Below are 288,358 nucleotides of genomic sequence, written 5' to 3' on the forward strand. Positions count from 1 at the left end.
TAAGCTGAAAATATCGAATATTTATGGCTTACATTTAGGATCAGGTTCTTCTTCGATCGTACGCCGTCATTTTGTAATACAGCTGAGTGTACGGGGGTGCCAGCCAATCACGTTTGTGTTACCATTTTCTGTTCATGAACTGACAATGGAAACAAGAACGTGATTGGCTGGCACGTTCGTATGCTCAGCTGCATTACAAACATGATGGCAAACGATCCAAGAAGAACCTGGCTGATCTTGCAGGTTTATCATAAAATTTTGTATTTTCCAGCTTATATTTCGGAAAGGTGGTAAGCTGATTATATTCAATATTATTTGCTCTTTATTATTGCGCCCCTTTTTGCCCATCAAAAGGAGGAATTGGCAGTAATCGAGGAGGGTGCGCCAGCGCAACCTTTTCTCCACAGACGCTGTAATTAAGCGTCGGTGTAAGCTCCTCCATTACAAGACCAATGGCAGACATCCGTCTGTGTAGGAGGAGGACAAAAAAAATCAGAAAATGTTAAAAAACTCCTCCGAAACAGCGGACATATCAGTCTAAGGGTAGGGTATATAGCAGGGCTCGACATTGGCAGTGGCCCCGGGCAATCAAAAATGAGAGTCGGGCCACAAAATTCCTGTAAAAGCCTGCAATTGGTGGCCCAGTTGGGCAATCAAAGTTTTGATAAATTGTAATGTTTTCTATTGTTTTAGGGCCACCAAATTTGCTTTTCGAGCCACCAAGAATATGAAATTGATTATTTTGGTGGACTGATCGGGCTACCAAGAAAAAAGTTAGTGTGGAGCGTTGTACATGTATATAGCATTAAATCTAGGGTTGAACTTACATGTAGGTGCAATTCGTGTGTGGCAGGAGAGCAAATGCCTAACCCTTTCCGAATCTTATTTCTTAAAATTTTCTTTTACCTTAAGACTGATCTCCCAGATTACTTTAAGCCCTGGACAGACCTAGCTCATCAGACAGAGTCTCTTGTACAGGATGGTACGCTCAGGAATGAAGTACACAAGGTAATGTATTATTCATCAATCAATTCGTGCATTTCATTTTAAAAATAGTAAGACTGAAAAAAATTAAAACGTCTTTATAAAAGACACCTCCTATTTACCTTGCCTGTTTGATTCAGAATTCACATGCCGAATGTTTCCTTTCTATCTTCTTTCTTTGTTCTTTCCCTCCTTTATTTTACATATTACATTGTTGTCATTTGTGTTATTTTATCTTTGTTTGCTTGTACTGTAAGGGGTCATTTTTAATAAGCCATCATTTGTGCTTTTTATGATCCCCCACTATACTAATATTGAGATGTATAGAACATTGTATCTATTTGTATACATTGTTGCTTTTTAAAGTGGAAATAAATTGAATTGAATAATATATGCGCACTAGTTGTGCACTTTTTGTGACATCTTTCCCTAGTTTTAATCCATGAGAGTGTAGCCTTTTTAACATTAATCACGGAATTAAGCAGAACTCTTGACTAGAAGACTGTTACTGTTAGATGGTAATATTCTTATTTCTAATTATCTTTCAAATTGACTTCAAACCTCAATTATATCTGTTTAAAACCATTGTTGCCTGTTGGTCATAGTGCACTCTATATAGAGTCTAGAAACTTTTTTTTTAGTTTGGAGTGATTGCCAGCCTTTCTAAAGCTGCATACTGTCAAAATGGCCATCAAAATTCTAAAGTAAGTTAACCTGCTATGCTGGCTCTGATATCAACATTAACAATTTTTTTTTTCATTTCATTTTCTCAGCTACTATTACTTGAACACAGTAGGCTAAGTTCAGCTAGCGAGATGAAGACGGCCCTTGTTTACCTGACCTGTATCTCATACGGCTATGTATGGTGTGAAGGAGAAGATGGCATTCCAGACGTAAGTTAGGGGAAAAAAGAAGAAATATGTCGTCGATTTGCTGGCAGACGAACAATAGGTTGCGTGTGCGCGTGGATGTGTGAGTGCTGAATATTTCATTGCTGTGCAGCTGTTAAAAGGGCGTTAGCTCAAATGTACTACACAATGCAAATTGTAAAAGTGCATGCGACTAAAAACAATGTATTTGAGAGTTGAAGCTAAATGAACGTAGTTGCAGTAAAACACTAATTTCGTGAGAAAGTCTGTAAAACCAAGGTTAAGTATGACTATATCATAGTGGATCTAGATCTGGTACAGTTACATAAATTGAACTTTGTGAAATCATAAAATCTAAGCTGAAATACAATCACTCTGAAGATCGCCAACACAGATAGGCACACGTGGGACAGTTTATTATTATTGCTGGAATAAAGACCCGACGGAAGTGACCGAATCCGCGCTTATTTTGCTTATTTCTCAGCAATTACACAATTTCTTCCAGAATCCTTTGGCACATATTTTTTATTCATACAAACAGACACTTGGGTGGTCATGATATTAGATTCTGTAAAAAGTCATTTTGAGATCGTTACCAGAACTGGAATTTACCTTTAATGCAATGCGAATTGTATGGTTCGTGGAGGAGTTGATACCCTTTGATGCCAATTTAATACCATTTTGATGATCAAAAACAGTTTTTTGTGCATCGGTAGGACTAGTGAGCATGCGGTAACTATGGAAACTAGTCTAAACCCACTTGGCTGCGCCTCTTGGGTTAAACAGTTCCATAGCTACCTTATGCTCACAAAATTAACCTACTGACGCACTCACACCTGTTCATAATTTGTATAATAATGTTGACTTTAGAAAAGCTGTATAAAAGCTTGAATAAACATCAAATTTCTGAATGGGTTTTTCTTCCAACGAAAACAGGTTTTTACCCTCATGTCTTGAAAATTCCTAATTGTTGCCACTTTTTGGATCAGAGGCACAATGGTCTTGACTCCTCTATATAAGGTTTATGACATGTCAACAATTACCAATCCTCAAACTCCTGACTTGTTCCCTCTCCCAAATGACAGGTTTTACCCTCGTGTCTTGCTATACCCTATGCTGCTATAGCAGGGAAGCTTCAGGTTCTTCCTTCAATTAGTCAGTATAGCTTCATCCTTCTTAACTGGAGACTCAAGAACCCCAATGGAAAGGTGGAATTAGAGTAAGATATTCATTCTCATTCTTCAACCAGAGCTGCTGCCAACTATTCCATACATACATGGGCGGAAATCCCAGGGGGGGGGGGGGGACAGGAGGGATGCGTCCCCCCTACCCAATATATTAGGGGGACACAATATAAAATGTCCCCCCACTATCTTTGGTCTTTTATGATGGAAAGAAATACAGCATTCAAAATCGAAATAAAATTGTATTTTGGACGAGATGACCTTACTTTTTGGTGATAACCTTTTTTTTTCTTTTTTGAAATGTTTTTGCTTGTCAAATTTATTTGGGTCGAGGGGAATGACCTTTCATTTGGGGTGATAACCTTTTTTTTTGCTTCTCAAATTTTCCAGCCCCTGGTCCCCCCCTACCTTTGGGGAGGGATTTCCGCCCTTGTATACATACATTTTGGCATAAATGTAGTGCAACTGATGTAATGCCTTTCCTTAGTAATATGTCTGAAGCGATTTACATTAACAAGTTCTAGGTAAATTTAGACCACACTTTTTGGAGTGCCAGTTGTGAACTAATTCACCAATTGAATTTTTTCTTATCCTGTTGCAAAGAGGTGTAAAAAAGGAAATTACAAAAAAATATGATTAATTAAATGATACATAATAACCTATACCAATATGTAAGAAATATTGTGAAGCTGACATTCCATTGAAGTGGGGTTTAAAGTGTTAGTTAGGATGAGGGTGATACCTACTTGTAGGTTTAATTATCAGAAAACTAACCGAAGGGTTTGCGAGAGCTTACAATTTTTAGAGAGGATATGAGACAAGGAATGGGTTTTATTGGTTTTTTTATAAATATTTGTTGTGAATGACATGACCAGATGTTGCTGGGGAAACTTATGAAAAGCGAGATTGTAGGACTGGAGATGTGAAATGTATGGTGGTGCCAAGTGGGCTGTTAAAGAATGGATTAGTTCACTTTTTAATACTGGATGCAACTGGGGATTTTATTGTGATTATTAACAGGGTGCTACATAACTTTTTAGAAGCTCTTGCCCGGTCGGGCAAGTAAATTTTTTCTATTTCACTTGCCTAAAAATTCCTTTAAAAAAAGTTTACCTCTTCAAAAGAAAGTTTTGTGGTTTTATAAACCATTGACCCTTTTCTCTCTTTTGACATGAACTGATCTACCTTGTTATTGCATTTCTTTTTCCAAAGTGAATATCTTGCCTGCCATGATTGAAATTAGGATAAATATCATATCACCTCAACCCTAATTTTGGTCATTCTTCTGTGAGAATTTTGCTTTCTACCATGTGAATTTTGCTTGCCCAATACGGGCAAGTAGTTTGGGCCTTTACTTCAAAACACTCTAAATTTTGCTTGCCCTGGGCAATCCATTGTTACGTTACGTGGTGGAGCAGATGAGCGGATGGGTGCTTATGTAGCACCCTGTTATAAGTCACATTTCAATCCTTGTGAACCCCCCCTCTGCTCATATAAAATGTTGATTATAAAAAGAGTTGTTCAATGATTTGTTTCTTCCAGCAACATGGAATCCATTGTCACGTTACGTGGTGGAGCGGATGAGTCTTGGTTCTATTGTACAACTGTTCAAGTGGAGCTAGACTTCGCTCCAGCCCTTTCGAGTATTATTGAGGCTCAAAAGGTACTTTTGTTATTATGAATGAACAGACATTATTCATAAATGTGATATGCGCTATACAAGGACTGTGTATTATTATTATTATTATTATTAGATGCCTTTGAAATAACAGTATTTTGAAATTTATGTGGTCTACTCCAACTTTTATCTTTCTTTAATTTGGTCCCGTCCAACATAGTATATCCCTTGTTCGTTTACAACCTTTTTTCTACTATCCAGTCTGTATAACTGCCATTAAGCCTGTCTTTAACTTTTATGAATGGTCGATAAAACTATTATGGAATATTGCAATATTAAAAACTTGTAGTAGCCATTTAATCTTTTTCCAACTGCTCATTTCCTTGTGAACTTGTTAATATTCCAGTCAATAATATCTAGTGCCCTCTCTATAACATATTTTCATTTTGCTTCAAAAGGGCCCTTTGAGTATTTATCTTACAAGTTTTACAGACAAAGATTATATCCTAAAATTTTCAGCCTGACCGTGCTTTGGAATAGGTTTTTTATATCAAATGGAATAACCATGCAGATATTTCATAGCTTTTCATATAAAATCTCAAAATTTATCCGTATAACACTTTTTTTTGCATGCCACTGAGTTGTGCATATCCCCGTTTTGTGAAAAATAAGCGAAACTTTAAAATGTCCTAAATTTCTTATTGTACATGTGATTTTGATCAGCGCTATGCTGATTTGATTATTTCTCTATTTATTCCAATCAACATTTTTCTGGGGTGGACTTGTCCTTTAAATATCAATTAGACCAGATTGATAGTAGACCATGTGTGTTCAGTCCATGTGGTGCTAGACTATCTAAGAAGTAGATTAATTACTTTTAGACCAAGGGCATAAAACCCTTTTATTTTGTGTTCATTGGTGACCTTGAGGTTCTAAAAAATTAAAAACACAAAGGCAAGTATTGTGAAGTTGGGTTTAAAGTAAACTCTGGTTTAAAGTTGTGGTTTAACTATGGAAAGCTAATTGTGACATTTTTAACAGTATGGATTCAAAGTATCAGCTAATTTGACTCTCAAAATCATTTTAAATTGTCTGGGTCTCTGGGAACAATGAATATGATGGTTGTATTTATTATTAAAGAAATAAGAAAGAGCATGGTAAACATAAGAAACATACCATGTGAACAAAATTTTGACATTATTGGCTTTCAATAATTTTAGCAAAAAGTTAGACCATGGCCTAAGTTAAACCTGACTTCAGAATACGGGCCAAAAAAGGTAGTCCTATATAGAATTGTGTTGTCCTTGTAACTTTAATACCTTATTTATACTGTAACAGATTCATATTCACCCATTTGCTTTCATTTTGAAGGCTGTTCTAGATGGATCCTCGCAGCGATTGGTAAAGCATCTGAAGACTATAGAGGCCGCTCTCTATAAGATGAGAAATAGCTTGAACAGAATGTCTGGTGAGTCACCCGCTCCTGTTCCCAAAGTATATGTATGTTACATAATTAAGCCGATTAGCCTTAAATCTCAAAATAAAAAGAAAGTGTTCAGGACAGCGGCTCAGAAAAAGGTCTGTTTTGGAGTAAGTGGCAAACTTCTTTTGCATAAAATGATTAAACGACAGAAAATAGGATACTATTTTCAGACAATTTGAGTACTCCTCTTTCAGTGCTTTTCTTAATTTCTAGAATTTTTAGATTTAAGATTTTATTAGCTTGGTGCCAATATTTTATGGTTTGCTGGGAAGAAGCAGTTTTAACTAGGAAGTGTTGTGGCTGAGTGGATAAGTCTCCAGACTTGTTCTGAGGTTCAAATCCCACCAAGACACTTGTGTCTTTTGGCAAGGCCTTTAACTACATTTGCCACTCTCTACTCAGGTGTACATGTAGTTTATGGGTACCCCTTAGGAAGGAATTTTTGAATACTCAATGGGTGATTTCAAGTCCAGTGTTGACCTTGGTGTTGGTGTTGAAATTTGGACTGCCTCCCCTAGCTCCAAAACTTATTCAGAGTTTGCAAAACTGATCCAGATCACATTATTGACATCTCAACGACTAGTGAGTGACTTTTCGAGACCATCTTCATTTTGTGTTTAGTGTTATATTTGTGTAAAAATTGACCTAACACCAACACCAAAAGGTCAACACTGAACTTGAAATCACCCAATCAGGATAGCCGTGCTAAATCCGGGGTAAAAATCTGCAGCACTTAGAAAACATTTTGTCAAGCACTCTACATATATATTATGTTGCATGTTGTTACTATTTTTATTGGTATTAAGACAACAACTGGTTACATTTCTGTCTTAAAAACAGAGGGTTGTCGACCAGACGTGTTCTTTAATGTTTTCAGACCTTACATAGCAGGGTAAGTGTTAGGAATGGTGCTTTGCAATGGTGTCTTGACATCCAGTGCTAGTGTTTTGAATTGTGCTTTGCTATATCTACACCTTGCATGCAGTGTTTATTGCCAGTGCTAATGGTCATATTGGAGCTTTTCAAGTTCCAACCTATAGTGTTAATATCCAGTGCTAGTGTTTATCATGGTGCTTACAAGCTGACCCCACATACACTTGTGGAGTTAATGTCCTGTGCCAGTGTTCATGATGCTTGGCAAGCTACAATCCATAAACCTTTGGCATTATCATCCAGTGCTTCTTTGATTTACAAGATGCAACCTTATACACTTTTGATGTAAATATTAAGTGCTAGTGTTTAATATAGCGCTCTTCAAGCCATACTATCTGTTCTTCTTATATCTTGAGTGCTTTGTGCTTTGCTATCTACATCTGCATGTGCTCTTTGTGGAGGCGCAATAGCTCACGTCGGTGGAGCAGAGGTTTTGGATTCCGGTGACCCGGGTTCGATTCCCACTTGGTGCGCTAGTGCCCTGTGGTAAGGCATTTATCCTCATTACCAGGTCCCTCGGAGAGGACCTCAAGCAGTTGATCATCTGGTTGCTTGCTTACAAACATTCATACTTTCTTAGCAATCAGGTAAAAAATCAACACCATTTACCATTTATATCTAGAGCTGGTGCTATATATGTCGCTTTTTATGGGCTAAATAAATGTTGCATATTATTATTATTAGGTGATCTGTCAATCGACAGATCAACTATTAATTTCGTACGAATTTTCTTTTTTATTTATTTATTTTTATTTTTCCGCCCTTTTCTTGTTGCCATAAAATCTCAAAATCTACATCATCAATTATCTTCAAAATATCATCAGATATGGGGACTTAACCTGTCATCTGTATGAAACCAGTTCCAGGTCAAAAGGTCATCGTGACGCCATTTTGTAAATTCACATTATCAATCATATCTTCATTATCAATTATAAAAAATTAACCATATTTACATCACATTAACTTCAGGTCAAGGGTCAACTGCCCATGTCATCAAAGGTCATGTAAAGGTCACGACGTGCGCATACGCGCGCGTCAAAATTTTAAAATGCTCAAAATCACTTTTTGACCAAAGTAGAGTATGAAATAGGCCATTTTAAGCATTTCAAAAATTTGCACGCGCGCACGGTTACGCGCGTAACGGCACTATGCAACATAGGATCGCCATTTTTTTTTATATCAATGCACTGATAATATAATTCTGAACAATTTGATACCTTGATCAACCTTCTACGACAAGTAATAACGGAATTAGCCTCCATCAAAGTTTACAGCACGTGCGCGCGCGCACTAACCATAGACAATATACGTGCAAAAACATGCCTACAAAATTCATTATAGCTCTTCAGGAAGTCCGTTGACCCCCAATTTTTTTTTCATATTCGAATAGAGTATTATGAATGGGAGATATGATTTCATGTCACATTTGACCCGAAATTTTATCATGACGTCATCAAAATGGCGTCGGAACACAAAATTCCCATTTTGCTACTTATGACGTCATCATAATTATGCATATTTGACTCTAACTGCATAAATATTGGCCAATTTTTGCTAAGTTTTCAATATGTTGTAGCTGAGGACATACTCTTTCTAATTTGATGGTTATATTTACATTTAAAGGAACGAATCATCCTGAAAAATGGCAAGTTATAGAGACATGTCATTTTCGCTCATTTTGTGTGCAATCTCTATGGGAAATGACTTTTTCTCAAAACTGGATTTTACATTCCTCTATTTCGCGAGCCATATCTCCATTTCTTTTTGTCGGTTTTCTCTGAGCTTGGAGTATGTTGTAGCTGAGATTGTAAGCTATCGCCAATATGGTCTCCATTTTCCGATCAGATGCCGGGATTATGCCCGTATTTCACTTGCAAAATTGGATTTGAGATCCGCTTGTTTTGCTTATGTGTAAAGTCTATGGGAAGTGTGTAGCTCAATGGGTAAGGCATGAGACTCGCGTCCTTAGGGTCCAGGGTTCGAGCCCAGGGGGCAGGGGTGAACATGATAATTTTTTTTTTTCTTTTCAACATATCACAAATGGTCCTTTATGACCATTACAATGTATATAAAATAAAATATTGGACAATAAAAGATATTAAAATCCCTTTTAATGTATAATGTTCCTGTACAATATGTGTATGAGTATGACCTACACTTTTTCACACAACTTTTTCATTTCCCTCTTTTTCAAAAGTATTCAACACGTTCTTTTCGTAAGAGAAGTTCAGTTTTCATCATGATGATCATATTGATCTCAATAAACATGCTGATTGTCTTCCTGATCATGAAATCAGAGACAGATCACCTAATTCGTCCTCATGACGAATTAAAATTCTAGTTTTTCTCATTATTACAGTATAATGCAAAATACCCATTCATGTGTTTTATTTGTATGTATATTTGTTTCCTGCTGCAGTTGGGACTCACAGCCATTTAAAAAGAAAAATCTGAATGGTCTGATCTACGAGGGAGTCAGCAAACAGCCTTTCTGTGTAAGTAAACCCATTAATACACGATTCAATTTCAGCTTTCCATATGATTTCAGCTTTTTATACACATTAGGGTCTGATCTATGAAGTGGTCGTCAAGGAGCCTTTCTGTGGAAGTAGACCCAATAAACCTTATTTAGTTTCAGTTTCCCTTATAATTTCAGATTTCCATAGACATTAGGGTCTGATCTGCGAGGGAGTCAGCAAGCAGCCTTTCTGTGGAAGTAAACCCATTAATACATATTCAATTTCAGCTTTTCATACACATTAGGGTCTGCAGATCTGTGAGGGGGTCGGCAAAGGGCGTTTCTGTGGAAGTAGACCCAATAAAACTTATTCAGTTTCAGCTTCCCTTATAATTTTAGCTTTCCATAGACATTCTAGGGTCTTGTCTATTTATGAGGAAGAACCCTTACTGTGTAAGTTAACTACTTGAACGCAATTTGATTTCAGCTTCCCATAGACCTTACAATCTGATCTAAAACAGAGTAAGCAAGGAGCCTTTCTGTGTGACCTGAACCTTGAAAATTATTTGATTTCAGCTTTTATACAATGTCAGCTAGTACAACGCACGCAGTGCGAGTTAACCTGTTAACATCATTTGGGAATGGCACAACATACACATACTACTTTTAAAATGAAATACAAATTTTCAATCCATTTTACTCGTTATGATGATATGATATCAAATGTTTAGCTTCAGGATTAAAAGAAACTTGAAAATTGTGTCCTATATGAGATGTTGAACCTCTGTGATTTCATTGTCTTTTTTTATGATATTTCTCTTTTTCTTCAAATAGTATACTGGTCTCAGTGCTGCACAGAGTTCAACCTTACCATGTCTTGATGCTGCTTTTGGAGTAGTTCATGAAGAAAAAGAAGGTAAGAATTGAGAAAGATGGAGAATTGTGACCAATCACTTACTGTAATTTCTTTGATTGCCATTAATAGCATCAATACTTTCAATTAAGACTTGATTTTATTGATAATTTCTTAGGGGTGTTGCAAGAAAATATTTGCCATCAGTTGCAAATATTCTGTTGCAGTTTTAAGTGTAGCAAATCAGATTACACTCCTTGTTTCAAGGAGCAGATGAGCAATCAACCAGAAATTGACAGTTAATTGCAAGACATATGATTGATTTAGGGACCAAACATAGACTTGAAATTGATCGCAAGTTTCTTGCAACACTCCATAATTTGTGAAATCATTACTTAAAATGCGTTTCTTACATGTACAGGCATGGATGGGGAGGGGGTGTCTGCAAAAATTAATGATATGACCGTTTTTTCCTTGTCAATTTTTTTTTTCTGGAGACCAATCCTTCTTCATTTATGAATGATGACCTTTTTTTGTGGGGGGGCAGCTTGTCAAATATTTTTGGACAAAACACACCCCCTTCATCAGAAAGATCATGGTGCCACGAAGGAACAAGTTCCAACTATTTTTTAGACTTAACATAGAAGAAAAAATTATTTGTCCATTTTGTAAATCTAGGCTCTGAGTGAATTGGAGGTCTACCTTTCAAAATTTGGTATTTAAGGTCATAATTATTATATTTTTCAGATCAGTCAAGACGATTCTTCCAGGAGTACATGCCGAAACCACACAGAGAGTTGATCGACGCCATCACAGCAGGACCATCAATCAAACAATACAGTAAGTCATCTTTCTAACAATCATAATAATTCAAATTCAAATTCAATTCGGTTTTATTAACCCTAAATCTCCCGGGGTATTTTGATTCTTGTCATTCCGGGGGGGGGGGGCCATTATGGCACCCCCTTAAGATCTCAGCCGCGGATTGCGCGATCACAACAAAAATTTGCATGATGGTAGAGAATGACGTAATCTACGCAGTTGCATTGGTAAATTTCACTGAATTCATATATTTTTATTTTATATGAATTAATTATGCTAATTTATTCATGAAATCATACTTTTGCTCTGATTCACTAAATAAAGCTCCTAGAATGCTATTTTTTGGTGAAAATATTCTTTATAGCATTCCTAACAATTGTGAATGAAAAAAATTCTGGTACCAAGACCGATTTCTTATGTATTTTATTGTTTTTTTTAATTTCTTATGTATTTCTTTGTTTTTTTTACTTTTTGTTTTTTTATTGTTTTTTGGATGTAAATCGTTCCAGACTTAATTCTGATCATAAACAAGGCAAAATTAATTAAGTTTAATCAGTAAAAGTAGAAATAATGATACATTTATGAATTTTGACTAAATACACAATTTGCATTGGATTTGTACATGAAATCACGTTTATGAGCAATTTTGGGTCTGACATGCACTTACATAATGTTGCGTAATGTCGTAACCGCGTACCCGGGCGTCACAAATTTGGTCTCAAAATTTGCGTGAGACTTAAAAAGTAAAAAGTCAGTGAGCAGCGAGGTCAAAAGGTTTTGCGCAGCAGATATATCTCGAAAATTGTCGAGGGGGGGCCATTATGGCTCCCCTCCCCCGGGAGAATTAGGGTTAAACAATACTCATCAAAAAGTCTGAAGACTAACAATGTGAGTTTACATTTTTTTTAATACATAACAAAGAATATTAAATAATAATAAATGATAATAATTCCCATTTTGATAATAATAATAATGATGATGATTATAATAATGATGATAATGATAATAATAATAATAATAATGATAATTCCAGAGAGATGGGCAAGCATGTGCAAAAGCCCTTTATTATAATGATATAATTCAGTGCACGAATTTGAGATTACATTGATTTTTTTTCTTTCTGTCAGTACTCCCTTGCCTTTGTATATTTTGAAATGACAAGAATACCGGAGTTGGTTGAATCTTTCTAGATCAACTTTGAATAAGTGACACTGGACTCATGGGCCCTGTCTTACAAAGAGTTGAAATTGACCCGATCAACCACAACTATGGAAAGCCAGCAACGTCAACATCTAAAATGCATGTTTATTCAAATTATTTTCTAGATATGATGCATATTCATACATTCATTGTTTTCTTGATAATTCATTGTGCTTTTCTCTGTTCAAACAGTACATTATGGAAATTGTCTGATGAAAATATCATAACATTGTGGGATTTCCATATACCTAGTAGTTAATGCTGATTGGATCAATCATAACTCTTTGTAAGACGGGACCCTGATTTGTAAAGATAGCGATATAATTCAGTGAACGAAGTTGAATTTGCTTTGTTTCTTTCTTTCTATCAGTACATTCCTCTGGTTCGTCTGAAGCAGTTGAGGTGTTCAATGATTGTCTTCAAGCCATGAAGTGTTTCAGGGACTCTCACCTCCAGGTGGTAACGAGGTAAGATTGGTTGATCCTGGGTTGGAGGGGGGGGGGGGGGCAAACAGGCCTTGTAAACCCACTATCCTGATGTGTTAGTTTGCTTTTAAGGTTGTTATAGAGGAAAAACTCCATCCCTCAGATTGGATGTTAAATGAATTAAAGGGGAAGTTCACTCTGACAAAAAAATTCTGTAAAAATAGAAAAATATTTAATATTATTGACAAAAGTTTGAGGAAAATACATCAAAGAATATAAAAGTTTGAATTTAATCATTTAATTTGTGACTTCATACGCAAGCAGCTTTCGTTCATATCATTTGGTTAAAAATCAATAAAATGTCATTTTATCAGAAAATTGAAAATACTTTTTAATCTAGTTTCATTATATCAATAAAAATATCATTTCACACGTGTTCCTTTAAAAAAAAAAAAAGTAATCACAAACCACTGAAAAATTGTTATTTATGTATTTTATATTAGATAACATATGGGGCAGGCCGCCCGGGCACTGAAAATTCTAATAACTTAATCTTTGGGTTTTCGTAAACCTCCACCAATATTTCTTATGGTTTTTCTGCTATTTTTACAACATACTTTCCCTCGGGGTGAACTTCCCCTTTAAGGCCCTTTGTAGAGGAGGGCAACCAACTTTGAACATTGGTTTCTAAACCCAAGATTCTTATAGAAGTAGGGGAAGGACCCACGTGTTACAGTGACTCGGTTTGCATCCCAGGCACAGGAGATGCTAAACAAACAATAATGGATTTTTTTGCTTTCAGAACAAAAAGCCTTTTTCTATATTTGTTATGAACATTCATTTATTAATCATATATTTATAAATCTCTTTCCACAGAGATTGGTAAATGAATGATTTTTCAAAACATAAATTATTCATTCATCTTTTCAAGAAATCACATATTTGTAAATGCTTTTTAAAGATTGTGTAATTTATTGTGTAATTAATTTTCTCTTAAAAAGATGATTACGTTTTTTTACAGAATGTTTCGCACTGTAGAACACTTTTCTCAGCAAAACAGTGCACAATAAGAACTTACTCTGTAAAACAATTAGTCTAATTTGCACTGAAATTTGTAAATACAGTTTCCTTAGCTGTAAATATAGTTCAATATTGTGTTAAGAAATAAATTTTGTGAAAATTTGACATTTTTTCAGAATGCTAATCTTTTTAGACTTGATTTTTTTGTTGTTGGTCAGATTCATTATAAACATGGCTCATAAGAAGACTGACCCTGCATCATCAAGCGAGGGCGCAACAGGAACAGGTGGAACAGGTATGAAGCATCAATATATCAATAGGTGGATAGAGCTACAATGTGCTCTTGAGACCAAAAAAGTACTCCAAATGGTCAAAAGTTCAAGTGGGCAAAATGAATTCCATACTTGTTTTCTATTGCATGTGTGCGCATTGTTACACATGGTATGGCTTCATAGTGTTGTATAGTATTTTTCCTTTGCTTTAAGGTCATGCATGCATCAGCGCACAACGGGCTCTATCCAGCTTATTGATATTGATAGAATGAAGTCATTTTATTCTTGATAACTCTCATTTCAAATCAGATATTCCATTTTATGTCACCGACATTTACAATCACTCAAAATTCAAATTTTATTGTGTTTGTGTATTCAACCAAAGTATGGCTGCTTGCGTACATGCGATCAATGTCTTGAAATGGCCCAGTTAGAATATTAAGGTTATGGTATCATTTTTATAATCGGGATCATAATTATTTGATTTCTTTTATCACTGTCATGCTAGATTTAATGACCTTCCTGAAAGGTCTCCGGGATTCAACCGTCAGGGCGATGCTACGCACAACCGGGGGAGGAGGAGGGGATGCGGATGAGCATCCTGTTTCCAAGTCAACCCTTCCAAGATGGGTGAAAGGAGATGGGATGAGAGTCGTCCAGGTCACATCCGTGTTTATTGCTGCGGTAGCGGGGACCATGTTGATTATGAAGAAGCTTTCCCGATGATGTTTGCTTCTCATATTTTTTTCACGCAGTGAAATTGAAACAAATGTGGGTCCCTCTTTCAAGTTTGTTCAAGAGTAGGTTGGCTGTAATAAAGGTGAGTCCGCCTTAAAGCCATATCTCTTTAAGGTAAAAGAAAGAAGTTGCAGCAAAAAAATTATTTAATGGGAAAGTCTTTTTAATCAAGGTTTATTTTCACCATATTATCATAGATCTAAATCTGGTACATTAATGTAACTGATCTTAGTTTGTGAAATCATGAAATCTTAGCTCAAAACCAATAATTCTTATGATCACTAACACAGAAAATCCACAAGTCAGACAGTGTATTAATATTGCTTGAAAAAATACCTGACATTTATTTTGCTCATTTTTCAGCAATTACGCATTTTCTTCCAAAACCATTTGGCACATATTTTTTATTCATACATACATTACAAACACTTAGGTGGTAATATAATTGGACTCTATTTAAGCTCATATTGATATCGCTACCACCACTGGTATTTATCTTTAAGATCATGGAAATCTTTTTAATTTTGGCAAAACTCAACTAAGTCATCAATAAAACATGTGCAGGTGACTCTTCCTAATTTGGATCTCTTGGTTCCAAAGAAATCTGTAGGAATTTAAATAAAATTGATTTAATTAAATCCTATTTTATGTAGCCCTTTTGTATGCAAGCCATGGCCCCGTCTTACAAAGAATTTCGGTTGATCCAATCAATCACAACTATGGAAAGTCAGCAACGTCAACATCTAAAATATATGTTTCTTCAAGATATTTTCTAGATATTGTGATGTATATTTACACATTCAGTGTTTTCTTGGCAATTCAGACTGCTTCTCTTTGTTTACAAAGGACATTGTGCAAATTTCCTGTTGAAAAAATTATGACACTGATGGATTTCCCTAGAGTTACGATTGATTGGATCAATCTTTATTCTTTGTAAGAGGGGGCCCATTGATCAGCAGTAAATTTTGCAATTAATTGCAAGACTTCCGGGCCCCGTCTTTCAAAGAGTTATTGTTGATCCAATCAATCACAACTATGGAAAGCCAGCAACATCAATATCTAAAATATGCTTCTTTTAAATATTTTATAGATATGATGTATATTCACTGTTTTCTTGGCAATTCACTTTGCTTCTCTTTGTTTACCAAGGACATTGTGCAAATTTCCTGTAGAAAAAATAATGACACTGATGGATTTCCATAGAGTTACGATTGATTGGATCAATCATAACTCTTTGTAAGACAGGGCCCAGTGATCAGCAGTAAATTTTGCAATAAATTGCAAGAGTTCTGATTGATTTTGGGACCTAAAATTGACTTGCAATCAATCACAAGCTTCTAGCACCACCCCATTAGAATAAATTTGCCTTAGAAGATGTTTTTAACTTCATGTTCTGAGTATTATGGGCTATGTAACAAAGGTTTTGCGGTGAATTGCAAACATGAAAGAACCACTCTGATCGGTTCCCGGTCAGTATTTTAAACAGAGTGCGCATGCAACGATGATTGTGATTGGTCATTTCATTTAGTGATTGATTGCAAAAAGTCACAACACAAAAGTTAGTGATTAATCGTACATTTGATTTTCACGATTGATTGTACATTGTAGTCAATACAATCAATCGTAGAATAATGTTCTATGATCATTGCTAAGCTTTGTGTTACGGGCCCCAGTCTGTGATAATGGTTCGAGTTTGTTGATTAAATGATGTATCGAAGGTGGCCTTATGCAGAGTGTAGTGTATTTTCTATTTGGGGCCCTGTTTCATAAAGACCTACAATTATAGTAAATTTGCCATTATTGTTACTAAAATGGAATCCTCATCGGTGATTGCCTACTGAGGACTGTTTTCATGGTAGATGTAATAATATCAAAGTCACTACCATGTCCTATTATGTGGATTTGTGGGGGCGTCGTGGTATAGTGGTTAAGACTCGTCTTTCAATCTGAAGGACATGGTTATATTCCCAGTCATGGCGTGTTTTCCTTCAGCAAGAAATTTACCTACATTGTGCTGCACTCAACCCAGGTGAGAAGAGTCGGTACTGGCAGGAAGTCATTCCTCAAAAAGCCGTGAGCACTGGAATCGGTAGACAATTAGCCAGGGTAATAAAGGAGTGCCCTGAGCTCCTATTCTTCCTAACAAGGTGGATACGTAAAACGGGCCCGTGATCTTATTTCCACTTAAGCGATTATTTGACTTTTGAGAAAGTCAACACACATGTATGCCGACTCTGCTGTATTTGCAGACCCGCTTTTGCAGGGCTCTCTGCCAAACGGGTATCAATCAAATCATAAACTTGTTAGCATATCATATACTTTTTGTCTCGCCCACCGGATCTGAAGGCGAGACTTAGGGATCAAAATGTCGTCTGTCCGTCACAAACCTAATGACACATAACTCCACAACCGTAAGTCGCTTTTCAACCAAACTTGGATGGTAGATGGACTTGGGGGACCTGCATGTTATGCTGCAGTCGGAGGTCACATGGTAAGGTCAAAGGTCATTTTCAGGTCAACGTTAAAGTTTACATGCAAGACTCTCTTATGACACCTAATTCCGCAACAGTAAGTCGCTTTTCAACCAAACTTGGATGGTAGATGGACTTGGGGGACCTGCATGTTATGCTGCAGTCGGAGGTCACATGGTAAGGTCAAAGGTCATTTTCAGGTCAACATTAAAGTTTACGTGCAAAGCTCTTCTGACAAGTGTTATTCCATCCCAGTCATTTCACAATGAAGTTACGATACAATTCTGTTGCGTGCCCTCGTAAATCATTTTTTGTTGTTGGTTATTTTCATAAGTGGGCGAGACACAAAATCGCTTTTGCTTTGTATTATGTTACCAACTGAAATACAATGGATATATTTATCGCATTTCAGATTTTGCGTTTCTGTACATATATTAAGTATAGTACTGGTTTGCCTATTATAATTTTTGACGTATATTTTTGTCTGAATGTTTGATGTCTTTTTATTTTAACCCCTATCTAGGCCAGGGGGGGGGGGGCCTCACAGGCCCCATCTTGAGATCTCAACCGTTGATCGCACCGAGAATTGGCACACAAAATTATAAAGTAGTAATTTATTTCATGCAAATGACTATTATAATTATGGTGTAATTAGTATGCAAAATCATACTTTTTCTCCAGATCCCTACATAAAGCTCTAAATGTTCTATCTTATGGTATAAAACTCTTCACGGTGTTCTTAGCAAATGTGCATGAAAAATTTGCAATATCAGATCAATTTCTTGTGTATTATATTGTTTTTTGCAATTTATTATGTATTTCTATGTTTTTTGGACCTTTTTTTTCAATGAACTTTGTCAGGGACTCTTTTGAGATCATAAACAGCATTAAAGGAGAATGAAACCCTTGAAACTAGCTGAATCCATATCAAAGAGAAAATCAAAGAAACATATTGTTGAAAGTTTGAGGAAGATTGAATGAATAATAAGAAAGTTATGAGCATTTGAATATTGAGATCTCTAGTGCCATGTAGATCCTCCCATCGGCAATGCGACCAAGATCTGTGATATCACACACGTACAACTCCCTCATTACTTTAGTACTTATTTCACTTATATTCTCACTTTTATAGAGTCTATCACAAGGTTAGGTGTTTTCTTTATGAGATGACAAGAACAGAGGTTTCACAACATTATATCATTGATGAATCGTTTGTCATATGATTAGAATGAGCAAAAAGAGATGTTTTGGGGTATATTTTCAGTGTCCGAATGGGAGAGTTGTACGTGTGTGACATCACAGATCTTGGTCGCATTGCCAATGGGAGGATCTCCATAGCATTAGTGATCTCGACATTCAAATGCTCATAACTCTTTTATTGCTAGTCCTATTTTACTCAAAGTTTTGTTGATCTTATTCTTTGATTTTTCTGCTTTCACAAAAGCTAACTTGCTCCAAGAGTTTCATTCTCCTTTAAACAAATCCATGTAACCCAGCAAAACTAAAAATAATCATACATTTATGAATTTTGGTTGAAAACATATATTTGCATTAACTTTGTACACGAAATCACATTTTTGAGCAACTTTGGGTCTGACATACACTTACAAAATGTTGTGTAATATCGAAACGCATACCCGAACGTCACAAAATTGGTCTCGAAATTTGCGCAAGACTTAAAAGTAAAAAGTCAGTGAGCAACGTGGTCAAAAAAATTTCGAAGGGCGAAATTATTGCGCAAGTCGTTGAGGGCCCCCCGGCCTAGGTAGGGTGTAAACCTTCAGTTGGGTCTATGTATCCCTCTTCAATATTAGCAATCTATTGTTTCATCAACATGTGTAAATGCTGAAATAAATTAATATAATCGAATTGGAAAGGTCTTCATTGCACCTGTATGTTATTGTTTGAAAATTACTGGCCCTATATAAATAAGTATTACAATTCGTGTGACTTTATTGCTAGTTGCTACTTCATAATTCATTATACTTGTAAGTTGCTATCAGCTGCAAAATGTAGCCAATCAGGCCATAAATTGGGGAAAGGGGGGTAGCTAATCACGGTGTGAGACAGTTTGTGTTCCCCTATGTGAACATGTGAAACACTACCATTTGGAACACACTATGCTTTACTCTATACACACTATGAAATAGTTTGCGTTCCACTATGCAAACATACTAACACCACAATGTGAACACACACTGTTTCACTCTGTGAACACACTATGGAACACACACTGTGTTTCATGCTATAAAAAAACTATCAGCCAGTTTGTGTTACCCTATGTGAACATGCTTAACATCACACTTCAGGCCACACTGTGTTTTACACTATGAACACATTATAAGACAGTTTGTGCTCCACTTGAATACTACACTTTGGACACACGATAAAGCATTTCACACTGTGAGACAGTTTGTGTTCCACTATTTGAACATACTAATCACTACACTCACTATAAGACAGTTTGTGTTCCACTCTTATGTGAAAATGCTAAACACCATACTTTGGGACATACTGTGTTTCACTCTGTAAACACACTATAAACTAACTATGAGACAGTTTGTGTTCCACTTTGTGAACATACTAAACACTAACACTCTTTGGGACACACTGTGTACACACCATAAGACAGTTTGTGCTCCACTGCTATGTGAAAATGCTAAACACCATACTACCGGACACACTGTGCTAAACTCTGTGAACACTCTATAAACACACTTTAAGACAGTCTGTGTACCACTATGTGAACATACTAATCTCTACACTGTGAACAAACTTTGAACACACTGCTTCACTCTGTGAACACACTATAAGACAGTTTGTGTTCCCCTTTGTGAAAATTCTAAACACCATACTTCGGGACACACTGTGCTTCACTCTATAAAAAAATATCAGCCAGTTTGTGTTCCCTTTGTGAACATGCTTAACACCACACTTCAAGCCACACTGTGTTTCACTCTGTAAACAACTATCAGCCGGTTTGTGTTCCCCTTTATGAACATACTAAACACCACAATTTGGGACACACTGTATTCCATCATGTGAACAACTGTCAGCCGGTTTGTGTTCCCCTATGCGAACATGCTAAACACCACGATCTGGAACACACTGTGCTTTACTCTGTACACTCTGTATATTAAGGTCCTTCGGAGGGGACCTTAAGCCGTCGGTCCTCTGGTTGCTTGCTTACAAGCATTCATGCTTTCTTAGCAATCAGGTAAAAAAATCACCACCACCACCACCACCACACTATGAAATTATTTGTATTCCACTATGCAATCATACTAACACCACAATGTGAACACACTGTGTTTTTTTTTTTTTTTTTGAATTCACTCTGTGTGTTCACTCTGTGAACACACTATGGAACACACACTGTGTTCCACTCTATAAAAAAAAGCTATCAGCCAGTTTGTGTTCCCCTATGTGAACATCCTTTACACCACACTTCAGGCCACGCTGTGTTTCGCCCTATGAACACATTATAAGACAGTTTGTGCTCCCACTATGTGAACATGCTAATCACTACACTCATTATAAGACAGTTCGTGTTCCACTTCTATGTCAAAATGCTAAATGCCATACTACCGGACACACTGTGCTACACTCTGTGAACACACCATTAGACAGTTTGTGTTCCATATGTGAAAATGCTAAACATCATACTACCAGACACACTGCTACACTCTGTGAACACACCATAAGACAGTTTGTGTTCCATATGTGAAAATGCTAAACGCCATACTAGCGGACACACTGTGCTGCACTCTGTGAACACACCATAAGACAGTTTGTGTTCCACTGCTATGTCAAAATGCTAAACGCCATACTACCGGACACACTGTGCTACACTCTGTGAACACACCATAAGACAGTTTGTGTTCCACTGCTATGTCAAAATGCTAAACACCATACTACCGGACACACTGTGCTATACTCTGTGAACACACCATAAGTCAGTTTGTGTTCCACCGCTATGTCAAAATGCTAAATGCCATACTACCGGACACACTGTGCTTAACTCTGTGAACACACTATGAAACAGTTTTTGTTCCACTTTGTGACCATGCTAATCACTGCACTGTAAACACTCTTTGGGATGTACTGTGCTTCACTCTATAAACACACTATAAGACAGTTTGTGTTTCACTACTATGTGAAAATGATAAACACCACAATATGGGACACACTGTATTCCACTCTGTGAACACACTATGAACACACTTAATCTTGTACGTCGACATGATATGAGACAACAAAGAAATCGAAAACTGCATATTAACTCAGCCTTAATTGTGATGTACGTTGCCCATGCATGACTTATAGAAATAAAAATAGATTTAGATAAAAAAATACTCATGAATCATTGAAAACTTTATATAACACAGGATTAGACAGATTATTTTACTGAAGTGTGTGAATTCAGAGACTAATAAGTAACGTCGGTCCTCAAAAAGCTATCCGTGACGTCACACATAGTCCTAAATGACGTTATGACATATTGACTTTCGATCTTGACTATGTTACACGAAGGTCAGCGATTAATACATATTCGATAGAATAATAATAATTCAATTTTTATATAGCGCCTATCAAAATTTCTCTAAGCGCTTTACATCACAAAACCTAACTACTTAACTTATCAACTTAACTACCTTACTTGACTAAACATCCAACGTAACTACCTTACATACAATATCTAAAATACCAACTTAACTACGGACATATTAACTGTAAAAAAAATCATACTATTTACGGAACAAAATAATATGTCTTAAATGCTACTTTAAAGGAACTTAGAGAAGAATGTGATCTTAAGCTAAGAGGAAGTGAGTTCCAGAGTGTAGGAGCCACAACTGAGAAGGCTCTGTCGCCATGGGTGTGGGAGGTTGCCTTGGGAACAACTAAAAGGTTCTTGTTGGATGACCGAAGTGATCGGGAGGGTTGGTAGGTGTTGATCATGCTCGCGATGTATGAGGGGGACTTTCCTTGGATGCTCTTAAATGTTATGACGAGGATTTTGAAGAGGATACGCTTCTCTACAAGTAGCCAGTGCAGTTGCTTGAGTGATTTAGATATATCCTGTTTTCGAGGGACTTTATTGACAATTCTAGCAGCAGTGTTCTGTATTCTTTGTAGCTGAGAGATGAGATTTTGCGGAAGTCCAAAAATGAGACTGTTATTGTTGTCAAGCCTGCTAGTAATGAAAGCATGGACCAAGGCCTGCGTCACTTGGGTCGTAAGGTATTGTCTGATCTGTCCTATTCTTCGAATGGCAATCATGGCAGAGCGACAGACTGCTGCAACATGTTCTTTCATCATAAGATGGCGATCCATTATGCATCCAAGGTTTCTTGCGTGGGAGGATGATTCAACTATACCTGGTTTCCAATAGCAACAGACACTGATTCAGGTGAGGGCCGAAAACGTGATGAGAAGTGAACAATGTCTGTTTTAGATTCATTCATCGCGAGCATGTTTTTTTTTAGACCAAGCTTTGATATATCTGCAAGACATTCACTGATACGGGATAGCGACTGAGCCCTGTCAATTGGTTGAAAAGTCAAATATATCTAGGTGTCATCGGCGTACATCATCGCGTCCAATCCATGTGCTTTTACAATATCATATATCGGAGCACTGTAGAGTGTGAACGTAAGTGGGCCAATCACAGATCCCTGGGCTACTCCACACGTATCACTATAAACTCCTGAGGAAGAGCCGTTTATTGACACTACATGGGACCTGTCTTGCAAGTATGACTGGAACCAACTTAGGACCATGTCACAAAAACCATAGCGTTCAGTCAATCTTCTTAAGAGGACTCGATGGTCGATCTTGACAAATGCCGCACTGTAGGTAGTTTAAGAGGACAAGCACAACTTCCTTGTGACCATCAAGCGCAAGAATGTCATTTTGGACTCTTATTAGAGCTGGTTCAACCAAATGATGGGCCCTATATTCAGACTGGACATCTGGCAAAAGATTATTAGTGGCCAAATAATCATTGACCTGACCAGCAACTGTTCTCTCAACCAGCTTTGCCACAAAACTCAAGTTCGATATGGGTCGATAACTCTCATTTCGAGGAAGGTTGTCCTTCTTGATACTTGGTGACGCAATTGCCTGCTTCATTGTTTCTGGTACCACGCCTGCTTGAAGACTACTGTTGACGACATCAGTTAGGATAGGAAGCAATGTTGGCGTGCATTTCTTTAGCAAAGATGTTTGAATTGGGTCCAGATTGCATGCAGGTAGAATTGGAGGCTGCCTTGATTGTCTTCAGCACTTCATCTTCTGTGACATCATCGAATTCTGCTAAAGAGGCATCACACGTGTCAGGAACTTGTACAGACATGTCTTGGTTGGGACAACAGTTCAACTCATCGCGCAACTTCTCGATTTTCGTTTCAAAGAAGTCACCAAATGACGTTGCGAGTTGTAGGTCAGAGTCATGTTCAGGAAGAACCATCAGCTGTCTTAGTATAGAAAGGCTGTTAGACGAAAAAGAGCACCGACTGTCAGAAGCACGCACCTTTTCAAGAAAATAACTGAACAATCTGATTGTTTCTTAGTCAGTCTACGGACCAAGTCTGTGATAGGCCATTTAATTTTAGCGATTAATCGTCGTGTTACGAGGCTCTGGTATACATAAAACTCCAAATCTGACAGAGTAAAACAAAAACCAATAACGCTACTAACAAAAAATAATCAAATGACGCCGCATGAGAAGGACACATTCATAGATTAAACGCATACATACACATAAACAAAGTACACCCACACACATACCATACACACATGTACACCCACTTTCCTGCAACACACACACACACCCCACAAACAACGTTCACGATATTGTCAACGAGATCTGAACACTTTTTTCAGCACTCAGAAAACCTCTCAATCTAAGTTTCGTTATGACGTTGAATAACGTATGTACAGTGCAGTTACGTCTTTAATCACTCTTTGTATTTATTTTGTTATATAGATATTTGGCCTACATCTTGCGGGTCAATTTTCCAAAAAAAATAAAAATAAAAAATGAACGTTTAAGAAACTTGGTATGATATTCGATCAAACATAGAAATTAGAGAACTACTAATTCTTGCTGACCAAACTGCTTAAATAATGAGGTCCCGTTTTCTGGTCAGTATACCCAATAAATTTAACTCGCTCCCCGCGGTTGCATATATAATAAGCCCAATGATAATCGCAAATCTTTAAAATCTTAGTCCTACGTCGCTAGATCCATATCATTCAGGTGGAGGTACCGTGGCCGAGTGGTCTTGATCCCCGGCCACGACACCTATGCCGTGAGCAAGGCATTTAATGTACCATGTTCTTTTATCCTGCTTTCAAATAAATATGCATTATTGGTAACTTGGTGTGCACCGGGCGATTTTACATGAAGACAATATAGGCCTACCCCACCGCCGGCCCGACCCTATAGCTCTTCCAATCCGTGCTCCATGTGTTAAGTGATTACTCTTGGCTAATTTTTCAAAGTAAACCAAAACTTCTTTAAAGCAAAGACTCAAGAGCAATCAGTGCCAATATATTTTTTGTTAATACAAGTGAGAATTGGCTTGGTCAACAAGTGTGCACGAGATCCCCTTAGCTAAATGACCTTATACACTTATTATTCAAACCCATTGAGCCATTCTCATTCTAATACGCAATGGTTTTGTCCAAAAAGAAAAGTAGGTGGCCGGAGGGGACAGTTGAAAGGGAGTGTTCAGGTGGAACGAAAATTAAATTTACAAAAAAAGGGAAGACCTTAGAAATCTTCTACAATCGTCCGTTTCAGAGAGTACTAAATAACGTTGGTTTTATTGCTGGGCAAATCTGGCTGGCTGTGGACAACAACAGAGCAGCGCATATACTTTTTTACAAGTTATCGGATTGTGATATACAGTTGCCGCCAGGAGAGGAGAAGACTATCTTAAACTTGACCAAATAATATTGTTTGTAAAATCTTGCTTCTGACTCGACAAGTAGTATAACATATTCAACCGGTTAAGTTTCATTGAAGCGTACTGATCATAGTATTTCTTCCAACAATAACCAAGTCGTTTCCTGAAGTGCAGGGTGACGGAAAATAACCCAGGCCGGTTGGTTGGGTTTCTGTAAAACAAACTATTGCATCTGCTCCTTTTGTGCACGACTCCTCAAAATAATCTTTGCTCGGATGTTGATATAGAAAGCCTTTGCTTCAAAGGGACTTTTTATATTAGATTTGGGCTTCTCAATACCGAAATTTTTATTGTTCTTGCATGTACCTCGCAAGACTGCAAGAGCTGATGTGATACCCGACTGACATCTATATAAAGTTGATCATAGATGTGATAACCTTGGATCAGCTAGCTTGTTCTACTGGAGGACTATATATATATAGTTCTACCCAGGAATTCTAAGGAGCAGCAATAAAAAGGAGAGGGGCATCTCAGCTACAGCAGTAGAAAAAATAAAGGTAATTTGATGATGATGACGTTGATGATAATGATGAGTGATGATGATGGTGATAATGATGACGACGATGATGATGATGTTGATGATTATGATCGTAAAGGTGGTCAATGATAGAGATAATTATGGTGATGATGATGACGATAAAGAGATGATGATGGTGATGAAGATGATGATGACGATGATGATGTTGATGATGATGATGATGCAATGCGTGATGATGAACATCATTTCTTTAGCGCCAAATTATCTTTAAAAAAACATTTGAAGGCACCGGCTTCCTTATGTCGACACACTCACAAAGTTGCTTGAATGTGTCTAGTTCAGATATAATATAATTCATCTCCCTCCTCGAGACATCAGATTTATTTGGGGGAAAGGGGCAATAATGAAAAATGTTAAACATTGCAAAAATCGGCTGCGAAGTGGATGCTAAAATCGCATTTTTTTTCTTTTTGTAATTCCCTCTATCGAGGATTTATTAATGAAACAAAATAAAATTCAGCAATACAAAATATACAAATCAAGGCAGCATCCTCCAGGGATCATAATGGCATATACAATGTTAGTATCAGATGAATTCAAATGTAGTGAAATAGTCTTCTTGGTAGCCTATTGTCTACCTTTTGCATATCTGTTCAATTAATCGAAATTTTCTGGCTATTTTTTTTTTTGACACATAAATAAGACCATTTTCTATGCTATCATACTGAGTTAAATTTCTTTCCAGAATAAACTTATAAATACACCATAGTGCTACTACTAAAACGAATGAATAAACAATATATTATTGATGTCGATTTTTATTTCTTTATGAAAAACATCTTTGATAACTCTCTGTAAATAAACAAACAAGGGTTCATTTAACTCGCAAGTGAAGAATGCCTGGATAACATCTTCTTCGACGTTCATCGCTAATAATTTTATCGCTGATAATAAATGTCTGTATATACCACTTCTGCCCTTTTACAGATTGTGACGTTTGTTGGATTGATATCTTTCTAATCATTATGGAGGATCTTCACTCACATCTAAACCACAGTATGTCACCATCAGATGACCCTGATCATCATTCTGACATTAGTACGGTAAGAATATAACGGGCAGTTCCCGGATGTTGCTAGCTTCAAGCAGTTCCAAGGGGTTGGATAAAAATAGGAGTTTTACCCATCACACGTCACACTATATAAATTAATTTATGTGCTTGTCCTCTACACATATTCCAATAGGCATATGATTATGGCGGGGCCGGGGGTTGAATTAAATTTTTTTTTTTCTTTCTTTGCATTTTTAACACACCATATTTAACTCTGTCACACGATGTTGGTTTTATCTATTGTCTTTGAAGTAATTTTGATTTATTTTATGTCCTTTTTTTTAAAGATGATCATTATACTGTATAGGGGTACATTTCAAGAAACAAATAGTCGTTGATATTTCACCAGCTAATGTTATTAAGCTACCGAAATCACTCCATCTGATTCGCTCAGAACGAATTCCACAGCCTGAGCAACCTATCGTTATAATAATCGTTATTTTATGCTGTCCTTTTGAAAAACGGCTATGAAACGACGAATTTTGTCCACGTCGGACACCTTTGCTCACTGTGTTCGCAATATTATTGAAAATCTCTTTTTCTACTACTACTACTACTTCTACTACTTCTACTACTACTACTATTACTACTACTACTACAATACTACTACTACTACTACTTCTACTACTATACTACTGACCCCTCCGTCTTTTCTCTTTCTTCTCCCTCTTCGTCTTTCTTCTTCTTCATTTCCTTCTTCTTCTTCTTCTACTAAATACGTACTACTCCTCCTCTAATTCTTATTATTCTTCTTCCACTACTACTACTACTACTACTACTACTACTACTGCTACTACTACAACCCCATACTACTTCTTCTTATATTCGTCTTCTTCTTTTTCTTCGTATTTCTGATCTCTTTCTACTTCTTCTTGTTCTGCTCTTCTTTTTCTTCTTCTTCTTTTTTTCTTCTTTTTCTTCTTCTTCTCCTTCTTCTTCTTCCCATCCTCTTCTCTTTCTTCTTCTTCTTCTTCTCTTTCTTCTCTTTCTCTTTTCCTTCTTCTTCTTCTTCTCTTTTTTCTTCTTATCTCCTTTTTTCTTTTTCTTCTTCTTCTTATCTCCTTTATTTCATTTTTTTTCATGATACACTCCTCCACAGGCCTTGCTCGATACCCTCTCATTAACCCGGGTCTATCTCAGCGCTGCCGGAGTCTTTATCGCTCTCTTCGGGATGGGTTGCGTCATATCCATCAAAGATTTCTCTGAGCGGGAGAACCACCTCTCAAAGAGTGTGGTCATCGGCCTCGCCTTCCAGTCTTTCATCCAACCCGCCATCGGGTACGCTCTCGCTCTCCTACTCGACATGAAAGAGAACGAGGCGTTGACCATCATCATGCTCGCGATCTCGCCGGTGTCGCCGCTGTGTGCTGTCCTGGTTTATTACGGCGAAGGCGTCGTCATTGTCGGGTTCGTATGCTGTTTGATCTAAATCAACGCGAATGTACGTAAATATGTGACATCAGATATAGTTTCCGGGGGATCTGAATTCTAAATAATGAAAAATATAATAGATCTATTTTTTGTCATTCTGAACAAAACTTAAATAATATGCATGAACTAAAATACGATTGCTCCTGTATACAGAGGCAGCGTCACTACAGAGATGGGGGTGGGGGCGAGGGTTCACCCCCCCCCCTGTGATTTTTCAAGAAGTGAAACTCCAGGAAGAAGAAAAAGAAGGAAGAGGAAAGGAGAGTAGATCTAAATGCGACCGCACACCTTACGATTGGTCTGCATGCGACCCGATTTCAGAATAAAATGTAGTAGAATTTGATGCTAATATTGAGACTTGGAATATCTTACTATGTAATGTTCTAAATCGTCGTACGAATACCTATGTTCAAATCTGTGACTATGCTATCATCCTTCTTAGAATAAAAGCGAATTTAATATCTAGTCGTAATGACGTCATAGCAGTCGTACGATTGGCTAAGATTTGAAACTTATTTGGCCTTTACTCCACAATAAAAGCTTGCAATCTTTCAAAATAGTTATATTAGTATTCTTTCAATTAATTTTAACCTCAAATAAAATGATATGTTCCATTCACATTTTCAGAAAACGAGCAAAAGTCTATTTGTTCCAAAATCGGATCGCGAACAGTCGTAAGGTGTGCGGTGGCCTTAACAGACAACTGAGGTTTGGAGTGTGTTCTTGCACTTCCAATAATAAAAAAAAGAATTTTAAACTTTTTAGTCATATCTTTATACATTCAGAATATAGGTGATGACAGATACGTCCTCGTTTTCTTAACACTAGGCTTTGCTTGGCCATGCTCTCTACTGCCCTCTCCGTCGGTCTCATTCCATTTTGGTTCTCTCTCTACTCGACTACCTGGTCCCACGAGTATTACGTCATTGCTCCGCCAATCAACATCGTACTGACAGAGCTGTTGATATTCTTTCCTACCCTACTAGGGGTGATGTACCAGAGGAGGTTCGGGAAACTCAAGGGGAGATTGATGGCCAAGGTAAGGTCTAGGATCAGCTCAGGGGCGGATCCATGCAGGATTTTCCCGATGAAAATCTGACAAGCCCCCCCCCCCCTCAAAAAAAAAAAATGTCTTCACTTTCAAAATTGGGGCACACTTTGGTAAAAATGGTATATTTACATTGCAAATTTTGATTATGGCTCTCAAAAGGGGGGCACGGGCCTGCTGCCCCGCCACCTGGATCCACCAGTGGATCAGCTTTATTTGGGGAGAAGAATGATCGAGATAAGGAGAGTGCGTGTTCCTTCTTTTAAAAATAACCCAATTCCCTCTATCGCCTGGTATCATGTTCGTAGAGTATACTCTTCAAAAGGATTATAACCATGCATTGATGAATTTGTCCGTCCAACAAATAATGGTAAAAATCAACCAATTTCCAATCTGGGCAGATAATTCAAATTAACTGGTTTCAAATCGATCCGATTCATTGGTAACTGGAAATAATCTCCAATTGGAAACCAATTGGAAGTAATTTCCAACTGGAGAAATACTCGGCTGGTTCCTATTAGAAGTCATTTCCATTTTAAGTCATGTCCTATTACCAGGCCTGTTACCCAATACAGTTTTCAGTAACTGGAACCAGTTGGGCAAGTAAAAATCCCAACTGTTGTGATTTCTACTTGCCTAACTGGTTCCAGTATAGAAGTCATTTTGGTTACCCAACTGGTAACTGGTTCCAGTTGGGATGTTCAGTTACCGAAGTGGTTCTAGTTGTGATGTCCAGTTGCCCAACTGGTTCCAGTAAGAAGCCATTTGGTTCCAGCCGGCCCACCTGGTTCCAATTAGGATTTCCAGTTACTGTTTCCAATTGAAACCAGTTGAAGCCAATTGAAACCAGTTGGATCGATATCCAACCGGTTCTCTTCATCACCTACCTCATTTTTCTTTTCATTCTCATCTCAGATATGCAGCTTCGGCTTCTGGATAGCTTCCATAGTTAGTCCAATCGTGAACGCCGGTGTCAATCCCGACTTCTATGACGTTTCGTGGCAGATTTGGGTCGGCGCCATTTGTCTTCCGGTCATCGGATTCGTGTGCGGCCTGGTCTTCGCTCTCTTCGCAAGCCTCCCTTTCGACGTCTGCAGCGCTATCTCCCTCGCCGTCGGCGTCCCGAACGTCTACATCATGAGCCAGATCTCGGAGCGGTACCTGTCGGCTGATCCGAATACCTTGCACGACGTGCACGGTATTATCAACATCTTCAGCTTTGTCATGCCAATAGAGGGTTTCATCTGGGCAATATTGTATCGTGTCATCGAGGAAATGTTCGTGAAGTTGACACCAACTTGTTGCTCCGGCGGTATTGATGATGCAGATGACAGTGATACGAAAAGATTGTTGGTCAACATGGACAGTGGTACCGAGAGCGCAGAGAATGCAGAGAGTGCTACTTGAATGACCAGCGGCCGTCAAATGCCCGGCTGGGGAGGGGGGGGCAGTCAAATGTATTGCTGTACACGTACGTGACCAAATTATTTCCAAACACCCCCTAAACAAGATTTTCGCGGGCTTCACACATTTTTTACCCCTAAAAAAGTTGTCGACATGCATATATACTGTACTCACTTAAGCAGTGCGCGTGGACAAAAATACTGTATGTGACAAATTTCACGATCTGTTTTCTCGTTTCCCAGGCCCGTTCCCATATGCAGGGTCGTTGCTTTACAATCGGGAAGAACCCGAACACTTTTCAGAAACGAGGAGGAAAAAGCCGCGGGGAAACATACCCTTAACAAGTTTGGCTAGTGTTATAGAAAAGAAAATTTGGTTGAAAAAACTTACCCTAAATACGTTTGACCCCGCGATTGACCATTGACCATGCTTTCAAAACCACCTTTTTTGTTTTTTGAAAATTTGTGTTTTTAATACCCTTAACGAGTGCATGTGCGGCCCGCGTCCAAAAAAAAAAAAAAATCGTTTTAGTAACGTGTTTTTTTTTGGTCACGCATGTGTACAGCAATATATTTGACTGGCCGCCCTCCCCCCCCCCGGGGGGGGGGGGGGGGTCAGAGGCCGTATGGCCTGGCGCTAAAGGGCGATAAATGCCAATTCAACTTGTTCAGGGAGGAATTAATCCTTGCTTCACTTGACAATGGGGAGAAAATTAGAATGTTTCATATAATAAAATACAAAAGAAATAGTGAGTTGATGATGTCTTCAGTCTTCTCATTTGCACACCGACCAGGGTGTGCATACAACTATTTTGTGAAATTAAGTGAAACTTTAAAAAGTCATAACTTTTTTATTTTACATCCAATTTTGATGAAATTTTCAGTGTTATGCTTGCTGGATTTTTCTCTTTTTATTCAACCAAACTTTTTGTTGGGTGGATTGTACTTTAAGTATATGGAACTATAATCTTAAATGTATTCTGTGCAATGGTAAATTAACCAAATAATATGATAAGATATATGATTATGATTTGAGATGAGATACATGATATAGCCCATTTGTCAGGTGGCAGTATATAAGTTGAACCAATGATCTGAATAGAGTACAAATCAGTAGGTTGAACCAACGAACCTCCAGGGCATGAAAACTTTGCCGGTGTTGCTGCCCTCTACGTTCCGCCGTTGGATTGTACAAAATAGGTATAATAAAGTTATTGAACAACTCGTGGGATCACGCGCGTAAAACACTTCCCATATACACTCGTGTTTTAAAATGGCACTGTTAAAAAAAAATCATATAAAAATAAAGTTGAAATTAGAGCGTCGAATGTTTACTACCAGTGGATAGGATTATATCTGACATTCCATATCTGACCACATAAGGGTATTTCAGCTCATTTTGAAAAATAAATCGGCATTCATAAAGAAATCTCCTGACGGGTTAAAATTCATCACCTGAAAAAGTAAAATAGCCCTAATTCCTCCGCCAGCCAAAATAGTTCCAAAGACATCAATATTTCTTCAAAATTTTGCCAAATTAGAAAGTTCAGTATAGTTGCCCCCCCCCTATAATCAGTGTCATATTCATATTTGTCAATCAGCAATATATCAAATGAAAACAAACTTAGTATGGGTTGGGTCAAATGAATATATCTTTTGCCTTCCAGTTGGCTCGTGGCACCTCATCTACCGATTGGAAGAAACGGGGAAGAGATAGCGGCGAAGTGGAAACAAAAACCCTTACAGTCAAGTGCCTTTATGATATTTCTTGGTTGATCTGCTAAAAATGATTCATTTATATTTTACTATGTTCATTCACCTATATTTCCGTAGGGGGTGTTTCACAAACTGACTTAATTTTAAATTCCTATATAGTTGCGTGCGTTACATAAAAGGCATCACCGCGTTGCAGTGAGTGACATAAGTAGTAAACGTTTTTATAATCTGATATGTTTAAGACCGAATTATACGAAAAGATGTTTTTGGGGAAAATATATTGCAGACTGATATTTACTGGTTTTCTGTGTTTAAAAGAAACTTGACATGTACAGATGAGCTTCGTTTACGAGAGTTTAGTTTTAAACTTTTATACAATTTATTACCCGTTAGAAGTAATCTTTTTAAATGGGGTCTTGCTGACGATAAATATTGTCCGCACTGCCATGTTAAAGAAGACTTAATACACGCTTTTACTGAGTGTAATTTGAACAAACAGTTCTTTTCTCATGTTAGGAGTGTTGTGTATACTTTTAATGTCGCATTTTGTGCAACACCTCAGTCCGGGTTGGTAAAGAAAAGTGGTATAGTTACATCACCAAAAAAGAACATGATTAATGGCGCAGTCACATTTCCCCTTCGGAGAGTCGAAAATAGCCGTTTGAACATTTTCTGTACCAGCTACATATAGGTGGTTTGAATAAAAATGAATAAAACGGCTGTTTTCGACTCGCTGTACGACCGCCGTACTGGGGAAATGTGACTGCAGCATTAAACTATATTTCAAATGGCACACAGGCGGTCGGTTTGTGATGGTTTCTCGTGGTGTCATTTGACTGCAATATATTATTATTCATGTCATTTGATTTGATTGGTGTTGGTAAAAGCGCTGGAATTATGCGAGAACTTTCGTATATCAATTATGTCGTATTTCGTCTTTAATTTGTGGTGTTTATGTAATTGTGTACATCATGTATTTTTACACATTTCCTTTATTAAAAATAAGGGAAAATTGATAAATGTTAACAGTATTAAAGTTGACGGTGAAATTATAAATAGCGAATAATCATGAATAATCGAATTTATAAAGTCTGTGTTATCGTGAAGTGTTTTTTTTTAATGATCATATTCATTAAATTCAATTCTATTCATGGTTTATCAAAAAGACATGCCTTGCAGAACTGAATTGCACAAGTTTACAGTCTCAATTTCAATTTCAAGGCATAAAATTACGATTGAAATCATTTACATAGAGAATCATTGATAAAAGTAATAAAACAACTAGTAAAGGTCAAGTCCACCCCGATAAAAGTTGATTTGAATAAAAAGAGAAAAATCAAAGAAGCATAACACTGAAAATTTCATCGAAATCGGATGTAAAATAAGAAAGTTATGATATTTTAAAGTGTCGGTTATTTTTCAAAAGTTATGCACAACTCGGTGATATGCAAATGAGAGAGTTGATGATGTACCTCGCCATTTCTTTTTGTTTTTATATTTACAGATGTTCGGGGAGGAATCAAACTTAGTTTCAAATGACAAATGAAGAGAAAATTAGAATATTTCTTATTCCATGTAATGAAATACAAAAGAAATAGTGAGTGGATGATGTCATCAGTTTCCTCATTTTCATACCAGGCCAGTATGTGAATATAACTATTTCGTGAAATTAAGTAAAACTTTAAAATGTCATAACTTTCCTATTTTACATCAAATTTTGATGAAATTTTCAGTGTTATGCTTCTTTGATTTTCCTCTTTTTATTGAAACTGACTTTTGGTTGGGGTACGTGGACTTGACCTATATAGGCCACCGCACACCTTACGATTGGTCTGCGACCCGATTTGGGAATAGAATTTGATGCTGACGGATATTGAGACAAGACATGGAATATCTTATTTTATATCCTACCTAGAGTAAATCCTGTATAGTGATTGGTTCAAGTAGCATCATGTGACCGAATATATTTCAACTATGATGTTGCGTGACGTCAGACCTCGATATATTTTTGGATATACCAATATTATGACGTCATTATTTCACAAAACTGGATATCTCGGCGCACCGGCTTGCGCGCTCTCTCTCCCGGGCGCGCAAGTCCAGCGCGATGCGTCAGCGCAGACACTAATCTGCACAGAGATACGATCTTACGTATTTAAGCTCGGAGAAAAGTAGGTAATTCAACGCAAGTAACAGGACTTTGCATGCTCAGCGCATGGATTTTGGTTATAAATTATTAAAAGTAGGATATAAAACAAATATACCAGGCGTTTCATTCGAAAGCATAGTGGGAATTATTAATCCTCGGTTGGACTGGCAAAACTACTATATTTCCCTCGGGGCTTCGCCCCTCGGGAACAATAGTAATTGCCAGACCAACCTCGGATAAATAATTCCACTATACTTTCTCAAAGCCTGATATATTTGTTTAGTGTAATGTTCGAAATCATCGTACGAATACCTGTGTTCAAATCTGTGACACGTCTTAGCAATCGTACAATCGGCTACGATTTGAAACCAATTTGACCTGTGCTCCAAAATAAAGGCATGAAATCATCAAACATTCGTATATTAGCATTTCAGTTATAATTTGAACCTCAAATAAAAATGTACTTTTCATTCACATTTTTAGAAAATGAGCGAATTACGTTAAAATCGAATCGTGGACCAGTCGAAAGATGTGGGATGACCTTTAGTGTACATGTCAAAATTTATAAAATATAATCATAATTATGAACCTTTATTTCGAAGGACCGCCAGAGAGGAATCAGGGGCCCTTTGTACAAAGAGTTACGATCAATCACAACTCTGAAAAATCAATCACAACTTGTTTTGCAACCAATCAAAAACGCGTATTTTAACACAGCTGGTGGATGTTTCATAAAGCTGTTCGTAAGTTAAGAGCGACTTTCAGAACGACTGGTGATCCTTTCTTGTGGTAAATGGTATATTCATTGGTGATGGTTTAGCGCGTAAGAAAGGATCACCAGTCGTTCTTAAAGTCGCTCTTAACTTTTACGAACAGCTTTATGAAACGGCCCCCTGGGGTCCGTTGCAGAAAGAGTTGCGTTTAAGGACGTTCCACAGTTAAAGTGAAATCCATGTCATTTTCACCAAACTTTGCACATAGATACTTTAGAACCTTAATATTCGAAATATGCAAAAATTAACATAGGTCCATGTGCTTGATTTTTTGCTATAGAGCTTCAAAGTTCACCCAAATTGATGTTCTTAAGAATTGCGCATTCAAAAGAATTTGGCATTTTTAGACCGCCCAAGATTACTACAATGAGTTTAAACCACTATTACTCAGTCAAAATACATGAAAAAGTCATCAAATTTCGCAAGAGAGTTAATAATTATATCGTTAGAATGGTGAATCTATTTATAGTGCTATTTGTTTGCAATTTTAAGTTTAACAGCACTGTCAGTTTTTAAAAAAGGCGTAAACGATAACAAAATCCCAATCTCAAAAATGTAAAATTTCAGTAAGAAACTACGAACGTACAATAAATGCTGCACTTTATTCAAAATCCATGTCATTTTCACCAAAATTTGCAGAGTTGTAGAGGAAGGTATACCTAAGAGGTACAAACATTAAAAAATAGGGGTTCATGTGCTTGTTTTTAAACTATCAGCATTTTTATTAGAGCAAATGTGCTTTTTAAAACACCATAAATGCGCCGAATGCTTTGCATCTATGTGAAGAAAAAATCAAAACCACTCTACCATTTATTCAAACTCGGGGTAATATTCGTGATTCTTGGCAGCAATGCGGAGTAAAATATTTTGCAATTGTAGAATTTTTTTTTGGAATGGTCCATGGAATAATTCCATTTTTTAGCTTCATGAAATAACGCATCGGATCTGCTCTTAAAGTGCAGAAGATGAGAGAAATCAGCTCATACCCGCAGCTAATTAATCACCTGTTCATCCATTGTGACGTCAGTGCGCAGCGTGTAAACTATGCGCAGATCATAATGCGCAAAAACATAACTGTGCAACGTCCTTAAACGCAAGTCAAAAAATCAATCGCAAGTCCAAAATGCGCTCTGTTGATTGGTTGAAAATCAAGTTGCGCATGATTTTTAGAGTTGCGTTTGATTGCTACTCTTTCTGCAACGGGCCCCTGCTATTGCAAAGGAAGCATTTTATTAAAGCTGGCCAACATCCGACTTTAGAACAAATTACATCTTGCTCATTTCCTTAAAATGTGTACGATATTTTTATTCGAGGTCTAAATTAACTGAAAGAATAGGCCTACTAATGTTGGTTGATTGGAAGACTTTATTTCAGAGTAAAGGCCAAATTAGTTAAAAATCCTCAACGATTGCTATGACGTCATTACGGCTAGATAATAAATTCGCTATGCGCTGCCTGGACATGGGGCATCTTCCTGTACAATGTTCTTAATCACCGTACCCAATACGAATACATATAAATGTTCAAATCTCTTATCATGCTATCATTCTTATTAAATCTAATAGCATAACAACATATTTGAACATAATTTATGTAGGCCTAGTAGCTTTTCGTATGGAGATTAAGAACATTACACAGTAAAATATTCCATGTCATCTACTACGTTTTACTCCAAAATCGGGTCGCAGACCAATTGTTAGGTGGGCGGTGGCCTAGCTGATAGAGATTTTTTTACAAGTCCTGTTTTATCTGACAGTTACCATGGTAACAATGCTTTTCGACCAGCCAATCAAAATCAAGGAAAGTTGTCATATCTGACAACTTGTCGGAAAAAAAGTGTTGATGAAACACAGTGGCGTACCGTGAATCACGGCATGGGGGGGGGGGGCACCAGCAAAAAAATTGGAGTCACTAGTGAGCGCGCGAAGCGCACTCGGTTGCCAGGTATACTAACCTAATAGAGACATTTTAAGGACAGTGCCATTAAATGGATATGTATCTCACTGATTAGTGCGAGAGCGAAGCGCGAGCTGAAAATTTTTGATATTCAGACCTAAAAAGGGACATTTTAATCAAATTTTTGTAATCATGATACGTACCTGTCTCGCTTTAACAATACGAGCGCGAAGCGCGAGCTAAAATTTATGTATATATTGACCCCAAACAGTGAGATTTGAGGACTATATTTTAGAAATCCATTAATTAAGAGTATACATATCTCACCAGTCATCTAATACGAGTGCCAAGCGCTTCCTGATTTTGTTATAATTACATCTAACACAGGAAGCACTTGTAATTAACATACGCATCTCACTGAGCTGAAAAATTAGGAAATTCAGACCTGAAGGGGAGCATTTTAAGACTTGTTTGTAGGAATTCACGAAGACCATACGTATTTCACTAATCAAATGATGCGAGCGCAAAGCGCGAGCTTTACTTTTTGTATATATTGACTCCAAACAGGGATATTTTAAGGACTATCTTTTTAAGGAATCTCACCATAGTCATCTAATGCGAGTGCCAAGCGTTGGCTTATTTTGTTAGAATTACATCTTAACACATGAAGCACTTGTAGTCATTGTAATCATGATTAACATATGCATCTTACTGATCAAATATTGCGAGCGCGAAGCGTGAGCTGAAAATTTAGGAAATTCAGACATGAAGAGGGGCATTTTAAGGCTTGTTTGTAGGAATCCCCTAAAACCATACGTACTAACCAAATGATGCGAGCGCGAGCTGACAATTTTTGATATTCAGATCAGAAAAGTGACATTTTAAGGAGTGATTTTAGGAATTCATGGAGAGCAGACATATCTCACCAATCCACTAATGTGAACGTAAGCACGAACAGGAAATGTTTTATATTACAACCTTAAAATGGGGCAATCACTATAAGTAGTCATGAAAAAGAAGCATATGTCACTACATAAAACAATAATATCTCGAAGTGTGAGGAAATATATTTAGTGTATATTGACTTGAAAATGGGAGGTTTTAGTACATTGGGATTATATATGTAATATATAACATAATGAACAATAATTTCTTCTTTCCCACTACGTTTCTCTTCCTTTCTCCCTCTTTTTCTCCTTTTCCCTGTTTTTTTTTGTCACCCGATGGGGGGGGGGGGGGGGCACGTGCCCACAATAGTTACGCCAATGCACACACACGTGCGCCCCACGTATATCTCCCCTCTTTGACACACAGACACACACACACGCCCACTTTTAATTATATACTAATGAGGCCGGAAGTTTACATACTGTACACCCAGGAGATTCAAAGAAAAGTTGACACTTTCCAAACATCATAAAATTGACTGTATCTTATAAAATATTTTTGCTGTCATGACGAATTTGATATCAAACAAATGAGTATGTCAAGCCCCTTCATCACATTGCTTTGTCATCAGGAGCTGAAAAAAATATTTAGGTGTTATTTTCCCCCAAAATCTTCATATTTTAGTCAATTAAAAATAAAAATTTGACAAAAATATTTCATATTTGTGCTAGTTACTTTTCAACAGAAACATTTCAGATTACACTTTTTTGTTCAGTGGTAACATATGACAGAAAAAATAATATAAATCATAGATTTGACATTTATATATTTCTATGAAACGATGTTTGAAAATATGACAAAATACATTTGGCACGAAAATTACTTTTTTCCTTCAAAGACAATTCCACCTGAAATATACTTTAATCCCAACAGCGTCCCAATCATGTGAAAGAGCTTAATATGCTCTTTCATTTGATACCAAATTCATCATGGTAGTATTTACATTTCTGAAGATATAGTAAATTTTACGATGTTTGACAAGCGAACAAATTTCACTGAATTCCATGGGTGTATGTAAACTTTTGGCCTCAACTGTACCTCTATTGTTACATATAATAAACAACACCAGCGCAATTTGATCATTGAAATATAAGCCGAAAAAATGATTAATAACTAGTGCTGTGTAGTAGGAAATATATTTATTATATTACTTGATCAGATATTATAATCATGTAAGCGTCCAATATGACAAGGCATTGAAATTCAGCTGCCTTTGAAAGAACACCATCGATTAGAATATTCAAAAGTAAATATTAATTCATTTTGGCTATGAAAAAAAACATTACAGTTTATCAATGCAGCATATACAGTAATTAAGCATACATGTAGAGGCATAACATGATCAATCGAAGTTCATTATAAACATGCTAAAATTACCAAAGAATTTCTGACAAAAATAAAAATTAACAAATCCAACTATTGCATAAAATAAATACGGAAATTAACATGCAGGTTTAAAACTATCGAATGAATACCTCTTGAAAATGCAGCCCAAAATAGTGTGGAATGACTGAATGAAACTTATTTTTTTTGGCCGGGGGGGGGGGGGTTATGACACTGACATGGAGTAGTGTATGTGCAGTACTTAGTAACTGAAAGGAAAGGTGCTATATCAAATTTATATTGGATACTTGAACCGAATTCTTACACAAATATTTTGTATGAATGTATGCTGCATGCTATGGCAAAAGTCAAATAGGACAAGTGGTGTTCAAGATATTTGGTTTCTGTCATCATGATGAAATATAAACGATGGTTTAGCAGAGATAGTTTTGGGGATTTTCCTTTGGGAAATCAGAATTATTATAGTACTCACACCAAAATATATTTCCACTAAAAGGTGTTCAGAATTATAAATGTATGTTGTAATTTTGTATAATGAAAATAACAAGAAATAATGATAAAACTGATGATGATGATGATGGTGACTGTGATGATAATGATGATGGTGATGACAATGACAATGATTAATGTGATGATGTTAATAATAATAATAGATGTCTGTAACCTTCATATAGTACTTCATACAATGTTACTACGCGCTGCATGTTATAAACATCCCGAACATTTAAGGAATTCCTTCACCCTGAGTACCCATTTACTACACTGACAGCTTCTTTTACCACACCAAATTTGAACTACAAATGTTATACCCTCTAGAAAACGGTAATGTATAAAAATACATATGAACAGCAAAAATATATAAAAGATGATACATTAATAACCAGAGCTCAGCAAATTTCAGGTTTTTGAATTTGTGCTTGGGAGTACCGTACATACACCTTCTAAAATATTATATCATTATTATGAAATACAAAATAGACATAAAAAAGATACTACATGTATTTGCATTTTAGCATCAGTTTCAGCAGAATGAGGTACAGAAAATAATGATTACATAAGAAATTTGAAATACTGTAAACTCTGTTCTTAATAAATATCTACACACAAGTAAATCATTGTACGTTCCAAGGTAGTATAAAGCCAATGAATACCATGGTGGGGGGGGGGTTGGGATAGGGATAGTTAGTAGGAAGGGAAGGGACAAGATTCAGCCCAATGTATATTATAAAATGCATGTATAAAAATATAATATGTATAAAATAGACCTTCTCTGTAACCAGTCCTGGGGCACAGAATTATCGAAACAAAATTATTTGGATTAAGCGACTTTCTTCTTAGTACTTTAAACTAATCATTTTTCATCAAGTCAGGAGTCTTTGCAAAGATCATGGTGGACAATTTTTAAACTCTCATATTCATCCATTCTACTTCTTAATGATGAATAGTTCTAAGAAGAGTACTGTACAGTGCGTCCCACAAAAAAGGAAACCCGTTTTCAGAGATAGATTTCATGATTATTTAATATGCTTTTACTATAAATTTGATACTCATGGGAGGATTGGCTCTCATCTCTAATTTGAAACCAACAGCTTAGCAAATTGTTCACGCATGACAGATAACAAACAATAAATATTGAGACATATCAGAAACAATTTGCGCAGAAACTCGCGTGTGAATCTGAATCCACACTCATTTCAGGGATAAGTGATAATCTTAAAAAAGAATACAAAAGAAATGCTAATGAGCCAATCGCCAAATAAGCATGATCGTCGTATTACTAACCAATTTTGTCCAAGTTTTCTGTGCAACCGGGTTTTGACATTAAAATTTCAAACTCGTCTTGCTCTCTAATGCGTGAAATGTTCGTCTCATATTAGGTATCAAAATAAAGAGGAATAATTGAAATATATGATTATGCATATGAAATATCATAATTCATTTGACTTCACACAATAAAGACATGGGAGTCCCGGTTTCCTTTTTTGTGGGATGCTCTGTATATCAGGCCCCAAAAGATGGTTTAACAGATTTCACATCCTCTGTTACTATACATGTCTCTCATGCTTTCAGAGCTTGGCTACTGCATGTACATATATCACTTAAATGAAAGAAGCTACTTTTTGAGGACCTGCATTCTGACCTACATGTACTGACCTTAAAGGGGAATCCAACCCAAATAAAAACTTGTTTTTATAAGGAAAAGAAAAATCAGATAGGTTGATAGGTGAAAGTTTGAACAATATTGGACAAACAACAAGAAAGTTATGAATTTTTAAAAGTTGTAAATATTGGTAATCACTATACCCATGGAGACTTCAAATTGGCCGCATATGGGATGTCATAGTGATGTAAGGCAAGGACTACTCTTCCATGTACTCCAATACATATTATGGCTAAAATGTCATTTTTCCTAAAAGTTTTATTTCAAATTATATTTTTCTTTCATGAGGACATAAAACAATATACTACCTGGGTTATATGTAGATTACCGCCCCAGGGGAATGGGTACTTAGGAGAAAACCACAAATCCCTGATAATAAAGTACATGGCCTATGGGAAAGTTGCCCTTGCCCCTTGTCATAATTTACTTACCCAGTTGCCAATTTGAAATCTACATAGTATTAGTGATCTCAATTTTAAAGCAGCTATAACTTTCTTATAGCTTGTCCGATTTCTTTCAGACTTTCACCATTCTGTTTAATTTATTTTTCTCCTTCCCAACACAACATTTTATGGCCAAGGCTGGATTCCCCTTTAACTGAGAAAAAAATCTTATTACTTTTTCAAATCCAATTTTCAAGCCTAAAATCCTATTTTCCTACAAAAGTTGGGAAAACAAACCCAAAATCATTGAAGTTTCAAAAATGCTCTTTCTATGAGAATAGAGTTTCCCCTTTAAATCCTACTTAATTCAGATAAAAATCCTACAATTTGTCCTACTCTCTATCACCACATCACAAAACTATTCAAAAGTTTTTACAGTAACAAAGTATATGAAGAAAAGAATCCAGAGCAGTATAGAGTCATACATGTAAATCTTCAGAAAATAACTAACAGACATATATACCGGTACTGCACATACAGATGACTCTGCCCAAAACAAAAAACCTCTTTAGACAAAAGAAATCTGAATTAATTACAATGTATGAGATTCTAATTATTAGATGTCCAAAGTCCAAAAATGACTAAATTTCAGTCTGAAAGCAAATGCTTTGATTTGTATGAAAATGCAGATTACACTGTCTCTGTAATTAACTCTCTGATTTAATATTCAAGATACCACAACTGAATTAAGAATTAAATCAAGATAGCAACTGAAATCCTTTCACAGAATCTGCATTATTATTATTTTAAATGTATCTTTTTTTTACAGAAAGGAATTGCAAAACATCTCCATAATATACTAGTGCATTTTTGTTAAATCTAACATATACAAGTAATTAGGTTGCTAAATCTTAGAACATGATTAAATTTTCTCCAACCTCCGTATAAATACCAATGCCCAAGTAAACCAGAGACCGGCTTCCTAAGGACTTCAAACTATGACAACACTGTCATTATGACAGTTACCATGGTAACTGGACTCAGCAGCCAATAATAATCAATCATTCCATGGTATTTACAATATTTACGCCACCAACGCCGTCGGAAAAGTGGCGTCTATCTAGCTCTGGCGGCTCTGCAATGCAGGCGAGACAAGAATTGTTATCAATCACATTATTGATGGCTTCAAAACCTTGTGATGTCATCAACTAGCTGGTCTCACTTGAATTCTGGTGCTATGTCTGGACTACATATTAAAACAACAAACCGCCATCTGCCCTACCTAGCAATCCACATCAGACATCTAAAAAACAGCATGCACATAAACACACACACACATCCACATCAATGGATAATTCAACACAAGAATTTGTAGTAAAGCAGTATTCATAATCAAATCGCAATCAAAATTTCAAGCATCCCACCGGGCAGAATTTAACTTGACATAAGCAGCTTCCATGAACGGCTTTCCCAGCCTTTGGCAGGAAAGAATAGATTCATTGACCAAAAAAATATAACAAACAAAGTTATCCACAAGTATTGCAAACCTTTCCCATCGCTATATATCAAAAGCACAGATTCACCTGCTAACACAATTCGTAACCTGGGCCCTGTCTTCAAGCGTTACAATTGATAAGATCAAACTCAACTATATGGAAATCCATCATTGTCATAATTTTTCCTTCAGGAAATTTGCACAATACTTGGTATAAAGAAAGAGGAGCACATTAAATTGTCAAGATATTAATGAATGTATGAGCATCTAGAAAACAGTTTGAACAAGCAAGCATTTTAGATGTTGGCATTGCCTGCTTTCCATAGTTAATGGTTGATCAAAGCAATCACAGCTCTGTGTTAGAGATGGGGCCCTTCAAGTACTTAGCTGTCAATTAGAACAATGTGTAAAATTCGGACTTAGACATAGCATATAATACCGGCCCAGATGCGGAAACAATCAGTATCACAATCCAAGATGTCATGTGACCAGCTATTGCCCAACTGCATTTTAGTATTTGTACTAGGTAGCTAATAAATGATAAATGGATACTGGATATCACACTATTTTTCAAGCATGCAATTATGTACAACAGGGTCCTGTCTTACAAAGAGTTGTGATTGATCCCATCAACCACAAGTATATGGAAATAATTTTTTTCTACAGGGAATTTTAATGAGGTTCTTTGAAAACAAAGAAAAGCACACTGAATTTTCAATAAAAAGGTGCATGTTTGAATATACATCATGGATTATGGTAAATGGTCGTAATATTTTACCTGATTACTGAGAAAGCATGAATGCTTGTAAGCACGCAACCAGAGGACCGACGACTTAATTTCCGCTCCGAGGGACCTGGTAGTGAGGATTAATGCCTTACCAAAGGGCACTAGCGCACCAAATGGGAATCGAACCCGGGTCACCAGAATCCGAAAACCCTACTTTACCAACTGAGCTAGCGGGCCTCCTCATATCTAGAAAATATTATGAACATGCATTTAAGATTTTGACGTTGCTGGCTTTCCATAGGTGTAGTTGACTGGATCAATCGCAACTCTAAGACGGGACCCTGACAATTATAGAGTTGAGCACATAAAATTTGACCACAAAATGAAGAGCACGACCTTCTACCTCACAGCAAATGATTTTATCAATTCCATGATTTACAAGAATATCTTAAATAAATAAAACTTCCGAGACCTTTTGGAAGAAACTGACAATGTCCATGATTTCAAAAGTACATTATATTATTAAAATACATGATATTGAATGACTTTTGTAATTTAGAAAAAAGGGTGAATTCCTTGAACTTTCCACATTTCTAATTCAATTTTTAATTTTAATTTTTTTTTCTGAGGTAATGGTTTGGATTTTTCTGATCATCTAGAAATTCCTCTGACCTATTTGAGTGCCATGAGCCACCTGTAAGACAATACTGGCTAATTTGGGAAACTTATCCACGTATGCAAGGAGGAACATCCTGTTGGGATGAAATATCTTTCAATAGAATACCTAATATTAGGAGTGGGCTATACATTTGTCGAAAATACTTTTACTGGTTTTTTTTAATACGGCAACAGTTTTTTCTAAATTCCTTGTAATGTATCTGAACATGAAATGACAATATATTTTGTCTCGGGTCAGAGAAAAAGTGTGCCGGGCCAAAATCCAAAATGGCCACCAACCCCCCCCCCCCCCCCCCCAAAAAAAAATCACATCTTCCTGTCCCCCAAAATATATCAATAGACACCAAGACCAGAGAAGAAGACAACCGAACTAGGAGGTTGTGGCCCAAACTGTGATTTTGGGGGGTTTTGGCAGCCATTTTGTATTTTAGCCGGGCCTCCCTTTTTTCTCGTACCCGAGACAAAAACAGATGTCATATCATGTTGACATACATTAAAAGGAATTTTTTAAACCTGCTGCCATATCGAAATGACAAAAAAAATATTTTGGACCCCTGTATAGCTCACTCTTATAATAAATATCTTCCCAAAGAAGCCTCAATATACCTTTGTTGGTCAGGCAACAGAGTCTACACGCAGTCAAAAAGAATCTTTTCCAGATAGGCATTGAGGAACATTCGTACAATCATGTTAGATTCTTCCGGACAAAGCCCCAGGACACCACCCCAATGACCCCGCAGGATAATGCCATCAGCCAGGAGGCGAAGTCTAGTCTAAGAATATCCTCTCAAGATACGTGTTTAGAAACATCCCATTGGGATCTAATCTCTTACGAACATGACGGCATTTGAGAGATTTCTTGTACAATGATGTTAGTTTCTTCCGGACAAAGCCCCAAGACCTCCCTGATGAACCCGCAGGATAATGCCATCAACCAGGAGGCGAAGTGTAGTCTAAGAATATCCTCTCAAGATACGCGTTTAGAAACATCCCATTGGGATCTAATCTCCTATGAACATGACGGCATTGGAGAGATTTTTTGTACAATGATGTTAGTTTCTTCTGGACAAAGCCCCAAGACCTCCCTGATGAACCGGCAGGATAATGCCATCAACCAGGAGGCGAAGTGTAGTCTAAGAATATCCTCTCAAGATACGCTTTTAGAAACATCCCATTGGGATCTAATCTCCTATGAACATGAGGGCATTTGAGAGATTTCTTGTACAATGATGTTAGTTTCTTCCGGACAAAGCCCCAAGACCTCCCTGATGAACCCGCAGGATAATGCCATCAACCAGGAGGCGAAGTGTAGTCTAAGAATATCCTCTCAAGATACGCTTTTAGAAACATCCCATTGGGATCTAATCTCCTATGAACATGAGGGCATTTGAGAGATTTCTTGTACAATGATGTTAGTTTCTTCCGGACAAAGCCCCAAGACCTCCCTGATGAACCCGCAGGATAATGCCATCAACCAGGAGGCGAAGTGTAGTCTAAGAATATCCTCTCAAGATACGCGTTTAGAAACATCCCATTGGGATCTAATCTCCTATGAACATGACGGCATTGGAGAGATTTTTTGTACAATGATGTTAGTTTCTTCCAGACAAAGCCCCAAGACCTCCCTGATGAGCCCCCAGAGTAACACCGTTGGTCAGGCAGCAAGTCTAGTCTGACAAAATCCTTTCTAGATACGCGTTGAGGAACATCCCGTGAGGATCCAGTTTCTTCCGAAGATCACAGAACTCTGTCCATCTTGGGTAAAGCTCGGATAACTCCTTGTTTCTCAGAGGGTGCTCCTGAAAAGACAAATTTAAAAGGAAATAAAATGCACTCCGCTATTACTGGACAGATCACCTGATAGTATGTGCTTCAGTGAATGGAGATTTTCTATGACTCTTTTATCCAAAGGGCTTGTTTGTAAAAACAAGTGGAATGCCTCTGGCCGTCTCACCTGCATCACGCGATTCAATATAGCAGCAGTGCTGATTTTGAAAACTACTATAACTCGCACAAGATGTTCAGTGATACTTGGTTACTCTTATTTCCACGTTTTATGAACTAGACCAATACACTTATAGAGATATGATGGCAATTCAACAAATACCCCCAACGTGGCCAAAGTTCTTTGACCTTACATGACCTTTGACCTTGATCATGTGACCTGAAACTCGCACAGGATGTTCAGTGATACTTGATTACTATTATGTCCAAGTTTTATGAACTAGACCAACACACTTTCAAATTTATGGCTGTAATTCAACAAATACCCCAATTTGGCCAAAGTTCATTGACCCTAAATGACCTTTGACCTTGATCATGTGACCTGAAACTTGCACAGGATGTTCAGTAATACTTGATTACTATTATGTCTAAGTTTCATGAATCAGATCCATAAACTTTCAAAGTTATGATGGTAATTCAACAGATACCCCCAATTCGGCCAAAGTTCATTGACCCTAAATGACCTTTGACCTTGGTCATGTGACGTGAAACTCATGCAGGATGTTCAGTGATACTTGATTAACCTTATGTATAAGTTTCATGAACTAGGTCCATATATTTTCTAAGTTATGATGACATTTCAAAAACTTAACCTTAGGTTAAGATTTTGATGTTGATTCCCCCAACATGGTCTAAGTTCATTGACCCTAAATGACCTTTGACCTTGGTCATGTGACATGAAACTCAGGCAGGATGTTCAGTAATACTTGATTAACCTTATGGCCAAGTTTCATGAACTAGGTCCATATACTTTCTAAGTTATGCTGTCATTTCAAAAACTTAACCTCAGGTTAAGATTTGGTGTTGACGCCGCCGTCGCCGTCGCCGCCGCCGCCGCCGCCGTCGCCGTCGCCGTCGGAAAAGCGGCGCCTATAGTCTCACTCTGCTATGCAGGTGAGACAAAAAAACAGCAAAATTAAATTAATTAAATCCTGTTAATGAAAATATACAATGTTGGGTATGCGTCCTGAAGGACGCGAGCTATAAAGCTGCCATGGTAAAACTCAAGCTTCTAATATTAACATTACACAAGAGAACCCTATTCTTAACAATAGTGTCGCTAAAGCGAGCACATACATGTAATACGCCCACCTGTAACGCGGAAAATGTAGTTATTGGTCAGTCGAGAAAAGTGGGAGGTGGCGACTTCACCTTTGACCTTCTGACCTCAAAATTCTTAACAAGAGTGTCGCTAAGGCGAGCACATAATACGCCCACCTGTAACGCAGAAAATGTAGTTATTGGTCAGTCAAGAAAAGTGCGAGGTGGCGACTTCACCTTTGACCTTCTGACCTCAAAATCGATAGAATTCCTGGGATTTATGCTAGTATCATACACACCAAATTATATGAGCCTTGGTTAAATTAAACTTAAGTTATTGCGTTAACACGGACTTCAGAACGGTAAGATGAAAACATTCTTGACCTTTGTCCTTTTGACCTCAAAATCAATTGGCTTCCTGGGATCCATGCTACTATCATACACACCAAATTATATGAGCCTAGGTTAAGTTAAACTGAAGTTATCGCGTTTACAAGGAAAAGCTAACGGTCGGACGGGCGGACAGATGGACAGACACAGAGCGTGATACCATAATACGTCCCGACCCGTCACCGGGCATATAAAAAGAGTATAATATCTCAATATTCATGATTTTGCTCTAGATGTCTGATTTGGATTATCCAATGGCGATTGGATATAGCAGTAAGCACCTATTCCTTTACATTACAAAGCACTGCACACGTACTACTCCATGTTTGGGCCACTAATAATTCGACACCTCAGAATAAGCTTAGTCCATGCAATCCATTGCCCTCTTAATACAATGGGATGGGATTGGGATTTAATGGCTAACTTTTTTATAATTAAAAAATATTGACTAGCTCCTCTTTGGGGAATATTAAATATATTGCCCTGTTGCGGGCTATATATTTACTATTCCCTCAAAGCTTCTTTTACCTTAGCCCAATGAGGTCTTCCCCCTGCTCTTTTCAAAATGTCCTCATAAACCACCCAGTACTTGGTGTTCAAAGTTTTTCTTCCATAAGGCCTAATAAGAGATAAGATATAACAAAATTAAATACACATGACTTAAAATGAATAAAATCCATATTCATTTTTTGTACATCCAAAATTGAATATATATATAATTTGAATACCTGTACATGGAAAATTCCTTAAAATATTTTTTTCTATTCCAAAATTAATACATATGTATAAAATTTTAATTCATTTGAGTAAACAGGCTTATTTGGATAATTCAAAACCTTGACAATCATTCAAAGGCTTCAGGCAATATTGTCTATTTTTATTATCGTGAGCTACTTTTCACAGGTTAAAACAAAACAAAACAAAACAATAACTTCTTTGCATGTCACATATGGGGTAATTGTGACAAGATCAGGGTTCCCAGCTTTTCAAGAAAACAAAATTCCCTGATTTTTTTCCCTGATGAAGTTTAAAAGTTCCCTGATAATTATTTAAACCCATTCCCAGTTTCACATGTTTTCTAAGTTGTTGCAGTGAATTACATGTATTTTTAGTATCAAAACAATAATGTAGAACTAATTACTTTCTTAGTACCACCATAACCAGTCATTCAATGGATGTTGTTTTGATGTGTAACAAAACATGAGAGTCTGACTGACCACCCTGCTTTTCACTTTTGGGCCGATCAAAATTCCCTGATTTTTCCCTCATATGAAGCATTTTCCCCTGATTTGAGGTATTTTTAAAATCAAATTCCCTGATTTTTCCTGACTGGAAAAAAGTAATTAATTTTCCCTGATGGGCTGGGAACCCCGCAATATATATGGTAAGTGACTTTGCAAGCAAACAATAACTTTATTTTCAGGGGCTACTTTTCACAGCTTACTGCCTGAGTATGCAACATTGTAACATGGGGAGGGATCTTTCTTTTTATGTTTTATTGTAATCTATGTTTTCAGTATCAATCTTTGTGTACCTTTTAAATATGTATACGTTTACCTATTTAGCATTTTCTTAATTTGATTTAAATAAAAATAAAAAAATCAAGGATAAGACCACCATAATCATGTGTTTAATGACGTTAACTGGCAGTTGCTGGTATTTGTCTTCATCCGCCACTGATTTTATTGTATTACTCTATTTTTAAGTATTTCTATTTATCATGCTGGTGTCATTTGTTTTACATTGTACAATATTGTAATATGTTTGAATCTTAACAGGGCTCTCTTGCAAAGCAGTTTTGTACTGAAGAGACTACCGTGGGTAAATATAACAAAATAAATAAATAAACATTGGATAAGCTTTTAACATTGCAATGAACAGGGAATTCCAGGGCTCCTTTTTGTGTATCAAGGGCCCTTTTGAGCATTTCAGGGGCAAAATCATCCTGAGCCCATGTGTAAGTTTTTCTCCTGGCCTACATGTACCTGAAATGGATGATGTTGATGAAGCACGTCTCTCTCCCATTGGCCGGGCTTATCATGATGTCATCAGATCGTGTAAAGCGAACCTCTGTCGGCATGTGCGCATAGAAACGTCTCTTATCAATGTTGTCTCTCAGCTCTCGCAAAACTTCACCAGTCTTGTTCCTGATGATAAAAAAAAAATGATGAAAGGCATTTATTCAGTGCCATTTATCTATAACTATAACTTTAAAATTTTACAATTTTTAGAACTTTTTAAACTCAAACATATAATTGAATAGGTTTACAGGTGTTTTTGTAATGCTTTTAATGCATGTATTTCACATTGTAACAACTAAAAGGAAACGATATTTTGATTTTTATACCAATATTTCACTCATTTTTATCAAAATTTCTGTATGTGGTGGAAGACATTTATATCATTTTACAAAAATACATCATCTTTTATATTTTAAGTAAATGTTTTCAGGTTTGAGCAGGACGGATTCTTGGGACGAGCGATCACTCACCCCCCCCCCCCCCCGCATACTTTTTTTTATCCGTATGCTTAATGAGTACAAGGTGCCAGGGGTGACTGCTGGGTGGGTGAGTTCAGTTGTTTGACTTAAGTGTCTTTATGGTCGTTGGATGAATGAGGAGCGTGGTATGAATATAATGTGAGTGTGTTTTGTTTTGAAAGTGATTGTTAGTCGGCCCTATTAATGCATAGCTCCGGTGAAGTTAGCTGACCCTACAAAGTTCCACATGAGCGATGGATTTGAATAACCAATTCCATTGCTCAGGTTGAATGGTGTTGTGGGATTAGCAATCCTTGGCTGGAGCTGTGCATTGGACTTGACTGCTCGCTCGTCCCCAGACACCCTCCTGTCTTTCGTTTTTGTTCCTGCTTAAAATAAGTTTTTTATTGTTTGAATTAAGATGTTTATCAATAAGCATCCTTCCACCACCTCATGTGTTTGTATTTTTTTATTACTTCATCTTTTCCTTTTAGTATACATAATATATTAAGTTGCATTATATTTTCGTCATCATTTCAAGTTTGATGTTTTTAAATCTGTACACTCTATGTATATATGCCTGTAAATTGTACGCAATTCAGCTTTTTGGCTGCAAAGTGCAATAATTTCAATAAAACCTTTTCAATTTCAATTTCAATTTCAATATATGACAAGCAGATGTATCATGGGGGCCGTTTCATACAGCAGTTCGTAAGTTAAGAGCGACTTTAAGAACGACTGGTGAACCTTTCTTACACGCTAAATCATAGCCAATGAACATTTTGGTGTATACATTTGACCACAAAGATCACTAGTCATTCTTAAAGTCACTCTTAACTTAAGAGCAGCTTTATAAAACACCCATCAGGTCATTTGATTGATCATGCAGCCCACAAAGACAACATTATACAAATAGCGAATGGGCATGAGTGCGATGGTGCAAGATTTCGCATGAGGTGAAAGAAAGATGCTCTATTCAACGAGGCGTTAGTCGAGTTGAGTACAGCGTTTCTTTCTTTCACCGAATGCGAAATCTCGCACCATTGCACGAATATGAATATTCGCTATTTGTTTTGTAGAACGCCTCGGAATCTAGCGAAAATACGAAAAAACATGAGTTTTTTCCTGCAATAATCTATGAAAAAGGAGCAAAAATATTGAAAGCGAAAAGCAAAACCCCACAAGCGCACATAACCTTGGGCAGCATTGCGCATTTAGCCAGCAGGCTATACGCGTATTGCACCTTCATTTTTACTGAGTGCAATGAATTAAATCGTATTGTGACGTCACCTCCTAAAGCCGTGCAACGGTACATTTTGGATGGTACGTCTTGTGCGCAACGGTACAAATGTTTGACATTCAGTCTTCCATTTGCTCGCGTACAACAAGCTAAGTAGGCGTTGTACAATATTCTTGCACTAAACGACTTTGTCCATTGCACGCTTGCTGAGACCCCCTGCACTACACGAATAAAACACTCAGAATGCAGCAGGGTATAACATCTACAGTTGAGGCCGGAAGTTTACATACACCCAGGAAATTCAAGGAAAAGTTGACACTTGCCAAACTTCATAAAATTTACTGTATCTTATAGAATATAGTGCTATCATTGCGCGACTGCCCGACCGGACGCGATAACTTGATGCGATGGCACAAAAATGGTAACCTCACCTCGGGACGTTCCATTCAGTGACAAGCTGTTTAAAGAGGCAGTCAAAATTGAACACTCTGTGCCCGATGTCCACCCTTTCCTTCGGTTGCGAGGAAAATATCAAGAAATACAACCAGTTGATCCAGGGAACAAGGGGTTGATAAAACTCACTGAAATTAAAAAGATTTAAAAAAAAGTTTATTAGAGATCACATTATTTTGTTATTATTATTGTTATTATTATTATTAGTAGTAGTAGTATTATTTCAAAATGGGTGTGTACAGAAGCAAATCACATGACCACCCAAGTGTCTGTATGTATAATTACAAACTATATTCTAAAGAACCAAGTCAATTCAGGAATTTCAAAATCTTTGTACCCTAATTGTGACATCACTCCTTTGTTTTCATTGTGTGAAGGGCTGAATTGAAAAGTTATTAAAATCTTGATTATTTGATTTGTGACCTCATATGGGAGCACCATTCCTAGATAGCCAATTGTAAGAAATCAATGAAATGCCATTTTCTCAGAAAATTGAAAATGGTTTTTACTGCACTTTTTGTACTTTATTGAGAAATGCCATTTGTCGTAACGATCTCAAAATGAGTTGCTTACTGACTTATCAGAGCGATCAATGCGATGTTATTTACTGGGTTGAAAGCCATTGATTATATTTACATTAAAGCAGTCCTCAACTACTCATACCTGGCCAGTTTCCTGACCCATAATGCTAGTGTAGTCTAGTAATATAGACCCACTTGGATGATAACATGCTAATTAACTACTCAATACATTTTTACCGCAATAATTATGTTGCTAAGTAGCAAAACAATTATTCTTCATCTCAAAACATTTTAGTTTCTCTACACAAATACAATAAAAGGTTAATTTATTCTCTGTAGTATTAGTAGATAACGTACATTTTAAGACTACAATACATGTATGTATTTATAACACACAGTCAATGAGAGACCACACACAGTTCACTCCCCCTTTAAAAGAATATATTTGATATCAAATATAATTGCCAGCTGAGGCAACCATCTCAAAATGAGTTTGAACAGAATCTAATAAAATGGCCACCCAAATGTTTGTATGTACAAATAAAAAAATATGTGCTACTAACTCTTAGAAAAAATGTGTAATTGCTGAGAAATTAGCAAAGTAAGCATAGAATTCCATAAAATGTCCGGCAAGTCATATTAATACACTCTCCCACATATGCTGTTCTGTGTTAGTGATCATCCAAACTATCTGTTTTGAACTAAGATTTTGTGATTTTCACAAAGATAAGTTTGCATTAATGTTCTAGATCTAGATCTGTGATAAATATGTGGCAATTAAAATGAATATTAAAGACTTTCTCATGAAATAACTCTTTGCTGCAGCTACTTTTGTTTACCTTCAATCTCAAACTTGCAATTACAATGTACATACCTAAGCCAGAGGGAGAATTCCATCGCATGGTAACCGATTAACTTGTTCCAAAACCATGAGGGTGGTGTCGTAGAGATGCTCCTCTCTGTGCGATTAAGCTTAGATATCACCACCATATCGGTATGAGGGTACCAAAGAAAACGAAAATGCTCACTCCCTTCAACATATGCATCTAAATTATCCAGGACCTGATGGAAGAGAGATTCAATTGCGGGAATAATTATCATTGTCATCGTTGTCATTGTCACCATCATCTTCATCACCATCATTACATTCGTAATGAAATTCATGTATATCGTCAAATCATCACCATTTCCATCATCATCTTCATCATCATCACCATCATCCTTATCATCATCGTCATCATCATCATCTTAATGATCTTCATCATCATCATCATCCATATCATCATCTTAATGATGTTCATCATCATCACCATCATCATTATCATATCATCACCATCATCCATATCATCATCTTAATGATCTTCATCATCATCATCATATCATCATCACCATCATCATCATCATCACCATGATCTTCATCATCATCATCACCATCATCATTATCACCATCATCACCATCATCTTCACCACCACTACATTATTGTCATATTTATCAGCACCATCGTTTTCCACTACCATCATCATCATCATTACTATCATCGCCACCACCACCACTTACGTCATCAAGTGTTGTGGAGGTCTGAATCTCATGCAGCCTGTATGCCGGTTCACACTGTATGGTCACTGTGAGAATAATACCAAGAGCTCCTAGCCCACAACAGGCAGCGCTGAAAACATCCGGGTTTTCTGAGGCTGAGCACTGCAAGACTTCTCCTCGCCCAGTCAACAGCTCCAAGCTAACGATCTAAGTACAGAACAAAGAAAAAGTTACCTTCACTTGCAATATATATATTGTCCCAATTACACAAATCACTGATGTTGCAGTATTTTGCTTCAAATCATTCAAATTTGGCAGCTATGTTGGTTAAAATGGGAGGTGGATACTAGTACTGCCCAATTTCTCAAATCATGCACAAGAGTGAGAAACAAAGAAATCCCTTCTTTATACAAGACATATATTTGGTAAATTGGACAATATACAGCTGTGCTCAAAAGATAGTGAACCCCTCTACAAAATGCACTACTTCATTGTGGGTGTTGAATGTTGACACTACAAACGTACAACACTACAATGTTCAGTGAGCCTAGAGAAACAAACTTGATTGAATGTTATATCGCCTGACTTCACAATTAAATATCTGAAACATGTCAGAACTTGAAAACTTGATATATGTTCATATGTTAGGGTTCACTAACTTTTGAGCACCACTGTATATGGCAAGTGAGCAGGCAAATTCTATTTATTTATTTACTTATTTATTTATTCATTCATTTATTTTGATTTTTCATTCATTCATTTTTTTTTCTTTTGGGGGGCCTACTTTTCAGATCCTAATGATTTAATCTGCAACAATGAATAGGCTTTGACATTGCAGTGAGTGGAGCATGTTGGGGGCAAAACAGCCCGAGCCCACATGGCATTTTTCCCCCTGGAACTAATGGGGGTTTTTCCGTTTCACACCGCGCCAACCTTTGCAAGAGCAAATCAATACTCTGCACCTCTAAAATCAGTATTTACTGTAAAATCAGTGTTTATACCAATAAATGAATAAATAAATGAATAAATGTTACCATTGAAATCTGTTTTTAATTATTTATTAGTATTATAAATTTTCACATTTTGATAAGAGTTAGTCAGTTTAATATTCAAGCTTTCTAATTGAAAGGTATTATTACATTTGTTGCCATGATACCGTGATTGTATCCAGTGCCGTGAGTACCGGTTGAAATAGCGCCAGCTATAGTCTGCTCTGAGATAGCTCCAAGTCTATGGGATAAACAAATGACAAAACAAAAAGGAGATAACATTGAATATGGGTCCCTGTTTCAAGGGGGATAGTTCACAAAGGTCATCAGAATAATATCAGATGTGTATGATATTTTGCCCATTGAATTCTACTCTATTTATATAAATGCATATTACCTCTAGGCCTCCTTGGCAAGTTAATACTTTTATATGTACAGATAAGTTTGCCTAAGTCGTATCTTTTGGGACCACAGACTTTTGTTCGAATTAGGGAAATAGGTACACGTTTAGAATAATCTGGTCTAAACATTGCTTTGACTTTCGGCAATTATTCGACTTATGGAAGGTCGACTTATTTTCAGCACAGCGAACCCCTTTAATACAAGCCCTGAGTGATGTGTACTTACACACTAAGAGCAAGTCCATGTCTTGGTAGGATATCAATATTGAGTTTCTCCAGCTTGACTCCAGCCTCTACATGAATCTGACATTTGTCAACATCAACCTGAAAAAAAAAAGAAAAAAAATATGTTGAATAGCGCTATCTGCGGCGAGAAACAGGCAGTGCACAAGATGGATCAACATTGAAGCTGAACCCAAAAGTAGACAAGTTTGAAGCCTCCGATATTAGTAGTTGTGAAACTGTATTGTAGTTATTAGTTACAGTAGCTGTAGAGGAAACAATATCGAACAGGCTAAGTATCTCATTTTCCCATTCAATTGACCCAGTCTCCTGATGAAATTGACACTCCAGACCACTAACTTTTTAAGTGGTAAAGACAAATGGTTTCAAATTTTCTGACGAGAACAATTTATCCCATAATTTTATAGGCAATAATTCAAATTCCACATTTTAGGTTGACTTAACATGGATTTTATACATCTTATTATGATAATCCATACAGTTTAGAATAATATTTAGTCATTCTTAATAAAGTTGTCATCTTGCTTTGGGAATGTGAAATTTTAATTTCTCTATAATTGTTTTCCAACTACATGTACATCTGGGCCCCGTCTTACTAAGAGTTAACCCTAATTCTCCAGGGGGGGGGGCCATAATGGCCCCCCCCCCTTGACAATTTTCGCGATATATCTGCTGCGCAAATTTTTTTGACCTCGCCGCTCACTGACTTTTTACTTTCAAGTCTCGCGCAAATTTTGAGACCAAATTTGTGACGCCCGGGTACACGGTTACGACATTACGCAACATTATGTAAGTGCATGTCAGACCCAAAATTGCTCATAAACGTGATTTCATGTACAAATCCAATGCAAATTGTGTATTCAGCCAAAATTCATAAATGTATCATTATTTCTACTTTTACTGATTAAACTGAATTAATTTTGCCTTGTTTATGATCAGAACTAAGTCTGGAATGATTTCCATTGAAAAAACAATAAAAAACAAAAAGTAAAAAAACAAAGAAATACATAAGAAATTCATAAAACAATAAAATACATAAGAAATTGATTTCCGAACCAAAGTTTTTTTAATTGCGATTGTTAAGATTGCTACAAAGAATTTTTTTACAAAAAATTAGCATTCTAGGAGCTTTATTTAGTGAATTATAGCAAAAAGTATGATTTATGCATAAATTAGCATAATTAATTCATATAAAATAAAATCTCATTATTTTGGAAAATTTTACCATACAGCCTTGTAGATTACATCGCACACTACCAGTGTGCAAATTTTTGCGTCGCTCGCGCAATCGGCGGCCGAGATCTTAAGGGGGGGCCATAATGGCCCCCCCCCCCCCCCCCCGGGATTGACAAGAATCAAAATACCCCGGGAGATTGAGGGTTAAGATTGATCCAATCAATCGTAACTCTATGGAAATCCATCAGTGTCATAATTTTTTCAACAGGAAATTTGCACAATGTCCTTTGTAAACAAAAAGAAGCACAGTGAATTTTCAAGAAAACAATGAATGCATGAAGAATATGCATCATAGTTGGAAAATATTTTAAACAAACATGAATAATAGATGTTGACGTTGCTGGCCGTCCATAGTTGTGATTGATCAGATCAATCGCAACTCTTTGTAAGATGGTGCCAGGTCTCATTCTATATGGTCTTATCCTAGTTCCTCTACAACCAATTTGTCTATTAACAATTCATTTAGCCCATTCGCCAGGCATTTTGTGTAATTTCCAAATAGGAAATAGTCGTCTAATACCCACTTGGTTTAACACTTCAATAGTCTATATGTGTTTATAAGAAAAAAATTAATTTTACAAAAACATATAATACGTAGACCAAGAAGAAGTACGACCAACTGGGAATTAGACTAAATGAGAATTCGACTAAATGAGAATTACACTATTAAAGTGGGTTTTACACCAAATGCAGAGTGGATCAAACAGCAATTAGACCACATTTTTAGTAGACCAAATGGGCTTAGCCAATGTGGAATTAGACTACAGCGTATCAGGTACCAGATAAGTAGACCAAATGCTTGTTGACTAAGACAATAAACTAGGTTTGGAAATAATTTCTGAATTTGCTGGCTATTCATTTTTATATTTGAAAGCTACTTTCTTGCACTAATGTCAATTGAGTGGTAAATACATAAATTTATATTAGAGATATTGTCTGAGGCAGATCTGACAGCAACTCTATTGAAGTTGTTTGATCCAAAGAATTTCATTTGGGTAAAATTAGGGGTGATTTGGGTTGTTATTAGGGCATAATCAACGCATCGCAATCATCTTTTGCCAACACCAACATGAAGCGTCATGGTGTAGCGGTACTGAGTCTCGCCTTGTAATCAGAGGGTAGTGTGTTCGAATCCCACCATGGCCTAGCGTCCTTTGGCAAGGCGTCAATCCACACTTTGCCACTCTCCACCCAGGTTTTAAATGGGTACCCGATAGGATGCGAAAGCCTAATTTACGAAGTATGTATAGCAACTGAGTCTTGGTACTCTCGTTGGATTGCTCCCCTGGGAGTGGTGGAAATGCATACATTGTATGCGGGCATGCCAGGATCCGAAGCCTGGTGGGTGTTTCATAAAGCTGTTCGTAAGATAAGAGCGGACTTTAAGAACAACTGGTGATCCTTTCTTTTGGTAAATGCTATGTACCATTGACAATGGTTTAGCGCGTAAGAAAGGTTCACCAGTCGTTCTTAAAGTCGCTCATAACTTACGAACAGCTTTAAGAAACACCCACCTGGGGTGGTAAAGCACTGTATATAAAGTGGATTATTATCATTGTCATCCATCATTATTATTATTATCATTATTCTTAAGCCCATCATGTGCTCACCGATATGACTTTGTTGATGTGTTTCATGTTGATCATGTATCCCGTTGTACAGGCGATATCTGATGGTGAATGCCTACTGCCACAGACCTTTACTCTCTTCCCTTCTTTACGAGCCATGTGGACCAACTAAAGTATATCAAGATAAAACATCATTAAAAGGGATACTCAAGGCTGAATATAAAGCTTGACTTTCACAGACCTGGGTAAGCTCTAATGTTTTGTGGTTCAAATTGCCACTCAGCCTTCCAGGAAATAAGATTGAGATGCTCTAAAATCCTAAATTATACAACATAAAGCTTGATTTTCACAGACCTAGAACCGTATTGCTCTGAAATGTCTTGTGGTTAAAATTGCCACTCAGGCTTACAGAAAATAATGTTGGAATGCTCAATAATACACAACATAAAGCTTGATGTTTACAGACCTGGGTAAGCTCTAACGTTTTGTGGTTCAAATTGCCACTCAGGCTTACAGAGAATAACATTGAGGTGCTCTAAATTATACAACATAAAGCTTGATTTTCACAGACCTAAAACCGTATTGCTCTGAAATATCTTGAGGCTAAAATTGCCACTCAGGCTCACAGAAAAATAATGTAGGAATGCTCAATAATACACAACATAAAGCTTGATGTTTACAGACCTGGGTAAGCTCTAATGTTTTGTGGTTCAAATTGCCACTCAGGCTTACAGAGAATAACATTGAGGTGCTCAATAATGTAACATAAAACTTGATTTTCACATTCCTGTTAAATACCTGTAAGTTGGGAAATGTCTTGAGGTTAAAATTGCCACTCAGGCTTACAGAAAAATAATGTAGGAATGCTCAATAATACACAACATAAAGCTTGATTGTTACAGACCTGGGTAAGCTCTGAAATGTTTTGTGGTTCATAGTACCGCTCAGGCTTGCAGAAGAATGTCTCTGCCCAGTTTCTGAAGATGTATCCCTCCATGGTGGCTGGTTATATCTGGGGGAAATAGAAACAAATGAACTTGGTGGTGATTTTTTTTTATCCGATTGCAAGGCATGAATGCTTGTACAGCAAACAACCAGGGCCTGCTTCATAAAACTTGAAGACATTTACAATACCGTTTAAAGGGAAAGTTCACTCTGACAAAATTTTATTGTAAAAATAGAAAAAATAATTTAAAAAATATTGGCGAGGTTTGAAGAAAATCCATCAAAGAATTTGTGACGTCATATGCCTGCATCGATCATATGGTAAAAATCAATGAAATTTCATTTTCTCAGAAATTTGATAATTGATGGTTTTTATTTTCAGTACCGGTATATAGCGGCATATCAATAAACAAATGGTTTTACATCCGCCCCTAAAAAGTAAATAAAAATTAAGTCATCATGAACCATTAATGCATTTTATAATTACATAACATATTGGGCAGCTGCTCATTAATGATGCCAGAAAGTACACAAATACCTACAAAATCTAAATATGCAAAAAATTTGCCAAAATCTGTTACGATATCAGCTTCCAAACTTTGCATGTGAAATATTTTGGTCAATTGAAAATGGTATCGTATTACCAAATGTTGGTTTTCTATGGAAAAAATTGGGGAAAAAAATCACTGATGAGCTATTTTGACAATACAAAGTCAAAGACTTTGCCTTTGAAAATGTGTTTTTTGACCATTTTTTTATCATCTTCCATTCAAGTTCTAATGTTGCAAAATTTTGAGCGTATGAAATAATTTTCTAAAGCCATGATGTGCGCATACGGTATGCCGTCAGGTAATATACAACAAGCCTGGTCCAATCACTCACTGTACTGAATGGACTGATTTGTCATTACACAACTTAAAGGAGAATGAAACCCTTGAAACCAGCTGAATCCATATCAAAGAGAGAAATCAAAGAAACATATTGTTGAAAGTTTGAGGAAGATTGAATGAATAATAAGAAAGTTATGAGCATTTGAATATTGAGATCACTAATGCCATGTAGATCCTCCCATTGGCAATGCGACCAAGATCTGTGATGTCACACACGTACAACTCCCTCATTACTTTAGTACTTATTTCACTTATATTCTCACTTTTATAGAGTCTATCACAAGGTGAGGTGTTCTCTTTATGAGAGGACAAGTACAGAGGTTTCACAACATTATATCATTGATGAATCGTTTGTCATATGATTAGAATGAGCAAAAAGAGATGTTTTGGGGTATATTTTCAGTGTCCAAAAGGGGAGAGTTGTTCATCTGTGACATCATAGATCTTGGTCGCATTGCCAATGGAAGGATCTCCATAGCATTAGTGATCTCGACATTCAAATGCTCATAACTCTTCTATTGCTAGTCCTATTTTACTCAAACTTTTGTTGATCTTATTCTTTGATTTTTCTGCTTTCACAAAAGCTAACTTGCTCCAAGAGTTTCATTCTCCTTTAAGCTTGTTTTCAGTATTTTGTTGTAAGATAATTGGGATGTCATTTATCATTTATTTAGACAAACTTAAATATACCAAATCAGGATTTTTAAAAAAATGTTTGCAGCAGTGAGATTTGAATAGATAAATAATTAATTTGCTAATTGATAATTACTAATCAATACATTTATCCAATACTGCAATACTGAGATCTTTCTGTAAGTATTCAATGTTTTATCATTCTGAAAGTTTTATTTAGAAGATGTGTTGTTGCAGAAGTTCCTGTAAAAAAATTCCAAACAATAAGGAAATTATATAAGTTTGTATATGTTCGGTAATGAGTTTATGAACAATTAACATATCAATTTACTAATTGATAATTACTAATTAAATATTTAATACATTGATTAATTAAGACAAATAATGATATCCTTTCTCATCACCTGTTTTTACTCAGTTTAATAGAGTAAAATGAATAATTTGTATAATTTTGTAAAAAAACATTTTTTGGTCACGGTCGGTCACACATTTTGAATGGTCGCAATGGTAAGACAATGCAATGGCAATAATTAAATCAGATTTTTAATATTAAAAAAATCATAACTCTCTTAATATTTGGCCTATAGTAATGGTTAATTTACCATTTTAAATGTTTTTTTCAGCCCTTTCCAATGGACTAGGTAACATGCAATGTAATTCCATGATTTTTATCTTTTTTGTCACATACCTAATTTAGGTCTAGGCCTTTATCTTCTCTTGATTTTTTAATACATTTTATTTTTTGGCACACATACCGTACAGACATACTAGAATCTAGGCGGCCTAGGCCTACTCATAAACAGATAAAGCCTTTTTTTTTTAAGGTACATTTTCGGAAAGAGTTCCATATGCACCCCCCACCAAAAATAACAAAAGATTGTTGAGACTTCCGGTTCGTTCACTTCAGATTTTTCTATCATTTTTTTACTGTTGCTCACCTTATTTGGGACTTGAACTCACCTCGTTTGATCTGCAGTCAAGACCTTTCCCGCTATGCTAGCGAGAAGCGCTGATACCGGAAAGGGTATTTTTACGATTATTAGCCGATAGTTCGACTAGTCTTGACTCGCAGACCCTTTACTGACTAAATAAACCGATGTCTATGGACAATTACACGCACAAGATCTCGCTCGAAATTTGACGGAATAAAGCCATATTTTGGTATGTATTTCCACTTCCCCATCATTTATGTTCGATATTAGGACTAAATATATTATTCTGAACCTTCTCCATGTTTTTATTTTCAATTTTAGTGGGGGGTGCATATGGAACTCTTACCACATTTTCAACTGATTTTGAGGGGAAAGGATTGGATTTGGACAAAAGAGTGAGTTGTGCGAGAATATGCGGCTGGTCTACGGGAAACTGCCCGCCTAAGTCTCGGCTGTCTAGTTGGTCGTGATTGCGGCTTTATTTAATTACGGCAATCAGCATGCAGCAGACCTCCCTGTACCTCAAGCGATGTTCGTGCAGGCTCCACTCCACTACCGCTACACTACGCTCCACTACGCTCCACTACCCGGGTAGGTGGAGCGTAGAGTGTAGTGGTTGTGAAGTGGAGTGCGAGTGGAGCCTGCACGAACATCGCTTGAGCTAACCCAGGGAGCTCCAGCCCGCGCAGCGGGCCGGAGCCCAGGAGCTTACTGTGTAATTCGCCATACCCCACGGTAGTAGCGTGAGGTATGGTCTAAATCATTTTAAGAGTAAATACTTAAAGCAGAAATTAAGCACTTACCACGATTATATTGTAGTAAATTAATTATTAATAAATTAATTTCTTGATAACTTGGATATATTATTCTCTATGTTCTTCATGTTACATGTTTATATGTCGTTTTGATTCGAAATTAATTGAATCATCACTATTGGTAACTCTATGTGCTGATTTTGATTTCCATTGATTCGCAAGTCAAGAGGTAATAGATTGTTTTTTACCAAAAATTAACAATCTTCCCTCGATCGCCTAGCTCGCTTGGCGAAACACTTCCGAACCGAATCACGTGACTGCTATGTTTTTTCACTTAATCGAGAGACTCTCGTTGAAGTAAACACAACAGTCGATCAGAATTAGAATTTAACTCTGATTTTATACGATTATCGTGCTTGACCGTTGATTTATTCTAAAGATTAGTCCCAAGCAGGAACTCGTAGAAGTTGATTTTGTAAATTGATCATTCTTTATTAGTTAATTTTAGGTCTAACGTCGCGCGGTTTTCAACCAACATCAGCGCAACGCACCTCTCTGTCTGGCCCGAAGCTCCAGGCAGGGGTAACGTTCACGAGCCGGCTGTCGTCTCCATGAAGGCAAATTCTGAACGAGTTTTCTTTTCGTCAGTTTTTACTGACAATTTGCTGGAGTTAGCTGCCAATTGTCTCTTGATTCAATATTTTCGCGAAGATAGCTAAATTCCTTGTTTCCATATTGTCATATTTCTTGTTCGTAGATCTAACCTTAACTTAACTTCACGCCAAGCTTTGTCTGGTGTCAGCCAACGGCAATAGCGTATACTATAGCGTCTGCCTATCTGACGTGTAGGTGTTGTGCTGTAGGCAGCACTATCACTACTTTGTCTTTGCATTGTTTGAGCTCAATTCGGCTCTTACTGGGAATTAAAATAATTTATTTTAATTCCTTTAACCTCTTGAATTTGAGCTTATCAGCTGAGTTAGAGCTGTGAATTGGTTTTTTTACCTAAAATATATATCAGATCTTTGTCAGTTTGTGATAATTCTGATTTTTGTAAAACTAGCTCGACGACGAATTTAGCCATAAAAATATTGGATCAGAATAATTCCAAAGTGAGAATTTAATTAATCCCGAATAGATCTAGTATCTTCATATAGTTTAGGGAATTTTCTTTTGCAGATAATCTTGTTCATCTTTCAGGTGTTTGTAATTTCCTGACTGTGTATACCTGGAGCCAACAAGTGCAATTGTTTTGCTTTGCCTTTTGACTCGGTGTACACTTGTTTGAACGAGGACTTGGAATTTAATTTCAGGCCCTTAGTTCTTTGTAGGAAATTTTTCTTGGAGGTTATCCTGGATTGTCTTTTTGTCTGTTTGAAATTCAGGTTTTTTAAGTTGAACTTTTAACAAGCATTGTTAGATCAGGATTTTTTCTTTGGAATAATTCTTGCTTGTAAATTTGATTTCTATATTTCTAAAGAAAGATAGATCTCAACTGAAGGTACAAGAAGACCTGAATTAAATTTTAATAAGGCTCTTGAAAATACTTTAAGCAAATCAACTTTTGATTCTGATTTTAAGTGAGATGTACAGATACTATTGATCTTTGATATCAGAATATTTGATATCAACATTCTTTGAATTTTTTTTTTCTTCATATGGTTGCTCTGTTAATGTACTTTGGAGCATCATTCTTGCATTGACAAATTGCAATTTTTTTTCAGACTCGTGAATTCAAACCTTCAGTGAAATACAAAATTCACTGCTGTCATTTTGCGCGAATTGATTTCTAAATAGTCATTTTTAGGCTCATTGCCATTCACTTTCATTTTAAGTTGGTAACTTATCCCCATTCTAAAAAAGGAACCAAAAAGAGGGGGAAAAAAAGAAAGAAAATCGGATGTGGGATAAATATGTTTGTAAATTGAATTATTGCATTCATCAGGAATAAACGATTATCATTGAATGCTACTCCTGTAATCGTTGAGGCTTCGATAAGTTGAATCCTTGTTAGGTTCTTTTAATAGTCGTAGAGTAAGTAAAACTTATTGATACTTCTGCGATTACTCAGAGTAGTACAAGTTTGATACATTCTATTCTACAAGTGTAGTTTCTGAAACTTGAAGCTGCACTGTAATTTGTAAATATACTTTCACTGAATACATCCATTGCTACAGGAGTGTGTACATTTATTATTAATATTCAGAGTCAGACGCTTGTTCTTAGCAGTACAAGTATTGCAGTACTTCACTCTTTCCTTGGCAGTAAGTGTATTCAGTGACACAAGATTAAAGAAGCATAAACAAACCTAGTTAAGTTCTTTCACTGATCTGCAAGCTATATTCTGTTAAGTTACACCTGTAGATCATTGAACTTGAATTTATGACAGTATTTACAAAATGTTTAAGAATATACTTTTGAATCACCAAGGTGATCATCAATAATACTTTCCTGAATTTATTTTGGATTTCATAATGATGCAAAGTGACATCGCCAGAGTAAAACAAAGATTAGTTGAAGACATTATAGACAGTCGTAATATTAGTAAAGGATACTTATATGAGCATTCACTGGCAAATAATCTGTACAAGCTTGGTTATCCCAGAAATTTGTAGATGAATTTGTTTATGAGAGGTTTGATTGTTCAAGGATACATTATTTATCTGATCTCGATTTAACAGATCTTGTATATAAATGTGCTGATAAATGCCAAAATAAATATGCTGAACCCAATACTGGTAGACAGCCTCAGGCTGATAATTTGCATTCATCTTATACTCAGTGTGAATCCAGATCAAACAGTAGGGTTCAGATTACAAATGAATATGATTCTTATCCACAATCTTCCTGTCATACCTCCAATGATCATTCCAAAGATGATGGTTATATGGCAATGATGATGCGCTGTATGGCTGTTGAAATGAAATCATTGTCAGAAGAACTGAAATCATCTAGGCATTCACCTGCTATAGATTCAATGCTTCCGTCCTTAGATCGAGGTTACGATGCCCTGAGATCTTATTCTCGTGGGTGTACTACTGGTGCGCGAGTGTCCTCGTTGCCCAAGTCCGTGACCTTCGATGGTAGAGGATGTTGGCACACTTTTATATGTAATTTTCAGCTATATTCGGAAGATCGCGATTGGGATCAAGCCCAACAGCTCAATGAACTTTGCTTTTGTCTTGAGGGAAGCGCAATCAAATATTTTGCATCGGTTATTGTTTCTTCCAAACTAAACGTTCCCTATACAGATATTGTCAAGAAGCTTGAGCAAAGATTTGCTTCCAAAGAATTTCCTGTCGCACAATTGCAATTCGATTTTGCGCAGCAGGCAACAACCGAAACAAAGGGGGAATGGGCCGACCGTGTCCTATCCTACGCTTCACGCGTCTTTGACGGATTGCCTGAGGAGATTGTTGAGAGGCAAATAGTGCAAAAGTTTTGTCAGGGTTCATTGGACCATGAGGCGGGAAAATGCGCCATCAGATCACGTCCTCGGAATCTCGATGATGCCATTTACTTAGTTCGGTTGTTTCAGCATCGGCTAAAGTATGCAAGACAAAGGTCTTACGATACTGTCGAGGAGGATCTCAGAAATAACCGTATGGGCATTTCCGGGCATACCTCTAATGTTCAGCAGTCCTCCCGTCAGGACAGTCTGGAGGACCGAGTGCCCAATCTGGAGAAGAAGGTTGATATTCAATCTGCTCCAGGGGCACAGATGAAGTCCTTCCAGTCCTCAGTCCAGGGATTGGTAACTGCTGTCCCAGAGCTGAATAGGCATACACATTCTCCTTCGACAGAAGACAATGAATCCCAGTTGTCTTGTCGTGATGTTTGTTTTGCATGCAACAAATCTGGGCACTTTAAGAGGAACTGTCCAGAATGTGTACTAGCAGTAAAACATGTAGATATCTTAAGTGTAGATGAAGTAACTGTAAATACCACATGTGTAGATGATGTAACTGTACATACTACATGTGTAAGTGATGATACTGTAAATACTATAGGTGTAGATAATGTAAGTCTTGTAACTGTGTCAGAGGACAGTCGAGCCTCTACTGAGGATACCAAGCATGGGCAGAGTTATCTTGTGCAAATGCTTTGGGGAAGTACCCCTCCTTAGCTGTCCATCCTTGAATTCCTCAGTTCTCTTTTCTGGTGGAACAAGAGGTATGTCTGTAGTTTAAGTAACGGCCAATTCCATTTATCTTGTCCGTGGCTCCTTCCTCCCTGGCCACCACCCCAATAATGGAGTAGTATCTCCTTGATCAGTTGCTGAAAGTCCTGCAATTGAAATTTCTGTTATACATTGTAATTCCTTTAATAGTCACTGAAGGTGAAGGCACACCCCTTATTTTCAATAGCTTTTACCTCTTTAGGTGACATATGAATTAATAGGTGCAAACACTGTTTATGCAATAGATAGCTCTTTTATATTTGTATATATTTTATACTTCATAAAGATATAGATATTTCAACCATAGATCCTTTACCTTGTTTGCAAAGGCTTTATAAACAACCCTGGAAATATTGTCATACAGGATGTTGAAATAGTAGTAGTTTTTCTCAAGAGAAAATACTATGTATGTATTAAGCCTGAGTCATATCGATTATTTTGAAAACCGGTGTTCGACAGCTTTAATTCGATCGAACATCGATGCATCGAAATTTGAAGGCGGGGAAAATCGAGTCATTTTTTTTGCTCCGGCCAGCCGGCCGTCGATGCATGCGCTATGCATGCACTACATGCACTGACGGTCTGCGCTGGCCGCGCCGGGTGAGCGTTGCAAAAGCAGATGACAGAGCAAAGTTCGTTTGTATTTTCCATGATCACAAAACACAAAAAAGGCCGGGGGCAATGCAGAATTCTTCCCAAAATATCTTCAACAATGATATTTGCAGATGATAACATATAAGTTTAAAATGAAACAATATTAAAGACATGAATCACGCAGAGTCGATCCGAATGATTTTCGGTCAACTAGCATTCGCAGTCCAACCTCGCACACACCAGCCCCGTTCACTCACTCGATCTCCCGAAACGACAGGCATGCTTGCCAGCGCCATCTAACAAGTGCAAACAGCGGGGAGAGCGCTGTAACTTGCCTGAGATTGTGTAGTTGGCGGGGTAGTTGGATCCAAAATTAGCTCCAAATAAATTGATGGAAATAAATACGTAATTTTCTCTGGATGGTCATTTGAATTGGTATTCAATGCTGATATAACGATTGTGAGGAAAGATTGTGGAATATGAGTTCTGACGATGTTCGAGACTTAATCCTGATGATAATCCATTTATATTAATTAGACACAAGAGCTTGTGATCGAAATAAATACGAATGTCTCGGATCGAGCTCTAACTTCATATAAATTATTATTGGATGTAAAATAATTACGATTTAATAAGATTTTATGGCCATACTAAAAATATTGACGATGTCAGCAAAGTATGTTATGTTCATATGGAAGAATTAATAGTATTATACTGGCATTATTTTTATTTTTTATTCCATCTCTGGACCGGACGTCTCCGAGCTCCGAGAAAAGAAGCACAATGCGCATGCGCGTTCGATGACGTCTGACATATTTTCCATTCATGAAATCAGAGCCCAAAGTTGGGCACAAACAAGCTTCAAATTGATGGGAAAAAATATCAAATGTAATTTTTCTCTGTTGTGTCATGTAAAATATTATTATATGGTGATATTACGATCATCAAAAGAGTTTCTACATGTTGACAATGTTCAATAATCAATCCTGACGTGTAATTATTTTTTTAGACAAGTGCGAAGAATCCACTCACTCAAGTCGATCGTCATGTGATGTCCGCCATTGAAAATTGAAACGAAATACAAACGTTTCACATCAAGCTCTAAATTCATATTAATGATTATCATATGCAAATTATTGTTAAATATTACGATTAAATCATGTTCTATGGTCATGATATTAATATTGTTCATGAAAGCAAGATTTACTTTTATACGTTGATCGCATCAATTTTCCGGCCATTTTCTGATTTGATTATTTAAAGCACAGTACTGCGCATGCACGATCAATGGCGACTTCCATTCATAAATTCATCGTGCATAAATTATCTCGGCACGAGCAGACGAGCCATGCAGACGAGTAAGACTCGAACTATGATCGAAATAAACTTCAAATTAATGGTGAATAGGCATCATAATTACACAATCCGTTTCATTTTGGGGGCAATATAAATGAAGTAAGTAGTAGTCGAGACGGATATTACTGTTTAGTGTTTATTTTGATGTTTGATTGTGTGAACCAAATGAATCGGCCGGCCAACGTATTTATTTATTTTTTTCGATGCACCGATTTTGCAAAATCTGCATCGGCGTTCGATGACATCGATCGAACACCGATTTTAAAATCGATTCGACTCAGGCTTAGTATGTATGTCAGGTCCAGGTTGTTATATTTATTTGCACCAGATCTGGTTGAAGTATCATTACTTTACATGCTTTTAAGAGCTTAAACATATTACCAATCATATATCATATTTGTAAAGGTCACATTGTACAGACCTGGTAATAGAGCTCCATCCAAATTGGCTTTATTGCATTGTCATTATTTTAATAGTACAATATACAACTTCATATAAAGAACAGACTAAGAGTCAACTTTAAGAATTTACATTGTAAACTAGTGCACTTTGAAGGATTAACATACATGTACTTCCTTTCAGTCTTTTAGACTTGCACTAAATAAGATATTCTATTTATCATTACATAGACAAGACTGGGCCAGAATGGCCGGATTACTTAATTACCATTAGCTTGTTCTTGTTTCTCCAAGTGTATATTTGCTGGTCTCAAGTGATAAGATTTTGCGGGACCAGCAACCTTTTTAAATGAACAAGTTGTTAAAAACCATTCTATGTCCTCAGATCACATTTTCTATGTATTTGAGGTATTTTATTGAGGTTATGTATTTAATCAGTTTTAATCAAATAGGCTTATATTGCATTCCTCTGTCAGAGTTCTTCATATATCTGTTTTTCTATTGAGATTGCACAATATAGCCAATTCATGGATTTGTCAATATATGTCGCAATCTGATGGAACCGGGAGGAATGTAGTAAATTGGCCATGTACACGCAGTACCCTAGATGTATTAGTCTGTATTAATCTATGTATTGACATATGTTGATGTATGTTAAGTCTGTGTATGTGCTGTGTGTATGCGAGGAGCGCTCCTGATTGGAGGAGCCTTTATATGCTCCTAGGCCTGCTACGTGTGTGCGTTGCACAGCACGTACACAAGCTGGTGCAAAAGAGATTGGATCCAGACACCAGAGAGAGAAGACCCCAAGACGCCAACGAGTGTGGACGCATCAACCCAGCTGCATCCCCACCCGGCGCCATGGTCTGTTATCAGAAGTCTTAATAGAAGAAAACTGATATTAGTATACCTGTGTTTCTACCGTGTGGCATCGTTTGTACAAGTGTCAGGTGAGTATTAGTTGTTGTCCCTGTCCCGTACCGTCGAAGTAACCCATTTGTGTACTATTAGTGAGTCCTATTAACCATTGTCAGTGTTGTACTTGTAAGCTTAATCACTCGCCATCGTATTGTATCGTATCTCGTGCCATCACAGCATTAACCCACACCACATCCTCTCATTTTTACAACAATATGGATGAAGGTCTAACGAGTGGCAGCTTCCTGACATCGAGGCACAGACTGGAACCTCAAAAAACGAAAAGTTCTGTCGCGGTAAAAAAGCCGGTAGCTCTCCTTCTTTCAGAATTCATAGCAAAATGGCCGTTCGAGACCGGTACCGAGGGTGTAGGGCGCATGCGCGAATTTGACGAAGTCTATATGCGCTAGTGCTATAGCCTCGGTCTCGATCGGCCATTTTGTTTTGAATTTTGAAAGAAGGAGAGCTACCGGCCCGCGACAGAACTTTTCGTTTTTTGAGGTTCCAGTCTGTGCCTCTATGTCAGGAAGCTGCCACTCGTTAGACCTTCATCCATATAATCGTGGTAAGTGCTTAATTTCCGTTTTAAGTATTTACTCTTAAATGATTTAGACCATACCTCACGCTACTACTACTAGTAGGATGGGGGGTCGGGTGTCCGGACACTTTATATTTTTGAAGCCTTCTTTTTTTTCTTTGGATTAGGGCCTACACTAAAAATACGAATTCAATCGTTGTATTCAGTTCTATTTTGTTCTCTATAATATTTCCTAACATTTTGTACTAAAAATTGATGAAACTTCGCTTGTAAATTTTTCCAAAACTTTCTAAAATTGATCGTCCGGACACACAACCTGTCCGGACACACAACAACTGGGTATATGGTTGGAACTACCCCTTATCGACCACCTAATCTTCTAAGCATCATATCTGCGAAAATATTCATCAATTTTACCCAGTTTTCGTCTCATTTGTGCAGAAAATTGAGCAGATCAGATTCCCATGTTTCGCTCGGCGACTCCGATTCAATTTGCGTATATATCGACGATCAACGAATGCGACGATTTTCCATTTGCTCATTTGCACCCGTCTTTTGAAACCGACCACCCGCGGTACACTAAGTTTACGGCCGATTCTTGTCGCGGTGGCGAAATATTTTTACTCTTTCAAATCAGTTCTATGACGTCAACATGCTAAATGATCGCCTCACTACTTCCACTGCGAGCTCCGACGCATGATTCGACGATTGACGACGGATATTTGTTCTAAAGCCGTTTCCTATCGGATTTCTTGGTTTTTCAGCGGGTTTTGGGTTTGGTCAATACAATTTTGATTAATTCTACTAAATCTTTACTGTTTGTTGCTTCTTTTTTTCTCGTAAAATCGATTCTTACCGTTTCTATGGACACTGTTGCGCCTACTCTCCCGCGCGTATCGATTGTAATACGCAATAATTTTAACGCGCGCAAGGTGGTCGGTTTCAAAAGAGGTGGTCGATATGTGGTGGTCTTACCATACTACGGAAGTACGGTGGGGTATGGCGAATTACACGGAAAGCTCCTGGGCTCCGGCCCGCTGCGCGGGCCGGAGCTCCCTGGGTTACGCTGCCTTGAGCCTGGCTGAGGTAACCTCCCTGGAAACTGCTCTGTCACTATTATGGATCTCTCTATGCACTTGTTATCAGCTAAACAGGTAAGCCCCTACGGAGTTTCAGAAGTGGGTTTGAAGTTTGGACTTACCTTAACACCGTCCTTCAGATCCTCATGGAAAATAATTAGGAGAGGGATTGTTAATGTTATGAAATCTGTGCCCTCCGTTCCAGCTCCGTGCACTTATTATTCAGGCTTCTGGAGCGCCATCTACGGTAAAATTTTCGTAATACTCCCAATAAAGAAGTTCACCCTAAAACTTTCATTGTAAAAAAAGGTAGGCTAATAGTATACAAAATATAGTGGTGAAGGTTTGATGAAAATCCATTGAAGATTTAAAAAAATATTAGAATTTCAATTGTTTGTTTTGTGACGTCATTTATGAGCAGCTGCCCCATAACTTATGTAATATAAAATGCATCATAACTTTCATGATATATAAAATGCATCATAAATTTCATTTTTTAATAGTTCATGATGATTGAAATATTTCTTCTTTTAGGAGCGGGTGAGAAATAACCAGTTGATATACTAAACTTAACCCTAAAAGAGCCGGGTTATTTAATATTGGACCCATCTCACAGTCGAGGGGGGGGCGGATTCCGCCACCCCCCCCCCCCCCCCCCCCACCGAGATCTCGGCCGTCGATTGCACGAGCGCCACGAAAATTTGCACAGTGGTAGTGTGCGATAAAATCTACAAGGCTGTATGATTAATTTTTCTGAAAAAATATTTATTTTTTTAATGAATTAATTTAGACCAAAAGCTTCGGTCTCTGTTATGTTGGTTGTTCAGCTGAACTCCGTTGGCTTCACTCACCAAATACAGAGACCGAAGTTCTAGCGCGATCTGTACAGGGGACTCAATGGCCATATGTTTATGTACTTAAGATCGGATAAAACGGGGAAGTGAATTTGCGCGACAGCCGAGGTAAGTCACTGTTTTTGTTCCTTTTAACTTGATTTTTCTCAGTTTTTTGGCAATTAATGCCAAGAAGGAATATTAATTTGCATTTTGGTCGCGTTAATTTTCAAAATTTTTATTCATTAAAGACAAAAATTGAAGAGCCCCGACGGGGGGATTTTGCATTGCAAGTCCCCTAATGGTGGCTGCACGCTAGCGAGCCGTCTGTGTACGAGGAGAAAAAAAAAAAAAAAAAGTTAAAAAACTCCTCGAAACAGACGGCTGCCAGCTGTCTAGAATTAATTATGCTTATTTATGCATGAAATAAAACATTTGCTCTAATTACCTTATTATTTCTAATTTTGTATTCACAGACTCTTTGTAGGATTCTGATCAAATGTACATCAAAAATAATTTGGTATCGCACATTTTTTTTAATGTATTTTATTGTTTTTTTAATTTCTTACGTATTTCTGTGTTTTTTAACTTTTTTATTTTATTTTTTTTTTTATGGAAATTGTTGCAGACTTAATTCTGATCATAAACAAGACGAAATTAATTAATTCTAATCAGTAAAAGTAGAAATAATGATACATTTATGAATTTTTGGCTAAATACACAAGTTGCAGTGGATTTGTACATGAATTCACGTAGTTGAGCAATTTTGGGTCTGACATACACTTTCATAATGTTGTGTAATTTCGTAACCGCGTACCCGGGCATCGCAAATTTTGTCTCAAAAGTTGCGCGAGACTTGAAAGTAAAAAGTCAGTGAGCGGCGCGGTCAAAAAATTTATCGTGAAAAATGTCGAGGGGGGGGGGGCGGATTCCGCCCCCTGGCCTTTTGGGTTAATTTACAATAAAACCCATTTCTATTTTTATTTTTTAGAAAATGAAATGTAATTCATTGATTTTTTTCCTTTTTTATTTACGACTACATATGAAGTTGCCCGCACGTGACGTCACAAAAATATAATCCTAATAACTTTTTAATCTTTGATGGATTTTCTTTAATCCTTCGCCAATAGTTTTTCATCATTTTTGTTCTACTTTGACGATTTTTTTTTTGGACAGGGTGAAATTCCCCTTAAAGGGATGCTCCGGGCTGAAAATAATATGATTTGAACAGATGAAGAAAAATCTGACAAACAAAACACTGAAAATTTGATCAAAATCGGGCTAGGAATAACAAAGTTATGGTATTTTAAACATTTGCATTATTCTGGTGAAACATTTCTAGGCAATGAGCAATTTGAGGCTGTCATATCCCCACTTGTTCTCTGGTATTTTATTATATTAAATTAGGTTTATTCAAAATTTTCTACCAAGAACTGAAAAAATGGATTGACAACTAATTTAGTGCATTAGATATTCATTGCTGCAATTCATTTTATTAAAGAGGAGACACATTATTATTCACACATGTATGAAAGAATGAAACAATTGTGATTTTATGTAATAAACATAAGAAAAAGGAAAGTGGGGATATGACATCATCGGCCCACCCAATGACTATCCATGATAACGTGCATATAACTGTTTTCACAAAATATTGCTAAAATTAAAAATTTGATAACTTTGTTATTTGTTATCCGATTTTGATGAAATTTTCAGCATTTTGCTCTGTGAATTTTACTCTATGTAATATATATATATAATTTCGGCCCGGAGTATCCCTTAAAAAAAACATGGTTATTTTAACTGTTAAACAACTGGGCCTACTGCAGGGGGAGGGGGTCATAGAGTAAAACAGTAAACAGTAAAAAAAAATAAACAACGTTTTTACTGTGTGTATAGACAAACGTGTCTCTGTCAGATTATATGGCATTTTAGCAATATATAGTGCACAATAAGCGCAAAAAAAAATACTGTAACACAAATGTACAAATATGAATATATTCCGGGATTATCTTATTTTATTATTCATTAGACACTTCAAAAACATTCGCACACGTTTATACAAAAATGAATTTCAGTACAGATTAATGGGCAGAGACATGATAAATGATCATAATTGATCATAAAGATGCAATATTAGCAATTATAAAATAGCAACACAGAAACAAATTCTTGAAAAGTTACAATACAGTTTTGTTGGACTTCTCCCGGGAATTCTACCGCACTTGTTTGCTTGAGCGTGCAATGTCAATTTTCGTTGCGCACTTTTTGCACTGCCATGCAGTGCACCAAAAAAGTTGGATGTCATGTGACGCGTATTGACCAATCGCGATGCTTGAAATAATACACCGCACAGTGCGGCACCTATCTAAAGAAACCTCGCGTGCTCTGCATTTCCACTAACGCACTCGGCTGCATGCATTATTTGTATACAGTCAACCCCAGCATGCCGCCAGTCAGGGGCCGGTTTCATAAAAGACTTACAACTGTTGTAACTTTGCCATTATGGCACTTACCATGGTAACAGGGCTCATCAGCCAATCAGAATCAAGGTTACCATCATAGTTGCCATAATGGCAAAGTTACAACAGATGCAAATCCTTTAAGGGCCCCTGGTGGTCAGGGAAGAAACTGAAAAAAATAGTAATAATAAAAATCACTGTAACCTGAAGGCCTTCCTTCCGTGGTCTGCAAACACAGGCTCATATTTGACACTAACAGCTAGGTCTAGAGTAGAGACTAGAACCCCAAATTCTCTGTCTGTGTCAAATAGAGCCAGCCAAATCACCGTGGCGAATCTAGACTCACTACTACAGACTCTGCATTAGGTACTAGGAGTATTGCGAAAACAAAAAAGGTCTATGTCTGCAGACTAGTCCCTCCGCGCAACCAATGGATGCAATATGAAGACTGGTAAAAATGAAGCATAATATGGTAACACAATTAAATAGGAATAATGACAAAAGGGGATCATCCTTAAGAACATGTTATTTTCATTTCATTTCTTTATTTCCATTACCAACATGATCTTTTCGCACATTTTGATATACAAATATAAGAAAACATATAGCAAATTTATACAAAAATCACTTATGAATGGTGGAATGCTGTTAAAAAATTGAGTCTTTAGAGTCTGTTGGAGACCGCCATCGTGAGCGATTAAGCTTGGTAATGATGGCGGCCTCGTGATAAGGTCCATGTAATTTCTTCATCGATCAAGTGCATGGTGCAATCCAGGTGCAGCTATAAAACAGTTGATGTTTTAACTTGAAGAGTGTACGTGTTGCATATGACTGGAAGGTGTTTTTTTATTTTAAGGTTAGATTTCAAGGAGTATATAGTTGAGCATGATTCGATATTGTTTGGAAAATTGTTTCAAATATTTGGACCATAATGTCAAATAGATTTATTGAGTAAAATCAATATTAACCAGTGGAAAGTGCAAACGAAAAATTTCAATGAACTAATAAACTATTTAGGAATTGTGATTGATTCGATTGTCTATTCCATTAAAGTGGAATAACATCGAAAGAAACAGGGCTTCCACCAAACCTCCTGCTGGGGCTCGCGAATAAAAGACTTGTTCAATCGTGATCATACCACCGTATAGCCCGATAAAACTTCAGGAAATATTACTGGTTAATTTGTTTGTTTCCTTCCCGTCTTTTCAGTTTCCTCATTTCTCTCTGTTTCTCACACCTCTTCCGATCCTCTTCACCCATCCTCGCCATCTTCTTCTTTCCGCATCCATGCGCCGCCTGCCTGGACTTTTTAGTTACAGCGCCACCGGCGGCAGTGGATGGTATAGTTGTGACGTCATTGAAGGGAGTGGAGACGGTGGGCTTCTTGAGGACGCATTTGCCATAGCCGTACTCATAGAAATAAGAATCTGGCTCTGCAGACGGCTCGACGTAGCATGCTAGACCATCTCCGCATCTACCGGCCTCATCGAACGCACCGCCACATTCCTCGCCTTCCAACTGATGAGAGAGAGAAGGAGGGGGGGGGGGCAGAGAGGGAGAGATAGGAGAGTGAGGGGAGGGAGAGAAAGAGATAAAGAAAGGGGACACTGGCAATTATATACATGATATTTGATAAGAAAATGGTTTCAGTGATTGATGAGAATAAGAATATTGACTGAAATAGGATCATAATTTTTCCTGACTACTATAATTCAGAAAACAAAATCATAAAAATATGTGGCAAAAATTGAACGGTTCTTCCTTTCGTTCTCTTTTCTTTCTTTCTTTCTTTTTTTTTTTCTTTCTTTCTTTCCTTTTTTGTTCTTTCTTTCTTTCGTTCGTTCTTTTGTTTCTTTCTTTCGTCCTTTCTCTTGTTCTTTCTTTCGTTCTCACTTTCTTCCTTCCTAATTTCTTTCTTGTTTGTCTTTCTTTCTTTCCTCCCTCCCTCCCTCCCTCCCCCTTCCTCCCTTCCTTCCTTCCTTCCTGTTCCTTCCTTCCTTCCTTTCTGTTACCTTCGAGCAATCGCTCTTACAGCAGGAGCAGATATCCCATATGACTTTCGACCCGGCCGGACACTCGACATCTACCGGACAGTTTTCATCACGCCAGTCTTTGAGGGTTGAGGTATTAATGCCATACTCATGACAGATACAGCTCAGGCAATTTCCCCTTGAAATTAAAAAAAGAAGAAATGAACTTCATCTTATTTTCTGGTAACTATTTTATGTTTTAATAGAGATGTGAATAAAATTATTTCTATTGAAGATTCGACAGCGTATAGCAAAACGTAAATAAGTGTAGACCTTAAAAAATGATCTAATTTCCTAAAACCTTCACCAGTATTTTTTTATTATTATTTCTGCCATTTTTAAAACAAACTATTGTTCAGGGTAAACTACCCCTTTAATCATATTTATAATTAGTCTAAATTATCTTTATTAATCATAATTGATTCCGAATGAATTAAAGGGATGGATACTTTCGAAACACAATTAATCGGAAACATTTTCTGTCTCTAGTATAAGACCTCAGATTAGTTTTTCGGACCATATTAGTTCTTACCTGTCAAATAAAGCCACGGTTGCTATGACAATAAAAATCAATTTAGAAGACATCATAGTTCTTGGTGTTAAGGTACCAATCGATAACAGATATAGGCCTATCTCCTGATGAGAAAACGATATTAGAAAGACAAGCCATCATGATATATTATTTAGTTTTATTCTAGTATTTGATGTTTTGTTCTAATTAATTGCTCCCGTTTCGTTTATTTTATTCGTACTCATGCAATCTTGTATTTAACATGTTTGTAAATCGAACTCCATATTTGTCGTAATATCTAATTTGATTAAAGTTTAATGCTTATGATTAATGAACAGTGTTGATGATTTTATACAAATAAAAGGAATTAAGATATTCATTCATTCAAGAAAAGTAACAAATATACATACATTTAATAAATTCAACATATTACAAAGCAAGTAACACTGTGTGATAAATGGAAATATTTAGTTGCACAGGTCCACATTTTAATAAAGGTCAAATTACTTGTTTTACACGGTAATGTCACATGAATAGACACAGTACTTTTATCTTATAAAAAGATACAAGATATGATAATACTTTTCAAGAATTAAATGGAATTACTATAAAATCAAAATAATGATTTTATTCTTTTTCAAGAAAAGTTTAGAGCGAATATTTTTTTAAAGATCCTTACCTTTTTAATGAATTCAAGGTTCATGCGTTTGATATTCTTCGGTACAGTTGAATGTTATGAAGCCGAGCAACCTTTGTAGTATACACGAACTATAGAGATGTTTATTGAAGGGTTTATAGGCCTATATATCCAGCCTAAAATACCACTAAATAAATATGGGTAGACAAAGGACTACGTGGGGGCATTCTGGGTATAATTCTCTTTTTATTTATATTTAGGTATAACCTGGATTTTAAGCTGTTTTTCGCAACCGCAACGCAGAACGCTTTCGAGAACCTAGATAACCTATAAATAATCAAATGCCCTTCACGACAATGAAAGCTTTGTCGAGGGTTGGTGAATTGAAATAGTATAGTTTCGCCCTGGACTCGCCCTGAATAAACGACTTATTTGCAAATTTTCGTCAGCTCCGAGGAGCAGGACGAAACTGCTGTTCCGGTTCACCAATTTCGATAAAGACCCCCCTCCCGATACATTCTTATTTTTGGGGCATTTTTTTTATTTTACTGTATTATTGAAGTCGTTCTGCGTCCTGGTGCGAACACTCCTTAAGGGACAAGTCCACCCCAACAAAAAATTGATTTGAAGGAAAAGAGAGAAAAAAAAATCATCGACTGACTCATTTTGCATGACACTGAGTTGAGCATATCACTGTGTTGTGTTTTTTTTTAAATAGGCGAAACTTTAAAATGCCATAACTTTTTTATTTTACATCCGATTTTTCCTGAAATTTTCAGCGTTATGCTAGTTTGATTTTTCTCTATTCATTCAAATCAACATTTTTTTCTGGGGTGCTGGTCTTGACCTTTAATGACAAGCTCAAACCCCGGATCAGTTACAACAGGCAAACAAATAGAGGACCGGGGAAGGGGGTCTATCTTTGGTTTCGAGAGGAGATCAATGTCCCATCTCATAGAGGCACTAGCGTACCTACGGGGGGGGGCAGGGGGGGCACTCTGCCCCCCCTGACGAGATTTTGAAGACCTTTTTTTTTTTTTTTTTTTTTTTTTTTTTTGCTTGTCAAATTTTTTCTGGTACGAAAATCTGTATTTTGTATTGATGACCCCTTTTTTTTTTTTTTTTTTTTTTTTTTTTTTGCTTGTCAAATTTTTTCTGGTACGAAAATCTTTATTTTGTATTGATGACCCATTTTTTTTTTTTTTTTTTTTTTTTGCTTGTCAAATTTTTTCTGGTACGAAAATCTGTATTTTGTATTGATGACCCCTTTTTTTTTTTTTTTTTTTTTTTGCTTGTCAAATTTTTTCTGGTACGAAAATCTTTATTTTGTATTGATGACCCCTTTTTTTTTTTTTTTTTTTTTTTTTTTTTTTTGCTTGTCAAATTTTTTCTGGTACGAAAATCTTTATTTTGTATTGATAACCCCTTTTTTTTTTTTTTTTTTTTGCTTGTCAAATTTTTGGGCGGCCAATTTTGCCCCCCCTGTGAAAAATCCTAGGTACGCCACTGCATAGAGGGTTACACCTGGTAACCTTACCGTTATGGCAACTACCATGGCAGCATGGCTCAATAGCCAATCTCAAGCAAGGTTTTAAATGCACAGCAAAAACTGTGGTGTTAACCGGTGTACATGGAGGACCACACCAGTCATTTTACACCGGTGTTAAATTGACAGTGTTAGTTTAATACCTATAGGTGTTATTACAGCACCTTTGGTTGCTACATTTACACTCTTTGGTGTTATGTTCAATCTCTAGGGTGTAATTTTAACACCTCAGTGTGTGGTCCTCTATTAACATCAACTGGTGTCAGTTTTAACACCACAGTTTTTACAGTGTAGCTATATACAATAATGACAAAGTTTTAACAGAGAGGGAGAGGGAAATGGGGGAACTGACATACCCAAAATATTATCTTGCCTATACATGTGGATGCTCCAAATCAGACCAGAAATGCGGGGAGAGAAAGAGGTAGAGCTATAGGCCTTATTCAAAGACCAAGTTAAGGGGGAGACTACACTGTTAGAAAATTTATCCTTAAAATAAAAGAAGTTCCTAGCTGCAGCAGAGTCTCGAGAACACCTGTAATCTTACCAGATTGCGTAATCTTACAGGAAATTGGTATTTGGTGTATGGAACCTTACAAATTTCCTTAAATAAAACAGTCTTTTCCCCTTTTTAAACAGACCTGTTCTCTTAAATTGCAGAAAAATTCCTATTATGAATTTACAGAATGATTCTGTCATTGCTTTTTGCAAAATCTTCTGTTTTTCTGTAAAATTAGGTTGTTTTTTTTCGCATACATTCGTAATTCCGAAGCTTCGTTATTCCGAAGGTTCGGATATTCCGAAGGTTCGTTATTCCGAAGGTTCGTATTTCCGAAGGTTCGTAATTCCGAAGGTTCGTTAGTCCGAAAACGAAATGAGGTTCGTTATTCCGAAGGTTCGTTAGTCCGAAAACTAAATGATTAACTAACCTTATTTCGTTTTCGGACTAACGAACCTTCGGAACAACGAACCTTATTTCGTTTTCGGATTAACGAACCTTCGGAACATCGAACCTTATTTCGTTTTCAGATTATTGAACCTTCGGAATAACGCCACAAATGTTCGGATTAACGAACCCTTTTACGTTTTCGGATTAACGAACATCGAGGTATAGGCAATTTACGTGTTTCGGAATTACGAACCTTCGGAATAAAGAACCTTCGGAATTACGAACCTTCGGAATTAAGAAGTGTAACCTTTTTTTAACAGTGTACAAAATCTCTTGTCTATTACTTGTAAAAAGGGGCGATAAGAATGGGGAGGAGACAGCCCCAAGATATATCGTGCTCATATTCTGATATTACCTCAAGTTCACCCACTTGTGAATTTCAGTCGAGTAGCAAACTGGCATTCATAAATAATCCTGAGTTTTGATTGTTCTGCAGGGACGAGTTGGTATAATTGTAGATTAATCTGTAATTCTGATTTTAAAAAACCCGGGAAAAACCATATACTTTTTAACAGAAATTACTTATCTTACAACAATATGTACTTTTTTACCGGAATCTCGTTGATTACACAATGATACGAACTTTTGTATATACTAGATCAAGGTTTTACAGGACGGTATAGCTAGATAACAATGGAAATGTCGTGTGCGCATCAATAGTTTGTTCAAAGATAAGGTTTGTATGTATTATTACGAGAATACGAAGAATCTCGAGTTAAAACTATCTTATTTATTTACCCTGATACGAAATGCTCTGGAAACAGAGAATTGTCAATGGAATTGCAAGCTCAGGCCCAAACAAAGCTGATATCATATCTATGTATAAACGATATCTCGAACAAGCGTGTACATCGTCGTAACCCTCACGCACCCTAACACCCGCAATCGACCCACACACGCACACATGACTCCCAAAGCCCACGCAGTAATCATGGTTAATTAATGAGTTCATAGGCCTATACGTTATGTTTATTGAAAATGAAAAAAAAAAACACTTTGCTCGTCCGGTTAATGTCCCTGTTTTCCCGGTAGAAAAAAAAAATATCAATCCAGAAATAATGTAGAATGCCTTATTCTATTATTTTTTGGTTTTCATCATATTCTAATTCTTCCCCCTCTCCCTCTCCTCCTCCTTCTCTTTTTCCTCTCCTTCTCTTTCTTCTTCTTCTTCCTTTTCTTCTTCTTCTTCGATCTTTTTTCTTCTTCTTCTAATTCTACTTCTCCTTCTTCTCCTTCTTCTTTTTCTTCTTTTTCTTCTTCTTTTTCTTCTTCTTCTTCTTCTTTTTCTTCCTCTTCTTCTTCTTCAACTCCCCATCCCTTCTTCCTCCTGTTCTTTTCTTAGATAAAGAAGACATATTGTATATCTTCTTTTAAAGTACAGAGCTTCTCGTATTACCCCGAGTTATCAGTAGTCCTGTTGCGAGATGATTATTGAAGAGGCCCCGAAGTGACAAGATCGAAGGCGACCATACCAATTTGCGAATTACAGTGGTGCTCAAAATTTAGTAAGCCCCACAGAAAATGAACATATTTAGAGTGTTAAAGTTCTGCCATGTTTATGTGAAGTCAGGTGGTAAAATATTGCATTTAAAAAGGTTTGTGAACTCTTGGCTTGCCGAACATTGTGAGGTTGTTGTCTACATTCAATTCTCAGAATCCATCTGGGTCTTATTATGCTTATTGAAACCTTTTGAAATCGGTTTTATTTACATTTCAAAAGGGTATCGAAGAGAACATATGAAGTCCTCACTACTTTACTTGAATGTTTATTAACCTTCTTAAATTCCTTTAAACATATATGTCCATGTATAGGTACAGGCTTACTATGGAGTTATGAACTATATACTCATTATAAATATACATTGCGTCCCAGAAAAAAGAAAACAGGGATTCCCATGTCTTTATTCTTCAAAGGCAAATGAATTATGATATTTTATTTACATAATCATATAAATCAATTATTCATCTTTATTTTGATACCAAAAATGAGACAAACACTTCACGCATTAATGCGCAAGATGAGTTTAAAATTTAAATGTCAAAACCAGGTTGCGCAGAAATATTGGACAAGCTTGGTTCGAGATACGACGACCGTGCCTATTTTCGACGATTGGACTCATTAGCATTGCTTTTGTATTCTTTGTTAAGATTCTCTCCCTGATCACTGAAATGAGAGTGGATTCAGATTCACACGTGAGTTTCTGCGCAAATCGTTTCTGATATGTCTCAATATTTATTGTTTGTTATCTGCCATGAGTGAACGATTTGCTAAGCTGTTGGTTTCAAATTAGAGATGAGATTCCAATCTTGCCATGAGTATCAGTAAAATCATATTTGATAATTTGTGAAATCCATCTCTGAAAACGGGTTTCCTTTTTTATGGGACGCACTGTATGTAGCGGGGGGGGGGCATCAGCCCCCGCTACATACAGTAAAAAAGGAAACCCGTTTTCAGAGATGGAATTCACAAATTATTCAGCCCCCCCCCCACTTTTTTCCAAAAGCGTGTACAAAAACGTAAAATTACCATATGATTGTGATTTTTTGCATGGTCAGCCCCCCCCCCCCCTACTTTAAAACCGTTCCGCGGACCCTGGTATTTATGATATACAAAAAAACGCAAAAGTAAAAAGGAACAAAGTGAGGATTCCGAAGCTCTTAGAAGAAGAAATAATACAACAAGAACGTGAAACATGCAGTTAAGAAAAGCAAACTTACGAAATTTTCAATAAACAACAACAGAAATAAGAGAAAGAAATACATTCATGCTGATGAGGTCAATGACAACCTGACACGGAAGGTCAAGAACATGTGACGTCACACTGCTGTGAAATTAGAACTCGATCACCGTGAGAAAGAAAACATTTCCAATCACACTAGACCCCCCAACATTTTAACAATCTTTAGGTTTTATATTTGGGTAAGGAATTTCTTTCGACATGTCGGAACTTCATTGTGAGATTCATTTTACTCTTTGAAAGTCTTATGGTACATTTGTTGATCTTCCATAGCCATGATAGCGCTGGACTGCTGCAGCACCGCTATGTCAAATTTCATAGCACGCTTTTTGCACTTCACGGCGATGCGCGAGAAAAGCTGCATCGTCACGTGACGCTATTCTACCAATCGCTACGCTTGATATCATATACATGGTTTATAAAATGTGATATTCACCTTTCGCGCGATATGACGAGATGTCAGATGATGTACTAAGAATCAATGTAAAAATAGAAGATCTGAAATAAGACAGAGAGAGAGAGAGAGATGAGACTGGGAAAAAGAAAGTCTTTAGGGAACAGAACGGTCCCCGTCGGTTTAATAAGATCGATGTCACGTGACATGAAAGTCACAATTTATGACCGCCAGGAAAACAGTAAAATAATATTTTCTTTAAGTTGAATAATGTCATTTATCATACATTTCGACTTGTAATTGATGGAACGGAAAAAGCTATATCTCTTTCGACTTGGGCCCCGTTTCATAGATACTTGTTATCATAAGAAACGAACGACATTTATAAGAATTTTAATATCAGCCAATCAAATCGAATGATTTCAGTAGCTTTAAACTGTAATAGCAAATTTGTTATTATAACAGGTTTTATGAAACGGACTCTTGCTCATCATCAAAGACTATCTGTATTTTTTCCTCTGCCTAATTTAGGCTTTACTTGCTTTAATAAAAGGACATTTAAAATTATTATATTCCATTGGTGATATCGGAATATATTCTCATATATTTGCTAAGCAAACAGAAACATGACTCGTTGTAATAAGTTGCCTTTCATTCACCAGATAATTTCGTGATATTAATTTAAAAAAAATAATAATAATAAAAATTAACAATAAAGATGTACATCGATGATTCAATGCAAAAAGTTATTGAAGTATTTTATTTGTGTAAAAGGCTGTATATAAGAATCTCACTGAAATATTATGAACATTTTAAAACCATGCTTGAACTTAACTTCTCTGCTAACACAAGACAACACGTTACGGGGTTGAGAATGGTAAAATTGTGACAGCTAATGTCACCGGTGGATCCAATATTTCATGAGGGGGCGAAGAATGTTTACAGATTTGTAAAGAATTGTACGCTAAGTTGCAGGGGAGGGGTGGACACCCTGTATTTAAGCCTAATTGGCCCCAATATTTCCAACTTTTTTTTGGTATATCAACTTAGTGCCAGGAAATACCACGACGAAACGGTTACGGCTACGAAACGCTAGACCTTCAAAAGTGATAACATTATGATGTCGTACTACGTCACAATAGTCATGATAGTTCACGATATCAGAGAGAGTGAATGGTCGGATGTCAGCCAGATGCCGGAAGGCTAACATTTGCAAACTTCCAGACGAATCGAAAGTGGCCAAAATAAAGCTTCAGGGTGTCCAAGAAAATCGGACACAAACACTCTCACATCATGCACATAAATCTATGCTTTTTCAAAGCTTTTGTCATAGGCATTGTTATTCGTTATTATCAGTGTTATTAGAAATATTACTATTATTTTTATTGTTATTATTATTAGTAGTAGTAGTATTAGTTGTAGAAGCAGCAGCAGCAGCAGTAGTAGTAGTAGTAGCAGCAACAGTATGATGATTTTTATCATCATCATATTTTTCATCATCACCACCACCATCCAGAGGCGTCGATCCTGGGGGGGGGGGGGGGGGCAGGGGGGGCAATCGCCCCACCAATGAAAATATTGGGGGGGCAAACATATCGTTTTGCCCCCCCAATAATTCCATATGTGCAACTAAAAAATAAAGTAAGATTGTAATGTTACACTGAAATAAGCAAGCGAGATTGAGATAACAATTCGTTCTTTATTTAAAATCGTGCTCAAATGTCCGCTTTTCAGATTGAAATATAAAAATTTTTAGCTCGCGCTTCGCGCTCGCATCATTTCTGTAGCATAAACCCATACTTTTCGTGATTAAATTGTTTTTTATGATGATTCTTAAATGTCAGGATTTTATATCAATAATGATCTTTTGAATTTGAATTGAGTAAATAGGTGAATAGAATGCCCCGTTTTCAGTTCTAAACCTCAAAAAAACTCCCGCTTCGATTTCAATAATCTTTTGTTGGATATAAATCTTGTTCTTTATTAAAAGCGTCAATTAAACTGTCTTTTTTTTCAGATGGAAATATCAAAATTTTCAGCTCGCGCTTCGCGCTCGCATCTATTGTTCTTCTAGATACCCATCTTAATCATTGGTACCAACAATGCTTAGAATATCAAGCTTTCAGGTCAGAATATAAAGAAATTTCATCTCACTCTCGGCACTCGCATTATCTGTGTAGTGAGATACATGTATCTATCCTCCTTATGAGTTACTACAAACAAACCTAAACAGGTACATTTTTCCTGTTTTCATGTCAGCCAGTATACTAAAAAAATTCAGCTCGCGCTTCGCGCTCGCATTAATTTGTTGGTGAGCCTGAGATATGTGTCTCTTTCTCATGAGTCATATATGTATATAATATAAATATATATATATATATATATATGTATATGTATATATATATATATATATATATATATATATATATATATATATATATATATGCATATATATAATATATGCCTATGTGTGTGTGTGGGAGGGTGTGGGTGAGTTTATTCGTTTTGTGTGATCGAGCGCCTTGGAAACATTGATTCATGATTTTGCCCCCCCAATCTGAAAAATGGATCGACGCCCCTGCCACCATCATCATCATCCTCATCAACATCATCAATTTCGTACCATTTTTATTTTTCATTATCAATAGTATCATTAATATCCTTAATACTATATAATTATGTCATTTATTAATTGCTGTGATGTGTCGTTCTTTTTATAGTACGTTATATTTTCAAACTAGAATTGGGCTTATTCTTGCTTTTACCAACTTTCTTTAATAGATTATTCTCATTTGGCTACTCTCTAAATGCAAAGAAGATAATTTGGTCCCTAATCACATTCCTCTCAGAGTGAGATAAGGGACCACTCCTGATAGAATGAGATTTCAATCTTTCAAGAGTGAATTTTTACCCTTATTTGGAGTGAAAGTGTGCATTTTTTTTACACTTTCACTCCAAAAGGGAAAAGTTCACTCTTGCAAGATTTAAATCTCATTCCATCAAGACTTGTCCCTCGTCTCATTAGGGACCAGGGGCCCGTTTCATAAAGAGTTGCAACTGTTGTAACTTTGCCATTATGGCAACTACCATGGTAACCTTGATTTTGATTGGCTGCTGAGCCCTGTTGTCATGGTACTTGCCAAAATGGAAAGTAACAACAGTTGCGAACCGGGCCCCTGCTTGGCTCATTGCATTTAAAGAGTAGACAATTTTTCTAACACCCTATATAACCATTTCAGAGAAATTTCCAAAGGTCAACAGCATTGCCAAGTCTAGTTGTAAAAGAAAACTAGAAGATATTCAGACTGATTGGATCGGATTGAGAGAGTTTCCTCGTCTGATCCGAAAAAGACTAGTCTTTTTTTGCAGACATTCAATCAGTCGACAATTTAAAATATTGTGTTATTGTTAAATGTGTACTATTTGCCGTTTGACAGAAAGTTTGTCTTACCATTTTTTCTAATATCTATAATCTTATAAAGGGGCGGTAGTTGCCCCCCCCCCCCGAAATTTGGAAACCTTATTCATTTTTACAGATTCATATTTTTATCAAAATTCACCGAGATTGTGCATGAAATTCTTTGATGTCACTTAATTAGAAAATATTAATTAGAAAATTTAAAAATGCCCCCATGACAATCTCGGACGCTTCGCTCTCCTACTTTCGATTTTGTTTAAGCCCATCTCCCCTCCCCCCCCCCGAAAAAAATCTGCGTACTGCCATATTCTGGATATCTGTATTGTAACTGCAAGTATAATCCTACAGGGGCCGCGGGACGGTTTTCAAAGTGGGGGGGGGGGGGCTGAGCCAAAAGTGGGGGGCTGACCATGCAAAAATCACAATCGTATGGTCATTTTTGCGTTTTTGTACACGGCTTTGTAAAAAAGTCCCCCGGTTCCGCGGCCCCTGTCCTACACTCTAAAATAATATAAAAGAATTTGAATAAAGATCTTGTCATAGTGCACAAATATCTACCATTATATTTTAATGAATAGTCTGTGTTTTAAGACTGACAAGAATCTTGTCATATCTTAAAGGTCAAGTCCACCCCAGGAAAATGTTGATTTTTATCAATAGAGAAAAATTAAACAAGCAAAACCCTGAAAATTTCATCAAAATTGGATGTAAAATAAGAAAGTATCGCTTATTTTTCACAAAATAGTTATTCAGTAATATGCAAATTAAAAGGTCGATAATGTCCCTCACTCACTATTCCTTTTGTTTTTTGGTTTGAATTATACGATATTTATTTTTTACACATTTTACATTAAACTTTACTGAACCTAAAGTGTTTAAAATATTTGGTAATTCAACATGTACAGGGAGGAATAAACCTTGTTTCGTAGGACGTTGAGGAGAAAATGGAATATTTCATATTTCAAATAATAAAATACAAACAAATAATGAGTGAGTGACGTTATCAGTCCCCTCATTTGCATACAGACCAGGATTTGCATATAATTGTTTGTGAAATTAAGTGAAAACTTTAAAATGTCATAATTTTCTTATTTTACATCAGATTTTGATTAAATTGTCAGTGTTACGCTTTTTGTATTTTTTCTCTTTTTATTCAAGTCAACGTTATTGTTGGGATGAACTTGTCATTTAATAGAAATTCTTGGCCTTTCCATTTAAACATAGATCTACTCATTTTCAGATTTGTGTGGATTGTTTTACAGTTATCTTCAATTGTTTTGTGGGAATGTCGAGTCACCAATAAGAACAATAAATTATGAACGTCAAAAAGGCCCGCAGGTTCGAAGTAACGGGTCTGCAAACCAAAACCTAAGAAATGCGACGTCACAAAAGTGGGCCGAACTTCCCATTCAGTGCGCATGTCACAACTTGGAGCCATCAACTTGTTTAGTAAACAACATTTCGACTCTTTTTTTTCTGTCTCTAGCTCTGTGTGGGCGATATTTGCTTTCCGAAGCATTATAAAAGAAGAGCGAAGTATAAATATTTCATCACTTCACGTCTCTTCACCTATTTTCGCTGGATTATCCGACATTTAACTGAACACTTCTATTGTTTTTTAAGGAACACAATTTGAGACGTTGTTGAATTAAGGAGGTAAGATTTGATTTCCTTTTATCTTTTGATAACAATTTTTATTCTTATGTGATAAAGTGTATTTGTACATTCAACACCGTGCTTGAGAAATTGGACTTTGCATTTAGAAAACGTAGTGTTATATTATTATACCGTAGATTAGTGGTCTAATACTAGTACGATGAAATCATTCTTTTCGACTCTAATCGTTTATATAATGTACATCTCACACAGTGCGCTATGTTATTCTTATTATTTTCTTAAATGAAATTGTCTATATTTTTTAAAAGAAAATTTACTCTGCGCTTTTGTTTTCAATGTCGGTCGATACATCATTTACACGAGACCTAGTCAATGTGCAGCGTTACGTGATTGTTACCGTATTCTTATTTTTTTTTTTATACATGTACATGTATGTAAAATATTCTTAACAACTATTTTAAAAGTCCTTTTGTTTTTGTGCGTATTCTCTTTGCTCAATGTTGGATGCCTTTCGATTGAAAGATTTTTTAAATCACGATTTGTTTTCATCGTTATCTTACTACAAACGATTTTTCCCCCTCTCTCTCTTTCAGAAATATGACGTTCCTTGAAGTGGTCCTTCTTCTTTTACTTTCCTGTATGATAGAGAGGTGAGCATTGATTTATAAATATAAAAACTACCTTTAAAAGAAAGTTTTGGAAATCCCTAGTGGAAAACATAGTACCACACAATTTGTTAAGAGTGAGTGCATAGTATATGTTCTTAGTGAGTTCTGTGAATGTGGATCACTTTAAAATATTTAACAGCGTTAACATAATTTCAAACTGTGGACACCTTGACAGTCCAGACTTTTCGCATTACTATACAGGGAAACTCTCTACACCGCACCAATTCCTTTGAAAATTCAACAACAAAAAAAGGTCGAATCGATTGATGATTCGACATTGTGTTCCACACTATAGGAACACACTATTAGACATCCTGCGTGAGAACAGACTCCGCTTCCACACTGTGAACAGACTCCGCTTCCACACTGTGAACAGACTCCGCTTCCACACTGTGAACAGACTCCGCTCCACACTGTGGACACAGTATAGGGCACACAGTCTTTTTTCGAGCAGGGCGTTGGTTACACGGACCTAATTACAACTGGCAGGCAAAAAATATTCATTCGAGCCAACACATTCTAAATTTTTAAATTTGATATTGCTGATGACAAACGTGAATGAGTATGATTGTCCATCTAGCACTGATTCTATTTTTGGTAACTAAACTGAACTTCCTTTTCCCAAATTGGGAAGATATTTCACCAGTTTGGAACTAAATTTGACTGGCGAAAGAATAAGGGCCATTTTACTGTCTCAGATGCTGAATTTGATCTTGTCAAGCGTAGTATTCATAAATGCCGATTTATTTTTTAAATGAGCCGGTCAAGGTACCCTTTTCTGGTCAGATATGGAATGTCAGATATACATCATACCACTGGTAATAAACATTTGACCCTCGAATTTCATCCTTATTTCTTATGAATTTGTTTAAACTGCCAAATTAACACACGGGTCTATGGGAAATGTTTTAGGCCTGTGCAACCCGTTGTACACTTTCAGAAATCGCGTACGTCGTAGCCCGGAAAGGTAGTCGAAATAGTCAATCCAATCTGTATAGAGTTATTGAAAAGGACAATTTTGTGATACTATACCCTTTTTACACAGGATTTTCTTAACCCCGGACTATCGCTAACCCCGTACTATCCTTAACCCCGTACTATTTTTTTTCCTTTTTACACATGCCAAATTGTTATTGCTAACCCCGGATAAGGAATGCTAGCTTTTCACACACGAAACTCGCTAACCCCGGACTAGTGGTTTTTGTCGATCATTCGTAGTACAAGTACTTCACTCGTACCATTTTACACACGCTACAATTTCCTTAACCCCGTACTATAGGTGGGGCCAAATTGCAATTTAGCCCCACCTATATATAGTACGGGGTTAAGCTTAGCCCACTTTCGTTTTACACTAGCGATCTTAACCCCGTACTATCGCTCTTAGCACCGCAATTGCTGGGATAACCCTGCTTTTTTGCAGGGCCAAATAATCCCGTACTAAAGGTGGGGTTAGCCCACTTTGCAAAAATGCTGTGTAAAAAGAAAGTGGGCTAAGCTTAACCCCGTACTATAGTACGGGGTTAAGGAAATTTTAGCGTGTGTAAAAAGGGTATTAGTTTACATCCAGCGAGATTAGCCGCATACCTTTACCATATGGACATGTGTTTTGTGAGCTGTAAATACCAGAATTGGCAATCATATAATTATAGTCAAGCAGCAGGCAATATCAACTTTCAGAGATCTTGATCAAAGTTTATACCAACTCCCGATTTAGTCTGATTTTCCAGCTTCCATTTAGGTCAACCTATTAGGTGAGGTTAATGCCGGCTTTCGATAGAGTACTAATGGTTGTGTAGTTTCGATTCCAGTACGTATAGTAGGCCTCAAGTTACTTGTTTATTCATGTTATAAAAAAAGATTGTCTTTTATTTGTTTGCTTGGTGGTTGGGGTATTTTTTTTTCAACGCAGACATATAGTCTTTCTTCAAAATCAATTCTTCCATAATCGTTTTATTTCGCAGAATGGAATGATTAGCAGGAGGAGAAAAGGAAGAAGAGGAAAAAGAAGAAGAGGAAGAAGAAGAAAAAGGAGAAGAAGAAGAAATTAATAATAATAATAATAAGTTGTACAATTTCGAATTTTTTCTATAATGTATTTCTAATTTGTTGTAGTAGTGATGTTTTGACTTTCATGGTCTCGTATAAAATATTTGAAATATCTTCTTGCTACTATTCATGTTTTTTTTTTGGTCTTTTCTTAACAGCGCTTTGAAACATAGCATAGAAAGCGCTTCATAAAGTTTGTGTATTATCATTACTGTCGTTATTATTACCGAAAACACTGAAGATAAATGGAAATGCATGGTAAACTGTATACGTTTGCCCTTTTCATGATAAAGGTGATCTTATACTCATGCGTGACTCTTTTTCGATCCGTTTTGTGAAACGCCTCCCATTCATGCTGGTCTAACAATAGGGATCCAATAAATTTGTCACATTTCTCTCTCACTTTCCCAGTGTCAAGTGACAGAGTTTTTTCTCCTACCTCTATTGAATAAAAGCACCTGACCAGAATAGAAATTGAAGGAATTATCCTCCTCCTCGTCCGTCTTCTTCCTCTTCCTCTTCTTCTTCTCCCCTCCTCCTCCTCATCCTTCTTCTTCTTCTTCCTCCTCCTCTTCTTCTTCTTCTCATTTTCTTCTTCCCCTCCTTCTCCTTCTCTTTAACATTCCTATTGTAAAATAATGTCGTACTTGATCTTGTCAGTATAATTCTAAAGAGAATAACAAATGTTTTTACATTATATCAAAATATCAAGTTAATGTAAAATAGCGTTAACCGTGCGTACGTCATACACATCTTATCATTATCGTACGCAAAGGAAAGAAGGGGGTAGTTGACAACATAACTTTCTGATACCCCTCTTTTGTTAAAATTTTACAGAAATCCATCGGAATTAGTATACAGTATAAATATATCCTTCAATTTCTATTTAGAAATTACCCAAACTCCCCCGATCGGCTCGCTCGCCTCACTTGTCTTATTTCAGTCTGTATTTTGTTATTGAACATATGCCATATTCTTGCACCCCCTAGAATTATTTAAATAGATACAACTACTTGAATATATGAATCAGAGTATTACAGTCTCCATAAAGTATTTTCCTTATAACAATTCGCTAATATTCTATGCAGAACTACAGAAAGTTAATTGTGTATAACCTGTTTGAAGTTTTACTCCAATGTTCTTTAACTCCGACACTCGAATTATAATGATCGTTAAATACAAAGTAGGCCTATATTATTTCATGTGAAGAAATTTAGTCAAGAAGGAAAATGAAACACGCTTTCGCATCATTTTTTTTTCACCTTCACTTTTTCTCTTCACGCCCACCTTATTACCCACAGGTCGATCTCGCTGTCGTGCCCCTGTTGGGCCCACGACGCTGACCCATCAAACCCGCTGTCATACAGAGAGACGTACTGCAATGACCTCAACCTTCAATGTCCTTCCGGGTCAGAGGTCATCAGCGACCACTGCGGATGCTGTAAAGTATGCTCACATGTGAGTATAGTATGCCATAAGAAACCAAAACTAATTAGCTGGAGACCCGGGGAGCCTCCAAAGGAGTCCAAGAGCAGGGGTCCGCATGGCCTTTGATGACATTATGTCCATGCACGTAAAATCTGGAGAATTGGGTTGTGAGACTCAGGGTAGGCCTATTTGGCGGAATGAGGGGGAGGGGGGGGTGAATTTTTACTATACTATCATACAGGCTTCACAATCCAGACAGGTTGAGCTTGTTCCCATTAAAGACATGACATACCATAAGACGCTAATGGGTAGCGAATTTGATAAAGGGTTCGTAAATATTTTCATATCACAAAGTGAATGGAGTTTTCAATGAGAATAGCGTAGTGCCCCAACCATAATGAGTCCATGGGGCTTATGTGTTTATAGACATAAAAAAAAACCGAGGTCCTCGATCAGTTTATATTTGATCAATGCTGATATTTTGATATTTTTAGGGCGATGCCGCTTTTAAAATAAGGACATGGAAATGTTTGAAAAGGAGACAATAAAATATTCCAATGCCAGAAAAAGGAGCATCCGATTCGATGCCAAATATTAGGGCTTCCAAAGCCATGCAAGGTCTTGGATTGCGATAGATGATCAATTTTTCGATGACCTTTCGTTCTTTCGTCAAATCTGGTTGTGCTCAAAACTAAAAATGCTTGCCTCCTTTTGAATATAAACAAAGTTATCTTATGTTTTATTTACTGATCAGGTTGAAGATGAGGAATGCGGGGGACCTTGGAACGTACTAGGAACTTGCGCCAAGGACTTCGAATGCGTCGACCCAAAGACGAAAGCTCCAATCCACATGGAGAAATATATCGTCAATATCCCTATGGGAGTCTGCAGAAGAATCAAACGATCTGGCGCAGGTCAGGCGCCCTCTACGCCCGAGCCACGTCCATTCAAACCTGAGTTCCCTCCTGGTTTCTCATTAATGGACTTCTTCGGACCTTTCGGTCCACAGCGGCCATTGGATAACGAAAAGCCATTGGGTATCAACAAGAAGACGAAGAAGACAAAGAAGGACAAGAAACTGAAGAAGGATTTGAAGAAGAAGGACAGAAAAGAAAAGAAGGAGAGGAGAGATAGGAAGATGAAGGAGATTAGGAAGCAGAGTAGGAGAAAAGTGAGCAACGAAGTTAGCAATGAGATTCCCAAGTACTTCTAAAGACTTGTCAATTGGACTGATTGTTTGTTTTCCAAACAGGGTATAGTACTAGCCTGTGATAGTATTCATCTAACATCATGTTTCCAGGCATCTTGCATTGCTATTAAAGGTGTTCAATAATCAATATAAGACAGTTCCCGGGCAGTTCCCACGTAGATGACAAAAAGATAAATTTGTTATTCAAGGTATTCGATCATTTTCCATCCCCAATTTGATTGTTGATAATGGCCCCTTTATCTGACGCGGGCGTTCACCATTTCCATGATTAGTGACCTTCAAATTATGCTCGTTGAAGTTCGCATCGATGCCCTTCAAAGTCTGGCGAGATGTTCATTCAAATCAATTCACGAAGAAGGGCGGCAGGGCGAGCCTTTATAGTGGAGGGTCATAAAAAGGTGTCACCTTTTCTCAAGAAACGGTACTTTTCTGATATTCTTTTTTTTTCTACCGTAATATGGACCTTCTTCCTGGATGAATTAAAACATACATCATTTTCATTTTCAAATAGTTCCAAAGATGTAAAATTTTGTCGGAATACCCTTTTGGGGTTGTAATCTTTGTACCCTCAACCTAAGTAAAAAACAAGTGAATATATGTACATTTTTGTTCTCTAAAGGTTCTCTAAATATCTCTTGTTCTCTCCTTTGTCACTCATTCTCTTGTTTTTTCTTCCGTTTTGATCAATATATTGTGCCCAAAAAGGTGCAACTTTGCACCTGGCATAACCATGTTAATTGGTACAACTCTGCACTTTTTGTCCATCCCTAGGGTAGCGGCCGTTATTTATGTGTGCTACGCTGTAATAAGAAATATTAAGGTGTCAACATATTAGTTCTTTTGTAACTGTACTCTAAATGGTGCCGTTTCAGGTATCAGCGAACTAGCTCGAATTATCATGATTATTGTTCACATTGTGTGTGAGGCGTCAGTATTGCTTATAAAATTATATATTATCTATAACCGATTACTAGTCTCTTTACGTAATGTGTACAAACTGAATACATTTTACGGATGCTATGTGCATTTCTGGGCATTGGCTCGCCTAAAACAGACAAAGGATATAAGAAGAAATGAAAAAAGGAGGGAGAGAGAGGGAGAAATATAGAGGGAGGGGCTCGGGAGTTGTTGTTATTGTCTCTTTTCCTCATCCAAACGGAGGAAGCAAAGTTTATGTGTCGTTTGGTAATACGCAAACCGGTGTGTTGGCTCAGTTGGTCGAGCATCCGTCTAAGAATCGGGAGGTCGGGAGTTGAAAACCCGGCCGCGTCAGACGTAAAAAGATGACAGTTGGTGCCACCCTGTTTGGCGTTCAACAGAGACTTGTCGATCAGGGGCTGCACGGTGGCTGCCCGGCCCACGATCAATTGGGTAAAATGGATTTTCGGAATATTTCCATTCTAAGATTTATTTTCATTATTTTGCCTAACTGATTGAAAAAAAAATATATATTTCAAACTTTTTCTATCTTGAATTATTAAAAATATGCTTTTTGAACAGAATTGACAATTATGTACAGTATATAGGTCGATTTTCTGCTCCCAGCCCCCCCCCCCCATGCGCGAAGTTACTTGCCTTATTTACACCTCACTACGATCATATATTGTATATATTTGTATATCATATTTTCTGTAACTATTATCTAGTTAATAAAATCTATCAATATACAATGTCAGGATTTTCGCCTCATTCGTTTAAACATTGTTATTTTTTTCAAGTATACGTTGTTTAAGCCCGTCGTTTGAAACAAGATGTTTAACAAGGTTAAACCATTGTTTGAACATTTAAACTACTTATTGTCAGTGACGAGCTTAGACAACGTGATTAATGATATTCATAGCTTTACGAGGATTGACAGAGAAATAACTAGATAGATAGATGGATGGATGGATAGATAGATATAGATAGATAGATAGGATAGATAGACCATGGAGCTATAAAACACGGATGGACAGAAAGAAAGATGAGATAGAACGACAAAAGGTATCATACAGATATAACATGCTAGCTAGCTACATAAAAGTGTTGGTTAAACGCTTGACCTTAAAGGGATGGTCCAGGCTGGAAATATTTATATCTCAATAAATACAGTAAAATTAACAAAGAAAAATGCTGAAAATTTGATCAAAATCGGATGACAACTATAACAACGCTATTGAATTCTAAAGATTTGCATTATTCTGGTGAAACGGTTCTAGGAGTGTCTTTCTGAATATTCATTAGATGGGCTGATGATGTCATATCCCAACTTGTTCTTTTGTATTTATCATATGAAATTAGGTTTATTCAAAAATTTTCTACCAGGAACTAAAACAATTGGCTTGACAACTGATTAAATGCATTAGTTATTTATTGTCGCAACTTATTTCATCATAATGGAGACACATCATTTACACATGTATATATGAAAAAATAAAACATCAATGATTTCATGTAATAACATAAGAAAAATGAAAGTGGGGATGTGACATCATCAGCCCACCTCATGAATATTCTTAAAGACATGCCTAGAACTGTTTCATCGGAATAATGCAAATCTTTGAAATTCAATAACTTCGTTATTTGTTATCCGATTTTGATCAAATTTTCAGCATTTTGCTCTGTGAATGTTACTCTATTTATTTAGATATAGATATTTTCAGCCTGTTGTTTACCATATGAACCTTAGTTGTTTAAACTGTTTAAACAACTACTGTAATGATCATTTAGTAAACAGTGTTGTACAAAAAACTGAAGCATCGTTTTTACTTTGCATCCCAACAATGAAACCGACTGCAAACCGATCGATGATATGTCATTCGAGATAACGTTATATTTGATCAATCTCAAGTCGGTTTCTTTGCAGTGCCTACAGTATTCATATCACATATGTTATTATTATCATATACTCGTGAATCATATCGAGTCATATCGAGTTTCATTGTCTGTGTCTCCGAAGCGAATTAGGGAGTCCCTCGCTGTGACTCAGTGTCGAATATACTTCCGGCAATCTGTAAGACATCAAGACAAGACAGTTTGTATGATTAGATCACTAAACATTTCCAGGTTCGGTGATATTCGGGGTGAATTACTGGTGAATTTGCCATTTGCTATTGTATTTCAAAAAGTTGAATTTCGCAGGGTCAAAAGCGAATTTACTGTTTGGTTTGATCCAACATAATGGTCTAATCATATTTGTTTTTGTTTTTTGTTTATTTTTTTTAAGTAGACCAATTGATGTATGGTTGGACGAACCGGACAACACCCGATTATACAGTGCGTCCCAGAAAAAAGGAAACCGGGATTTCCATGTCTTTTTAATTTAAAGGCAAATGAATTATGATATTTCATCTACATAATCATATTATTCAATTATTCCTCTTTATTTTGATACCTAATATAAGACAAACATTTCACACATTACTCAGCAAGACGAGTCTGAAATTTTATTTTCAAAACCAGGTTGCGCAGAAAAATTGGACAAGATTGATTCGTGATATGACGACCGTACATATTCGACGTTTGGCTCATTTGCATTTCTGTTGTATTCTTTGTTAAGCTTCTCTCACTGATACCTGAAATGAGAGTGGAATCAGATTCACAAGTATAAGTCTTTGCGCAAATCGTTTCTGATATGTCTCACTATTTATTATTTGTAATCAGACATGCGTTAACGATTTGCTAATCTGTTGGTTTCAAATGAGAGATGAGATACTACTCTTGCACTGAGTATTAAACTTATAGTAAAACATCTTTAATCATGTTAAAAAAATGGAAAATAGCTTATATAGAGTCAATTGATAATGACTCGATAATTAATTAAAGAAATGAATGAATAAATAAATGAAGATAAATGAATGAATGGATAAGTAAATTTCAACAAATGGATAACTAAATGAAAATAAATACACGTGGCTCTTTCGGGGTTTGAAAGAAAAATAGTTGTGGCTAGAATGTCTTGAGGAAAATGAAACAAATGGGCATATACACAAACAATGTTTCTTATGGTCGTGGTTAATAGTTAAGCCTTTTCGCTTGCTTGTCATGGGCGAATTCAAGAATGTGAGATTTAAAATCTTGATCTTGATTAGTCAAAGATTGATTTAAGAATTAAAAAGAAATATTGATTTGTTTGATTTTGTGTTTTTGCCCCAGAAAATACTTGATTTTATCAAAAGGTTACAACACAACAATGCAATGAGATGTCGTGATTGTTTCACACTTATCTTTAAACGATAATAAACATGGCATCAATGTCAATGAGGAAGGGCAACCGGCGCCCAAGAGGAAAAGACGTGGACGATTCTTAATCTTTTCTCGTCCATCCCTCTCTCTCTTTGGTTTTTGAGAAACTGCAATCATTCTCTCTCTCTCCCCCTTTCTCTCCCATTCTTTCTTTTTCGTATTTGTATTTCGCCCTACTGTTTACTGTTAATGACATCTGCTGTTAACTATTTATATCAAACGCGATAATACACATTTTCATTGTCCTTTACAGCAGTCACGTAGCTCCTTGCACGTAGTTTCTGTAGACATATATAGCCCTGCTGATTAGTTTGAAGTTCGATAGTGAAACTATATAACTTCCTTTAATCCCCCTCTCTCGTTTGATAGTAATCTTCATCTCTCTCTTTTCTCTCCTCCAACACACACTCCCATCACTCTCACTCGCCCCCACCCTCTCTCTTTCTTAATTTTTGACCCTCATTTTCTCTTTTCCATCTATCTCTCACACAATTATGCACTCTTTCTACCATTCCCCTCTCTCTCTCACACACCCACACACACATCCTCCTCTCTCTTTCTCACCCCCACACACAACACACTCTTCCTATCCCTCCCTCTCTCGCACACACACACTTCCTCCCCTCTCTCTCACACACAAACACACACACCCTCACACACAACGCACTCTTCCTACACCTCCCCTTCCACTCTCTCACACACGCTTCCTCATCTCCTTTCTCACATTCACACATACAGCACACTTTTCTCTCCCCTCCCTCACACACACACACACACACACACTTCCTCCCCACTCTCCAATACTCTCTCACACAATCCTACCCCTCTCTCCTGTCTCACTCACACACACACACACATTTTCCTCCCCTCCCGTCTTTCCATCACCCCCTCTTTCTCTCTCTCTTTCTCTCTCTCTCCCTCTCTCTCACACACACACACACCCTCACACTCTCTTCATTCGACCTCTCTCTTCCTCACTCCCACCATTTATCCCCATCCCTCTCTATCTTATTCATTGTATCACCCCTTGAAGTTGTAAGCTACCCCTTTTAGTCACTTTATCAAGTATTACTAGAATCAGTGACAATATTCTCATGGATATAATTTATTTTATGATAATTCGATATTTACATATTGAAATAAATAAATCAAGATAATACAAACTACAGCTGACTTAACACATAAATTTGTCTTTATATGATATTCCACAGCCCCTTTTACATTTTCAAGAAATATATTATATTTATTTTTTACAACACACTATCGTACCCTGTAAACTATAATCATGAGTGCCCATGTGCAGTCCAAAAGTCAAAGTACATAAATAAAAATGACCTTATTAAGATCACTGCGTTAATTAACTTGTCATCGTAGTCGCTCGCTGTTAGGCTCCCCCATCAGCACATCACTATGCCACCGGTCACCCCCTCTCACCCCCCCCAAAAAAAAATAATTAATTGCTTCCCTCTTGTTTCTCAAGGATTCGGGGGAAATACTTGTCAGTCCATTCCTAGACATGCAAAGTGTGCGTCAGCAAGAATTTCCACAAGCAGGAAAGAGAAGATTTCAGTAGCATTAATGAGTTGTCCATACGTCGTAGAGAGTGGGTCTTTAAGATAAAGAAAATTCATGTCGTATTCTTTTCAGATTGAAATAAAACATTGTTAAGCTGCTTTAATGAGTTGTTGATTCACAAGTTTTCCTTTAACATCAAAAGGAAGCACTTAAACAGCATCGATGCGTTGTCCATGCGCCACATATAGAAGACGTCCTATTGACGAGGCGTGCATCCATTTAGCATGTTGAGAACGAAAAGCATTCAAGCAGCATTGGTGAGTTACATATGACCTGTTGAGAGGGCGCCCTACGGAGTGCAGTATCCCTTTGAGAAAGGATTCTTGATGACCTTGCCCGTCTCGTCCTTGCAAGCTAGACCCTTTGAACATACTCCGAAGACCTTCCATGGTCCTCCGCACTCCTCTCCTTTCCCCTGCAGATCAAAAGAACAGGGAAAAGACAGTATGTCAATTCCAAATATGGAAGCAATTCAGTCTTAAAGAACAGTATCTGGGGTCAATAACCAGTGAGTCTGTTTATCCAGAAGGTTTAGATGATGAATCGTTGTCCTGTCTTATGCAAATGAAGAGTCTCAAAGGACAGTATCTTGGATTAACAACCAGCCAGTCTGTTGCTTCAGAATGTTCAGATGATACGTAGTTGGTCTATCTGCATGCAAATGGAGAGTCACAGAGGACAGTATCTCGGATCCACAACCCGACAAGCCGGGCTGTCGCCATGGTCAAGGTTGCTGATCTGGTTTAGGCTAGGCCTATGCGTTCCTTAGCATTTCAATTTAAAACCATTCTGATGTTCAATGACTCCGGATGATAAATGCAAAAAAGGAGGAAAATGAACAGTTCATTATTTTACTTGTCCGTGACGTCTTCATGCTTGATTTGTAGACTTCAATGGTATCTACCAAAAAGGCCGGTGTGCAACGGATAAAATGCCACCTTCGAAACGTTGAGAACAGCAAAACCACAACAGTCAGCCTTCTTGGGGCATAATGTTTGGCAAGTTATAAGTCAACGTGTGTCCTAAATCAAAAGTCTGAGTATATACTAAGTTGTGTGTAAAATATGTGTAAGCAGCAGAGACCCCGTTGAGTCATGTGGTAGGTTAGTCAGTTAGTTTTGTAGAGATTGTCAACGTCCAATGGAAAATTCTCAAAGTGTATGTATGTAGCTTAGGGGTCCCGAATTAAAATCTGGTCACTGGTCAGGTTCAAGGAAGCCATACAGCTGGGATGTTTAGCCAAGTCGATAGAAGGTCGGTAGGGAGTCGCATACGCTTGCAAGAGTCCGCAAGTAAGTCGTAATGCAATCTGAACCATCATAGAACAGGATGTAGAGTCATTGTATATATAGTCCGTCTATGCAAGCTTACCACCAGTTCCTGTAAGGTCAAAGGTCAGACAGTCAATATCAGTTGGTCCTATACTTTGTAAATTTTGGTAGATGTTCATATAAATGTCAGCAGGTTCTGGGACCCGGTCTGGGACACGTTCACAATAAAAAATAGCATCATCTCGATATCCTATATCATGTACATATTATTCTTACATGTCTTATGCAGGTAATTATTCATTCACTTTAATAATAATTGCTGGATTTATGAGGCGCTTTTTGCCTGAGGATACAAAGCATTTGCTATTATTACCCCGGCTTTAGCTCGAGCTACCATCACCGGCGCTTAGTGCATTCAAGGAATTAATCCTGCCGGTTACCCATTCACATCACCTGGGTCATGATTTTACAAAATCGGGTTAATCTAACTGCAAAAAATCTACGACGATACAGTAACAATTAGGCTTGGTATACAGACTTTCTCATGAAATTAGCAGGCCTATTAAGTACAACTATTTTTATTCATATAGAATTTACTTACTTATTTATTCCTATAATAATAGTAAAAAATACTGTCAACTGTGATATTCATCACATTCCATACACGAGTGCCGGTATGCATATGCTCTCTGTCGTAAGATTATCAAATCCCTCATTTTAAACTCGTCACATTTAATGAAAATTGACTGCGATAAAAACATAATAAACATGATAAAGCTACAAAATCAAAAGTAAGACGTCAAAGGCCATTTTAAAGTCATATTATTTAAGATATTTCCTCGGGAAGAAAGAACATAAAGAATGAGGTAGTTTTCTATAAGGGTACGTCTTGCGATTGTTCTCAAAAAGCCATCGATAACAGCGTTACTCTACGATTGATGATTCCTAAATAATATCTCCCATGACAATCGACCCACGTAAATTACCCCCCACAACAATTAGCAGCTGTACCTTACTTATTTTCACAGCATAAAAGGATTGTGTAAACGACAAAAACTGTCGTCACACATTTTGCAGTTATCAGGAATAAAAGCCAAAAATGTTGAATTTATGGCGTTTTGATTACAGATCAATAGACATTGAATGAAAATGAATCATATTCAGTGGCAATGCCCTCTGCTGACTCTCCATATGCTTTCAGTTTATGTTATTAAGATATTCATATCTGACAGAGAATTCCCTCGATCAATTTCTAAGTAGTTCATCATGTTTAGCCCATCCTACCACTGTTCAAAATAATTTAAACAACGCTGTTTACTATGTGAATCGCACAGTAGTTTTTCAAACAGTTTAAACAAGTGTTTAAAATCTTAAACAACCATGCTAAAAATTATTGATAATTATTCATTTGAATTTAAACTTTGTTGTTTAAGATTTAAACACTTGTTTAAAATGTTTAAACAACTACTGCGCGATTCACATATAGTAAACAGCGTTGTTTAAATTATCTTTAACAGTGTATGTAGAGAAGCCCATTGGAAGTTATAAGCCTTGATGTTACAAAAAAAATTGCACTCAGCAATAAGAAGAACATATTAAATCACGTTTAATAAGGAATGAAAATATTATTGATTAATCTTTTAGAGAATATTCTTTATTGTCCGTTGACTAACTGGATTATGGTCTTTGCTCCAGGCTAGGAATCTGGTTTAAGATCTGGTCTACTAGGTCCTTAGTGTAAGATAGACCTGTCAGTAATAGGTCCAGGGTGGGTCTACTGATTCGAAGTGTAGTTTGGAGAATGGTCTTATTGTCTAGGACCCCTGTCTAAGACCTGATCTAGCAATGTCCTTGAGTATAAAGACCTACCAGTAATAGGTCCAGGGTGGGTAGTAAGGATTCGGAGGATAGTTTGGGGTCTCAGGATAGGTCGGTGTATCAGGGTACGTTGGTTGATCGGGATACGTCGGTCTGTGTGGATAGTTCGGAGTCTCGACGGTCTTCTTCGGACTTTTACAAGCCCCAATTCTCATTCCGAATGGGTTCATGCTGTTCGTCGAAACCACTGTTCCGGTCTGTTTGTCCTGGCATTCGAGTCCCTCGGAGCACGTCCCCGCTGTCTTCCATGGTCCGCCGCATCTTTCATCTATTCCCTAAAGGTCAAAGGTCAATGTTTAAGGTTAAGGACAGGGATAGAGAAGTGCCTATAATAATAATGAACAATGATAATACATGCGATTTGTATATAGCACACTTTCCGTCTTGATTAGATGCTCAAGGCGCTTCAGAGCAGAACAATTAACAAAAACAATTTACATATAATACATGTCTGAACAATAAATCAAAGTCTATCAAAAAGCACACTTATACAGGTATGTTTTCAGGTTGCCCTTGAAGGTGGTCACTGAAGTCTGGGTTTTCAAACTATGTGGGAGAGAATTCCACAGGCTAGGCCCTGCACGAGCAAAGGCCTGTTCCCCACATGATTTCTTGGCAAGTGGAATTTGTGAGAGATTAGATGATGATCATCTACGTAACGAGACGGCGAGAATATTGATCTCACAGTGCCGAATTATAGCATGTTTGCAAGTCGACGTGGCGAGATATTTTCACTTCGCCAAGTCGATTTTATATCCTTGTTATGTTGAAATGATAAGATACATTGTCTTGCCAAGTCGACTTAAAAAAGGTTGTTTGTCGTCATGGCGAAATAGCCTACTTGATAAATGTAATTCATCATGGCGACATTATATGTTCATAAAGTCCTCTTCGCAGGGCAATGTGTCTCATAATGTCGACATACAAATTATCATAAGTCGACTTGACAAATATCCTATCTCACCATGTTGTCTACATGCAACTTTCCACGAGTCGACTACACAAGATATCATGTGTCGACACGAGATGTTTTATTAGCTGACTTGGACTTGGCAAGATAAACGTATCTTGCAATGTCGACATAATAATCTCTTTAAGCAAAATGACACTCTAAAGCTTCCGCAAACAAGGCCTCGGACAGTGCTCCTTTTTTGTTACACTGCCAGAATACGGTAAAGGAGATCTCGCTCTGTGATGATTTACGAACACAGTAAATGTATTGTCAAATGTCCATCATGACAAAGAACGTCAGATAAATCTTTGTCGAAAATTGGTAATCAAATAAAAACGGCAATTTACTTCTTGATTCTTGAAGTCAGCTCTGAAACTTAAGACAAAACTGCTCATTTGGCTCACCAATCACACTGTTAGAAAATTTATCCTTAAAATAAAAGAAGTTCTTGCAGCAGAGTCTCGAGAACACATGTAATCTTACCAGATTGCTTAATTTTACAGGAAATTGGTATTTGGTGTATGGAACCTTACAAAGTTCCTTCAAGAAAACAGTCTTCCCCTTTTTAAACAGACCTGTTCTGTTAAATTGCAGAAAAATTCCTGTTTGATGAATTTACAGAATGATTCTGTTATAGCTATCTGCAAAAACTTCTTTTATTTTAAGTATAGATTTTCTAACAGTGCATATTTCCGACCAATTTGGGGATGCTGTGTGTATAATTCTTCATAGTCAGCACCCCCATGTATCCTTGAAGATATGTAAAAATGAAACAAAAATGTAACCAAAAAGACCTTCATTTTGCAGTGAAACCCTTTTTTTTTTACTATACAAAGTTCAAGAAACCAATTTTACGTCTATTTTGTAAAGATTTTTTTTTGTTTTTCCAATTTCTCCGTTTCAATTTGACTTCCATTTTGTAGTGAAATTTTTTTTTTTTTTGCTTTTCAAATTTACATTAGCACCCCACTTAAAATAATCTTTCACAGGGCCCTGAAGACCTCCCAGTGTTTGAATTGCTATTTTAAAAATAATTATAAACAAAGCGACATGTTATTTTTAGTCAGCTGACTTTGTTAATTTGACGAACATTTTCAGTATATATTTAATCCGTTCTTGATCCTCTGTGTGTCACAGAGCGAAAACTTCCTGATATCATTCACTCTTATTAATAATAGTTGGGCAAAAAATGCCCGACTTTTACCCAACCCTGGGCAACAAACTGTCCACGCAACTATTGGTTAAAATCTGTCCAAATTGGGTAATAAAAACTAATAATTGGGTAATAAATTTGCTCAATTAGATAATAATTGCCCAGAAAATATATGTATTTTTTACAAACATATATTACCCAACACAGTGGACAGTATATTGCCCAACACGTTAAGTGTGTAGGCCTGTAAACGCGATGCCGTGCTGACATATCGAATAGCATAGAGGCCTTGGGAAGTAGAGTTATTAGGTAAGGACCTAATAAGGTTCTATATGACATTTGCTCCGGTTACAATTGCTCCGATGAAAAATCTGCAAGATTATCCAAACATAAATCCTAGCCCCCAACACTAAATAAACCCTCATCTTAATATTTTCATTAGTCTGAACCAAAAAGTCTATTGCACTCCTAGCTATAACCCTATGCCCTCTGAGATATTACAAGACCTAAGCAAATGTCGCAGGAGCAAATGTTGTGTCACCCCTAAGGAGTCACCCCGCACCCCCCCCCCCCCTCCCTCCCCATTGTACTGTCGATTAGAATTTATCCTTGAAACGTTCTTAGGAATACCTAAAGATGCATATAGATCTTGGCTATCTAAAATCAAGAAAACTTGCATTCTCGGTATTTCTTTAACCAACCACATTCTTGGTTCAAATACGAACCAAGCAACGGTTGGATAAAAAAAAGAGAATCTCAAGTGACATTGAAATAAATTTTGGTTTAACCAATAATTGATTAATAATTTAACCAACTTATAGGATGGTTAAAAAACATGGGACCTTTGGCAACTCCATGGTAGATGGCGCAATTCAATATGTCAAATACATTGAAGCAAAATTTACTTATTAAAATGCACAAACCCTTCAGAAGGCTAAACTCTTTCTTAGCATTTCATACCTTTTCACCTTAATTCTCTCCCCCCCCCCCATTTCCAATCAATCTTAACAATTAATATAAACGCATAGGTTTGGTCATCCGTTACCGCCTCCCCCCCCCCCCTTGTTTGCGAATATTGAGAGATTTGAGGTACATTTTGTTAATCAATTTATATTGTAATATGAATTGGTGAAACGCTTGTAATACCTGCGGTTTTGTTTTTAAAAAAATTGAAGATTAAGATTATCAATCACTTTAATCTTACTCGCTAGGATTAGCGGATTAAGTCAGATTTGCTTTCAAAGTACATTGTAATGATTTGTTGTTCGAATAATTACAAATGATCAGTGAGTTTGATGGCTAATGAACTTGGATAGATGTTTCAACCGGTATTACTCCGTATTACTCTGACAGAGGTTTCAGCAAATTAGTGGCAAAATGAAACAAAATTGAATTGGCGGAAAAAATAAGCATTTTAAAATACAAGGTACTCCAAAAAGAACAGTAAAAGAAAACTACAAATTTCATCCAATCAAAATAAGTCAAATATTTGTAACATTTCAGTCAAATCTTTTTGTAGCCATATAGATATATCTCTAGGGTTGAAACTCACCGGTGTTTTGTTAAAGTAATGTTCGAATTGCCCTTTTTAAACTAGTTATCCAAATTGCTGAGAGGGGGCGCTTTGTGTTTTTAGAATAAAATTCCAATTTTGATGGAGAATCAACGAATGGTTCAAGGGAGATTGAATAGTAACTGTTTTGACAGATTGGAATGTTATAAATCATTTTAATATATTTTATATTTATTTCCCAAACTCCTTTCAAAGTGTACAGTCTTGCTCATAGCGTAATCAACGTGGAGTGTACATGACAAATCTCGTACAAGTCCCCAGCGAGCAAAGAGCAACATTTTTTTAAAACAAAAATCTGCTTTTGTTATAGAATTGGGCATATATATTGAAAAACAATAACATCATATTTTACCCTTTTCTCATGTTTCCCTTGTTTTATAATTCTCTTTTTTTTTGGTCGTGGAAGTTTGTTTTGGGGGTGGGCCGTGGCCCCAAAGCCCCAACCCCGTTCCGGATCTGTACACCAGCTGTAGGGGATCAAGGTTGGAGGAAATATGGCCCGTGCCCCCCCCCCCCCCCTTGAGAGCCATAAAACAAAGTTCACGATTCTCTTTTTTTTTGGTCGTGGAACTTTGTTGTTAGTGGAAAATGTCGTGCATTCGAAAGTGTAGACCTGTTTTTCCTTTATTTTTTTTTATTTCTTAACAAAATTGCCCCTCCCTGGATTCTCCCCTTGAGGAAGACACAAGAGAGAGAGAGGGAGGGAGGGGGTATTTACCTTAGAACATATTTGACAGCAACCGCATGCATCTAGTATAGATCGTTGGCCTGTTGGGGGTTGGGGCTTCCCCAGGGAGGGATAAGAGAAATAGAGGGGGTGGGGGTATTTACCTGAGAACGTATACTTGACAGCAACCGCATGCATCTTGGACAAGTCGTTGGCCTGTTGGGGTTTGGGGCTTCCCCAGGGAGGGATAAGAGAGAGAGGGGGTGGGGGTATTTACCTGAGAACATACTCGACAGCAACCGCATGCATCTAGGATAAGTCGTTGGCATGACGGGGGTTGGAAGAGAGAGGGGGATGGGGGTATTTACCTGAGAACATACTTGACAGCAACCGAATGCATCTAGGACAGGTCGTTGGCCTGTTGGGGGCTGGGGCTTCCCCAGGGAGGGATAAGAGAGAGGGGGTGGGTATTTACCTGAGAACATACTTGACAGCAACCGAAGGCATCTAGGACAGGTCGTTGGCCTGTTGGGGGTTGGGGCTTCCCCAGGAAGGGAAAAGAGAGAGAGAGGGGGGGGGGCGGGGTTATTTATCTGAGAACATACTGACAGCAACCGCATGCATCTTGGACAAGTCGTTGGCATGTTGGGGGTTGGGGCTTCCCCAGGGAAGGATAAGAATGAGATGGGGTGGGGTATTTACCTGAGAACATACTTGACAGCAACCGCATGCATCTAGGACAGGTTGTTTGCCTGGTGGACATGATGGGGGTTGGGGCTTCCCCGGGCATCTGGCATTTGGGAGTTCACTCCAACATGGACAGCTCAGTCCCTGGCAGCTGATTAAATAGATAAGCATTTCTTTAAGGACAAGTACAACCTGGTAATCGGGATGATTAGTTGGTTTTAATTAAAATAAATAGAGAAAAGATATTGTTAAGGTCGTAGGAAAATCCGTCATAGAATGACGAAGTTATGAATTTCAGAATTTTTTTATTAATTATTATTTTGTGACTTAACTGATGAGCGAGGAGCTCCTCTCTTGTGTGATGTAAAGTCCCCAAAATGCAATTAAAAAATGACAGCGAAAGTCAGCGATTATATTTCTTGCGATGAAAATCGGCCTGCATGTATATATCATCAGATACATCATCAAATACTAGTATATCATAATTTTTATTTATTTATTTATTTATTGGTATATATGCACATAAAAATTGACCAGCAGCACAAGCTGAAAGGGTGCATTACATACTAATAATCCATTTAAAAGGGGAATTTATCGCACATGATATTTTGGAAAACTCCTTGCATATGACGTCACGTTACAAAGTTTTTTTAGATAATCAAAACTCTCAAATTCTTTGATGAATTTTCACCAAACCTTCTTGAATATAATTCTTTAATTTTCTGCTTTTATCAAAACCACCTAATCGCCACGGTGAACTGCCTCTTCAATTCACTATTTGGTCGACTGATTCACGCAAATTTTTGATAATTGATTTAAAAAAAAAGTAAAAGGCAAACTAATTTGAAAGATGCTATTGTGAACTTGGAGAGTACCTTGTTTATGAAGTTCCACTCACATTTCTTTATGACTGAATAAATGAATAATAATAAATAGCTCCAGGAATTATCAAATAACCAATCATAGTAATGTTTCTCTCTAAAAATCGTCTGAAGAATAAAATAGATTTTAGAATGATTTTTTTTTTCAAAGTGACACTTTCTTCCTCTATGTCAGGTAGGGCTGCATAATTATTTCACTTTCTTCATAATAACCAATCTCTAAATAATGGATAATCATGGTGGATATTAAAACCTTATTTTGATTGTTTTCCCCATATTTGTATTATTCGAGATTTTCTTTTTTCCTGAAACTAAAAAAATAAATTTTGCAGTTAAAATCATTTTGGTGTTTATATGTGTGAAGAAAAAGAACTATTATTTAGGGATAATACTTACTTCTCAATGACCGCAATTACAACCGTCAGTGCTAGTAGTTTTAGTTTTGCAGCCATCTTTGAACTCTGTGTTGGATGATTAAAAAAAACCATTAACAACAATTGTCGTACCAATTAATGGTGTTCACATATGGGGTGAAGTACTAACCCTAGAAATTAAACAGAAATAGAATTACGGTGACGACGCGTGGGCAAAAGATGCACGAGAAATTAATAAAAAAAGTATATTCATTGGAAAAGGAATATAAAGAAAGAAGTATAAAACGGAGTGATCTTGATCATATAACATTATAATATCACCATGATCATGATAATTAGTCAATATGTTTTTTTTAATATGTCGTCATATTTCGCCTTGCCTCTCATATATCCCATGTGCCGCCAATGATTAGTCTGCAGGCACAGACCCTCATTGAAACCTTGATCAACAAGTGGGTTTCCACGCAAAGACTAACACATACAAAACTTGCTGTTGAGAGAGGGCCTTCAGTACACAAAAGGCATCAGTAGGCTGCACATTCAGACCCTTAACTCGAGTCAAGGGTTTGCACAGCAGACTAGCAAATGAATTAAATAGAGTAATTGAGATATTGAAAACTCACCTTCTTACTCCGATAGTCTACAAACAAAGCAATGTGAATTGCGTGAGGTATCCCTATCTATCAGCTAGCTGCATTCGACGAACTGCAGTTGTCTACGCATCCGATCCCTTTCGCATACTAAAAGGCAGGAAAGTGCATTACGCATTTATGTACCAGTGTAAAATCAAACGTTAATGCTGCACGTGATTAGAATTAAATCCATATGGATTAATACATCTCTCACTTGTATTAATCGTGGTTAGACGTCTGTCAACACTTTTAGTCTCGAAGATTATCTCTGCCTTTTTTCGTGGAAATTTCAGGATTGTGTAATCAGAGGAAGGCGAATGACCTGTACTTTTCATTTTTGTGCATATATAGACTATTTGTAAATAAAGGTTTATTCCACCCCAGTAAATGTTGATTTGAATCAAAAGAGAAAAATCAAACTAGCATAAATCTGAAAATTTCAAATCAGAATGTAAAATAAGAAAAATATGCAATTTTAAAGTTTTGCTTATTTTTTTTACAAAACATAACTCAGTATGTATGATATGCAAATGTAAGAGTCGATGATGCCTCTCACTCTTTCTTTTTTTTTTTTAGTTTGAAGTAAGGATTTTTATTTATTTTTACAATAATGACCAACTTGACTGAACCACAAAATAATTAAACAATGACAATTCCATATGGCATGTGTTCAGGAATACCTTGTTTGAATTTATTTTGGTTTTATTTCATTAATTTCTATATCCATTTTTTGTTTGAACATACAAATAACAAAAACATAAATACAAAATACAATTCCACTGGTGGATCCAGGGGGGGGGGGCACATCTGGTCCATGCCTTCCCCCTTGAGAGGCATAATAAACATTTACAATGTAAATTTGCCGTTCTAACACAAATGTGCCCCCCCCTTGAAAACGAGGACCATTTTTTTCTTGCTTGTCAAATTTTCCGTGGACGAAAATGACCTTAAATTTGGGTGAAAACATTTTTTAAAATTCATATTTCATACAATATAATACAAAATAAGTGGAGAGTAGGTGATGCCATCAGTCCCCCACAATAGGAGCACGGCGTAAATATAACTGTTTTTTAATTAAGTGATTGTAAAGCATTTCGTAACTTTCTTATTTCACATCCGATTTTGATGAACTTTGATGCTTGTGTCATTTTACACTTTTTATTCAACCCAACTGCCTCTTGGATTGGACTTGCCCTTTAGATATTCTAATTCGCTCTATTTTAAAAGGTGGCATGTAGACAAAACGTACTTAATGAATAGAAGCCTGCAATGATTGGGTGTAATTGCATGTGCGGTGGTTGATGAATTTCGATTGGAAGGGGGACAGAGTTTGCCAACCATATTTTTTTCCAATCGAAGAAATAAACAAATTATTAAAAAGAGAATGAAAATAGGGAAAGGATAAAAAAAATTGGGGCGAAAAAAAGAAAAGAAAATGGAATTTGTTTTGGCTTGGTCTTGTAAATATCTCTATATTAAAGGAGCCCCTTTAATAAAAGGGAAGTTTTGAAGAATTTAAGGGGCAAGCCCCCCCCCCCCATCCCGCCCTGTTTATAATAATGGCCCGATGCCAAGCTTCTCATTATCACGTGATTACGATGACCATGATAGTAACAAAGACAGGAAATTAACTAATTAAAATTATAATTAGCAATTAAGTTTGCGGTAGAAAACTTGAGCCATTTCGATTTTGAAATAAATCACAATTGAGAGAGATAGCCGGTTTTAAACACCTCTATCTTGCACTTTTTAAAGTCTATTTTTAAGCCCCCCCCCCTACCGATCCGACATTGGGTCTGCAATATATTCGTTTTAAATAAAATGTTTTTTTTAAGATACACTATTTCAAATGTTTCATATATTTCGTATATTAAGGGAAATTGTGAACGCCCCCCATAAAAAGGGGCGGATGAAGTAAGCGGGTGTTTATGGGAGATTTACCCCTCCCCCGAAAAAAAAACTCCGCAATGATTAAAATTGTATCAAATTATATAAGATGAGAATCATAAATGCATAAAAGTGTGGAATTTTGGTTCATCGCACAATTCAGGTGATTGTATCAATATTATATAAACATTTAATGTTATTGATGAACACGCTACAATTAAGATGGTGAGAAAAAAATATCTTAGCATGCTCCTGATTCTCAGGGGAGCGTCTGATGAAATGACCTGTCAGACGTTTAATCCGACAGTTACCATGGTAGCAGTGCTTCACAGCCAATCAAAATCAAGGAACTTTGTCAGATCTGACAACGCGTTAAAGCAAAATATTTATGAAATTATCCCCATTCATCATAAATTTCCAAATGCAACACGATTTAGTGGAATAATTAAGAGTAAAGTGTTGGAAGAATAATGGGAAATAATAATAATCGTGAGATTTCCGTTATACATTGAACGTACTTAAGACAACATGATTATACCAGGGGCGAATCCAGGAATTTCCAGGGGGGGCATTGTATACAGAAAAAAACTAAGCCTCAAGAAAGCTAGGCTTCACTCCAAATTAATGGTGATGATGAATGAAATATTTGACAAGCAAACAAAATAAATAAATAAAGGGGGGGGGGGGTCCTCACTTGCGTATGCACAACATATCCCCTTACAAAGATTTGTTATGGCTCTCAAGGGGGGGGGGGGCGTTGTGCCCCTTCCTGTAACCGCCATGGACTCGTACATTCACAAGTACGACACCAACTAGAAACCAATCGATAGTAGGTCATTGGTAATAGCGTTTTACATTTGGTTAATTTGGAGTTGATTTTGCCTCGATCTATGTCAGGGGCCGCGGAACGGTTTTCAAAGTGGGGGGGGGGGGGGGGCTGAGCCAAAAGTGGGGGGCTGACCATGCTAAAAATCACAATCATATGGTAATTTTTACGTTTTTGTACACGGTTTTGAAAAAAAGTGGGGGGCTGAAGCCCCCCCCCCCCAGCCCCCCCGGTTCCGCGGCCCCTGTATGTGACTGTGAAAAAAGGGTGATCGACGCACTTTTTTGGGTTCAAGGGCTGTTGAAAATATAACCTCTGTTGTGCGATTATCCTTATAATTAATTCATTCTCATCAAGTAAATTCATTGTGCGAACTGGTAGATTTACAGCAAGGTTCTGCCGTGGATATACTTTATACATGGAAAATGTTGATTATATGGGGCGTCGATACGGGGGGGGGGGGGGGCGGAGTCAGTGCTGGGTAGTGGGTACCCCCTGAGAAAAGTGATATGTGAAAAGTGAATGTGTTCTCTTTCTTCCCCCTGTGCACCATAGTAATGACACCAAAACCCAGCTCCACACATTTATTTTATATTTCATTCGCAACCTTCACACAACCCGCCAAAAACTCCTCAGCAACTTCACCAGCTCTAACAACTCTTAGGAAGTGTTTACATTTTTCAACTGTTACCAGCGATCTCCGACCTTAAAGGGGAAGTTCACCCTGACAAAAAGTTTATTGTAAAAATAGCAGAACAAATAGTAAAAAATATTGCCGAAGGTTTGAGAAAAATTCATCAAATAATTAAAAAGTTATTAGAATTTCAATTATTTGATTTGTGACGTCATATGCGAGCAGCATTCCTACATAGCGAATGGTAAAAAATCAATGAAATGTCATTTTCTCAGAAAATTGAAAATGGTTTTCACTGTACCTTTTGTATATCAATAGACAAATCATTTCACACCCGATCATGAATAGAAAACAAAATTAAGTCATCAGGAACCATGCAAAATTTGAAATTCATGCATTTTATATTACATAACACATGGGGCAGCTGCTCGTTTATGACGTCACAAATCCAAAACTTTGAACTCTAATAACTTTCTTACTCTTTAACGCATTTTCCTCAAACCTTCACCAATAATTTTTATTATTTTTTCTGCTATTTTTACAACAAAGTTTTTTTCAGGGTGAACGGAGGAAGGATACAAGAGAGATAGTGCACAAAGTTGAAATAATGAATTAAGAAAAAAAAGGGGGAAAAAATAAGAAGTCTAGGTCATGGAACTATCAACTCTCAATCAAGAGGAAAAATGACGAAAGGAGCTGCGGACAAGGGGGGGGGGGGGCGGCGAACAATTTTTTTTGATATTGTGTTTTTTATGCAGTTTCAGCAGCAACTCCAGTCTCACAAAATTCGAAATAATTTATGTAAAATTATAAAAATCCTCTGTCGAATATTCCTGTTTGGACTATAGAGGGCTAGGGCTTTATACAAAACGAGAATTGCACGCACAACGATTCTGTTGGAAATAAGTGAACACTCTTTACTTGTTTTTCACTTGTGTAGACCTTCCGTAAGTATTCATTGCTTGATTATATTAGAAGAAAATACTTGTGAACGTTCTTCGAATTAATTCAATGTGAGAGAGAGTTTTAAGAGTGCTTGACTGCTTTTGTGTACGGCTGTACCCTTTGGCTTTGCTTTTAATGATAATATCCCGCCTGCGCAGTGTTCCTTTCGACCGGCTTCGGTCCGACGTGTTGAAATTTATGTCATGTGAAATTAACTATATAATCTAGGAGTTAGGACAAGAGTCCGACTCAAGGCAGCTAATCAATGCTATTGTTCGATGTTATTATGGATTTATCCTTGTTGCCTTGCCCTTTATTGTGATGCAGTTAAAGTAATCAGTGTCTGAAGCCAAACTGGAAAATTTCTGTCATTAAAAACGGGCTGATTTACTCAGAAAAAAAATGGCACTCTTTTTTTTTTTACGGGAAGTTTTTTCATTTTAATTTCAGCCCAAGTCGAGGTTAGCACAGCCAGGACTCAGGCTCCTGAATATTTTGCCAAGTTGTTATATATCACTTCATTTGCAAGTCTTTACATCAAAGTAATACAAAGTCAATTATAATATAGGCCTACATTTTTTAGTTTAATGGGAAATGCAGGGCAATAAAATTCACTATACAGAAGAAAAAAAGTCATAAAGTTGCTCCAAAATATATGTTTTCTTTTGGGTTTTGAGCCCAATTTTAAACAGGTAGGACAACGGAAAAAAACGAAACACCATTACTACTAAAAAACTTTACCTTAATATATTCTTTATTAGCATGATTGTCAAAGACATTGCTCAAAGCTTACGTCAAAATTTCCTAAATAGTGAAAAATAAGGCTTAAATACTCCATAAAATGCGCCTGGAAATGCATGTAAGTTAGCATTTGGCCCATCCCCTTAGGCTATACTGTGTGGGTTAGTGGCTGAAAATAAGCATTTTAAAGTCTTTATGCTGACCTGGCTCTGTTTGAGCCTCTGGGGAGCTGTGGAAACATGTCACATTGATAGATAATCAACTTGGCTGCCAGAAAATATGAAGATGTCGCTACATGTAACTACATTGTTCACTCAAAATATAGAATGAAAATTTGAGGCCAATTCACCTATTGATATTTCGGACACATGTCTACAGCACCAATCAGGGGCCCATTTCATAAAGGACTTGCAACTGTTGTAACTTTGCCATAATGGCAACTACAATGGTAACAGGGCTCAGCAGCCAATCATAATCAAGGTTACCACGGTAATTGCCATAATGGCAAAGTTGCACCAGTTGCAAGTCCTTTATGAAACGGGCCCCTGGTGCCATTGTCTACCCTTTAATTTATAGTCTAAAATAAATGGGCTACAATACCATTTGGACCCTGTTGGCACTAAAGAGTCATATTTTTAAATAATATTAAACATAAAAAACTTGAAAATGTTAAAAGTAGAGGAGCGTTTACCTGTACTAACAGTCTGTTATTGTCGCCACCTTGCCTAGCCGTCTTTGTTATCGTAGCCTAACTACATGATGCGTATAGACAGTGACAATATCATGACATGAGCAGTGCTAACTTAGATAAAAAAGATACTTGCATCGGCCGATAAATATCATGAATACTACCTTAAATGTTAAAGATCCAGACCGGACCCGAAAATGAAATTGATAAATTATATACCAATCGAAAGCTTATAAGCTACTAAATACACCAAGGTATGCTTTATGCATTTTCACCGCTTCCCAGCTGAGTATTTTGCTTAAGAATATTCCAATTATCGGGTTTCGAACCCCGCTTAGAAAATAGGCTTTATTGTGCTTTTCACCTGCCTCGAGACCGTGACGTCACGTTGTGTAAGAAGCGTCGTGATTCCATAGGTTTGTACACAGAAAAACTGGGTGATTTTTTTGCTTTCCAGATAACGCATTTCATTCTCTTCACTTCTATCACAGAGGGATATCACATATATTTTTACCCACAAGCTTGAATTTATGAAATCTGCAGTTTTGAACTAGTTTTTGCCATATTTTATTTCCTGCTTATTTGGCGCAGATTTCAATTCTATCTGCATTTAGATTATGTATAACAACTTTTCCTGACAATTTAGGCCCAATAAGAGCCAAACAAAGAAATCACAAAAAAGGTAGTGAATAGTTGTAGGTTTACAACAATTTGAACAGTGAATAATTTTGAGTGCCATTTTCATCTGAAAACGAAAAAAAAAATGGATTCATAACATGGAAATGGAAGAAAATACCCAATGCTTTTGTACACAAACCTATGGAATCACAACCCTCCTGACACAACGTGACGTCATCATTTCCAGGCGACGTGGGGGTGCTCAATCGAAGCGTACTTTGGAGGAGCAGTTTCTTTGATTTTTATTTAATATTTTTAACTATTGGAAGGAGATATATGTAATATTTTGGGTATATTCGTATTGTATGAATCATATCCCAATCAACTTTTGAGTCTTACCTGAAGACTTTTCTGTTCCCCACTCCAACATTATTGCAAGAATAACTCAATTGTAGCATTACTAGGACAGTACTTGAACTGAATGATGATCCTAAGCACTGTTTGAAGACATTGAAATTTGTGAGATATTTCCTATTTTTGAGCAAGCGCCATGAGCGCCCAGCTGAGGCGGATACCGGCGCTATACAAGAACCCATCATCACCCATCATCATTACCTTTATTTTGATATATGATTGTTTTTACACCGGTCAGGGTCTTTAAGGGAAGATTCATGATATTTATTGGCCGATGCAAGTATTTATGTGCTCGCCTTTGAGACACTCTTGTTCACTGTTGCTTGAGGCACCCTACTTAAAAAAAAACATACCATCAGAAAGAGCATCAAATTTCCTATAAGACACTTTATGGACAATTTTTTTTAATCAAGATGAATTTGTAGACCTACAGTGTAACAGCTCTCGGAAGCTCAAAATATAGATTTGTTTGTGTCTCATCTTTTAGATACAGTCTTGTTTTTTGCCGCCATGTACTATTTTTTTTTCATAAAATGTTACATTCCTGTCACTCTGAAGGTTATTTCTCTTCAAATCCACCAAGAAATATGATATATATTTTTTTCAGATAAGAAAAACATTTTTTCTCGTCAGACACCCGCATCAACAGGATCAAGACATCATGACCATTGGCTTTCTTCAACTTTTAATTCAAGTCTCAATTTTTACCTTGGATCTTTAGACTAAATCCACCTTATATTGATAAAGTAACCACAAATCCTCTAAAATATGCTCCATTAACTGATAGAGTAATAATATCATGAATTATGCACGTCCAGAGTGGTGAATTGAGTATTAAATTGTATGTTGCTGATTCGAAACATCCATTTAGCATGTACAGCCCATGCGCACACTCATGCATCGATCGTACTTTGACTCATCTATATCCATGTTGTCATTGAAGCCTTTCCTTGCGATGATATCTACTACTTTTAACATGCCCCCTCTTATTTTGATAACAATTATTACCCCCACCTTTATAATGGTATGAGCGCAAGGCTGCAAGCAATGTATGTTAAACTTCATTTTTGTTACCAAGTATTGTTACCTTGCTTTGACAGATTGAGACATAGTACAGTGTAGATTGTTGATTCAGGGCAACGCTTATTGTTCACCTAGTTTTGTTCGTCCTTTGCCCTGTCTTACAAAAAGTTACAATTGATCTGATCAACCTCAAGTATATGGAAATCCATCAATGTCATCATTTTTTCTTTAGGAAATTTGTGCAATGTCCCTTAAAAACAAAGAGGAACATACTGAACTGTAGAGATTTGAGAGTAGAGTATTCTTTCTTGAAAGTAGTCCTGAAAAGGACTGTAAACCAGGAAAGATTGATGAGTTGAGATTGATGAGTTGAGACTCTCCTCATCAATCTTTCCTGGTTTACAGTCCTTTTCAGGACTACTTTCAAGAAAGAATACTCTACTCTCAAATCTCCACTTTCTCGCCTATCCATTTCTTCTCTTCTCCTATCCACTGTTTCTACAACACTTCACATGGTGTACCGTAAACCACATCAGCGATTGTACATACCACCATGCAAACCTTCAAACAACATCATACTGAACTGTCAAGAAAACGAATGAATGAATAAATATACATCATATCTAGAAAATATTTTGAAGAAAGATGCATTTTAGATGTTGACGTTGCTGGCTTTCCATACATGTAGTTGTGGCTGATCAGATTAATCATAACTCTTTGAAAGACGGAACCCTGATCTTGTTTTCTTCAAGTAAATTCTCATCACCAATTCCACCCTCATTCATACCTTAATTCCTTTGTGAATAGTTTCCATTTTGTTATTTTTTTCAGAGAGACACGCACAAGCACAAGAAATTGGTCTTTTCAATAATTATCATTCGGAGGAATTCTGGGTGTTGTTACCCAAGGTCAAAGGTCAACGATGCCTGAGTTGATTCCCAATGTGGTGACGATCTCTGAGGCCGATGAGCCGGCCGAGAAGACGGACGCGCCGGCCTCCAAGCCGATGGTCGGGATCATCTACCCTCCACCCGAAGTTAGAAGTATCCTTAAATATAAATTCTATTTGTGTTAAAAATAGAAAGAATGGATTCTAACAGACCCCAACAAAAGCTGAGGAAATGATAACCAAATTTTCTCAAGCTATGCTGTTATAAACTTCTGTACATGTAGCCATGATGACAGATGGTCTGATTAATTCAAACTGCTGACATACCCGCTAATTATTTTCCTGTTTTTTTGGGGAAAAAAATTTTGGGAAAAAATTTCCATTTAAAATTTTGTGCAAAGTACATAATGTACATGTACTATATTGAACAGGAAATTAAGAATTTTCTTAGTTCTGGATATTACCTTGATATTTGTTCCTGTTTCTTGTGTCTTAGAGTTTACAGGTACATGTGCTGGGTTTATGTTTGTTGGTCTGTATACAAAGTGCTTTGCAGTGACACAACAAGTTGGATGGGGAGGAGGTGGGGGCAATATACTAGCAAAACTGCCTCAAACTTTGTGGTAGATAGGTGTTGGGAAATTTGTATCCTATGTAACCAGGAGCCCGTTTCATAAAGAGTCACAACTGTTGTAACTTTGCCATTATGGCAACTACCATGGAAACCTCAATTGTTATTTTGATTGGCTGCTGAGCCCTGTTACCATGGTAGTAGTCATAATAGCAAACTTACAATAGTTGTACCGGTACATGGAACTCTTTATAAAACATTCTCAAGAACTGAACCTTATACTGAACAACATTTAACTACATTTTTCCAACTTTCAAACTTTTATCAAAATTGTGTTCAGAATGTAGAAGGGGTCAGGTAAGTTTTCTTCTAATGAGTTGAAAATTTTGCAGTACCTTTGAGTGTTCAGATATTCTTTCAATGCTTCATTATTAAACATTGGATTCATATTGATTAACGTTTTATGGTCTAATGTGTATTTATACACATTGTAATATTACTAATGTTCACACTTTCAGCGTACCATGTTTTATGAGAGTCATAGTTGTCCTTCCTGAACGCGCTGCTCAGATATTGTGGATAAAACTGCCAGTTTTGTTGCCAGGAATGGTAAGTTACTTATTTGCATACATCAAATTACAATGAACATTTAATAGGGAAGTTTGGTATTGAAAATTCAAATTTCTAACTTGAACCAAGTAAATAAGATCATCATGTACACTATAATATGTCTTTTTTGTGTTAGTGATGTTCAGACTTGTCAGTTTTTCGTTAATGTATCAGATCTAGATCTATAATAATGTGGTGACATTTAACCATGATGTTTAAGACTTTCTCACAAAATGCTTGTTTACTGCAACTACATTCTTTTACTGTTAAACCAGAATTCTTACGCAGGCCTAATAATACATGTTTAATTGTTCTCCTTCCACTTTGACTCCAGGGCCTGAGTTTGAGTCAAGGATTCGTCAGAACGAGATCTCCAACGCCAAGTTCAATTTCTTGAATCCTGGTGATCCCTACCATGCCTACTACAGACATAAAGTCAAGGAGTTCCAAGAAGGGAAGGCTGTTGAGCCATCCGGGGCTATGCCTCTCAAGGTAAGAGGGTCGGTCTATTTTCATTTGGTTCAATGCCAATTCGTCCAATTACCAACTCCTTTACTACCATTTGGTCTACCATCAGTTCGTCAAATATCCGCCAGGGCCCTGTCCACGGAGGATTAATCTATTGTTACTGGGGGTGCTGAGCATTGTCACACAGCACTCCAAGTAACAATAGATAATCTTCCGTGGCCAGGTCCATGATATCCACATGGTCTAATTGCCATTTCGTCCAATAACCAGTTGGTTCGATAGCCATTTAGTCCATATACCATTTGGTCTAATTAGACTAAGTGCTAATTGGGCAAAATGAATGAAAATAAAATAGATATTAGACCAACTGGTTATGAGACGAAATGGTCATAGACAAAGTGATGATTGGACCAAATGGTTTTTAGATGAAATGTTGATGGATGGAAGGGCATTAGACTTTAAAGTAGACCATTCACTGGTGACTGTAATGCCCAGCGCTCACTATGCTACGTTTATAAATTTTGGCTAAAAACACTTTGCATTGGATTTGTACACAAATTCACGTTTTTTAGTAATTTTTGGTCTGCATGCATGTACAAAATGTTGCATAATTTTCGAACCGTGTACCCGGGGTCACAATTTTGGTCTCATAAGTTGCGCGAGACTTGAAAGTAAAAAGTCGGTGAGCAACCCGGTCAAAAAATTTGTGCGGTGCATTTATCGCAAAAAATGTCTTATTTATTAGGGTTAAACCAGGGTAATAACCAAAGTCTCTTTGGAAGACCATTGAGACGGTAGATGCAAGGTTTACGTTGATGTGAACTACAAGCTTACTGATTGGCTGCTACCAATATAGAAAACAATGTCAAAGGTCAATATAGATACTCGATAGCATGGTCAAGTTGGTTTGTTGCAAAGTAAAGGTTAGTTTTTAATTTTGTTTCCAATAAAAATTTAGATTTTTTTGTTTTGTTTCTTATTTTCTTTCTGCAGCTCCAGCTACAGTTGACCGCAAGCCAACCGAAGCCCACCCTCTTAGTGGAACCAATCGTACCTAAAGAACCTCCTCCAGAATTTGAATTTGTGGCCGATCCGCCCTCCATCAACGCGTTTGACCTGTAAGCATACAGTACGAACTGCTATACTTTGGCAAAGGGAAGCAAGTTACAAAAGTAAAATTTGTTGTGTGTTTGTCATTTACATAGGCATCAAGGCAATTTAACAGCATATTTTCTTCAATATTTTTCCATAGAACGGTAATTTCTTCCCCAAAATTGCCTGAATGTGCAACATACAAAGGGTATTTCAGAAACAACAATAACTCAAATTTTACTGATGTGTCACTTGCTTCCTTTTGCCAAAGATGGGCAATTATACCTTTATTTGTTGACTGCTATAAAATACATGTTCCCAAGAATTTGAATTTATGCTAGATACGCCCTCTACCACTGCGTTTGACCTGTAAACATGCTATGCCTTTATTTGTTGGTTAATATAAATATTTACATGTTTCCAAGAATGTTAATCTGTGGCCGATCCTCCATCCATTAATGCGTTTGACCTTTAAGCATACAGTACTATGCCTGTACCTGTTGGTGAAATAAATGTTCCCAAGAATTTGAATTTATGGTAGATCTACCATCCATTAATGCGTTTTATTTAAATAAGCATTATATAGGTGGGGGCTCTTTCACAAAGATTTAAGTGTGACTTGGTGTCGCACTTAAAATGCCAACATGCACATGATATGAGACACGCAATCTTATTGATCAATATGTAGTAGTGCGCGTCCTCTTGGCATGATCTGACCAATGCGGTCACGCCTATAACGCATGCAACTGGGCCTTTAAGTGCAACTCAGGCATACTTAAAGTTGTGTGAAAAAAACCCTGGTTTATAGAAATACTGTCAGTAATGTTCATTGAAGGACGTTGTGAAACTGACCATCCAGTTTGTAATTTGAGGATTACTGTGAATATTAGTTAATTCCATTTTTTTCTTTGACCAGGGATGTTGTGAAGCAGACTGCTCAAAATTTAATTTGATGATTACTGAGCAGGGGCCCGTTGCAGAAAGAGTCGCGTTTAAACGCAACTAAAAGAAATCAATTGCAAGTCCAAAATGCGCGCTGTTGATTGGTTGAAAATAAAGTTGCGCGTGAATTTTAGAGTTGCGTTTGATTGCAACTCTTTCTGCAACGGGCCCCTGATCAGCTAATGCCACTATATTTTCTTGTCATTTTCTTTTGGACAGGGACATTGTGAAACTGACTGCTCAGTTTATAATTTGAAGATTTCTGAGAAAAGTAGTTCATATCATTTTTTTTCTTTGACCAGGGATGTTGTAAAACTGACCGCTCAGTTTGTTGCCCGGAATGGCGGTCAGTTCTTGACCAACCTTATGAACAGAGAACAGAGGAATTACATCTTTGACTTTCTCAGACCTCAGCACAGCATGTTTAATTACTTCACTAAACTTGTTGAACAGTACATCAAGGTGAGCAAAGATTGTTTGTATATATTCTCATTTTTATGGTTTTTTTTTGGGGGGGGGGGGGGGCTCTTTAAAAAAATTTAATGCATATATACAGCGTGCTCAAAAGTTAATGATACCCGCATGAAAATGAACATAATAATAATAATAATAATGATAGTAATACTAATAATAATGTCATATTTTACCCAGGGTAGCCACTTCAGTTCCGAAAACTGTTCTACCAGCGAGCCCTGCTTAACATGATAATGTTATTATTACCCCGGCTTTAGCACGGCTACCTTGATCGGGCGCTCGAGCATTCAAGGAATTTCTTCCTACCGCGTACCCATTCACCTCCCCTGGGTCGAGTGCAGCCCAGTGTGCTTATACCGGTATTGTTGAAGTTCTGCCATGTTTTAGATATTCAATCATGAACCCAGGTGATTGAATATTACTTCCAACAAAGTTTGTTTCTCTGGGCTCATCGAACATTATAGTGTTGTTTTCAACATATAACACTCAGCATGAAGGAGCACACATTTGTGATGGGGTTCACCAAATTTTGACCCCAACCGTATATACTGATTTGTTCATAGTGCTGGGCGATATTTACATATCAAACTTATTTGATTTGAAAATATATTGAATGTTCGATTATGGTTTAATGTTTAAATATTTGGAATCAATTTCAAATTTACATGCGATAGATCAACTTAAATTAAAGCAGATCAGTTTATATTTGTTGATGCAAGAAGCAGACCATCAATCAATTGAATGCATGACTGTCAATTGATTTTGGGAGCTTATATTAACTTGCGATCAATTGTAAGTTCCGTGCAACATCCCTTAAGTCACACTTGACTCTCTGTGAAATACCCCCAGGTATTGATACCACCCAACGATCTGATGGGGAAACTGACTGTGAATGTGCAATGAAATGCAATTAATTTTTAGACCTTAAACATTGTTGTGATTAATTTCAAGTTTCTTGCAACACCCCATAAGTAACATTTAACTCTTTGTGAAACTCCCCCAGGTGTTAATACCGCCCAAAGACCTGTTGGAGAAGCTGACTGAAGAGGGCGCTACACGCAAGATCGTCATGGAGCAGGTTACGCACAGGGTAGAGTGGGAGAAACACCAAGAAAGGCTGAGGAAAAAAGATGAAGAGGAGAGGGAGAAAGAAAGAGGTACACTCTTATGATTGTTGCAAGGGTGACGCGACATTTGCTCCTCTCTAAATTCCACACACTAATGGATGACCAACTTCAAACTTGGGTTTAACACTGCCCTACCCTAAACCTAACATAAATTCCTATTGCGACCCTATTGCTTGAATTATCAGGCCGTAATGAAATAGTCCTGGTTCATGGGCGCAACCGTATTGTATCGTTTTGTTTGGTTTGCATCTCTTGGTTACTCCACAGCAATATTGCTGAAGAGTAAATAAAATTTGCAAACAGAATAAAGTAGCATGTTTTACTGAATATATTTTGCTGAATGAATGGATGAAGGAAGGAAGGAAGGGAGGGAGGGAGGGATAAAATGAATGAAGGAAATAGAAGAAAAAATTAAATGAAGAAAGATAAAACGAAAATTCCCAAGCTTGGCAATCACATAACCATAATTGATCTGCTGATTAAATATGACCTGTGATGTCACTAAGCATCTGGTTAATAACTATAATAATTATAATAATAATAATGATAATAATGATAATAATAATAATAATAATAATAATAGTAATAATAGTAATAATAATAACGTCATGTTTTACCCAGGGTAGCCACTTCAGTTCCGAAAACTGTTTTCCCAGCGGGCCGTGCTTAACATGATTATGTTATCATTACCCCGGTTTTAGCATGGCTACCTTGATCGGGTGCTCAAGCATTCAAGGAATTTCTTCCTACCGGGTACCAATTCACCTCACCTGGGTCGAGTGCAGCACAATGTGGCTAAATTTCTTGTTGAAGGAAAACACGCCATGGCTGGGAATCGAACCCAAGTCCCTCAGATTGAAAGACAAGAATCTTAACCACTAGACCACGCCCCTCGGTTAATTGATTCATATGCTGTTTTGTTTTTGTTCTTGTAGTTGCATATTCACAGATTGATTGGCATGACTTTGTAGTGGTTGAGACGGTAGACTATCAACCAGACGAAGAAGGACAGTTCCCTCCTCCACTCAAACCAAGTGAGATCGGATCAAGAATTCTAGCCGAGGAGAGATACGAACAATTTGGGGTAAGATAACCTTGAAATTTTAGTTATTATTCCATTTAACCTTAAGTAGGACTGGGCCCCTTCTAGCAAAGAGTTATGATTGATCTGATCATCTTGAATTATGTGGAAATGCAACAATGTCATATTTTTTTCCTCCAGGAAATTTGCATGATTGCCTAAGTTGTAAACAAAGAGAAGCACACTGAATTTTCAAGAAAACAATGAATGTATGATTATTTATACATCACATCCAGAAAATATTTTGAACAAACCCTCATTTCAGATATTGATGTTGCTGGCTTTCCATAGTTGTGGTTGATCGGATCAATCGTAACTCTTTGTAAGACAGGGCCAGGGTTATTTCACAGCCATGGCCGCTCAAGATCTTCGCCATGTCTTTTTATGTTATTTTATTTTGTATGTTAGACATGTTTCTTTATATGCCAACGTCATTATAATCTTACTATGTGATCCGTTACAGCATGGATGTTTTGTTATGCTTACTATAAATGATAAGAATCAATAAAACATGAATTACAAAAAAATTTATTATTCATATTTTTTTTTCTCTCTCTTCCGAAGGAGGAGCTTGCTGAAGATGAGGACGTTGAGATGGAGGTCGAGGACGATGACGAAGAAGGAGATGATGATGAGGAAGAAGGCGACGAAGAAGAAGAGGACGAGGAGGGTGTGAAGGACAAAGAGAAGGAAGAAGGAAAGAAGGAGGAAGGAGGAGAAAGGGTCAAAACCACAGATCTTAATACAGAGGTTCAGGACATGGAAGAAGGGGTAAGAAGCCATTTTGTTTGTATCCATTTGAAAGCTAAGCGATAGGGTCAATTTCCTCCTTAACTAGTTTTTCAGAAGTATATACAATCGGCATTAGGCCTTTTGTTTATGTTCATTAGAAAACTATGAGATGGGGTCAATTTCTTCATAAACCAATTTTTTTTCAGATAAATGCACAATTTGCAGTTCTGCATTTAGAAAATTAGGCGATGGTGTTGATTCTTCATAAACTTGTTCTTCAGATGTATATACAATTGGCATTCCAGATATTTTGCTTGTTAGGTGATAGTGTCCATTTCTTTAAAAAAATAGAATCAGATGTATATACAAATAGAGAGGTACTAGAACTGCATAAATTCCTAAATATGACTACAAATATGTTTCATCTTAATTTTAGAAAGAAAAGTTTTCATTGAAGATATTGTTAACCTTTGACCTCTCTTGACCTTTGACCTTTAGTCCGACTCTGACATGGAGGAGAGTGATGAGGAGAAGGAGGAGTCTGCTCCTGCACCCCCTGCTCCGCCCAAGGAGGTCGCCCCCATGCTGCCACCCCTTCCCCCACAGCTGGGAGAGGCAATCATCAAGAAAGATTACAATCCAAAAAGTGAGTTTTAACAATTCTTTCTCTATTCAATTCAATTTTCAATTCAATTCTTTATTCATTCAAATTCAAATAGGTTAAAAAATATATATGTACAATGCAAACAATTAGAAATACATATAATAATACAGAGTAAAACATATCATGAATATAAACAAAACATTGCCTTGATTAAATAATATCATTGAATGAAAGAGAACTTGAGAAAAAAAGCATGGAGGCCTTGTGAGAATACAAGTTCTCAAAAGAAATTATAATATATATTACACAAACATATCAAGATCGTTATAGAAATGGGAAAAAACATCAAAAAGCATATAAATAATGATAATATCAATCATAAATAATTTTTATAAGGTGCTTGATACAAATGTTACAAAGCTCTAAGAAAAGAAAAGGATAGAGGTAAGAATACACATGATATTTAGGGAAATAAACAATAAAGAATATGAAAGTGGAACCTATCATCATGATAAATATTTTTGATAGAAATACGATAGGGAAATACTTTTAAAAGTTACAACTTAAATAACAAAGGGTCAATATGTGAGTCAATTCAATTCAAATTTTTCTCTTGATGCTTTATTTCTAAAATTCTTCCAAAATGTTCACAAATAATTTGACAAAATATCAATGAATTGTAATCGACGTTGTGTGATGTCAGTGACCGTGAGTGCCATGCATTGTTTCATTGAACCTGGCTATGATTTGATATTCTTTGGTCTTGCCATTTGCTTTGAAATTCTTGGCTTCTAGCTCAATGTGATTAATGACATAAAAATGGATCTAACAATCTTGTCAATGACGCAGTATGCTCAAAATTAAATTTGTAATCATTGTATATTCCCATTAATCTTAACCATTATTGATATTGTCATTGACTTTAACTATCATTTGACCTTGTCTTTAACCTTCACTCTCATTTGACCTTCACTCTGATATGACCTTTACTATCATTTAACCTTGTCATTGCAGTGGCGAAGCAAGCCCAACCGTTGGATACCACCAAGTACCTCATCTCACCTATCACTGGAGAGAAGATTGCTGCAGACAAGATGCAAGAACACATGCGAATTGGTAAGCCTGAACTAAGGCCCAAGATACACATACGTTGAAAGTGGACTGAGGTCGGCCCCTGGATACGCCTCGACATATGCGTATCAGCTTACTATTTTGGATTGCTGAAGTGGAGTGAGTCCACCTCCACGGCTGCTTAGCCACTGAACAAGTAGCAGGGAACAATAGTTATTGCTGACAAACAATAGAAAGTGTTGACATGAAAAGACAGGCACACGTTACATTTGAGACGGTGACGTGAATAAAGGATGTCAAAGTGGTTTCAGTCTACTTTTGGCATATGTGTAACACCACACAAATTGCAGGCTAGAGGCCGGCTCTGAAGCTGGTGTTGGGAGGCGGCTTTGAACCCAACGCATGTGTATCTCAGGCCCAAGTCTTTCTTTCAACTATTAAATGAACTGAAAAAAACTATTTTGCTTTGTAGAGCACTGTATTATGTACCATCCCACTTTTTTCTTTTTGTTAATTCTTTCTGTCAATGTTCCACACTAACTTTTTTTCTACAATTTAAGAGTTTTACTTGCCCAACAGGAAAAATTTACTGTCTATTAAAAAGAAATCAATATACTTTTTGATTGAACTTTTTATCTTAATTACAGTTTGAATAATTATTGTTTAATTCATTTTTGTTTTACCAAGGTATTGATGTATTTCAGGGTCATGAAGGATCTGCATGAAGTTTTAGAATTTTCATGCATCTGATAAAACCAAAAAATTATGCGTGCGGTAAATTGAATTTACCAGACGCATGAAATTATCATGCATCCGGTAAATCATTAATTTTTGTGGTTTATTCAATAAGATTTCTCCATTCTATAAACAAATGAGGGTTTCTTTTGTGGGTCAGGGGAACTGTGTGCACGCGGTAAGTTTGGCACTAAGTTCTAATCCCACTCCGCTGCGCCTCATGGGTCAAACCTTGCCATAGTTACCTTTAGCACAGTTCATACCGACCCACTCTAACCCATGCCTCATTTGTAAACTGACACACTCACTCCTGTGCATCATTTGTTTTATGTTTCACCTATATCTAGGTTTGCTGGATCCAAGATGGGTGGAGGAGAGGAGTCGTCAGATGTCTTCGAAAGCCCAGGAGGAGGTCTACGCTGCCGGGTCATCTATCGAAGAGAGTCTGAAAAACCTCGCAGAGAGAAGAACAGATATTTTCGGAGAGGGAGATATTGAAACGCAGATCGGAAAGAAGGTAAAACAGGGGTGTCAGAGTTCAGTTTGGTTTAGCCAATTTCAGCTATTTTTGTTATTTCAGTTTATTTTCAGCTTTTTGTGTACTTTGTACACTTTGTCTGTACAAAAGTAAAGGAGGTTTCGAAATTTCAGCAATTTTCATTTGTGGCTACTCACATCCCCAGTAAAGTGAAAACAGATTTCATGCATGCATATTGATGGGACAATGATCTGATTATAGATTTGGGGTCACTGTCAAAGGTCAAATACTTCATATACCTGAAAACATAACACTCTCATGGCAACTTAAGAATTGCTTTAGGGTTCAGCTTCTGTTGTTTGTGACTTGGTGTTTGTATTAAAGTGATAAGGCTCCTATATGGTTTTTTCTAAATCATTTATACTTGGTAGTTGAGTAGATAAGTGGTTCTTTGAGAAGTGTGGTCTCATTTGGGCAAGGATTTACCTCATCAATGGTAATAGGAAACAACCCAATGTATTTTCATGAAAGGGCTTGTTGGACATTTCATCCGACAAGTCCTGTTTTATCCGACAGTCACCTAGTAACAGTACTTCTCAGCCAATCAGCATCAAAGACATTTTTCAGACATGACAACTTGTTGAACAAAAAATGTTTATGAAATTCTCCCCAGGTTGTGAGTGAGGTTTTCTAGAAAGAAAAAAAAACCTTCGATATTTCTATCATTTTCATAAGTAGAGTTTGAGGCCCTTATAAAAATGTTTTTTTCTCTAGAATTAATATGATCTTATTATGGTGATGTTCTTAATTCCTGTTTATAGATTGGTGAAGAAGAAGAGGAAGATAAGAATAAACAGAAGGTCATCTGGGATGGACACAGCGCCAGGTGAGAAAAAGAGTAATCATAATATTAATGGTAATATGCAACATTTATGTAATGCTTAAAGGTTAAAAAAAAAAGTTGCAGCAAACAATCATTTCATGAGAAATTTTTAAAAATCAAGGTTAATTGGCATCATATTGTTATAGATCTAGATCTGGAACATTGAAATAAACTTATGTTGGTGAAGTCATGAAATCTTGGCTGAAAACAGGTAATTCCGATAATCTCTAACACAAAAAGGCATATGTGGGACAGTGTATGAATATTTCTGGGAGAACTACCCGACATTTTATAGCATTCTATGATAATTTTGCTAATTTCTCAGCAATTACACAGATTTTCCCAGAGCCATTTGGCACATACTTTTCATCCATAAATACAAACACTTGGGTAAGGTGGCCATTTTATTGGATCCTGTTCGAACTCATTTTGACATTGTTACCACAACTGGCATTTATATGAAAGGGATGGTCCGGGCTGAAAATATTCACATCTTAATACATAGAGTAGAATTCACTGAGCAAAATGCAGAAAATTTCATCAAAATCGGATAACAAATAATAAAGTTATTGAAGTTTTAAGTTTAGCAATATTTTGTGAAAACAGTCGTCATGATTATTCATTAGGTGGGCTGATGATGTCACATCCCCACTTTCCGTTTTCTTATGTTAATACATAAAATCATACTTTTTTCATTATTTCATACTTGTGTGAATAATATGTCTCCCTTATAATGAAATAAGTTGCAGCAATAAATATCTAATGCACTAAATCAGTTGTCAATCAAATTTTTCTAGTTCTTGGAGGAAAAAATTTGAATAAACCTAATTTCATATAATAAAATACAAAAGAACAAGTGGGGATGTGACATCATCAGCCCACCTAATGAATATTCATGACGACTGTTTTCACAAAATTTTGCTAAACTTTAAAATTCAATAACTTTGTTAGTTGTTTTCCGATTTTGATGAAATTTTTGGCATTTTGCTCAGTGAATTCTACTCTATTTATTTAGCTATAAATACTTTCAGCCCGGACCATTCCTTTAAGTACATTTTTTTCTAAATGTGTACTGTTACCCTGGCTTTGGCATCACTACCCTAATTGGACGCTTACGTATTCAAGGAATTTATTCCCACCGGGTACTCATTTCCTACACCTGGGTTGAGAGTGGCAGATGTAGATATGCCTTGCCAAAAAAGTCAAGTCATATAAGATATATATATGGGGTTCGTTTCATAAAGGACTTGCAATTGTTTTAACTTTGCCATTATGGCAACTACCATGGTAACAGGACTCAGCAGCCAATCAGAATCAAGGTTTCCATGGTAGTTACCGTAATGGCAAAGTCACAACAGCTGCAAGTCCTTTTCTGAAACGGGCCCCTGATGTAACATTTTTTTAAAGGCATATCTACATTTGTCACTCTCCACCCAGGTGTAGTTTTTCAGCACATTAATTATTTCTGTGAAAGAGTTACTATCATCTTTTATTGGATTTGATTTGAATTTATGTTTTCCACTCTTGTTTCTTTTACATCATAAAACATACGCGATAGACAAAGAACAGTTGAATTACACATGAAGTTGGAAAAGTGAACATGTCTAGAAAAATAAACTATTCAAAGCCTAAGTATTATAAGTCTGAACGCTTTCTGAAAAAAAATTAGAGAGGTCTTTGCAAAAAAAACCAACAATCATCAGAAGTCTGGGTATTCTTGATGAGTCTTATTTTGTTTGTCTTTGTTTTGCATTGTTAAAATTTTTATTGTGATATTTTACTTACAGCATGGAATCTACTACCAGGAAGGCTCAAGCAGGAATCACACTGGAAGATCAGATTAATGCTTTCCATAAATCAAAAGGACTTCTGTAAGTTACTTATCTTCCTCATTCATTCATTCATTCACATCCATTCATTCTTTCATTCATTCTTTCTTTCATTCATTCATTGTTCACTCATTCATTTGTTCACTCATTCATTCATTTGTTCACTCATTCATTCATTCAGTCATTCATTCATTCATTCATTCATTCATTCACTCATTCATTCATTTGTTCACTCATTCATTCTCTCATTCATTCATTTGTTCACTCATTCATTCACTCATTCATTCATTCATTCATTCATTCATTCATTCACTCATTCATTCATTTGTTCACTCATTCATTCTCTCATTCATTCATTTGTTCACTCATTCATTCACTCATTCATTCATTCATTCATTCATTCATTCATTCACTCATTCATTCATTTGTTCACTCATTCATTCACTCATTCATTCATTTGTTCACTCATTCATTCACTCATTCATTCATTTGTTCACTCATTCATTCACTCATTCATTCATTTGTTCACTCATTCATTTGTTCACTCATTCATTTGTTCACTCATTCATTCACTCATTCATTCATTTGTTCACTCATTCATTCACTCATTCATTCATTTGTTCACTCATTCATTCATTTGTTCACTCATTCATTCACTCATTCATTCATTTGTTCACTCATTCATTCACTCATTCATTTGTTCACTCATTCATTCACTCATTCATTCATTTGTTCACTCATTCATTCACTCATTCATTCATTCATCTAGCCATCCACCCATCCATCAATCCATCCACCCATTCATTAAAGGAGAATGAAACTCTTGGAGCAAGTTAGCTTTTGTGAAAGCAGAAAAATCAAAGAATAAGATCAACAAAAGTTTGAGTAAAATAGGACTAGCAATAGAAGAGTTATGAGCATTTGAATGTTGAGATCACTAATTCTATGGAGATCCCCCATTGGCAATGCGACCAAGATCTATGATGTCACAGATGAACAACTCTCCCCTTTTGGACACTGAAAATATACCCCAAAACATCTCTTTTTGCTCATTCTAATCATATGACAAACGATTCATCAATGATTATAATGTTGTGAAACCTCTGTACATGTCATCTCATAAAGAGAACACCTCACCTTGTGATAGACTCTATAAAAGTGAGAATATAAGTGAAATAAGAACTAAAGTAATGAGGGAGTTGTACGTGTGTGACATCACAGATCTTGGTCGCATTGCCAATGGGAGGAACTACATGGCATTAGTGATCTCAATATTCAAATGCTCATAACTTTCTTATTATTCATTCAATCTTCCTCAAACTTTCAACAATATGTTTCTTTGATATGGATTCAGCTGGTTTCAAGGGTTTCATTCTCCTTTAACTCATCCATCCATCCTTCCATTCATCCTTTTTTCTATCCATCAATCCATCCACCCATTCATTAACTCATCCATCCATCCTTCCATTCATCCTTTTTTTCTATCCATCAATCCATCCATCCATCGATCCTTCCATCCATCTATTCATCTCACCATTCATCCATCCCTCCCTCCATCAATGCATCTTCAATCCATCCCTCCATCCTTCACAATTAACTGTTATTAAACAACTCAGAGAGATGTTCATAGAGTGGAAACTGAGTCAGCAGAAGCATTTCACTCTTTCTAAGACATATTTGTATGCAATCCAAGTAATTTGTATATTGAATGCCAGTCCAATAACAAGAATAAAAAATAAAAATAAAAAATCTGTAATCATAACAGTGAATATATATCACAGTGGATCTGATCTGACGTAAAATAAAAATTCCTGGACCATTCTTGCAGCTTGCATTAGGGTATTAGATATGATACCATGTCTTTGTCATCAATTTTGGATATGTTTTTTTTTTTTTTTTACAGACCCGACAAAGAAAAGGAGCGAATCGGTCCCCAGAAAACCAAAGCAGCACCTCATCCCCCAAAACCACCCCCGCAGCCCCCGAAGCCCAGCAACGCCGCACCGGTGGTCCCCGCGCAGCCCCGCCAGGGCCCCCCTCCACAGCCACCTCCGATGCCCCCTCGCATGCCTCTGGTGCAGCAGGTCCCGATGGTGAGGGCGCCAGCTGCACCCTTGATGCAGATACCGTCAAGACCGATCATGAACCCCTTCCCGGGTCCGCCAAGGATGCCCATGCAGCCCCAGCCTAGAATGCAGGGTAGGTAGAGAAGGGCAATGGCTCTGATGAAGAGGAGGAGGATGATGATGATGGTGATGATGATATTGATGATATTGATGATGATGATGATGATGATGATGATGATGATGATGATGATGATGATGACGATGATGATGATGATGATAATGATAAAGATTTTGATGAAGATGATGATAGTGGTGGTGATGATGATGATGACAGTGATGATGATGATGATATTGATGATGATATGATAATGGTGATAATGGCAATGATGATGATGGTGGTGATGATGACAACGACAATGAGGGTGATGAAGTCATGAAGATGACACTGATGATGATGATGATGACGGGGATTGATGATGGTAACAGTTTGATAGTAATACGATTTTTCAGTCTTTAAAAACTCATTGTTGATGATAATGATAATAATATTCCATTTTTATACAGCACTTCCTTTATCAAAACGTCTCTTAGCACTTTACGCATATAATGATAATAACCTCTTCTCCCTTTTCTTTCTGTAGGTGGTCCTATGGGCAACCGACTTCCTATGCCTCCCCCTGGCCCCCCTCAGATGATGAGAGGTGTTCTACCAGAACCTCCCCGGGGAGGACCACCCAGACAGGACATGGGTATGGATGAACCACCGGCAAAGAGGCAGAAGACAGAGGACGATCTCATCCCAGAGGAACAGTTTCTTGCTACGCATAAGGTACATATAGTGGTTACAGCTTGCTATTCTGTAGGTTTCTTCATCCGACATAGAAAGATATGTGCTCGTTGTTCTGAAGGCCTGATAGTCCAAAATTGGATTAAGTAAGGTTCTTCATAACTCTGCAAGTTTGTGAAGCTTCTGATAGATGAACTGTATTTGATATACTCCACTGTCAGTCAATCCCTCTCCAAGAATATGCCCCTTACAGATCCGGGCCCTGTTTTACAAAGAGTTACGATTAATCCGATCAACTACAACTATGGAAAGCCAGCAACATCAACATCTGAAATGCATGTTTGTTCAAAATATTTTCTAGATGTGATGTATAATCATACATTCATTGTTTTCTAGACAAATCAGTGTGGTTCTCTTTGTTTACAAAAAAGACATCGTGTAAATTTTCTGGAGAAAAAGTTAGGACATTGTCGGATTTCCATATAGTTTAAGATGATCGGATCAATCGTAACTCTTTGTAAGACGGAACCCTGATCAACCTCGACCATATGGATATCCTTCATTGTCGTAATTTTTCCTGCAGGAAATTTGCACAATGTCGGTTCTAAACGAAGAGGAAGAAGCACACTGAATTGTCAAGAAAACAATAACTGTATAAGAATACATCATAATCTGAAAATATTTTGAACTGACTTGCAATTTAGATGTTGGCGCTACTGGCTTTCCATAGTTGTGGTTGATCGGATCAATCGCAACTTTTTGTGAGAGGGCCCTGGTTTCATTATTTGCTCATTCTTTGTCCATCGCAGGGTACTGTTATGTTCAACGTGGTCTGTCCACTGGTCCAAGATAAGCCAGAATGGAAGCTGCACGTTCAGCGGATCACCCTTATTATGCCCCTTACTATGTTTCAATATTCTCTCATTGTTTCACTGTCCATCGCAGGGTACTGTTATGTTCAACGTGGTCTGTCCACTGGTCCAAGATAAGCCAGAATGGAAGCTGCACGGTCAGCGGATCACCCTCAACATGCCTCTTACTGACCAGGTGTCGGTCATCAAGGCCAAGCTCTTTGAACAACTTGGTATTCCTGCCGGTAAACAGAAGCTACAGCATGAGGTAAGTCAGGATAATTTCTTCTTTTTGTTTGACCAGCATTGTGTGCACCTCACTGGTGACTGGCTTGAATACTCCCCAGGGAGTGGAGGATGTGTATATATGTGTTGTGTGTGGGAACGACTGATTGTAGATAAGTTCAATGTATTCTTAAAAGTGTTACAAACAACCAGGTTATTATTATTATTATTCTTAGTACAGTGGAACATTTATAGCAACCATCTGAATTTAATACAGTACACCCAAATTCGTAAAGGCGAATTTGAATTCAGCACCTACAATGAAAAAATGTGGAATAATGTATCCGGGTGCGAACTGTTTAAGTGAATTAATGAACTAACGATGGAGTTATACCTTGGTCACATTTGCTCTACGTCGGCCGTACGGCGAGTCGAAAACAGCCGTTTTATTAATTTTAATTCAAACCACCTATATGTAGTTGGTACACAAACTGTTAAAACGGCTGTTTTTGACTCGCCGTACGGCTGCCGTCAAATGTGACCAAGGTATTACTGATTCGAAATTGTGGACTCACTGACGCTGTTGCCTTGGTAAAAATAAATCAAGTATAGCACGCTGTGATGAAAGCGTGCAGTCGTTATTGGATGCATTTTCAAAGTATGCGCTGAATCAATTGTAATGAATGAATGAAATGTCTTTAACCTATGGTTTCACGCCACTAATTCAAAACCATTTTTGTGAAATTTCCCTTTTTTGAGATATGTCATGACACTTTGGTCAGGGGAGAAAATTTCAGGGGCCCGCTGTTCCGCCCACCCCAAAAAAGTAATAGTCGTGCCCCGCGTCTGCATACCCATTAATTTATTTATTTTTATTTTATTTCTTTGTCAACAGGGCCTATTCATCAAGGATTCAAACTCACTGGGATTCTACAATTTCATGCATGGCACAGTGGTTCAACTTCAGCTCAAAGAGCGTGGAGGAAGGAGACGTTGAGGATACCATACAATGTACTTTTTATCATCATGTGATATATCTCTCATGTACTATCGGACTGTTTAAAGATACCATTCATTCTTGTGAGGAGACTGTTAAGTTGACGTCGTCAGGGACAGTGATTTTCTGTTTCTATAATGGTCTTTTCCATCTCTGAAAACCTGTAATTCATGTCAAACTTGATCTAAAATGAAAATCCTGTTTTGTCATAATGTACACAGCAGAAACAAAAATTCAGTTAAGAAAAATTGAGAACCAAATGTCTGTTTGAATGGAAAGTCATTGTCCCTTCATGTACAATGTTGATCATTTTATATTCCCTTTGCACTGGAAACCTGCACTTTAGAAGTCATGTCTTGGGGGACACCATAATTCCTATTTTCTCATTTCATTGATACAATGTTTAAAAATATTATACTTAGGTTGCAATAATTCAGCAATGTTTTTGCATACATCCATTTGAAGACATTTTGAGGATACTGTACTATGTACTTTTCAGCAAATTGGATAAAGAGACCGAGTTAAGACACCTTGGCACAGTTTCTTTTTATAAAGCTGCTTCCAAGGTACAAATGTTCTAATTGCCATCTCGTCCACTCACCATTTTGTCTAATAAGTAATTGGTCCAACAGCTGTTTAGTCCATACGCCATTTGGTCTTATTGGACTAAGTGTTACTTGGGCGAAGTCAATGTAAATAAAATGGATATTAGACCAACTAGTTATGAGAGGAAACAGTCATAGACGAAGTGAAGTGATGATTGGACCAAATGGTTGTTAGACAAAATATTGATGGACAGAATGGCATTAGACTAAATGAAGGTAGACCATGTGATGCATGGATGAGTTGGCAAGAGACGAATTGGCAATTTACCCTTTAGAACATGTCCTAGTTGTGTGTAAAGCTGTGCATAGCTCAGGGGGGGTACTACAAGGGGCCGAAAGCTCATGAGCCCAAGAAACTCAAAAAGAAGCCCTCGAAAATCCCCATTCATTCGGCATGTTTCTACCGAGAATCATTAAAATGGCATTTTCCGCACAAGTATCCAGGATTCCGGAAAACATCCCTTTAGAAACAGACGCGATGCGGTTTATTGATAAACATCATCGCGCAAAATACGATTTCTCTGGAAGTTGGTTATTGCCGTGTTTATCCGTTTGGAATGTGAGTCAATTGGATTATTCGCTTTGTAGGAACAGGTTAAGGGCAATACAGTTTTGGATTCCCGAAATATAGATTCTCTGTAGAAACACACCGATTGCAGGGTTAAAGCTTATACATTGTTTCAGATATATGCAGCAAGTTGTGAAAAGTAGCCCTGGAAAAATGAGCATTTATTCCAGCCATCCGTTGTGCATAACTCCATGAGTAGGAGGGAATTATCTTCCTGGTATCGCATCGCAATTTGCTCCACATTTTTTAATGACTGCTATATAAACAATCTTTTGTGTTGCAGATATTTTACACAGGATTGTGGAACGTAATTGAGATTATCTCTCTAATGACCAAAATTGCGAATGAAAATTATTCCCTGGAGCAGGTTTAAATTAAACACCCACATATGGCCCCTATAGTAATCTCAGATGATGTGGGCAAATAAGCTTAATGCTGTTTGCATTACCTTGCATTGTTTAGCCTGGGATTTAAGTCTGAGGAGGGTTGTATGGTAACAGTTATTGTTTTGGAAGTTTTAATGTGGATATTTCCACTGGCATGATGTAGTCTTCTTTTAACCTTGAAGTCTTGGGCCTGGGTGGTGTTTTCATAAAGCCATTTGTAAAAATATGCACGACTGGAACCTCTTGGGCACTAAATCAGTTACATAGGGATATTACATAGCACAAGAAATGGTCACCAGTCGAGCGTAAAGTCATTCGTAACTCACGAACAGCTTTATGAAACGGGCCCCTGCACTCTAGTCCAGTTTAACTTAGGCCATGGTCTAACTCTGCCAAAGGTATGGAAAGCCAAATGTGTCAAAAATAATATTAACATTGAATGTCTTACATTCATTGTGCTCTTCCATTATGTTACTGTGTTGAAGAAACTAATTCAGTCATTATTCTCCGACAGTTATGAAAGATAGGAGTAACATATGAGCCAAGTATTCGAATTTGTGCTGTTAGAGATTTGTGTCACAACTGGCTTTCCATATTTAAACCACAAGCTTAGACTAAGTTATTTTCCTGGGAAACCTTTGTATATTACAACTTTTGCTTTCGTTGTATAAAGAAGAAATTTATCTTTTAAATCCACTGATCAATAGGACAACCTCTAAAAAACTCCTCAAAGTGTAACTGATCTTTTTTTTTCAGAAGTCCAAATAGTTTCAGCTAATTGAAGGTTGATGTAATTTCGAACATTTTACTGAAAATCTTATTCGTTGAGTGTATGTTGCTATGTACATTCTAGCTATGTAAATGTGTATCTTGTTTTTGAATCGTGTATAAAATAAATGCCTTCTTTCTCATGAATAAAATCTGGTATTTTCTGGAAATTTCTTCTGTAATTCATCCTCTGTTCATCCTGTCTGCTGCATATTTTGTTTCATTTTCCAATTTCATTTTGCGGTGAAAACATTTAGTTATCATTTCGCCAAGATCACAAAACTTAACTCAACTTTCGTTTCTTACCACAGTATAGAAATACAATGAACCACTTCTTTATCAATTCAAATATATCTATTTATTTACAAATTTTATTTTAATTTAAATAATCAACAGAGGTATGAAATAAACACAATGGCCATGAAGTTAGGCAATAAATTAAATAATTTTCTCTGCATGCATAACACACAGCATATCTTATATTCTGGACAATATTTATGGTATAATCTAATAAAAAAATTGAAAATCCAGAGTCCTTATAAATCAATCTGATATAATGTATAAAATAAAAGCAATTTTAAGTACAGTCTAGCTTCATGTCCAATTCATTTTGGTAAGATTGCCACGCATGACAGATCATACAGTAGTGGATATATTTATGATTTATCAGCTATAAGCCTGTTCACAATTCGAAACTGTGCATGGGCAGTAACCTGTCATCGAGATAAACCATTAAAGGTGGTTTTCAAATTCACTAACATAAGCATAATTTTGTATCTTACGATAATTCATGTATTCATTTCAAAATCTTCTTTTCATTGCATCTAAGCTGAAGAGGAACAAAGTGTCCATAATCATTGGTATTTGAGTTTGACAGTAGCCCACACAATATTCAATGTGCCAAAGATGGACAATACAACAAAATTCCAAACTTGATCAATGACATACTATTCTAGTCACCTGGGAGGTGTTTCACAAAGAGTATGACTTGAAGTCATGCCTAAATGGCAATGCAAGCACAGTTTGTAACGTGCAATCTTATTGATTAATACACAGTGGCACGAGTCATCTTCCCATGATTTGACCAACGAGGTGATGCCGTTTATACTGCACGCAACTCTGAATTTTAGTGTGATCGACATTCAGTCACACTTTAGTAAAATCTTAGTGAAATACCCCCGGCCCTTTTCTATGCATTTCTGTCTTATAATTTGAATGGTTTGCCGGGAAAGCTTACATATATCTTCATATGAAACTAAAAAATCAAACATAATTTTGCTCTCCAGAAGTGATGATTGCCAATTCTGATTCCTTGAAAGTACCGACTTCAAATTTAGCTTCCTCTAGCCTATAATAATCTAGGTAAAGTCTGCAGCTACACAGTCATATGTCCACATTTGCGCCTATATGGCCGCTCAGCTACAGCCGGGGTAATAGTAATATCCCAAGTATATTTCAGCGCCTTGAGCACATAATCAATGTGGATTTGGCGCTTTAGAAATACTCTATATTATTATTATTATTTGCAATATAAAGCCACGTCAAAATATAAGAAAAATAAGGAGAGAATACACAGAGTCTCAGAGCTCTGTCTAACTTTGAACAAACCAACAATAGGCTAACAACTTTGCTCTTACATTAAAATGTAAACAAAATTTCTCATGCAAGACTATGAAACAATGGAGCCTGCGAAGTGCAGTCACTTTTCATAGTCTTCTGCATCAGACGTATTGCTCACTTTTTGCGTAACATCATCAGACTTGTGAAATTAGAGACAATAGCTGCAGACTCTAAGATTATATGCTAATCAGGTTAATCCGTTCACTTTAGAAGGCCCAAATCTGCAGCTATATCTTTGCTCTTACATTCATTCAACTCAATAATATGTCTGATGCGGAAGACTACGAAAAATGGCTGCAAGGGGGAAGCTTCGCAGTCACTTTTTTAAGTCTCCTGCATAAGATTTATCATCGGCTGTAAAATCAGAGACAATCACAGCTGCAGCTTCCGCCAAGATTATACTTGGCTACTCAGTTTGACTCATTCAGCTCAGGAGGCCCGAATCTGGAGCGGATGTGGCGATGAGCTTCTGGATCTCTTTGAAGTTTGGATGAGCAGCGTCCTTGACCATTTCAAGGATGATGGATTCGCTGGTTGTGATGAAAGCTCCACAGTTCCGCAGCCTTTCAATGGCATACATCCTAAGGACAAGAATGAATAATAAAATAGGTATTAACTGAATTTCCACAGCCTAACAATGTCATACTGTTACATCTTGACAATAGTGAGTGGATGACATCACTGTTCCCCTCATCTGCATACCTACCAGACAGAATGTGCATATTTATAAATAAACCGGGGGTGTTTCACAAAGATTTAAGTATGGCTCAAGTCGCACTTAAATGCTGACACGTACGTGATATGCAACGTGCGATCTTATTGATTAGCAGTAGTGCCCGTCCTCATGACATGATCTGACCAATGCGTTCAAGCCTTTTATACCGTACATAACTCGGTATTTAAGTGTGACTCTAAGTCATACTTAAATCTTTGTGGAACACCCTCCTGTTTTGTGAAATTAAGCAAAGCTTGCTAAACCTCATTCATACCAATAGTATCAGATTTTAATGAAATTTTCAGTGTTAAACTAGTTTTCTTTTCCGTATCCATTAAAATCAACATTCTACTAGGGTGAACTTGCCCTTCAGGAACGATTGATTGATACTTACAGACAGACATTTTTCCTCATTTCTAACGTGTCTTTTCTTGTACTTCTCTTTACTTTTTTGTTTTTGCTCTTTTCTAAGCACCTTGAGCATTCAATCCAAATGGAAAAGATGCTATATAAATCCAATGTATTATTATCATTACTTACCTATCCACCAGAGACCTTGAAGAGCAAGCATCGGCAATGACATGAACTTCATAACCTTTGGCTAAAAGGTCAAGGGTCGTTTGCTGGACACAGACCTGTGTCTCGATTCCACAGAGAACTACAGACTTGGTTTCATTTTTCTGTCAGAATAAAATAATAGATACAATTAAAAAATATATATATAAAACCAGGGGGGTGTTTCAAAAAGATTTAAGTATGACTTAGATTCGCACTTAAATGTCTTGTTACGCGCGGTATAAAAGGCATGTCCACATTGGTCAGATTACGCCAAGAGGACGCACACTACTGCGTATTGATCAATAAGATTGCATGTTGCATATCATGTACGCGTTGGCATTTAAGTGCAACTTAAGTCATACTTTAATCTTTGTGAAACACCCCCTGGATCAGTTTGGCTAATGTTGACCAATTTGACTATTCCCAGAGGCATTAAGAGAGGAGGAACATTTGACATGTACACCTTGTACAATCTCAGTGAAACTTCCAAGCTGTCCTGATAAAAAAATGGTGACGTGTCCAAGAAAATCTTGGAGAATCATCTTTTATTTAACTTTACTTACAACCCACAATATGAATGCACATGTATGAAGAAGACAATAACTCTCTCTGATGAGCTTATTTCTATTTAATTTTACATTTTGAAGACCATATTAATGTATCTATTTACAGCTAGAGAAACTGTCCTGGGCACCATTTCATAAATGTTGCTATGATAGCAAGTCTTGCTGGAATGTCAACTACCATGACAGCAGTGAAAATTCTGCTTTTTGATTGGGTCTTACAATAAAAGTTGATATTCCAGCAAGAGTTGCTCTCATAAGGTGGTTTCAAACCGCCTCGATCACAAGAATCCCCGTTAAATTACGAGAACTTTTTTAGGCTGAAAAATACCCATTAATTATTCCTGCATTCACACCGCCCTGAAACATACCCTTCGGGATAAGTTCCTGAAGTTACAAGCATGCGCAGTATGGTCTGATAAGCAGCAAGGCGCGAAATTCAAAATCACTAGCCCAGCAGCAACCCATGCACGGCGCCGCACCCAACGACACGCTGGGCTAAAAGTTCCCGTAATTTGCTTTCAGACCGCCAAAATACCCACGACCTTGAAGTTGGAAAAATCCCCGCGAAAGTTCTCGTAATTTCGCCAAGTACCTACTATTTATCGGGTATTTTCTTTCGGAGATATTACGCGTAGTTTGCTTTCACACCGCCAAAATACCTGGTATTTTCTGATCGGGGTAAATTTCCCGATCAGAGAATACCTGGAACTGGCGAACTTCGAGGCGGTCTGAAACCACCTATAGCAACTTTTTATGACATGGGGCCCTGGTGAACAAATGTTGGTTTTGGGTGGCTGGTCACAAATTAATAATAGCTGAATATAAATATAAATAAAGTCCCCTTTATCCTTTTTTTTATTGCACATCCATAATGTAATTCTCATTTATTCTATATACTTTTTTATATTTATTGTGAATCTGAATGATTTGTAATTCTTCTTATATTAAGTTCTATTATATTTCACTGGCATTGCGTAAACATGAATATTTCAGTCTGTGACTGCCAATCATGTTTTTCTTGCCATAAACTTGAATTGAATTGAAATAAAATTGATCCCTTGGTCCTAGGCTCACATAGTAAAAGCTATAGCCCCATATTCAATAATATAAAAATCTTATTATCAAATATTACCTTGAGTTTTTCTTCTACTTCAGGTAGAACCATAGTGAAGCGTGTCTTGGGATAAATATCTACCTCATCACGGTTGATGCCAAGCTCCTTAACGGTCGGTCCAAGACCTACAGGAAAAAATAAACAAATTTTTAGTAGTTGCTCATTTCGGAGGGGGGGGGGGGAGCAGAAAAGCCCTTCTGTGTAATCATGGGAAACAGATCCTGATCCTTGTCTAGTCTGCTGTGCAAACCCTTCACTCGAGTTATTAAAGGGTCTGCATGTGCAGCCTATATTCATGACATGCTTACCAAAGGCCCTCCTGAATTGAAACAGCAAGGTTTGTGTTTGCTAGTCTGCCTGGACGTAAGTCCCACTTGTTAATCAAAGTTTCAATCAGGGTCTGTGCCTGTAGACTAATCCTTGTCTTTGTGTGTTGATATTGAATATCAACACACAAATTAACTGTAGTCTGTTAACTTAAGCTTTTAAAGGATGCTCCAGTTCCACAGTTAAAATGAAATCCGTGTCATTTTCACAAAATTACACTTGTTTTCAAACAGAAGTCAATTATCAATTTTGTTGGAGCAAATGTGCTATTAAAAACACACAAAACAAGCAAAGTTTATGACTCTACATGTATGCAAGGAAAATTCTTAACATCTACCTTATTTAAACTCGAGATCATATGGTAAATTGCCAATTCGTCCACTGCCAACTTGCCCACTCACCACATGGTCTAACTTCATTTAGTCTAAAGCCATTACATGTACGTCCATCAACATTACGTCTAACAACCATTTGGTCCAATAACCATTTGGTCTAATCATCACTTCGTCTGATCACCATTTCGTCTAATAGCCAGTTGGTCTAATACCCATTTTCTTCTCATTCATTTTGCAAAATTAACACTTTAGTTTAATTAGACCAAATGGTATATGGACAAAATGGCTATTGAACCAATTGGTTATTAGACAGAATGGCATTAGACTAAATGAAAGTAGACCATGTGGTGAGTAGACGAACTGATGATAGACCAAATGGTAGTTGACGAGTTGGCAATTGGACGAATTGGCATTAGACGAATCGGAAATAAACCGGTCATATTCACCGTACTTCGTAACACTGCAAGTCTGAAGATGTGGCTCTGGGCACTTAAAAATTGGGTCCATGGATTATTTTCAGCTATTACGCTTCACAAAATAAACAAAAATTAATAAGTGTCCCGTAAAAGAAGGTTTTTTGATAAATTGTTGGATTTGAAAATTGAAAGAACCATTCTGATTGGTTCCTGGTCAGTCTAATGAGCAAAATATGCATGCAACAATGATCCTGATAGGCCATTTCATTTAACAATTAATCGCTAACCTTTGTGCAATGGGGCCCAGATCTGCAGTTATAGTGCAGACCCCAGGGGGAAAAAAAATCAGCTGATGCGTATACTATAGTTGATTTCCTGACTAATTATATGTTTGTTCATTATGATGTCCATGTGCAAACTACATTACATGGCGTAAAATGTGCACATCATATACACTGTGATCTGTGTATGGAATGTCCTTAAAGTAGATCTTGATCTTTGACCTTTATGGGTAGGCCCTAATGGATTATGGGTATAAAAAATTTATACCAAAATGCTAGATCAGCACAGGCCGCACAAAACTATTGTTAGCCTATTAAACAGAGCGCTAACAGTAAGCCCAGTCACATATTTCAAATTGTGAAGTCAAAACAGTTATTTCAATGCGTAACAAATGCATAATTGGTGTAACATTGGGCATCGCTGCTATATTACCTGTTATAACAGGGCCTCTGTTACTTAGCGCATTGTTACATGTAGCGCTAACAACGATTCTGAGCAGTCAGAATTGGCCTATATACTAGACCAAAAGCTTCAGTCTCTGTACATTGGCTGTTCCGCTTAACTTGGGTACACTCAACAAACGTCTCTGGGGATGATAGTATAATGGTGGGCACAAGTCTGTGCATCTAACAATTTGAGTTAAGATTTAACATGAAATTCTTCTTATTTCACAAAATCTTTCAGTTAATAATGTTCCTTATATTATTATGAGTAAGTGTACCAAATTTTTCATTGAAAAATGAAAGAAAATATAGGATTTTCTTGAAAAAACCTCGAGCAGTAATTTTCAGATTGAAAAAAAAAATGGTACCCCATGTCTGCGCACACGATTCAGGGATTTTGATGAGAAAGGCTGCATTTCGATGCCGTCACATGAAATGCCCTAAATTCATTATTTTTCCACTAGTTTGAGTCAAAATTTTTTATGAATACCTGTCTATGTATTGCATGTGTAAAGTCTGTGTTCGTTACGTACATGTACATGTATCTTGTTTTAATAGAATCACGCAGATACACGAGTGCGCAGACAAGGGGGACTGTGCAGACTCTCAGGGGAAAATTGCCAAAAGTAAAATGCCTGAAATTGCTAATAATAAATCCCCAGAGAAGACTTATTCCTGTCTACCAAAATACCAGCTCACATTTCAACCAAACCCAGTGAAATCCATATTAAATCTAATTAATTTCATAAGACCTTGAGGAATGCAGGCAGAAAAGAATTGTACTGGTATTTCCTTTCTATGGGAAACCACATCAATTAAAGTGAGCTCCATTCTGAATCTGTCACTAGAATATTTGATCATGTGATGATTTGATCAAGGCCTGTAAAGTTAGAAATGATGGTGGCAGGTCTGGGTCCTGTCTTACAAAGAGTTACGAATGATCCAATCAATCGTAACTCTATGGAAATCCATTTGTAAACAAAGGAGAACACACCAAATTGTCAAGAAATCAATGAATTTATGGACATACATTCATATCTCGACATTTTATTGAACAAACATGCATTTTATATGTTGACTTTGCTGCCTTTCCATAGTTGCGATTGATTGGATCAATCGCAACTCTTTGTAAGATGGGGCCCTGGGCACCTAAAATTTTAATCTAATATTGAACATTAATTTCTCTTTTATACAGAGATCTGTCCTCCGGGGGGGGGGGGGGGCACTTCCATTGACAAGTAGATACCATGCGCGACCATGGGGTCTCGAAAAGCACCCTAAACACGTATTTTCCATATTCTGAAAATGCACCCCTTAACAAGTACCGGTATTGGCGTGTGAAACCCTACCCTTATCAAGTATTGGAAACAAACCGATACCCTTGGTATTAAAGTGTTCCCTAAATTGAACCCCTAAACAAGTACAGCGATATATTCTTATGTCACGGACTCGGACGTTGGTTTTACCTTTACCTACATCATTGGTCTTTCATAGTACGGCCCCATCTCCCACCCCTCATGCAAATCGGGACTCTAAAGTCTAAACACGTAGTGTTGGACTAGTGTTGGGGCAAAAAGTACATATTTTTATATTTTAGTCTTTACCTCGCAGATATTTCCCTAAACACGTAGCTTTCCTAGCGAAATAGATACCCCTTTTTTCATTATTTTAGTATTTTTGACACCCTTATTACGTTACGTACGTAACGTGCCCTATCTTGAAAAAGACATCCTTTTTACGTGTTTTTTGGTCGCGCATGGTATCCACTCGTCAGTGTAACTGTAAGTGGCCCCCCCGGGTCTGTCCCTACAAAATATTCAGTTGAAACTGTTCCTCATATTCCTAACATAAGCTTGTCAAAAACCTCAGAAAAAATTGATAGAAATACATGCTTTTCTTGGGAAAAACCCAGGTCATATATTCAGATTGAACAAAATAAAATCATAAAATGGTGTCTTGTTTGTGCACACATCAGCCCATTCACTCACTTTTCACAAGATTCAGGGATTTTAATTAGAAATAAAAGACTGCATTTTTATGCTATCAAAGACAAAGGAAAAGCCTAAATTGGTGAAATTCAATTTTTTTTCTCACATTAAACAAATTAAGTAATATCTTCTGAATAACTTGACAGGCCAAGGCCAAGCAAGGGCAATGCAATATGCTGATGCCAAGAGCCACGCCCCTCCTCCACTTTTTCAACTCAGTCGACGATTTAATTGTTTGTGACTAGATATGACTAGATATGACTAGTTTTAGTTACTAAATAATTAATTGGACTAAGTCTAAATCATCATATGATTCATAATATCTGTATCAATAATCTACTATCAAAACTCGGTCCATATTCTTCCTTCCTTTTCTGAAATATCAAATGCAAAATGAATGTTTTAAGAATCAAAACGTATCATCGACATCTAAATTTAAAATGATTAAAGCCTAATTTGTTATTTCCGACTCCGAGAGATGAAAATGTACTTACCTTTCGGATATTGTTCTGTCACAATTACGGGAATATCAAGTATTCTAGCCGCTCGAAACAGTCTTGATGAGACCTCCACAATCTCTGGAAAATATTTAATCGTGGGTCGAAATTTTTCCTGCATGTCACACAGGAAAAGCGACGAATTTCGTAGGACAAGTTTGCCAAGATTTCTGCCCGCCATGATCACAAGCTCAAAGTATGCGACTGTTACTAGCTGTACTGTACGATCGAATAGAATGTGTGAACCTACCCCAGACTTTCGGGGGGAATGCTCCTGAGTTTACGCTTGCCTTGCTTGCCCGGCAATCAATGATGGATTCCTCAAGGGATCCTGGATGATTTCATTCTAGATGGAGGGGTGCGTTGCAAAATAATGTATGAATATTACATTATATTTAGAAATAAAATCCCCTATTAACCAAAAATATATTTTAATCAAACTTTTAAATGTCTAAAAATAAGAAAGATACCTAATTTTGCCTAATTTATAATTATTAGTATTTTCTTCGAAATCAAAACACCCTATTATGTAATTGAACTGGTCGAAGATGAAGATTGCGTAACAGCAAACTCTTGACTTGTCGACATGTGTGTTTAGTTGATTGGGACAGCAATGTTTTGTCAATCTCAAAATCTATTTGCTGTTTTGATTTGTTCATCTTCAGCCAGAAACAGAATGCCCTTGTCGCTACGTTTTCAAGTGAAAAATGAATTGAACAAGCCCAGTTTGGCAGGGTTTCGTTTCGTGACGCTTGTTTGGATCTTCATCTTTTTCAGTCACCTTCGAGCCGCAGCTGCATCCAGCCCCGATGCTCCGGGTGGAAGCTCACCTTCGGTTCCGCTTTACGAGCCAAGAATTCGCGGAGATGGTGTTGTTAACGTTATCATAATCGGAGCAACAGGGGATCTATCGAGGAGATATTTGTGGCAGGGATTTTTCAATCTGGTTAATGGTGGGTAGTAATTCTCCCATTGTCATTGATATTTTGATGTAACTTAGAATAGGGTGCAGCTCAGATTATTTTTTTTAGTTTTACATGTTTTATCATGATTATTCAGCTGTTCAGCATGTGCCAAATCATGGTCACTGCACTAATCTTATTCTTAAGTGTCTGTTTTTGTCCCGGGCCGGGGGGGGGGCACTTACATTGACGAGTGGATACCATGCGCGACCAAAAAAACACGTTAAAAGGATGTCCTTTTCGAGATAAGGGCACGTTACGTGATAAGGCGGGTGTCAAAAATAATGAAAATAGGGTATCTTTTTCGCTAGGAAAGCTACATGTTTGGGGTCAAATTTGTGAGGGTAAAAAGACTAAAAAATAAAGGATGTACTTTTTGCCCCAACAGGCAACACTATACGTGCTTAAAGTCCGACTTGCGCGAGGTGTGGGTGGTGGGGCTGTACTAAACCCACTGATGTAAGGTAAAACCGACGTCTGTGACACCGGGCCGTGACATATAACCACGAAAACATCGCTGTACTTGTTTAGGGATTCATTTCAGGGAATACTTACCAAGGGTATCTTTTTTTTTCCAATACTTGTTAAGGATAGGGTTTCAAAGGCCAATCTTGTTATGGGTTGCATTTTCAGAATATGGAAAATACTTGTTAAGGGTGCTTTTCGAGACCCCATGGTCGCGCACGGTATCCGCCACTCGTCAATGGAAGTGCCCCCCCCCCCCCGGATTTTGTTGACAGTTGAGGCCTAACTCGTGAGGGTGATCTGACTCTGAGACTGAGATTGTGTAGCCATATAGGACAGGTCACATTTTGAAATTTTATTCATGATGTATACCTGACATTCAATTTACTTTATTTAAAGATTCTCATGTTAACAGTCATCTTTTCAAATTATGAAATCTATTTGAAGCATCACGTAAATTCTTATCTGTAGGCCTATAATATTGTTACTTTTATTCTTTATGGAAATGTAAACATGCTAATTCTGCCCTGTTGGCTATGTTACTCTCCATAAACCATGATTAATTTTATGGAATTGAATTGATCAATATTTTCTCTCTTTATTTTTTATGTGGTACATGGACCTTCTTCAGAAGAGAAAGACCAGAAATTCCACTTTTACGCTGGATCACGGATTGGTCCGGATGAAGGGGAACGGGAGATGAAACGCATCTTAGAGCAGAATGTATCATGTAGCAAAGTCCCTGCCTCGGTTGCCATGACAGCAGATGACTGTGAGGTAAATGATGTGATTTGTGACATAAACATCACATTAATTCATCTAGATTTCTTTTCTTGAAATATATATGTATCTGTACTCTGTAGCTCAATCAACAAGCTTAGTTTTATTCTAGAGAAGGCCCTTTTCTCAAATCTGTCACGATACCAAATTTAAGTTGAATGAATTTATAATTTGTATCAATTTTAATATTATTTTATATAACTCATCGACTGGAACAGGGTGAACTTGGGACAGGTTAAATAAGTAGATGGCTCAGTACATTGCATTTACATACCTAGTAGTAGCTTTTCTGATGTTTTAGTTTTCAGACATAATTTTTTCCCCATATGCATCGGTCACTAGATTGTAATACATGTTTTTTCCACTTATTGAATGTTTAATATATATGGTTACTATTCTATTTCACTCAAGAGAGCTAGGGCAGTCTACAGAGATTCTGTCACTTATCATATGCTGAAAAAGACTGAAGACTATGAGAAGCTATGCCACTATATCCATCACAAGATGCAATCTGTGGGACTAGAGGAGGTCGGTAGAATTTTCTACTTTGCTGTCCCTGCGTTTGCCTATGCTGGAATAGCAGAAAACATTAATAAAGGTATTATTCAAGAATATTAAATTAAAGAATTAAAGAATATTATTTGTGAACAAATATAAGGTGAAGATTTTTAAAAATGAAAAATGTTCATTTTGTAATAGGGAGTTGGAAGATATTGTACACTTTTTTATGAATGTAAATTTAGTAAAGAAATTTGGAAGAAAACAGAAAATTGGATCAGTGAATGTTCTCAGGCACACGTTATAAAGTTTAGTTTGAAAAATATAATCTTTGGTTTTGTTTAGAAAAGAAATGATGCATTGAATTGTTTGGTATGTATAATCAAACATTTATTTTTTCAAAAGTTAAATAGTAAAAAACCAGTGTTTACATATGCAAAAAAAAATGGTTCGATATAATGAAGATGAGAGATATATTTAGTTCAATACTAAATGGATGTCACTTCATTCTTTATTTACTTGAGAGAAATGTTTAAGTATTATTATTGTTTGATTTCATTTATTTTGATATTATTTCACTGAGTAAAAGGCCTTTGGAGGGCTAAAAAGTTTGGAAAACAAATTAATAAAGGTATTCTTTTAGTTGCTGGTTTTTTTTTGGTCATACTTGTTCTTTGGTCAGTCATCTGGGTATTAAATCCAACCTAGTCCTCAACTATGTTTGAGTTGACTATATAGATGCCAAATTGTTGAATATACTGTCCCCTAATTTGCTTGTAACTGTAGAATGAATTGTGTCTTCGATGTTCATGGCCCATTTAGTGCTTAATAACGAGTTTAATGGGGTGTTGTAAGAAACTTGCGATCAGTTGCAAGTCTATTTTTGGTCCCTAAATCAATCGTATGTCTTGTAAGTAATTGTGAGCTTGCAATTGATTGCTGATCTGATGCTTGCAACAAGGAGTGTGATCTGATTTTCTAGAGCTAAGATTGATCTATTGATTGTAAAATTGCAACAGAATATTTGCAATTGATTGCAAATATTTTCTTGCAACACCCCCTAAGACATTCTTGGAAAGAAATCTGATTTGATATGAGATCAAATGGCAAGATCATTGCTTTTTAGATTGTATAAATCTTGTCACATTAATTGTTATGTTTTTGCTTTTGTTCTAATAGTGTGCCGTCCAACAGGCAAGGCCTGGCTTAGAGCCGTCTTGGAGAAACCATTTGGCCATGATACAGCGTCGGCTAAAAAACTGTCTAGCGCCCTCAAGGAACATTTAGCAGAGAATGAAATCTACAGGATAGATCATTATCTTGGAAAGACAGGTTTGTTTTGTTTTTCTACTTTTGTTGTAGTTTAGAAACAACAATCCAAAATTCTGTGTAAGTTTACAAATTAACTGAATGTATTTTTTTTCTGGGGGAGGAGTTGAGGGGGTGGGGTATGGGTCATTACAGCTTTTATAAATTTTAAGTAAGATTAAATTGATTTGTATGATATTTGATTGGGTGATATTCTCTAAAATATATATATATACAAGTAAATTTTCTCAATTCAATTCTATCAGCATGGGAAAAATACATGGGGGATCGGGGCGATTTTGGCCCTGAAATGCTCAAAAGTGTCCTAGAAAATTTCCTTTTACTGCAGTGTTTTGGACTCAGTCAGTAGGTTCGGAAAAGGTGCCCTTGAAAGTAGAAAAATTTGACTTTGTTTTGTCTGAAACCATGGGCGTCAGCGCAGAGGATAATACACTGTTAGTGGGGAACGTCTATTGTTGCGACCCAAAAAAACCAAAAGGTAATCCTCTGCGCATACGCTCCTGCCTGAAACAGCACATATTTTGCAGAATCTTCTTTAAAAATAAACTGCTTCATTTTGGTTGAACATTCTACTAATGGAAGGTGCAAGAGGGAAATTAATCTGTTTCTAAATTCAATTCGAAATATTTTCTTGTTGTAACACAGGTGTGCAGAGTATCCTACCATTCAGATCTCTCAACCAGAAAACATATGGAGAAATATGGAACAGTGAGAACATTGAGAGGGTTGAAATAGTGATGAAGGAATCACTTGATTCTAAAGGTAAGATAGAATATGGATTATAGACAATTCACTTGATGGTGGATAGTTATCGAGAAAGAATTCTTTGAATGTCTGATAATACCAGGGACAATAATCATGATAATAATAATAATGATAATAATAATAATAACAATAATGATTATAATAATGATAATGATAATAATGGTATTAATAATAATAATAAATTAATAATAGTGATTATAATAATAATACTAATAATACTATGCTTTTACAAGACATGTGAATGCCTTAGCGTCTCTATGCACTATTAATGCAGTACTAAGTAGCTGTGCTAAATTTGCAGTGCCTGGAAACATCTGAATAAATAATAAATGCATGTACACATATATGTTCCATAGTACTAATAATTTCTAAGCTAGGATAGTGATGTCCAAAATCCAGTTGAAATGATTAACTATGGAATGGCTCTAGTGAGATGACAGAATAGGGTAATACATTCTGAATATTTTATTACGATTGATAATTATTGGATTAAAACAGCAAGCCTTATTATGTTGATGATGTGTTGACAATGGTGATGGATGATGAATTTTTTAAAAGTGATAACAATGGTAATCATAGTGAATATATTGGTGGATAGTTATAAAGAAAGAATTCTCTGAATGTCTGATAATACCAAGGAATATATTGATAATCATGGCGTAATTTCCTTCAGCAAGAAATTTATCCACATTGTGCTGCACTCAACCCAGGTGAGGTGAATGGGTACCTGGTAGGAAGAAATTCCTTGGAATGCTTGAGCGCTGAGGCAGCCCAGCTACAGCCGGGGTAATAATAATAGCAGGGCCCGCTGGGAGAACAGTTTTCAGAACTGAAGTGGCTTCCCTGAGTAAATATACCTCTATCATTATTATTATGATATTGAATAATCGCAATAATGAGGAGTAGGATGATGACAGTGATGGTGATGTTGATTGTTGGTGGTGTTGAATATTAACACTTGTATCATATGTCTTCTCCTTTCTAAATAATTTTTATGTAGGACGTATTTACTTCTACGACAAATACGGTGTAATGAGAGATGTGATGCAAAATCATCTGACAGAGATCATGGCCTTGGTTGCCATGGAAATTCCAACTAATCTTAGCAGTATCCATGACTACCAGCGAGAGAAGCTGGCCCTACTCAGCCAGGTTGATCATGTGACCACAAACCAAGCCGTGATTGGTCAGTATGAGAGCTATGTCGATGAGTGGAGGGATGAGACGGAGAACGGAGAGGATGAGACGTCAACCGTGCCAACGTTCGCGGGCGTTCTGTTCTTCATTTCGAGTCCACGTTGGAACAACGTCCCATTCCTGATGCTGTCTGGTAAAAAGTTGGATAAGAAAGAAACATATCTTAGAATCGTTTTCAAAAGCTCTCACTTCTGCACCATCACGCCTGATTACACCGAAGGGGAACACGCGTGCAGGCCGAAGCAAATCATATTCTTCATAGGGTCTAGAGGTCTCCCAACTGTCGCTGTCAGCAGGTCGCTACCAAAACCGCAAGTCCCCAACTCCTGGAGAGTTCTGGAACTTGATCCAGGAGCGGACATCCTCGGGTCGCCAGCCAAAGATTTCTATGCTTATTCGGCTGGGGCAGAGTCCGATGCTTACTCTGTGCTTATCAAGGAATGTTACCATGGAAACAGGGATAAATTCATTGGATCATCAGAGCTTGTGGGTTCCTGGGATATATGGAGTCCGTTGCTCGCAGCGTTGGAAGATATCCCTCCTCGACGCTACCCTGGTGGCAGGGACTCTGGGCGATGGCTTGACATGGAGATCAAGGGACGGAAGCTCAGGTTTAGCCATGATGTTGATGGGATATGGAACGTTGAGGACTCTAACCGATTTGGGATGCCTTCCACTTCGGGGATTCTCGAGACATTCCGATCTGGCGCCCTCCACACAGGAAGCAAAGAGGAAACGGTGTCTTTGTTAGCGAAACATCTGCTAATAGCGGCTCGTTCTGCTATCGCCACCCGCGGGGCCTTTCACGTAGCCTTCCCTGGTGGGAGTACCCCGGAGTTCCTCTTTCTGCATCTCTTCCTACGCATGAGGCATAGGTTCCCATGGCGGGAGACACACGTCTGGTTCACGGACGAACGATGCGTCCCGCTCACATCTGAGCATTCCAATTTTAATCAGATCTACTCCAAACTTCTTCAGTATATTCCTCTTCCGTACACTAGTCTCCATCCAATGCCCGTTCAGCTTACAAATGGCTTATGCAACAGAGAGGACGGCGGACCTGACCTGTACGCGTCTGAAATAAAGCGACTCGTTCCCGACCAGCGATTTGATTTTGTCGTGTTGGGGGTCGGCGAGGACGGCCATGTCGCTTCCCTTTTCCCTCACAATGATGCCATGTTTGATAAAACAAATAATGTACTGCTTTCAGAAGGTGCCATGCAGTTGAGTATACCTCGTAGAATGACGCTTGGCTTCTCCGCAATCAACAATTCTAGGAATATAGGTGTCCTGATCATTGGTGATAGAAAACATGCAATAGTAGAGAAATTAAAACAAACTCATTTTACAGATGCTAGTGAATTACCCGTCCTTGCCATCATCCCTAATAATGGGACCCTTTCTTGGTTCATAGATCATGATGCATTGCTTTGACGACAAGTTCTTTGAATTAGTTGATGAATTTTTTCTTGTTTGCTCCGTTCTTAATAAGAGCATTTTGGTAACTCCGTCCCTCTTTCTCTTTATCCTTGTGTTTTTCCTATTTTTTGTGGCTCTCATAGTAATATTTCTACTTTATTGTTTGGTTTCTCTTACTTGATTATTGTGCATAGTTACCAGGGAAAAACAATATGAGGGGGCTCGGGCGAGTTCTCCCCCGAAATGCTCAAAACACTAAAAAGGGAGCCTTGGAAATTCCCATTCCTTGCAATGTTAAGCCATGGACCTACTGCAGTAGGAGCTCCATGGTCAACCTTATCCAATGTTGCAGATGTAGGCAGTAAGTCATGAGAAGTATTCCTCAAAAATATAAAATTAATGTTTCGCCTGGTAATGTATGGGATGATTGATTACACCATACCCCCACCAACAAACAATATTCATAAATAAGTAAAAGATGAATTTATGATTAAATAATTTTCATTTTGATATTGAATACTGCCTGTAACATTTTACAAGTCATTTGTTATGATTTTTTCTGCCAGTAGAATTATTACATCTTTCAGTACTTCATGTATATAAATAATTATATTGTGATGATGGTGTCATGGTGGTTAGCTATAATGATAATGATGCAAAGATGATGCTGTTTGTAAGCTCATGGTATACTATTAGTCTGCAGGCGCAGACCTTGATTGAAACTTTGATCAACAATTGGGTCTTCACACAAGACTACCACATATAAAATTTGCAATTTCAATGAGGTCCTTCTGTATACAAGTCACAGATTGTAGGCTGCTCTTTCAGACCACTAAGTCGAGTGAATGGTTTGCACAGCAGACTAGTCTACTCTTGTATGCAATAGGTTGGACCTCTAAAATAAGGATAACAAATGCCCCCCGCCAAAAAAAAAGGTTAACAGAAATAAGACACATTAAATGTGTATAAAAATATCAACAAAAAAAGGGAAAATTATCAAAACAAGGTGTTAAAAGGGTCAAATTCAAATTCTTTTTCCGAAATTCAGAATGATAGGCGGTAGGTAATAAGACTGACACTTTAACTTGTGGTCATATCTCTCTCCGGCCATTACCTTGTGGGCCAAAAACCATGTGTAAAATTACACCCTGATTTTTTTAAAGATATATGTAATATGGACATGAATTTATGATTTGAGGGGCATTTGAGGAGAAAAAAAAATAACACATGATCAACAAGAAAGAAGGATAACTGGGCCACATCTCACAGATATGAGGTATTCAAATATGTGCCTGGGTGATCAATTTGTGATTGAGTTTTTCAAATAACCCCTTCTAACCCCCCCTCCCCCCCCCCCCCCTGCCCCCCACACACACCACTCTGCCGAATTGGGGAGCAATAAGAGTCGGACATCCCAAAATGTTGATATTCTATAAAGAAAATCAGAGATTGAATAATCGTGGAAAACAAACACACCTATATTTTTTAAAATCAATTTCATAACTTCAACTTCAAAGGGGGGGGGGTCCTCTTTCCCCAAAGATGTTAAGGCCTCGGCTTAATAGAGGGCATGACTACGGGCAGCGACAACATTCCAAATTTTGTATTTTCATGTTTAATTAAACAGATGTAAATGACAATGTTTATTTATTGAATAAATCATGAAGTAATGAATGTAATTATGGTTGAATTTTTGTTTACACAATACTATAAAGGATTGCACTGAATATAGATAGAAAGAGGTGTGAGGGGGGAACCTAGTTGGAGAAAGAGGGAAGTGAGCTATCATTTTGGATAGAGAAAATTAATGGGGGTGTTGCAAGAAACTTGCAATCAATTACAAGTCCATTTTAGGTCCCTAAATCATTCATATATCTTGCTATTAATTACAAATTTGTGATTGATTGATATTCTGCTTCTTGAAACCAAGTGTAATCTAATTTGCTACAGCTAATGTCTATCAGTTGTAGAATTGCAACAGAATATTTGCAATTGATTGCAAATATTTTCTTGCAACACCCCCTGATTTAATTAGAGAGAGATTGGGATCAGTCAGGGGCGGATGAAGAGAGACGGAGTGCATGGGGGCGCAGAGAAGGAACAACGGAAGAGACGCTCTGGATGAGATGGAGGGGAGTGCGTTGTAATATGAGAGTGGGAAGATGGGGAGACAAAGTATGGGAGTAGACAGAGTTGATGTGGGATAGAAATCATAGAATGCTCGAGAAAGTTTGGAATGACAGAGAGAGAGGTCGGGGGGGAGAAAAGAGAGATCGATGGGCTATAGGGTGAGGCAGAAAACAGGGGCCACGGAACGGTTTTCAAAGTGGGGGGGGGGGGGCTGAACCAGAAGTGGGGGGCTGACCATGCAAAAAAAATCACTATCATATGGTCATTACGTTTTTGAACACGGTTTTGGAAAAAGTGGGGGGGGGGCTGAAGCCCCAGCCCCCGCTTCCGCGGCCCCTGGAAAAGAGGGAGTTTTTTATGAGAGTAGGGGAGGAAAATGCGCTGATGCTGGAAAAAGAAAGAGGGGCTGGGGATTATTTTCTTTAAGTATAGGGTTTATCTTGTAAATAATTACTACACATAAATCATCATAAACGTAAAGCAACATAGTATGCTTATAGAGAAGTAAACAATTAACGACCCGAGCAATGTCTGGCCAGCGTTGCGCAATGGGATAAACCCTGCGCTTACATTGGGAAATTTTCTGCATAAAAAACCATGATTTATTAATTCATAGTATTTATTCATTTATTACTGAATTTTATCATTTAGTCGGGATGTCTTATCTCTGAGTTTGAGAGATGCTATAAAACTAAGCCGGAAAGAAGTGAATAGAATAAAATTTGACCGAATAATATATAAGTACTCTTAAAGAAACATAGAAGATAGGAAACTAATTTGAATTCATCCCTGATCAGCGGCAGGCATTTCCCCATTTTCCTTTTCAAATTAAGGGTACTTTTCACCCGGGGGGGGGGGGGGGTGGGGCAGTCAAATATATTGCTGTACACATGCGTAACCAAATTTCAAAACACCCCCTAAACGAGATTTTCGCTGTGAGCAAAATACCTACTCTAGACAAGGTTTTTGCGGGCTTCATACACATGTTGGCGCCTAAACAAGATGTCGCCCGAATTATAGGGAAAAAGCATACCCTAAACGAGTTTGGCTACTCGTAAAAAAAGGCTTTGGAAAAAATACCCTGAATTCGCTGGACCCCGCGATTGAACATTGACCAGTTTTTCAAAACCACCCTTTCAGTAAAAAAATATCAAGTTTTGACACCCTCAACGAGTGCACGCGCGGCCCGCGTCAAAAACTGAAGAAAAAAAACACCCCTCGTTTTGGTCATGCATTTGTACAGCAATATATTTGACTCCCCCCCCCCCCGGGGGGACTTTTCATCAACATTGTCTTCCTCCTCATCCCGGGTAACTCACATTATGATCAATTGAGTGATGGTTTTAATCTCTAGAGTATAGGTCCATGTTTTAGTCAACTTTTAGAATATAATGTATATTGAGTTAGAGGGCGCACTCTTGCTTTCCTCAGAAGGGTTCCAGACAACTCCTCTTCGAATAGTTGTGTTTAGGCCTATACCATGATCAGAAAGCTCTGCTTCAATTAATTTTCAAGCATCAAGTAAAATCAAGCAAAAAGTTGATTTGAATAAAAATATAAAATTAAACTAGCATATAACGCTGAAATTTCATCAAAATCGATGTAAAATAAAGTCTTAATTTTACAACTTAGTACATGCATGTGTACAGGCTGGAGGAGCCTCCTACCTCCTGGGGAACGTTTCATGAAAGGACTTGTCAGACGTTTTATCCGACAAGTCCTATTTTATCCGACAGTTACCATAGTAACATTGCTTATCAGCCAATCAAAATCAAGGAAAGATGTCAGATCTGACAACATGTCGGACAAAAATGTTGATGAAACGCTCCCCAGCCTGCTCGGTATGCTATCAGGAAACTTAATTGTGACGTCACCCACTTATCATTTCCCATGTATTTGTTGTATGAAAAAAAATACCTTATTTTTTATTCAGTACTGATGTGATACAGTTTGATTTGCCCATGAGATTATATTCCTTCTATCTGCACAAGATACAAGCGAAGGAATGAGTGATAACATCGCATATGTGTATAGGCCTAATGCATCTCTGTATGATCAACTGTCTCATAATGACTGCCATGCAGTGGCGGATCCGGGGGTGGGGGCACATCCGGCCCGTGCCCCCCCCCCCCCCCTCTTGAGAGCCATAATCAACATTTTTAATGTAAATATGCAGTTCTTTGTCCCCCAAGGCAGTTTTGCCTGCTGCCATGCACGGTCGCGGATCCATCGATTTCAACTCTCCCACATTTTAATTTACGATATTAGGCACTATAGGCCTATGTATTTATTTTTAAATCATACATCCGGGTAGCTAGGGGCGGATCGAGGATTTTCGAAAGTGGGGGGGGGGCACATTTTCCCGAGGAAAAATTTTACAAGCAAATGAAAATAGAAGGTTTTTAACCAAAAATTAAGGACATTTCATTAAAGAAAAAGTTTGACAAGCAAAAAAAAAGAAAGTCTTCATGTTCCAAAGGGGGGGGGGGGGGTGCACACTTCTGTTTTAACGCCATTACATTACAAATTCTAATTGTGCCTCTCAAGGGGGGGGGGGGGCACGGGCCGGCTTTTCCCCCTCTAGATCCACTCCAGTGCCCCCGGGATATACATGCTTTAATAAAATAAAAAAAAAGGAGAATTTTGTTTCAAGTATAACGTTATGCTAATCATTAATTTTTAATATGTTAATCATATTTAGGCCTATGTTAATTATGTTACTTTTAATATGCATAGGTGTGGGAAATGACAAGTTATATACTTGTATATGTATATTTCTTATTGAAATGTGAAAATAAATCAATTACAAAGAATTTGAAAACAATTAAGCGAATAGCTTCAAAATCACAACTTTCTTAATTAACATATTATTTTGATATAAATTTCATCATGCTTGTTTGATTTTTAGTCCTTTCATTTTTTGTTGTGTTGAACATTTTTTTCTTCTATTCATCTAATTCTATAATTTCTTTCCTTATTTTTCCTTTTTTTTTTTTTTTTTTTTTCTTTCTCTTCGATTTTTATTTTATTTTATAGGGTCCTATAGGCCCTATTATATAGGCCCTATATAGCTATTATAGGGGCCTATTCTTCTCATTATTCATATAAGGCAATATGGGAAAGTAAAATGGAAATCATAATCAATTAACCTGAAAATCAGGTATTTCAAAAAAAAAAAAATGTCGCAATATTATATCTTCCGCAAATGGCATAGGTTGGGGGGGGGGGGGGGTGCTTCGTTTGACGTAAGGTTCTTTACTGTACTGAGGGAAGTTCTGTCACGTGATCTCTCCGCCCTGTCTTTTCATCAAAGAAACCCGGAGGTCCATCATGAACGGGATTTCTGCTGATTCCAAACAGGGGTTTGATACCGATGTTTTGGGCTTTACGGGGACGGGGGAATCACCTACTCTTGCTGGAAAGTCTGGAGGCAAAAACCGTGGAAGAAGAGGGAAGAAAAGTAAAGAACAACCAAGAATATCAACTATTTCCACCATCTCGACTGGATCTATCGTCAAAATTCAAGATGGCGCGTCGTGTATTGGAAGTAGTTCAATATCCAATTTGGTTCCTGTGCAACTGGGAAATGTCCCCGATCCACCCGTTCTGTCAATCCCCGACACAGCCGCTGATAACGAGACAATATCAAGACTTTTGGGCGGCCAGGGAGCTGCGCTTTTGGAATTGGGAAGCTCGGATTGCGTGAATATTGACTTTATCCAAGATAATGTGGATTACACGGAAGAAACCGGCGTTGAAGCCATGCAATCGCAGAGTTCGACTTCCCCTACGACCGCGGAGGTGTGCGGTACCCGCGATGAAACGCAGCCGGAACCCTCGGCATCGTCAGCGTCCGTTCCGATAGCGATAGACATCGCCAGTGGGCATGGATGGAGCCTTGCTGCCACCGCCGGCGCCGACACCCCCGGCTCCGGTAGATCTCCGAACATGACCGAGTCCACGGTCGCGAAGCAATCCAAGGGCAGGGCGAAGAAGAAAAAGTCGACTCAGTCAAAACTACCAACCTCTGCTCTCGATTTAAGCATGAAGCATCAGAAACTCTCAAATATTTCACTGCTCGGCAACTTGGGTCAAGAACTTAGAATGGCAAATTCAAAGAAAAAAGCCGTCCAACTCCCTCAAGATCCTCGACCAGCCGAGACATCCGGCTCAATTTCCAGTTCTCTAAAACAAGGGAAGTCATCAAGTTCAGTTGAATATCCACCGATCATTCCGCCCGATGCTGAATTCACTGACCCAACCGGAGACAGTCTGCTGTTGAACATTGCGCAAGTTAACAAAGCTGTGTCAGGATCTGGAGAAGGAGACATGGGAGAGGGAGACAGTGATGAGCAAAGCCAAGATGCAGGAGATGGCGCAATTGCCCCTCAGCCTCCCAACCCCCTCATGTACATCATAACTAGTCGCGACAAGACAACGGGGATGACCCAGCGATTCCGTGTGACGGTTGATCCCGAATCAGTTATGTACATTCCCGTTATGGACATAAGCGACGAAGCAACAACCGGCGAACAAACCACAAGTGACGATGTCCCACTCGACTTCATGTCAGTTGATCGAGCCAAATCGGATTCAGCAGAAGGAGCTGTAGTGGATACGGTCCCTGCGGACGTGGACAATGCGATTCGAGATGCGCTCCTTTGTAATCACAATGTGACGTCCATTCCGACGGTGATTGCCAAGGAGGATTTGGGTGCGATCACGGGAGACATGATCACTTCAGCTCTGATGCTACAGGGAAAACCTGATGTGAATGCAGATGCTGAATCTCCAAAAGATGATGATGACAAGATGGAGCTGGAGAGTGAAGGTAATAACCAGGGATTTAATTATGGACAGTAGAGGCACTGAGGCACTGTTTCAAAAATTGAGATTGTCCCAGAAAACATGGATTTGCCAAAACCAAGACAAATCATGTCTTGATATTGAGACTGACTTTGTTTATGGGGACAATTTTATTTCACTTACTGCAATTAAATAGAGTGTGCTTGTAAGATTCAGTGACCTCAATCCCCCAGTTCACCGTCTCTTTTTCACCACTTGCCGTCTTCCAATTTATGAAGCATGATATCTTTATGTTGACTAGCACACTTGATTGGTGTCGGCACTTGACGGGTAAATTAACTTCTTCTGAGGTAACAATTAATATCTTAATAAAAGGCAAATCTAAAGTTCTCTGAATGAGCAGTTTAATCTTGACAGGCATGAATTTAATTAATTTCATTCATTGAAATTACAATTAGAATGAGAAAATTAAAAAATTTTGAATGGAAATGCAAACTGAGCATGATCGGTTAAGGGTTAGCATTGAGGTGAATTTTTTTTTTTTAGATATTTCTATCAAAATTGCTTTTAAGATAGTCTTTGATATCTCAGGTTTCAAAGAACTCAGTTTCATGAAGATTGATAAATCCGAAAGTACTGGAATAGTCCATTTTATTCGTGGGGGTGCTATTACCTCTCATCACGGACGGACATTTTTACTCAAATTAAATTCTCTCTAGTTTTATTGTTTTTAGAGTTATTCTAATTTGGTTTGGATGTTCTTGCACTCTGAACATTAATCTATTATCAAACATAAATTAGTAGAAAAAAAATATTGGGAAGTAATTTTTTTTGGTAGGTGTGAACATTTCCATTTTGAAATTTCCGTCCGTGATGAAAAAAAATATAAAAAGTTTTTTTATTTTTAATCAGAATAGAAATAAAAAATAAAAAGGTGCAGAGGTATCTCACTAAACACTGTACATCATTTTATTGAAACATAGCTGAAATCCATACATTTTATCCATATCATAAACTCAATCAAAAATGATCACGGACGGACATTAATTTCATCACGGACGGACAATGTAAATTCACTCAAGTTCAATTCACTCTAGTTTTTTTGTTTTCAAAGTTACTCCAATTTGGTTTGGATTTTCTTGTACTCTGAACATCAATCTATCATCAAACATAAATTAGTAGAAAAAATATGGGAAGTAAATTTTTCTGGTAGATGTTAACATTCCATTTTGAAATTTCCGTCCGTGATGAAATTAATGTCCGTTTGTGATAATTTTTATTGAGTTTATGATATGGATAATATGTATGGATTCAGCTTTTTATTCTTTATCAGAATAGAAACAAAAATAAAAGTGTGTAGAAGCATCTCACTAGACACTGTACATCATTTCATTTGAATATAGCTAAAATCCATACATTTTATCCATATCATAAATCAATCAAAATAATCGCAGACGGACATTAATTTCATCACGGACAGACAATGAGCAAATACTGAGCAGATTATGAATTTAATTTTAGTTCCAATTTGCAGTGAAAAATGGTACTGAGAATTATTCAGAACTCCAATGGATGGAAACCTACAACTCTTCACAATTTTTTTGTGAAATCTTTCTTTGGCTGTTATTGGGGCTTAATTGTTTGTTTAAACATAATTGGAATGGAGATAGAGTTGGAAGCTACATACATGCCAAAGAGCAGGAAATGAAATAGAGCAAGAATAAGTCAAAAGCTGTATATTTCATCAATTGAAGCTTGCAGAAAGTGATGGAAAAGAAGTAGAATGCATATTCTGATAAGCAGAAAAAAAAAATCATTTTTTTTAATGTACAAACCTATGGATTTACAATGCTTCTAACAGAACATGACATCAAGTCCTTGAGGCTTGTGAAAAGTACACAAATTCCTTTTTTTAAGTCCATTTTGGATCTAATTTTGAGCAAATTGCTGATCTGGTAATCTGAAAATGCATCCAATTCATATAAAGCTTGCACTGCAGTGTTTAGAAGTTTAATTGGTATCTGATTTCAATTTTGGATTCGGTCAGGGCCTAAATACATGAGGGCTGTTGATGTGAAGGGGTGTCTCCACTTTAATATGGACAAAAGATGAATTTGAAGAGAGCCTGGACAAGTGTTGTGGTCATACTTGATCCACCAAACAAGCATAATGATCAGCAACCTGTGAATCTTTTGGATTTAGTTAATGGTCATAAAAAAAAATTGTGCTCTTCAAAAATTAATGCCTAAAAATGTATGTACATGTATCATCATGATATATCATAAAAAGTATCAAGTTGATCATTGATCCACTGGATGTTGATTTGGTACCAACAATTAGTATTCTCTAAATTGAAAAGAAGACAATGTGCATTAGGATATTTGATTTTGAAAAGAACTGTGTTTAAAAGCAATCATATGGCTAGATTATTTTGTGTGTCTAGCATAGAAATCATGTTGCTACAACTTAAACCAAGTTGTAGCAACTTGATTGAAGTTGTAGCAACTTGATTGTGCAACTAATATTGTTTAATTATATAAAAAAATGTACAAATCATCAGTACAATAGCATTTGTTCCCTCAAACAAGTAATAAGAACTTCTTACAAGGTACTTCCAATGTATTTTAATTGTGTCCGTCCGTGATGTCCGTCCGAGATGTCCGTCCGAGATGGAAAATATTTGCAATTCTCTCAGAAGTTTGATATTGGTTAAGAATTCAATATGCTGAACATAGAAGCTAACATACCTGAGTGTAAGTTGCATTAACAATTATTGGTCAATGTTAAGCTATTTAGATAGAAACAATAAAAATGTTCAAAAATTCTGAAAACCACATTTCTATCATGTCCGTCCGTGATATAGCACATTTAGTGGCTACCTACGTTTGTAGGTAACCATGGCAACAAACTTTTTTCATCATTCAGCATACTTTGTCCTACCCTTAACTATAAAACACAAAGGAACCATGTTCATCTTATTCCTAATTTGTTACAAGCCTTCAAAGTTTTCAAAATCTATCAAATGTCCGTCCGTGATGAACCGATCACGCTCAACTACATATCTTGGGAACAAACAGTATTGATAAACCGGTACATTTCCAGTTTAAAATATATCTGAGTTTTTGTAATTTGTGGTATTGAATAGTAGAGTTAATATTGTTTCATTGTTTTTAGATGCTGTAAATGAGCAAACTGCTGAAAAAACTTGGACCAAGAAAACACCACAGAGGAAGAAAGAAGTGAGTATGCTTTGTCAATCATTCCTTGGTCCTGTAACACAAATGTTAGCCATGAAATGGCCTATCAAGCTCATCATTGCATGCGCATTTTCTGTACTTCCCAAATTAGTGATTAATCAGTATTGTGTTACCGGGCCCAGGTGGGTGTTTCATAAAGCTGTTTGTAAGTTCAGAGCGACTTTAAGAACGACTGGTGATCCTTTCTTGTGGAAAAGGGTTTCATTGGCGATGGGTAAGCACGTAAGAAAGATTCACCAGTCGTTCTTCAAGTCCCTCTTAACTTTCGAACAGCTTTATCAGGGGTGTGAGAGTTCAGATTTTTATCTGATTTCAGATTTTTTTGTTTTGATTTTCAGCTTAATTTCAGCTTATTTTTGGCCTTCCTCTGTACAAAAAGTATGGGAGCTCTTTCTATTTTAGACTTTTTCAACACTCTTCATCTTTTTTCAGATCTTTATTTGTGACCACTCACACCCCTGCTTTATGAAATGCCCCCCAGATCTCCTTACAGCCTTCGTTATACAAAAAAAAAAAACTGAAAACAATAAACTTGTTCATGTACGTTGCTCTCTCAATATTCTTTCCACTCTTTCAGTTCATACATGTATATTCCCCTTTGTTTTTAGTTGTCTCTTTTCTATGGGTGTTAAAGCATTATGAAAGTTTATTCACTGATTATATATATTTATTTTTTATTTTTTTTTTTTTTTCAAAAATATTATTTTTTTTATTTTTTTATTTGTATGTTCTCATTTACATCGTCACTGTATATTGAACAAAAATACAAAACAACAGCATGATATACATTAGAATTCAACATAAAAATTGACAACATTATACAAATATAGCAAGAAAAATGTTTAGATACATGTTCAATAGTAAGCAAACATAATGCCTAAATTGACTTTTCAATCTTTGTTTTACAATTTTTCCAAAAAATACTTTTTTTTATATTTGCTCTCCATTTTATTTCTTCTAAGAAAATTTCAAATATTTCTTTAAAATTTGATTTTCTTTTTTGTTGAAAAATTGTATAAGAAGCTAAATTGATTAATACATTAAAGAAAGATATAACGTTGTGTCCATTACCACCGTGTCTACCAATCACAATGTCTTTATAACTAATATCCACATTTTTAATATTCAGATTAATGGTAACACAAAAGTTACTGAATTTTAACCAAAAGAGTCTAGAATAATGGCAATCATAAAATAAGTGATAATAGTTTTCAATAGTTTTACATTTAAAACAGAGTGGAGATTCTGCCAATTTAAATCGAAACAAATATTCATTTGACATCAAAAGTTTATACAAAAATTTAAAGTTGAATTCAGCTAAACAAAATTCTTCAATGAAAGTAACTTTTTCTTTCCAGATATTGTTCCAAATCAAATTTTCTTTGAAATAAAGTGACCAATATTGTTCAACATTTGGGGTTATAAACTTTTTATCCACAAGAAAATTGTATAATCTTTTAGAAAGTTTAACAGATAAATGTTTACTTTGTTTTATATGTAAAACAGGATCATGGTCCTTCAATTGAAAGTAGCTAACAATTGAATGATTTGAGCAATGTTTATCATTAACCAAAATGTTTTTCCATTTTTCTGGTATACAACTCCAAATTAATTTCGATTCACATAAATAATTTCCTTTTTTCTTTAATTTTGCATGAATACACAGTATATCCAATAGTCCATCGTTGTTAACAATATCTCCAATAACAAGAATGTCTGAGCATACCCAATGCTTCCAAAACAAACATTATATTATTTTATATTATTTTATATTATTTTATTTTATATTATATATATTTAATCAACATCTAGTATCGATTTGTATCAATTCATACAAATTTAATGAAATGCATTGATCCTTGAATACAGGGGAAAGAAGAACAAGTATTATTTTGTCTTGTGTTCCAACAGTCCTACTGTATGTTTCCTTTGTTATTGTTTGTTTGGAGATGGGGTGGGGTTGTCACTTATTCTTTCTGATTTATTCTTAAAATTTTATCTTGTTCAATAGTCAATACATGTCCTTCAATTGAAAACAAACCATGCTGAAAGTGAAACTAATCAGACAGTACATCGCCTATATGGTGTAAATACACTAAGTCCACAGAACTTAGTTTTCCTCTTAATACTGTTTGCTCAATTTTTTTTCATGCAGTGTAAGGAAAGCGTGAAATGCCACGTTTCTGACAACAGTAAGAATTCTTTTCACCATATTCTTTGTCACAGAAAACACAATACTGTTAAAATGTAAAAAGGACCCATTCAAAACTATTTAAAAAATTAAATTAATTGGCATGAATTCCTCCAATTTTCAATTGTGACAAAGATATGTTGCATGAGTATTTTTTGAAAATATATGTATAGTATAATATGGCTTGATTCAGGTTTAAAAAAATAATTATGGGGATTATAGGGGGAGGGGCTACAACCTACTGTTAAAATCTACTAAATTGAAGAAGCTATACAGTATTTATTGCAATGAATGGAAAGTTCACAGGGCTCTTTAAAATTTTTTCCAAGGCTCTTATGAACATTTCGGGGATGAAAATGCCCCAAGCCCCCATGGTATTTTTCCTCGGCTCGGGGTGATATTAAAAGCATATCATACAATTTTATTTTTCAGGCACAGGAGACGATAAAGTGTGATCACCCTGGATGTGGAAAGACTATTGTCGGCAAGTCTAAGTATAGGATTCATAAACTGGGTCATAACGATGACAGACCCCATAAGGTACTTATTTTTTAATTTCCAATTCATTTAATGCCAATTCGTCCAATTTCCAATTCGTCTACTATCATTTGGTCTACCATCAGTTTGTCCACTATCCACATGGTCTGATTACCGTTTCGTCTAATACCTAGTTGGTCCAACAGCCATTTAGTCCACATACCATTTGGTCTAATTGGACTAAGTTTTGATTGTGCAAAATGAATGAAATGGATATTAGACCAACTGGTCATGAGATTAAATGGTCATAGATGAAATGATGACTAGACGAAGTGATGATTGGACCAAATGGTTCTTAGACGAATTGTTGATGGACGGAATGGCATTAGACTAAATTAAAGTAGACCATTTGGTGAGTGGACGAGTTGGCAGTAGACAAATTGGCAATTTACCCTTATTAAGGCCCTGTCTCATCGTTGCAAGCCTTGCGTATAAATATGTTTGCTACCCCCAGGTCGCTCTTCACACGCAGTTGCTTGTAGAAGCGCACACAAGTCTGATTTGCACGCAGAAAAGTTTTGAACATGCTCAAAACGTTGTTGCGGATGAGGTGCGGGCAATCACACGCAACTCCCCGCAAGGCTTGAATGTAACAATATGACAAGGCCTTTCCGTTCAAAGATCAAAAACAGTTTTTAAAAGAAAAGCAAAAAAAAAATATTAATTTGAATTTTTCAGGGCATGCTCACTTTTCTACTCAGAAGATGACACTGCATCAATTAAGGCCCAAGGAATTTGAAAGATTACTTCTTTTTTTTACCCAGGGGTGTACAGTATAGCCCACCTCTAATTTACACGACCTACTGCCTAAAGCTGCAGCATTTGATAAGCTTTAGCATTGCAATGAATGAGGTTTTTGTGGGGCTCTGTTTTATTTTCCATTGCGCTATTATGTCCCCTGTCCCCCTTGCATGTATGCTGGCGATTGCCGATGCTGTATGTATTTTTTTCATTTAATTTTCATACTTTTTACCTTGTTTTACTGGGAGCTACAACTGAAAGTTCTTATGAACTTTTTAGTAGTTTCCGTTTTTCTCTTAATACTGTACATGTCCTTTTCATTCTTGTACATATTGTTTTTTTATACTGGTGAGAAAATAAATAAATTGAACTTGAATTGAACATCATTTCTGGGGAGAAATCACCCGTGCACCAGTGTGATTTTCCCCTAATTCATTATGTCAAGCCTGTGTAGTATGCCTAGCAATTGAGTCTTGGAACTCTTGTTGGAATGCTCCCCAGGGAGTGAAGAAAGTGCACACATTGTGTCAGGATCCGATGACGGGTAATAATAATTGCAATGTAAAGTGCTTAGAAGCAATGTATAAGTGTGATTTTCCTCAGTTCATTATGTCAAGCCTGTGTAGTATGCCTAGCAATTGAGTCTTAGAACTCTTCTTGGAATGCTCCCCAGGGAGTGGAGAAAGTGCACACATTGTGTCAGGATCCGATGACTGGGGTAATAATAATTGCAATGTAAAGCGCTTAGAAACAAAGTGTAATAAGCGGCTATATAAATGTAACTATTATTATGTCTGTTGCCCATTTTTTTGGCAGTGTCCACATGAGAACTGTGGCTGGACTTTCCCTTCACCATACAAGTTGAGGAGGCACCTTTCTGGTCATAGCGGTGCTAAACCGTTTGTGGTAAGTAAAATCAAATTTGTTTTGGGACTTGAACACCTACCTGTACTTTCTATTTTCTTGTTATTTCTTTGTCTGTTTCTGAGTGTGAAATCTTACATTCATTACTGGTTCGAAACTCTCAATATTTTCACAGTAAGACCATTTTTTTATTGTGCAGGTTGGCCTGCAACACAAATGGGGAAATAGAAAAAAAAAGTATAAAATATTTTAAAAGCCAATGAAGTAGGCAGTGGCCATTCAGTGCAGTATCCATGGCAGTAATCTATGATGGGCTTTGGATCATAAATAAGCCCTCAATCACACTTTTGCATTGCCTTAAATTCCAGGTCTGCTGTGTGTGATGTAATGTTGGGTGGCTATCTGCGATTAAAGAAATTATATCCAAGTAATTACCTCAACAACCTTCTTGATAGTGCATTTTCTATTTGTGCAGATGAATGAAAGTCTATGTGGAAATGCGGTAATAGCATTATTTTAGTCCCACATGTAGACATTCATGTTGGTTGTTTGAGTGTTTAATCAACTGTAAACAGTCTTTCAGAGTCGAGAAAGAAGGCACTTTTCCTCATTTTATTGATAGTTTCCAACTAAAATATAGAGTGAACTGTACATGTAGATGGTCATTTCATGGATATAAATATGGGAAATATACAATTTTAGCAGTCATTTTGATGAATTTTTTTTCTTTTCTTTTTACCCTTGCCAGTTAACCCTAACCGGCCTTTTATTAGTAAGATTTAAACAGTTTGACCCAGGCCCACTCTGTTTTATGGAAAACCCCTCTTATTTCTCTCTATGACAGTGTGGCATGGAAAATTGCGGGAGGCAATTCTCAACCATCTACAACCTGAAGATGCACCTGAATTCTCACTTCCGTCAGACCGTGGAGGTCTGTGATTACGAGGGCTGCGGGAAGGTCTTCAACTCGGCACCACTACTCAAGATCCACAAACGAAAACACTTTGAAGAACAAAGACTCAAGTAAGTGGGCTGCTCATGGTTCCATTCCTTGAATGTTGCTATGTTGGGCAAAACCACCTTTCATCTTGCTCTATACGGCTGTCCAAAGACTTTCACCCATTTTGTGCTGCTTATTTTACTCTGTATAGATTTAAGTATCTTGGCTGTACAAAGAATTTCACCCTTTGATATTTTTTCTCTGTTCAGGTGTGAGTATCCCGGCTGCACAAAGACTTTCACCACCTCCAGTGCATTGGGTTCACACCAGAGGGTTCACGTCAAAGACGCTACTGACTACCCCTGCCCGTTTGAAGGGTGTACCAAGGTCTATGACAAGGCGTGCAGACTCAAGCTTCACATGCGTTCACACACGGGGGAAAGACCATTCAAGTGCACGTTTGAGGTACGTTCAGACAAATTTACATGGTGTATTCAAATCAAGTTTCATTACAATTGAGCTGCCAACTGATTTTTCAGTAATTAGTACTAAAAATGTGATTGTTTCATGCAAAATATTGATTTCTTAAGTTTTCATTTTTAGGCGTTGTCCTATCGTATTTCTTTGAATACAGTCATTTCCTTATGTAACTACTAATTTTCAGCTTTAAAAAATATTGAAATATTCTTGTTCAGGATGTGAAAGACATCATAGCTTGTCCATTATTGCATGCGCCTCAGTGGCCACTGGCTGGGATACTTCATAGGGGTGGAGGATGTGCATATGTTGTGTGCGGGGATGATTGATATTTTGAATCCAATGATCAGGGGTAATTTAGTAAATCTGTAAGCACTTAGATAATTGCTGTGAAGACATTATGAATAATCCGGGGAGCAATTCATCAACATTTTTGTCCGACAAGTTGCCAGATCTGACAACTTTCCTTGATTTTGATTGGCTATGAACCACCATTACTATGGTAACTGTCAGATTAAAGTGGACTTGTCGGTCGTTCTGTCCGACAAATCCCTTCATGAAACGCTCCCAAGATGATTCTTATTATTTTCATTAAGTCACTGATAAACATGTATTTTATACTTCTGGTTGTAGGGATGTGACTGGGCATTCACATGCATTCAGAAGCTGACCCGTCATATAGTGCGCCACACTGGGGAGAGGAAATACCGGTGTAAGTTTGAAGGATGTCAGAAACTCTTCACCAGGCTTGAACATCTCAAATCACATGAGGTCTTCCACAGCGGACAGAAACCATTCGCTTGCAAGGAAGAAGGTAGGATTCTACACATTTAAAGGGGAATCCAGCCTTGGCCATAAAATGTTGTGTTGGGAGGGAGAAAAATAAATTAAACAGAATGGTGAAAGTTTGAAAGAAATTGGACAAGCAATAAGAAAGTTATAGCTGCTTTAAAATTGAGATCACTAATAGTATGTAGATTTCAAATTGGCAACTGGGTAAGTAAATTATGACAAGGGGCAAGGACAACTTTCCCATAGGCCATGTACTTAATTATCAGGGATTTGTGGTTTTCTCCTAAGTACCCATTCCCCTGGGGCAGTAATCTAAATATAACCCAGGTAGTATATTGTTTTATGTTCTCATTGAAAGAAAAATATAATTTGAAATAACACTTTTGGGGAAAATGACATTTTAGCCATAATATGTATTGGAGTACATAGAAGAGTAGTCCTTGCCTTACATCACTATGACATCCCAATTTGAAGTCTCCATGGGTATATTGATTACTAATATTTACAAATTTTAAAAATTCATAACTTTCTTGTTGTTTGTCCAATATTGTTCAAACTTTCACCTATCAACTTGTTTGATTTTTCTCTTTCTTATAAAAACAAGTTTTTACTTGGGTTGGATTCCCCTTTAATCCCAGGGAAAAAGGGAACTCACTGGAAAGCATTGATTGTCTCTGTGAGTCCCCTACAATGAGTAACTTGATTCAAATGCAGCAAATTCAATTGGTAATAACAAGGGTCAAGAGAATAATAAAAAGGAATACGAATGGGTTCTAGGTTTTATGTTATGTTCTACATGTATGTGAAAAATTAATACAATCACAGGACGAAATATAATTCTAGTAAACAATTTTTTTTAGATTCAGAATGTGTATAAGAAAAATAAATCAATCAACATTTGAACCCATTCAATCAGTGGTGTGGATCCACACGGGGCTGCATGTTTTTAAAATCGCCCATTGAACGTAGATATTGGTAATTATTTATTAGCTCAGTCTGAGAAAATTGTTATCTTCGCCCCCCCCCCTTTATTCAAAATTTGTTATTGTGACCCCTCCGTATCAAAAGTCTGGATCTTCTGTATTCAATTCACTATTCTGTAATTCACAATGGGCTCCTACAGTGACTTGCCGGTTTTAGGAAGCAGCAGGGAATTTGAGCTTCTCCTTCGCTCCCCTACCTTTTCATATCCCCATTTCAGTAGCTTATAACAGAAGGTTGCCTTCGCTTTACAGGTTGTAATGCGAGGTTTGCCGCCCGTAGCTCACTATACATGCATCAAAAGAGACACCAGCAAGCCAAACCAATGAGGGAGAAACATCTCTTTAGCCTCCCCCCCCCCACTTTGTCATATCCCCATTTCAGTAGTTTATAACAGAAGGTTGCCTTCTCTTTACAGGTTGTAATGCGAGGTTTGCCGCCCGTAGCTCACTATACATGCATCAAAAGAGACACCAGCAAGCCAAACCAATGAGGGAGAAGCTTCTCTTCAGCTGCCCCCTGGATGGTTGTGACATGAGCTTTGCGAGCAAGCTTGGACTAAAGAATCACATAGTCAAGGGACACGGTGTCCCTCTACCGTTTACAGGTAAGCAGAGCTGCCAAGTAGTACGATTTTTCCGTATTTAGTACGTTTTTGCAACCAAAATACGGCAGTACGTTTTTTCTTTAAAAAATACATTTTTTTTTACAAAATCGAAATTTATTGAGAAAAATCATCTCTATATGTCTCTATTTCATAAAACGTACACAAATATGGTTATTAGATCAATGTAATTTCAGGTAAATTGTTTTTTTTTTCAATCATTTTGTAAAAACCAGGGTGAGATATACACAAGTTTCAATGTTTTTTTTTTTTTCATCTGCAAGAGCAGTGCACATTTTAGCTTGCATGCAGCTTGAGCGCCGTGATGGGCGTGTGCGCCAAGCATTTTATTACGAAATACACTTTTTTGGGGAAAAATACAAAATATTTATCTCACACGGTAAAAATAATGATTTTTTTGTCAAAATACTGATTTTGAGGGATAAGAATACTGAAAATGCAAAATACAACTTGGCAGCTCTGGGTAAGGGAATAAAAGTTTGTGGTGACAAACTAGACAATGTTGAAACAAATAATAGTTCTTCATGTTTTACTAGAATGTTCTAAAATTGGATAATTCATGATATCCCGAGAAAAAACCAAAATTGCGACCCCCGGGTATGCAGTTCCGAAATTAAGCAATATTGTTAAGTGCATGCAGACCCAAAAGACGCGAATTCATGTACAAATCCAATACAAATAGTGCTTTTAGCTAAAATTTAGAAATGTGTCATTATTTTTTCCTTTTACTGATTAAAATTGATTGATTTCATCTTGTTTATCGTCTAAATAAAGTCCCTGACAATTTCCATTGACAATACAATAAAAAACAAAAAGTCGAAAAACAAAGAAATGCATACAACTTTATAATACAATAAAATACATAAGAAAATAAATGTGATATTGAAATTAAAAAAAAGTACATTTGGTCAGATTCCTATAAAGAGTCTGCGAACCAAAAAATAGCATTTTTTTGTTGGGGGGGGGGGCATTATTTAGTTAATTAGAGCAAACTTTTGATCTATGCATTAATTAGTATAATTAATTAGCAATGAGATATTTTGCAGAATTCGATCGTATAGTTTTGTAGTCATGTGTTATCAGGGGTGTGAGAGTTCAGATTTTTATCTGATTTCAGATTTTTTTTTTTTTTTTTCAGCTTAATTTCAGCTTATTTTTGGCCTTCCTCTGTACAAAAAGTATGGGAGCTCTGTCTATTTCAGACTGTTTCAACACTTCAGCTTTTTTCAGATCTTTTTATTTGTGACCACTCACACCCCTGTGTTACGCGCATGCCAATTTTCGTTGTGATCGCAAGATCAACGGCCGAGATGGAATAGCCCACTCTATTTAGGGTTAAGTTTTAGCAGTGTTTAGTGTTGGTGTATTAGACGTTACAGTGACATACAGGTTTCAAAGTGACAGGTAAAGTACATTAGTAGACTATCCATGAATCGGATGTTCGCCAAAGATTGATTGATCGTTGCATGTTTTCTGTTTGTTCAGGAGGTGCAGGTGATTTTGAGCTGATAGGATTAGGCAACGATCAACTCCATGCTTCTACAACACCAACCAACTCTACAGGTAGGCAAATAGTCAAGATTTCTCTTTTTAATAATCATTTAAAAATAATAAGGGATTCGTATTGCACACATATCCATCTCCTTATGTGCTCAAGGCGCTCCTATATTACTTTGGTTAAGCTAGTCTACCTATCCCGGTGCACGCATCTTTTTAGGAGTTACTTCCTGCCGGTACCCATTTACCTCACCTGGGTTGAGTGCAGCACGTTGAGGGTAAAGTTCTTGCTGAAGGAAAACGTGTCATGGCTGGGAATCGAACCCACGTCGATTCCCTCAGATTGAAAGATGATAGTCTAAGCAACTAGACCTTGACGCCCCCAAATGGGGAGCAAACATTGTGATCTCTCATTCACTGTGTGTTATGAATAGCTAGTCAAAATATACCTTTTGGGTCCATTACATTTGCTCTCGCAACTATTGCTCCAGTGAAACATCTGCACGTTCAACAAAACATAAAATCTATCCTCCGGACCTGATTAAACCCTAATCCTTATCATCGCATTATTCTGAACCGTAAACTATTAACAATCCTAAGTCTAACCTTATGCCCTCTGAGAAATCAAGACCGGAGCAAATGTCGCAGGAACATGTGTTGTGCCACCACGTTTTGAGATAGATATCAATAATATATAGAATGAGTTAGCCTACAATTTTACTTCTGAAGAGGAACTTAATTTGAGAGGATAAGTACCTAAGGATAAGTACTTACGTATACATGTAAGTACTTAAGTTTACCCACTTGGTTACTTAATTATTGCAGTTTAAAATGTGTTGGGTTTTGAGTTAGTGTGTTAACATTCGTGTGGGCCTAAATTACAAGACTACACTGCTCAGAATGTTGCATTATGGGTTAGCCACCTGGCCAGATTTGGGTAGTTGAGGACTCGAGATGTCGGCTGGTTTGTATCTGCTTTAGTATGTTTTCTTTGGTCTTCATGTTATCACAAAATTGACGAACACTTACAAGACATTGAAATAAGTACAACAGAATCAAATATTTCAAAAAGCACGAGAGAGAAAAGAAAAGAAAAAAAAAACTGTATAAAATAAAATCAAACTATGCAGATACGATAATATAGTTACATAGGTTAAGAGCCAAAGCATGATTGTGTTTAGGAAGTAATGGGGGTATCCTTGGCACAGCACCAAAAACCAAAAGAATTGATCAAAAGAACGACCGAGTGGCATATTCAAATGTAACGTTTACAATTGAATCCATGTACGTAGCAGGAGTACATAAATAATATAATTTGTTAATCTGACGTTCCTCTGAAGTATGAGTTGACGTTCTTGTTCATTGCACTTGACTGTCAGATGTGAAGTTTTAATGCTTTCTGTTGATCTGCATGTATCTATTTAGCGGCTGCAGCTACCACAGAGAGCACGGAGACGGCCATAGCCTCTATGTCGCTTCCTACCATCCCAACATCGCTCATGAACACATCTCTTCTACAGTCAGCGATGATCCCTCCTTCATCAGCCAGTATACCGGTAAGATAGTGGTGGTGATGATGATGATGATGATTGTGATAGTGGTGATTTTAATAGGGGGATGGTGATGATTATATGATGATGATGATTATGGTGATGGTTGTGCTGTTAACGATGATTATGAATAATGATTTGTGATGTTTATTATGATGATAATGATGGTGGTCAGGTGGTGAAGATGATGATGATGATGGTGATGATGGTGGTGATGGTGGTGACAACGATGGGGATGATGATGGTGGTGGTGACGACTACGTTGATGAACACAGCAATGATTATGGTGATGACCATTGATGGTGATGATAGCGGTGAAAACAATCATGACTATTGTAGTGGTAATGATGTTGACGATAAGAACATTTGTGATTGTGGGGTCGGCAATGATGCTGATAGCAAAGGCACATGCTTTCTCTCGTTTTTGCTTGTGAAACTTAAGTTGATGGTGTACTCAATTGCAATACTGTTCGCTCTGATGCAGTAAAACAATCAGAACTTGTTTCAGGTGATTCTGCGAAATTATTTCATGGTTGTAGGTGTTTCTGCGAAATTATTTAATGGTTGATCATCGTGCATAATTTTATTTTAACAAATTTAACGTTTGGTATTTATTTCAGTTGAGTTCACTGACAAGTAGCCGAGACGAAGCAGCTTCCATCCTAGCTTCAGGTCTCCTCAACAACCAAGTTTTCTTGCCCAAGAACACCGCCCTCAACCTCTCCACACCCTCTTCCGCCAACGCTAACAAAGACACTGAAATAGATAGCATCCCAGCCTCCTCCGCTCCATTCCTTCTTTCATCCTTCCCTGTGCTTACCGCCCAGTCAGGGGTGCACTTATTACCCTCTTCGATGACCACGCCCGTCCACTCACTCATCCCGACGACTCTATCCTCCCAACCGTCTCCTATCATTCTTACATCATCGTCACTGACGTCGGCAACATCTCAGGCAAAGTCGGTTGCGGTGTCTGCTCCGCCTACCACCACCACAACCACCACCACGACGCCCAAGGTTTATCTTGAGAACCGGAGCGGGTCTGCTAGGACAGACTATCGAGCAGTCACTGCCAAACACCCCTTACCGGCGGATGCATTTGAACGATTGAAGAAAACAGGTAGGTTCCCTGAACACATATTGTTCATATTCACTCCAACTTGAACCAACCATCAGGGCCCCTTAACACAAAAGTTAGCGATTAATCGCCAAGTGAAATGGCCTATCAAAATAAATTCCATTCAATCTGATGATGGTTCTCTACAAGCTATTTTCATCCCATCAACATGATATGGATTTATAATTTCACATTAGTTACCATAATCTTTGTATCTCTATGTATAGCTGAAGATCTTGAAGCAGAGTTGCTATCCCAGAGTGATTCCAGTCAATCTAGCGACGGTTCTGTACAAGCTACTTTCATCCCTCTCAACATGATGACCAGTGCATCCCTAACTCTCCGGGACCCTACGACTGGTACAAGATACATACAAACACAACTCCTTCAGGTAAGATTGCTATAGTAGACCAGGGACCTGTAACACAAAGCTTAGCAATGATCGTAGAACATTTTTCTACGATTGATTGCATTGACTACAATGTACAATCAATCGTGAAAATCAAGCGTACGATCAATTGTTAACCTTTGTGTTACGGGACCCAGGGGGTGTTTCACATAGATTCATGTGTGCTTAGATGCATTCATTGTATTTTATTCATGGATACACGATAGTGCTTGTTCCGTGTGCAGGTCCAACCAATGATTATATACTGCATGCAACTAGAATTTAAGTACGACTCTGCACTTAAAATCTTTGTTACGCATCCTCCATTTTGTATTGGAGCGTTGTGGCTAGTGGATTGTTCTAACATTGAAACAGAGGGTCCTTTGTTCAAATCCCAGCCATGGCGTAATTGCCTTCATAGGAAATTTAGTTACATTGTGCTGCTCTCAACCCAGGTGAGGTAAATGGGTACCTGGTAGGAATTTATTCCCTGTTGAAATGGTTGTGCTCTGTAACATGTCTCAGGGCTAAACCTGGATGATATCCAAATTCTTTAGAATCGCATAAACAAGGCTTCACACTAGCTGTTTTCTTGGTGGCCCGATCATTCCACCAAAATCCTAAATTTCATATTTTGGTGGCCTGCAGAGCAAATTTGGTGGCCCTAAAATAATAGATATTACAATTTATCGAAAATTTGGGAGCCCAACCAGGCCACCAAATGTAGGCTTCTACAGAATTTTGGTGGCCCGACTCTTATTTTTGGTTGTACTAGGCCACCGGGCCACTGGAATTGTCGAGCCCTAGCATAGAGACGTTAAACAAAATGTGCATCATGATTATTTTAATTATTATTAGTCCTGAGTTGAACCGAGCGGTTCACGGGTGCCTGACTGAGGCTGCTAGTTCCATGAATTGATGGAATTAAAATATACATAATAAATTAACAGTTTCAGAGGCTTTGAAAACTAATTAAAATTCATAAAAAGATTGATAGGATATTTGATTTCATAACCAAGTTATGGAAATAAGATCATTTTGCAGGAATTTATTGCACTGTAACGGTTCTATAGTATTGCATACTAGGCCAACACACATTCTCATTGCTGTATTTGCTTTGGAGGGTTATGTGGAATAAATTTTAAGAGCAATTTTTAAATTGTCTAATGTATCGATTTTTGTGATTAAATTGTGAGATTCCGTTTAACTGGGGTGTTGTGAGCATATGAACATTCACCCTGTTTTTGTTAAGATTGGAGGAATAAAAAATATATATTCACCTTTTTGCATGTTTAAAATAATTCATTTTTCATCTCCATTTCCTCCCCAGGATGACCCCCCGGACATGCCTGACATGGGTTTCCCGCTCTCGTCACATGACTCGGCCGACCAATCGTCTCTCGACGCTGCCCTCTCGGTGTCGGACATGCTCGTAGAGGGCGCTAGTGATCCCACCTCCGACACGGACTTCATAACGAGCGACGGCGTTATACCAGGGGTAATGGTCTCTGGTTTTAGGGAGAGCACTATTAATTTACAAGATTTAGAATGAAGCGGTATTTAGTCACTGTCAGTTGGGCATCAAGCGGAAATTTGACAACAATTGGATGTGAATCGCACATGGTCAAACCATTTTAGATCAAGATTTACGACTAGCATACGTTATGGGATGCCACTGGAAAATGCCTAATGGTAAAGCTATCATCTCACTTTTCCTGCTCGCCTGACATTTGCCCAAGGCAAATGAGGCTTGGTCAAAGATTTCTCGCTGGGACAACAAGCTTGCGTTCCCCAAAAGATGTCTCTGTTACAGTGAATCCAATACTTGTCGCAAAGTCTGGTGTCGGCAAATAATATATTCTTCATAAAAGCTGACTCCCTGCTGTTTTTATATAACAAATCATGTCGAATCTCTGACTAATATTTTGCAATTGTATTGGTATTATTCCAATGCAACGTAGGTCTAATTTAACTAGCCCCACCCCCAAAATCCAAAATCAAGAACAAGTCGCCTGGTAAGATTCTCTGTAAGTAGCCTGAATAGTATTCTGTTGTTCGAAAAGTCAAAATTTGAAAATAGCTTGCCTGAAAAGAGTAATTCGTCTTATTCATGCAGTAAAAATTAGAAGTTGTGAAGTTAAATAAAAACGAGATACAGGATTTTCTTTGCCACCATTATTTGTGAACTTATGGGAAGTTTCACCGAGAATTGCACAGTGTGCACATCTCATGCTTGATTGGACCCCGAACTTCAAACCTTGATTGCTCCTTATTTGAAGCTCTCAATTAATTTCCTCTTCATTCAATCTAGTACTTGAGTGGGTTATTGATGATCTATTTGGAGAAATGTTTGCATCATTTCAAAGCTTAGTATATTCCGTTCCAAGCTCAATGAAAATCTTCAAATTTCAGCTCGGGCAACTTTTTGGTTTTGTGGCGGTAGGTCAAAAATGTATATCTTTATTTTGTTGGTCGAACGGTGTGGAGGAAACTTCATCTATGACTGCTAAGCACCGGTTTGGCATCGGAAGAAAATTTGTTCGATTTGGTTATCAAGACAAAAATCGTAAATATCGTGATATATGAATAACCACTTGGTCTGTAAGACCGAAAGATGTGCAATTATTAGAACAGTAGATGGGAAGGTGAGCTTCATTTTGAATCCCTGGAAATAAGTGCCCAGATTAGGACTTGAACCCACACCCGTCTGATTAAGAGACTGGAGTTAGAACCACTCCACCGTGATGACTGCAAATGACAAAATAAGATGAAAGATGACGAAAAATGCAATGAACTTTGATGGAGTTTGTCTGCAATTTTTGACAGAAATCTATAGAGTAATTTGTAATGCATGTCTGAATAAGCCTGTAATGGGAGGTTTATATTGTGTTTACTTGTTTCATTTCTTTTCATCTTGTATCTTCTTATTCTTTTGTCCCTTTTCTTTCTATTCTTCATTCTCTCATTTCTAACTCTTTGTCTTTTCTCTTGATTTTTGCCTGTAATAGGAAGTTTATACTACCAATTTTTTCTATCTTTTCATCTTTCATCCTTTTTCTTGTTTCTTTGTTATTTTCCTTCTATTCTCCTTCGTTCTCACCTTCCTAACTTCTTTCTCTCGTTCTTTCTTTCTCCCTTTATTACTGTTCTTTATTCCCATCCTCCTTCTGTAATCCCTTCATTCTCCTTTCCAGTGTTGTAGCTAGACCGTTTTTAGTGCAGGGCAAATTGTAAACGGCAAAGGGGGTGAAGCACTAACCCTCCACAGCCGGGGGTCCAGGGTTTCAGTACTATTAGTGACTTAAAATCATCAAAATTAGCTGTCAATCTTGTAATGAACTGAAGAACATAATGCTTGACAATCCTGTATGATTAAATGACCCGATTGAGCTCATTTTTGCACATTTCTTGAGCAATTGAGGAATTTGTGCTAGGCGGCAATTTTTTTTTCTTACCACGAGTGCTTTGCGCCAATTTAGATCACTGGGCCGAACCGCCAGGCACCGCCCAGCTTGGCTACAACACTGCTTCTTAAATAAGTTTGTTCCATCTTGCCACTATGATTACATGTATGTTATTTATTTTGTTTAAAAAAAATAAAAATTGTTGCTCTATGTCTGCTTGTAATTGCACCAGCGGCACCCATTATTGTATTATGCAATAGTACAAGTGTAATATCAAACAATATTAAATAATTCTATTCATTAAATCGCTCTTTTGAATTTCATTTTTTTTTCTCAGACCCTGGGTCTCGTAGTAGAAAGTGTTGTTTGTAATCAAACAACTCCAGGGCCCCGCAACACAAAGGTTAGCGATTAATCGCAAATTTGAAAGAACAATTCTGATTGGTTCCTGGTCAGTTTACTGAGCAAATGCGCATGCAACGATGATCTTGATAGGCCCGTTCATTTAGCGATTAATCATTAACTTTGGTGTTACCTGGCCCAGAAATTGAATGCAACTTGATAATTTTACATGAATTAGGGCATCTTTCACAAACACAAGTATTGTAACTTTGCCTTTATTGTAACTTCCATGGAATCCTTGATTGTGATTGGCCGACGAGCCCTGTAACCATGGTAGTTGCCTTAATCGCAAAGTTGCAATAGATGTAACTCTTAATGAAATGGGCCCATGAAATGTGTATGAGGAGTTGCTTTTAAATATTACTCTTCTCTTTTTTATGCAAAGGGGTCCTTATTAATTTACTGATACAAATAATGTTGTTTACAATAATTGATTTTTATGCAGAGGTATAATGAGAGAACCAGTGTGAAAGTGATATGGAAAGTGTTGGTCTTGTGTTGTATACACAGTGTACCGTATTCTGAAGCCGGGTTTAAATTAAACACTGGTTTAAAGTTGTGGTTTAACTATGAAGAGCCAATTGGGGCACAAATAGTGCACATTCAATTTATTAACTCATATGACACTCAAATATTTCATAATTGTCTAGGAATGATAACTGAACTATTTTTAAGTATTTTTGTTGATTATGAAAGCAAAAAGAAAGAACATAGTAAACATAAGAAATGTGCAATACAAACAGAATTTAAATTTTTGGCTTCCCATAATTCTAAGTTAAACCTGACTTCAGAATACGGGCCAGTGTATTTTATGATCAGTGCCCTTGTTTCATATAGACTTGTTATGCTTATAAAATATGCACATTAGCCAGAACAAGTTTACTATCAGCCAATCAGATCAAATCATTTCAGTAGCTTTTAACCATTATTGCGAACATGTTATAACAAAGAAACGCGACCCCCTGACTTTTTAGCTCAAATGACTTTTATCTACACGTGGTCAAATTCGTTGTAGACCAGCTCAGGGGGCCATTTCATAAAGCTGTTCGTAAGTTAAGAACGACTGGTGATCCTATCTTACGCGCTAAACTATTGCCAATGAATGTACCATTTACCACAAGAAAGGATCACCAGTCATTCTTATACTCACTCTTAACTTACGAATAGCTTTATGAAACACCCACCAGGAGCCACTGAACATTTTTGAAGGTTGGAGACGGGCCCTGACCAAGTAAAAAAAAAAAAAAAAAATCACCATCAGCTTGTAATTTTTATGTTTTTATGCATATTTATTGAAAAAAGATTGGGGCTTTTCCTCCTCACGCTCGGAGTTGTCAATGAAATGGTTTATTAGAGACATCTCGGAACAATTTTCAAAGGTGGTAAAAACACCTCAATCAGGCGGTAATTTGTATGTTTGTGTACATTTTTATTGAAAAACGATTGGGACCCCCCCCCCAAATATCGAGACATCTCAGGAGATGCAGAGCGATTTTCAAAGGTGATGACAAGGCCCGTAGCAAGTAAAAAAAAAATCATAAGGAAATTTTTACGTTTTTGTATACATTTTTTGAAAAAGGAAGCCCCCTCCCCCCTCGGTTGAACAACCCCTGTATCTGCTTGCAAACAATTTTGATGCAAACCAATTCAGTCTCGCGAATTACAAACGAAGAAAAGGAAAAATGCCAAAAACTGATGCATAGTAAATTAATTTTATTTTATCTTAACTTAACGTACACATACCACCAGAATATGTCTTGATTTTTCTTCCTTTTTAAGGATTTCCCGGTCATCTTCATAAAATCATCATTTGAATACAAAACTTTATTGTTCAATATCACGCAAAAGTGATTTACAATGCTGTTCAAAGTAGAGTGACCAAGTAGTATTGATTTTCATTTATCAGTAACAACAAGTGGAATGCCTCTGGCCGTCTCACCTGCATCACGCGATTCAATATAGCAGCAGTGCTGATTTTGAAAACTACTATAACTCGCACAAGATGTTCAGTGATACTTGGTTACTCTTATTTCCACGCTTTATGAACTAGACCAATACACTTATAGAGATATGATGGCAATTCAACAAATACCCCCAACGTGGCCAAAGTTCTTTGACCTTACATGACCTTTGACCTTGATCATGTGACCTGAAACTCGCACAGGATGTTCAGTGATACTTGATTACTATTATGTCCAAGTTTTATGAACTAGACTAACACACTTTCAAATTATGGCTGTAATTCAACAAATACCCCAATTTGGCCAAAGTTCATTGACCCTAAATGACCTTTGACCTTGATCATGTGACCTGAAACTTGCACAGGATGTTCAGTAATACTTGATTACTATTATGTCCAAGTTTCATGAATCAGATCCATAAACTTTCAAAGTTATGATGGTAATTCAACAGATACCCCCAATTCGGCCAAAGTTCATTGACCATAAATGACCTTTGACCTTGGTCATGTGACGTGAAACTCATGCAGGATGTTCAGTGATACTTGATTAACCTTATGTATAAGTTTCATGAACTAGGTCCATATATTTTCTAAGTTATGATGACATTTCAAAAACTTAACCTTAGGTTAAGATTTTGATGTTGATTCCCCCAACATGGTCTAAGTTCATTGACCCTAAATGACCTTTGACCTTGGTCATGTGACATGAAACTCAGGCAGGATGTTCAGTAATACTTGATTAACCTTATGGCCAAGTTTCATGAACTAGGTCCATATACTTTCTAAGTTATGCTGTCATTTCAAAAACTTAACCTCAGGTTAAGATTTGGTGTTGACGCCGCCGTCGCCGTCGCCGTCGGAAAAGCGGCGCCTATAGTCTCACTCTGCTATGCAGGTGAGACAAAAAATGAGAATAATACTAGTTTCATGCAAAATACTGATTTCAAAAGTTTCATGTGTTGTCCTATGGTATTTCTTTGAAAATGCTGATTTCCTCACCATAATAGGCTATTTATTTTCAGCTTTTAAAAGGATGCTCCGGGCTGAAAATAATATGATTAAAACAGATAGAGAAAAATCAGATAATCAAAACACTGAAAATTTGATCAAAATCGGACAAGGAATAACAAAGTTATGGCATTTTAAATATTTGCATTATTCCGGTGAAGCAGTTCTATGCATGTCATCATGAATATTCAATCAGCAAATTGATGATGTCAAATCCCCACTTGCTATTTGTATTTTATTATATGAAATTAGGTTTATTCAATATTTTTCTACCAAAAGCTTAAAAATTGAATTAACTGATTTAGTGCATTAGATATTCATTGCTGCAACTTAGGTTTTCCATGTCTTAACATCACCATAAAAAATTTAACATTTTTTAAATTCCAAAATCGGATCGCTGATCAATCGAAAAGCTGCCAGTGGCCTGTAGTTTGCACTATAACTATAAACAATGTCAACAATAAATTACGTACTCCTTCCCTATGACCATATATCGCCTAAAAAACTTCTTTGAAATAAAACTATAATGTGATAGAATATTGGTAGTATTAAGGAGGACTTAAATAACTGTTAAACAGTTTTTTTTATAAAAGAATAACACATACTTGTGAAGGTTTGAGAGAATTCCATCAAAGATTAAGAAAGTTAAGATTTTGATTTATGACATCATGTTATATGCGAGATGCTGCCCCATATGTTACCCAATATAAGATGCATATATTTCAACTTTGTAGTGTTTAAAAATGATCAAAATTAATTTTGTTTCCAGAGCAAGTGTAAAATGATTATCTGTTGATATACTAAGATTGAAAAAAAGAAAAAAATATCAAGTTCTTTTAGGAAATGACATTTCATTGATATATTTTGATACACGACATATGGGGGAAGCTGCTCGCATATGACGTCACAAATAAAAACTTGAAATTCCAATTTTTAAATCTATGTTGGATTTCCCTCAAACCTTCACCAATACTGTCATTTTTCTGTTATTTTGACAAATATCAATAGACATTTCGACAGGGAGCGATATTCCTCTTTAATATATTAGAAGGTACCTTTTATAATGGAATGCATACTTGTCACTAAGGATAATCAATAGATGTACAGAATGATTTAATTTATGACAATAATATGATGATATTTAAATAAAACTGCATTACCCTCAAAGGCCAAGTCCACCCCAAGTCAAAACTATCGGATGTATAATAATAAAGTCATGACATTTTTAAGCTTCGCTTAATTTCACCTAACAGTTCACACCCTGATCGGTATGCAAATGAGGAGACTGATGATGTCATCCACTCACTATCTTTTTGTATTTTATTATTAGAAATATGAAATATTCTAATTTTCTTCTCATTGCTAAGTGAAACAACGATCAATTTGTCCCTGAAAATGTGGACTTAGTATTGTTTAATGATATATGGTTCAGTCAAGTTGGTTATTGTCAAATCTGTAAAAAAGAATATTATATATTTCAAACAATAAAAAGATCATTATCTGTCTCAAGTGCATATTACCGTTTCCAAAAAATAAGCGAAACCTTAAAATGTCATAACTTTTTTATTTTACATCCGATTTTGATGGAGTTTTCAGCGTAACGGTTATGCTAGTTTGATTTTTCTCTATTTATTCAAATCCACATTTTTCTGGGGTAGACTTGACTTTTAAGGAAAAAGCATTGTATGTACGATACTAACGGTTAACCAATATTATTGTGAAGCATTTGTCCGTATTTAACGGTATTAAAAGATCCAGTCCCAAGTCGAGGGTTGCGGAGTGGGAGGGATGGACGGCAAATCAGAATCTAGACTACAAATTAAACATTCTCACATGGAGCAACAGTGCTGTTTTGACGGTTTGCGGGTGATACTGATATATTGTATTTTTATTCTTAGTTGTAAAACAGCCGGATTGGACGGATAATAAAGAAAATTTCGTTCCACTCCTTTAACTGAAAAAAATACAATAACTGCGATATATATAAATATATATATTTGCAAAAAAGTAAATAAGTAGATTATTGCGTAGAAGTGTCCACCTAAATTGGTGTTCAAATTATGAGTAGTTATACTCGATCTACAAATCTTTACACCAGAATACCAGAAGACAATCAAACAGGATTACGTATAGCGCCCTCTGTCCCCCATTTGTCCCCGCCCTCCCCTCTAATTCCATCCGCTGGTCCGCTCTGATCAGTGACACGACAAATGCTCCCGCAACATTTGCTCTGGTCTTAATATCTATATTATAGTACATGGTACATGGTGATTTTTAACCTGATTGCTAAGAATGCATGAATGATTGTAAGCAAGCAACCAACGGCTTAAGGTCCTCTCAGAGGGCATAGGGTTGGAGTTAGGACTGTAATAGAGTTTTTGGTTCAGAATACATGTGATTAGTGTTTACTTGGTTTTTGATGGTAAGGCTTTGTTTTTGTTTTTCATATTAAGCGTGCAGATTTTCCATCGGAGCAATAGTCGCCGGAGCAAATGTCATGGAACCCTCTGATCCTGTTTATTTCTAAAGAGCGAATGAGATGGAGTCTTCATAAAGAGCAATGATCAGGATGATTCCAATGCCCAATAAGAAGCCTATATTCTGCAAGATTGCCACGGTGCCCTTGTTGCTCTTTCCTTCGTAGTTTAGTAATATAGGAAGCTGAAAAGATAAGACAAATAAAAAAAAAAATCAATTTGAATTTCGAATACTCTTATTTCTTCCGTTTATTAAGGAATAGGTCACTTTTTTTCCAAACACAGTTAAATAGAAATAAACAAGATGTCTACAGTGCGTCACATAGGACCTAAACAACGAAACTGAGATTTATCATATTTCAATAAAAAATAAAATAGAAAAAATGACCTTTCATTGTGAAGCTTAGAGTCTCCTATACTGAGTATTTTATCTGGCATAACTTAAATCATTCCTCATTCGCGCATGAGTGAGCAAAATGAAATTGATGATATCAAAAAGTCGTTGGTTACTACTAAGAGAGTTTGGATAAATTTTCCAAATATTCAAACAACAATGTTCAGCTTTTAAGCTATAAATACGCTTCTGTTTAAAGGAGAAGTTCACCCTGAAAAAAAGTTTGTTGTAAAAATAGAAGAAAAAATATTGGCGAAGGTGTGGTGAAAATCCATTAAAGGTTTAGAAAGTCATTAAAATTTTAAGATTGGATTTGTGATGTCATAAACGAGCAGTTGCCCCATTTATGCAGCCTAATATGCAATGCAAAAAATCATTTTTTTTAATGGTTCGTGATGACTTGTTTTTTTTTAGGAACGGATGAGATATGATTTGTCTATCGATATACTGACTTCTGAAGGTACAGTAAAAACCATGTGTAATTTTCTGAGAAAATAACATTTCATTGATTTTTTAGGTAGAAAAGCTGCTCGCATGTGACGTCACAATATGGACGTTTTTAATGCGTCGGTATCCATCATAAAAAAGATGCTCATGGTGCAGTAAAGAAAGAAGAATAAGAAAAGGACACTTAAAAAGTTAAAAAGGGGAAGAATTATAATTACTCAAACTTAATTAAGTAAGATTCTAATAACTTTTTAATTCTTTGATTTTTCTCAAACCTTCGGCAATATTTTTATTATTTTTTCTGCTAATTTTACAATTAACTTCTGTCAGGATGAACTTCCCCTTTAATTGTTTTTACATATTTTGGTTTATTAAAAAAATAATACCCGATCAGTCTACGTAGAACACTAGGTTGCATGATGCATTTCGTTTACTTTTAATATGTCTGCATTTTTTCAGGGGAGGGGGGGTTACTTTTATTTTCTTTTAACCAATTTTCTGAAACATAAGCAAAGTAGGACTGGTAAAGTGACAGATTATTCATTGTAAAAATTCTGTTCAACCAATCAGAGGCAAGGATTTCAGTAGCTTATAACAGTTGATGCTTACCATGTCAACGAGTCCAACGTAGAGGAACATGCCTGCCACTGCAGCGAAGATCCACTCTCGGGCAACATCAGTTTGTCCAAGTGGTATTCCGACCCACAATCCGAGGAAAGCCGTACAAGCGCAGAGCATGTTCAGGAGGAGCGCCGTGCGGAGCCGCATTCCTTGCTTTATGAGGACGGCCAAATCACCTACGGGGAAAATATGGAATAATCCGTGATTTAAGTTAATTTTGTTGGCACTTTTATTATCTAGGCCTATAGTGGATGTCATCATCATCATCATCGCCATCATGATGATAATGATGATGATCATGATGATGATGATCATCATCATCATCGTCGTCGTCGTCGTCATCACCATCACCATCATCATCATCATCATCATCACCACCACCACCATCATCATCATCATCATCCTCGCAACCACCATCACCATCTTCATCACCATCATCACCATTATTATCAACATCATCATCATCATCTTCATCGGCATCATCACCATTATTATCATGATCATGACAATGACGATAATGATCTCCATCATCGTCACCATCAGCACCCAACACCATCACGAGTAAACATATTAGATCGATACCTAGTTCGTGCGGAAGCTCGTGGCAGAGGACAGCTACGCTTGTTGAAAGTCCAGCAGCGAGACTGAGTGAGAAGGCAGCACCGATAGCCAGTCCGTCTCCAAAGTTATGCAACGCATCGCCGAAGATTATCATCATAGCAACAGGATTGCAACCTGCAGCAAGAAAAAAAAAACGACATTAGTATTTGGATTAGGCGAAGGCCTCTCGGATTCCTTTCCTTATTACAATCATCGTATTTGTATATGTATTTATTTAGACATACAAAGTAAAACACGTCAAAGGGATACAAAAAAAGTTTGAAAACCCATACGAGTTTGAATCTCAAAACAATTAAAATGAAGTAGCATAAAGATAAAAGTATAAGTTTAACAATCGGAAAATAAAACAATGTAAATTAAAATAGAAAAGGACATAGATAACTTTTATAGATTTATGTAACAACTAAAAATATCGTGGTAATCATCATCTTCATCATCACTCACATCACCGCCACTGTCAACATCATCGATACCACCATCATTTTTTATACTATCATCATCATCATCATCATCATCATCATCATCATCATCATCTTCATCTTCATCATCATCATCATCATCATTATCATCATCATGATGATGATGATCATTATCATAATCATCATGATCATTATCATGATGAGGATCATCATCATCATGATGATCATGATCATCATCATCATCACCATGACCACCACCACCACCACCATCTACACCACCATAACCACCACCATCATCATCGTCATCACTGATACGTTTGTTACAATGTATGTTACAATTTAGGGGACCGGGTATTATTCCTGGCATTGGCGGACCGTGACCTGGAGGAGACAAAGCATTGGAGGGGCACTGTATTGTTTGTGAACAATGCTGTGCCCCTCCAATGCTTTGTCTCCTCCGGGTCACGGTCCGCTACTGTAAATTTCCTGGCATGGAAGATGCCACTTACTTAAAAAAAAGTAAAAAATAGACCAACCGTACCTTCTACGCAGCAATTAGTTTCTGCAGTTGGAATTTCAACAGCTTCGTCAAGTTTTTCCTCGTGGTTTGCCTGTGAATGATAATAACAATAATAAAAATAATAATAATAACAATAGAAGTACAAATATAGGGCACCTTGAACCTCAGTCACTTCTGCCTGTTAATCAGTCTGCATATCGAAAATTCCATAGTATTGAAACAGTCCTCCTTAGAATTAAAATGATCTCTTAATGTCCATGGACGATAAAAAGGTCTCATTGCTGCTTCTACTTGATACGAGCAGTGCCTTTGACACGATAGACCACTCATGCATAGTTGAAACACTTCAAACCATTCTGCAATCAATGGCAATGCACTCGAATGGATTAAATCCTATCTTTCAGAGAGAAGGCAGTCAATCGAAATGGATATACTGTGTCAGATGTATTCAAGGTGCCTTTTGGTGGACCGCAGGGGTCACGTCGCGGCCCCTTATTGTTTACTATGTACACAAGTATAGATTTTCTTTACGGTATAAAAAGAGAGTATCCCAGTATCAATTCCCACTGCTATGCAGACGACAAACAACTATAATTATCTTTCTCCCCAAATACATCCCGAGATAATGAATCGTTAGAAGATTGTGTGGTATATATCAGAACCTGGATGCTTCAAAATAAGGTAATGTTGAATGATAGAAAAACTTAATTTTTGGTCATTGGTACCCCACGTCAGGTTTCAAAATTTGGGGGCTATAGCTTAACTGTTGGCGATTCGGTTATAACTCCATCAGATAAAGCCAGAAACCTTGGTGAAGTCTTTGATACCCACTTAGGCATGAAATCACAAATCAACAATGTTTGTAAATCCGCTTATTTCATGCTCTATAACTTGAGACGTGTTCGCAAATTCTTTGATCAAGACAGCGTGAAAACTATTGTTCATGCTTGTATCACAAGTAAATTGGATTACTGTAATAGTGTTCTCTATGGATTACCCGATTCTCAAATAAGCAAACTGCAGAGAGTGCAAAACACATGTGCACGTTTAATATGTCGTCTTCCCAAATTCTCTCCAGTCACCCCATTATTGAGAGAATTACACTGGCTACCTGTCCGGCAACGAATCACATTTAAGATCCTAATGATAGTCTTTAAAGTTCTTAATGGTCAGGCCCCAAGTTATATCTCAGATCTCTTGAAATTGACATCTCGATCTCATGACCATCACCTTCGTAGCTCACAAGATACAACCACAGTGCAAATACCCCCACACAAGACTAAAGCATAATTTCTGATGTCATCCGTATTAAATCCTGATTAAATTTTTATTGTCAAATATCAGGGGTAGATGTGGACTTGTTCAGTAACGGCAAAGCTGCAAATCTAAGCCAAATAGTCAGAGCGGGATACGGCTTTTGTTACCGCCGGACCGTGCCGCGGCTGCGAAACTGCCGGTGTAGGCTAAACATATAGGCCCGTATTCTGAAGTCAGGTTCAATTTAAACTCTAGTTTAAAGTAACTGTGGTTTAACTATGGAAAGCCAGTTTTGACATAAATCTGTAACAGTAGAGATTAAAATGTATCAGCTCATTGACTCTCAAATTATTCTTTACTGTCTGGGAAAGATTAATAAGATATTGGCTTCCTCATTAAAGAATTAGATAAGGGCACAGTAAACATGAGAAGCATACAATGTAAACATAATTTTGACATGTTTGGCTTCCCATGATTTTAGCACAGAGTTAGACCATGGTCTAAGTTAAACCTGACTTCAGAATACGGGCCTAGGTGTGGGAATTGGTGTCAAACAAGCTTGAGTTAACCTTGAAATATAAAAGTTAGGCCCGGGCCTACTGATTTTTTGACACTGCTATTTCATCTTTATATTAATCAATATAGCGGCGAATTTGGTACTGGTAGATTCGGTACTAGGCACAAAATCCGCAGGCGGATCGTGTTCAAACTCTGGCGGATTCAGTACCAATTTCTCTTTGGGAGATATCGTTGTTGCTATCTTTCATGCACGTACCTCATGTACGCATACGTCACGTGGTACGTGGCCACGGCGCACGAACTCGCTGGGCTACCCCCCCCCCCCCGATATTGCCAGCGGATACGGTATCCGCCGATGGAACCTACTGAATCTGTGTTGAGTGTGGTGGGGGCATTGGCGGCGGAAGTCAAAAATTTCAGGGGGGGGGACCACCAAAAATTTGACAAGCAATAAAAAAAAAGGTTATCAACCTAAAATTTTAGGGGGGACGCAGGAAAAAAAAAGGATTTAAGGGAGGGATCACCAAATTTTTGGACAAGCAAAAAAAAAAAAAAAAGTTATCAACTAAAAATTTAGGGGGGGATCGTCCCCCACCTCAAATTTAGGGGGGGGGGGGGGGACACGTCCCCCTGTCCCCCCGCCTATGGGTGGGGGTGGGATGCGAGTGTGTGGGAGAACTCCGAGGATCATGAATATCAAATCTTCTCTCATAAATCTTATAAGTGTATTTTGATAATTTACAGGATTCAAGATTTTCTTTTGTGTGTGTGATACAAACATCAAGAAATGGTAAATAATTTGTTTGATTTTAGGTTGTACTTTTTTCAATTAGACATATATATTATGTATGTGTATAAATGTAAGAGAAAAGAATATAGAAAAAAATGTATATCAGATATTTTGAGAACAAATTGAATTGATGTAGAATTTATTCATGACATTGTTCTACTTCATTTTCGTTAAGAATTGTCAAATGCATAAATGTGTTGATCACAATAATTGTACGTTCAAACAAAGCGTTGTAATTACGGTGTGATTTAATTTGATACCGTTTTTAATTTATGTTCATGAATGTAATATTTACTATGTTCAATTTTGTTTGATGAGAGAAGAAAATAAAAGATTATCACCAAAAAAAAAAATCCGCCGCTACACCGGCAAAGTGTTAACACCCTCTACGTTCGTTGATTGAAACTAATTATTACCAGATCAGTTTTTGACTCGGTGATAGTCGGTTGGGTGAAAGCCGTACCGTTCACCGGCGAACCGTTCTTGATGAAGGAATTCCGAGTGGACAAGCTACGCCGACGTTGCCCGTTGATTGTCATCTCCATGTCCTCTACTGACTGGTTGTGTGAGTGTCCGAAGATCTGTCAATGGGGATGTAAAAATAATTTAAGATTAACGTTTGATGCAGGGTTTAATGGTATCGGCTTGTAAGTTATATCAGGGGCCCATTTCATAAGCCTAATTTTAATACTCCCCCTACTCGAATTATAAAATGATACCTATGTTCTGCACCAAAAACAAAAATCAGGGGCTTTGGAACTAAATTTTGGTCTTCTTGTTGTCGGGTCACTACACAAGACCTGTCCAGTAGAGGGTACAGTATCTGGCTTCGGGATTAAAGGACTCCAGATCTTCGGCAGTGCATGGCTCTGGTAGGAGGGGGCAGACCAGAAGGTGTTGCATCGTCTGATCCTCCCCACACTCGCAAGCAGTGTCCCCATCTATGTTGTAGCCCCATTTCTGCATAAGGACTTTGCACCGTCCTGTCCCAGACCGTAGGCGATTAAGACATTGCCAGGTTGGCCATTCCTCACTTGAACCCGGGGGAGGGGGGGGGGGGGGGGAGTGACTCGCTAGGTCCATAGGAAACCTTGTGCGTCACAGACTGGAGGTGGTTGGACCATAAGTTGACCCTTTGATCGTGAGCAGAGCCATCGAGGGGTTCAGTCGAGTGAAGGAAACTACGTCTTGATTTGAGTCTCTTTTGGGCGGGTTCATGGTTGTAGAGTGGATGGAGAGGATTATCTTCTTGTTTAGTTTTTTCCACCTGTGCTTCAACCTCTCTTCTGATGTGTGGAGGGGCAATGGCACACAGTAGGTAAAGATCATCTACTCTTATTGGTCGTAGGCAGTCAGTAATTGCTCTGCAGGCAGCATTCAAGGCTGGATCAATCTTCGCAGCATGGGATGACCTACACCAGACAGGAGCTGCATACTCGAAAGCTGAGTAGCATAGAGCAAGAGCAGTTGTACGGATGGTTTTGGCATCTGTTCTTCATTTCGTGTTGGCAAGCTTCTTCAGGATGCTGTTCCTTGCTCCAACTTTAGCCTTTGTCTTGGCAACATGTTCTCTGTATGTTAGGGAACGGTCAAGGGTGACACCGAGGTAGATAAGCTTGCTGGTGTGTGCCAACCACTTTCCATACCATCTGACCCTCAGTCTCCGGTCTGCATCTCTGTTCTTAAGATGGAAAGCACTGAGTTGGGTTTTCTCTGGATTTGCTCGGAGATGATTTGCTGCATAGTAAGGGGTCAGGCCTGCCAGTGCATCACTGAGTGCTTTTTCCACCTCTTCAAAGGACTGCTTCTGCGATGCAATTCAAAGGTCATCAGCGTCCAGGTAGCTCTTGGTACTTGGATGGATTGGTTGGTCGTTCGTGTAAATGTTGAAGAGGAGTGGGGCGAGGACGCTTCCTAAATGGGGGTCTCCGGAACTGTTCTAGTATTAGTGATTGCTAACAATGCAATGCTCTGGAATGGCATAAATTCTTTATTCCGGAACGTGCATGAATATGCAAAAATTGGTCATGACGTTTCCGTGGCATTTTCATATATCGTGAAATAACAACAATATCAATGAAATGTCATTTTTAAAAAGTTGAATATTTCATATTTTTAATTGTACCTTCAGTATATCAAGAATCTTTGAAGTCATCATGAACAATAAAAAAAAATTGATGCATTCTTCATTAGATTATATTTATATATATACACAACAAAAAAGTAAGTCCCCCCTAAATCAAATTGCTGTAACTTTTGAACGGAATTATTTTGAGATCTGATATTTCGTAGGTAGTTTTCTACACTCATTAAGCAACTCCTGGGGGAAAATGAGATTGATCGGTTGAGTCATGCATGAATAGTTAAAGATTGAATTAAAAATGACCATTTTTGAAAGTCACAAGAGTCGTTTTCCAGATTGTGCAAATACAAAGTTGGGCAAAAGTTGTTTTTAGGTGAATTTTATGGTGTTAATGCTGTATTACTATCCATCATTTAGCCACTCAACACACAATTTTGATATCGTATGTTCATGGTTGAGTGAGCACAATATTTCAGGGGCCGCAGAAGCGGGGGGGGGGGGGGGTTGGGGGCCCCCCACTTTTTCCAAAAACATGTACAAAAATGTAAAATTGACCATACGATTGTGATTTTTTGCATGGTCAGCCCCCCCCCACACTTTTTGCTCAGCCCCTCCCCCACACTTTGAAAACCGTTCCGCGGCCCCTGTATTGTGACGTATCATCATAGGGGTTTTGATAGTATCCTCTACAACTTGTTAGGTCTTATCAAAATTTGAAAATGTTGGTGGCTACCCCGATTATAGTCCCCTCCCCCATTTTTAAATTCTGGATACCCCCCTGATTTGTCCATGAATTAACTGATCATGAGAAATTGTTAGGAAAAGAATACATGTATGCAGTATAAAGAGTATTCATTCCTAAGTTTTCGAATGTGCTCGCTCAACCATGAAAATGTTAAAAGTTCGGAAAGTGTGTGGTGATAGAAATGATGGTTGATAAAAACAACAGCAATTAAAGTCACATTTGAAACCGAATTTGCCCCCAATATTGAACTTATTACCCTTTAAAATGAGTCTGTGACATTGAAAATACCCATTTTCCAACTTTGATGCGTGCTCACTCATCCATGAATAAACAAATCGATTTCATTTTTGCACAGAATTCTGCCCATAGGTTGATAAACATTACTGCCAAATGACATCGCTAAAGACAGCCTTGAAAAAAAGTTCCACCATATTTAATAAGGGGTTACTTATTCATAAACATATGCACCCATAATGTACACAAGTCAAGAGAGAGGAAGTCAAAATTTTAACAAATATGAAATAAGGGTTTGTTTCATGGACGGTTTCTGTTACTTCTGCCAACAGTTATTTCATGAACCTTCGCACATGGCTTCAGGGTGACACTATCCAAAAGGCGCGCACACCAAAATAACAATTCGATACGGCACAGAGTGGGGCCAAGGCCTTGAACTTTCTTCCCATTTGCATAATTTTCGAATATTGTGTGCTCATTGATGCATTAAGCATCGGGATTTTCATAAAAATCAAATCGAATGAACCATGCAAGGAGGTTTGTGACAGATATCCATTGTTACAAATTGCATTTTTTCCAATAACGTAAAAAAGAGCTAATCACATTCCACATGTTCATTCAAGCGTGAATGTTTAATTGAACGCCTTTGAATCATTGAAGCATGTTGATTGCTCATGAACATAACGAAAAAAATGATAAAAGATCAGTATCAGTTACCAAAATGACACAATACTTGCCTATGATATTTGAAAATCGTAATTTTTGTTTTCAATAAATGTTCATTGAACCGTGAAACAATGAATATTGTTGAAGATACTCTTCCCAAAAATAATTTTCATCATATTCGATCATTTTTATTGATAAAAATGTGTAAAAAATCAAATTATAGCAAATTTGGACTTGTGTTTATTCAACCGTGAAATTTAGCCAAAAAAGTTGCATCGTCTTTTAGAAAGTACCTTTACAAGCCTTCTGACTATATTTCATGATGAGAATGTGGAATCAGTTCATATGAAATGGAATCAAAGTCATGATATTTGGCTTTTGACTTTTGAAAAGTGACATTTTTGCCTTCCGACGGTGCTCACTGAAGCATGACGTAAAATACGTTCATAACATTTACTCAGAAGGTAGCTTATAAAATTACCTACACGCTCATGTAAAAATATATCAAAAACTCGCATTGGTTCGGAAATTATTGATGTTTGTTCAAGGGGGGACTTACTTTTTTTGTTGTGTATATATGGGGCAGCTGCTCGCATACCAACTCACAAATCAAAAACCTAAAGCTCTAATAACTTTCTTAATATTTGATGGACTTCCCTCAAACCTAATTCACCAAGATTTTTGGTGGTATTTTTACAACAACCTTTTATGAGGATGATCTTCCCCTTTCAGGGTGATATCTGATCTAGAGAATGCTCAATCAAACTAATTCATAATCCGTATGGTTGATGGTTATCTAAAAATGTGTATATTTGTCAAACTAGTTGTTTATAACACGCATTTGAGTCGAGTGAAAAAGGACCATCACCTACCCCCAAGAAAGTAGTCGTTTGCTCGAAGACGAAGAACACATACAGAGCCATCTCCACAACCAGACACTTCCAGATATAGGCCATCTCAGGATCGGTTGGTTTATGTGCACCCTCTCCCTCGCCGTGGTCGTGTGAGTGTAGTCCTACAGCCTGGAAAAAAAATATTAAAGAGAGGAAGGCGTTAGGACGACTTCGTTGACTGGCATATGAAGGGGCAAGGGGGGGGGGGGGGGCTCTGGCCCTTCAGAACCGACAGGACCAAGAAGGGGGGGGGGTGCAATAAAATTCTGAAAGAAATTTGAAACAAGATGGGAAAGCGATCGAGCACGTCTTTAGGGCGCTTTGTCTTTGAAAATGAAGGATTATGTACCCTCTTTTGGTGAATTTGGTGATCATTTTCAGTAAAACATTTTTCCAAATTACGCGGGGGCATGCAGGGAGGAAATGATGGAGGGGAAAAAAGAAAGGAAGCGGAAGATAATAATAAAATGATTATCTAAAATAATTAATTTGTATTCCATAATGAGATTTCTTATCAAAAAGACTAAAATTTCCCTGGGCTTGCTAGTCGTTTATTTATTTTTTAAGAGACAGTTTGTTCCATACAATTAAGTCGAATTCCATTTTAAACACACGAGCTGAGGGAAAAATGATTACATATGTGTTCCCTAAAGTGTTTGATGCCCGCCGTTTCGTAAAGACTTATTAACATAACACAATACACAATTTTATAGCATATTCATAACATCGGATATAACGATTTCAGTCAGTAGCTTAAAACTTTTATTGGAATTTGTTATTATAAAACGTGTTATGAAACGGTCCCCTGGTTTTCATGACAATCATTTCTCATGAAAAACTCAAAGCCAATACGAATCAGCAGCCGCCTTGTAAAGCGCCAACATACGTCTTCAACTACTCAAATCTGTGTAGGTTCATAACACATAATGCATCATTCTCAGCAGTGTAGTCTTGTAATATAAGCCAATTGGAATGATAACACCAATCCTCTACTCGATACATTCGTATAGAAACCGCAATAATTCTGTTACAAAGTAGGATTACAAATACTTTCCATCTCAAAATATTTGAGTTTCTCTTTAGCCTACAAATAATATCATTGGCCAATAAGAAACTATTATCTGAATTATTAAGAGCTATCTCAAAAGGATTATTTTAAGACTAGCTATTTATAACACACAGTCAATGATAGACCGCATTAAGAATGCATACCCACGTAGTGTTGAATGATGACTAACATTTCTCATGAATAGCTTGACATTGCTTACCTGTGGGAGAAGATGCAAGATAGCATCACCAGTCAATGTCGCCACGGCCAATGCGATCATGGTCTGTATGGTTTTGTCGTAGAACGAGTCCGACATACACGGTATGAACAGGCCACCAAGGACCGAGGATAAACTGATGATTAACACGGCCAAAGTGCCATATCCCCACACTGCATAAATATATGAAAAAGGAATATTTTTATATCTGATATATGTGTTTCACCACCAAAATGGTTACTTAATTTAAATATTCCCCTTTTAAAGAGTTTATGAATACTTTCCTTAATGGAACTATATGATCTTCATGTCTTGATACAATATTACTCAATAACATTGAGCGTTAAATAAAGTGGGCGTCAGCACTATAAGCTGACTTGAAGTAAAACCTAACTCTCTGTTAAACACCCCAAGTTTGTGTTTTTCATCATATTTTGAAATCATATTAAAGAATTATACTACGCCGTATAAAAAAGTTATACACAGCAAACACGACGGTGTTAATTTAACACCAGCCTGGTATCTCTATCGGTCCACACCAGATAAGCCTTGAAACAACACCAGTTATAAGAATCAAACCGATATTGGTTCAACAGTAATTAGTGTTGCTTAAATGCCAAATTGGTGTGGACCGATATAGATACCAGGCTGGCGTTAAATCAACACCGGTGTTTTACCAGTGTACACTCTCGTTGATATTTTAATATAAACTAATATTAGCAATTTTCTGAACATTGGATAAGCCAAGTAGAGGCGCAAGGGATGTATGCCCCCTTGTTTGTTATGAGAATTTCCCTTTAAACAATCTAAGAAAATCGTCACCCGCACCTTCAATTTTCAAACTTAGTTTTTGCTCCCCTTCTATTTCAAAATCCTGTATCAACCACTGCTGATTGCCGAATCCTTTCAAGTTAATTCACAATCAGTTCAACAAATTGAATTAATACAAAAAATAATTTCGTATATATGAATGACCTATATTGACACGTAACTTTAATTCAGTCAATTTCAGCTCAATATGGACAGCACAGGCATGCATTGAAATAAAAAAGTTGATTTGAATTGAATTCTAATTAAACGAAAATTTATAATAAAATTTACATACAAGCCGTACGGTAAATATAGACTGATAATATTCCTATACAGACCAATGTCGGCACCTATTTAATTCAAAATTCTTTTCTGGACTCTTTATATATGTTTGATTAATCGTTTTCCTGTTTTAAAGAAAATGAAGTAAAGAATTATAAATTGATTTTCCTATACATTTTGATTCATTATGTAAACGGTTTGTTTGAAAAACATCCACTTTTGCCATCAAAAGGAAAAGATAACAAAAAGGAAAAAGAAAGTTTCATCATAATCACGTAAAATTCAAATGCTCATGTTCGTTCATGTCATTATTCACAACATCCGAGTTCGTTCGAACTTTATCTATTTTTTGTGCTCAGATCACGTTTCAGTATCAAAGCAACGTTATCACTATATATTGATAAACATCCTCATAAATAATTATGATCTACTAGCATGTTGTCTGTTTTGTCGCTTTTTTGTTGCTGTTCCACAATATCTAAAGAAAAAAAAGAATGAACAGGCCTCCAAAGACCGAGGATAAACTGATGATTAACACGGCCAAAGTGCCATATCCCCACACTGCATAAATATGAAAAAGGAATATTTTTATATCTGATATAGGGATGTGTTTCACTAAAAGTTAAGTATGATTCAAGGCCACCGCAGACCTTACGATTGGTCTGCGACCCGATTTTGGAATACAACTTAGAATTTAATGCTAATATTGGGTGATGGAATATCTTTCTGTGTAAAGTTCTAAATCATCGTAAATATACCCATGTTCAAATCTGTGACTATGCTATTATCCTTATCAGAATAAAAGCGAATTCAAATTCTATAATGACGTCATGGCAACTTACGATTTCCAAACGATTTGAAACTTACTTGGCTTTTACACACAATCATCCAATTTGTTTAATATTGGTAATCTTTCAGTCAATATGAACTTCATATAAAATGATACTTTTCATTATTTTACATTTTCAGAAAATGAGCAAAATGTGCAGTTGCGTGCCGAATAAAAGGCATCACCACATTGATCAAAATATGCTAAGAGGACGCGCGCTAAGTGCAAGCGCTTTTTATGATTGATTTGTGTTGATTTTGTATTTATGTTTTTCTCATTTGTATTATGGGGAAAATGAATATAGAAATGAAATAAATCAATAAGTTTCAGTTCAATTCAAGATCAATCGTGATAAGTGAAAGAAAAAGTGTTAAGACGCCACCAATAGTCATATCTAGTACATCTTTTTTTATTTTAAAAAAGATAATTGATAACACTTGCTATTCCAAAGTAGCAATTAAAACGAATACTATTATGAAAATATGAAATTTATAGTACATATCCCAAAATAATGTGTACGCTCAAGTTTATCAGTTGACGAAATCCCTGTAAATAAGCAGACATCGGCCGATTTATTGACCATAATTTTGGTTGATGTTGACATTTTTTATCGGTCGGACACATACTGTATTCACCACCAGAATGGTTACTTAATTTATTAAATATTCCCCTTTTAAAGAGTTTATGAATACCTTCCTTAATGGAACTATACGATCTTTATGTCTTGATACAATATTACCCAATAAAATTGAGCGTTTAATAAAGTGAGCCTCAGCACTATAAGCTGTCTTGAAGTAAAACCTAACTCCCTGTTAAACACCCCAAGTTTGTGTTTTTCATATTATATTTTGAAATCATATCAAAGAATTATACTACGCCGTATAAAAAAGTTATACACAGCAACAACGACGGTGTTGATTTAACACCAGCCTGGTATCTCTATCGGTCCAAACCAGAGAAGCATTGAAACAACACCAGTTATAAGAATCAAACCGATATTGGTTCAACACTAATTAGTGTTGCTTAAATGCCAAATTGGTGTTAGCCTAACGCCAAACCGGTTTTGTTTACAGTTTCAAAACCTCTTTGGTGTGGACCGATATAGATACCAGGCTGGCGTTAAATCAACACCGGCGTTTTACCAGTGTACATTCTCGTTAATATTTTGATATAAACTAAGATTTAATAGCAATTTTCTGAACATTGGATAAGCCAAGTAGAGGCGCAAGGGATGTATGCCCCCCCTTGTTTGTTATGAGAATTTCCCTTTAAACAATCTAAGAAAATCGTCACCCGCACCTTCAACTTTCAAACTTAGTTTTTACTCCCCCTCTATTTCAAAATCCTGTATCAACCACTGCTGATTGCCGAAGCCTTTCAAGTTAATTCACAATCAGTTCAACAAATTGAATTAATACAATAAATAATTCCGTATGTATGAATGACCTATATTGACACGTAACTTTAATTCAGTCAATTTCAGCTCAATATGGGCAGCACAGGCATGCATTGAAATAAAAAATTGATTTGAATTAAATTCTTATTAAACGAAAATTTCTAATGAAATTTACATACAAGCCGTAAGGTAAATATATAGACTGATAATATCCCTATACAGACCAATGTCGGTACCTATTTGATTCAAAATTCTATTCTGGACTTTTCATATATGTTTGATTAATTGTTTCGCTGTTTTAAAGAAAAGGAAACAAAGAATTATATATTGATTTTCCTATACATTTTGATTCATTATGTAAACGGTTTGTTTGAAAAACATCAACTTTTGCCATCAAAAGAAAAAGATAACAAAAAGGAAAAAGAAAACTTCATCATAATCACGTAAAATTTAAATGCTCATGTTCGAATATGTTATTATTGAAGAGTTAACTTATTCACAACATCCGAGTTCGTTCGAACTTTATCAATTTTTTTGTGATCAGATCACGTTTCAGTATCAAAGCAACGTTATCACTATATATTGATAAACATCCTCATAAATAATTATGATCTACTAGCATGTTGTCTGTTTTGTCGCTTTTTGTTGCTGTTCCACAATATCTAAAGAAAAAAAGAATGAGTTACGAGAAAAGAAAAAGCAAAAAAATATATATATCGCTAAGGGGGAATCGTGGTTGTAAATATTTTGAGAAAAATATCAAAGCTTTTGCGAACTTCAAAACATTACTCACCTTGAGCTATGGGTATTTCAGACGGCTCAGTGACTGTGGTCTCTGCGCATGCGCCACTCAAAATTTGTTGCACCAGTGATGGAGACAGTGCGTTGAACTGTTCTTGGGTAAGCCCCGCCTCGTGATCGATGCCGTAGATGTCGAGAAGTTCCTCACTTGAAAAACATGTCTGCAGTCAGGAGGTAGAAAGAGAGAGAGAGAGAGAGAGAGAGAGAGGGGGAGGGGGGGGGGGCGCAGACGCAGAAATTGAGAGATTTAGAGGAAGAGAGAGGGGAGGGGGAGAGAGAGAGATCCTTTTAAAAATAGACATTGGCGCGATGGCGACAATTCCCATTTAATCTTCCCTACTCAATTTTACTGACGGGCACACGCTTAAAAATACCCTTAATATTTTTTTATTTTTGACTACAAGTTAAACGATTGCAAAACAACTTGAAAAGAACCCCTGATCATGCTTTAAAGATTCCCTTTTTGCACGAAATTCGTAACTGACACCGGCGTTTGCGCCCATCCGATCTTGTCATAAGAGTTAATATTCGCTTGATCTATCTATTTTCTATTTTCTTCCTAATACTTATCTATGCAAAAATTACAAAATAAGGGGTTCTTTATCATTTGCCTGTTTAGAAGCTTAAATTCCTTTTAGTTTTATATTTCTTTATAACATTGAATAGGTTGATGAATGATTGACATATTGAAAATAATTAAAGTTTAGTAATCACCACAACGGTGACATAATAATCAGAAGAATACTATAATAGAATTAGAACCCCTGTTTTTGAGAGAGTAATACCTTACACGTTGGTCCCCCACAATGCGTGTTATATGGCAAACTGTCTGTTTAGGCTAATAAAAATTGTTTTAAACACCTCCAAACAGACAGATTTAAACTGTCTACTGTCAACTTAGAATTCGTTGAAAACATTCAAGAGTAGAACAAACAATTTTAATATACCAAGAAGAGATTTAGCTGTCTGATTCGTCAGAGCCTCTCAGGGAATTAGTAACCTACTATAACCCCGTGGTGCAGCTCCTTTGGGTCCATATTCACTCATACAGCAGTCAATATATCTTTATATCCAATGATTTCTTACAATCAGGTGCAATAAAATGTCTAGGTATATGCCTATCGTAAACTATCGTGCAACACAATGGCAGAAAGATGCAAGTGTCAAAGCAGCCAGGGTTGATTTAATCCATTCTCACTCTTACTTTCAAAGCGATAGCTTATTCATATCAGTTTGTTTAAATAAAATGAATTACCCCTTCTTGAAGATATGTCAGGCAGGCATTGTGGTGTCGCATTGGCATCAATCACATCCTTGCAAATGACTGACAGACATTTCTTTAAAAGAAAATATATTTTTCGTCACTTGCGTCTTTTTGCAGCTACAGTTCAATGCAAGGAGGTGAATGTACTGTATGTGTTAAAGATAACATTTCACCCCTGACCTAACCATATGGCGCAGCGCAGACAAATGCTACATGAGTGCGTTGCACGCGGTGAATATTTCGTGATATTCTCCGACTACTGTTATAAGCTACGGGAATTCTCGCTTCTGATTGGCTGAGGTGAATTTTCCTCAGTAAAAACCAACGACAGGATGTGCCTTGAGATGCACCCCAAGAATAAGATAAAGACATGTTTCCCCAAAAGAATAGCAACTTAATACATGTCTTTTGAAAACAAAGAGAGAGGTCGGGAGAGAGAGAGGGAAAAAAAATCATCCAATCCCCCTTTAAAGGGAATGATGATTTTTCATTTGCCCTTTTTCTGATTATGCAGTTACCCAACACTTTTTAATGAATTGTTATTGATTGCTCGTAAAGAGATTGAGTTAAAATGGTAAAGATAAGGAGGTGGGTGTGGTTCTTACCGTTGCAACATCCGGTACGTGCGAGTGATTATGATGATCATGATCGTGGCCATCATGGTTGTGGCCATCATCAGCCATTACCGTAGCTCGTTTCTTAATGCTCCTTCTCTTCAAGCCCGTTGACATGACATCTCTCCTCCTACGGGTGTGATCGTGGTCATGATCGTGACCAGGATGGTCGTGATCATGGTCATCAGCTGCCATGGCTTCCCTCCTCTTTCGGGTGTGATCGTGATCATGATCGTGTCCTGGATGGTCGTGATCATGGTCATCAGCTGACATGGCTTCCCTCCTCTTTCGGGTGTGATCGTGGTCATGATCGTGACCAGGATGGTCGTGATCATGGTCATCAGCTGCCATGGCTTCCCTCCTCTTTCGGGTGTGATCGTGGTCATGATCGTGACCAGGGTGGTCGTGATCATGGTCATCAGCTGCCATGGCTTCCCTCCTCTTACGGGTGTGATCGTGGTCATGATCGTGTCCTGGATGGTCGTGATCATGGTCATCAGCTGACATGGCCTCCCTCCTCTTTCGGGTGTGATCGTGGTCATGATCGTTACCAGGGTGGTCGTGATCATGGTCATCAGCTGCCATGGCTTCCCTCCTCTTTCGGGTGTGATCGTGGTCATGATCGTGACCAGGATGGTCGTGGTCATGGTCATCAGCTGCTATGGCTTCCCTCCTCTTTCGGGTGTGATCGAGATCATGATCATGGCCATGATCATGATCGTGGTTATGGTCATCAGCTGCCACGATGTCCCTTCTCCTACGGGCGTGGTCGTGCTCATGGTCGTGGTCATGATCGTGGCCTGCATGCTCACCGATACCCAGATCCATCATTATATGAATGAACTCTGAGTTGTGGGAAAAGAAAATAGCAAATTTATTTTCCGTATTCATGCACTCACATGTCATCTTGTGAAGTTACATACAGAAAATATAAAAATAACAGAAAATATAAGAATAATTTATTGATTTCTGCAATTCTTTTGTAAACTATTTAACAATAAAAGCACAATAAACATAGCATGGAAAAAGAAACACCTGTAGGCCTATTTTCTTTGAAATATCGATTAAAAACATCAGAGGGGTTACACGACATTTGCTCCTGCGACAATGGCTCCGGCCTTAGGTTCGTCTAAGATATAGGGTTAGGGTTGCATTATAGGATTTTATGTTAAGTTTAGGGTTAGTTTTAGAATTAGGGTATAGTGTTAAACCCTGGGTTGAAGTCGGTCATTCGATTAGTGAGTGGAATTTAGAACGGAGCAATTGTCGTCGGAGCAAATGTCATAGACCTGCAGAGGATGCCACTCTAAGCATAGCTTGACTGGGTGACAAACATTTAAAACAATTAACGAACATATATATCCCATCATCTTTCTTAATGTAAGTTTCAGAGAATGTGAGTTAAAGCTTGAGGCAATTAAAGAAAAAGAGCAATTTTTCATACATTCACTGAATATTACTGCAAAAGTCATTTTTTTATTTTTATCATAAAATGAAAACTTCTAAACTTTTCAATCCCTGACCTTCCTCTGGGATGACCCCTGACGTTCCATATATGTCGAATATATATTCGGTGAACGCCGCGGTCGACGGCATCGAAGGCTCTCCTATGCAATGACCATGAAGGAGTCCGTTGATCACGACCTGGGCGATGTGGTGCGTCTCGTGGTCGTTAGCCCCTGTCTCGTGGTCAGCCACGTTTTCCTCGAATACGGATTCGACGTTGAAGCACTTTAGATCACATGAGGAAATTAAAAAGAGCAGGTTAAATGTATATTGATTTACATTAATTAAATCTCTGATCAGGGCCCTGTGAAGGATTTTATTGCTTGGGTGGCTGAAGTGAAATGGACAAGCCCCCCCCCCCCAAAAAAAAAGGGGGAGGGGGGTAACACTCAAAATGAAGGTCGTTTAGTTCCCAAGAAATTTGACAAGCATAATTTCGTCACGAGAACTTTGACTGACAGGCATACAAAAAAAATACACGCAGCACCCCCTGGGAAAATCCTTGGGATACCCCCGCTTCCCAGGGTTATTTCTCTATTTATAAATAGGCCTACAATCAGGGAAAGTACGAATTGAATACATGTACTTTCAGATTTCTTTTCGAATAATAAACTATGGATCTTCATTTTCATATATAGGGGTGATTCGTTACGTCATACGCTGGGAGCTTCACATTGTAGGCCCTATTGTGAATTAAAAAAAAATAATTGAAATGTCATTTCTAAAAAAAAAATGAAAATGAGATCAACAGACAATTATTTCACACTCGCTCCAAAACGAAAAAAAAATTGTTATAAATCATTAAAAATTTGAGATTTATGCATTTTTATATTACATAAGGTACAGGGTAGCTTCTTGTTTATGACGTCCCAAATCAAAATCTTTAGCTCTTTAATATAGTAATTTTATTCAAATATCTATTTAAATCTTTAATGGACTTTCCTCGAAACTTCACCAACATTTTTCTTTTACATTTTCTTACAGCAAACTTTTCGTCAGGGTGAACTAGAGATCGGAAAAAAAATCACTGGCGAACATACGGTAGAAATGTTGCTTACTCATCCACTCATCATCACTCACCTTCGTTTAGTCTAATGCCACTACCTCCACTCCCTACATTTCGTCTACCACCCATTTGGTCTAAGAACCAATTGGTCCATCATCACTTCGTCAATGACCATTTCGTCTAATAACCAGTTGGTCTAATACCAGTTTTCTTTTCATGCATTTCGTCCATATGACACTTAGTCCAATCAGACCAAAATGGAATATGGACTAAATGGCGATTGGAGCAACTGGTTATTAGACGAAACGGCGAGTGGACAAAATGACAATTAGACCCTTTGGATGAACTGATGGTAGACCTAATGATAGAAGACGAGCTGGTATTTGGACGACTTGACAAGAAACCAATTGAAAATGAACCTGTAAAGCCGGGGCCCCGTCTTACAAAGAGTTGCAATTGATCCAATCAACCACAACTTCTATGGAAAGCCAGCAACGTCAACATCCAAACTTCATATTTGTTCGAAACATTTTCTAAATAAATGATATGTATTCATACATTTATAGTTTTCTTGAAAATTCAGCGTGCTTCTTTTCGTTTACAAAGGACATTTTGCAAATTTCCTGAAGAAAAATTATGAAGTTGATGGATTTCCATATACACTAGGGATGGCTCCGCGGTATGTCGATGGGTCTTTGGTAATCCATGCTGCGTTCAGTGAACGTGTAAAAATTCCCTTTATAGCTATAGCATGTCAGGGGATTTCTTTGCCCACAAGTCATGATCCATATTTCAAGGAACTTGGGTTCAAGTTGGAGGGCATGTTATTAGAAGATCAGTCAAGTTTAGCACATGTTCACCAAATGGGACTTTGTGTAGGTTATGGGAGGAGAGGCACGTTATACGTGTCACCCCGACTAAAGAACAGCTAGCCCTCGGGTTGAAATATTATAAGAGGACCATGGACGTAGCTCAACTGACTTTGCATAAAAATTATAGGTAACTTCAAATGAAAATCGAATTGTATTTGTTTTTTATAGAATGTTTACAATGTAACATTTTATTTCAACATAAAAAAGCGAAAAAGATGGGATTAATGGATGGTGGCAGCGTAAATTTTAATTGAAGCAAATCAGATCACCCACTGGCGGATCCATGGGGGGGGGGGGGGGGGGGTTCACAGCCGGCCCGTGCCCCCCCCCCTTGAGAAGCAAAATTAAGATTTGTATTGTAGAAATGCCATTAAGACAGAAGTGTGACCTTTTTTTTTTCGGGGGCGAAATATCATCATTTTTTGGTTAAAAACCTTTTTTTGTTATCATTTTTTTTATTGTCAAATTTTTGCTCGGAAAAAAAGCCCCCCCCCCCCCCACTTTGGAAAATCCTGGATCCGCCCCTGAGATCACCCATTATATGGTAGTAAAAAGATCGTGCACAAATGTGGGAGCTAGGGTGTGTGTGTGTGGTGCGTTAGGGTGGTTCGCGCAGTAGTTCATCGCACACATTACGACTGGTCTATCATCCGGGAAGAGTCGACAATTTAACACATTTTCTATTAGTACAAATTATAGAAATATCTTGTTTGACACGTGTTTTATGTTTTCGTCATTTGAAATACCTCTTGCCAATTTGTTTAATGTTTCCCGTTAATTTGTGAATTATTTCCGTTTATATTATTATATAGTTGAATACTACAATGGCATATATACACACTATTTCATTTCCCAGACACACAATTCACTTTCAGTTAATATTTCCTTCTAGAATTCCACAGCACAATTAGTTTCAATACCATTCTTTTTCCGTATCATGTATTTTGTAAATATCTGTGCTACTGCTTGAATATTTGTGTGTGTGTCATTATTACCTTGTAATACATCGCGATTCCGCCTTAGCCGCGATGATGTCTTGATTTTTATTAATAAACCATTTATCTATATATCTATCTATCTATCTATCTTCTATCTTACTATCTATCTTCTATCTTACTTCTATCTATCTATATATCTCGTGTTGGTAAAAATTTATGAAAACACTAACAAGAAACTGTTAAAAAATATGCAAGTGTTAAGTTATACAGTTCAGTGTTTAAAGGATTGAATAATCATATGAAATGCTCTAATTTCTCTGAAAATCGGATAGCAACGGATCGACAATTAGTGTGCGCCGGGCTCTGTTGATGATGTTGTTTTCTTGGGTTTTAAGGCGCGTTCCATTCAGATATGAATATTTACGCCTATGAATAATTTGTGTTATTTTGCGGGTATAAATTTGTGATGCAAAAATGCTCTAGATGCGCAATAATCAGCCTTTACACAGGCTTATTTCAGTAACACAGGGTTCATATCGAGTTTATAATGCCACAAAGAGGTTAGCAAATCTTAAGACCTTGTAATGAATTAATGAGAATACTAGTACCCCGTGCAATCGGAAGCCGTGCTTATTTATTGGAAGTGTCTTAAACGCCGACATCTGTTCCCGGAATGAGCAATATAGGTGCTACTTACGTAGTTAAAATTGCCCATATAGGCATATAGGCCCTATCAAGGTCTAGTTTTACGAGCGTGTATCCTGTTCAGTGTAATGGGAATTGCTCCCCTCGACGACTGTTATACTTTCACAAAAGGGTTCATTAAGTCACGATCGATCTTAAAGGAAGGTTATACCGGGATCTCTCCTTGTCATTTTCTTATTCGCATTTTTTTATATATATCAAGAATTGCCCTTTTTAACTACACAAATATTTCAATCATATGAATCCTATTTTTTGCATATGAATAATTTGATATTCTGCATGTGTCTTAACAAAATGCATTTGGAATTGCAAGGGACGGATCCAGGATTTTCCAAAAGGGGGGGGGGGTAAACTATACCCGAAAAAATTTGACAAGCAAAACAAAAAAAAAAAGTCTTCAATTAAAAAAAAAAAGGGGGGGGGGGGGACACACCTCCGTTTTTCTTCTCAAAAAAAGGGGGGGGGGGCACATGCCCCTAGTGCCCCCCTGGATCCGCGCCTGGGGATTGCAATTGGAAAAGGATAAAACTATAATAAAATAAATTTGATTTAAAAGGGTAACTTTGATAAAGAAATCAAATAAAAGAGGAATTCATACTAAATCGAAAGAGCTAATCTAGCTCCTAATTACACTCCCCTTGGAGTTCTGCATGCAGTTCACTCCAAAAAGAGTCATAATGCACTCTTAAAGGATGTACAGCTCACTCCAAAGGGATTGGTACCTTGTATCACTCCAAGAGAGGCGTGATTAGCGATTAGATTAGACTTTTTTTTATTGCATTTAGAGAGTATCTTCTTATTTTTTCTTTCTATTTCACATTCAATTCAATTCAATCCTTCCATTTCCATTCAAAACATAATACAAAGTAATATAAAGTAATACACATCAAGTACAATTTTACCGACGAGCATTCTAACTTCGTAAAACAAAAAAATACCCAGTATAATATTGAGCATAAATGGAAATGAGGGGGGTCCACTAAAAAACAAAGCTTGTAAAGTGTGGATCCCCACGGAAATGAAGAAAATATAGTCGACTTATTCATATATGCGTACATATACAGGAAAGAAAAAAGAGAAGGACATACCCCCCCAAAAAAAAAAAAGATAAAATACGCGAATTATTGAATCTAGTTATCAATCGCTTACCGTGGCCATGGTCGTTGCTGTATAATTCTCACGTATTGTGTTCAGAATCATTTCTAGGTCAACCTCGCTCAAAGTCGCGTTCGAAGAATCAGGCGCCGTGGTCATAAGTGACGTCATGACCACGCTCTCGGTGAGGTCGGTCCCACCCGGGCCGGCGTGGCAGACGGAAACCATCTCGTAGGTCCCGTATAGGAGGATGGGGCTGACGTGGAGGAATGTGGCCTCGTCGAACCCGTGGTCGACATCGATCCCCATGGTTGAGAAGACATCTTCTGTAAAATCATTCTGACACTGTAAAGTAAAATGAAAATAAAATTGGATGGCGATCAGTAATGTTTCTCTAATGATTAGTTTTATTTATTTCCACATAAAACACGACATAACCTATAGTAGTAATCCTACATGATTTTATTACAGATAAAACTTTGAAATTTGCAACGAAAAACTGGAAAAAGAAATAGGAAGAATAAACAGAAAACCCATAGGCACATCCATGCACGATGATCTCGCGTTTTTTGGGGGGTTTTTGGGGCTCTTTTTTTTTGGGGGGGGGGGGCGTGGAAAGTTCCCACTCTCGGATTTCATATTCTGTACAGCATCTCTTCGAGGATTGTTTACCCTCGAAGGACCCCCCCCAAAAAAAAAAAATTCCCACGAAATCGCTATATGCACAAACACATCCATGCAACTCATAATCTCTTTAGTTCGGGGTAAACAAATGAACATATCAATTACTATCTTGAGGTTGAATGTCAATTTCAAATAGGTTTTTATTAAAAAAGTACTCTACTAAAAAAAGCAGCAGACTTACAATGAAAGACATATATATTCACCAAAGGTCACTGATTGAATTAAAAACCCAGAAAAAATCAAACCACATAATTATGTGTATATATTAGACAAATTATTCATCGGCCTAGCAGTCAGATACTCTATTTAAAGCAAATAAGGGCATACTGGATCCAAATAACACGATGTGGTAATGCGGCATGGTGCATTTAATGAATATTTTGCCACGCCCACATTTTTATCACATGATCACATGTTTGGGCGCGTGAACCAGCCACTGTGTCACACTATTGTCGCCACAATGAAGTATCAGTTTGTCGGAATCGAACCATGTAATCAAATTTGCACAAATTGTGAAATACTGTAACACATTTCCTGATAACCATCCTTGAATGTTAAATCGTAAAGATTGGCCAATGTTTGTGAATTAATTTTTTTTTCTTCATTTTTTAGACCAAACTAGTTTTCTCGTATTCCGCAAAAAGATCATACCATTTTTTTTCCATTTTATTATTGTCATTTCAGTTTATTTAGCCAAAATATGATGAGACCCGGGACTTGATCATGAATGTATTTTCCCCCACAAGATTCGGTCAAATACATGATCACAGCGGGAAGTTAAATAGAAGCATTTTTTTTCCCCTTGCCGGTAAATCAAATATTCAGTTGCATTATGTCTGATGCGCAAGCGTGCATGGCATGCATGAAACAAAAAAATCGTAAACTGTATATTCTTTTAGGTAAAGAAATAAGAAATAGTCAACTATAACGCGATATATCTGCCCTCATAGTTGGCATTGATCATAACGTTTGATATTTTCTTTCACTTTATCGATATGGATAAAGACACCATACGTCAGGGGAGCGAACTCGCGTATCATCGCATGCAGTTCGGCATGTGCGGCCCTCAAGCCCACTTTTCACGCCTTTCCAGCAGTTACCAAGCATATCATTTTCCCCCTTTTTTATTATTCAGCCAGTATTCCCGGTCCCAAAGAAACTCAAGCGTCAGTTCCCGAAGGCCCCCCCCATTTTATGTTAAATTCCTGTTCCCAAGCACCCCCATTTTCAGAGGGCCACGTAGCAACTTCCGTACTTAAAAATATGGTTTCAGATTTCGGGGCCACCCAAATCCAAGTACCCCCCCTCCCTGAGATGCTCTTCGCGCCAAAACGGCTAAAATAACTTCATAAAATAAATTTCATAAAGACTTGTAGTAATAACAAAATACAAAATTTCTATAACATATTGCCATCAGCCAAAAAAGTGGAAGGATTTCGGTAACTTTTAACTGTTATTGCAAATTTATTATTGTAACAAGTTTCATAAAAGCGGGCCCCTTGTCCAGATTAGAAACGCAACAAAAGCCATATCACATCTGGTCGATGAAAAGGGTATTCCGGGCTTTAAAACATTATCATCTAAATATAAAGAGCAAAATTCACAAAGCAAAAAAGCTGAAAATTTCATAAAAATCTGAAAACAAAAATAACGAAGTTATTTAGTTTCTACGTTTAGCAATATTTTGTGAACGGTGATGTCATGTCCCCCACTTTGCCTTTTTCTTTTGTTATTACATTAAATCATGTCTATTCAACATTTTCATTCATAAGTATATCCCGGGCGGACGGTGCCCCCGATGTTAATCATTTGTGGTCCGGGTCATGCAGAGCGGCAATTCAATCTCAGACAAAACGCGGTAGGACATTTCCAAGATGAGCAAAAGTACAATTTTTATAGGAATGTGATTTTTTTTATTGGGGGAGCGGTGGTCTGGGTTAAATTAATGTCAAAACCGGCATGGTTCTATATTATTGTAATGGGGGTAAAGAATGATAAGGGATTGCGACAATCATATTTCCCATGTGCATAATGGGAAATATGAAATTTTCTAATTCTATCCTCATTGTCAAGTGAAACGACGATTAATTCCTCCCTGAAAATGTGGAATTTGCATTGTTTAATACTATATGGTTCAGTTAAGTAGTCCTTATTGTAAAATCTGTAAAAAATGAAATATTGCATTATTAAAACAATAAAAAGCAAAAAAAAAATAGTGAGGGACATCATCGACTGTCTAATCTTCATGTCATTGAGTTATGCATATTACTGTTTTGTGAAAAATAAGCAAAAAAAATAAAATAAAATGTCATAACATTCTTATTTTACATCCGATTTAGATGAATTTCCAGTGTTATGTATTCCAATCAACATTTTTCTGGGGTGGAGTTGACCTATAATGAGTCCAAAAAGGGGGGGGGGGACTAATACTTGAGTTTCGTGCAATTTAAAATCAGTTTTGAACATAGGCCTTTCCCATAATTCCAATTTTTGCAACATAAAATCACAGTTTTTTCATGTGTCTGATGACGAGGTCAAAGATGATGTTTAAATGGAATATCTTAAGAAGCGGCTTAATGATCCGTGACGGTACGATACACGCATTTATACATGATAAAAATTGGAGACGTAATTTTGTTAACACATGCATAAATAGCCGAACTCATTCGGTGAAAACCCTTATCGAGTATCCAAAGTTTTTATAATAAAGAAATAAAAAAAGGATTTTTTTTTTAGATTGTCGGATTTGATATCTTTGGTCACTTTGAACCTAGCATAATTTCTCTCTCAAACGAAGTATAGGCTGCCCGGTAAAAGGATACGAGTTTGTTTTTCTGATCGAAAGTATAAGGAATATATGTATTTAATCGCATTTAAGATGAGGAAAGGACAAAATAGTATAAATACTAGTGTATTAACCGCATAATGACGCGATCTTGGTATAGTACAATTAATCAGAAAAAAATTAAAAAAAATTATAAAATTCAGGTTGGACAATTTCCAGACACAGGTTTCTCTTCACGAAATGAAAAAACGATCCTGCTTTTCTACTGACACTTTAAAGAAATAAAAATATTCTCAAAGAGATTTGGGCTGATATACGAATGCATTCCTAATAGGCGTATAGAAAACAGGTAGGCCTATATATCACGCATCTCTCACGTTTCATACCTTATTTGGCAATACCTTAATTTTAGAAACTGTATCGTGACCTTAATTTGAAGGCAGGTAGACATTAATGATCTCACTTTAAGTGGTTTCACTTCGCCTTTCGTTTGGCCGGGTCTCTTGGTCTGTCTTGGAGTGACCCGTTGCAGGCATGTATATCTATCTATCTATCTATCTATCTATCTATCTATCTATCTATCTATCTATCTATATATCTATCCAGCGATCTATATATCTATTTATCTATCTATCCATCCGTCCATCTATCTAACTATCTATCTATCTATCTAACTATCCAGCGATCTATCTATCTATCTATCTATTCATCCATCCATCCATCCATCTATCTTTCTATCTTCATTTCTTTCTTTCGTTCTTTCTTTCTAGGTATATATATATCATTATACTGCAGTCTTGATCAAGTGTTTCTTCAAACCTCTCAGTTATGAAATAAAAATTAATGTGTAAAAATAAAATACATTATAATGAGGAATTTGTTTCCTTCATTTATCGTTTCAGTTTTTTTTCTCAGTCTTTTCACATTCCTTATTAATCGCAGGCTGTTGTATTTTATTGAATCCAACAAATAAGGCTGAAGAGGTCCAAAGCCGAGAGCTTACAGAGAACTTTATAACACTTGCATCATTTCTATTTTTAGTAACTTTTCCTCATCAAGACACCAATATTTCCTTTGTTATAATACTTGCATGAAGTAATAATGTAATAAAATAAAATTAACGTAATATATTGTTCGTATAAGTAACTAGGAATTATCTTATGCTCTTTAGTAATTCCTCTAACTAAATGAATTTGCGCATATATTTCCTTATTTGCAATTGACATTTTAGGCACTTGGGTTATAAGCGAAGACATCTTCTTTCTATTCTTTCTATAAAAAAAAAAACCGAATTTTCAGTAAAATTCGTTCACTTTTACCTTTGTGCAGTTCTCTACCCGATGTTCACAATCGATTCGCCCGAAAACTATTTCGACCAAAGAAAGAACTTGGGAATAAGAAATGTTCTGCTCCAGATTGTGCGAAAAGTCGAATTCCTCTCTCAGTTCGGCAAGCTCGGCTTCCAAAAGATAATTTCCAATTTCCACAAAGTCCTCATGGTCGTGCTCGTGTTCATGTTCGTGGTCATGGTCATGCTCGTGGTCATGGTCATGCTCGTGTGTATCCCTCGATTCTCTCGTCGACGTCGCCCCTGAGATCGTCAAAAAGTTTGAAAGGATGAGAATGAGGATGAAACCTCTGCACACGGTACCTAAGTACGCCATCTTAATTAGACAGTCTTTCCGATACTGAGAGCGTGTTACGTACAACGGGTTGGACTTGAGTACTGTGCGCAGCGTACCAGGACGTGCCGTGTGCATACAGAGAGAAAAGTCGAAGTAGCTTCAAGAGTTAGCATCACTAATACTTGACGGAGATACACTATGCAAATAGTTATATATTGACTCTGAGGACATTAAATCCTATCCTGGTTAATTTCTCTTTATTCTAAGACACGCCTACTGATATTACATGTTGTACTTTGGACTCGCTTGTTGATTAAATGAAATGCAGACCGCAATTGCTTAACGCTATTGATAAGAAACTAGATACCTACTTGAAGTGGTAAGGTATGAATATATTCATACCCTTTCTCTATAATAACATCGGATTGTCTCATGAATATGAGGAAGTATCAAAAGCTGTCGTTCAAGAATCCCAGGATTTGATTCAGGTTATCTTATGACAAAGATAGGCCTTTCTTAAGATTATGTTTGATGCGGTTAACATACTCCTTCTTCATGTTCTTAAAGATAGAGAAAAGAATGAAAGAAAAAAAAAGGTACGCCCTAGGCCAGACCTGTAGATAAAGTGCAAACTATGATATGATATATATGTATATAATAAGAAAGAGAGAGAGAGAGAGGGAGGGGGGGGGGAGATAGAACAGATTAAACCAGTTGTGAATAAATAGACATAAGCCAGAGAATGACGTTTGATCAGTCATCAAACCTATATGTATGGAATTCCACAAGGAACTCTAGTCGGTACATTAATATTTATATTATAATGGAACTTTTTTTCTGCCTTTCCTTCTCCTCCTTCCTCATCCCCTTCTCCTACGCTTTTTTTTTCTTCTTCCTCTTCTTCTTCTTCTTATTCCTCCTTCCCCTCCTCTTTTTCTACTTCTGGATATCATTCTTCTTCATGCCCCCTCCTCCTTCTTCATGTTCTTCTTTTTTTTCTTTTTCATCTTTTTCTCCCTCTGCTTCTTTTTCTCCTCCTTCTTCCCTTTTCTTCTTCCTCTCCCCCTCTTCTTTTTCTTCTTCCTCTTCCTCCTCTTCTTTTTCCTCTTCTGCTACTACTTATTATACTTCTTCTAATTTTTCTATGTTCTATCATGGACTCAGAAAGAAAGTCCTTGATTCCATGAAGAGAAAATCATTCGGGTATCATTCAATTATGTGACGTAATTGACCATAATTTTCTTACGTCATCAATGGTATTACATAAATTACACGTCCTCCCAAAATGGTGCGTTAGGGTGTGTGTGTACGCGTGTGCGTCTCGGGGACGACGGAGGGGCTGCCAATATATGGCTACAGAATTAAGAACTTCATTAGTCTTTATCTCGATTGCACATTGTCTGCCTGTTACCATTAATCCATTTCTTATTGTATGCAAAATTAGTAATGAGATCGGTCACAGTAGCCATGCTAAAGGGTCTCTCAAGGGTTCACCGGCCCAACTTGACAAATCTCATTAAAGTTCTTCTTAAAGATAATTGTCGGTGGTACACTGTAAAAACTGTGGTGTTAAAACTGACACCAGTTGGTGTTAATAGAGGACCACACCATGAGGTGTTAAAATTACACCCTCGAGATTTACCATAACACCAAATAGTGTAAATGTAACAACCAATGGTGTTGCAATAAAACCTATAGGTTTTAAAATAACAGTGTCAAATTAACACCGGTGTAAAATAACTGGTGTGGTCCTCAATGTACAACGGTTAACACCACAATTTTTGCTGTGTAATGGTATTAACATGAGCTCGACCAGAATCCAATAAAGCGACCACCAAAGTGACCGAATGTATTCAAAGAATATGTGGCAAATGATTTCGAAAGAAAATATGTAGTTGTTGAGAAATTTAGTAAATAACAATGGCATTTCAGCCGGTTGCCGGGTCTTGTATATTATCATTTGTATTAGTGATGTACGTTTTGATTGACTTTGAGCTTGTAATTTTATGATTTCAAGGAGTGAGCTTTATGCAAATGAACCTGATCTAGATACTGTATACGAATAATGATATCCCGAGCACAGTGTCACACAGTGTGATCACAGTGGCCCGTAATCTGAAGTCGGGTTTAACTTAAACTCAGGTTTAAAGTTGTGGTTTAAGTATGGGAAGCCAAAAGTGTCACAATTTTTATAAAGTTGTAATGTTTCTTATGTTTACTGTGCTTTTTCCCTATTCATCGATGGTAAAGACAATCATCTATTTATACTATATAGACAATTATGAATGATTTGAGAGCCAAATGAGCTGAAATATGATATCTCTATTGTTGGTGATTTATGTAACAATTGGCTTTTCATACTTAAACCACAACTTTAAACCTGAGTTTAAGTTAAACCAGACTTCAGAATACGGGCCAGTGTGTTCACATAGTGGACTATGTGAAAATATTATTCACACTGTAAAAATGCTCATATTTAAGAGTGTGGAAGGAATTTCTCACTGTGGCTACCACTGTGGTGTGGATGTTCACAATTTGTTTGCATAGAAGACTATGTCAGGTATGTGAATACGTAATTTACACTGTTGAAATGCTCAAATTCAACAGTGTGAAGAAATTTTCACACTGTGGGCACCTCGATAGTGTGACTGTTCACAGCGTGTTCACATGGCCGACTTTGTGCATACAGGGTATGTGTTTCACACCGTTGAAAAGTTCAAATTTGACAGTGTAAAAGTAATTTTACAATGTATTCTACACTGTGTTTTTTTAGTTTTTACACTTAACCTTGGTTTTAAAGACTTTTCATGAAATCATGGACGCAACCACATACTTAGCAAACATAACTTTTTTTGAAGTAATAATCTAGTTCGAGCGTACTGGCACCTTTAATATAGTAAAAATCATTAACCTCGAGTTGCAATAATTAAACCATGGTGCACCTTCAAAAACTTCACTTAACATGGTTCAAGCCCATGATAAATTGACAATGTGACCCTGTCAATCGTTGGCGTCCGAGATTAAAAAAAAAACCAGGGCAAAATTCGAGGATATAGATAAGAACTGTACGCTCGAGGTACCTTTGGAACTATCCTTATCGCTCCCGAGGAGAGCCGAGGGTTTTTTGACTGTCTAAAGGTAAAGAGTCTGTGTAATTATTCAAATTCAGGAGCTATATGGTGTGTACTATTTGTTTGAAAAGATAGTGATCAAGGTGATGTAAAGAACTGTACGCTCGAGGTACCTTTGGAACTATCCTTATCGCTCCCGAGGGGTAGCCGAGGGCTTTTTAACTGTCTAAAGGCAACAAGTATGCTTAGTTATTCAAATACACGAACAATATGGTGTGTATCATTTGTTTAGTAAGATATTGATTATGGAGAATATGCCCCCTTGTCGTAAGATCAAATGATTAACTCGTTACGTGATAGATATCAGCCAATCACTTTGTTGGGATTAAATTTCATCATTTTATAATGATAAATATTGCAGCTGTTCTGTTACGTCACGGTGTCGACATGAGTAGTATACATGCGTATCACAAACAACAAAAACAAACAAACAAACAAATTGTGTAGTTGTAGCACATGAACCAAGCAATAAAGCTCTTTATGCACCATTGTGTAGCTGTGTAGTACATGAACCAGTCAATAAAGGCCTTTATGCACCATTGTGTAGTTGTTTAGTACATGAACTAATCAGGTATTGTTTGAATTTTAAGCAAATGTATAAACTTAACACAACAATGTTTAATTTGTAATATGTATTGCTTTAATACATGTTCATCATTGTTCAACTTGCTTAGAAATTTGCTTAAAAACTTTTCAACTCTTGGATAAAAACTCTTAGTTTGTATAGTACATCTACAATCTATCAGCATAAATTATGTACATGTTCTATTTTGTTTAATTTGCCGGAAATCCCGTGCTTTATCATATACGTTATGACTTCTTATATACTAGCAAAAAAATCACCATCATAATCAGCCGATGTGACATGATAGCACTTAAACCTTGCTCTACGGAAAGTGTATTTTCTCTGGTGTAAGGAACACAGAGCCCCACAGTGTACCCCATGATGTTCCCAACCCATTCTGGATTACAGGGAAGTCTGTTATTACCTCCATATTTTTACATTACGCAAACGCACGGTGAATAGGACACTGTGAAGACACTTTGAATACACTACGAATACACTACAAATACACTGTGAACATACTGTGAACACACTGTAAAAACGGATTTGAACACACTATGAACACACTGTGAATACACTGTGAAAACACTGTGAATACACTGTGATAATCCGTGAAAACTGTTTTTAGTAGGAAAATCCGGACACTTAACCTTGGTTTTAAAGACTATTCATGAAATCATGGACGCAACCACATACTTTTTTAGGTAATAATTCCAGTTCAGGCATACTGTTAGTTTTAATAAAGTAAAAATCCTTAACCTCGGGGGTAATAATTAGACCATGCTGCACCTTCGAGAACTTCACTTAACATGATTCAAACCAATGAACATTGGACAACGTGACCTTGTCAATCTGAGATAGAATAAAATTACAAATCCAGGGCAAAAGTCGGGGACATCGATAAGAACTGTACGCTCGATGTACCCTTAGAACTATCCTATCACTCCCGAGGAGAGCCGATGTGTTTTTGATTGTCCAAAGGTAATTAGTTGGACATCTACAATTTATCGGCATAAATTATGTACATGTTCTCTTTTTGTTACTTTGCTGGAAATCCCGAAACCGATGCTTATCGATACTTTATTATAAACTTAGTTATGACTTCAAAAATCACCATAATTATCAGCCGATGTGACTCAAACTTTTCTGCATTACTTGGAATGAACACAGTGCCCCACAGTGTACCCAATAATGTTCCCAACCCATTCTGGATCACAGCAAAGTCCGTTATTACCTCCATACTGGTAAATTTGATTATTTAACAATTAGAACAATATTTTTACATTAACATCGGGGGTAATAATTAAACCATGCTGCACCTCCCAAAACATCACTTAAAATGGTTCAAGCCAATGACGAATTGACAACGTCAATCCTTTGCGGTTGAGATAGAATAAAAAAAGAAATCCAGGGCAAAAGTCGGGGACATCGACAAGAACTGTACGCTCGAGGTACCTTTGGAACTATCCTATCCCACCCGAGGGGTAGCCGAGGGGTTTTGACTGTCCAAAGGTAATGAATATGTGTAATCATTCAAAAAACACGAACAATATGGTGTGTATCATTTGATTAGTAAGATATCGATTATGGTGAATATGCACCCTTGTCGTATGATCAAATTATTAATTCATCACGTGATAGATGTCAGCCAATCATTTTGTTAGGATCAATATAACCATTTTAAATGATAAATATTGCTGCTGTTCTGTTATGTCTACGGTTCGACATGAGTAATACACATGTGTATCACAAACAGCAAAACACAAAGCAAAAAACAAAACAACAACAAACAAACAAAAACAAACCAGCCAAACAATAAAGCCCTTTATGCACCATTGTGTAGTACATGAACTAATCAGGTATTGTTAAACTTTAAGCAAAGTGTATTAAACAATGTATTGCTTACATGTTTATCATTGTTCAACTTGCTTAGAAATGTGCTTAAACACTCTTTAACTCTTAAAGAAAAAAATCTTAGTTTGTATATCTACATCTATCTATCAGCATAAATTATGTACATGTTCTATTTTTGTCATTTTACCGGAAATCCCGAAACCGATGCTTATCGGTGCTTTATCATAATCAGCCAATATGACACGAATAGCATTAAAAATTTCTGCATAACTCGGAAAGTGTATTTTCTCTGGTGTAATGAGCACAGTGCCCAAAAGTGTACCCAATTATGTTCCTAACCCATTCTCGATCACAGCGCAGTCTGTTATTACCTGCATATTGTACAACGCCTACTTAGCTTGTTGTACGCGAGCAAATGGGAGACCGAATGTCAAACATTCGTACCGTTGCACAAAAGACGTATGGCAGTGTATCCTATTGCCGGACACCTTTATTTCAGTCCTTTAAAAATGACAACTAGAGGAAATACAATCAAGAAAAATTCGCACTAGCTATTCAAAATATTATGAAAATTATGAATGTGGTAAAATTATTTTATATTTACCAACCATTTTCTTTGCATCGCACTTGCCGCATACCCCTCCACGAAAAACAGTTATTTTCGTGCGTGACAAATTACATCATGATTCCGGACGCGCGCCGGACGGGTAAAGATATTCTTGATTATAATGATGTAAGAACAAATTTGTGTGATTTTTTCTTCTTATATCATATCATGAGTAAATTCTAAGTTTTTGTTTGCCGTTTTTATATCGATTCTGAGCAGATGTTGGTAATAAATTCGTGTGTGATAACTTATTTTATTTTTTCTTGTTAGCTGCATGTTTCATGGAACTTTCCAATATTATGCCCCATATTATGCTCGTTCGTATCGTGACGCTCATCAAGTTCTATCGATACGCTGCCGATCGTCGACGTACGGCTCTATACTCACGGTAAACCTCGCGCACGGGTACCTTGAGAACTAGCCGTCGACGATCACCCACAATACACCACACCTCATCATTCGACCGAAGGAGCGGACGAGATTGAAATTCGGCAGATCAGACCCATATTTCCGTTAGAAAATATATCAATTGTTAATGCAAAACTATGTTATTTGATATTTTAATCATTTTCTGTCATTTTAGAGATAAATAAGGTAAAAGTTTGATTTTTTCGCCTTGTTTTTGCAATCCTGTTCTATGTATTGCTCTGTGAAATTGAATTGTGGAAGTCTGCTGGCTAAATGCGCAATGCTGCCCGAGGTACGTACGTGTTCGCTTGTGGGATTTTGCTTTTCACTTTCCATATTTTTGCTCCCTTTTCATAGATTACTGCAGGAAAACTCTTTGTTTTTTCATTAATTTGCTAAACTCCGAGGCGTTGTACAACACAAATAGCGAATATTCTTATTCGTGCAATGGTGCGAGATTTCGCATTCGGTGAAAGAAAGAACGCCTCGTTGAATAGAGTATCTTTCTTTCACCTCATGCGAAATCTCGCACCATCGCACTCATGCGTATTCGCTGTTTGTATACTGTTAAATTTGAGTATTTAATAATTAGAACGATATTTTTACATTACGCGATCGCACGGTGAATAGGACACTGTAAACATTGGGTGACAAGGTGAATACACTGTGAATACGGTTGTGAATACACTGTGGAGACAGTGTGATTAAACTATGGATACACTGTGAACACACCGTTAACACACTGTGAACATACTGTGAGCACATTGTGTGAACACACTGTGAGTAGACTGTGAACACACTGTAAATACGGCTGTGAACACACTATGAACACACTGTGCAAACACTGTGAATACACTATAATAACACAGTGAACACTGTTTTTTAGTAGGAAAATGCGGACACTTAACCTTGGTTTTAAAGATTTTTCATGAAATCATGGACGCAACCACAATAGGTAAAGTCTTTTTGAGGTAATAATTCCAGTTCATGCATAATGTTACCTTTAATATAGTAAAAATCATTTACCACGGGGGTAATAATTAAAGGGGAATCCAACCCAAATAAAAACTTGTTTCTAGAGGAAAAAGAATAATCAGACAAGTTGATAGGTGAAAGTTGAAAGGTGAACACATTGTGAATACACTGTAAAGAAACTGTGAATACACTATGAATACAATGTGAAGACACTGTGAAATACACTATGAAGACACTGTGAACGCACTGTGAGCAAATAGTGAACACACTGTGAATACACAATGGACACAATGTGAACACACTGTGAACGCACTGTGAGCAGTCTGGAAACACACTGTGAACAAACTGTGAGCAAAAAAAGTGAACACACTCTGAACACACTATAAACACACTGTGAATACACTGTGAACACACTGTGAATACACTATGAACACACTGTGAACACACTGTGAACACACTGTGAATACACTGTGAACACACTGTGAATACACTGTGAACACACGGTGAGCACACGGTGATCACACGGTGAACACACTGTGAACACACTATGAACATATTGTGAACACACTGTGAACACACTATGAACACACTATAAACACACTATGAACACACTGTGAACACACTGTGAACACACTGTGAACACACTGTGAATACACTATGAACACACTGTAAACACACTGTGAATATACTGTGAACACACTGTGAATACACTGTGAACACACTGTGAATAGACTGTGAACACACTGTGAACACACTATGAACACACTGTGAACACACTGTGAATACACTGTGAACACACTGTGAACACACTGTGAATACACTATGAACACACTGTAAACACACTGTGAATATACTGTGAACACACTGTGAATACACTGTGAACACACTGTGAATAGACTGTGAACACACTGTGAAGACACTGTGAACAAACTGAACACACTATGAATACACTGTGAACACACTGTGAACACATTGTGAATACACTGTGAACACACTGAATACGTTATGAAGACACTGTGAACACACTATGAGCACACTCGTGGGAAGACCGTAAAAGACTAAAATGAATGTAAAAAAACACCTTTAAATCAAATCAAAGGAATATCGTTATAACGTACAATATTTTAAGCACTGAATATACATAATTAAAGCATGATATATAATTATATACTATAATATACTAAGATATAAGCATAATATAAACATAACATTTATATAATCAAAGCATAAACTTTGCAAAAACATCAAATCAAACCGACAAGTTTGCATTCTGATTAGGCCGATATGTGCAATGTCAATGTTTCTGATTAGTCAAATAATCAAATGACAATGTTATCACAGCGTGAAAAAAATGACTGTGATTTGAATCAATACATTACGATCATGACGCTTTTTAGTATTAGCAAAGGTTATTTACTGAGTAAATAAGTGCACTTTGAAGAGAGAATGTGCCGCTATCATAATCAATCTATGTGACATTCTCTCATAAAATGTGCTAGAACTTTGTGGAACTTTTCATTGCCGGGGGGGGGGGGCACATATTCATCATATTCAACTCCTACATTTAAATAACTACCCTACCTTACATGCAAAAATACATATATTGCCATAAATGTTTATGGTAGAAATCATAAACAATTTTACTCTGTCAGTAGATAGCCCTGTTTGCGTAGTAATAATAAATAATAATAGTGATGTCTTATTGAGCGCACACACCGTCCAGAGACGCTCATGGCGCTAGCGCAGCAACAGTTCCTATGGATACAAATATTTTATACACGTATATATACACAACAAAAAAAGTAAGTCCCCCCTTGAACAAACATCAATAATTTCCGAACCAATGCGAATTTTTGATATATTTTTACACGAGTGTGTAGGTAATTTTATAAGCTACCCTCTGAGTAAATGTTATGGACGTATTTTACGTCATGCTTCAGTGAGCACCGTCAGAAGGCAAAAATGTCACTTTTCAAAAGTCACAAGCCAAAAATCATGACTTTGATTCCATTTTATTGGAACTGATTCCACATTCTCATCATGAAAAATAGTCAAAAGGCTTGTAAAAGGTACTTTCTAAAAGACGATACAATTTTTGGGGCTAAATTTCACGGTTGAATAAACACAAGTCCAAATTTGCTATAATTGGATTTTTTACACATTTTCATAAATAAAAATGATAGAATATGATGACAGTTATTTTTGGGAAGAGTATCTTCAACAATATTCATCGTTTCACGGTTCAATGAACATTTATTGAAAACAAAAAATACGATTTTCAAGTATCATAGGCAAGTATTGTTTCATTTTGGTAACTGAAACGGATCTTTTATCAACTTTTTCGTTATGTTCATGACCAATTAACATGCTCCAATGATTCAAAGGCGTTTTATTAAACATTCACGCTTGAATGAACATGTGGAATGTGATTAGCTCTTTTTTACGTTATTGGAAAAAATGTAATTTGTAACTATGGATATCTGTCACAAACCTCCGTGCATGGTTCATTTGATTTGATTTTTATGAAAATCCCGATGTTTAATGCATCAGTGAGCACACAATATTTGAAAATTATGCAAATGAGAAGAAAGTTCAAGGCCTTGGCCCCACTCTGTGCCGCATCGAATTGTTATTTTGGTTTGCGCGCCTTTTGGATAGTGTTACTCTGAAGCCATGTGCGAAGTTTCATGAAATAACTGTTGGCAGAAGTAACAAAAACCGTCCATGAAACAAACCCCTTATTTCATATTTGTTAAATTTTGACTTCCTCTCTCATAGACTTGTGTACATTATGGGTACATATGTTTAAGAATTAGTAACCCCTTATTCAATATGGTGGAACTTTTTTTCAAGGCTGTCTACAGCAATGTCATTTGGCAGTAATGTTTATCAACCTATGGGCAGAATTCTGTGCAAAAATGAAATCGATTTGTTTATTTACGGATGAGTGAGCACGCATCAAAGTGAGAAAATTTGTATTTTCAATGTCACAGACTCATTTTAAGGGTAATAAGGTGAATATTGGGGGCAAATTCGGTTTCAAATGTGACTTTAATTGCTGTTGCTGTTTTTATCATCCATCATTTCTATCACCACACACTTACCGAACTTAACATTTTCATGGTTGAGCGAGCACATTCGAAAACTTAGGAATGAATACTCTTTATACTGCATAAATGCATTATTTTCCTAACAATTTCTCATGATCAGTTTAATTTATGGACAAATCAGTGGTGGATCCAGAATTTAAAAATGGGGGAGGGGCCTATAATCGGGGGAGCCACCAACATTTTCAAATTTTAATATGACCTAACAAGTTGTAGAGGATACTACCCAAAAAAACCTATGATGATACGTCACAATACAGGGGCCGTGGAACGGTTTTCGAAGTGTGGAGAAGGGGCTGAGCCAAAAGTGGGGGGGGGGGGGGGGGCTGACCATGCAGAAAAATCACAATCTATGGTCATTTTTACATTTTTGTACATGATTTTGGAAAAAAGTGGGCCCCCCGCACCCCCGCTTCCGCGGCCCCAGCGATATTGTGCTCACTCAACCATGAACATACGATATCAAAATTGTGTGTGGAGTGGATAAATGATGGATAGTAAAACAGCATAACACCATAAAATTCACCTAAAAACAACTTTTGCCCAACTTTGTATTTGCACAATCTGAAAAACGACTCTTGTGACTTTCAAAAATGGTCATTTTTAATTCAATCTTTAATTACTCATGTATGACTCAACCGACCGATCTCATTTTTCCCCAGGAGTTGCTTAATGAGTGTAAAAAACAACCTACGAAATATCATATCGCAAAATAACTCCGTTACTTTTTTTGTTGTGTATATTATAAACAACTAAAAATATAAATATAGTAAGATATAGTAAGATATATTTTAGTTATTTGGATGATCATATTGACATTTTAGGGCCTACAACTTGTCAAGGGTCTCGTTTCACAAAGACCTGTTAAAATAACATATTTTCCATCAGCAAATCAGATTGAAGAATTTCAGTAGCTTTTATCTGTTATTGCAAACATGTTAACTGGTTTTATTAAACGGATCTCAGGTCTTAAATCTCTGCGTATTTACAATTTTGAATTTAACTCTACCCCTAAAATGCAAGAGCATATTTGGGACCGTTTGCAAAGGGATTGCCAAACGAGGACCTTTTCGGTGTGTTGTGTGTCCTCGGTCAAACGGTGAAGCTTGTGGGTGTGCGTTTGCAGGGATGCGTGTGTGTGTGTGTGTGCCCTTCTTTTCCATAATTGATAATGCCTCCACACACATCTAAAATTACCCTTATTTTTTCTACCCCACTCGCACATAAACGCCACCAGACACACACTCATCACATATAGGCATTCAAGTTACCTCTCGATCTCCCACCATCTTTTCATTTTACACAAAAACACACTCCCACACTCGCTTATTTCAATGACACCCACACATGCGCGCGCACAGCCTATGCGACATTTGATTCACATCAATTTGATTTGATCTATAAAGAGTAAAATAGTATTCATAACAATAGGTTTCATTACTTTAATCACACACCGTATAGCCCTGTGTACACGAGTCTTCCTTTAATAATAATGATTTTTTTTTCTTTTATCCTCTTAATCGAGGTATTTATTCACAATAACATGTACATATATATACAAACAATAAAAAAAAAATCAATTCACTTCAATAATGCAATAATTTTTTGAATATCACATTTTTTCAAAATTCCGAACTTGCTTTTTTGTTTACATAAACTTTCTAAATAGATAATCATAGTAAGCTTGAATTCAATCCATAAAGAATTCGCATCATATCTTTTTCCTTTGAATATGCTTTTTATGTAATTTCGATAAATAACAAATTGAGCAATAACACAAAATAAATTACACATAACATTGCTGGAACTTTGCAGATCATAACCTATGATTAATGTTTTTTCATCTATAGAAATAGTAATCTTGAAAATATAAAATACCAACCTTTCTATAATTTTCCAAAAAAATCGAACATATTTACAATACAGTATGAAATGAAAAGTGGTATCAACTTCTCCGCAAATGTTACATGAGTTGTTTTCTACTACATGCCACTTAAATAAATTGTCTCTTGAGGGTAAAATCTTGCTCAAAAATTTAAAACTAAATTGTCTAATTCTATTATCCACAATTAAATGCAACTTAAAATAAAATACATGGTTCCAACTAAAGGAAACTGGTAATGAAAAAAGATTAGACCAAAAAGAAACAATGCCTGGTTCTTCCGATACCTCCGAACATAATAAAGAATATATCTTTCTTGTTGGTAAATAATCTAGAGTTATTTGTTCTCCACTTTTTAATGAAATTAAGATTCGTTCACTTTTTTTTAATTCGAGTGGATAATTTTCCTTAAACAACTTATTCAACCAATAAATGGGGAAAGACTTTTTTAATTTAGCATATTCTAAATCAAATAAAAGCTGAGAAGAATAGACAGATTTATTTAAAATATTTGGTGCTAACCACTGACGATTTCTTATAACATCTTTAACCCTAATTATACCTGCATGCTTCCATTTCTTATATACCAACATACGTTTATTAAAAGTAATATTGCTGTTATTCCAAATGATTTCATTTTCAATGTTTTTTACTCCAAATATACCAATATATCTTAACTTAGACCAGCTACAAAAAAATCATGGTAAAAACTAGGTATATTTGCTTTTGTACAAAGAAAATTCATATCTTTTGTTGATATATTGTATTCAAAACATAAAGGAATTTCACCAATCTTTGATAACCAATAATTAAAAAGAAATTTCCAACTACGTTCGCCTTGCTCTAACAACTTGCTTATCCACGAAATCTTAAGCGATTCAATTTTCGATTCCAAGTGGACCATACCAAGACCACCTTCGTTTGTTTTATTTATACAAACATTTCTTTTAACCTTTTCTTTTGAAGAATTCCAAATAAAAGTATATAACATTTTATTTAGAGATTTGATTACTTTCTGGGGAACTCTAATCACTTTTGCAGGATACACAATTTGAGACACCAACAAAGTTTTGATGATAATAATTTTTCCGAAAATTGTTAGATTTCTTAGTTTCCATACTCTAATAATATTTTGTATCTTATCTAGTTTATTTTGCCAATTATAATCTTCAACATCTTTCTCATTTTTCCCAACATATATACCTAAATATTTTATCGGTTCTTCAGTACATTCTATTTGTCCGGGGACAATATCAATATTAAGCTTCAGCAGCTTGGTTTTTTGCAAATTAATCCTTGGCCCAGCATTTGAACCAAATAGTATTAATTCTTCCATCAAATTAGAAAGAGAATTTTTATTTTTCATAAATATAGTTGTATCATCTGCAAATTGGGATATTTTTACTTCTACTTGATCATCATTCAACTGCGAAATCGGTAAACTGAGACCTTCAATTTTATGATTCTGTTTAATTTTCGTCGCCAAAACTTCTGCAACAATAATAAAAAGTAGTGATGAGAGGGGGCACCCCTGCCTTACACCTCTTTTAATTTGAAAAGATTCAGAGATCCAGCCATGATTTAGCACACGGCCTTTTGCGTTTTTATACATCGATTGAATCCACCGAATGAATGAATTTCCAAAATTTAATCTTTTTAAAAGGTAAAATAGAAAATTATGACTTATGTTGTCATAGGCTTTTTCAAAATCCAGAAACATAATTATGCCCGGGGCTTTTATGCCCTGATAATAATCAATTATATCTTGCACCAGACGTATATTTTCGGCTGAAGACCTTTCTCTAATAAAACCACTTTGATCGGGAGATACAATGCTCGTTATTACATTTTGTAGTCGTTTGGCAAGAACTTGTGCAAGAATTTTGTAATCCACATTTAGGATTGATATTGGTCTCCAGTTATGAATGATGTTTTTATTTCCTTTTTTAAACAATAACGCCAACATGGCCATGTTTTGACTTGGAGACAATTGCTGCTTTCTATGTCCTTCATTTAAACTGTTCATTAACATTTTTTTTAGCTTGCTCCAAAAGCATTTATAAAACTCGACTGTGAGGCCGTCGCTACCTGGTGATTTATTATTCTGCATTCTTGACAGAGCCTCAGCACATTCCTTTTCGGTTATATCACCTTCACAACTCGATGCTTCATTTTCATTTAGGATTTGTATATTTGTATGAAATAAATATTTTTCGTACTCCAAATCACTAATAGAATTAAGGTTTTTATATAAATCATCATAATATTTACGTAATCTCTGTAATATTTTCACCTTATCAGTGATGGTTTTACCGTTGTGTTCTAGGCAATCAACTTCTTTCTTTTTTCCGTTTCTTTTTTCAAGGCCAAGAAAGTACTTTGTTGATTTTTCACCTTCCTCCATCCACTTCTCTCTCGATCTTATGTAAGCTCCTTTACATTTATAATTATACAAATCATCGATATCTTTCCTTATTTTATTGATTTCTTCAAAATTTCTATCATTAGGACTACTGTCCATTTCTTTGTTCAATAAAAAATATTGCTTTTCCAATTGAACAAGTTTTTCTCTCTTTTTTCGTTGTACATCTATAGCATATTTAATTGTATATTCTTTTATTCTAACTTTACACATTTCCCACTTTCCTTGAGCATCAAGGTTCTCATATTTCAATTTACTTTTATATATTACATTTCCGATATTCAACCTATATATATCATCTTTAAGTAGGTCACTATTAAATTTCCAGTAACCCCTTCCTCGCACGTCGTTAAAAAGTTTTAATTTCAATGAAATAGCATTGTGGTCACAATTGAGACATGGTCTGATATCCGTAGAGAGAACATATTGGCTAAGGTCTCTTGAAATAAGCCAATAATCCAAACGAGAAAATAAATTGAGGGAATTTTGCCTCCATGTATTAATGGTAATAATAATAATAATAGGCATATATTTAGCGCTATCTAACTAGAAATATTCTATTCCGAGGCGCGATGCTATTATCATTACCCCGGTTTTAGCTCGAGCTGCCTTTCAGCGCTCATGCATTCAAAGAATTAATCCTGCCAGGTACCCATTCAGCTCACCTGGGTCGAGTGCAGCAGAATGTTGATACATTTCTTGCTGAAGGAAATGAGCCATGGCTGGGATTTGAACCCACGACCCTCTGTTTCAAAGTCTGAAGACTATTCCACTGGGCCACAACGCCCCACATGTTTTCTTTGTTTTTTCTCTTTCCTCGTTTGTCTTTCTTTCTCATCTATTTCTTACACTTTGCCTATTACATAATTTGCCCGCCATGTCACCTGGAAATTAGACCAAATATAATAAATGGAGACCAAGTAACAATAAGCCAACCAACTTCGTATCTTAATCAAGAAATAAGCGCAATTACCAACAAGGTACTTTCTTATAGTATTGAATAACAATGAATGAATAAATAAATATCTTAGATTATTACTGCCCTTTGGACAACAAAAGACAAAATATTAAAATAAAAAAAACAAATTATTTGATTTACACAGATATATTTTTAAAATAATTCAAGCAATGGTTCACATTCAACGTACACATCACATGCAGACCAATATTCAATTTTTAAAGTATACTGAGTGGAATATATATATATATATTGTGAAAGGAATGAATGAATTAATGAAAGGAAAGCTGTTGTACATGTATAATTTCTCACACACACACACCCTCACACACACACACACACCATCACACACACACACATATATATATATATATATAAAAGATGCGATCATTTTTGCAACGAAAAATTTGTAATCAACACAAATCACTAAAATATATAACACTATTGTTAACATTTTCGTTCATTTATCCTTGACAAAAATCAAACAATCACCTTGCTCTTAATGATCACATATTTCAAATTTAAAAGTATCAACAATATAACATACAGGGCAAAACAAGGACTGCATTTGCATTTAATGTTTTCCATTTACTATTCAAATAATCATTTGTTGACTTGTTGTCTTGAGGTTTAATGGAGCTAATAACGCTCAGTAAAAAAAAAAAAAAGTAGGTATTACGCACAGATTATCAATCTTCCATTTAAAAAAATTAATTATCAGAAAAAATCACATCAAATATACATGCAGTGGGAAAATGTGCTTAAAATCTCGTATATACATTTAATCTGTACAGTATTCATTTGTTTATTCATATATATATTCACTTATTTGTTAATTAACTTATCAATCACAGGAGGCGCGATAGCTCAGTCGGTAGAGCGGGGGATTCGTATTCTGGTGACCCGGGTTCGATTCACACTTGGTGCGCTAGTGCCCTTTGGTAAGGCATTAATCCTCATTACCAGGTCCTTCGGAGAGGACCTTAAGCCGTCGGTCCTCTGGTTGCTTGCTTACAAGCATTCATGCTTTCTTAGCAATCAGGTAAAAAAAATACCCACCAATCAATCAATCAATCAATCAATCAATTAATTAAATAATTGATTAATTTATTTATTCATTTTCATTCATTTATTTGTTTGTCTATTTATCTATATATATTTTATTTGTTTATTAATATTTAGTTATTTCTTTTTAATAGGGAGTTGGTCATAATCATTGAAAAAAGACTAATGAATGGATATGCCATTGTTATAATAACTATCTGATAATGAATGATTGGAAGATACAACTATTTCGATGATCCCGGTTAAATAAAGGTGATGATAGCAACTGATATTGAATCTCTCTTTGCGTGTGGTAATATGACAATGCTTAACAATACACTTAAGATAGCGAAACGATGACCTATATATAACAAAAGGGAATGACTCGTATGTTAGGGGGTGGTGAAGGGGGGGGGGGGGGTCATCCAATCCCAGCCAGATAATGATATGCTATCAAGGGAAAAATTGAATGAACTAATTGATGGAATGGATCTGCATAAGGCGGAGGCATATTCGACATATAATAGTATCAATAAAACACCTTTACGTTTTCTTGTGCATCACCCCCATGCACTTTTACTGGATTTGCGATTACCCAGGGTATGATATGGCGCATTTTTTTTAGAGAGAGAGAGAGCGCAGTAATTTTATTTCATTTCATATCATTTCATTTCCATTCAAATGAAATTAATATTTATTTCATGGATAATGACTTCTTCAAGGCCCTGATTTCCTTCAATTTGCCTGACATAGCAAAGCTTTAAATCTTATTTTTTTCAATTTGATGCTTCCTTTTATATATTTTCATCGTCAATTAATGATGCCGATGTGCAAAAATAAGCAAATTTGAAAAAAGAGCATTCTATGACATTACCTCATATTTACCGTAAACAGTTTAAAATTGCCTATATATGCCATGTATGCAGTAAAACATATTTCTTAAATGGTCCCATCTTCCAAAATATAATGTAGCTTTAATATTTTGTCTATTATTTTCTGTTTTAGGATAAAAGATTTACAAAACATTTCTTTAAAATAATCGATTAGAATGATAGTTAGCTGATGGCATAGCTAGTAATCTCTGGCCAAATCTAGTTTCTTTCTTGGACTTTTGAAGGATTCAATATCATAGAACTCATTATAATAATCACTGGAACTGACTGGGAGACATTTCACATGGATTAGGAAGTGGGAAATTGTGTTATTCTGCAAAGAAAGTTACGGACATTTTGATATGATGCTTAGCTTCATTTGGGTTGGTCTAGTCCCATGTGCTAGCATTTTTGTTGGACATACACGTTACACGACCATCAGACTGACAATGGTAAGCAATAATGGTCTCTTGTATTGGACTAATCCTTTTAGGAATTAACGTGTGCTCATAAACTCGTCATGTATAAGGATTTAAATACATTCTGGTGGCTAATCGGTGCGTCACGTACGTGTGGGCTGAGTGTTTTTTGTGTGTTTGTGAATGTGTGTGGGTGTATGGCCATCGATATAGGATTATTTCGATATGTTTCTTAGGGAATGGAGGAGGGGGAGGGTGCAACAGATTGAAGATTCTAATATGCCTGTAATGCCATGTAATTATTTGAGGGAACCTCATTCCACAAATCCTTAAAGACCTTTCCTTAAATTCTCTCATTTCATTCCTTATTTATATATATCGGCATACAATGTTATAATCATATATGTCATACTTAGTAAACATCTTTTAATCGAAATGAAATAAATGGAGCCAGCCAATGATTGAACGAACGAACGAACGAACCAACCAACCAACTAACCAACCAACCAACCAAACAACCAAATAAATGAATGAATGAATAGATCAATTAAATGAATAAATAAATTAATAAATAAGATGATAAATAAATGAATAGATAAATGAATAAATAAATAAATGAATGGATGAATGAATGAATAAGATAAATAAATGAATAAAATAAATAAATGACAAATGCAAAATTAAAACCATGCATCAGTTATAGGTGGAATAATCGACGGTCTTTGATCTTTACTCTTTTTCAGATCAAAGCTGTCGTAATTCCCATCGTTAAAACCACTATTCCAGTTATCATTGTAACTTGGTACATCATTCGCTGGTTGGACCTGAATGTTATTGCGCCACCATCGTTGCGGAAGGAGTACCATTCGTAATGTCTCCTCTCGCTGCTTGTTGGCGCTCTGCGAGTAATGACGTACGATGCAGATGACTATGACGACAACGACCCCGACGAAGAACAATGTCGCCCCAGCAAAAATGAGAATCGTCATGTAATCACTCAGAAACTTAGCTTCATCTATGGAAAATAACACAAAATATAAGGAGGCTAGTTAGGACGTGAAGGGCTATCGTTATGGACCGTCTCGTGGTGGCCGACACCTGACCAAGGGGTTCTAGGGACGAAAACTATTCGACTTTAAACGCTTCCTTTGCCAGGAGAGTAATTTCTGTTTCTGTTTATGGTAATTCCTGTAGGAACTATGAAGGACAGCATTTTTTTTTTACTAGAGAAATGCATGTATGAATAAAACACACAAAATCACACAACTTTTCACAAAAGCATACAATCTTGACCCCTGTTTTTTGTTTAAATATTTAGGTCTAATATATATGGGACCAAGAGCTGAACTTGGTAGTAATTCTGCTTACCAAGTATATAAATGTATCATGATTATTAGTCACTATACACACGAATTTGCAGCAGTTGAGAGCCAGATTAAGAGATTTATTTCGAACAAAATGTGGAAAATATATTCATGGAAAACACGAGCAATTTGCTAGTATTAAAGTAGAACATTGAAACACGGTGCCCGTAAAGCATGCCTAGGACCAAAAATTGGAACATGATACTCAGTATTACCCTTAGCACCATCATCATCATCATCATGACAGCCGCCATCATCATCATCATCATCATCATCCTCATCGTCATCATTATCACATTCGTCATAACTTTCTAATTAATTTGCATCACTTTCAGACCATTCACATCAAATTATTCACTGGCAGTGACGAACTTTTTTTTCAAAAATCGAGCGCGAAGAACGAGCTGAAATTTTTGATGAAGGCCATACTGACTTGAAAAGGGACCTGTTAAGGACTGCAGTGGGTCATGAAGATGATATCTCACCAAATAGGCCTAGATAATGCGAGCACAAAGCGCGAGCTGAAAATTTTTGATACCCTGAGATAATAACTGGACGTTCTAAGCACTTTTTGTAATCATGAACAAAATGGGTATCAAACTAAACAATAATGTGAGCGCCTAGCGCGAGAGGAAAATGTATGATTTATGAAAATTATGAAAAATCAGGATGCGTATCTCGCCAATACGAATAATGACAATAACAATCCGCTTTTATATAGCGCTTAATACATCGGAACGACGTGTCTAAGCGCTTTACAGATATATCATTACCCCGGTCATCGGATTCAATCAATCATTCCCGCACACAATGTATGTACATCCTCCACTCCCTGGGGAGTATTCCAGTCAGTCGCCAGTGAGGCGCACACAGTACTGGACAAGCTACAACGACTTTCACATCCTACCTGGTACCCATTTAGCACCTGGGTCGAGAGTGGCAAAGTGTGGATTAACCGCCTTGCCAAAGGACGCTAGACCGCGGTGGGATTCGAACACACGACCCTCTGTTTACAAGGCGAGAGTCAGAACCACTACACCACGGCTCCTCCACAATATTGAACAGTCTAATCGCGAGAAGTATTGACTTGAACACTAGATTTTTAAGATCCATGTTATGTTATTCCACAAAACTTTTCAGATTAATCAACAGCCACTGCGAGCGCGAATCGCGAATGAACTTTTGAATTTTATATAATGACCTGAAAGATGTATGTAAGTGACAAAAACATTGTTGAGAGCTAATGTTGGGAGTGAATGGATGAGAAATTTGTCAAAGTCCGGCAGCCCAGGAGATTTATTCAACCGAAAGCCGGACAAGCAAATGACCCCATAGCTGGATGGCATGGACCCTGAATTTCACAAAAATGCATTGCTGCCGTGTTCTATCCGTGGTCTTTCCTCCGAAATGACGTAATATATGACGTCACTACAAAAGGGCCCTATTTCACCATTTTTTGGACATTCTACACATAGCATGAAGTCAAGGGAGAATATCTCAGCCAAACCATGCTTGTTTTGTATGAAACTTTCAAAATATTTTGTTCAAATAGTGCACGAGAGATATGAACAATTTCACGAACAGAAATTATTGTTTACATATGCAAATTACGTAATGAAACTTGCATATCATTCGTTTGGGAGATTTCTTGCACCAAAAATTGTCGAAAATCGATTCAGAAATTTATTTTCTTTTTTAGTGCATTTTATTTGATATATTTCCTCTCAAGCATAATATCACTCTCTTTATCTATATCTCTACTTTTAGAAAATATATGCCAGTAATTAGTAATGACATTATAGACTGTGATTTCAGCCCCATTTTCAATATGATGCGCACATAGAAATCGTGCGTTTTTGGCCTATTTTTACCATATAGCCCCATCTAGCTGAGGTGTGCGAACGATATGCCTACTTTATTGATGTTTTCTGCATTTTGCATGATATTAAATCTTCCAAACAACATATTTTCATCTTCATTATGTCTCTGCTGATAAATAAATGATTTCAGCAAAGATTGATTGCCCACTGGGCAGTCTATAGGCTTCGTTTTCAGCCTAGTTTTCAACAATGAACCTATACCATGTATGACTGCATTATTGTAGTCAAGTCGGAAATGGGAGTTCCTTTGCACCATCATAATATATTTTTCACTCAACGTTTTTGTATTTGCCTGAAATGTCTAGTTAATTAATATTGATGTTCCCTTTGCAAAATCGTGTCCAACGGGGTTCAAAATTTATATCTTTGGCGGCCCTCTTGGATTTTTTTATGAAAAGTAATTATTTTCATATTTTTAGCACAGAGTGTTACAATCTTAAATGAATACGCATTTCATTATGATTCGGATAGTAGAAATCGATTGAATTCGTTTTCTGGACAGCTAATAAATTTTGAAATAAAATTTATCCCGAAATTGCCATGATTTTGGTCAAAAATTTGCATGTGATATCTATCTGTTCAATCATTAACATAAACAACTATTGCACAATATCAGCATTCGACACGAAAGAGGATATAATATACCGATAACACTGAAACACTTCATGACAGTATGTAACTATGTCTTGATTTGCTTAGTTAAAGGGCAAATATACCATATATTACTCGATATTGCGATGAAATGACACCAAAAAACAACCTTTGTAACAGTATTTTTTTCTCTATCAGCTACATTGTAAAGAAATGAGGGCGCAGCAAAGCCTACCCCCCCCCCCTTTGTGGGACCGCCGGAGTCTTCCGTCCTTTTTTCGGGTTTTGCCCATTTCTTGGAAAAATTTTTGAGCCCCATTGAAGGGAATAGACGTTTCTGCTTTGCAAAAAAGTCACTTTTATTGTTGTTTACCACTTAGGGATAAAAGAGTAGAGTTTTCTCTATCTGCTACATAATTACAAAGAAGTGCTGGTACAGCAAAGCCTATCCCCTCTGGGGACTGCCAAAGTTACCCACCCTTTTTACGTATTTTACACATTTATGGAAAAATATGCTAATTTGGAGCCCCGATTGAGGCAAAAAACGTTTCTGATATGGAATAAAGCCACTCTCATTCTTTTGAAACTACATGGAGATAAAAGAGTAGAGTTTCCTCTATCTGCTACATATAAAAAAGTGCTAGCATATTGAAGTATACCCCCTTAAGGGGGCGTCGAAATCACCTACCCCTTTTCCATATTTTACCTATTTATGGGAAAATGCTATTTTCGATCCCCATCGAGGCAAAAAGTGTTGCTGCTATGTAGTAGGACAATTTTTATTGTTTTTAAACTATATGGAGACGAAAGAGTAGTGTTTTCTCTATCAGCTACATATAAAGAAGTGTTGGCATATTGGAGCATACCCCCCTTAGGGGGTCGCCAAAATCCCCCACCCCTTTTCCATATTTTACCTATTTATGGGAAAATATGCTATTTTCGAGCCCCCATTGAGGCAAAAAATGTTTCTGCTATATAGTAAAGCCAGTTTTATTCTTTTGAAACTACGTGAAATTAAATGAGTAGACTTTCTTCTATCTGCTGCTAGTAAGTGGTTGCACAGCAAAGCCAATCCCCTCTGGGGGTTTCCAAAGTCACCCACCCCTTTTCCATATTTATTTCCAATATATGGGAAAATCTTGGAGCCTCTGAAGAAGGTAGAAGTCGATATGCCAGCACTCTTTTTACATGTAGCTGATAGAAAAAAGCCTATTCTTTTATTTCCAAGTGGTTTCCAAAATCAAAACTAGCTTTACTATATCGCAGAAATGCCCTTTTGCCTGAATGGGGGCTCAAACACTGCAATTTTTTCAATAAAGAGGGAAAATATACTTAAAATTTGGAAGAGTTCGGCAGCCCCTGAAGGGGGAAGGCTTCAGTGTGCTACCACATCTTTGTGTAACTGATAAAGAAGATCATACTTTGTCATCTTTATGTGCTTACAAAACAAAAACAAGGGCTTTACTGCAAGGCAGAAACACCCTTTGCCTCAATGGTTCTCCAAAATGACGAATTTTCCGAGAAATTGGCAAAGTACGAAAAACGGATTGGGTGACTTTGGCAGCCCCCTGAGGGGTAGGCTTTGCTATGCCCTAACTTCTTTATAAGTAGCTGATAGAGAAAAGCCTACTCTTTTGTCTCTAAGTGATTTGAAGGAAAAAATACATACCCAAAACAAAATTTTGCCACATAGGGGGCTCCGAAAAGCACGATATCATAATAGCCAAGCTACGGATAAGGGTGTGGTATGTAACCTTCTACTGGCTCTTGTGGGACTATGCTTTAAGGTGCCCGAGAGTAATTGCATGCAAAATGAAAATGCAGAGCAATGCCTCGATCCTCTATCTTTTTCAAGAGATTTCATTATTATAAAAGTTGATTTGTGTAGAAAACGTTTTTTACCCTCATACACATGATACAATTAATACATACCTTTCTATCGATCGCTAAGCACGTTACATGCATTTCTGCATGTTAGGCACATCAACATGCAAGATTAAGCACATAGATGTCAATGCACATGATTATTTTGGTTCAAATTTTTTTGATGAATTCTTGTTTTTTTCCAAAACCGGACTATTCAGAAAACAATTTCAACCGATTTCTACTATCCAAATTAAGTAAAATGCGTATTCATTTAAGATTGTCCCATTGTCAGACTCTGTGCAATAAAATATGAAAAAAATGATTTTCATTAAAAAAAGTCCAAGAGGGCCGCCAAAGATATCAATTTTGAACCCCGTTGGACACGATTTTGCAAAGGGAACATCAAGATTAATTAACTAGACACTTCAGGCAAATACAAAAACGTTGAGTGAAAAATATTTTGATGGTAGGGCCTACACAGGTACCCCCTTATCCGACTCGACTACAACGATGCAGTCATACATGGTGTATGTTCGTTGTTGAAAACTAGACTGAAAACGTAGCCTATAGACTGCCCAGTGGGCAATCAATCTTTGCTGAAATCATTTATTTATCAGCAGAGACATAATGAAGATGAAAATATGTTGTTTGGACGATTTAATATCATGCAAAATGCAGAAAACATCAATAAAGTAGGCATATCGTTCGCACACCTCAGCTAGATGGGGTTATATGGTAAAAATAGGCCCAAAACGCACGATTTCTATGTGCGCATTATATTGAAAATGGGGCTGAAATCACAGTCTATAATGTCATTACTAATTACTGGCATATATTTTCTAAAAGTAGAGATATAGATGAAGAGAGTGATATTATGCTTGAGAGGAAATATATCAAATAAAATGCACTAAAAAAGAAAATAAATTTCTGAATCGATTTTCGACAATTTTTGGTGCAAGAAATCTCCCAAACTAATGATATGCAAATTTCATTACGTAATTTGCATACGTAAACAATAATTTCTGTTCGTGAAATAGTTCATATCTCTCGTGCACTATTTGAACAAAATATTTTGAAAGTTTCATACAAAACAAGCATGGTTTGGCTGAGATATTCTCCCTTGACTTCATGCTATGTGTAGAATGTCAAAAAAATTGTGAAATAGGGCCATTTTGTAGTGACGTCATATATTACGTCATTTCGGAGGGAAGACCACGGATAGAACCCGGCAGCAATGCATTTTTGTAAACTTCAGGGTCTATGCCATCCAGCTATGGGGTCAGTTGCTTGTCCGGCTTTCGGTTGAATAAACCTCCTGGGCTGCCGGACTATTAGTGGGATGCTTATGACAGCATTTTCGATACATATTTTTTCAGTTATCGAAATTTATGGGGGAGGGGATGGCAATTTGGAGGGGGGGGGGGGTTGGCGAAACCCCCTCCCCCCCCCCCCTTGGTGCCGCCACTCTAGGTTCCGCTTACCTGCAGTTTCAGTGGTTGTTTCCGGTTGACTTTGAGTAGGTGGATGTGATGTAGTTGTAGGTGCTGGCGATGGAGCCGGGACGGGAGCAGGAGGAGCAGCAGGAGCTGGAGCTGGAGCTGGAATATATACCTTGAATATGATATCGGGTACGTGTACTGCAGGTGATGGTGCTGGTGCGGGTGCCGGATTCGTAACTGCTACGCTGCTTGACGTACTGGTCGTTGCGGTAGGACTGGTTCTAAGCGAATCTGTTAACGGCTCTCTTGTACTGCCGCTGATTGTAGTTGCCGGTTGACCACCGAAAGTTACTGATATCTGGACAAGGGTGGCGCTTTCAGACAATTGTGAATATGGTGCAGTTGAGATCACAGGGGCCGACATCAAACCAGAATTATCGCTCTGGGCCAAGGTGGTCTGAATAGATGAATCAAGGTCAGAACTGGCTGATGTTATTTCATCCGAACTCAGCACAGTACTCAGGCCAAGCTGTGAACTCTCTGACATCGCTGATGCGTTAACAGTGGACATCACTGAAATTTGTTGCGATAGTTCAGTTGCTCCTTGTGCCATAGTAGTCTGAACAATTGTTTGGGAATTATTGTGAGAGGACAGTACAGCTTCTGAAGTGTAACCTGAAGCCAAGATTGATGTGGATTCATCGAAGATACTGATATCACTTCCGGTTAAGACTTGGCAGTTTGAAGGGTTCATACATGTTGGAGATTCAACGGTAGAGGGCGATGTAACTCCAGAAATGTGGCTAAAGACTGATGACACTGCGGCTGTCATCGCAGGCGTGAAACGTGATACAGCTTCCGAAGATACAATGGTCATTGTAGTGGGAAGCACTGTCGCTGCATCGGTGGATTCTTCTACTTTTCCAGAGGAACCTGACAATCCTGATGGAGTTGTTGATATCTGAGACGCGCTTGTAAAGGACACACCTGTTCCTGATGGACCCTGAATCGTGTTAGTTTTAGGAGTTCCAACTACAGATCTTGTCACTCCTGTCGTTTCCGAAATGGATAATGAATCTGGCACTGTATCTAGCGTTGATATATCAGATGTACGACTTAAGGATTGTTGCGACGTATATGATGAATCTACATCGCTTGTAGAAATTTGTTGCGATAGTTCAGTTGTTCCTTGTTCCATAGTCGTCTGAACAATTGTTTGGGAATTATTGTGAGAGGACAGTACAGCTTCTGAAGTGTAACCTGAAGCCAAGATTGATGTGGATTCATCGAAGATACTGATATCACTTCCGGTTAAGACTTGGCAGTTTGAAGGGTTCACACATGTTGGAGATTTAACGATAGAGGGCGATGTAACTCCAGAAATGTGGCTAAAGACTGATGACACTGCGGCTGTCATCGCAGGCGTGAAACGTGAATATACAATGCTTTCTTGGGATGATACAGCTTCCGAAGATACAATGGTCATTGTAGTGGGAAGCACTGTCGCTGCATCGGTGGATTCTTCTACTGTTCCAGAGGAACCTGACAATCCTGATGGAGTTGGTGATATCTGAGACGCGCTTGTAAAGGACACACCTGTTCCTGATGGACCCTGAATCGTGTTAGTTTTAGGAGTTCCAACTACAGATCCTGTCACTCCTGTCGTTTCCGAAATGAATAATGAATTTGGCACTGTATCTAGCGTTGATACATCAGATGTACGACTTAAGGATTGTTGCGACGTATATGATGAATCTACATCGCTTGTAGATTGAATGGTCTGTCGCGATAATTGTTCGGACGGACTGAAATACACCTGGGTGGTCATGCCAACGTCAGATGCAGAAGTACCTGGGAACAGTGTACTCTGAGGTGAAGGTCCAGGTTGTGATGGGTCAACCGAACCTGTTGAATCCTGACTTAATATGAGTGAGTTGTATGTTGTGCTGGGAATCAAACTCACCTCATCGGTGGTTGGCTGAACTGTTGATAGGACTGTTCCACCCCCACTATCAGCTACAGAAGACGAATCTAAAGATAAAACCGGAAGACTGGACACAGATTCAGTCGATCCCAGCATACCTGAATACATTACTGAAACCCTCACACCTGGAGATGGCTCTACAGTCGCACTCTGTGTAATGGTTGTCAAATCAGAAGTGTCTTCCGTGGACATCAAGGAGCTGGCTGCTGTGGAACCTGTTTCAGTCGATCCCAGCATTCCTGATGACATTATTGAAACAGCCACATCAGAAGATGGTTCCACAGTCGCACTCTGTGTAATGGTTGTCGAATCAGAAGTGTCTTCCGTGGACATCAAGGAGCTGGCTGCTGTGGAACCTGTTTCAGTCGATCCCAGCATTCCTGATGACATTATTGAAACAGCCACATCAGAAGATGGTTCCACAGTCGCACTCTGTATAATGGTTGTCGAATCAGAAGTGCCTTCTGTGGATACCAAGTAGGTCGCTCCGGTGGGATCTTTTTCAGTCGATCCCAGCATTCCTGATGACGTTATTGAAACAGCCACATCAAAAGATTGCTCTACAGTCGAAATCTCTAGAATGGTTGTCGAACCGGAAATGCCTTCCGTCGACACCGAGTAGGTTGCTTCTGCGGAATCTGCACTTGTATGGACAAAAGATGAGTCTACGGTGGTACCAGATACCGATGATCCAAGATATGAAAGTGTGCCAGTTTTCTTTGATGCGTCTGTTGCAAGTGTCCCAGTATCCGTCCATTCAATCACTGAACTTGTAGCCGATGATTCGACCGTAGAAAATGCAGAATCATGTTGTGTGACTGATGGCGACTCAACGTACAAACTGGATGGCACGTCAGTGAATGTTTGAAAAGTCGCCGCGGCTGTTACCGATAAGTCGCCACTCTGTTGAATACTGACATCCATGGAAACAGACGAGACGTCACTAGCAGTTGAAAGTGCACACGCGAGGCTTGCGCTCATTACAATTATAAATATTAAATGAATGTTTCTTAACTTCGCCATGACTTCCAGTGTCAGTGGATTTCATGAATCGACATTCTGATGTTATATCTGCGCATGAGATGGCCCGAAGAAAATGTCAGCTCTCTGCTAATAGATTCTGAAAGCATATCAGCTTATCGTCCGGGTAATACAACACTTCGGTGTGGGGGGGGGGGGTAAATGGAACTATAAATCTATTACATTGGTCAATTATATTCTGTTATATGATATTTAAGATGAAATAGCTTTCATAATTATTCATTGCTTAGTTGGGTTCATGTTGTGTTAATGAGCATTCAGATGACATGTGTCTACACTTAGCACGATACCGTTTGTGGTTAAGGGACGTTTCCAAGGCCAAAATTGATGTGGGTATTCCTCTTGAAATATATTCCTCCAATGAACAAGATTCCTGATTAATCTTCGATTAACTCCATGCTTTGTCTTGATCTGTTTCAAACTGTAAAGAAAAGAATTGAGGAAAATTCAATAAAATCATTCAATCAACTAAATTTCTCATTATCTCCGAATTTTTACTCAACTTATTTCTATGTTCCACGAATTACACGGATTATTTTCATTTGGTCCAACGGGAATGTTTGGAATGTCGTTGACAAAAACATATAAACTCCATGGTTTTAAAAACATTCATGATCTCGGTGCCCCTTACTTAATTAAGATTCCCTTAATACTATTTATCATAACTATTCCTTACGCTCAATTGGAAACTTGAATTCGTCCATAAATGATGAAGAAATTGATATCGATGGTTATTCTATATTAAGACGAGATCGTGCAGGCGACCATGGTGGTGGGGTCTGCCTTTATATTAAAAATGATATTGCATTTAATCTAAGAGAAGATCTTACACCTGATGGTATTGAATCATTGTGGATCGACATTCTATTACCACATACAAAGCCTATTACTTTAGGTGTAGTCTACAGACCCCCGAGAGACAATCACTTTATTGATTCTCTCTCTGATATATTGGACATATTAACAAAAGATGATGAGGTTATACTTTTAGGGGACATGAATATTTGTCTATTACAACAATCAGCACTGACCAAAAGATACAAGAATATTTTGAATTTATATGGTTTTAGCCAACTTATAACAAAACCCACCCGAACTACACCTACCACTTCTTCATTAATAGACCATTTAATTTGTAGTAAAGAAGAAAATATTTGTCAAAGTGGTGTTTTTGAAATTGGCTTAAGTGATCACTTTTTAACGTATTGTTCAAGGAAACTTATCAGGCCTGTATTCGGGCAACATAGAACTATAAGCATTCGATGTATGAAAAACTATTGTGAAAATGATTTTAATTTCGTTTTATCTCAAATTAATTGGTCTGTTATATTTGAATGTAATGAAGTAAATATTGCTTGGTCACACTTCAAAAGTATTTTCATGTCAGTAGTTGATAAGTGTGCGCCTCTAAAACAAGTAAGAATTAAGCAAAGAACAGAAAGATGGATGAACAGTGAAATTATTGGTTTGATAAGACAACGAAATATAGCTTTCAGGAAAATGAAAAAGGATATTGGTAATTTAGAACTCGAAAGGAAATTTAAACTATTGCGAAATGTGGTACAAAGAAAAGTGAGGAAAGCTAAAGACGAATTTTTCCAAAATCAAATTGAAGACAATAAACATGATTCTAGGAAATTATGGAAGAATCTCAAAGAGTTAGGTTTAAAAAACAAACAGAAAAATATTCAGAAAAGTGTTATTAATATTGAAGGGGAATTATGTCATGATAATCTAAAGATAGCCAACGAATTCAACAATTATTTTACAACAGTGGCCGATAAATTAGCCTGTGAGCTCCCCATTACGGACAGAAGTGAGTTTGGGGCCGACAGTCCTAATTTAAAAAAACTATACGACAATAAAGGTATACAAAGAGGCTGTTTTAATTTTTCTCCTGTCACAGAAAAGTTTGTATTAGATGAATTATCCAAGTTGAAAATATCAAAAAGTACCGGACTTGACTTGGTTCCTGCTAGATTTTTAAAGGATGGTGCAAAAAACGTCTTTATACCTTTAACTTACATTATTAACCTATCTATTTCAACTTGTACCTTCCCTGATGAAATGAAAATCGCTAAAGTCACACCACTACACAAAAAGAAAGACAAAACTCACGTTGGCAATTATAGACCTATTAGTGTGTTAAGCATAATGTCGAAAATTTTGGAGAAATGCGTGTATTCTCAAATTGATAAATACTTTAAAGAATACAAAATCATTTATGAATTTCAGTCTGGTTTTAGGAATGGTTATTCTACTGAAACATGTTTAATTCACTTGTTGGATTTTGTTAGGAATGAAATTTCCGAAGGCCGTTATGTTGGCATGGTTCTTCTTGACTTACAAAAAGCATTCGATACGGTTAATCATGAAATACTCTTAAAGAAATTAGAAGTGATGGGTTTGAATTCAGCATGCTTGAATTGGTTTAGGTCTTACTTGACCAATCGCCGTCAAGTGGTATCCATGCAAAATGTACTTTCATATTCTATGCCTATAAAGTGTGGAGTTCCACAGGGGAGCATATTAGGTCCCATTCTTTTTATGTGCTATATCAATGATATGTGTATTTGTGTTAATGAAAGTAAATTACTTTTATATGCAGACGACAGTGTTTTACTCTATTCTGATACAAGTCCTAAGCTGATCGGTGAAAAACTTAGCTTAGAATTATCAAATTGTGTTAAATGGATGATAGATAACAAGCTTAGCTTACATGTTGATAAGACTGAAAGTATTTTGTTTTGTTCGCGGGGTAAGTCTAAGCATACAGATGATTTCAATATATACTATAACAATCAATTAATTAAGAGACAGAATTCCGTGAAGTATTTAGGCCTGATATTAAATAGTGATCTCTCATGTACATCCATGGTTGACTCTATTGTCAAAAAAGCTAATGCTCGCTTGAAATTTCTATACCGGTACCAAAATTGCATGAATACGAAATCCAGACGCATTTTAAGCTTTTCATTAATGCAGTGTTTATTTGATTATGCTAATGCAGCATGGTACTGCAGTCTTGGAAAGGTTGATCAAAAAAAGTTTATAATTATTCAAAATAAGATTGTTAGATTTATTACTTGCTTACACCCAAGAACACATGTTGGGAAGAATGAAATCGAAAAAGATGGCCTTCTTCGCATAGACTTGAGGTCGCAACAACTTATACTTCACCATGTTCATAAAATTTTCTATTCAAACGAATATCATTACATATCAAAAAATTTTACACGGTCATCTAATATTCACGGGCATGAAACAAGAAATAGTCTGTTTAACTTTGTTGTACCTATGAGAAAAGGTCAAATTGGTAACACATTTTATTATAAAGGTATACATTTTTGGAATTCCCTCCCTAATCGTGTTAAATCGGTTAAGACTTTTTCACAATTTAAAAGAGTATTGAAACAACACTTAAAAAATGTCCCCACTCTGTAATTTTAAATATTGTAGTCTTATATATAACTATTTAGATATGATTTTTTTTAATCAACTTGTTTTACATTGTTTCATCATCTTTTGTTGTTTGCGTGAAAGTTTGATGTCAAACTTATTTGTACTTTTTCATATCTTAGGTTTTACGATTCATGAATCTTGTATTAGTTACGATGCATTTACCGCTACCTAAAAATTGATCATTAGTATAATTCTCATATGTAACTTAGAAGTAATGATCGTTTACTCAGCCTGTTTTACAATTATTTTAATCATATTTTGTTGACTGCGTGTTTTTCATGGCAAACTTATTTGCTTTTGTCTTTTTATATATTAAGTTTTACAATTCATCGTGTTAATTTAGTGGTCTAGACTTAATTGATGTAGTTTGTAGATTTCTATAGGTGTTTTTTCATAGATGTACATTGTCTTCAATTACTGATGTAAGGACCCCATTGGAAATAAGCCATCTCGGCTTTCATGGGTTATCCTGTCAAGGTATACACTTCTGTTCATATTTTCTTGTACTTGTTCATAGTTACCTGACAAATAAAATCAATCAATCAATCAATTATCTTTACCTAAGCCACGTACTGAATCATGTCGTCGAATGTTTTCATCGCATCGCAATTTAATTCTTTATCTCCTTCTATAAAATCTTCTTCTAATTACAATACATTCATTAGGACACTTAATGACCAAATTCTGAAAACTATTTCCCTTTAAGCCAAAGTTCAAGAATATATAATTTGGGGAATTGGTGGCTGGGGGTAGTTACTCGGTTTCTACTGTAGGGTGGGGTGGGGTTGCTGTTTTTTCTCCCTTTAACTGATGTTGCTTTTATGTTATACAAATTTTTTAATAATTTTTTTTTTGCAACATGAATTTCATCTTGTTTATTTGATACATCTGGACCCCTAGGCAGGGCAGTGGTGCTATAAGGGCTCAGCTGAGTAGGGCTATCCATCAAATTTTATTTTATCATGTATTATATTATCATGATTATGTTGTAATTTTATATGTATTGTTTTTGTATTGGCAAATAAAATAAAAAATAATAAATGAAATCAAAAGCCAATTCCTCCAATTGACAACTCGTCTATCATTTGGCCTGTCATCAGTTCGTCCAACATCCAAATGGTCTAATTGCCATTTCGTCCACTCACCATTTCGTTAAATAACCAGTCGGTCCAATAGCCATTTTGTCCATATAGTATTTGGTCTAATTAGACTAAGTGTTAATTGGGCAAATGAATGAAAATAAAACGAATATTAGACTTGTTAGACCAACTGGTTATGAGACGAAATGGTCATAGACAAGCTGGTGATTAGACGAAGTGATGACTGGACCAAATGGTTTCAAACGATTTTTTGATGGATGGAATAGCGTACGAATAAATGACAGTAGACCATGTGGTAAGTGGACGAGTTGGAAATCGGACGAACTGGCAATTTAACGAATTACACAGGTACTTTCCTCAAAATTTTATCCAGGAACTTCTGATTTTTAACGATGTAAGGGTTATCATGCCTCTGCGAGTAATACCTGAAATTCGTTCATAAATATTTCCCAAAAATATCAAAATATTAATTCTCCAAAATATTAAACTAAGAAACTATTAAATGCGTAAATTATCAAGCATATTTCCTTAAAATTATAATCCGTTTTCAGGAAGATATTTGCAGTTCAATGTATTTTATATTTCTAATGTCTTATGTAAATTTCTTGTCAAAACGTCTCTGTAACATATGTGTTACTATATTACGTGTATATTATTATGCAGAAGAAATATAAATCAATCAAATTAAATCTAAGGAAACGGCAGTCAAGTAATTTGTTTTTCATGAAAAAATCACATTATATCATGGATATGTATGTTTTGATATTCAGGATTAGTCCAATGTCTATTGAATGAATCATGTATGTTATAAGCATCACTAATAAACTCCTCAAAAAAAGTTTGGAAATCTGACTTTGATCGATAATTCCTCATCGGCTTTTAGTAAATATCAATGTGTAATTAATATCAATGAACAAATCATTTAATTTCCTTTAAAATTATACCCTACATGATGTGTGATTATCGTTCACATGGAGGTGCAGTGCCTTGAAATGTGGGGCAAGGTCAAAATTCAAAAGTTGCAAAATGACACAATATTGAAAGTCACTCTTCTTTTTTCAGTGGTGATGAGTGGGTTTCTCATCGGTTTCTTTTAATTATTTTCATGCACCTTAACGTCAACATTAACATGGAATCAAACACACCTCTGCACAAGCAAACACATAACAAACAAACATGCATGGGTATTTCAAACCACGACTAAAACCATGTCATCTCACAGTCACAAAACCATCACTACAGAAGCAGGGGCTTGATTTGAATGGATTTTCAGCATGTCTATTGACACAGACAAAGGAATCATGTTCTGTATTGACCCTTCATGACTATTTCTGCTCGTTTTGCAGCTTTTCAATTTAGACCTCATCCAACACTTTTGAATCCTGCTCCTGCTCTTGATGGCATGATCAAAACAAGCATGGTATCATTTGAAAGAAAATTAAATGATCTTTTGAATGATGTAAAACTATGCATTGTGTAAAATTGGGAGTTGGGAAAAATTAATGGCCAAACACAGATTTCCAAACTTTTTTTGAGGGGTTTAGAAACAGGGACCTGGGAACGATTTTTTCAGTGGGGGTGCTGAAATCTCTCCTCAGAGGTGGGGGGGGGGGGCAGACACAATTGAGTTAAACATAATTACACACACACACATACCACACACACACACACACACACATATATATATATATATATATATATATATAAATATACATCTATATGACAGTCACTTCTTGGCTTTCTTCTTATAAAAGAACATAAATATATAATTAGATAATTCGAGCGCGAAGCGCGAGCTATTTTTTGTGGAAATATCATGTATTTTGTCCTGAAAATTGAACATTTTGAGCAATGTTTGTGGTCCAAGATGCGTATGTAACAAATAATAATTGTGAGGCGAGCAGATATTTTTTTTATATACGCTCTGGCCTGATCGAAAGGGACGTGTTATAAGGACTGTTTTGCAGTTACCCATGAAGACGATACATATGTCAACAATCAAATAATGCGAGCGCGAAACGCGAGCTGAAAAATTTGACATTCCGACCTAAATACTGGACATTCTAAGCACGTTTTTTATCATGAGCAGGATAGGTATATTTACAATTGATGCGAGCGCGAAGCGCGAGCGGAAACAAAATTGAGATTTCAGACCAAAAAAACGAGAGATTCTAAGTACTTTTTTAATCATGATGAGTATAGGTATAAAACTATACAATTGATGCAAGCGCGAAGCGCGAGCGGAAATGAAAATAAGATTTCAAACCTAAAAACGAGACATCTTATGCACTTTTCTAATCATGAACATGATAGGTATATAACTATACAACTAATGCGAGCGCAAAGCGCGAGCGGAAACAAAATTGAGATTTCAGACCTGAAAACGGGACATTCTATTCATGTTTTGTAAATCAAGAAAATGATGGGTAATTGGATATATTCTTAAATTAATAATGTGAGCGCGAAGCGCGAGCAGAACATTTTTGATATTCTGATCTGAAACTCCACACTGAATGTAAAATGGTTTGATCAGATAAAGAAAACTCAGACGAACATAAGAATAAAGATTTGATCAAAATCAGACAAGGAATCACAGTTATTGCATTTTAAAGATTAGCATTATTCCCCACTTGTTCTTTTGTATTTTATTATATAAAATTAGGTTTATTCAATATTTTCCTTTCAAGAACCAAAACAGTTGAATTGACAACTGATTTAGTCCATTAGATATTCTTTGCTGCAACTTATTTCATTATAAGGGAGACATATCATTCATTCTGGTATGAAAAAATAAAACAATTTTGATTCCACAAGGAACAGCTAGGAAAGTGGGGATGTGACAGCATCAGCCCACCTATTGAATATTCATGACGACATGCATATCACCATTTTCATGAAATATTGCTAAACTTTAGAATTAAATAACTTAACTAATCGTTATCAGATTTTGATAAAATTTATTTATTTTGATAAAATGTATTTGATATAAATATTTCCAGCCCGGAGTACCCCCCCCTCCCCAAATCAAGCTGCGTATCTGAATAAAACATGCGTGCGCGTGTTTAGAGTTAGACCTAGTATCTGCGCATTCTAAATACATTTTTTATGATAAAAATCAATAATGCGAGCGCGAAGCGCGAGCAGAAAACATTTGATATTCCGATCTGAAAGAGGGTGAATTTAAACACTATTTCAAGTAATGTGTCGGAAAATTCTGAAGTGGGGGGGGGGGGGGGGGTTCTACAAAACGTCGTTCATTTTCATTACATTTCAGTCATTTATCATACTTACCACTAGATTTCCAGGAGGTGCGCTGCCTATATATCATGATATGGAAAATAACACACGCAGCACCCCCAAATTTTGGGGGTGCTTCACCCCGAACACCCCCGCTTCCCAGCCCGCAGGGCCATGGGGCAGGGCAAAAAAAGACTGTGAATTTTGATTTCTATTACTTGTAATTTATACACGTACACGGGCGGTCGGGCGCGCGCTCACTTGATTCGACATAAAACCTGGAAGTTTCAAGTCCAACCACCCCAGTGTGTATCACGTATTGCGCCCGACTACGTCTGTATCGGAGTGCTGCCCCGCTGGAGCTTGATTGAGTCGCGTTATATAGGAGGGATGTTATTGGAATATGTGAAAGACTATGTAAATGATTTGCGATTGTCTGATGTGATAATTATGTACATTATAACATATTTAAAAAATACAGGGGGAACCTGATTTCGTGGGGGGTGCTGCCTATGGAAAATAATACACGCAGCACCCCCAGGATAATTTCTGGGGGTGCTTCAGCACCCCAAGCACCCCCGCTTCTCAGGTCCCTGTTTAGAAATGGATGATCTCATCAGCAGCTATCTTTATGAATTTACTGTTTGAATGATAAGAGACCGATCAAAAATATTCATTAATGAGGACTTCTAGCTAATATTCCTGCGTCATTCCAATCTTGAGAAATTTTCTTTTTGTTTCGGAATCATTTGGTATCCGATATCAGTCTACACCTTCTCATTGTAAATATTGAGCATTGTATAAAGGAACTATGATACCAGCATAATAAGACATGCGTTAATGTCTATGTGACAAAGAATTCAAATTTTGGAAATGAGCAATCCTTGGCAATCTGAACAACATATTGACACGAAGGGGAAAAAAAAAAGAATTTTTTTCTTCTATACTTTGCCTTAATGAATAAAGATTATAGGGCAATAAAGGTCTTTGAGCTATATGAAAACAATAAAGAAATCGGAAGGAAAAAAAACATGACAAAAGGTATAAAAGGAAAATGATACTTACTTTTTTTTTCTTCGAAAAACAGTCGGAGTTTCAACCCATTCCAAACGCTGATGGCTATACCCTTTCCGTTACTTCGAGTACTTAGACCAGCTCCGAAATACTGAGCTAATTCTAAAATAGATTTGTTCCCAGCTTTAGTAATTTTATATTTCGCTCCGGCGATGGCTATTCGAGCATGACCATGTTTGTCATTTTTATATTTCATTTTCTTTGCATCGAAGAACAACTGTTGCCGACGGCATCAACATAATAATGATAGATTATTATATGATAATCAATAATCTCTCCCTCTCGCGTGTCCCCGTTTCACCCCCATCTCGTTCCTAATCGATATTGATAGTATTTCTTTACCCCCCTCTACTCCCCCCTATATTCTTCGTCAGTGTCATTGTCTCTCTCTCTCTTTCTTTGATTTCATTCTTTTTTTAAATGCCTCCATTTTCCCCCTTCTTTCTTTCTTTCTTTCTTTTATTTTTTCTTTCTTCCTTCCTTCATTTCATTCTTTCTTATTTCTTTTTCCTTTCTTTTATTGCTGTTATTATTTTTTCTTTCTTTCTTTCTTTCTTTTTTATTTCTTTCTATTTCTCTTTTTTTCTTTTTAGCTTTCTTTCTTCAGTTTTTCTTCTTTCTGTAAGTCTGTCTTTCTTTTTTTATTCTTCATTCCATTCTTTCTTTCTTTCTTTCTTTCCTTTTTTTTTTTTTCTTTCTTTCTTTCCTTTTTTTCTTGTTTTTTCTTTCTTGTTTTCTTTTTCTTTCTTTCTTTCTTTCTTTCTTTCTTTTTTCTTACTTTCTTTCTTTCTTTTTTCTTACTTTCTTTCTTTCTTTCACCTACATAATGTTAAGCAGTTTTCGTTGTAACCTTTTCTGTACAACAAAACATCTTCCCATCAGTATAGCATAATTCAACCCTTTACCAGGATATTGTAATAAAGATGATATATCATTTCCCAATGATTCTTTCCAGACTAAAGATGCCTAACATTATTTCATTCACACTGAATTTAAATTTCGAACAAAACGGAGCTTCCCGAATATATACCACTGACTGCGGTACATGTTGTTTTACAAACCTATTTCCGATATGAAGCTCTATCAATTGAAAATTCTTGAAGATATTGTGTCAGGAGAAAATAAGCATCCCGAAGCATGGTTCAAATATTCGGTGTATACATATCTTTATGGCAATTAGCAAGTTAAACAAAAAAGTATATTTTTAAAGTAAACTATCGCACAGTTTTCTTTTCTTGATGCCACAAAGCGAGACCCGCGATGTAAAACCTTTGGTAAAATCTTGAACTCGATGCGAGCTGACATACATGTAACCCAGCAATCAAAAGAATACCGTATCCACTGTCATGAGCGTTTATGCCATATAAAGAAAACTTTATAGAGCAGAGTTAATTAAAATACTTCATAACAATAAAGATAAATGGCGCATAATCAATAATTGATAAATGATGTTATTGATTCGCCCACGCAGTATGATTTTCGGGCACCACCCCCGATGAAGTTTAGGATATTAATAACGACTTTCGAGTTATCGATTTTGTATGTTTTTCCTTTGGAGATACTCCCAATTTTTGAAGGGTATCAATGACACCAAAAGGACCTGTTTGTTTGTATTGTTTGTTTGTATTTATTTCCATATAAAAATAAAATATATACATGCTCAATTTAACATAACGTACAGATCATATGGAGGATGGCCCATTTCAGCGGTATTAATAAGATACCACTGCTCTTCCATGGGGTCCTTTGCTGTTTCGAACAGAATGGGGAAAAAGGAGAGGAAAGAAAATAAAATGGAGAAAAGAAAGAAAGGAGACTCAGTATAAAGTATATCCATAGATATATATGTGGATTGTATAGAATGTTCACGAATGTACATCGGAGGAAATCTCTCCCCAAAGGTAGGGACCCTCCCCCCAAAAAATGTTATCACCCCAAATGTAAGGTCATTTCGACCAAAATAAATTGGACAAGCAAGCAGGCAAAGAAAAAAGGTTATCACAAAAAAGTAAGGTCATCTCGTCTACAATACATGTTTCATTTCGGAATAATGTATTTCTTTCCATCATAAAAGACCAAAAAAAGTAGGGGGACATTTTATATTGTGTCCCCCCTTCTATATTCGGTAGGGGGGACGCGTCCCCTTGCCCACCCCCTGGAATTTCCGCCCGTGCAAATGTACCTATGCAGTTTTTATGATGTTTTTTTTTAATGTTCTTGGTTTTTCATGTTTTTTGTCTTCTTTTTAGTTTCCGTGACCTCCCTCTCTTCCCCCCTCTTTCCCCTTTCTCTCAACTAGGTCATTCTGCAATGCATTTTTACAACTCTCTCCCTCGACTCCGTCACTTTTATTTCTCTTATCAATCCCTTTGTATTCATGAAATACGTAGGTCCCATGCAAAGTTGAATTCCATAATTATTGATGCCATTCAATCATGAAGGTACTTGTAGCTATGTGTTTTTTTTAATGAATTGTTATGATATTGTAAATTGGCCCTTTCAGCCCTGCTGTTGACAAATATTTATATTTGCATTTTATACAAATAAATAAATGCATAAATAAATAAGTAAGTAAGTAAGTAAGTAAGTAAGTAAGTAAGTAAGTAAGTAAGTAAGTAAGTAAGTAAGTAAGTAAGTGAGTAAGTAAATAAATAAATGAATGAATAAATAGTAATGATTATATTAAAAAGAAAGTTCAGTGGTCATTCATTTTCTCTATACTATATACTCCTATCATTAAAGTTCGAAAAGTTACCTAACTATAGATCGCCTTGCTACCCTCCCTTATTTCTGTATAAAACTGCTGTATAAGATGTATTGTATGTATAAAGGGTATATTCATTTTTTGTGATGATGTTTTACGATAAAGTCATTTACGTCAAACTTTATTTTAACAATTACGTTATTTTTGAAAATGTATACATATCTGCATTATTTTTATGTTTATTTGAACAAGTGAATAGGCTAAACTCTTTGTCATAGATATTGTATTAATAAAATAATTTGAAAGCATTGGCGTAAATGTTATGAAAATTATACATTTTTAGCTTACAGAGATTCTTCACCAAAATCACAAATACTCACAATTTAAATTATGCAATTTAAAAATACTCTAATTACAACATTTCGAGAAAAAAAAAACGATCAAAGAATAATAGTAAAGTGATTGTCATTATTTGCGCACAGTTCGACTAATTTACATTCTCAAGTGAGTTGAATAATGCCGCTTTTTTCTACATTTACACCGGCAGGAGATGAAACTTGAAATAACATATCATAATTTCATCCTCCACCGCACAATTTAAGATAATATCAATGTTTCCACGGGTCCATTTTAGTTAATCAATAACAATACAAGATATTATCAATGCTCCCACGGGTACAGTGTAGTTAATCAATAACTTCAATATCGATTACCCCCTACAGTGTGATATCGATATTTGTCACAACATTGCCCCACGGTGATATTACCATTATTGCCCCATGTACTGGACTTCGGTTTAACTTTGTGTCTGAAATGAGTTCTTTTCTGATTTCAAGGAGAGAGAGGGGGGGGGGATTTCAGGGGAGATAAAAATTAAGTTTCCTTTTGTTGCTCTTCACATGGTAATTCTTTTTTTTCGTAATTTGAATGATGATTCCAGTGGAAAATAAGGCTAATTACGAATTCTTAGCACGTGTGAAACCAAACTAGAATCACGAACGCTAATCACAAGCAAGAATTCAAATTTTACTCCGGAGGTGAATTCCATTTAAGTTTCACTCAAATTACGGTACGAATTTTACGTGTGAAAGGCTTGACCTTCAAAACATCTTTTGGAGCGGAGCTTGCGTGTCCTTTCAAGCACTTCCGTAGATAACACAATTGTTAAGCACTCATCGTATTGATGCAATGCTTTGATTGACAAGTCACCAAGGGCACATCCCGCCTTCGCTCGGAATTTTCCAAATTCAAATCACAGTTTTTGAGTGAGCGTGTGAAAGGTCTGAGGGTGCTAAAGACGAATTGCAATCATCAATACAATAATGATCCAAGATTCACGTGTGAAATGCCCTAACGAAGCGGGGATGCTGGTTTGGTATATAAATAATGGTGACAAGCAAAAATGAAAAAAAAAAAAAAAAAAAAGAGAAGAGAAATAAAGAAAAGGGGTTTTCAATCAGAAATGAAAGAGATTTTGGTCAGAAAAACCGACAAGCAAAAGGAAAAAAAAGGTTTTCGATCAAAAAATGAAAGAGATTGGTCAAACTTCTACATTTTAGCATAGCAACCTGATTCCAGGGGATGCTGCCTATGGTGTGGAACATTCGTTCCATCTCACATAAATCGGGGGGGGGGGGCTGCCTCACCACCTCCAGCACCCCGCTTCCCAGGGCCTCTCAATTAAAGAAAATGAAATCTATAGAGGGCGTATTTTCATAAGATTTTTTTTTTCATTGAGTTGTGACTGAAATAGGAAACATGGCAAATGTGACTGGAAGCCTGAATTGTGCCCGTGATAGTTTTAGGATGGCGCTGTTTAGAAAGGCACTTTCATGTATATTGAGCAAAACACTCGGTAATAATTATGGTGACACGATATTTGCTCCAGCGACAATTGGTCCGGGCTTTATTACGTCTATGATATACATGTAGGGTTTGGGTTTCAACAGGGTTTTCTGCTTGGTTTAAGATAGGGCATAGTGTTAAATCCATGGTTGAAATTAGTCATTCCATTGGTGCTTTGAATTGCACCGGAGCAATTGTCGCCGGAGCAAATATCATGGAACCTGCAGTATTTATAGTATAGTTACAAAGCTGAAATACGATGTGAGGTTCTAACAAACATTGCAAAAGGGGAAAAAATATTGAACAGCAGTCCAACAGCAAGGGTGAGAGGTAATTAAAACAAGTTGTCGCAAAAAGTCTCTCCGATAATTTGAGGACAATCTGTTCACAACCTTGAATTTTACATTGAAACGCATTAGTCCAGTGATGTAGTTTAGCCAAAGTATGTATTGTTGCTTGCAAGTCGACCCTTATTAATGATATATTAAAAATAGCTCTTTGTGTTGTTTATCAACATTAACGGCGTAGTCAAATTGCAAAGTACAGCTTATTAACATTCATGACCTTGTAACAAAATACTGATGTGCCAGTATCCATTAATTTATATTTATTATGATTGGCTGATAGTAAAACAGTTATAGAATAATAATAGCTTGAGTTTATAAAACGACTTTTGCCTGAGGATACAAAGCGCTGCGATCATTATCATTATTATCATTATTATCATTATCATTAATATCATCATCATCATTATTGTTATCATTATAATTATTATCATTATCATATTATTATAGTAATAATATTAATAATAATTATTATTATTATTGTTTTTATCAATATAATAGGTTTTCCCGTCCAATTTCATGTAGGAGTCACTTACATGATGTGCATGTTAACATGTCAATTACGTCTTGTTCGCCGGCATAGACCATGCACATGTAGTGTCTGATCAAAGGGGGCGTGGTTATTCCATGCATGATCAACGTATACCTATATACTAGTACTCCTACGCCCGGTATTCAGGTTATTTCATTGATATAAACTGATATGATTGATGTGAGCTTACAAAATTCTTATTTTGCAAATGAGTCCTAATATGAAAACACGCATGTACCCAAGTATCTGGTCAGAGAGGGCGGGGTTATACATGCATGATCAATCTTTATTGTGACACAAGACTTGAATATTCGATAGGGGATAGACGGGTTGATTTCACATTGTATGTGACCAGTTATATTGATTTGTCCAATTTGTTAAATTCAATATGTGTGCCTATACACACATCATGTATACAGCGCTCCCTGATCAGAGGAGGTGTGGCTATTTCATGCATGATTTGACGTACCTTTAAAAACGCGCGACTGATCGTGTACTTCAAGGCAGATAGATAAGCGCTTCGAAACAGACTTCATTATTTCCCAATACAAGACAGGCCCATACGCATAATTATCCATAAATATTAAACTAGCACACAAACATTCACCTATCTGATCAGGGAGGGCGTGGCTATTCAAACTTTACGCCTTCTGTGTTAATACATGGAATTAATGGGAGTGATTTTATCATGCCAATTAATACATACTAGATCTTTGACTATCAATACAAATCCGTAAGCATATTTTTGGGTTTGCTTTTAATTCATTTGTATTATGATCGTTTATTATTTATGTGTAATGATCTCAACTCATGTATCTATGTACTTAGGTGGTTGAGCTCTGCCGTTCTGCATCCTATATTGTATATGCTGACCAAGATGGGTCTTATTATTTTTGTAGACATATTTTTCATTTATATTAACTGCACATCAGCACCACAGTTACACACACATGCACCCTCACCACAAGCACGATCGCAGTATATCCCCTTACATAATCTCTGGTACTTTACATTTCATCAATTTGGATGAATTCACTCTCCTTTATTCCTGACAATTTAATAGACAATTCACACAACAGTAAATATTACACACTTCAAGAATTTAACAACATATTTAGTAGTAATCATGATATTTCTCTTTTACACGCAAATTTAAGAAGTCTGAATAGAAACTTCGAATATTTTGAAAATCTCTTGCACACGTTAAACAATTTCAACTTTTCTGTTATTGGTATTAGCGAGACATGGCTACATGAACATTCACCAGATTTGTTTAATTTACCAGATTATAAACTGATTAGGGCAGACCGCAAATGAAAAAGAGGTGGAGGGGTAGCATTCTATATAGCCGAAAAACTAAAATTTAAGATCCGTTCCGATGTGAAACTCTTAAATGCTGAGTCTTTGTTTATTGAAATTGAAAACACAGAATTTAAAAATGTCGTCATAGGTCTAATCTATCGACCACCAGGTTCTAATTTTGATTCTTTTTATGAGGAAACAGAGCAATATCTCCATATAATAAGTAATGAAAATAAAAATTGTTTTATTTTTGGTGATTTTAATATCAATTTCCTACCCTCAGTCGACAATAATAAATCAAACAATTTCATGAAACTAATGTACTCATTTGGTTTCCATTCATTTATAAATAATTTCACTAGAATCAGCCCAAATTCATCAACTCAAATTGACAACATTTTTTCCAACGTACATAACATGAACAACAAAATGATAGGTGGAATTCTATGCTCTGAAGTTTCAGACCACTTACCAATTTTTCTAACCTGTGAGTTAAAACTACCTTACATCAAAACATTTAACCAACATACATATAGAAGAGAATCCACTAGCGTACCTACGGGGGGGGGGCACTCTGCCCCCCCTGACGAGATTTTGAAGCACTTTTTTTTTTTTTTATTTTTTTTTTTTATTTTTTTTTTTTTTGCTTGTCAAATTTTTTCTGGTACGAAAATCTTTATTTTGTATTGATGACCCCCTTTTTTTTTTTTTTTTTTTTTTTTTTTGCTTGTCAAATTTTTGGGCGGCCAATTTTGCCCCCCTGTGAAAAATCCTAGGTACGCCACTGAGAGAATCTAAACGTAATATTGAATTATTGAAACAAGACTTAATAATTGAGGAATGGGAGGATGTCTATAATGAAGATGACGCAAACACATCATATAATCACTTTAATGATAAATTACAACATTATTATGATAAGAATATCCCAATAGGTAGAATGAAAAATAATCGAAAAAAAATCCCCAAACTTCCCTGGATAACAAGAGGTATATTGAAATCAATACATACACGTAATAGCCTTTACAAGTCGCATTTACGCAGACCGTCCGAAGCTAACTTAAAAACATATAAAGTATATCGAAACAAATTGACAAAATTAATTCGTATATCCCGTAAAATGTATTATGCTAATAGAATAAAGGATGCCAGTTCAAACACTAATGCAACTTGGAAAATCATTAAAGAGGTAATGGGAACAAAGACAGACCCCCCTCCTACTGATGATATGACTTTAAATGGTTCTAAAATTGACACTTCCCTTCATGCAAATTCATTTAATTCATTTTTCACAAATATCGGACCCAAACTTGCAAGCAAAATTAATAGCCCTAATGCGCGGTTCACCGACTATCTCCACGAATCAAATCCACATTCTATATTTCTTAACCCAACGGACCCCACTGAAATTATCAACATTACACGGTCTATTAACAGTTCAAAATCACATGGACATGATATAATTAGTATGTCTCTTTTAAAAGAAATAATCCACCCACTTGCTAATCCTCTTAGTAATATTTTTAATAAATCATTATCACAAGGAGTTTTTCCCGACTTATTCAAAATTGCCAAAATCAATCCAATTTTCAAAAAAAGACAATCCCCATGAAATTAGTAATTATCGCCCCATTTCTCTTCTCCCAACTATATCAAAAATCTTAGAAAAAATAGTATATAATAGACTTTATAAATTCATTATCAAACACAATCTGCTAAATTCTAATCAATATGGCTTTAGGAAGAATTACTCAACAAACTTGGCATTAATTCAAATCTATGACAAAATTACAAACGCCATTGCTAACAAAGAACATGTCATTGGGATATTTTGTGACCTTAGTAAGGCATTCGATACACTTAATCACGACATTCTACTCTCAAAACTCAACTTTTATGGCGTACGGGGTCAATCCCTTCTTTGGTTTAAAGATTACTTAAGAAATCGAAAACAATACGTCTCATTTAATGGTCACGACTCTGATTCACTTTTAGTTCATTGTGGTGTCCCTCAAGGCTCCATCTTAGGCCCACTATTATTTTTAATATATGTAAATGACATTATTAATACATCATCCATTTTATCTTTTGTATTATTCGCTGACGACACAAATATTTTTTTTTCTCATAAAAATCTCACTTCCTTATACAATATTTTAAATCATGAAATAAATAAAGTATCACAGTGGTTCAAAGCTAACAAATTATCTCTGAACACACAAAAAACTCATTACATATATTTTCAACATCATTCTCATAATTCTAACACTCAAATTCACTTACAGATTGACGGCAAGTCATTAGAACGTAAAACGCACTCTAGATTTTTAGGGGTTATCATAGATGAAGCTTTATCTTGGAATGAGCATCTGCACCATATTACAATGTGTATTTCAAGAAGCATTGGAATTATTTCTAAGTTAAAATTTATCTTGCCTCTTAAAACTTTATTCCTATTGTATAATTCCTTAGTACTCCCGTACATAACCTATTGTAACGTTGTTTGGGCTAATTGTGGCTCTACAAAGCTGACTTCTATTTTTAGATTACAAAAGAGAATTATTCGCATTTGTACAGGATCGCATTACCTGGCTCACACTGACCCTTTATTTTTCAAACAGAAAACACTGAAAGTTGCCGACTTGTACACTCTTCAAGTAGCTATCATTATGTTTAAGTATATCAATAATCTACTCCCATCGTCTTTTGATGACATGTTTAAGTTCAATAGTTCTGTCCATACCTACCCAACTCGTACATCTGGAAACTTTCATCTCACAAACCCCAGACTGTTAATTACCTCTAAATCAATTCGACATCATGGTCCAGACATTTGGAATAATCTTGCAGACAATATTAAATCTTGTTCTACTTTATACTCATTAAAATCAACTCTTAAAAAAAATATCATTCAATCTTATTCATCCGACACTTCAAATTGATTCTCATTAACAACCAAAAACTATAAATTGAAAATAATAATAACAATAATTATACTGCTATTTACAGCACCCGCACCTGCACCTGCATCGCACCCACTTGTTCAGCAATTACCGATCTTAGTCACGAACCCTTTTTATGAGGCCGCCATCAACTATAAGCTTAACCGATCACGTTGGCGGTCTCCTGCGTTCATTTGTTTATGCTGCTTTTTATTATCATCCTAATGTGAAGTATATGCCCAAATCATTTTTTTTCTATTTATGTAATGTGAAGTATATACCCAAACCATTTTTTTTTCTAATTATTATGTTTATGTTGTAAACATTATGGATTGTTTTATATATTGCAAACAATGTAAATAATTTTTGATAATGTATTGTGAACGCAGAAATAACATAAAACAAACAAACAAAACAAACTTAAATTTACTAATGTGTATTTAAATGCACGTGTTATTCAAATTTTAAGATAAGGTAGTGGGATCCATTTTAAGACATTAAGATTAATTTATAACCACATATTTACGATCAAGACTATATCAAATTTGATCATTTCAATATTAGTAATATGCTGTTGATTTTGTTCTAAGGCAAAGAGGTTCGTTAACGCTCTTACAAATTCAATGAATGTACTTTTTAATTCTAGATTTTGTGCAATGAAATTCAGGATGTGTCCGAGCCCAGTCGGTCCGAGTCCGAGTCCGGCATGCATGAGTCCGGGTCCGAGTCTGGCACGTGTGCAAAAGTATTACATAATCAATCAGAATATGGTCGTATGCAGATATGTTTTGCTGAGGGGGGGGGGGGGGGGGGTGAGACCTTTTCGGAAAAATTCGAAAGTGAGAAAACGAAACGGCCGAGCATGTCACTATAGCATGTATAGGGAGCTTTTGTAATGTGAAATTGAGGAATTTTCTGCACACTTTTGGTGAATTTTGTGAACATTTTCATTAAAAAAAAGGAAGTTCTCGCTGCGTTCGGCCTTGAATCAGAAACAAGTCTCTCATTCAAAATATCTGTACTTTAAACAATATCAATATACAAACGCACTAAATGATTATAAGAAGAAAGTGTTTAATTGATTTTAGTTTTAAAATTTCATTTTGTTTATTAAGAAATTATGTTTTATTCAGAAACATACCAATATTTAGTTTTCACTTGTTTCCCAGCGTCCTCCCTCATAAGCAAAAATTCCCCAAACCTTCAGTAAGTGTAAATGTAATTTGAAAAAATATTTTGCCATATATGGTGAACTGAATAAAAGTGAAATTCAGATACACATATCATGTGAAATATATCAGAGCTATAGGTAAAATAAAGAATGGGTTACCATAATCAGTACCCGAGTACCAAAATATCTTCAAAGAGACGAAATAATATACTTAGAGACTTGATACATTATGTTGAACGGCATTGTAATCCTTTAAAAATGGCTACTAAATTTGATATTCATCAGAAATGTCAAAAAAATATAGTGTTGCATAAAGGGTCGTTAAACAACGTCGCCTGGGCTTAACCGGCGATATAGACGATTAATAGCCCTGCACTCACCTCCGTGCATGAGTAAACATTACGCACGGAGCGCCCGCAATCCCCCAAATATATATCCCCGCTGACCAAGAGTCAGTGTCAAGGTCAGTTGAGAGTTCTGAGTCGGGAGAGTTAAGGTCAAGTCAAGTACGGTTCAGCAGCAACAGGCAGGACCTCCACACCGGTGCTGTACACCATGTACTACCGAGGGATAGACACCTTGGAGGGGGAATTAAATCCGTAAGTGCCTCTCACTCCCACCAATTTATTCATTAATCCTAACCGCAACGCCATTAATGAATAATTAGGTGAGTGTCTGCCTCTCACTCTCACCCTATTTAGTCACTATAAATGGCGCTGCGAGCAGGGTAGGGTAGGGCCTCCCTATTTATTCATTAAAAGGAAGTGAGCATGACCTCGCATGACCTTGATAAAGCATTGATGAATATTTCCTAGATCATGAATAATCATGACTTGCTAATCATTTGTTTGATAAACCATCGATTCATCATTTTGTCTAATGAATATTCACTAGATCACTGAATAATTTGCATAGAATGTAGTTGGATTTCTTTCATAAAGTGGGTAACAAAAAAGTTACCAGCCGGACTCTCATCATAAAAACCCGATGAAAACTTGTGCCTTGGACTCACTCTACAAGGGTGCATGCTAGGGACATTGTGTGTTGATGCCCCGGATGGGCACTTACATTGACGAGTGGATACCATGCGCGACCAAAACACTTATAAAAGATGTCTTTTTCAAGATAGGCACGTTACGTATACGTAACGTAATAGGGGTGTCAAAAACACTAAAATAATGAAAAAAAAGGGTATCTATTTCGCTAGGAAAGCTACGTGTTTAGGGAGGGTATAAAAAGAATATAAATGCAGGGGCCGTGGAACGGTTTTCAAAGTGGGGGAGGGGGGTGAGCCAAAAGTGGGGGGCTGACCATGCAAAAAATCACAATCTTATGGTAATTTTTACGTTTTTGTACACAGTTTTGCCAAAAAAAGTGTGTGTGTGTGTGTGAGGGGGGGGGGGTTGAAGGACGCCCAGTCCCCCCCCCCGCTTCCAAGGCCCCTGGATGTACTTTTTGCCCCAACAGTCAATGGGAGTGTGGAATGTTGGGCCGTACTAAACCCAATGATGCAGGTAAAGGTGAAACCGACGTCCGTGACATTTAACAATTAAAATATCGCTGTACTTGTTAAGGGGTTCAATTCAGGGAATACTTGCCAATTAAGGGTATCGTTTTGTTTCCAATACTTGTTAAGGGTAGGGTTTCACACGCCAATACTTGTTAAGGGGTGCATTTTCAGAATGTGGAACATACTTGTTTATGGTGCTTTTCGAGACCCCAAGGTCGGGCATGGTATCCACTCGTCAATGAAAGTGCCCCCCCCCCCCCAAGGAGTTGACGCCGAGCGATACATCAATAAAACCAGATGTTTGCAGTAAAGAGAAAGCAAGTAATGTATTAAATAATTTCCTTCTGGACAAAAAAATAGTGCCAAATGTATTCTATTATTTGTTATTATATTTCAAACATCGTTTCCTATAAATATATAATTTTCAATTCTATGATTTATTTTACATGTTCTATTATGATTTGTCACCACTGAAAAAAAAGTGCAATCTGAAATGTTTGTGTTGAAAAGTAACTCGCACAAATATGAAATGTTTTCGTCAAGGTTTTATTTTTAATTTGTCTAAAATATGACGATCTTTGGGGGAAAAAATGAAACTTTATATTTTTCAGCTCCTGAGGAAAAAGCAATGTGTTAAAGTGGCGTGACGTACTTATTTGTTTGATATCAAATCCGTCATGATAGCACAAATATTTTATAACATACAGTAAATTTTATGACATTTGGTAAGTGTTAATTTGTGTTTATGTATATTTACTTCAGTTTCCGTTCTTCATAAGGCATATACAGTGCGTATCAAAAAAGTTTACACTTTGAAAAAGCCTTGGGAATTAAAAAATGTAAAACATGTCGGTAATTTTTCACGTATTATCATGGGTTTGGGTCTCATCTAACCAATGAAAGTAAAAGTTTTGACAGAATGTTACAGCACTGTCCATTTTTGTAAAGCTCGCAGAAATCTGTTTGCGCAGAATTGCTTGTTTTCACACTGTGTCAAGGGGAAAGGGCGAAATCAAACTTACCCTGCAAAACATTTCTCATACATTTCCCTTGCACTTTTAGTCAATTGAAATAAAAACAGATACATTCAATCATTTTGTAACAATTTTGCCACCCAAATTGAAATTTCAACACTTAGTAAGCACAACCTTTACCCTTTTGTGCCAGCTGGATCTGAGGACGTAACTGAATCTGAACAAAAGTTTATACCAGACATCTTCAGTATTTTTTTCACTAAGTTTTTATCACTTAAAGTGGGTTTACATTTCATTTTTCATGTAATACTTGTTTCTCCACACTTTTCTCAAGTTTGACAATGATTAACAAAATGAAAATCAAGCCTAAGCCATTTCATGTAAATCACAGCTCAGTGCAAAGCAAAAATCGTCACGATGGCCTCGGTGTGTGGGGGAGTGGAGTGGGGCACAATGCACTCTTCGAAGTGTTTTGGGCAAGGAAACAAGTTAAAAGAGGTAAAAGATATCTTCAAATCAATTTTATTAGCAAAACTCCAAGTTGTCTTTATGATTAAGGTCTATTTTTATTCGCACAACTATTTCAAAGTTCTGCGCAATTTTTGTCACTAACTTTTCAAAAGTAAGTGGTGCTCACTTAAGCGGAAACATTTTTCGACAGTTATATAGTCATATCCTTAAATGGATCTGGACCAATGTTAAAAATTAGGAAAAAATATTCAGGATATTACAAATGTATAATTTCACAGGATTTTTTTCTAAGTGTAAACTTTTTTTGATACGCACTGTATTGCGTCTTTTGCAAATAAATGTTTTTTCTCGTTTCCTTTACAAAGAAGTTAAGGACAAATCTATTCCTTTTCACCCGACAATGCTGACTGCGTGGCCGTTTTCATTATTGTTTATTTTCTTCTTTTTCATATTTTCACCTTTATGACATGTCTTTTTAAAATATATTTTCAACTTTATTCAATTTCATGCACTGTGAAAAATATTGGATAAGATCTTAACCAGCACGAGGGTAATTATGTGTCCAACCAATTTGGGGCAGTATTTTACCAAATGCAGGAAGAATATTGTCCAAGGTTAAACAATAAGCAGCAATTACTTTAGAATAGGCAACATTTTCATCAAACTGAATGAATAGATAATTACCCTCATGGAGCATTTTTACCCAATATTTGTTAGAGTGTGGGTGATACGCTGTATGTCATGCATGGCGGAAGGGGCGGCTCTATACCATCAATCGGTGCCTTTATTCTGAAAAAAAATATTCCATTAACATTATTTCAAATATCACAAATAGGAAAAGTAGTCCTATACATGAAATAAAATCACTGAATGATCAATATATTTTGAATGAGCTGTTGCTTAAAGGAGAATGAAACCCTTGAAACCAGCTGAATCCATATCAAAGAGAAAAATCAAAGAAACATATTGTTGAAAGTTTGAGGAAGATTGAATGAATAATAAGAAAGTCATGAGCATTTGAATATTGAGATCACTAATGCCATGTAGATCCTCCCATTGGCAATGCGACCAAGATCTGTGATGTCACACACGTACAACTCCCTCATTACTTTAGTACTTATTTCACTTATATTCTCACTTTTATAGAGTCTATCACAAGGTGAGGTGTTCTCTTTATGAGAGGACAAGTACATAGGTTTCACAACATTATATCATTAATGAATCGTTTGTCATATATATGATTAGAATGAGCAAAAAGAGATGCTTTGGGGTATATTTTCAGTGTCCAAAAGGGGAGAGTTGTTCATCTGTGACATCATAGATCTTGGTCGCATTGCCAATTGGAGGATCTCCATAGCATTAGTGATCTCGACATTCAAATGCTCATAACTCTTCTATTGCTAGTCCTATTTTACTCAAAACTTTTGTTGATCTTATTCTTTGATTTTTCTGCTTTCACAAAAGCTAACTTGCTCCAAGAGTTTCATTCTCCTTTAACATCTTAAATTAAATGCACAACATATTTGCCTCTATGAGAATTCGCTTGACTAAACAGCTGCCACGCCATGCAATATCTGATTTTTAATGCCCATTTCCTAATTTACATTCACCTACTTAACACATGAATAACACATTTGAAAAAAGATGTAAATATAATAAATTCACATATCGAAAAATTACCTTGAATGCCCTTTCCTTTAATTGCATACTATTTATAAAAACAAATCAGGTGACTCATTTGAAGAATGTTTTGCAGAGACAATAAACCCACATGCGGAAAAATGGTCATGCTTGCGAATTCATTGAATTGCATGTTGTTTATCTAAATTTTAATGATTTGTTTGGTAATTATTTTGCGGAAAAATACATTCAAGTGACAAATATTGGATTATAATGACAAACATCCGAGGCGGTCATGGCTATAGCGAAATTAAATGGTCATAACATTAAATTGAATGATTTGTAATTGAGCGGGAAAACCTGTATTATCATTATATTACTATCTTATTTTTTGTGGAGCGTTGTGGCCCAGTGGATTAGTCTCCGGACTTTGATACAAGAGAGTCGTGGGTTCGAATCCCAGCCATGGCGTAATTTCCTTCGGCAAGAAATTTATCCACATTGTGCTGCACTCAACCCAGGTGAGGTGAAAAACTGAGGGTACCTGGCAGGAATTTATTCCTTGAAATGCGTGTGCGCTGTAATCTTAGTAATTACGGCTGCCAAGCTACATCTTGTAATAATATCCAAGTCCTTTGGAAGCGCATAGAGACATTATTCATGATTGTTATATGCGCTATACAAGAACTGTATATTGTTATTATTATTTTTTTTTTATTATAAGTATTATTGTTATTACAACTGTTATTATCATCATCATTTTTCCTATTATTATGTTACCCCCTCATTTTCTTTCCCTTTTAGGGGTGGTGGGTTACCATCATGAAGTCCTTTATGAAATCCTTTATCCACTGGTGTTTTGATATGATCAATAAACGGAAGTTGTCACAACACCAAGCAGACATTTTCTGGAATGAAGATAATCTATTGTCAAAAGCCCCTTATGACAAAGAAGTCTCTGTCCAAATCGGTGAATAAACAGAGAAGTGTCGTCTGTGACTCTGAACAAACGACATAATTTATAGTTTACTGTCAGCTCGGAATTTTACAACGGTCAGCTCTCCCGGCTCACCAATTTTCGACAAGAACTCTCAACTGTTTATTGCGATTTGACGGGCGTTTTTAATAGAATTAGTATAAACTCCGACCATGTTGCAGTTGCTAAAACTCGCTAATGAGTGTGGTGTCATGTGACTAGTTATCACGTGGTCTTCTACCATCATAGACTGCGGGATGGCCAGCGCTAAAATTGTTAATTTTCGTGGGCGGCAAATGCAACCGGGGTTCTTGGACATGATAATATGTAAAATATTATATATAAATACATGCAACCTTATTTTTCCATCGCTGAACTTTGCTCCTAAACTAAAAATCTAAATAATAATATGCGAAAACGTGCAATTGATTCCGCCATTCACCCCGTGTGTTAAGGACTTCCAAAGCGTTTACAAATGCATTTAAGCTTGCCTAGCCCCGTTCGCGTTTATTCGCTGTATATGCGCTATGTTATAGAATCCAAGATTGCGGAAAAGAAGTCGTCGTTGTCGTTAAGTTATGGCAGCGAAAATTACGTTTAAACTAGCAAATGTATGCTGGATGCACGTCATACCTAAGGAGAGAGGGCTAGTAAATTTACGAATCTATTTTTATGCTCTATTATTTTGAAAAATCATAAAATTGCTAGGGTATTAACAATGTATTTGTTTACTGAACATATATGCGCATCACCTCAGTATTACAACTATACAATGTCAAATACCTCTTTCTCGATGCATATATATATATACAGAACTACACTCATTATTTATTTATTTATTACCAGTTTTGGTGTATATGGAACCGAAACAGAATGTTGTTAGCCCCCCCCCCCCCATTTTCGTGAAGTAAATCATTTTATGATGGAAGCATAAACCCCCAAAATTAAAAGAATACAATATGTTTCTTAACAATAAGGATTGTCGTATTCTCATGTGTATGACATTCATTACAGATAGAATTTAAAAAAAAATGAAATTATCAAAGTCAATTTTTTTTGTCTCGCTCTTTAGTATTTATTGTAAAGTTTGTCACGTAGCAAGTGTGAAATGCATGTTTGTGACTTTGATGAATGGAAGAACTTTGTCAAGATCGTTCTTGGATATGAGTGTGCATGTAAAAATTGTTTGTGAATCCCTAGCTTTGGTGTGCAGTTATCAACTCGTGTTGTTCTCACTTTTTTAAGGTTCTAATACTTCTTATTTTTTTCTTTTCCACAATGGGTAACGGAAGTGAGGTGGATTTGCCTTTGTCCTTCCCCTTTTGTTGACATGTATGAAGTTAACATGCATTGGAATGTATGCGTGTTATAATCTGGTGGTTCGTGTTGTTGTGCAAACTAATGTGGCAGTCTAGTGCGTAAGTGCCAGTATGATTAGGAGAATGGGCTTATACTAATCAGTCGGGTCGCGTGCGCGTGTAAAATCACTCGGGTTTTGGATTTTGAGCGATTTTTTGGATTCCGATGCCATTTTTTTTTATAATGGTGTCTTCAATGGGACAAACACGCTGGGAAAATTAAATGAAATTGATATTTGAGTTTCGTTTTACGCCGGCAAGTGCCTTAAATGAAACGTACTTGACTACTGTTTTAACATAACAAACAAACAAACAAATGCATTTTGACTACTGTTTTAACATAATCACATGCGTGTTTGTCCCATTGAAGACACTCTTAGACAAAAAAATCGCATCGAAAAAAAAAAAAAAATCGCCAAAAATCCAAAACTCGAGTGATTTCGCACGCGCACGCGACCCAACTGATTATTATAAGCCGGAGAATAAAGGATCATCTTTGTAACCAGTGGCATAGTTTTCTAGGGCACATGGGACATATCGCATTCTCTCTTAAAAACAAAGTTTTAAACTAAAATTAAGATGGGGTGTAATTATAAAGAATGGTGATCACGATGCACCCCTTCTCCCATTAATCATCCATGGCCTTGGAAATATCCATTTCATGATGCCAGTGCCCCCTTGATTGGAGGAATCATGCTATGCCAATGGTCGTGATGCACACATTAAACAGAACCTCTGAGGGAAAGTGACACATAAAATAAAGCCTCTGATTAAGCTGAACGTTTGTTTAAAATAAGTTTATTAAAATACATATACTCCATTGCAAAAAAGCAAATAACTTTTAGTGTTTGAACACAGATAACAACGACACATCTATCCACGTTCCTTGATACATTAACATTTGGCCACTTAACACAAAAATATAGTTTCTAATTTAGGGCTCCCATCATTCCCCCCGCCCCAAGGGATCTTTCTCAAATATTTTCATTATCCATCTCTATGATACTTTCAAACATTCTTTTTATATAAAATCATGAAATCATAAACTACTTCTTGACTGGACCTCCGGTAAATAATTCCACATCATACGTGCACTAGGTTTTGGCATGATCATTAATCTCCACAAATCTGAGAATATGTAGTTGAAACCTACGTGATGCATAAATTTAAGATTATGAAATTAATATCAATTAAGAATAACTTGGTGCACTTTCGCAATAAATTATATTTCCAACATAAGACACAGCACATGGGACCAGTGTAATATGAAATCTGCACCAAAATGGGTATATACACTGTAAAAAATGAAGTGCTGATTTAGCTCTTACAGTGCTTGTGTAGTGACTGCACTACGAGTGCTGATTTTCTAGTTTAAATTTGAACTAGAAAATCAGTACTCGTAGTGCAGTCACTATACAAGCACTGTAGGTGCTTAATTAGCACTTCACTTTTTACAGTGTATGAGCGCTGTTGTCTTTAAAGGGAGCACTTTTAACATATGGCAACGTTTAGAAGTGGTTTGAGCACCCTTAATTACCCCTAGTAAAGGCCCGTTTACACCGCATCCGGCACGGCGACCGTGCACGGCACCACGGCAATCCGGCACGGCAAAAAAAATCGATCCCCACTAAATTCTATGAAACTGTTTCCACTTCAACGGTGCCGTGCCGTATTGTACAACACGGCGTAATTTGCCGGATTTGCAGATCGATCAGCAAGCCATTTTCAGAGCACGGCACACGGTTTTTTCACTTCTGGCCAATCACAGTCCAGATAAATTACGTCATTGCCCACATATTTTCTGATCAAGCGACAAATCGCCTGCGGTGATAGTCTATGGGAGTTTACGTGTTAAATGCAAAATCGCACATACACGTAGGTCTACGTGTATTATTACCTGCTGAAGAGAGGTGACTGAAGGAGCTAGGACTTGCCTGATCTTGCAATTCTTGGTCTGGTAAGCAACTAATTAAGAACAAGTGTCATTTCGCATACTGTAGAACCGAGCCCCAGAAAGTAGAGCACAAGAAAATAAGGCCAAATAATATAAGGCCGGAAATACTAATCTGGGATAGGGCCTGCCTAGCCCTAGGCTAACTAGGGCCTAAGCCCTAACGTTATGATCTAACGTCTTTTAACGAAGATCTAACGTAAGTAAGCTTAGTCTTAGACTCGGTCTAACAAGATATATCTAATATAGATAGGCTAGATGTTTATCATAGCCTAAGTTACATCTAGATCTAACGTTAGACCTAATGTTAGACTCGATAATCAATTAGACTGGCCTAACGTAATTACTAAATAAAGAAAGTTAGACTTAGTCTTAGGGTAAAGTAAGATAAATGAAAGTAGGCCTAGGCCTAGGCCCTAGTTGCACTTGCAGGAAACACTGATTTCACGAGAAAGTGTGTAAAACCGAGCTTAATTGTCACTATATTATCGAGGATCTAGATCTGGTATAGTGGTACAGTTACATGAACTGAACTTTGTGAAATCTTGAAATCTACGCTGAAAAATGTTCATACTGTCTACTGAAGATCACCAACACAGATAAGCGCACGTGGGACAGTGTACTATTAAAAATTATTGCTTTGAATGTCGCGGGGAATGTCGGCCCGACGCTTGACCCAAATCCCGTGCTTATTTGCTAATTTCTCAGCAATTACACAATTTCTTCCGGAATCCTTTGGCACATATTTTTTATATATACAAACAGACACTTTGGTGGTCATTTCATTGGATTCTATACTATAGACTGTACGAACTCATTTTGAAATCGTTACCACAACTGGCATTTATCTTTAACTTAGAGTCTAACTAACAGTAACATTATGCCTAACGTTACTTATAGTTAGATCTAACGTTAGGTAGACCTATAAGTAACGTTAACAAAAGTTACACCTGTTGTTGGTCTAACGTTAGGCCTCAGTATAGTAGTCTAGAGTCTACACATAGGTCCAACGTTAGTAACAGTACACTAGTACATGTAAGTTAGACCTCTGAACGAATATGATGAATTCCGGGATGAATTATTAAGATATAGACTAGCCTAGCCTAGTATTTTTAGTTTTAGTACTATAGTAGTAGGGTCTTAAATAGATGAGAGCTAGTATAGGCACTGAGTCGTTTTGTCAGCAGCAAGAGTGGCAGATAGGAGGGTGGCAATTAATTAATAAGAGGGGATCTGGAGTGGTGAAACTTGGGTAGCCTGAACTGAAAGAAGTTAGACCGATTGCTCAGTTTGACCATATTTTTGTGGGACCCTCTGGTCGATCTGTTCTAGATCGAAACTGGTGGAAAGTAGATCTAGACCCTAGTAGGAATTTTTGAGTCCTAGGCTAAGGAGTAAGGCTAACTTAGTATTTCCCACAAACTCTCTGGAAAGGACTATAGGCCTACGAATAAATAATGTAAAAACCTAGACTCTAAATCCTCCCCGTATGACGTCATAGGCTTAGCTAATTAACGTTAGACCTTGTTTTCATTGAAATATAGAGTCTAGGCCTAGTCACTAAATTTAGGCTACTATAATTTTGGAGAGAACTTGCATTAAAAAAAGTTATTGTTTCTAGTTTGTCAAAAATTGTCAGTCTGTTATTATGTAAAGGATTTTAAAATGAGCGCACTTTCCTTTATCCAGGGGCAGCTCAATCGTGGGGCGATGGGAAGGGTTTGGGTTGGCACTGGCTTGCCCGAAATAGAAATCCCCCAGAACAAAAGTGACCCTTTTTCAATATGAAATATGTCCTTTGTGTGCTGGCATAACTTTTAAATCTGCACATTTCTGTTCCAAAATTTGATTGCTTTATTTGTGTAATTTCATTCTTTTTTCATTGGTTTATTTTTTATTTAGTATTATTTTTTTTTGGGGGGGGCTGAAGTGATTGGGTACGTATATTATACAGAGAAGACATAATTTGCTGACATTTTATTCAACAAACATTTCATCCCTAAAAAAAAAATCATATGGCTTAGCTTATAGGCTCTCATGGAGGCAAAAAATTGTGCCTCTATCTTTTTTTTTCTTAACATGACCCTATGTTTACATGTACTTTTCAAATGATAAAAAATTATTATTTCAAGCTCTTCAAGGAATTTCTAGACGATCACTTTTCTCTACAACTAAGCAAAATCATTTCAATTAGGAGAATTTCTATTTGTGCATTATAAAAATTGGACCCTGATCAGCAAGCCTGTTAGTTACAATGTAAATGTAAGAAATTGCTGATTGGGCACTGGCCTTTCACTAATCGCTTTTGCAATTCTTTAAACCTTTATTATTATTATTTGCTAACAAAATTTATATGGAATGTGTTGCATGACAGATAACCAACATGGAGGAAGCCCTTATCCTAGAAGTGTAGGAAAATCCAATCCTGTATGACAAGAGATTGGAGATGTTCAAGGATACAGAAGTAAAAAAATGATGCATGACATGACATTGGGCGTCAGCTTGTAATCTCAGGTTGGTATCATTTTACGTCATATTAATTTTTTTCAAACTTCACGATTTTTTCACTATCAATTTGAAGAAAAATATTGAACAATGTAAAAGAGTTATATTTGTATGTGGATGTTTGAAAGCAAATCAAGTTCACAATCTAACAACTGTAGCTAACTTCTGGTTGTTGTAATTCAATGAATACCAACGGTAAGTTTTGGTCATTATGGCCATTTTTAAAATTGTTTGCACATGTGTAAAATAGTCTAGTGTAAAAAAAAAAACAAATTAAATGAGACACAAGAGCAAGGGTATGTAAATGCAGAAAGCGACCTTGCTTTGTGATGTGGACCAAAAACTATATACCAACCCCACCTCTCAAATACGTAATATAAATATCACGTCACTTTTACAAGAAAAAAAAATGGAGGCAAAATTCTTTACTATCAAAAGCATGTTGTCCAATTTCACATTGAAATATTTCGGGGGGGGGGGGGAGTGGGTAGGGCTTGAAATGAGTCATAAACAGAAATGAAAATTTTCAGAGGTTATAGGAATTAGATTTCGTGTTGTTTTTTTCATTATTTTAAGGTGACGTAGCGAGTTGAGGGACAACTTCCTAAAAAACGACAGAAATGGAGAAGAAGAGTGGTGACGGAACTCCCTCAAATGCAGCACGTAAATACAAGTACAGTGAGGCAATGGAATTCCTACTTCCCCACATACATAATCGAGAGTAAGATATTCAATATTTTGTTTTCTTATCCCAGGGAAGAGAGAATATGTGTATATCAATTTGAATTCATGCAAAGAAATGTATTTTATAAATATGAATTCTGATATTGTGCTGCACTTAACCCAGGTTTAGTTTCTGGGTTCTGACAGGAATTCCTTGCACTTTGCACTTTGTGCACTCTGCAGGGTGGATATGAGCGCTGTCATACAAACTATACAAATCATTTTGAATTATACATTGATGATTGGCTCATTCTCTCATGTTTACATTAACCTGTTTCCTGTAATTATACATCCACATTTTCATTCAATATGATTTATCATATTTGTACTTGACTACCTGTGTAAAATAGTACAGGTTAATGGGTGTTGCATTTCCTTGAAGTGAGAGCCATTTGCCTTCAGAAAAGTACCCTTAAAAAATATAATGTAATAAAATAAAACTTAAGATGTTTCGAATATTAATGAAGTAAAGAACAGACAAACTGTATCGACTTGGTACATGAGAGTCGATTTTTTAGTATTCATTATTATGAGTAAAACATATGAAATAAATTTGAACATATGATTTTTCTGTCAACAGAACAAGTTCAATCTTGGATCCTGTGTTTGATGTGGACACACCAGGAGAAGCCTGTACCAAACAGGAAGAAACTGAGCAGGAGAATGGTGACATCTGTCCACAACGTGGGTCAGGCTTCATCGTCATCGTCCTCAGGCACGTCCGCAACATCAGTCCAGTCTTCAAGTCCCAAATTCACTTCAAATCGAGGAGACAATGTTGCAGTATTTTCAAAGCAGCGATAGTCATGGTGACAACATAACTGTAGATCCATTTTTTTCCAGCTTGTCCCCCATTGTCCCACACTGTAAAAGTTACCTCAATGCCAGCTCCATTGCAATGCGGTTAAATTTTGGTCTTCTGAACATTGAACATACTACTATAGGAATTAAAAGTTCTGTGTCTTCTAAATCTAAGTCGATTCCTATTGATGTGATAAACGTCTCACATGTTACAATTTAAGAATCCAAATATGTTTCGTAGATTAAAAAAAAAAGTTAACAGAAAATGTTCTAACTTGCTATGCTCCACCGCTAAAAAGAGAGCTGATATCTCGTTCCCTCTGACATCACTCAATATTCATCTGATTGTTAGCTAACAAAGGGACAGTGGTTTGCAGTTTGCCAGAGCTAACAACCTGTTAATAGTCTCAACATAAAAGATGCAATGTCAGACATGCAGCATCACCAACAAATGGAAAGCGATGTATATATGATTACATCTGAATGACTTATGATAAATCCATATGAAATAAATCATAAAATGTGCTATTCTAATTTCCGCTTGAATTTTTCACTTTAACGTCTCTCATTGTTACAGTTGCAAGTCAGTCTCAATTTGCAGAAATTACGATTGTAAAGGATTATGATCTTCCTCTTTTGTAGATCTCGGAAATATCGGCTGAACATGTTCACCATTTATTAAAAATATATTTATTTCTTAAATTATACTTGAATTTAAAATCAGGATTTGTTCACAGATAAGAGAACTAGAGAAGATGAAAATTTTGCACATCACAGAAATTTGGTTCATGCAAATATTAACATGATTACTAGTAATGCACTATCAAATATCACCACATGCAACCAGTTACTGTGAAAATAAAAATGATGGGTACTGGACGGAACGTGGTACAGGTAATTTCTGGACTATTTTTTTTGGGGGGAAATAGATCTAGGATTGTTTGAAATATGACAAAATGTTACCAACTAAATTTTATCTCTAAACAGAATGGCAATGACACTCCTGGGGCCTGTTTCATAGAGAGGTACAACTATCACAACTTTGTCTTTAATATGGCAACTACCATTATAATATGGCGCAACATCCAATTATAATTGTGGTTTCCATGGTAGTTGCCATAATGTTAAAGCACTTTTGAAATGGGCCCCTGGACATGAAGAATACTGACAAAAGAAAGTTGATGGTGAAATAAAAAGAATACATTTATCTTCAAGAAAGTTTTTGCCGCCCCATGCATTTTTTTTTGTTTATATACAGTGCGTCCCAAAAAAAACTATACACTTTTGAAATGGCTGCCAAATAAAAAATATAGCATTATGGGAATTTTTTTTTACATTTATGGAAAGCCAATAAAGTCAACTTTCAAATGACACCAAAAAAATTGGAAAACTGTTTATGCTTGAGCGAGCACTGCCAACTGAAACAAAGGGTATGAAAATTAGGGTGGGCTGGAATTAGCCTTCCAATTTATGTCAGTTTTTAAGAGGCAAATCCTTTCGAACTTGCAAAGTTAAGGGTGTTGTGATAAATTAATGATCAACCGTAACCAGTTTTGGTTGCTTTATGCAAATTCTATAAATTATTAAATTGAACTTTAATGCATGAGTGAACACAAATTACACTTTTGGGGCAGCATTTCAACTTTATCATTTGGATCTCTTTTTGGGCAGCATTTCAACTTTATCATGTGGATCTCAGCAGTGTGTTCATGGGAGTCGGGAGAATAGGGGGTGAGATAGGACTTAAGTGGGAGAAGTAGGTTGATGGAATAAGGGTCAACAGAACATTCAGCCCCCGCCCCCTCCCTCTTTCCCGCCCTCCCCTCCTGTTGAGAGACTGATGGCTATTGTCATGCAAGCGTGAAGTCCAGAGCGGAATGTTGATTTAATGATTAATTCTGAATTGGGGCATCAACTTTTTCCTATCAATCATTTCATCAACAATTTATCAGTAAATCAACTCATTCAATGTGCAATGTGATCAATCATACATTCAGTTTTTTTTCAATGAATTATTTCATTAATCATCATAATCATTAAATTTCTTGGTAATAATTCAATAAACAAGTGACCATCAGCCACCGGTCACTTGGCAGCTAAGTTTTGAATAGGCTACAATCCAGGAAGTGAGACAGAGAGGGGGGCTGGGAAATGGAGGTGGAGTGGGGAGGGTACATAATTATGACTTTCAATTTGTAAAAGGACAAAAAGAAGAGGAATGCCCTTTTAACCAAGTCTTAGCATATCTCGCCCTCTTGCTTGTAACAGGTACCATCACATTACTCTGACTCTCACGAACACACTTCTGAGGTCCACAAGACGAATATGCTACACTAAAATTACAATTTCTGTTCACTCATGCATTAAATTTCAATTTAGTAACTCATGAAATTTGCCTAAGAAACCAAAACTTATCTCACTCATTAATTTAGCTTAGCAAGTTCCAAAGGACTAATCACTCAAAAAAACTGTAAGGCTAATTCCTGCCCAGCCTAGCCGAGCTTAGTGTCTGAGGAGGAAAGAAGCGGGGCTGGGGGGTTGAGATGGAGGGAGGGGTTGCTAAATGTTCTGTTGACCTCTATCCCATCAACGTACTTCACCTACCTAAGTCATATTACCCCCTCTTCTCCTGACTTTCATAAACACATTGTTGAGATCCACATGATAAAGACAAAATGCTGCACAAAAAATTGCAATTCACGATCACTCATGCATTAAATTTCAATGTAATAAACGCATTAAATTTTCACAAACAACAAACTATCACAACTGATCTTTAATTCACCAAAGAACCCTCAACTTTGCAAGTACCAAACAAAAAACCTGAAAGAAATTGGAAGGCTAATTCCGGCCCACCCTAATTTTCATACCCTTTGTTTCAGTGGGCAGTGCTCGCTCAAGCATGAATAGTTTTCCAACTTTTTGGTGTCACTTGAAAGTTGACTTTATGGGCTTTCCATATCTATAAGTTATTTCCCCCAAAGTGCTATATTTTTTATTTGGCAGCCATTTCAAAAGTGTATAGTTTTTTTTGGGACGCACTGTATATATATATATCGTTTTATTTTTTTCTGTAATAAATTCATGAGTATCACTTTTATTTTCAACAACAAATATAATGTAGAGTACTGATTGTTCACAGATAGACCTCGAGCAATCAGTCATTAACAAGCAAACAGCTAGGAGAAGAAGAACCTAAAATTTAATTGGAGCTGAACTAAACTCAAAGTAAAGATGTCGACAAAATGAAGTCCAGTGTTGCTCTGATTTATTGGGCCAGACCTCACTTGGCATTGATTTTAAAGAACAAGTCCACCCCAACGAAAAAGTTGATTTAAATAATAAAAACAAAAAATCCAACAAGCATAACACTGAAAATATCAAAGTCCGATGTAAAATAAGAAAGTTATGATATTTTCGCTTGATTAAAAAAAAAAACAGTTATATACACATCCTGATCGGTATGCAAATTAGGAGTCTGATGACGTCATCCCTTCACTATTTGTTTTGTATTTTATTATATGAAATGTAATTTTCTTCGCATTGTCAAGAGAAACAATCAATTCCTCCCTGAACATATAGAATTAGCATTGGTTCAGCCAAGTTGGTCCTTGTCAAATAAATGAAAAATTGTATTTTTCAAACAATAAAAAAAAGAAATAGTGAGGGACATCATGAACCGTCTATTTGCATGTCACTGAGGTGTGCATATCACTCTATTGTGAAAATAAGCGAACTTTAAAATGTCATAACTTTTTTATTTTACATCCGATTATGCATGAAATTTTTCAGTATTATGCTATAGTTTGACTTTTTTTCTTCTATTTATTCAAATCAACAGTTTTCTTGGGTGGATTTGACATTTAAACAAATAATATACCGTATTCGAATATGTTCAGAAATAGTTTCGTATAATAAATTTGACTAATAGAAACAGTGAGAATAGAAGAATCCAGAAAAGTGGGAGAACTAAGGGTGAAAAGTGAACCAATGAGCATGAGGTAGGATGATATGAATGAAGAAGAATGTTCTGAATATAAATGAGAAGACAATAGAAACATGTGGAGTTGGAATGGCAATAGAATGTGATGTATAAACTAAGGAATGAGATAACAGGTGACAATGGCAGAGAATGGAAAAAGAAGTATAACAAAAAGGGTAAGATAAAAAGATTAATCATGACAAAATTCAACATTTAAATAAAACGACCCATTCCCGTATAGACGAGTGAATAAAATATAGGAATTTTGTGTCTGTCCAATGAGCAGTCCGTCAGATTGATTGAGGCTTCTTGGTGGAATTCAAGACAAGATTAATTTATACATAGATACACGAAAACCCTTAAAATTACTTCTTGCCACGCCTGAAGCAGGCTTCTTTGCCTTGGGTTTTCCTGGGTACATCGGACGGTTTTTGCCTGCCGTACGGCATCCGAACACGGCTTTATTGCCGTGCCGTGGGGCAGTGGAAACTGGAAAACGGCACGACGTGCCGCATGCCGTGCCGGAATGCCGTGCACGGTCGCCGTGCCGGATGCGGTGTAAACGGGCCTTAACAGTGTTTGTGTGTGGTTGCAGGAGGTGGCACACGAAAAAAAATCCTTGCCAAACCCAAGGTCTATCAGTTATCCTTTTGTTCCATTCATTTCATTTCATTTCATTTTTGGAGCTGTTCTGTATGCAGCTGAACAATCCTTTTGTCTGAAAGTGCATCGTCACATATTTTTCCCAAGGATTGATCATGTTGATCGTGATTGGTCGGTTCATATATCACGTGGATGCACTTATCAAATAACGCTATACAGACTTAGTCTTGCAGGATCAGACCCTCGTTTTCGCAATTCGCACAGTGCGTAATGCAGAGTCTGAAGTAATGAGACTAGATTCACTATGTACTGTGGACGGCTCTTACTTGACACAGACAGAGCCTTTGACGTCTAGTCTTTACTCTAGACATGGTATAATTTGTTAAAGTATCAAATATGAGTCTGTGTTTGCAGACTAATAGAGACTGGGGAAAACCAGAGATGGGGGAAAACCAGGGCTGGGGAAAACCCACGTTGAATTCAATTAGCGCCGAATGAATTGCTTCTATTGACAAACCTTGTATTACAAAGCAGACCCCTCCTACGTGCTCTAATAAATTTATCAAAGAGAATGTATTAGGAGCATAAAAACATGCGGAATTCTATTAGATTTCGCCTACAAATATTTGAAATACACCCTTTTTACACAAACATGAACAAATTATTATGAGAGTCACGGACCATGGGCTAAATATTTTTCGATTTAGTATGATCAATTTGAAAAACCTGTTGGAAATTTCACAGGTGCTAGCTTACAAGGGAACTGAATCAAACTCCACAATTAAAAGGAAATAAGATAATGTTACACATAATCAAACTAGAATCAATAAGAATATTGAGGTTTTTATTAATCTTACGACATAACAAAACAATAATCATACATAATCACAAGACTGTGCAACATCAAAGAACAATAATCAAAAGTTAATCAAACAAACAAACTAGAAAAAGTACAAGACAAAAAACCTCAGAAGAATATTTACCACTTTAAGATAACTCTGGTGGTTTTGATTAAATATAAATTATAAGAATCAGAATATATTTTCAACAGGGGACCATTTCCTAAAGTGTATATTTTCTTTTTGCCGTTGTTAGCAATAACAAATTAAATACGTCTGATCTTGGAAATAAACACTACAAGCCCAACTAAAGTTAGCAATGAATTCTTGCATCTCTGAATATAAATGTATCTCTTGAATAAAATGATTGTGTGATTTGATAACGTTTTATGTGGTCCTTTCTAATCTTTTATGAATCCAAAAATCATCCTCCTTTGAGTTAGATCTTTATAATATCACCAACAAATTTACACACATCTTATAAAAGCTATAGTCTTAAAGGACAAAAAGAGAAAAATCAAACAAGCATAAAAATGAAAAATGTCATCAGAATTGGTTGCAAAATAAGAAGGTTATGACAATTTAAAGTTTCGCTCATTTTTCCATAAAACAGTAATATGCAAATGAGACAGTCAATGATGTCCATCACTCACTATTTTTTTCATTCTTTTTTTATTGTTTGAATTATACAATACCAAGTTGACTGAAACATATCGTATTAAATAATACTAATTCCACATGTTTAGGGAGGAATAAACTGTTGTTTCACTTGACAATGGGGAGAAAATTGGAATATTTCATATTCATATAATAAAATACAAAAGAAACAGTGATATGATGACGTAAACATCTCCTCATTTGCATACCGACCGGGATGTGAATATAACTGTTTTGTGATATTAAGCAAAACTTTAAAATGTCATGACTTTCTTATTTTACATCCGATTTTGATGAAATGTTCAGTGTTATGCATGTTGGATTTTTTTCTTTTTATTCAAATCGACCAATAAGTCTTTAGCAACCTTACAATCATAAAGAAAATGTACAGGGGTTTCAACAGAAGTCTCACAACAAGTGTATGATTCTGACTCCACTTTCATTTTGAATAGTCTCTTAATTATGTACATACTATCATGTAACATTTTAAACTGCAGACACAAAGTTTAACATTTAGTATTGCACATTGAAATTTGATAATTTGTGGCCACTCCTTCTGTACGCCATATTTCTTTGAAAACAAAGGCTCACAGTCAGGTCTTTCAATGTGTTAGCTAACCAGATCAATAAAAACATTTCTATATAGTTTTCAAGTTGTGAATTTCGGCTGCCAAAAGCTCAAACTGATTTTCTTTATAATCTCTTTTATCCAAAAACATTTGTAATAGTGTTTGATTAAATATAATCCCCCTTTTCTTCTCACTATTATCGCAAATATATCATATAATATTTACATGACACTCCCTCTTTCCTTCTAAAGTCAAAAGACAATGATTCCCTGTTAATCAAATAAGTGATATACATAAAAAAACCCTGCTTCATGCATGACTTTACAATAAACTGATGTGTTATCAAGAAGGATATACTGATTGTTCAAAACAATTCGACTGAGTATCATTGGCGGCGGAAGCCCAAAATATAGGGGGGTCCACCTGAAATTTTGGGATGGACACAGGTAAAAAATTTGACAAGCAAAAAAAAAGGTTATTAACCTAAGTTTTAGGGGGTACCACCAACATTTTGTGACAAACCAAAAAAAAGAAAAAAAAAAAATTATAGGGACCGCTCCCACCTCAAATTTAGGGGGGGGGGGGACAGGACCCGTCCCCCCCCCCCCGCTTTTGCCGCCTATGCTGAGTATACTTCCTTGGGCACCCTGATCATCAATAAATTCAGTATGTAAATTTGTCTTTGACCATGCTAAGAATAAATTACGATAAAACATATGAATTCCAAATGACTTCAGATGGTCCAAGCAGTAATTAGTCATACAAATCAATTTTCCACCAAATGTTTACAATAGTAATAACGAAAAACTTCCAATGATGATCAGATTCTTAAAATATCCACTTAACCAGTAGTGCTTCTATCATGCATTTTAATTTTCTGTTAAATCTAGTCCATCATTAAATGTTTTTAAAAGGAGATATAAAACCCAACCTCTCAGTAAATATTCAAATAATGTATGATCAGGTTTTTTTTTTTTTTTAAGTAATTATCGTTGATATATATATATTTATAAATAATGTCATTGCGTTATAATTTGTATTTTCCCCTTTTATGTTCAATGTTTATATCTGGTATTCAAGTATTTACCACATCATGTATTTTACAATATCATATATATAGTTTCCAGATTTTCTAAAGGTGGCAGCGCTAATAAGGCTTTCCCTTTCTAGTTGCCTCCTCATTCATTTATAAATCATGTAACTGTTTCCCAGATTTTATCATTGTAATATCTGCAATTTTCCCATGTAATTTATGTAAACTTTGTATGTGCCTTGTATTTGTTTTTATGATGAATGGAATAAATGCTATCAAATATCTAATTTAGGAAATTTAAGATCACCATCAACATTATCTGCACATTTTTTCTAGCTATCTTGTCTGGACCATTCTACATAAACTCAAACATCATATTTTTTAACGTTCTTAACAGAATCATCAGGTATTTCAATATTTGAAACTGTATACATAATTTTAGACATGACAAAAGTTTTCAGCAGTTGGATTTTCCCTATCAAAGTCAACCCCCTATTTTTCCATCTCAAGAAAGTACATTTTATTTTTTCCAGTTTGTTATCAACATTCAGCTTCTTAACAACTTCCAGATCATATGAAAAATGAATGCCTAAAACGTTAACACCTTTGTCAGCCCATCGTATATCGCTTGGATTTTTCTCCTTTGTGTCTATCTTTCCCAATCCACATACCCTCTGTTTTTGTTTTAGTCAGATGAAGACCAGACATCTTTGAGAATTCTTCAAAGTCAGTGAATATCATCTTCATTGATTGTAAATTACCAAGTTATGTCATCAGCACAGTCAAGCAGTATACTATATAGGTTCCCTTAAACCTCAAGAGACTGGATGTTATCATTATTATTATTAAGTCTTGCAAGAAAAGTTTCTAAGCTCAAGATAAACCGTAAAGGAGAAAGATACCCCTAGACACAGGAAAAAAATCAGTGGTAAATCAGTTCATCAATACACAGCTATATTTGAATGTAATGTTCTAACCCACTGTATAAACGATGGCCCACAATTGAAATCTTCTTAAGAATTTAGTATAAATCTTGACATACTGAATCAAATGCTTTTGTTAATTCAAGGGCTAGCATAATTCCTCTTAATTTCTCTCCTTCGGTACAGTCTAAAAAGTCTAATATCAATATTATACCTACCTTTAATAAATGCGGGTTTAGATCAACTAACTCTCCAATAATCTTTGCTACTTTCCGAGCCAAGCATTTAGAAAGTGATTTAACATCAACATTATAAAGACTTATTGGACGCCAATTACCTAGAATATGTCTATCTCTATCAGGCTTAGGTATGAGTTTAATAATACCCTGTCTTTGTGAAACAGATATTGTATCATTTTAAAATGCAAAAGTAAAAGAATTAACAACTTGTTTTGATATAAATGGCCAAAATCTGTCAAAAAACTTTACGGTTGTACCATCGTTTCCAGGTGTTTTATTCCTGGCCATTTCTACAATTTCTGCTCTAGCATCATTTCAAGTGATATTACCTTCACACAAGTTCTTTTCATCGTCTGTATGTTGTTTAATATTACTGTCATCTATGTATTCTTTTCAAACCTCATCACCAACAGTATCATTATCCTCAAATAATTTTTCATAAGATTTTTTAACGAAATGTTGTGAATTCTGATGGTCTATAATTCTGTTATCACCCCCAAAAACTAGGGGGGGGGGGACGCAGGAAACAAAAATGACGAGCAAAAAAAAAAGGTTTTCAACCAAAATTTTTTGAAAAGCAAAAAAAAATAAAAAATAAAGGTTATCAACACAAAATTTAGGGGGGGGGGGGTCGTCCCCCACCTCAAATTTAAGGGGAGAGTGACCGTCCCCCCGTTCCCCCGCCTATGCATCTGACATCAATACACCAATCAAATAATTCGCTGCATCAAAAGGCAAAAACATACTTGGTGCTCTTCTCTCTTTTTTCATACCACGTGCACCTTGACCTTATTATTGCTCCTTCTGCAAATATTATGTTGAACAACTCCTGTTCTTTTTCTTTTTTTCTTCTCTTGAAGACTTCTTCATTTAACTGGGCATCCTCTGCCTTTCTCTTCATTTCATTTTCTGAAACCTTTCTTTTCTCTTCTCTCTCACATTTCTTCTTCTTTGAGAATGGTATAGTAACTTATCTAATTCTAAATTCAAACCAATCCCATAACCCTCCTTTATCATTGCCATTTGGAAAGTTTTCATAAAAAACATTACATTAACCATGATTGTTTAAACTGCTAAACAACTAATGTAATGAAACAACAATGTATAGGATTATAAACAACATTTTTACTGTGTACCTTTTACAGTGGTAGTCGCGACTCCAGGACCATTCTATGAAGATTTAGAAAGCCATAGAAATTCCTTTTTTTCCGTTCCGGAGACCGTCATATTTGAGGTTCCCAGCCGCCCATACAGTTTCACATTAAACATGTTAAACCAGCGGATCAATGGTTTGATTTCATTTCACAATTGTATCATTGTATAAGTTGTGGAAATGTGTGTGTTTGTGTGCATCTAGGTGTAGGTGAGTGGGTGTTTGTGTATTTGTTTATTTATGGTGACACACATCCTGTGAGACATTTTTTCCGGATCGAGACCCCCATTTTCTGACATGGTCAGTTCCAGAGCATTGCATTTTTAGCAATCGTTGCTCCTGTATACACTTTTAGAAAATTTATCCTTAAAATAAAAGAAGTTCCTGCAGCAGAGTCTCGAGAACACCTGTAATCTTACCAGATTGCGTAATCTAACAGGAAATTGGTATTTGGTGTATGGAACCTTATAGATTTTCTTTCATAAAACACAATTTTCCCTTTTTAAACAGACCTGTTCTGTTAAAGTGCAGAAAAATTCCTGTCTTAAGAATTTACAGAATGATTCTGTTATTGCATTCTACAAAATCCTCTCTTTTTCTGTTAAATCAGGGTTTATCTTAACAGTGTAGGGTAGCTCCAAAGACCCCCGCTTTAAGACCAAGCTTTTGTCTCAGAATCCCTCATTTTCGACTTTGGCGTGGCACATAGGAATCATTATACAGTAGCCCCTGCTGTTACTGGTCCATGCTAGTCATAATGGCATTGGAATGGCATTGACAATGGCATGGGATATCACTTTGGTGGGGGAAGTGTGATATGCACACATATATAATACATTTGTTTTGGGGCTGCACCCAATTATCTTTAAAAAAAATGCTTTGATGTTTTTAGAAGTTTTGGTTTATTGT

The 288,358-nt window shown here is 36.7% G+C and overlaps 12 protein-coding genes and 1 long non-coding RNA gene across 17 annotated transcripts in view; 7 read left to right on the plus strand and 6 right to left on the minus strand.

Moving 5' to 3' along the window:
* Positions 1-16,579, plus strand: part of LOC129263694 (indoleamine 2,3-dioxygenase 2-like) — a 20,602-nt gene extending 4,023 nt beyond the window's left edge. Inside the window, exons 2-13 of the mRNA XM_064101168.1 lie at positions 913-1,008; positions 1,758-1,877; positions 2,939-3,072; positions 4,580-4,700; positions 6,027-6,123; positions 6,979-7,030; positions 9,491-9,566; positions 10,364-10,445; positions 11,130-11,222; positions 12,775-12,871; positions 14,068-14,144; positions 14,630-16,579. Coding sequence (XP_063957238.1) covers positions 913-1,008; positions 1,758-1,877; positions 2,939-3,072; positions 4,580-4,700; positions 6,027-6,123; positions 6,979-7,030; positions 9,491-9,566; positions 10,364-10,445; positions 11,130-11,222; positions 12,775-12,871; positions 14,068-14,144; positions 14,630-14,847 — 1,263 coding nt within the window. The 3' untranslated portion in view covers positions 14,848-16,579. The remainder of the gene's footprint in view (positions 1-912; positions 1,009-1,757; positions 1,878-2,938; positions 3,073-4,579; positions 4,701-6,026; positions 6,124-6,978; positions 7,031-9,490; positions 9,567-10,363; positions 10,446-11,129; positions 11,223-12,774; positions 12,872-14,067; positions 14,145-14,629) is intronic.
* An 8,520-nt stretch (positions 16,580-25,099) lies between these two features.
* LOC129263693 (ileal sodium/bile acid cotransporter-like) lies at positions 25,100-34,094 on the plus strand. The gene is made up of 5 exons (XM_064101169.1): positions 25,100-25,803; positions 26,772-26,887; positions 27,995-28,302; positions 29,155-29,365; positions 30,290-34,094. The coding sequence occupies exons 2-5, from the start codon at positions 26,810-26,812 to the stop codon at positions 30,779-30,781; spliced, it is 1,089 nt and encodes a 362-aa protein (XP_063957239.1). The 5' UTR covers positions 25,100-25,803; positions 26,772-26,809; the 3' UTR covers positions 30,782-34,094.
* An 8,296-nt stretch (positions 34,095-42,390) lies between these two features.
* LOC129263691 (L-gulonolactone oxidase-like) lies at positions 42,391-60,165 on the minus strand. Of its 2 annotated transcripts, none has more exons than XM_054901590.2 (10): positions 60,054-60,165; positions 59,192-59,317; positions 56,329-56,426; positions 55,852-55,942; positions 54,734-54,919; positions 54,050-54,237; positions 52,633-52,782; positions 50,468-50,629; positions 49,011-49,101; positions 42,391-46,846 (listed from the first exon to the last, which is right to left on the minus strand). In XM_054901590.2, the coding sequence occupies exons 1-10, from the start codon at positions 60,144-60,146 to the stop codon at positions 46,715-46,717; spliced, it is 1,317 nt and encodes a 438-aa protein (XP_054757565.2). In that variant the 5' UTR covers positions 60,147-60,165; the 3' UTR covers positions 42,391-46,714. The 2 variants fall into 2 exon arrangements, with proteins under 2 accessions (XP_054757565.2, XP_063957240.1); XM_064101170.1 differs by lacking the exon at positions 60,054-60,165 and adding an exon at positions 59,391-59,397 and having other exon boundaries at positions 45,394-46,846.
* A 16,011-nt stretch (positions 60,166-76,176) lies between these two features.
* LOC135154556 (uncharacterized) lies at positions 76,177-79,233 on the minus strand. The gene is made up of 4 exons (XM_064101171.1): positions 78,883-79,233; positions 78,225-78,328; positions 77,675-77,831; positions 76,177-77,180 (listed from the first exon to the last, which is right to left on the minus strand). Exons 1-4 carry the CDS (start codon positions 78,904-78,906, stop codon positions 76,833-76,835), a joined length of 633 nt encoding a protein of 210 aa, XP_063957241.1. The 5' UTR covers positions 78,907-79,233; the 3' UTR covers positions 76,177-76,832.
* Positions 79,234-89,292: 10,059 nt separating this feature from the next.
* Positions 89,293-96,530, plus strand: LOC129262847 (uncharacterized). Of its 2 annotated transcripts, none has more exons than XM_054900834.2 (4): positions 89,293-89,541; positions 90,096-90,152; positions 93,518-93,674; positions 94,399-96,530. In XM_054900834.2, exons 2-4 carry the CDS (start codon positions 90,100-90,102, stop codon positions 94,855-94,857), a joined length of 669 nt encoding a protein of 222 aa, XP_054756809.2. In that variant the 5' UTR covers positions 89,293-89,541; positions 90,096-90,099; the 3' UTR covers positions 94,858-96,530. The 2 variants fall into 2 exon arrangements, with proteins under 2 accessions (XP_054756809.2, XP_063957242.1); XM_064101172.1 differs by lacking the exon at positions 89,293-89,541 and adding an exon at positions 89,701-89,753 and having other exon boundaries at positions 94,399-96,528.
* A 3,642-nt stretch (positions 96,531-100,172) lies between these two features.
* Positions 100,173-110,831, minus strand: LOC129262846 (uncharacterized). Its single transcript, XM_054900833.2, has 5 exons — positions 110,713-110,831; positions 110,112-110,176; positions 108,850-108,985; positions 103,794-104,077; positions 100,173-101,068 (listed from the first exon to the last, which is right to left on the minus strand). The coding sequence occupies exons 2-5, from the start codon at positions 110,165-110,167 to the stop codon at positions 101,008-101,010; spliced, it is 537 nt and encodes a 178-aa protein (XP_054756808.2). The 5' UTR covers positions 110,168-110,176; positions 110,713-110,831; the 3' UTR covers positions 100,173-101,007.
* A 4,070-nt stretch (positions 110,832-114,901) lies between these two features.
* Positions 114,902-139,505, plus strand: LOC129263689 (splicing factor 3A subunit 1-like). 2 transcript variants are annotated; one of them, XM_064101173.1, is made up of 18 exons: positions 114,902-115,015; positions 119,329-119,540; positions 120,528-120,566; positions 120,901-121,058; positions 122,028-122,152; positions 123,371-123,530; positions 124,546-124,699; positions 125,605-125,753; positions 126,315-126,521; positions 126,981-127,128; positions 128,101-128,202; positions 129,240-129,409; positions 130,192-130,256; positions 132,041-132,124; positions 133,986-134,281; positions 134,790-134,977; positions 135,881-136,054; positions 136,907-139,505. In XM_064101173.1, exons 2-18 carry the CDS (start codon positions 119,420-119,422, stop codon positions 137,006-137,008), a joined length of 2,442 nt encoding a protein of 813 aa, XP_063957243.1. In that variant the 5' UTR covers positions 114,902-115,015; positions 119,329-119,419; the 3' UTR covers positions 137,009-139,505. The 2 variants fall into 2 exon arrangements, with proteins under 2 accessions (XP_063957243.1, XP_063957244.1); XM_064101174.1 differs by lacking the exon at positions 135,881-136,054 and having other exon boundaries at positions 114,930-115,015; positions 134,790-134,849; positions 137,109-139,505.
* Positions 139,506-139,511: 6 nt separating this feature from the next.
* LOC129262845 (isochorismatase domain-containing protein 2-like) lies at positions 139,512-148,788 on the minus strand. 2 transcript variants are annotated; one of them, XM_054900832.2, is made up of 4 exons: positions 148,194-148,788; positions 143,927-144,033; positions 142,211-142,350; positions 139,512-141,536 (listed from the first exon to the last, which is right to left on the minus strand). In XM_054900832.2, the coding sequence occupies exons 1-4, from the start codon at positions 148,375-148,377 to the stop codon at positions 141,380-141,382; spliced, it is 588 nt and encodes a 195-aa protein (XP_054756807.2). In that variant the 5' UTR covers positions 148,378-148,788; the 3' UTR covers positions 139,512-141,379. The 2 variants fall into 2 exon arrangements, with proteins under 2 accessions (XP_054756807.2, XP_063957245.1); XM_064101175.1 differs by having other exon boundaries at positions 139,674-141,536; positions 142,211-142,354; positions 143,931-144,033; positions 148,194-148,451.
* On the plus strand, positions 148,741-156,528 carry LOC129263160 (GDH/6PGL endoplasmic bifunctional protein-like). Its single transcript, XM_054901080.2, has 6 exons — positions 148,741-149,149; positions 150,255-150,400; positions 150,815-151,001; positions 152,081-152,233; positions 152,876-152,992; positions 153,996-156,528. Exons 1-6 carry the CDS (start codon positions 148,810-148,812, stop codon positions 155,624-155,626), a joined length of 2,574 nt encoding a protein of 857 aa, XP_054757055.2. The 5' UTR covers positions 148,741-148,809; the 3' UTR covers positions 155,627-156,528.
* Positions 156,529-160,983: 4,455 nt separating this feature from the next.
* Positions 160,984-182,212, plus strand: LOC129263686 (zinc finger protein ZXDC-like). The gene is made up of 13 exons (XM_064101177.1): positions 160,984-162,572; positions 165,722-165,786; positions 168,428-168,535; positions 170,090-170,179; positions 170,982-171,160; positions 171,347-171,542; positions 172,188-172,368; positions 173,746-173,934; positions 175,438-175,515; positions 176,875-177,005; positions 177,620-178,118; positions 178,343-178,506; positions 179,834-182,212. Exons 1-13 carry the CDS (start codon positions 161,072-161,074, stop codon positions 180,053-180,055), a joined length of 3,603 nt encoding a protein of 1,200 aa, XP_063957247.1. The 5' UTR covers positions 160,984-161,071; the 3' UTR covers positions 180,056-182,212.
* A 1,790-nt stretch (positions 182,213-184,002) lies between these two features.
* On the minus strand, positions 184,003-216,627 carry LOC129263154 (zinc transporter ZIP10-like). Its single transcript, XM_064101178.1, has 12 exons — positions 216,135-216,627; positions 211,401-211,691; positions 206,748-206,955; positions 205,216-206,069; positions 203,339-203,507; positions 199,232-199,401; positions 197,943-198,092; positions 193,759-193,923; positions 190,798-190,867; positions 189,799-189,951; positions 189,205-189,392; positions 184,003-187,938 (listed from the first exon to the last, which is right to left on the minus strand). The coding sequence occupies exons 1-12, from the start codon at positions 216,573-216,575 to the stop codon at positions 187,801-187,803; spliced, it is 2,997 nt and encodes a 998-aa protein (XP_063957248.1). The 5' UTR covers positions 216,576-216,627; the 3' UTR covers positions 184,003-187,800.
* An 18,737-nt stretch (positions 216,628-235,364) lies between these two features.
* Positions 235,365-244,732, minus strand: LOC129263158 (serine-rich adhesin for platelets-like). The gene is made up of 2 exons (XM_054901078.2): positions 241,867-244,732; positions 235,365-235,699 (listed from the first exon to the last, which is right to left on the minus strand). Exons 1-2 carry the CDS (start codon positions 244,730-244,732, stop codon positions 235,365-235,367), a joined length of 3,201 nt encoding a protein of 1,066 aa, XP_054757053.2.
* Positions 244,733-273,114: 28,382 nt separating this feature from the next.
* LOC135154428 (uncharacterized) lies at positions 273,115-278,117 on the plus strand. Its single transcript, XR_010293821.1, has 4 exons — positions 273,115-273,428; positions 275,797-275,936; positions 276,504-276,648; positions 277,231-278,117. It is a non-coding gene; the product is annotated as an uncharacterized LOC135154428 (long non-coding RNA).
* The last annotated feature ends 10,241 nt before the right edge of the window (positions 278,118-288,358 follow it).

The sequence above is a fragment of the Lytechinus pictus genome, chromosome 6, assembly GCF_037042905.1.
Source record: "Lytechinus pictus isolate F3 Inbred chromosome 6, Lp3.0, whole genome shotgun sequence".
In the NCBI taxonomy this organism is placed as follows: domain Eukaryota; kingdom Metazoa; phylum Echinodermata; class Echinoidea; order Temnopleuroida; family Toxopneustidae; genus Lytechinus; species Lytechinus pictus.

What these genes read in the sequence shown, in the direction of transcription:
- LOC129263693 (XM_064101169.1), top strand. Translation starts at nt 26,810, where the DNA reads ATGGAGGATCTTCACTCACATCTAAACCACAGTATGTCACCATCAGAT. An exon ending in ATCATTCTGACATTAGTACG is followed by an intron (nt 26,888 to 27,994) that starts GTAAGAATATAA and finishes ACTCCTCCACAG; the next exon opens with GCCTTGCTCGATACCCTCTC. An exon ending in AGGGGAGATTGATGGCCAAG is followed by an intron (nt 29,366 to 30,289) that starts GTAAGGTCTAGG and finishes TTCTCATCTCAG; the next exon opens with ATATGCAGCTTCGGCTTCTG.
- LOC129263691 (XM_054901590.2), bottom strand. Translation starts at nt 60,146, where the DNA reads ATGGAGGGATACATCTTCAGAAACTGGGCAGAGACATTCTTCTGCAAG. An exon ending in ACATCAACAAAGTCATATCG is followed by an intron (nt 56,427 to 59,191) that starts GTGAGCACATGA and finishes TTTTTTTTTCAG; the next exon opens with GTTGATGTTGACAAATGTCA. An exon ending in CATGGACTTGCTCTTAGTGT is followed by an intron (nt 55,943 to 56,328) that starts GTAAGTACACAT and finishes TTTATCCCATAG; the next exon opens with ACTTGGAGCTATCTCAGAGC.
- LOC135154556 (XM_064101171.1), bottom strand. Translation starts at nt 78,906, where the DNA reads ATGAACCTTGAATTCATTAAAAAG. An exon ending in ACCTTGAATTCATTAAAAAG is followed by an intron (nt 78,329 to 78,882) that starts GTAAGGATCTTT and finishes TTTTCTCATCAG; the next exon opens with GAGATAGGCCTATATCTGTT. An exon ending in GTAAGAGCGATTGCTCGAAG is followed by an intron (nt 77,181 to 77,674) that starts GTAACAGAAAGG and finishes CTCTCTCATCAG; the next exon opens with TTGGAAGGCGAGGAATGTGG.
- LOC129262847 (XM_054900834.2), top strand. Translation starts at nt 90,100, where the DNA reads ATGACGTTCCTTGAAGTGGTCCTTCTTCTTTTACTTTCCTGTATGATA. An exon ending in CTTTCCTGTATGATAGAGAG is followed by an intron (nt 90,153 to 93,517) that starts GTGAGCATTGAT and finishes TATTACCCACAG; the next exon opens with GTCGATCTCGCTGTCGTGCC. An exon ending in GCTGTAAAGTATGCTCACAT is followed by an intron (nt 93,675 to 94,398) that starts GTGAGTATAGTA and finishes TTTACTGATCAG; the next exon opens with GTTGAAGATGAGGAATGCGG.
- LOC129262846 (XM_054900833.2), bottom strand. Translation starts at nt 110,167, where the DNA reads ATGGCTGCAAAACTAAAACTACTAGCACTGACGGTTGTAATTGCGGTC. An exon ending in GCTGTCAAGTATGTTCTCAG is followed by an intron (nt 104,078 to 108,849) that starts GTAAATACCCCA and finishes TTTGACCTTTAG; the next exon opens with GGAATAGATGAAAGATGCGG. An exon ending in CCACCCTGGACCTATTACTG is followed by an intron (nt 101,069 to 103,793) that starts GTAGGTCTTTAT and finishes TTTGATCTGCAG; the next exon opens with GGGAAAGGAGAGGAGTGCGG.
- LOC129263689 (XM_064101173.1), top strand. Translation starts at nt 119,420, where the DNA reads ATGCCTGAGTTGATTCCCAATGTGGTGACGATCTCTGAGGCCGATGAG. An exon ending in AAACGCAGATCGGAAAGAAG is followed by an intron (nt 129,410 to 130,191) that starts GTAAAACAGGGG and finishes TCCTGTTTATAG; the next exon opens with ATTGGTGAAGAAGAAGAGGA. An exon ending in GCCCCAGCCTAGAATGCAGG is followed by an intron (nt 134,282 to 134,789) that starts GTAGGTAGAGAA and finishes TTCTTTCTGTAG; the next exon opens with GTGGTCCTATGGGCAACCGA.
- LOC129262845 (XM_054900832.2), bottom strand. Translation starts at nt 148,377, where the DNA reads ATGGCGGGCAGAAATCTTGGCAAACTTGTCCTACGAAATTCGTCGCTT. An exon ending in GACAGAACAATATCCGAAAG is followed by an intron (nt 144,034 to 148,193) that starts GTAAGTACATTT and finishes TTTTTCCTGTAG; the next exon opens with GTCTTGGACCGACCGTTAAG. An exon ending in AAGTAGAAGAAAAACTCAAG is followed by an intron (nt 142,351 to 143,926) that starts GTAATATTTGAT and finishes TTATTCTGACAG; the next exon opens with AAAAATGAAACCAAGTCTGT.
- LOC129263160 (XM_054901080.2), top strand. Translation starts at nt 148,810, where the DNA reads ATGTTTTGTCAATCTCAAAATCTATTTGCTGTTTTGATTTGTTCATCT. An exon ending in ATTTTTCAATCTGGTTAATG is followed by an intron (nt 149,150 to 150,254) that starts GTGGGTAGTAAT and finishes GACCTTCTTCAG; the next exon opens with AAGAGAAAGACCAGAAATTC. An exon ending in GGAATCACTTGATTCTAAAG is followed by an intron (nt 152,993 to 153,995) that starts GTAAGATAGAAT and finishes ATTTTTATGTAG; the next exon opens with GACGTATTTACTTCTACGAC.
- LOC129263686 (XM_064101177.1), top strand. Translation starts at nt 161,072, where the DNA reads ATGAACGGGATTTCTGCTGATTCCAAACAGGGGTTTGATACCGATGTT. An exon ending in CACCACAGAGGAAGAAAGAA is followed by an intron (nt 165,787 to 168,427) that starts GTGAGTATGCTT and finishes TTTATTTTTCAG; the next exon opens with GCACAGGAGACGATAAAGTG. An exon ending in AACACCAACCAACTCTACAG is followed by an intron (nt 175,516 to 176,874) that starts GTAGGCAAATAG and finishes GTATCTATTTAG; the next exon opens with CGGCTGCAGCTACCACAGAG.
- LOC129263154 (XM_064101178.1), bottom strand. Translation starts at nt 216,575, where the DNA reads ATGCACACGGCACGTCCTGGTACGCTGCGCACAGTACTCAAGTCCAAC. An exon ending in TGAAATACCCATAGCTCAAG is followed by an intron (nt 199,402 to 203,338) that starts GTGAGTAATGTT and finishes ATATTTATGCAG; the next exon opens with TGTGGGGATATGGCACTTTG. An exon ending in AAACGACTACTTTCTTGGGG is followed by an intron (nt 193,924 to 197,942) that starts GTAGGTGATGGT and finishes CCCCATTGACAG; the next exon opens with ATCTTCGGACACTCACACAA.
- LOC129263158 (XM_054901078.2), bottom strand. Translation starts at nt 244,732, where the DNA reads ATGGATGTCAGTATTCAACAGAGTGGCGACTTATCGGTAACAGCCGCG. An exon ending in AACAACCACTGAAACTGCAG is followed by an intron (nt 235,700 to 241,866) that starts GTAAGCGGAACC and finishes TATTTTCCATAG; the next exon opens with ATGAAGCTAAGTTTCTGAGT.